The 247,066-nt window shown below is 38.9% G+C and overlaps 2 protein-coding genes and 2 pseudogenes across 4 annotated transcripts; 1 reads left to right on the top strand and 3 right to left on the bottom strand.

Moving 5' to 3' along the window:
• Positions 1-44,057: 44,057 nt before the first annotated feature.
• On the top strand, positions 44,058-55,581 carry HSPA13 (heat shock protein family A (Hsp70) member 13). The gene is made up of 5 exons (XM_002716764.6): positions 44,058-44,113; positions 45,344-45,684; positions 48,168-48,381; positions 50,053-50,220; positions 52,462-55,581. The coding sequence occupies exons 1-5, from the start codon at positions 44,089-44,091 to the stop codon at positions 53,127-53,129; spliced, it is 1,416 nt and encodes a 471-aa protein (XP_002716810.4). The 5' UTR covers positions 44,058-44,088; the 3' UTR covers positions 53,130-55,581.
• Positions 55,582-64,603: 9,022 nt separating this feature from the next.
• On the bottom strand, positions 64,604-170,190 carry LOC100346553 (ATP-binding cassette sub-family C member 1). 3 transcript variants are annotated; one of them, XM_002716653.6, is made up of 28 exons: positions 169,943-170,190; positions 164,703-164,764; positions 156,992-157,139; positions 156,160-156,302; positions 145,226-145,403; positions 126,708-126,962; positions 123,064-123,129; positions 120,450-120,587; positions 119,066-119,212; positions 115,368-115,452; positions 115,205-115,271; positions 114,098-114,224; positions 107,889-108,065; positions 104,424-104,591; positions 103,639-103,801; positions 97,177-97,252; positions 89,841-89,901; positions 89,071-89,290; positions 83,863-84,017; positions 81,649-81,804; positions 79,972-80,171; positions 79,175-79,301; positions 76,558-76,659; positions 73,837-73,980; positions 71,789-71,947; positions 68,554-68,720; positions 66,649-66,843; positions 64,604-66,221 (listed from the first exon to the last, which is right to left on the bottom strand). In XM_002716653.6, exons 1-28 carry the CDS (start codon positions 170,012-170,014, stop codon positions 66,083-66,085), a joined length of 3,897 nt encoding a protein of 1,298 aa, XP_002716699.4. In that variant the 5' UTR covers positions 170,015-170,190; the 3' UTR covers positions 64,604-66,082. The 3 variants fall into 3 exon arrangements, with proteins under 3 accessions (XP_002716699.4, XP_008265352.4, XP_069928022.2); XM_008267130.5 differs by lacking the exon at positions 164,703-164,764 and having other exon boundaries at positions 169,943-170,185; XM_070071921.2 differs by lacking the exons at positions 145,226-145,403; positions 156,160-156,302; positions 156,992-157,139; positions 164,703-164,764; positions 169,943-170,190 and adding an exon at positions 135,505-135,626.
• On the bottom strand, positions 132,990-134,214 carry LOC103350613 (disintegrin and metalloproteinase domain-containing protein 10 pseudogene; annotated as a pseudogene).
• LOC138843079 (disintegrin and metalloproteinase domain-containing protein 10 pseudogene) lies at positions 134,428-135,409 on the bottom strand (annotated as a pseudogene).
• Positions 170,191-247,066: the final 76,876 nt, after the last annotated feature.

The raw sequence follows: 247,066 nt of genomic DNA on the forward strand, positions 1-247,066 counted from the left end.
GGGCATTGTGACATTGAGCACATCTCTCCACTGGCTTTCCCATCTGCCTTTGAAGAATTACTGTAACTAGATCTTGTTAGCAATGGCAAATTTCAAAGCAGAAAAGAGAAAAAAAATAAAATGTCCTTAATAAATTCCATCTCACCAAGACTTATCATTTTAGGCAAAAGTTTTGCTATGTATGGAAGCTCAAAAAGGATTCCATGATGAGCTTTTTATTTATTTATTAAGTCAAAACTTAATTTTATTTTGAAAATCTAGTTAAAATATATTAGTATATGCCCATAGCATTTCTCACAAAGTTTTCAAGTCTTTAAGTCTTTCTCTCCTATTACTACAAGCACTCAGTTCAAAATGTTGTCACAGTCTCTGGATTTGAAGTCTAATTTCAGTTCTTTTTAAATAGATTTTATTTTTAAGCAGGTTTAGCTCCAGGAAAATTGGGAAGATACCATGCAGAGTTCTCCTCTAACCAATGCCCAATTTCTCCTATTTTTAAGATGGGATATTTGTTGCAAATAATGAGTCAACACATATACCTTTTTTAACTCAAGTATGTAACTTGCTCAGCTTTCCTTGGTTTTCGTTCAATATCCATGTCCTCTTCTAGGATCTCATCCAAGATGCCACATTACATTTAACTTTTATGTCTGTCTTGTTCAGCTCCTGTTGTCTCTAACAGTTCCTTGGGCTCCATTTTTACTTGATATCCTTGAAAGTTTAGAGAAGTTTTGGGCAGGTGATTTGTAGGATGGCCCTCTACTGAATGTCGTTGATGTTTCTCTCGTGTTTTAATTAGAGTTATTGGGTTTTGGAGAGAAGAATATCACAGAGATAAATTAGCATTTTCATCACAGCATATCAAAGCTAGGTCCTCTCAACACAATTTATGACTGTTGATGTTGACCTTGAGAACTCTGGTGAGTTATATTTCATTAGCCTTCTTCACTGTAAAGTTATAATTTGCCCTACTTTCCACACTGTAGTCTTTGGAAGGAAGTCACTGTGTGCAACCCACACCTGAGTGAGGATTTATGTACCCACACTTTGAGCGTGGAGTATATCTAAACACTATTTGGAATTTTCCTACATGTGAGATGTATCCCTTCCCTATAATTTATTTATTTATTTAGTAACTTATTTTATTGATATTATTATATTGGTATGTACTTTATACTTTGAGCTATTATTTAATAATACATATTTTCTGGGGCTGGTGCAACGGCTCAGTGGGTAAAAGCCCCAATCTGCAGTGCTAGCATCCTTTATGGCCACTGATTTCAGTCCCTTTTTCTCCACTTTCAATCCAGCTCCCTGCTAATGTGCATTGAAAAGCAGAGGGACCAGCGCTGCAGCACAGCGGTAAAGTCACCATCTGCAGTGCCGGCATCCCATATGGGCGCTGGTTCCTCTCCCGGCTGCTCCACTTCTGAGCCAGCTCTCTGCCATGGCCTGGGAAAGCAGTAGATGATGGCCTAAGACCCTGGGCCCCTGTACTCGCATGGGAGACTGGGAAGAATCTCCTGGCTCCTGGCTTCAAATTGGTGCAGCTCCAGCTGTTGAGGCCAATTGGGGAGTGAACCAGCAGATGGAAGACCTTTGTGTGTGTAACTCTGACTTTCAAATAAATAAATAAAATAAAGATTTTATTTATTTATTTGAGAGGTAGAGTTATAGACAGTGAGAGGAAGAGACAGAGAGAGGTCTTCTTTCACTTCTTTTCACTCCCCACATGGCCGCAACAGCCAGAGCTGCGCCGATCCGAAGCCAGGAGCCAGATGCTTCTTCCCGGTCTCCCATATAAGTGCAGGGGCCCACGCACTTCGGCCATCTTCCACTGCTTTCCCAGGCCACAGCAGAGAGCTAGATTGGAAGAGGAGCAGCTGGGACTAGAAGCGGCGCCCATATGGGATGCCGGCACAGCAGGCAGAGGATTAACCTACTGTGCCATGGCACCAGCCCCAGTAAATAAATCTTTTAAAGAAAGAAAGAAAAGAAAACAGAGTGAGATGGCCCAAGTGCTTGGGTCCCATGTAGGAGACCCACAAGAAGTTCCTGACTCCTAGCTTTGGCCTGACTCAGTCCTAGCTGTTGTAGTCATTTGGAGAGTGAAGATTCTCTCTCCTCCTCCTCCTCCTCCTCCTCCTCCTCCTCCTCTCTAAGTCTGCCTTCCACATAAATAAATAAATCTCTAAAAAATAAATTCACTTTCTTCTCTTGCTTGAATTATTCCAGCTTTGGTTATTGGGAGATTTGGGGTTGGCTCCCACATCCCTTTGACACATCCCCATATAGGTTTGGTGTCTTTGTGACATCCCTTTACTTTCTGACACCAAAAATGATCCAGGCTCATCTGGAATATTTTCTGCCTAGACTTCAGAATAAACCATTTCTCTAAAAAAGTTTTGGTTGTCATAAGTTTTTTTGTCTTTTGCTGTGACATCAGGAAAGTAATGCAATATATATTTATATCCCAACTATATAATTTAACCTATAATAAAACAAATTCATTGAGGTCATCATAATTTATAATCATTATGCAAAAGTATGAAATGATAGGTCTCTGAGAGTCGAGGCGTTGGAAACATGAAGATATCAATATTGTAATATGCAATTGTGACATTTGAAGACTTAACACCACTACTTATTGGAAAAAAAGTCATAAATTGCATCCTTTAATTCTTAAAAAATGGTTCTGATTGAAATATCTAATATACTGATAATGAATATGTATATATTTAAAGCCAAGTTAGAAAAAAATGTAATGCATATTACTATGGTATTGTATATTGTTTGCTGATAGAATTTCAACAATTTGGAGCAAAAGAAGCAGAGAAAGAAAGGCAAGCAAAACACAAAATGTTCTTTTATACCACCCAAGATTACTAGCATTATCTGTATGTATTTTGGGATATCAGAAAATAGAGAAGCCATCTTTTAAAAACAAAAGAATTTTTTAAGCCTGGACAGGACATTAGCAGTGATTCAGCGTGTGGTAATTTGCTAGGCGGCCATAACAAAATACCACATATTGAATAGCTTTAACAACATATACTTGTTTTCTCACAGCACTAAAGACTAGAGATGTCAGCAGGTTTGGTTTCCTTTATTCATTTATTTGAAAGGCAGAGTCACACACACATGAGAGAGAGAGAGAGATCTTTCATCTGGTGGTTATTGCCAAATGGTGCTAAGGATCAGGGTTGGGCCAGGCCAAAGCCAGGAGCCAAGAACACTACCTGTGATTACCACATGCGTAGCAATGGCTCATTGCTTGCTCATTGCCCACTGCTTTCCCAGGTGCATTAGCAGGGAGGTGGGGCAGAAGCAATAGCAGCTGGGGCTCGTACTGGCACTCCTAAGGGATATCAGTGACACAGGCAGTGACTTAACCTGCTGTACCAAGGTGCTGACCCAGGTTCGGTTTCCTTTGAGGACTCTCTCCTTGGTTCGAGATGGCCGCCTTCTCACTGTGTCCCCACATAGCCTTTGTGCAATGCGCATCTCTGATGTTTCTTTGTGTGTCCAAATTATCACTTATTATAAAGACACTAGTCAGATCGGGATAGTGCCCACCGCAACAGCCCCAATTAACGTAATCATCTCTTTAAAGGCCTTGTTCCAAACGTGACTAGTTGAAGTCTGAGGAACTGGAGCCTACAGATTCAACATATTAATCTGTGGGGGAATATAATTTAGCTATAATATAATCCAAACTCATTATTTTTCAGACACAAAAGCCAATTCATCTGGATTATAAAAATTTGGAATTTGAAGCCAATTTCTTCTCCATGGTAAGGTTTTACCATCACAGGATTGTCTCAACAAGAAACTAACATTAAAATACCAAGAAACAAGTAATAGCTTAAGACACAAAATTTCTTACAGTTCTAATGGCTCGTGTTTTATAAAACTGCTAGAGTATGTAATCAATCCAAAAGGTGTTAATTTATAGGAAATTCAAAGTATAGAATATAATAATTTTTTTCTAAAAAAAGGATTTTTTAAAATAAATGAGAGAGAGAGAAAGAGCACCCATCTGCTAGTTCACTTCCCAGATGGCTGCAATGGCCAGGGCTGAGCCAAGCTGATGCCAGGAGCCAGGAGCTTCATCCGGGTCTCCTAGCAGAGGCCTGGTAGCATCCAGGTAGCAGAGGCCCAAGTACCTGGGCCATTCTCTGGTGCTCTTCCCAGATCATTATCAGAAAGCTGGATCAGAAGTAGAACAGTTGGAACAGAAAACCAGCACCTGTATGAGATGCTGGCATCATAGGTGGTGGCTTTACCAACTATGTCACAATGCTGGCCCCATCATTTCTTTTTGACTAATTAAAATTTTTAATTATAAAGTAGCTAGAAAGTACAGAAACATTCAGAATATAACATCCTTCACACAAATGCAAGTTGGAATATACTGCATGTTCATTACAGATTTTTAAAAATAAAAATTAATGATAAAATCACAATCCTAACCCTTTCTATTCATCATCTACTATCCCAACTTTGCTGTGTATTATTCTCATGAATATTTTCCATAATTGTACTATATATGTGTAGGTACATTAACAATTTATACTTATTATTATTATATTATATATTATTATATTTTATATATTATATTATTATATGATATATTATTATTATTATAATTATTTGTGTGTTTTAAATTTTACATCATTGACATTACATATTAATTTTACTTAACATTGCTTTGTGAATATATGTGCATGTTGGTTGATACATTTGATAGAGAGATAGACTTCTGGTTAGGTAGACAGGAACCAGGGGACCCCTCCCTTGCCATCTGGAGATGTGTGTCTGCGAACCTGAGAAAAGTCAAACTGCCATCTGTGAAGAGCGTTGATGTGCTTGCCCTTACCATCAAGGTTTCTCTGTGCTGCTGGAACCAATCTAGGTAATGAGAATTTTGTGAGTCTTGGAGGAAAAGCTCATGTGTTTTCTGTTGTTTTATTGAGTCACTGGAACTTTCAGCCAGTTAAGCAATCAAGACTGTCCCTGCCTCAGACCAGTCATGAAAACTTCCCTTTTTATAACATATAAAACCTCCTACACAATCAGTCTCCTTCTCAGGGACCCCTCTTGGCATTCTCGGGAACTTTTTCTTTTATTTCTGCTTTAACGTCTCCACTTTCTTTCAATAAAACACCTCTGTTTTACAAACTCTTCCTTGTCCGTGCTCCTCATTCTTCATGGACGTGAGGCACACACCTGGGGGAGAGAATGACCTGTAATAACCACAGACTCCTGCAACATTTCTTAGGAGCTTATCCAGGATCATTGGAGAGGTGAGTGAAATGGGTCACTTTTGCCTTTTATTTTGGAGATCTTTGATCTCCACCATAGTCCTCCATCAATAAAAAAAACACCAGGACTCTGCCAGCCAGTTAAAAGTGATTAGCAGCACTGACAGTCTTAAAGACACAGAGGGTGGGCTTGGTGGATAGACCTGACTAATCCCCCTTCAACTTTTGGTGCTGGGAATGTTGGTCCTGATCTGTCCGTTTCCCTTCATGGAAATTTACCTGATGCACACAACAGGAGTAAGGTCCTGGAGTAATCGAAGGCTTCTGGCTGTGGTGGCACCCTGGTGTTAGCCGAAGGCTCCCTGGTCAGATCCAGACTCTGTCTGCCTGTTAAGGTATTGGACTAAAATCTGCACTTCTTTCTCTCTCTCCTCCCTGCCCGCCCCCCTTCATATCCCTCTTTACTCAGTCTCAAATGTCATGAAGGGAAAGGGCGGGGGATGTCTCAGGCTACTGCTGTGCAGATTCCACACTTCAGCAAGGAAGAGAGAAACTTTAATCCATTAACACCTTTCAACCTGATAGATTATTTTTCTCCATTCTCTGCAGTTTACATTTTATTGATGACTTCTTTTTTCAGCTCTTGACAACAGGATTATCTGATTATCTATTGCTTGGGATAACTGATTCTTAGAGGAGTAAGCATTATCTGCCTACCTTTAATTGTCTGAGTGATTACCATAACTCTGATTAGACCTGGCCAACACTTTTGGCTAAAATACTCAGGTTAAATGGATTATTATTACTTTTAATTTGACCAAAGATTTAAACCTCTAATCCTTTAGATTTAAAGCTCTAAACAGAGTATTTTGAACTTGAGGCTTCCAGCTGGATCCCTGGAATGCTCAAAAGATAATGCCCTCAGTGTTGCGAGGAAAGTTTATAGCAATAGGTGCCTACATCAAGAGATTGGAAAGGCACCAAATAAATGAGCTTTCAGTGCATCTCAAGGATCTAGAAAAACTACAACAAACCAGACCCAAATATAGTAGGAGAAGAGAAATAATTAAAATCAGAGAAGAAATCAACAGGATTGAATCAAAAAAAAATTACAAAAAATCAGCCAAGCGAAGAGCTGGTCTTTGAAAAAAATGAATAAAATTGACACACCATTGGCACAACTAACTAAAAAAAGAAAAGACCCAAATCAATAAAATCAGAGATGAAAGAGGAAATGTAACAACAGACACCACAGAAATAAAAAAGAATCATCAGAAATTACTACAAAGAGTTGTATGCCAGCAAACAGAGAAATCTATCAGAAATGGAGAGATTCCTGGACACATGCAATCTACCTAAATTGAACCAGGAAGACATAGAAAACCTAAATAGACCCATAACCGAGAAAGAAATTGAAACAGTAATAAAGGCCCTCCCAACAAAGAAAAGCCCAGGGCCAGATGGATGCACTGCTGAATTCTACCAGACATTAAAAGAAGAACTAACTCCAATTCTTCTCAAACTATTCAGAACAATTGAAAAAGATGGAATCCTCCCAAATTCTTTCTATGAAGCCAGCATCACCTTAATCCCTAAGCCAGAGAAAGATGCGACACTGAAAGAGAATTACAGACCAATATCCCTGATGAACATAGACGCAAAAATCCTCAATAAAATTCTCGCCAACTGAATACAACAACACATCAGAAAGATCACCCACCCAGACCAGGTAGGATTTATCCCTGGTATGCAGGGATGGTCCAGTGTTCACAAATCAATCAATGTGATAGACCACGTTAAAAGACTGCAAAAGAAAAACCATATGATTATCTCAATTGGTGCAGAGAAAACTTTTGATAAAATTCAACACCCTTGGCCGGCGCCACGGCTCACTAGGCTAATCCTCCGCCTTGAGGTGCCAGCACACCAGGTTCTAGTCCCGGTCAGGGCGCCGGATTCTGTCCCGGTTGCCCCTCTTCCAGGCCAGCTCTCTGCTGTGGCCAGGGAGTGCAGTGGAGGATGGCCAAAGTGCTTGGGCCCTGCACCCCATGGGAGACCAGGATAAGTGCCTGGCTCCTGCCATCGGATAGCGTGGCGCGCCAACCTTGGAGGCCATTGGAGGGTGAACCAACGGCAAAAGGAAGACGTTTCTCTCTCACTGTCCACTCTGCCTGTCAAAAAAAAAAATTCAACACCCTTTCATGATGAAAACTCTAAGCAAATTGGGTATAGAAGGAACATTCCTCAATATAATCAAAGCAATTTATGAAAAACCCACAGCCACCATCCTACTGAATGGGGAAAAGTTGGAAGCATTTCCACTGAGATCTGATACCAGACAGGGATGCCCACTCTCACCACTGCTATTCAACATAGTTCTGGAAGTTTTAGCCAAAGCCATCAGGCAAGAAAAAGAAATGAAAGGAATACAAATTGGGAAGGAAGAACTCAAATTATCCCTCTTTGCAGACGATATGATTCTTTATTTAGGGGATCCAAAGAACTCGACTAAGAGACTATTGGAACTCATAGAAGAGTTTGGCAAAGTAGCAGGATATAAAATCAATGCACAAAAATCAACAGCCTTTGTATACACAAGCAATGCCACGGCTGAGAAAGAACTGTTAAGAAAGAACTGCTAAGATCAATCCCATTCACAATAGCTACAAAAACAATCAAATACCTTGGAATAAACTTAACCAAGGATGTTAAAGATCTCTACGATGAGAATTACAAAACCTTAAAGAAAGAAATAGAAGAGGATACCAAAAAATGGAAAAATCTTCCATGCTCATGGATTGGAAGAATCAACATCATCAAAATGTCCATTCTCCCAAAAGCAATTCATACATTCATTGCAATACCAATCAAAATACCGAAGACCTTCTTCTCAGATCTGGAAAAAATGGTGCTGAAATTCATATGGAAACGCAGGAGACCTCCAATAGCTAAAGCAATCTTGTACAACAAAAACAAAGCCGGAGGCATCACAACACCAGATTTCAGGACATACTACAGGGCAGTTGTTATCAAAACAGCATGGTACTGGTACAGAAACAGATGGACAGACCAATGGAACAGAATTGAAACACCAGAAATCAACCCAAACATCTACAGCCAACTTATATTTGATCAAGGATCTAAAACCATTTCCTGGAGCAAGGACAGTCTATTCAATAAATGGTGCTGGAAAAGCTGAATTTCCACATGCAGAAGTATGAAGCAAGACCCCTACCTTACACCTTACACAAAAATCCACTCAACATGGATTAAAGACTAAATCTACGACCTGACACCATCAAATTATTAAAGAACATTGGAGAAACCCTGCAAGATATTGGGATCGGCAAAGACTTCCTGGGAAAGGCCCTGGAGGTGCAGGCAATCAAAGCCAAAATTAACTATTGGGATTGCATCAAATTGAGAAGTTTCTGTACTTCAAGAGAAATAGTCAGGAAAGTGAAGAGGCAACCGACAGAATGGGAAAAAATATTTGCAAACTATGTTACAGATAAAGGATTAATAACCAGAGTCTACAAAGATATTAAGAACCTCCACAACAACAAAACAAACAACCCACTTAAGAGATGGGCCAAGGGTCTCAACAGACATTTTTCAAAAGAGGAAATCCAAATGGCCAACAGGCACATGAAAAAATGTTCAAGATCACTAGCAATCAGGGAAATGCAAATCAAAACCACAATGAGGTTTCACTTCACCCCGGTGAGAATGGCTCACATTCAGAAATCTACCAACAACAGATACTGGAGAGGATGTAGGGGAAAAGGGACACTAACCCACTGTTGGTGGGAATGCAAACTGGTTAAGCCACTATGGAAGTCAGTCTGGAGATTCCTCAGAAACCTGAATATAACCATACCATTCAACCCAGCCATCCCACTCCTTGGAATTTACCCAAAGGAAATTAAATTGGCAAACAAACAAGCTGTCTGCACATTAATGTTTATTGCAGCTCAATTCACAATAGCTAAGACCTGGAATCAACCTAAATGCCCATCAATAGTAGACTGGATAAAGAAATTATGGGATATGTACTCTATAGAATACTATACAGCAGTCAAAAACAATGAAATCCAGTCAGTTGCAACAAAATGAAGGAACCTGGAAAACATTATGCTGAGTGAAATAAGCCAGTCCCAAAGGGACAAATATCATATGTTCTCCCTGTTTGGTGACAACTAACCGAGCACCAAAAAGGAAACTTATTGCAGTGAAATGGACACTATGTGAAATGGTGACTTGATCAGCCCTTGCCCTGTTGATGAACAACTTAATAAGTTATCCCTCTTAGTATTTGTTTTTGTCTGTTCTACTTAATACTATTGGTTGAATTCTGTAATTAATACACAGTTGTTCTTAAGTGTTGAAACTTAACTGTAAAGTGATCCCTGTTAAATATAAGAGTGGGTATAAGAGAGGAAAGGGATGTACAATTTGGGACATGCTCAAGCTGACTTGCCCCAAATGGTAGAGTTAGAAACATACCAGGGGATTCCAAATCAATCCCATCAAGATGACATGTACCAATGCCATCTCACTAGTCCCAGTGATCAATCTCAGTTCACAATTGATCATAATGATAGGACTAAGAACCAAAGGGATCACATAAACAAGAATAGTGTCTGAAAATACTAACCGATAGAACAAAAAATGGAGAGAATGATCCAAATGGGAAGTGGGATACACAGCAGACTCATAGAATGTCAGATGTCCTAAACAGCACTCTGGCCTGAGAATCAGCCCTTAGGGCATTCAGATCCGGCTGAAAAGCCCATGAGAGTATTTCAGGCATGGAGAGCCAAGGCACTCTGGCAAAAAAAAAAAAAAAACTAAATGAAAGATATCTTTGAGTGAGATCCCAGTGGAAAGAATAGGTCATCAAAGAAGGAGGTGGAGGGAACTTCCACTTTGACTATGACCTTGTCTAAATATGATCAGAGTTGGTGAACTCAAAAGGCTTCCATAGCCTTGGCAACTCATGACTGGAGCCTAGGGAGATTACTGATGCCATAAACAAGAGTGTCCAATTGTTAAGTCAACAACAGGAGTCACTGTGCACTTACTCCTCACCTAGGATCTCGGCTCTTAATGTGCTGTACATTGTGATTTAATGCTATAACTAGTACTCAAACAGTATTTTTCACTTTGTGTTTCTATGTGGGTGCAAACTGTTGAAATCTTTACTTAATATATACTAAACTGATCTTCTGTATATAAGAGAAATGAAAATGAATCTCGATGTGAATGGAAGGGGAGAGGGAGCAAGAAAGGGGAGGGTTGCGGGTGGGAGGGAAGTTATGGGGGTGGGGGGGAAGCCATTGTAATCCATAAGCTGTACTTTGGAAATTTATATTCATTAAATAAAAGTTAAAAAAAAGATAATGCCCTCATTGGGAGGAATAATTACCTAGTTACTTTAAAATACATTGTTGTGTTAAAAATAGTGCCACATTTATGTTTTGCATATTTAAATGTTTCATGTTTAATCAAAGCCTTCTTACCCCTGGAGTACAAATAAAAGAAAGCTATCCAGGGGAGGACTGGCAACTGCATTTTATGCACATGCCTAAAACAAGAAATATCCAGTACCTCTTGGTATGGGTTGATACCTTCACAAATTGGGCAGGAGGTCTTCCTATAGAACTGAGAAGGTTGCTGAAGCAGTAAAGGTGGTGATTTCTGAAATAGTCCCTTGGTTTAGACTTCCTGAGAGCCTACAAAGTTACAATGATCCCTCCTTCAAGAAAATCATTGCCCAGAGAGATTCTAAGACACTAGCTGTACAGTATCATCTCCATTGTGCCTGGAGGCCCCAGGTATTAGGGAAAGTAGAAAAAAGTAATGACATCCTCTAGAGGCACATCAAGAAGCTGTCCTAGGAGACTCACATTCCCTGGCTGTCTCTCCTGCCCATAGCCTTAATGCATATCATAAACACCCCTCTCAAAATTAGGCGTGAGCTGCAGTCATGATTTCCTAACTAATGATCTGCTAATGGACGGTGGGACTGCATCCACGATCAGATCCAGCACAGCACTTGCCAGATTCCAACAGGCCATTGAAGATGTCCCAGAGACATAATACAAGGGATGAGGAAGCCCTAAGTATACCCCAGAAGACTTTTAGTCAAGGCCCTTCCAACTCACTGTCCCTCTTTACCGTAGGGTTTGGAGGGACCATATACTGTAATTCTTTCTACTAACAGTGTAGTAAAAATGTCCAAATTGGTTCCCTGGAACCACCATTCCTGAGTGAAAGATTTGGTTTCCAAACCAAGTTCAGATAAGATCCAGAGGATGACTTTGCCACCTCCAAGGAAAGGAATACTCCTGCCAAGAAAATGAAAAACTCAAACTCCTTTTTTTTTTTAAAAAAAAAAAAAAAGGGTAAATAAATCTGTTATGCACATTCGCTCAATCCCAGCATCCCTCAACTCCATCATCAAGCTGCAGTTATTCTGGGAATAGCCTTGCTATTCAGGGTGCTGGTTCTTTTCATCTTCTTGTTCACCTGTTACCTCCATGAACAGTAGAGTACCATGGCTAGACTCTACTTGGCTTTAACACTGTTGACTGGATGCAACACAGTGAGGGCTTACCAACATCCCCTTTATTTCAGGGGACATTTTCATGGCAACGCCCACTTCCTTTCTTGTATAGCTTATCTCTCCTTGTCTAGAGGCTATGCAACTCCAGAAGGTCCTGCAAATGGAACCATCAATGCAGGCCTTCAACTAGGGGCCCTGGACAGACCCCTGGAGGAGGAACCCTGACTGCTATCTTCAAGGTTACCACTATCCTCTTCAAAGTAGCCAGAGAAGTCATTGGCCCTTCTCCCAAATGGCATAGGGCTACCTCTTCAGAGGAGGAATTGGTAGAGATAGACTCCTGGCTAGGTAGAAAGGAATCAAGGAGGCCCGTGCCCAGCATCTAGAGATGAGTCTCAAGAGTACCCAAGGAAAGTCAAGCAACCACATTCTGTGACGGATGTTGATGTCATGTGCTGGTCCAAGCAATCAAGGTTTTTCTGTACTGTGTAACTTATCTAGGTAATGAAAACTGTATAACTGAATGCATCTTGGAGGAAAGCCTCATGTGTTTTCTATTGTCTCTATCCACTCTCAGTGGGAACTTTCATCCAATTAACCAATAAAAACCCCTGCACCAGTTGTGAAAACCGCCCCCTTTTTTTACCACCTGTAAAAATTCCTAAGCAATCAGCCCTCAAGGGCTCACTCTTTCAGGGACCATCTCACTGTTGCAAGGAAATTTGTTCTCTCATCATGCTGAGTGAATTAAGCCAGTCCCAAAGGGACAACTATCATATGTTCTCCCTGATCTGCGACAACTAACTGAGCACCAAAGGGGAAACTTGTTGAAGTGAAATGGACACTATGAGAAACAGTGACTTGATCAGCTCTTGTCCTGACGGTTGATGTACAATATAATACTTTATCCATTTTAGTATTTTTTTTTGTTCTAGTACCATTGGTTGAACTCTGTAATTAACACACAATTATTCTTAGGTGTTTAAATTTTAACTGAAAAGTGATCCCTGTTAGGAATTTGGAAAACATTATGCTGAGTGAAATAAGCCAATCCCAAAGGGACAAATACCACTTGTTCTCCTTGATAGGTGACAACTAACTGAGCACCAAAAAGGAAACCTGTTAAAGTGAAATGAACACTATGAGAAACGGTGACTTGATCAGCCCTCACCCTGACTGTTGATGAGCAACTTGATATGTTATCCCTCTTAGTATTTTTTTTGTTTGTTCTACTTAATACTTTTGGTTGAATACTGTAATCAATACACAATTCTTCTTAAGTGCTGAAACTTAACTGAAAAGTGATCACTGTTAAATATGAGTGGGAATAAGAGAGGGAAGAGATGTGCAATTCAGACATGCTCAAGCTGACTTACCTCAAACGGTAGAGTTAGAAACATACCAGGGGATTCCAATTCAATCCCATCAAGGTGGCATGTACCAATGCCATCTCACTAGTCCCAGTGATCAATTTCAGTTCACAATTGATCATAATGATAGGACTAAGAACCAAAGGGATCACATAAACAAGACTAGTGTCTGCAAATACTAGCTGATAGAATCAAAAAGGGAGAGAATGATCCAACATGGGAAGTGAGATACACAGCAGACCCATAGAATGGCAGATGTCCTAAACAGCACTCTGGCCTCAGAATCAGCCCTTAAGGCATGCGGATCTGGCTGAAAAGCCCATGAGAGTATTTCAGGCATGGAAAGCCAAGACACTCTGTGGGGGGGGGGGGGGACCTAAATGAAAGATGTCTGTGAGTGAGATCCCAGTGGAAAGAACAGGTCATCAAAGAAGGAGGTACCTTTCTCTGAAGGGAGGAGAGAACTTCCACTTTGATCATGGCCTTGTCTAAATATGATCAGGTTCAGTGAACTCAGGGGGCTTCCATAGCCTTGGCAGCTCATGACAAGCGCCTAGGGTGATTACTGAGGCCATAAACAAGAGTGTCAATTTGTTAAGTCAACAACAGGAGTCACTGTGCACTTACTCCTCATGTAGGATCTTTGTCCTTAGTGTGCTGTACATTGAGATTTAATGCTATAACTAGTACTCAAACAGTATTTTTCACTTTGTGTTTCTATGTGGGTGCAAACTGTTGAAGTCTTTACTTAATGTATGCTAAACTGATCTTCTGTATATAAAGAGAATTGAAAATAAATCTTGATGTGAATGGAAGGGGAGAGGGAGTGGGAAAGGGGAGGGTTGCGGGTGGGAGGGACGTTATGGGGGGGGAAGCCATTGTAATCCATAAGCTGTACTTTGGAAATTTATATGCATTAAATAAAAGTTTAAAAAAAAGGTAAAAAAAAGGAAATTTGTTCTCTCATTCTTGTTTTAACTTCTCTGCTTCCTTTCCATAAACTACCTTTGCTTTACATAGACTTATTCTGCTCCTCATTCTTTGTGGAAATGAGACATAAGCCCAGTGGAGAAAAAGAGCTGTAATAACCACAGACTCTTATAACATGCTTATTTCCTTTAATTAAGGAATTATATTACACTTTATAAAAAGAATATATTTATTTCCCATTTGGGTAACAGTTTATTTCTGCATTTTATTCTATTGTGAACATTTTATACTTTGTCATGTTTTCTGGCAGAAATTTTGGAAAATATTTCCAGATTATGAACATAGAAATAAAAGTAATGACTGTAGACTATTTGCTTCTTCAGTTTTCCTAGAATCGCCAAATCACTCTCTGAAATATATCTGTACATGCACCTACCACCAATATTTCAGAGTTTCTAGACATTGATATCTTGCCAAGACTTGTATTACTTTACTACTTTTGCTCACCTAATGCATGTGAAATTACATCTCACTGATATCTCATTTTGGCTTAATTTTCACTTGGCTAAGTATTAGTAAGTCTGAATTGTTTTTTGTTTGTTGGTTCTTGAATTTTCATCTTTTAACAATTTCTTATTTGTGCATGATCTATTTTTTCCTGAATTGTTTGTGGTGAGATTTTTCTTTTTAATTTAATCTTTCATAGAGTTCAGATACATATTTTTGTTATTTATATGGGTTGCACATATTATCATTCCTTTTTACATTTGTCTTTTCATTTTAAGCTTTTTTTAAACTACATATATTTAAACTATATACATGATTTGTCTTTTTATAACTTTTCATTTATATAAAGGGAACACATTTCATGTATCTCATATATACGGTGTTAAGAGAACAATGAGATCACAAAATCCAGGGACTCCAAGATGGTGGATTAGGGAATGGCATCCTCTGCTAGGCTAGGGAGAGTTTAAAAAAACAATATAGTAAGTGCACTCCCAGGGGAGAATTGGAGGGAAAAGCACACTGGAAATCCTACAAGTGGGAGAACACTGTGGACCTGTGTGCAGGGTGCGGACGTGCAGCAAGAATACGAGCACAACACACGGCTGCATCAGCTGACAGCTGCAATGGGAGGCGGCTTGGTGGGGGCTTTGTGGTGGCTTGGAGATTGAAGTGAGACTGGACTTCAGTAAACCATGGTGATGTAGTTGGAGGGAGAGCATGCAACTTACTTCCTACTTTAATAGTATAAATATATTTTCTTCTGAAATGTTTAGATTTGCTTTTAGCATCTAATGTCTTACCTACTTGGAATGTATTTTTGTACACAGTGAAAGTGAAGTGTCTAGCTTTATTTCCAGAGGTAGAGCTACTTATCAGAACACCATTTATTGAACAGTCCTTTCTTGTTCCAATTTGGCAATGCATTCTTTATTTTAATTACAATAGCTTTTATAATAATGTCTTCTAATTAAAACAGCATGAGAGATAGGAAAGAACACAATTTCAGACATCAGAGCACAAAGAATCACCTCCCTATATTTGAGAACTTGGTAGATGAGTTTTGATGATCTTTGTTTTTCTATTTCATTTCATTAATTTTTTTTTTTTTTTTTTTTTTTTTTTTTTTTTTTTTTTTGGACAGGCAGAGTGGACGGTGAGAGAGAGAGAAAGGTCTTCCTTTGCCGTTGGTTCACCCTCCAATGGCCGCCACGGCTGGCGCGCTGCGGCCGGCACACCGCGCTGATCCGATGGCAGGAGCCAGGTGCTTCTCCTGGTCTCCCATGGGGTGCAGGGCCCAAGCACTTGGACCATCCTCCACTGCACTCCCGGGCCACAGCAGAGAGCTGGCCTGGAAGAGGGGCAACCGGGACAGAATCCGGCGCCCCGACCGGGACTAGAACCCGGTGTGCTGGCGCCGCAAGGCGGAGGATTAGCCTAGTGAGCCACAGGGCCGGCTTCATTTCATTAATTTTTAAACTTTATTATACCCTTCTCTCTGTCTTCTATTGCTATAACTTTCTCTAATTTCTTTAGTTGAACATTTCAATTATTATTTTTCATTTTGACTTTTTGACTTTGTTTTCAAATGCAGCTATGGCTATTAATTTCCTATTTCTATATTGTTAGTATATGGTAAGTGTTATTGTATAATATGCTCATTGTTATTGTATACTAAACATTTTCTAATTTATATTTTCATTTTAATTTGGTCAGTGATTTACTTAGAAATATATTTGTAACTTGCTAATGTATGAAGCATTTCATTATAGTAGTTTTGCATTATGGAGATATATTTTTAATCTATTGGGGGTCAGTAGTATCTGCATATTATTGATTCATTTGCAACTCTGAGTTTTTTTCAGCCTGAAAACATAATTTCAGTATATTATATGTATTCTTTAAAAGACCATGTCTTACATATTAGGTACAGGGTTCTGGCAAAGTCTACTAATTTAAGGAGATCAATGGAAATGATCAAACCTTCTACAATTTAATAATAGTTTATTGACTTAATCTGCTATTAACTAAGGAGGTTTAACATTCCTCATTGCATTTGAAAAAAATAAGGCCATAAATTCATGTATTTTGAAGCTATATTTTTAGTATATACATGGCCAAGATTATTTTGCCTTTGTGATGAATTTCTTTTACTGTGTTAGCCTTAGAAACAATTGGAACATCTTTTTTCCCATAAATTCTATTTGGTTCTCTTAAAAATATAATTTCCTTCTTATTGGCCCAATTTATTCTTAGATATCTTCAAAATAAATATTCTACAGCCCTTTTACATTTGTAAACCATACAAATTTCTGGGGGTTTTGTTTCTCATTTTTGTCTTTCTTTGTGTATTTTGCCATGGGGGCAAAATCCCATGTGACCTGGATTATGTAGTCTACTTCTTGGATGGTTTTGCAAAGACTGCTGCAAGACATTCAATACCCTCAACCTGGGTCAATGTCTATATTAATTCCTCAATTTGGAGTGTCCAGGTCAGCAATAAAGTTTAAATTTGGTTCCCTAACTTACAAGAAGTACAACTAGCATATTTTTTCTTAGAAAGATAATTATTGTGTTTCATTTTTATTTTTGCTCAGGTCCCAGGTAGAAAAGTTCAATATTTGCTCTGTTGTTGACCCTTATATTATTTCTCTCATTGACTTACTTATGCAAGGATGTTGGCTAATGCATTCATGTTGGCTTCCAAAGCCTGTCAGATCCAATGCTTCATATCCAGCACTTCAATGAGTCTTAAAATTCACTGACTTAGTTACCATGATGGAGACTCCCATAAAATATATGATGAACTTAGGCACTTAGCACTCTGGGAATCACTTGCCTCTTCATTTTGCACACCTTGGCATTTCTTGTTCCTCTTTTGAATTCATCTGCCCATTTAAAAATTATTGCAATTTTGTTTGCCCAAAAAAGATAGATTTGTTTGTTTTTTTTTTCTCTAGGCATCCTGATGGCAGCATCCTACTTAACTGAACCTATTGTAATATAAAATGTAAAAGAAGATCCATTGATTTCCTCTTTTCACATTAAAATGCAGAATACTACAACTTTGAGGTGGGAATCCATATAAAAGCAAAGAACAAGAACTTGCATAGAAATGTTCAAAATAGTTTTTGACCCAATTATTGCCTTCATACTCAAAATGGTGCAAACAATGGACTGTTTATTTTCATTAATTTACACATATATCAATTTAAGCAGCTGGGACACAAGGTTATAGCTACAGATGATCAGTTCAATGCCCAATCCTCTAATTGCTTTTAAGTATATAATGTGACATGTTCTGCAGCTTCCTAGAACATGTCTTACTTTTAACAAAATGAAAACATAACAGGAAATATGACAACCAAAAAAGAGTGGAAAGCAGTCTCATTAATTTTCATCATTTTAGATGCAATATTTCAAAACATTCACAAGATTTTATTCTCCTGCAATGTGTGATTAGGGAGGGTGTGAAGTGAGAATTATATAGAGGGAAAGAGCAACTTTTCTGGAGTGGTTGCTCTGGCTTTCTGTCTTATCCCCAGAAAGTCAAGGAATATAAAGCCCGAGTGATCTATGATCACTCCCAGATTTTTTTGATACTTAAATCTTTTCTAATATGCATTGTCTAAATTGTCATGTCTCTGATATCTGTTTCAAAGTTATTGAAGGGTATGTTTCACAAAAGGTTCTTTCACATGAGAAAGATGGCGTGAATCTTGATTTCCTTTTCTATCACAGGTACTAGATTTTACTGACCCAGCCCATGGGCAAATTTCATTCCAGTTCTGCTGCGGTATGTGTCTGACAAATGATTGAATGGAGTTAATTGTTTGGAGTTAGTATGGAGCTGTGAACCCAGCAAAGCTAACTGGCCTATAAAGCCCATCTCCCTGACCTTGTTAACATTGTACTCAACCTCAAAATATGCTCAGCTGTGACTTCTACACAATTTCAGGACACAAAGGGAAGTTTGTGTGAATTAGATCATTCTCAACAGACCAGGGAGATCAGGAATGCTCAAATTTACCTTACTCTAAACAAACATTTCTTTACACTCCTGAGACACCCAGACAACCACTAGTCACGTGTCAGCAGAGTGGGAGGTGACATTTAGAGGAGGAGGCCTTGTGACTGAGTAGTTCGATTGCCTGCAAAGAATCATCCCACCAGAATCAGCACGACCCGACATGGATTGTCAGACAAACTCTTTTCTGATATGTTTCCCCAACAACATGTTTTTAAAACGTTGACTGCAATTCAGTCCAGTTAAATTACAGAATCTTTAAAGGTAGCTATTTATCATTCTAGCTATACTTTTTACATTAAATTTGCCTGGGGCCAGCACTGTGGCACAATGGGTTAATGCCTTGGTCTGCAGCCCTAGCATCCCATAGGAATGCTGGTTCAAGTCCCAGCTGCTCCACTTCCAATCCAGTTCCCTGCTATGCTCCTGGGAAAGCAGAGGACGGCCCAAGTGCTTGGGCTCCTGCACCCATGTGGGAGACCCTGAGGAAGCTCCTGGCTCCTGGCTTCGGATCAGCTCAGCTCCGGCTGTTGCAGCTATTTTGGGAGTGAACCAGCAGCTGGAAGACCTCTCTCTTTCTCTCTCTCTGTCTTTCAAATAAATAAAATAAATCTCTTAAATAAATAAATAAATAAAATTTGCCTAAACCACCACATTTTACAGAGGTCATTATTTTCTTGGTGGTCTTGCAAGTCTAACAAGCAGCATAGTGGCTCATCCCTCTTAGATAAAGTGATTCAGATTCATGGGGTAAGTGAACAGACTTGAAGCACCCACATTTTCTAGTTGTTGTGAATCTAATAGTGAATTTTTTTTTTATTTTGAAAGGCAGACAGAGACAGAGCTTCATTTGCTTGTTCACTCCAAAAATCCCTGCCATAGCTGAGGCGAGGCCAGCATAATGCCAGTAGTTAGAAACTCAATCCAGAATTACACACTGGAATTGGGAGTGAAACCCTAACTTGAACCCAGGCATCCCAAGCAGTGTTTTGACTGCTATACCAAATGCCCACACTTAATGGTCACTTTTTGTTTATGTATGTGTGTATGTAAAAGGCAGAGTGACAGAGAATAAGGGAGAGAAAGAAAAAGAGAGAAATCTGCTGCATCAGCCTGGGCCCGTCTAAAGCCAGGATCTCCATTCAAGTCTCCCGCAGGGATGGCAGGAGCCCAAGTACATGGGCCATCATCTACTGACTTCTCAGACACATTAGCAGGAAGCTGAATGAGAAGCAGGGCAACCCAGGACTCAAACCAGTGCCCCAATATGGGATTCCTGTGTTCCAAGCAGAAGTTTATTGTGCTGTGCCACCGCTCCAACTCCTTATTATCTGATCATTCTTACTCAGTGGTTCTCAAAAGCTTCTCTTGCACAATGCACATGACCTAAATCAGGTGACAAAGGGAATGATAACCTTACATATCAAGACCATCTTTGAATGTCAAGAAGTAGTCTTCTATAATTTTACTTTTAGTTGTTCATTTATGTTGTATTACATTGATGTCACATGATTTAATGAATCCTCATTTGTTGGAGACTTCAGCTTTACAATGGCTTTGCATTACCCTCTACTTATTTGTGGGGGGGAGGAGGGCTGCCCAGTTTTATTCCTACTCTGCAGCAACACCTTTGTTTCCAACTACGGAAATAGGTCTTTCTAATTGTTTTAAGTATTAAGGGAGAAGAATTCTGGGTGATCATCTATTCTACTACAAAGCCCAAAGAAAGAAATTCTGTCTCCTTTTCCGGTACAGCCATGTGATTGTATGTAGACTAAATTTGGCCAGCTGGGAACTTGTCCCTGGACTTAGAACCAAGAGGAAACTGTTAGAGATTGGTTGTGCATCCCAACAAGAACAGCATCTGGCAGAGTGTTAAGAGTCCTGACCAGCTCTTTTAGCTATAAGACAGTAACTGTTTCTTGTTAACTTGATTCCCATCAAATCAACTTCCTGTTCTTCTGGACACGCTCAAGGAGCCTCAACAAATAAATTTTTGTGAAGGTAGTGTTCTTTGGTCCAATTTTTGTAACTTATCTCTCAGTCTTAGTTTATTCATTTTACTATGAAATTATTCAGAGGACCAACTTAACAGGAGCACTGATGGCAGGGAAGGGTGGAAGACATGAGACAATGTATACAATGAATAACATGGAACAAACCATGACTAAAAATTAGCTTTCATATTTGTAGAAACAATATATTACATTCCACAGCAATGCCTAAGTATACCTTCAAATTCTTGATTTGCTGTCTTTGGTTCTCCTTTCTCCTCCTTTATCCACTTACATATGTCTGCTCTGTAGTTTAAATTATTGGAGGCAGTAGGTATTTTTGCATATCTCTTGATTTACTTTTGGTTCTTTTAAATGGTGATAGATGATAGAAAAGATAGACCAAATTGGAAATCCCTCAATATAGGATTATTATTTGTTCAAGTTTCTAAGGAAAAAAAATGCATTTGACGTCCTCAGAAAACATTGTTGTAGCTGTTATTTTTAACTTTTAGTTAAATTAAAAAATAACTTGATCAAACTTCCTCCTCATTTTTTAGAGTTTAATATTGTTATAATTACATGTGAGGACATGTGACATCACAATATTTTCAGTTCTTAGAGCTTCTAAATAAATATCTTAATCCAGGTTCTTTCGAAATGGTGATGGAAAATAAACATACAGGAAAAGGGTAGAAGTCAGAGAGAGATAATTTTGGATACAGCATTTTAAGGGGGAAAAAAGCAGAACCATCAAAGATTTAAAAGGAGTAGGGATTTCTTCACAGCAGTGGAAGGAAGAAGAAAGAAAATTTACATATAACACACACAAATTTTAGTTGATGTAAAATAGGGTCTATTTTAAAGAAGCCTGTAGAATCTCATCTACATTGTGTAACAGAGACACCTGCTGGTCACTATATTTCACTGTTCAAATCCTCAAAACACACATGTTCCTTGACTCTTTAAATCTTATTCCTATAGTTAGTGTCTCTGATCTCTTGAAAATTCATGAACATGATGACAATGGAGTGCATTTTTCACTTGAATCTGGGGGAAAAACTGCCAATGAAACAAATTTGCTGATGCTTTTAAAATATACACTACATTAAATCTGCTTTGTACAAATAAGACACTAAGAGTTAATTCTGGATTATTAGCGTTGTGACCAGAAGTGTTTTGCATTTTGGATTTTTATTTTGATTTGGGGGTATTTTCTCATACATAATGATATTTGAGGGGATGAGACCCAAGTCTAAACACAAAGTTCTTTTGTGATTCTGTAACTTATATACATAGCCTGCAGGTAATTTTACACAATATTATTAGTATACCTGCATTTTGACTGCGACCCATAACAAGATGTCAAATGTGGAATTTTTCACTTGTGGCATCATGTCAGCACTCCAAAAGTTCCCAATTTTGTAGCATTTTGAATTTTTGAATTATAAATGCTCAGTTTGTATAATATGCTTCTAAAAATTAGTCTAAAGTGCACCCTACAAGTATCCTTAACTAGAATAAAAAATTCATTTTTTAAAGAAAATACACAATAATATGATGACTAATAAAAGAGATAACAAATTATAAAAAAAATCTAGGATATATTAGGATCCATGTCTTAGGAAAGGAATATAATGATTATCTAGAAAGTTATCCTACAATAAACTAGTAAAATAAACTGTTTTCTCTCACTGCTATAAAGTTCTCGAAGTTGATGGGATGTGTCAGTTTGTTTGTTTATTTTTTTATTTATTTGAGAGGTAGAGCTACAGAGAGGGAGAGACAGAAAGAAAGATCTTCCATCCTCTGGTTCATTTCCCAAATGACTGCAACAGCCGGAGCTGGGCTGATCCAGAACTAGGAGCCAGGAGCTTCCTCCAGGTCTCCAATGCACTTGGGCCATTTTCTACTGCCTTCCCAGGAGCATTAGCAGGGAGCTGGATTGGAAGTGGAGCAGCCAGGACATGAACCAGTGCCCATATGGGATGCCTACATCCTGGCTTAACCTACTATGCTACAGAACCGGCTCCTGGGTTGTGCCCATAGCAACCAGAGTGGTAATTTAAGGATTCAGACTTGAAGACTGACCAGATGATTATAGAAGATATGGTGAGACTTCTACCTCTAAGAGAAATTTGACTGAGAAAATGTATTTGTTTTCTCTATATAATTCAGGCTAATTATGGGATTATGAATAAATATACTTTTGGCAAACATAATAAAATTTTCATTTTTATCATCTTCAAGTTTTGTGTTTTGAATACAAAGATTTTTAAAAATCATTCAAAAATCAAGAATTACGACCAGGGGCTGGCACTGTGGCATAGTGGGCTAAGCCTCCACCTGCAATGCCAGCATCTCATATGGGTGCAGATTCAAGTTCTGGCTGCTCTCTTCTGATCCACCTCTCTGCTATTGTGCCTGAGAAAGCAGTAGAAGATGACCCAAGTGCTTAGGTTCCTGCACCCACATGGGAGACCCTGAGGAAGCTCCTGGCTCCTAGCTTCGGATCAGCCCAGCTCCGGCTGCTGTGGCCATTTGGAGAGTAAACCAGGAATGGAAGACCTTTCTCTCTATCTCTCCTTCTCTCTGTCTGTAACTCCAACATCTCAAATAAATAAATAAATAAAATCTTTAAAAAAAAATTAGAATCAGAATCTGCAATAGCACACAGATTTATTAAATCAACAGGTGATAATAGGGGAAGTGTAAAAAATGCTTTTTGTAATCAAATTGCTCATCAATTAACAAGCATATGTTAACAGATAACAGTTCAGGATTTGGAGTCAGAGCTGTGGCTTATCAGGTTAAGCCACTACCTGCGGTGGTGGTTTGAGTCCCCAGCTGCTCCACTTCTGATCCAGCTCCCTACTAATGCTCCTGGGAAAGCAGTTGAAGATGCTTGGGCCCCTGCACCCTCATGGGAGACCCAGAAGAAGCTCCTGGCTCCTGGCTTCAGATCGGCCCAGCTCTGGCTGTTGTGGCCATTTGGGGAGTGAACCAGCAGATGGAAAACCTGTCTCTCTGCTTCTGCGTCTCTGTAACTCTGCCTTTCAAATACATAAATAAATCTTAAAAAAAAAAAAAAGTTAACAGTTCAATCCTGTGCTTAGGCTTGTAAGAAATGCAGAATTACAAGACATATTCTATTTTCAAGGAACCCATATTGCAATTGGAATATTGCTTTATTTCACATACATGAGAGTGCACAATAAAAGTCAACATCTAATTATGAGCTGAGTAACTGATGATGACAAAAACTTAGGTATACAAAGTTCCAATTTGAGGGCCGGGGTATTTAGGGACTAGTTGGGGGAAATGCTCAAGGTGGCACTGAATGGGAGCACATATACTGTGCATAAGTTATCAGCTGTGAGTCTCAGTAAAGGTTATTCCAGGAAAAGGAAGAAGCAGGAATAATGGAAAAGGAGTAAAGTCTGCAGACAATGTGTCTGTGTGCTCACTAAAATGCAAGGTAAACTGAGGGTATAACACAAGATATTTGGCTTCAACAAGGGAGACCCATGTATGGAGATTCTTGAAAGCCTGGCAGCGAAGTTTAGATGTGATGCATTAGGGCATATGAAAGGTGGATTCTGATAGAGTCAAAGAGAATGACTTGATAAATTCACTATTTAGGGAAGATTAGCTTGGCAGCAACCTTCACCATAAGTGCTGTAATACAGTTTGGCTCCACTTGAGTTACTTTGCTAATAATATTTGTATTCAAACTTCAGCCTACAAGGAGAGTGGTCATATATAACTTCCTACAGTCTATATGATAGTTCAACTTTTTGCTTGATGTCTATGCCTATAATAAATGAGGAAGAAAGCTAAGCAATAAATTTGATTCCCATTGGTGAACAACCTAGTAAATAAGACCTCCAAACCCACCCCCTTCTACCTCTCTTGCGCTCTTCTCTGATAGAAGGAAAATTATTGCTTAAGAAAAAGGAATAATTATCATCTGGCCTTTACTGTGTAATCCTGTCTAGAAAAGATAAGTAATGTATCCTGGATTATACAAGACTCTAGTAAGTATATATTACTTCTACGAACAGGAAAGAATAATAATAATACATGCTACTATTAATGAGTATCTATTAATTGTCATACATGTATCATCTCACTTTATTCAGATCACACTTCTGCAAAGAAGGGATTATGATCCTCATTTTTGCAGCTGAGTTGTCTGAGGTTCACAGGGGCTAGAAAAAATTCCCTCAGAATGTATACCATCTGTCTCCAAAGCTTGGGCTCTCTGAAGTATCCCACCTGACCACTCTGCTGAGGACACTGCTTGAAACATGGAAATGATTCCTGTCCCTGCTCCATCCTCATAAAGCTAAATGTCAAAGTTAAAGGCCACTGCAAACGACATCCAAATTATACTATGCCAAAATGTTAGTGGACTACTGTGGCAGTGATCATGAAAGCATGAGTATTGATAGCAGAATCTGGCAAAGGACTCCAATGGCAGAGCTCCAATTCATAATTTCAAAATTCATTCCAAGTACCCTAGAGTCACAGTAAAACCTGGCATTGAATAATACATAATAATATAATAATCTGCTATGTTTTGGCAGGTTGTTTCAGTTACTTGCTAGTTTGGGGGATGTCATTTTGGCAATTCTACACTCTGGCCTGTTTTCTAAACTTCTTGATGGCAAATATTGACATTGACATTTTCCTAAGCTGCCTCACTTATGCATAGCTTTTCACTATTACTATTTAGTACACACCGATTTAGAGACCAAGATATCTCTGATTTTTAATTTTTAAATAAGATCAACAAAAAATGTCAAAGACAAGTTTCTATCCAAACATGTAGTTCACTCCATCTTCTTTAAGAATATACAATAAAGTCAAAGTGGGCCAGCACTGTGGCATAGTAGGTTAAGCCATCATCTTCAGCACCAGCATCCCATATGGGTGCCAGTTTGAGTCCTGGCTGCTCCACTTCTGATCCAGTTCGCTGCTAATGTGCCTGGGAAGGCAGCAGAAGATGCCTCAAGTGCTTTGACCCCTGCACCCATAGGGAGACCCAGAAGAGGCTCCTGGCTCATGGCTTTGGCCTGATCCCACCCTGGCCATTTTGGGCATTTGGGGAATGAACCAGTAGATGGAAGATTCACTTTCTCTCTCTCTCTCTCTCTCTCTCTCTCTCTCTCTCTCTTTCTCTCTCTGTAATTATTTCAAATAAATCTTTAAAAAAAAAAAAAAAAAGCCAGAAGAACTGGACCTGAATCAATTGACCTTAATGGCAGCAACTGCCATCTCAGTGTTTGGTCACTTTCACTGATCCTATCTCACGAGCAGAAACTTTCAAAGTTTCAGAGGTCAACAGGTAATTAAAAATATGACATTTTTTTGTGGGCTGGCACTGTGGCATAGCAGGTAAAGCCGTTCTGTGCCGGCATCTCATATGGGTGCCGGTTCCCAGCTCTCAGCTATGGCCTAGGAAAGCAGTGGAAAATGGCCCAAGTCCTTGGGTCTCTGCACCGCACCCACATGGGAGACCTGGAAGAAGCTCCTGGCTCCTGGCTTCGGATCAACTCAGCTCTGGCCGTTGCAGTCATTTGGGGATTGAACGAGCAGAATAGAAGACCTCTCTCTCTCTCTCTCTCTCCCTCTCCCTCTCCCTCTCTCTGGCTCTACCTCTCTCTGTAACTCTGTCTTTCAAATAAATAAAATCTTTAAAAAATGACATTTTTGGCTCAGAGTTTTAAGGTTGCAGCATAAGAAATCTGGAGATTAGATATATTAAGGAACCCTGTCACCTGGGGGAAAAAGAGAACTTGCATGAAGTTTATTATATGCTGAATGGGCACCTGAGGATTTGTGAAAAACCTCTGGGGACTAAAACATAAACTAAGTTTGCAAAAACTCAATGTAAACACCAAAAAGTGGTAAAAATGCCCCGAGGATAAAAGCCTCAAATCCTGGGCTGGCAGACAAGGAAGACAAATCTGAGATTCATAGATTCATTCAGAAGTTTTAGGACTAATGTGGTTCCATTTTACTCGACCTGATCAACTTGGGTCGTCCCATACAATTTCTCTAATATTTTCATAAAGAATAAAGGAAAGAAAAACAGCCACCACATTCCTGGATAAGAGGATTAGTATTTATCCTTATAATTAAAAGTATTATGAAGCTATAATAATTTTAGAAGGAATAGATCAATTGGCTGGTAAAACAAGATATGAAGCTTAGAAACAGACCTGTGTGTGCTGAAAATTGATATGTGATAAACATGGCCATGTAAAACACAATAGAAATTGGGAACTTCTTAATAAATAGTACTGGGCTAATAGTTTTACATACGCAAAAAAAGAAAAAAAAACACAATGGAATATGAGCAGGCAGTAGTTTAATCTGTTGTGCCATGACTCCCACCATCCATATTGGGGCACCAGTTCAAGTCCTGGTTGCTCCACTTCCAAACCAGTTCTCTTCTAATGTGCCTGGGAAGGTGTTGGATGATGGCCCAAGTACTTGGGCCCCTGCTACCCATGTGGCAGACCAGGATGGAATTCCCGATTCCAGATTTCAGCATGGCACAGCCTTTAGGACTATTTGTTGAGTGAACCAGAGGATGGAAGATCTCCTTTGCTTTCTCCGTCTCTCATTTTCTCTGCCTTTCAAATAAATCTTTATAACACTGGAATAAGCTCTTATCAGAATGCAGACATACAAATCAATTCCTAGCTCTTTAAAGACCCAATCTGAAAACTAATGAAAAATAATATGGTGAAATATATTAATGATCTTACAGTAGATTAAGGGCTTCTATATAAGATACAAAGAATATGAATCATAAAATTGACTTTATATAATTAAGAATTTTTGTCAGTAAAACTCATTATAAAGATATTCAAAAATAAGTCAGTGAGATACTGGCAACACATACAATCTGTAAAATATTAGTATTTAAAATATATAAAGACTTCCATAGGTTGGGAAGAAAAAGAAAACATACTAAAAAAATGGGCAGATTTATATGACTGGGCATTTAGTATTAAAAAAGGAGAGTACATGTTTGAAAAAATGTTCAATATCATTAACAATCACAAAAAAGCATCATATCACAAAAAGATATCATTCTAATTTCATCAAACTAAAAAACTTTTTTTTAATTTGACAGGCAGAGTTAGACAGTGAGAGAGAGAGACAGAGAGAAACATCTTCCTTCTGATGGTTCACCCTACAAATGGCCACAATGGCCGGCGGCCTGCACGCTGTGCCGATCCGAAGCCAGGAGCAGGTGCTTCTTCCTGGTCTCCCATGCGGGTGCAGGCGCCCAAGCACTTGGGCCATCCTCCACTGCCTTCCTGTGTCACAGCAGAGAGCTGGACTGGAATAGGAGCAACCGGGACTAGAACCCGGTGCCCAAATGGGATGCCGGTGCCGCAGATGGAGGATTAACCACGTGAGCCACAGCACCAGTCCCCAAACTAAAAAACTTTTGACCCAAGTACTTGAACCAACACCTGCTGCCTCCCAGAATGCACATCAGCAGGAAGCTAGATGGGAAGCAGAGTAGCCAGGACTGCAACCCCGGCACTCTGATATGGGATGCCAGTGTCCTTAACCACTGCACCTAACTACCGCTTCTTTCTGTATGAAATATAGTGAGTTTCTGCGGTTTGCAAAGTGAAATTTTCAACTCTCAGAATGTTGATATTTTTCACACGCAGTTGCAGCTCACGTACGTTACTGTTGATCTTGGCAGAAGACAGTAACGTGGCCTGAGTTCCCCAAATCAGCTTGAGATCTCCTCCATCAGCCTCTCTGATTCTGGCCAGGTGTAGTTCCACTCCTTGGTGGAGAGAATCATCTTATCCTTCAAGTTGCTGTATCATCAAGATTGGAGGCCGTGAGAGACAGACATGTCTCCAACTTGTCCCGGGTCTTCCAGCTACTTCGTGTTCAGCTTAATTCAAATGCAAAGCCATAGCTTTGAGCCAAAGGAGCCAAAAAAGAAGACCTACAAGACTGCCCAATTTGTTCCATTACAGTTTAAATTCTAATCCCTATTGTAAGTCTCTTACTGTACATCACAGGCAGCGGTTCTACTTCCCTGAGAAAATTGACACAAACAGTATGATAGTAGTGTGGGGCCCTTTACACACTTGTAATTCAAAACTAAACCAAAATGATACGTTCTTTGGTCTTTATGAACCATAAAACTTTTCTTTAAAAAAGCAAGGAAATAGTAAACAAAAAAATTTACCTCTTGGAGAGAAACAAGAACAAGAAAAGATGGGAAAGAAACACTTCGATAGATTCATGGTATTAGAAATGGTGTTGATAAAGTTTTTAGATGGGAAGGGGAATTCACTGGTGTTCATTTTATTACTTTGCTTCACAATTAAACATAAATGTTATACATAAAATATATTCTACATTATTTTATAAATACAAAATATTATATAATAATAACAGAGTACTGAGATAAGAAGGGGATAAAAACAAAATTGAATTCAGAAATCAGTCATTCAGCAGGGAACAAAAAGTAGAGACCAAAGTAGAAGATGCACCAATTATCTGAACCAGCCCCAGGGGGGAATAATCCTCAGAGACAGAAGAGGTGGAACATGAGCAATCCTAGAAGCAAGCATTGAGCAATAAGAATAATTTAGGAGTGGCGCATGTCCTTCCAGCAACCTGAGTTTATAGCAGAACAGCTTGGCTGTCCTATGTGCTTAGATTGCAACTAGGTTGGATGGCCTTTTGGAGAGAGTCGCAGCAGGTTCCACACAGTTTTCACAGCCTGGGAAGCAGCAGAGTCTCCCATTCCTTTGCCCCACTACAGTACGGATAAGAAGGAAAACGTTCCACACACTTACATTGCCTCTCTATTATTTTCTCACTTGGCGCAGAAATCAATTGTCATTACTTAGAGATGATAATTACTCAGAAAATCACAATCCAGTGAAAATCAATTAAACAGAGGAAATTGATCAAGAAAACATAGTTTCAGAGTTTTAAATTGACAATGTAATTTTGACAAAGACTCTTTCATAATATGAACAAATGCTACAGAATCCTTTGCGATAGGTTTTTTCTGGCACTAAATTTGACACAGATTAGTAAAACCGATTTGGGAAAAAAAACATAAAACTGTATAACAGGATGCAGTGACCCTCATTAGTTGGAAAAATACATCTTGTTCTTAGAAAACTTCAATATAATAAAAGACAGCATAAATAAAATTAAAACTGAGTCACATTCTGGGGAAATCACTGTAATATAGAACTGGATGTTTTTGTTTGTTTATTTTTTTGACAGGCAGTGTGGACAATGAGAGAGACAGAGAGAAAGGTCTTCCTTTTGCCATTGGTTCACCCTCCAATGGCCGCCGCGGCCGGCACGCTGTGGCTGGCGCACTGTGCTGATCCGATGGCAGGAGCCAGGTGCTTCTCCTGGTCTCCCATGTGGGTGCAGGGCCCAAGCACTTGGGCCATCCTCCACTGCACTCCCGGGCCACAGCAGAGAGCTGGCCTGGAAGAGGGGCAACCTGGACAGAATCCCGTGCCCCGACCGGGACTAGAACCCTGTGTGCCGGCGCCGCAAGGCGGAGGATTAGCCTAGTGAGCCACGGCGCCGGCCTAGAACTGGATGTTTTGATATGAATATTGATAATAAATGTCCCCCAAATAATCTTTAAGATGATCAAGTAATGGGTAAAAGATATGAACAAAGAATTCATTCAAAATAGTTATACGTTAACTGTAAGTAGAAACAAAGATTTTTAACTTTACTTACCAACGTGTAAGTGCAATAATCAGGCAACCATAACATAATCCAATAATCACACCCCATCGGATTGGTAAGTGTTGATATTGCACAGTCTGGCAAGAAGGCAAGGAGGGGCAGACATACATACATTTACACAGAGGAGTATGAAAAGTTGGAAAAGCATTTTGGAGTGAAAATTGGCCATTTCTGTAAAAATTGCCTTTGTCTTAATTTCAAATAAATAGTGCACATGAATAATTATAGAAAGAGAAAGATAGACATAGAATTATTTCATTGCATAAGTGTATGTAATAGCAAAAAAAAAAAACAGAAATAAATCAAATGTTGTGTAGTAGAATATTGTGTAGCTATTGGACTGAAATTACAAGGGGACTTCAAAAAGTTCATTAAGAAATGGATTGGCTGGCGCCGCGGCTGAATAGACTAATCCTCCACCTAGCGGTGCTAGCAACGGGGTTCTAGTCCCGGTCAGGAAGCCGGATTCTTTCCCGGTTGCCCCTCTTTCAGGCCAGCTCTCTGCTGTGGCCCGGGAAGGCAGTGGAGGATGGCCCAAGTGCTTGGGCCCTGCACCCACATGGGAGACCAGGAGAAGCACCTGGCTCCTGGCTTCAGATTGGTGCAGCACCGGCCGTGGCGGCCATTTTGGGGGTGAACCAACGGAAGAAAGACCTTTCTGTTTCTCTCTCTCTCACTGTCTACAACTCTACCTGTCAAATAAAAAAAAAAAAATGAAAAAAAAAATGCATGCTTATGTAGGGAAAAAAAAAACACAAGAAAACAGCATATAGGAAAGTCGGAGTGTTTGAAAGGAAAAGAGTTTTCTATATTTGTATACTATTTTGCATTTTGAAGTTTTATTTATTTATTTATTATTTGAAAGAGTTAGAGAGAAGGAAAGGCAGACACAGAGGCAGAGAGAGAGAGAGAGAGAGAGAATCTTCCACTCGCTGGTTCACTCTACAAATAACTCCAACAGCCATGGCTGGGCCAGGCCAAAACCAGGAGCCAGGAGCTTTACCCAGGACTTCCATGTGGGTTCAGGGGCCCATGGACTTGGGACATCTTCCACTGCTTTCTCACTTGCATTAGCAGGGAGTGGAATTTGAAGTGGGGCAGCTGGGACCCAAACCAGAGCCCAGTATGGGATGCCAGTGATGCAGGTGGGGGCTCTAACCAATATACCACAGCACCAGCAATTGTTTCAATGTTTTACAGTGAGTATCCAAAGAAAATGGTTTCAGTTGGCCTAAATTTTAGAAAAAAAATCACTTTGAAAAAGGGGAAATCTAAGGTCCTAGTATATTTTACATCGTCCTCAGAACTGATCATCTTCATGAATAAAACAACTTATTGCTAACATTTGAAATTCTTAAAGTAATTGGCACTGAAATAAGTTCAAACTTATCCCCTAGAATATTGCAAAAGAAAATTTTCAGGAAAAGAGATAACTTATTACACTAGGAATGTATTTAAAAGATTAATGTGAACTGTAGACTCCTTTGTAAGTATTATTCTCTTTACTGAAATTTTAGCCCCATTTCCAATTAAATCTATCTATCACTGCAGTAAAAACAAAGACAAAAAACTATTTCCCTTTAATACATGGAGGAAAATGTATATAAACTAAAATATGAAAAAATAACAAAATAGTCACCATCCACCAATGTAAATCTTCCTTTGAAGTAGTTATCATACTTAAAAAGGTATCACTATTTCAGCAACTAATTCTTAAATGTCTGGGATCATCCAACTAAGCTATAAGCTCACTGAGGTAAGGGATCTTTCCATTCTGGCACTCCCCGGCCATCCCTGTTAAAGAGATGTAATCAATGGTGTACACTCAATGATTATATGTAAGAGCCATACACCAATGTCACAGAGGTGGGAATTCCCCCTATTATACTTGGGAAACACTACTGTGTTTCAAGTTAGTGGATTTTGTCCAAATTTGGACCAAGGGTAGCTTGATGAACATAGTCAAAACCTTTCAATGCTTATTACTCAAATTTCAGATGGGTGGTTGCTAAAATATTTGAGTTAGAGCACTTGGGTAGCATCAATGCATTATGAACATGCTTACATCCCTTCGCTTATCTCCTTTATGGCCCCAGCCTACATACAATTGAAGTTACCACTGTTACTTGGTGCCCTTATTGAATTTCTCCTTTACATCAGTCAAATGTTTAAGACTATAACTTTCTATTACAAAACTGCCCACATAAATACTTCAGACATTTCACTTTTCTCAAAGCTTTCCTTGTTGAAAAGAGAAAACCTTCTGAAAACTGATACATGTTGCCATATTCTGCAATCCATATTAACTGCCAGGGACCCTGGTTTATCCATTGGAATTGTTTTATTGATTAATTCAGAAGCTATGTCTGAAATCTAATGATCTTGTTGTAGACAAATACTGTTTGATGAGTTCAGGAGCAATGGAGATTACATAGAGGATGAGACACATGAATCCCTATATTATGTAAGGCCTAGTTAAATCTGAGAAACCAAAACTGCGTTTAGGCTTATAACTGTTCTCTGAATTCTTGAGCTGCAAGAAAGAAAAATTAAAGTATGTCATTTGTATTTGAAGTAATGTATAATGTAATCATACTTTGAAGACAAAAAATTCAAAATCATATAAGAATAAAAGTCTATGTGGTCATGAACTTGCTCTCTGTACGGGATGGAATCCACTAATGAATTAAAAAATGTATTATGTGCCAAAGAAATATTCACACAGTTATTAATTGTAGGTCACAAAGTAAATCACAATGATAAGACAATGAAAAACCAAATGTATTGAATCACTTCATCTTTATCTAAAAATTGTAACAGAATAGATTATGAAAATAACATAGTGTTTATAGACTGAATTATGTCTCCCCCAAATTCATATGTTGAATCCCTAACTCGGATTCTTAAAAGGGTAAGGTTTCCTAAGGTCATAGAGTTAGGCTGTAATCCAGTAGGACTGTGTCCTTATAAAAGGAAGATTCTCTCTTTCTTTTTTTCTGTTCTCTCTCTCCTCCTTCCATTCCTCTTACGGCTCTAATTCTCTTCCTCTCCATATAAAATTAGGACATAGAGGGCAGCCATCTTCAAGCTAGGAAGAGAACTTCAAAAGAACCAAACTTGCTGGCATCTTGGTCTTCAGGTTTTCAGCCACCAAAATTCTAACAAAACATATTTCTGTTGCTTAAGCCATTAGTATATGGGATTTTGCTATGGGAGACCAAGATGGATCTAATTTTAAATTATGTAACACCTGGGGGCTGGTGCCATGGCTCACTTGGTTAATCCTCTGCCTGCTGCGCCGGCATCCCATATGGGCACCAGGTTCTAGTCCCAATTGCTCCTTTTCCAGTCCAGCTCTCTGCTGTGGCCTGGGAGGGAAGTGGAGGATAGCCCAAGTACTTGGGCCCTGCACCCACATGAGACACCAGGAGGAAGCACTTGGCTCCTGGCTTCAGATTGGTGCAGTGCCGGCCATAGTGGTCATTTGGGGGGTGAACCAACGGAAGGAAGACCTTTCTCTCTCTCTCTCTCACTGTCTAACTCTATCTGTCAAATAAATTAAAAAAAAATTATGTAACACCTAACTTTCTAAATCTCAGTTTCCTATTTATAAAACCTTACTAAATCACAACTAAAATCAGATTTTAAAAATAAAATTTATAATATATAAGTTATTAGAGAATTAAACAAATGGTAATTATGACTATTTTATGTTTATTAATCATTCAAATAAACTATTCAGAAAATTATACACCTCTATAATTTAAAAGGCACTTAAGTAATAGATATTTACATGCTAATTTATATCTATAACCAGCAATCCAGAAGGAAGTGGTTTGTCTCTTATGAGTCTAAGCATTTGTCTTGAAATTCAACATCAAAATAATGTGACCTTTGAATGTTTAGATGCACGGCAGAAGACACAAATGGCTAATAAACAAGATAAAAATTATAAACATCATTTTAGGTTGTGGAATACACTGTTTATGAAGCAATTGGTAAAAATCTTTAAAGCTTTGATTTTTTTTTTTAATTTTTTTTTTTGACAGGCAGAGTGAACAGTGATAGAGAGAGACAGAGAGAAAGGTCTTCCTTTGCTGTTGGTTCACCCTCCAATGGCCGCCACGGCCGGCGCACCGCGCTGATCCGATGGCAGGAGCCAGGTGCTTCTCCTGGTCTCCCATGGGGTGCAGGGCCCAAGTACTTGGGCCATCCTCCACTGCACTCCCTGGCCACAGCAGAGAGCTGGCCTGGAAGAGGGGCAACCAGGACAGAATCCGGCGCCCCGACCGGGACTAGAACCCAGTGTGCTGGCGCCGCTAGGCGGAGGATTAGCCTAGTGAGCCTCAGCGCCGGACTAAAGCTTTGATATTACATTTACATTTATGTAGTGTTCTTAGTTGAAGTAAAAACTGCCCTCAGTACAATATTTGACACAATGTTTAATCAGTAAAAGGTTAGAGAAAAATGGATTAAAAACAACTTTTTGAGCAACACTAGAAATATTTATGATGGTTTGCTCCAATACACATTCACTCATTCACTCATTCAAAGGCATATAATGTGTATGGCTGGTGTGCTGTAGAAATACAACACTGAGCTACAAAGGGTCTCAGTCTTTAAGCAGTTGGATCCTTCAGACTTAGTGAATGGACTTGCTTGGAAGCTTTCATATATATTCTGCATTTACTCTTTTTTATTTACTGGTTCAGTTAAAATATCAAAGCCTATTGTATTTAGCAATGTTCTAGTAAGTGAGTATACAATGGAGAACAAGACAACAAAACCCATGACACCCCATTCACAGTCTGTACTACACTTGTCTTTTTATTTCTTTATCTTTCCTATGTCTTGGGTATATAATCCCTACTAAAATTCTAGTACACAGTAATTACCCCAACTCAGGAGAGATACTTTCAAAGGTCCTCAGTGGATGAAACTGTGAATAGGATGAAGTTCTATTTATGCTGCATTTTCCTACACATACATACATGTTTATGATATAGTTTAATTCATAAATAAGGCACTATAATTCATAGATATGCTAGACACAGAGTGTGATGGATCAAGATTTCATCACACCACTCAGATGGCATGCAATTTAATATGTATGTGTTGTCTATTTCTGTAATTTTCCACTTAATATATTTGGACTTCAACTGGTCATGGGTAACTAAAACTGCATATAACTGAAACCCCAGAAAGCAAAATCATGGCCAAGAGTAAACTACTGGGGTACAACTAGACACAGGAATAACATGTGTGCCAAGCTCCCATGTTGAATCACAAAGCAGACATTGCTAATTCATTATGACTCTCATTCCTCTGAGTTTGAATGTGATCTTAAAATCCTGTTCACCACAGTATTCACATAGCCACGACCAGAGTTAACCAACAAGTTAAGACATCTGTCCATTTCAGTCTCTGAGTAGAATGCAGACTCTAGGGGACAAGTTATAACTCCTAGCCCAACAACACAGAAAAGATTGCATTTACCCAAAAGCACTTCAGGCATGGAAATCCAAGACACTGGCAAAATATTTCCTACATAAAAGACCCCTATGGGTGAGACCCTAATGGAAAGAAGGGGCCACCAAAGAAGGATGTACTTTCCTCTGAAGAGAGGAGAGAACTTCCACTTTGCTTATGGCCTTGTCGAGCTAGTGGACCCAAAAGGCTTCCATAACTGAGGTAGATCTGTCAAGAGCCTGGGATGATCACTGATGTCATACATAAGAGTGTTATATGTTGGGCCAGCGCTGTGGCTCACCTGGCTAATCCTCTGCCTGCGGCGCCGGCATCCCATATGGGCACCGGGTTCTAGTCCCGGTTGCTCCTCTTCCAGTCCAGCTTTCTGCTGTGGCCCAGGAGGGCAGTGGAGGATGGCCCAAGTGCTTGGGTGCCTGCACCCGCATGGGACACCAGGAGGAAGCATCTGGCTCCTGGCTTCGGATTGGCGCAGCACTGGCTGTAGCAGCCATTTTGGGGGTGAACCAACGGAAGGAAGATCTTTCTTTCTGTCTCTTCCTCTTAATGTCTGTAACTACCTGTCAAAATAAATAAATAAATAAATAAATCTTTTAAAAAACAAAGAGTGTCATATGTTAAATAAATAACAGCCATTGTGCACTAACTTCCCATGTAGAATCTCTGTCACCAACAAGTTGTATTATAACACTTAATAGTAAAACTTGTTCTCAAGAATGAATTCCTTTTAGTGTATTAAATGGAGGATATTATTATGGCTCATAAGTTACAGCTATGTCTGAGAGCTCACAAAAGATGTATCATCCTTGGGTTCTTCTTTAAAGACAATCAAGTCTGTAAAAAGGAGAAGGGGGGCAGGCGCCGCAGCTCACTAGGCTAATCCTCCGCCTGCGGGGCCAGCACCCCGGGTTCTAGTCCTGGTCGGGGCGCCGGTTTTGTCCCAGTTCCTCCTCTTCCAGTCCAGCTCTCTGCTGTGGCCCGGGAAGGCAGTGGAGGATGGCCAAGTGCTTGGGACCCTGCACCCGCATGGGAGACCATGAGGAAGCACCTGGACCCCTGGCTTCGAATCGGTGCACCGCGCCATCCATGGAGGCCATTTGGGGGGTTGAACAAAGGGAAGGAAGATCTTTCTCTCTGTCTCTCTCTCTCTCTCACTGTCTAACTCTGCCTGTCAAAGAAAAAGAAGAATTACTAGGTTTATCATGTATTTATGAGATACATACAAATTGAAAAAAAAAAACATTAGATTTATGGAAAAGCAAAGACCTCTGATAAACTGTTCATAGAGATGTAACATTTTCTTAGGAAGGATGGCATCAGCAATTTTCTTCATTGGAAGTATTTGCCAAATCTATGCACTTACTAAAGATTCAGCTTGACATGAAACAAAGAATTCTAAGAGAAAGAGAAACCAGTGGAGCTTTGTTGGAGGTCACTTGGGTTCCTGGCAATAAGGAAGCCCCTAGTACAAATCCCCAGCATTAAGGAAATCACTAGTGCACTAGTGATGGAAAAGGCCCTACAGTGGAAATCTGTCAGACACGTATCTCCCAGATTATAAACCACATTGCAGCAGTAGTCAGTTTCCAGCTGGCCTGTTCCTCGTCTGTCCCATTGCAGCTTATGGTAGCAGTTGTCATCCTCTACTCGACCTGTGTGCCCACTGCTTTCTTGCAGTGTGTTCAGTGAATCTTGCTCTGTTCAATCTCTCCCCCAGTGAGTTCTTAACCACCTATGATGCTGGTCTCAAACAGGCTTTTCCTGTGACACCTTGGATAGGTGCTGGCCATTAGCCTCTAAAAGAGCCCATGCATGAAGTGCTGGGGTGGGACAATGCAGAGAATGAAAGACAAGACAGAGAATTCAACAAACAATTATTAGAATCAACATAAAAATTTAACAGAAAATACTAGAAATGAAAAAATATATAAATTTAAAAACTCATGGAATATGTTTAATAGATTTGACTCAGTGAATAAATTATTAGTGAATGTAAAGACAGAAAAATATTCAAACAAAGAGAAACAAAGTGGAAAAAATAGAGTTGAAAATGAATGGCTACAGCGTAAAAAATAATAATGGGATGGGACTACTTTATGTATAATTGAAATCACAGAAACAAAAAAAGAAAATGGACAGGGTCAATATTTGAAGAGAAAGAAATAAGAATTTTCCCAAATATAATGAAGGCATTAATCAGAGATCCAAGAATGCCAGCTAATCCCAAGACAAACAAATACAACAACAACAAAAAAATAATTGTCCAAGTACTTGGGTTGCTGCCACCCACATGGAAGACGTGCATGGAATTACTGGCTCCTGGATTGAACCAGCCTAGCCCTGCCTGCTGTGAGCATTTGGCAAATGAACCAACGTTCTGCTTTTCAAATAAATAAGTATAAAAATAAATCTTTAAAAGAAAAAAATTCCAATATCTTCTATATTTTCAAAATAATTTTAGTCCTTACATTTAGGTCTGAGATTGATTTCTAGTTCATTTGGGGGTATAATGTTGGGGTCTGTGTAAGGTAAAGGTACACAAATATTCTGGAAATTTCTGGAGTTTTCCATAAAACTTTTCTTAATTCTCAGGACCCCTTTTCTGCAACTTCAGCCTCTGTAGAAGCTTTGAACACTGATGTTTGCCTCCTCAACTCAACAGAGCATTTACATTTCACTTGGGATTTCCTGCTACACACTGTGGCCTTGAATGTGTCTCTAAAGAGAAATCCAGGTGAACTAAACTTCACTTCAGTTCTTTTCCTTTTCTCAGGGACCGCAATCACTCGCCTATTCTCCAAGACCTAAAACTCTTGTTTTTTGTCTTGTTTTCCATCTATTTGTAGAGAAGGGGTAATTCCATTCATTGTAGTCATGGTTTTAAATGGAAGTTTATGTATTTTACATTTTTTTTTTTTGACAGGCAGAGTGGACAGTGAGAGAAAGAGAGAAAGGTCTTCCTTTTTGCCATTGGTTCACCCTCCAATGGCCGCCGCGGTCAGCGCGCTGTGGCCGGTGCACCGCGCTGATCCGATGGCAGGAGCCAGGTGCTTCTCCTGGTCTCCCATGGAGTGCAGGGCCCAAGCACTTGGGCCATCCTCCACTGCACTCCCAGGCCACAGCAGAGAGCTGGCCTGGAAGAGGGGCAACCGGGACAGAATCCGGCGCCCCGACTGGGACTAGAACCTGGTGTGCCGGTGCCACAGGCGGAGGATTAGCCTACTGAGCCGCGGTGCCGGCCTTGTGGCCTTGTATTTTACATTTTAATCACTACTTCCCTTTCAAAAGGTACCCAACACACAAGCCTATGGTGAGTAACTGCAGACACACTCACCAACAAAGGTTGTCATTAATATTTTCCAGCTGGACAGTATAAAGGTTGCTATAACAAAGTCCCAAAAAAACTGGAGGACTTAAAAAAGAGATACTCATTTTCTCACAACGGGGAAAACTAGAAGCCCCCACAACAAGGTGTTCCTTGGGCCATGTCCCCTCTGAAAGCTGTAGGAGGAGACTTTTTTGTCTCTTCCTAGCTTCTGCTTGCTTGTCGGAAATCTTTGGCCACACTTGTCTTACTTGCATAACTCCCATTTCTGCCTTCATCATCAGATGGCAACCTCATTATGTCTCTGTGCCTTTAAATGTCATTTTTTATCAAAACACCATTAATAATGAATTAAAAGATCATTCTTCCTGTGTGACCTCATATTGTCTAACTACATCTATAACAGAAAAGGTCACATTCTTAGGCACTGGGGGTTAAGACTTCACATATTTTATCTTTTACTCCATACTGCAAAAACACACAACAGGGGCTGACGCCTTGGCTCACTAAGCTAATCCTCCACCTACGGCGCTGGCACCCCAGGTTATAGTTCCAGCTGGGGCGCCGGATTCTGTCCTGGTTGCTCCTCTTCCAGTCCAGCTCTCTGCTGTGGCCCGGAAAGGCAGTGGAGGATGGCCAAGTGCTTGGGCACCTGTACCCACATGAGAGACCAGGAAGAAGTACCTGGCTCCTGGCTTCAGATCGGCGTAACTCTGGCCATGGTGGCCATTTGTGGGGTGATCCAATGGAAGGAAGAGCTTTCTCTCTGTCTCTCTCTCTCACTGTCTAACTCTGTCAAATTAAAACACACAAACACACACACACACACACACACAATAAAGGAAAAGTAGTCTTTCAAGGGAAAAAAAGACATAATTTCATAACATGAAACAAAAGAGACAAACATAGAAAACTATCACGGAGATAAGATCAACAAAATCCAGAATGGGAAATTTGGGAGACAGCAATTTATGTTCAAAAATCTGAAAATGTTGGATTTTATTTGCATTCTAACTCAAAAGAAAAAACTAAGAAACAATATTATAGTTATAAGACAATTAAAAATGTGAGCACTGACAATTTTTAAAAGCAGATAATCCTTTTTATAATATTTGTGTGTAGGGAGTGTTGAAAATTAGTCTTTCAGAGATAACCTTTTGAAGTATTTAGGGATAAGATGATATAACTCTTACTTGCTTCAAAGTAACATGAGGTGAGAAATAAGTAGAGACAGGTATAAAACAGAATTAGTTACTAGTTATTAATTATTAAATCTGCATGTGGTACATGGTAATTAATTCCACTTTTATATATGTTTAACATTTTCGGCAATAAATTTGTTGACTTTTCGTACATTTACATTTATATAAATGTTCTTTCCTAAGTCTTAAGAGCTTTTGAAAGCTTTCTTCTTTTATTCTTGAATTTACTGCCATGGATTTTATCTGCCTGTTTGTTACTATAAATGAGAGCAATCCTGATACATTTCTTTCTGATGGATTATCCTTTGCATATAGGAAATTCTTTGTGTACAATATTATTGAAGGAATGCTCACTAATTCTTACTGTTTCTCAAATATATTCCTAAGTTTTGATTTCCTATCCATATAATCATATGATTAGAAAATGATGATAAATGTGGTTCTTTATTCTTTTCCCAAAGTTATCTTTTATTTTATTCCTTGAACTGGCTGTTAATTCTAGAACACTGTATAATTGTTGTAGACGGACATTCTTACCTCATTTCCAATTTTGCTCGTAAAGATTCTGTTTGGTGCTGGTTTGTTGTTAGGAACATACATTTTTCTATCATGTAAGGAAATATCCATGTGGTCATATGCTTTTTTTTATGTTTCCCATTATTCAAAAATTAATTTTAAAATACAATCCAGTAATTTCTTATCTAAGCCTAAGTATATTATAGGTATCATAAAAATTGCTTTGAAATCTGTTATTATCATTTCTACTGCCTTTTTTTTTTTTTTTACTTATTTGACAGGTAGAGTTAGACAGTGAGAGAGAGCGAGACAGAGAGAAAGGTCTTCCTTCTGTTGGTTTACCCCCCAAATGGCTGCTACAGCTGGAGCACTGCGCCGATCCAAAGCCAGGAGCCAGGTGCTTCCTCCTGGTCTCCCATGCGGGTGCATTCACCTACATCCTTGCTCACCTTGCTCACCTCTTAACTCCTCAAAAGACTTCTCAGACATATCCTCTGTTACCAAACTTTCCCTTCAAGATAAAATTATGCAACCATTCTTCAAGTGGGTTTCTGTTCTTAGTCCCTACTTCAATATGAGATACACCATGTTAAATTATAATTGCGTGTTTATCTTCTGTCTCTTCTTTCTGGTTGCTACCACTGTGCTTAGCATGAAGTAAGCACTCCAAAAATATCACTACACCTGATATATTCATGAATTGAATGTGTAAGCAAGAGAGTAGGATTTAGGCAAAAAATGAAGGGGATACTGGAACATGGTCAGAAAATCCGAACTGTGTTATTCAGAGAGTATTGTGGGATGTCTTATCTCACAACACTGCACTCAGATGGGGGCCAGCGCACCAGGAAGAGGAAGCAGTTGACGCTGCAAGAAACCAGTTTGAGTCAGATCTTCATAACCTAAGTTGACCTTTCCTCATTAGAAAGCCAAATTCTCCACCCAGGGGAGGAGTTTGCTGGCACTTTCTGAACATACAATGAAGACGCATGCTACTTACAGGTATGAGCAGGAAGGGCCTCCCTCTTCCTCTTTTGCTACTGAAGTGACACCCATGACCACAGGGACTCCATTTTACAGACAGATGAGACTCCATCTTGAGAAAAGAAAAAGTACCCCCTACCACGAGCCGGTGGTCTAAAACTAAGACAGAAACAGTATACCACATTCTGCTTGGCAGAACCTAGAAATCCGCAGCTTGACTGCTCAAGTTTAAAACAGGCTGCACCTGCACTAATGTCAAGATTGTAATTTGTGTATGTTCTGCTTTCGGTCGGTACCTGGACTTACGTCAGAATTACAATTGGTGTAAGTCCCAAATATAATTCAGGTCAGCTTGACCCTAGCACCCAACTATTCCCCTCCCCCCTTTGTGGTTTTGGCCTTTAGAAACCTTGTTGCTTTGAACTGTGGGGTCCAGAGTTCTTTGGGGCATGAGCCTGCTCACCATGACTGGCAATAAGGGACTGTCAAATTTCTTCAACTTCATCTCATGTGGGTACAACACTACATCTGGAGAGAGGCGTGGTCTTTGGAGAGCTGTACATCTCCTTTACTTGTCACATGAGCAACTCTCCCTTATGGCTGTGTTAACAAATATTTCAACAACTATTTAACAAATGCAAAATTATGTACATTTTATAAAAATTTTAATGAATAATTCTCATTATTGGTAATTTGAATGTTATCTTTAAAACACACAAACATAAAATATTATAATGAAACATGATTAGCCACAACTCCATTTCAATCACACCATCAAGATTTCCATTAAAAAGTATTTCCAGAAAGGTTGGAGCATGGGTGGGAGGGATGGTAGTGGGGGGAAGTATCACTATGTTCCTAAATCTGTAGATATTAAATACATGAAACTTGTATACCTTAAATAAAATTAAAACAAGAGAAAAAAGGAATAAACAATAAAATAGAACAAAATAAAAAAGTACTTCCAAAAGTTCTTGGAATAAAAAAAAAATTGAAATTCATGCAGTTTTTTCATAAATACTTTCTATGAACTTTTTGATACTGCCCCTCATAGGCATGGATTTAAAAAAAATTTGCATAAAAGTAATTGTAATCTTTTTAAGTCCACTTTTCTGCAAACCTTCTGAAAATATCCTCATGTATTTTCAAATCAGCTAGAAAGCCAATAACAGTGTACTCCCATAGCAGGTTGATCTGTTGTCAACAGAAATTACTTCTGTCTAAAATGAATAACTAATTTCCGTCTCCAGGATCTCCGGGCTTAGGAACTTCGACAGCAGTAACAACAAAACCGTACCGAAAAGGAGTCATTGAGGATTACCAGTAACCAAGAAGTGAGAAACCGTGAGTCCACTGGAGATGGGCATCTCAAAAGCATCGCACAAGCGCCCGAAATGGCCGTTACATGTGGTAAGACCGGTCCACAAAGGCAATTCCAGACACTCTCTAGACAACCCCGTGTTTGTTGGGCCCCCTCCAGTGTGTGGAGAAACTGTGTCGCTGCTCTTTAGGATGACTGACTGAAGAGCACTTCCACTCATTTACGCCAAAACAAAAACATCAGTACTGAGCAGCTCACTGACGGTTTCAGGGTCACTCCCAAAGAGCTAGGGGCGGCAGGAGAGGTTAATGGGAACTCACCCTAGAAACCCGAACAAAGGAGCGAACCCTGAGCTTGCTTACCAAGGCGCCCAAAAAAACAACAACCCCTCCACCCACAGTCTGTTACTCCCTAGGGTGCATGGAGTAGGCCAGAACTACAATACCCAGAATGCAAAGCGGAGGGCGGGGGCGAAAGAGGGTGTGTTTTTACGTCAGGTTGGTTCGCGGGGGCTTCAGGTTTGATTATAAACGCCGGTTCTCCGTGGCTCTCCTTGACTTCAACCTGATTGGTTCGGTAGTTCCTGCGTAAGACGGCGGTTCAGTTGTCATTGGCAGCGGTTGAATGGAGGCTCTCTGCCCCGCGCCCTCATGGTAGATGAAGTTCTTCCTCTCGAGGGAGAAGTAGCTTCTCCAGCTGCGTCAGAACAGGAAGACTACATTTCCCAGAGGGCTGCGGGACAGCCGGGCGGCGAGGGGGCGGTGCCCTCCGTTTGGTACAGTCACCCCAAGCCTCTTCGGCGGGATTGTGATGGCCGGAGAGATGACGATTTTAGGTCAGTGTGTGGAAGTCCTTATAGTCGTTATGGCTATGGAGACCGTCTGGGGAGACGGGGTGGGTGGGAGTGGTTGTCTTACCGCCTGGAACCAGCTGGCGCGACGGGAGGGGAGTCCGAAAGGTGATTTAGAGGAGGGTTTTCTCGGTTTGGAGGGGACCGGGCCAGTGTAGGCCCCTGTAGGACCAGATGTGTGTATCGGCCTAGGGATCCATTCTTTCCCACAGATCCTCGGTCTCGAATGGCTGGTTGAACTCGGGCCCCTGGGAGGCTTCTCGATCGTTTTGTGGAGGAAGGGGGGAGGAGCAGCGGCAGGGGCCGGCGCTGGACACTCGGGGGATGCCGAGTTGGAGAGGTTCCGACCCCCTTGATGGATATACAGCCCGCTGCCCTTTGCACCGAGTCCTGTTGGGAATTACCTTCCCCTGACCGGAAAGTGATGAAGTGCCGCTAAATTGTGCCTGTTGTTGGAGGAAAGTGGGACTGGCGTTTGGAGTGACTGTTTTAGAGATAGGCGATGAGGATGAGCTAACAATCGGTGACACAGAGTCCTCCAAATTGACGTGTGGGTCATAGGAAGGTGTGTGGGCACAGGTGCCCAGCGCAACCTCCTGAACGCCATTCGGAGGTCTGAGAACAGAGTGGGTCCTTCTTCAGCCGCACCTGCGGTCTGCATGGCATTTGTTCTGTTAAGATGTGACAGTTAATACCGAAGCAGCTCTCTAAGCAATTTTATCCAATTTATTCACTTCCTCCTTTTGAAAGGGAAAAGAAGATAAATGGATAAACTTTTTAGTGTGGAATTTTAATGGGTGTGTTTCCAATAATGATAACTACAGCTGTTTCTAAAGAAGTGAAATCTAAATACCATTTCTTCAAGAAAATTGTATTATATCTATCTACCTTTTGCCCCAGAAGAATGCTATTTTCTATCCACATCAGCGCAATTTTTTTGTCAAAATATTTTTACATTTTGTTATTTGCCCATTAGTAGATATCTATGTAGTTACAGGAGTTGTTTGCTTTTCTTGTTGCTTTGTTTTTAATTATATAATAGCCAGTTAATACATACTTTGTCTGAGAGAAGTCTTATCAGTTCCATAAAAGAAAATATTTTGTGATTTTTTTCGGTCATATTTTAAAAAGTGGTATTAATGAAATGTTGCTATGATAATTGGGCATATTGTCCTAGTTGATGAGGTAGTGTCATTTAATTTGCCTGTGTTTCAGGATCAGCTGTTCTGACCCTCCTGTTGGCTGGCTATTTGGCACAACAGTATTTACCATTGCCTACTCCGAAAGTGATTGGCATTGACCTCGGCACCACTTACTGTTCTGTCGGAGTGTTTTTTCCTGGCACGGGAAAAGTAAAGGTGATTCCAGATGAGAATGGTCACATCAGCATACCCAGTATGGTGTCCTTTACAGAGGATGATGTGTATGTGGGGTATGAAAGCCTAGAGTTGGCAGATTCAAATCCCCAAAACACCATATATGATGCCAAAAGATTCATAGGCAAGATTTTTACCCCAGAGGAGCTGGAGGCTGAAATTGGCAGATACCCATTTAAGGTAAGTGATTAAATCTTAAGATCTATGTACCTTGTAGTTCAGTGTACTCTCTCCATACTTTGGCTTCATGTTGCAAAATGGTTTATTTCAACTAGCTTGATCTGTAAGGAAGTTGTATATCATCTCGCATAACAAGAAATTGTAGCTCTGGGGTGACTTAAGTCAAATTCAGTGACTCTGTACCAGTCAGCTTTTTATCAATGCAATGAAATGCCTAAGACAAGTTACATATGAGGGCCTCATTGTTTCTGTCTCCTGGTGAGGCCAGGGACTGGCAATGGCAGTGCCTGTGCTGAGGGACTGTCAGGTTGTACCCCAAGGAGCAGAGAGAATGGGCAGGCATAATTCAGGCTTTCCATCCAACCTCTAAAGGAGAACCACTGCCAAGAGCTTGCCTCCCGATGGGCCCACCTCCTCAACACTATAATTGGATTGAGTTCCTACTCTCTTAACACATTATTTTATGGCTTTGGGGTTTAAATGTCTTTATGCATGCAGGAGCACCAAATTCTGTTCAAACTTGAGCACTTTGTAGTGCTAGAAAGGACTTAGGGTTTTGCTGTAGTCTTGCTCTGCCATCCTGAGAATTTCTTCTTAACTTTGTCAAGGAGCTAGCAAGGTTGATGCAACCTCAGGTCCTATACATAGGTGTGGGTGTGGGTGTGGGTGTGGGTGTGGGTGTGCTAGGTATACTGTGCTCTGGCCTATTTCAAACTCAATAGTGTGGCATGGATGATTGTAGGGTCACACCACTTAGTGGTTAGTGGAATGACTATCCCAATATTTAATTGATCTGCTCTATGAATATACATTTTCTTTTTTACCTGGTTTTGTATTTATGTTGTAGTTTCAGTGAAAAATCCTCATATGCGAATCTTATACTTCTTGGAATATTTCCTAATTTGAATTCTAGAAATAGACTTCATAGGTCAATTGTCTACATGTTTTCTAGGGCTTTTGATTTATATTACCAAATTGCATATCAGAAAGGTTGTGTGCTCTTACCCATTATTTCTTTTAGAGTACTTGCATCTGTACTTTTTTTTATTTTTAAAGATTTATTTATTTATTTAAAAGGCAAGAGTTACAGAGCAAGAGGGAGAGATAAGAGAGAAAGAGATCTTCATCTGCTGGTTTCTTCCAGCCAGGGCTGTGCTAACCGGAAATCAGAAGTCTAGAATTTTATCTGGGTCTCCCATGTGGGTTGGTAGGAGCCGAAGCACTTGGGCCATCTTCTGCTGCTTTGCAGGGAGCTGGATCAGAAGTGGACTAGCTGGGGTCAGACTGGCTTGAACTGGCACCCATATGGGATGCCAGCATTGTAGACACTTCTAAATTACAACTTTGGGTACATAAAGTTCTCAAGTTTCCAAGTGATCTGACTTTAAATTGTTGCTGTTATGTGTGGACCCTGGTAGTATTGGTGTTTTTGTACCTTAAGAGTGCCTTTATTTTTAACGATTGGTTTATTTATTTGAAAGGCAGAGTGACAGGGAAAGAGAATGATTTCCCATTTGCGGGTTAAATCATAAGTGGATGCAGCAGCCAGAGCTGAGTCAGCCTGAAGCCAAGAGCCAGAAACTCTAGCTAGGGGTTCCTTGTGAGTGTCAGGAACTCATCCCTTGCTTCCCATTCACATTAGCAAGGAGCTAGATCGGAAGCAGAGTAGCCAGGCCTAGACTAGACAGACACTCCAATATGGGATGCTGTTGTCTCAAGTGTTGGTTTATCCTGCTGTGCTACAATGCCTACCCCTTGTTTTTGTTTTCCCCAGAGAGTGGTGAAATATTGTTGAAAGGTCAGATTTTCTCGATTAAAACCTTATAATGAAGTCTAGAGTGACTGGGGAAAAGTTCGTGTGATTTCTTAGAACAGATAATTCTTTTTACCATCAGTTTTTTTTTTAAATCTGTTATATATAGGGTGGTATGTTTTAGGATCGATTTAGTTTTTTAAATGTACTCTCATATAAGCAGGGATAATGAGTTAAGAATACATAGCATGATACTTGATTCTTAGATAAGAACATGAGGAAGTATTAAAATTATGCTTGTTAATTTGTACTAGAAAATCCTTTGAGGTATCTATTACTTTTGGATCAAGGCATTTATAAAAAGAGATCTTGAGGTATTAAGTGGCTGTTATAATATTTCATAATTCATCCTTTCATTAAATATATATTGATAATCTGTGTTCTAGTTATTTTCTTGATACTGAATTTTATTCTGTTATTGAAAAATGTATGAATTCATTTTATGGCTTGAAAGTATTATATTTAATAAATAATAGTCTTGGTAAATGTACTAGTAAATTATGAATGAACTTTATATGATTTTAGAAAGGTAACGGTAAGCTTTAATTGAATTAATCCAGCATGTATGTATGGTAATAAGTATATGAGTGTGTGTGTGTGTGTGTGTGTGTGTGTGTATATATATATATACTTTTTCTCCCTTTTCTGATTTTACAAATCCTATTTGCAGGTTTTAAACAAAAATGGGATGGTTGAGTTTTCTGTGACAAGTAATGAGACCATCACCGTTTCCCCAGAGTATGTTGGCTCTCGACTGTTGTTGAAATTAAAGGAAATGGCGGAGGAGTATCTCGGCATGCCAGTTGCCAATGCTGTCATCTCTGTGCCAGCAGAATTTGATCTAAAGCAGAGAAATTCAACTGTTGAAGCTGCTAACCTTGCAGGTAACCATATGCTTGCCGGTGCTGCATTTTTCTCAACGTTTTCTTAGATAAGAGTTATTTCTTTATTTTCATCTCCTTAAAAGGCAGAGAGAGCGCTTCCATCCACTGGTTCACTCTCAAAATGCCTGCAATAACCAGGCTGGGCCAGGTGTTATTATTCCATCAGGGTCTCCCACCTGGGTGGCAGGGGTCTGCTTCAGTCATCAATGGCTACCTCTCAGGCATATTAGGGTCCCCAACATGGGAAGTGGGGGTCCCAAGTGACAACTTAACCCACTGTGTCACAATGCCTGCCCTGGTTTATCTCTTTTTAACTCACAAATTATAGGCACATAAGCAAGCCATATAGTAGGTAAATTAGATTTCTTATAGGTTTATATATGAGAATTATGAACAGCAGTCAGGCACATGACAAAGGCTGACAACATAGATACATCTTAATAGTGAAGAATTCTTTTTTTTTTAAACTTTCTTTAGTGTTACAGTAAAACTAAATTTTTTAGAAAAAATCTGTGGCAAAAAAGAATTCATTTCACACTATTCAACAAAACTGATTAATCTATTCTCATGGAGTTTATATTCCATTAGAACAAAACATGGATTAAGCTTAAAAGTTAAATTTAAAATGAGGTTTCTTACCTACAGTGTTACATTTTGGGCTGGATGATTCTGGGGTGTGAAAGACTGTCCTGTGTAGTACAGAATATTTAGCATCATTTCTAGCCTCTACTTACTGTGTAAGAGCTGCATCCTCCCTCACCAAGCGGAGACAATAAAAAAAAGTCTCCATTCATTGCCCAATGTCTCCTGGAGCCAAAATTGTCCCTGGTAGAGAACCAGTGGTACAGAGAATTTCAGAAAGTAGCAAGAAAAAGGTGAACAGAATAAGGGGATGGGTTGCTGGTGGTCAGGGGAGAGGGGCACTTGTAGGTTTGCAAAGGCTGGGGAGGAGAGCTTCACTGGCAAAGTGACATTTACTCGGATTGAAGGCAGTGACGTAGTTAGCCATGCAGACGTATGGAGGAGTGTTACTGCAGGAAGAAGAAACGGTGAGTGTAGCAACCATAAAATAGGAATTTGCTCGTGGATGACAGGATGCGTGGTTGGCCGTATGGCTGCAGCAAATGGAGTGATAGAGAGTTTCAGGGAAGGGTATTGTGATCTTTGGATGAATTCATGTTGGCAGGACCCCTGAGACATAACTCCAGATTATTTCCCAGACCACTCCGTAAGTGTGGTTCAGTTTAAAGTGACACTTTGTGCAAGGAAATCAGATCTCGGACCAGATACGCTTGATTTCATATCTACAACAACTAGTTATAGTTTATAATGATTGGAATCTTGCTGCTCCTGTACTCCCAAGTAGCAGCTCAATATTAGAAAAGCTGTATTTTTTTAAAAAGTAAGTATGAATCAAGAATGAAATGACTTATTCTGTTGAACTTGGGCTTTTCTTTCTTATGTTGTAATTGTTTAGAATAAGTTTAGTGGCACCATTTAGAAGAGCCTATCTTATCATTCCCATTAGACGATTTTCTTGAGTGTGTGACTGCTGTCATTATTATGTAGTAAAGTTCATGTCACAGAAGACTCAAATATGCTATAAGATTGAATAGGAAGAAATCCCTTAGTTGTCATCTCGTGGGTTGTTCTTGCTTCCAACTCTTACAGGACTGAAGATCTTGAGGGTCATAAATGAGCCCACAGCGGCAGCCATGGCCTACGGTCTCCACAAGGCTGATGTCTTCCACGTCTTGGTGATAGACTTGGGTGGAGGAACGCTCGATGTGTCATTACTGAATAAACAAGGAGGAATGTTTCTAACGCGAGCGATGTCCGGTAAGAATACCACAGAGCGGGTTAAAGAGCTTCAGGCGACAGTGCTTTCCTTAACATACCTAATCTGTAACGTGTTCTTTTTTAGTTTTTTCAGAATTCTTTGAATTCATGTTGGTAATTTTCTGTTTCTGTAATTGTATCCCATTGTTTCTATATATTTACTGTAAACAGTGAAGTCTCAAAAAATTACCTCTGTTATCCTCTAAGTCAATATGTATACTGCCTATTTTAGCTCACTGAGCTAGTAGGATTTTTGTTTTTAAGTTCATTTGTTTGTATATTATTTGAAAGACAGAGTGACAGAAAGACAGAGAGAATTAGAGAGAGATCTATCCACTGGTTCACTCCTAAAATACCTGCAACAGCCAGAGCTAACCTGGGCCATAGCCAGGAACCAGGAGCACCATTTAGGTCTGCCATGTAGGGGATAGGAACTTGCCAGGTACCTGAGCCACTCCTGCTCCCTCCCAGGCGCATCAACAGGAAGCTGGATCAGAAGTGGAGGAGCCAGGACTCGTACTGACACTTACAGGGAATGAGAGCCTCCCAAGTAGCAGCTTAACCCTCTTGAGTCACAATGCCCACCCCACCATAGGACTTCTCATGCTGATGGTGCGAGGAACAGAGAAGAAAATATTCTGTTAAGATGAAAGATGATCAGTTTATTTCACTTAAGAATATGCTTTATAAAATAGATAGCTTTAGAAAATCTGATTTTGCTGGTCGCCAAAAAATGACAGAATTGTGTATTCTCAATTTTTAAATGTATTTATTGATTTAAGAAGCCAAGATGTAGAAAGAGATCCCCCATTTGCTGGTTCACTCCCCTGATGCCAGCAACATCTAAGGCTTGACCTGGATCTCAGAGTCAAGAGTCAGGACCTCAATCCTGGTCTCACGTGGGTAAAACGGACCCAACTACTTGAGCCGTCACCGCCACCTGTCAGGGTCTGCATCAGCAGGAAACTGGAGTCAGCAGCTGGCCCCAGGCACAGTGGTTAAGATGTTACCTAGAATACCCACATCCCATATTAGAATGCCTGGGATTGAATCCCAACTCCACTTCCAATTCAACTTCCTGCTGATGTACACCTTGGGATGCAGCTCAAATACTTGGGTCTCTGCCACCCATAGGGGAGGCTTGGATTGAGTTCTCAGCTCCTGGCGTCAGCCTCCCAGCCCTAGCTGTTGCAGGCATTTGAGAAATGAACTAGGGGATGGAAGATCTATCTGTCTCAGTCTTTCGAATGAAAATAAACAAGAAAAGGTGTCTTTCCCACAAAGTTACACACCTGCCCTCTACATCATTTTTTTGAGGTGTTATATGTAATTTGGGTTAAGGAACTAAGGCTCATTGAAGAGTTAAGCTGTAAGTTATATGTGTAAATTACAAGTTTTAACTTCTGCATGTTTCTTTCTCTCTCTCTCTCTTTTTTTTTTAAAGATTCATTTATTTATTTGAAAGGCAGAGTTACAGAGAAGCAGAGGCAGAGAGAGAGAGAGATCGATCTTCCATCCGCTGGTTCATGCCCCACATGGCCTCAATGGCTGGAGCTGGGCTGATCTAAAGCCAAGAGCCTGGAGCTTCTTCCAGGTCTCTTCTTTTTCAGGACTTGGGCCATCCTTTCCCAGGCCTTACCATTGAGATGGATCAGAAGTAGAGCAGCATGGAACTTAAATTGAGGCCCATATGGGATGCCGGACAGCAGGTTTTACCCGCTACGCCACGGCACCGGCCCCTGTTTCTTTCTCTTTACTGGGCTTTTGTGCACCAAGTCAAATGCTGGAAGATTATATTACATTACTCTACTTTGAAATCATTTTCTCTACTTTTCTTATTAATCATGCACATAAAAGAATTTAAAAAAAATAGCAACTGATACTTTTGAATGTAAGTATTTATAAACAAGCACTCTCTTCTGTTGAGAATAATGACTTTTAGTGTTTTAAATAACTTTAAAAGTTAATCTGTGTTCTCAATCTATTTTCTGAAAAATTATTTAATTAAGAAATACTTGTACATTCTTTAAAAATTTTCTGACCTTGATGTTTTTACGTAGTACATATTGGAGTTGAAATTATTTTAACTCAGTTATTTTTTAATTAGTCTTCCTATGAATAAAATATTACTGATACTTTAAAAAGGAAAATTTATTTCCAGAATATAATTTTATAGATATACAGACACATACACATCAATGTGCATAAGAATAACATGAACTCTTTTATTTTTTCATTTAGGAAACAATAAACTTGGAGGCCAGGACTTCAATCAGAGATTGCTTCAGTATTTGTACACACAGATCTATCAAAAGTACGGCTTCTACCCCTCTAGGAAGGAGGAAATACACAGATTAAGACAAGCTGTGGAAATGGTCAAGTTAAATCTGACGCTTCATCAGTCTGCTCAGATGTCAGTATTACTAACAGTGGAGGAAAAGGACGGGCAGGATCCCCAGCGTGCCGAGTCTGAAGGGCCACAGGACACACTTTCCCCAGCAGATGGACGCCAGGTGAACAGTGTGTTCGGACCTGGCCTTTCTGAAAAGAACAGTGGGAAAAGGCAGGTTTTATTTGAAACTGAAGTATCGCGGAAGCTCTTTGATACCCTTAATGAAGATCTCTTCCAGAAAATACTCGTCCCCATTCGGCAAGTATTAAAAGAAGGCCACCTGGAGAAGACTGAGATTGATGAGGTGGTCCTCGTTGGGGGCTCCACGCGTATTCCCCGCATCCGCCAGGTCATTCAGGAGTTCTTTGGGAAGGATCCCAACACGTCCGTGGACCCTGACCTGGCAGTGGTGACAGGAGTGGCTATCCAAGCAGGGATTGATGGAGGTTCTTGGCCTTTGCAAGTCAGTGCTTTAGAAATTCCCAATAAGCATTTACAAAAAACCAATTTCAACTGAATTATGGAAGACAGTGATTGTTATCTGATGGTCTTTTCCCCTTTATCAGGCCACCTCTTCCAGAAAACAAAGTCTATCTGTATTCTCTCACAGATTTACCTAGAAAGCTGCATTTCAATAGAGGAAAACTTTACATAGCATTGTGTTGTAGGAGTAGATGTGACCAGATTGATTTTGGAGAGAACCCATTATAATGGAATTCTAAAATGAGAAGTGAGGGAAACTCTCTTACAATAGGAGCATGGAAGGCTGTATTTTTCTGGGTTCTTGAAGTAGACAACCATATGCACTTAACATTATATTCTGTAAATGTTAAAGAGTGCCATTATGATTCCCAGCTCTTACTAAATTATATTAGTAGGAACTGGTAATTTCCTTACTTGGTTATTACATCTATATTAATTTGAACTATACTTGAAGGACAGTGTTGATGTCAGGTATTTATATTGGCTGGGAAATAGCAGTATTCAGGTGGGCTGCAAATATAATATTCAGTAACTGCCATGTTATATAACAAAGTGACTTTCACAAATACAGTATCCCATTATGTGTCATATTTTCATAATCTGCACTCTCCAGGTTTTTAAAATATATTTAATAGATTGGTTATTGGTTTATCTTCTTCCTAAGATAGCTGCAAGTTTATTCAGGTGTTTGTTTCAATACCAGATAGAAATTTATTTTCTGCTAACTTCATCAACTGTATGTCATTCTCTGCTTGGATTTTTGTGATTCTGTCTGATGTTAGAAAACAATAGGAAATGATTAATTGCATTTTAAAAATGTGTTAATGTCACAATAAAATCATCAGTTCTGTCTCACTTTTGTGACCCAACACCTTTGCAGACATTGGTAAATTATCACTCACTCACTGTATTTGTCTTAAGTTTTGTTTATATTTTTAGTAAGCCCTGAGGAATATAGCATTCATTTGAGCTATCAAATGAAATTTCATTCAATTTCATTTTTCCCCATATTTATTTTTAAATGAGGAAAATGTACCCAACTGTAAAAGTTGATTATTATTTCTTATTGTTATTTTTTTTAATGGGCTACTTTAAGCCAAAAGATGGTTGTGTAAGAAGAGAAAAAATTTGTGAATACTGGGAGTAATTTAGAAATCTGACTTGGAAAGGAATGTGGAAAGATTTCTACAAATCAGCATTTGTCGCAGTTAGATGCTTTGCTTTTTTTTCCTTCAAGAAAAACCACAGGGACCAAGAAGGAAAATATAGCAGTTTGATTTTTGGGGGATGTCTATATTATTTGAAGACAGACACGCTTTTCTTTTCCTTTACAGAGGCATGCTTCATGTTAACCTTCACAAAAGTATGCCCTGGTCAACACTGTTGTTAAAGTTTGTCTGCTGTATCCATTGCTGAATTGGAAAGGATGTCAAATTTTCCAAACACTATAAAACACAACAAAACATTTTAGCTTCTCATGGGAAAGAGCTGACTGTTAAAAATTTTTTTGAAAATCTAAACAACATGACTTTTTTAAGCAATCAAATTGCAGTTAAAACATTTCAAACAAAAACTTTTGTGTACAGACAATGTCGTGGGTGGACAGAAAGATATAAAATGTTGATGTTTTGTTGTGGACTAATAGAGAAATGCCAAAGATGAATCCTTCACTGCAATATGAGACTATGTAAGTGTTCTCTTGGACTTTATGTACATCTTTAATAGATTTTAGACTTGAAAAAATTCTTTTTGTGAAGGTCTTAAGAGAGAAAAGTGTTCAATTTATCTCAAAATCTTTACCGGTATCAGCTTTAACCTAAAGCATTTTAAAACTTAAAAATAAAATCTTGAATTTCTCAATATTTGGTATGGTTCAAGACAGCCTGTTGATGTGTTAGTGCTTTCTAAGGAAAACAATTTGCAAAGCAGGGCAGCTAATCTCATGACTAAAATTGGAAGTTAAATATTTGAAAAATAGAATGGCAGCGCTGGAATTTGGGGGCAATCGTTTAGCATATTCCCTCGTGTAGTTACAGCTTTTTTAAAAATGAAGGAATGTGTAATCAATCATATTTGAGGGGGCTATATGTAAATAGTCTTGACAGTAATGTAGTTTATTTATTTAAAAGATAAGAAGAATGCATCCTGCAAGGGATCATTTATGTATAACAATCTGAAGTCATCAAATGGACTTACTAGACTTTAGCTGTATGTCTAGCTTTTTTTTTTTTTTTTGAAGTACATAACTTTTAAAGTATTAAGTGTCTTGTATGATTAGGCTGTGTGAGTTGAGTAATTTATTTTGTATCAGGAGTGTTTTGGTACTGTGTTTCACTCAGACCACTGACTTACCAACGGATACTACTGTGTGTAATGTACTGAAAACTACAGTTATCGTGCATAACAGATTGTGCCTCAAATATGTGCGTATGCAGCTAATTCACATTTGACTGTAAATAAATACCATTTTGCAGTTTGTTTTTTAAGCAGTGTACTTTATTCATTCAAGAACATTTCTGAGGTATATAAATGCAAAGGGGCTACAGTGTAGCAGATGCCCCTGCCATGTGACTTCAGTAGCTGTAGACTCCAAAGGTGTACATTCCCTGTGTCCTGACTGTCTTCTGGAATTACTGATACACTTTCTAGTCATTCCCCTAATTTAGAAGAGGCTCTTCCTTTATTGTATGAATTCTGAATACCACCGCATGGTTTCTAACAATAATGAAGCCAAGAGCTGAACTCATCTATACATAGGTAGTAAATAATGCTATGGAACACTACTGTAATCCTTTGGTTGGTAGTTAGTGTTTATGGTTTTCTAATAAAGGTTATATTATTTTAGATGAGTTTTTGTTTAACAAATTAATCTGATGCATTTTTTGTTACTTTTAATGAGTCCTTGAGAATGCTAGACTACCTTCAGTACTCACTGCTGTGATTCTTCAGTGACTTTAACTATCTTGCTGACCGACGGAGCTATATGAGGAAATACAATGAGGTGTGCATATTTTATTTAATAAGTATATGGTGTCTCATTAATGTAGGCAGCCTTTAACATAGCTCCTAATGATGCCCATCTCCTACCATGCCTCTGTTTGTATAATCCTTTTCCCTTGAATTTGGGCAAAATTTAATGACATTGCTAATGAACAGAAGCAGAAGTGCTTGAGTGAAAGTTTGAGAACTTGACTGTAACCTACTGAAATCTTATGCCAGAATATCCATCAGCTAAGTGACTCCCATTTTCCTGACCCATGAGCAGTGTGAGATTATTCATTTTAATTAAATTACATTCTGAACCAAATTGTTACAAAGCAATAGATAATAGGGCTTACTGTGTTCTATGTACTGCTCTAAATGTCTTACTAATATTAACCAATTTAGTTGAGGTCTCCTGGCAAATATATGAGTAGTTACTCTTATCTTCACTTTCAGAAAGGGAAATTAAGGCATCAGTGTATTAGGGAAAGGCAATCTTCCCAGAGACAAGTCCATGCTCTTAACTCTAATTCTGTGCTGTGTTGTTCATCATACAGTACAATCCCTTAGGGCCATTACCAAATTTCTGGATGGTATTCATGCAAGACCTCAGATAATGTCAAAATTAAAAACCTGGTGCTATTAATGCTTTCTATTTTTTTTTTTTTTTTAAAGATTTATTTGAAAGAGTTCTAGAGAGCAGGCGAAGCAGAGAGTGACTTTTCTGTGACTTTTGGAATTCACCCTCGCATAAACACATACATGGCATTTCTCTTGTTAAGGATTCATCCCTTCACCTTAAATTACCTAACATGGCCTATTGGAAACTGGAAATTGGGTCTCAATCAAAAGTTGTAATCACTATTCTTCTCCCAAGTTGCTAAACGTAAGATAATTTTGACATGGTTGAAAAATGCGTTGAGTGGTTACAGCAGACCCTGCTAAATGCTGTCATAATACTTCCAGAACCCAGTTTTATTTGAAGCAACTTCAAAAACTGCTTTTCCTAGCTTCACTGGAAATTAGGGGTGACGGAGTGGCATTTTAATTCTGACCAATGAGATAAAAGCATAAATCACTAGGTGGAAACTAGGCTTTTTTTTTTTCATCTAATATTTATATATAGGTTATAAAATATCTTTTTCCTTACCATTCATTTCTCCTTCTTGGAATGCACACGTGATGGTGGGAGCAACTAAAAAGCAACAGACACATTGTAGACAGTGAGACAGGGATAAGAGCAGCCCCAGTGCGTGATGGAGCCACCCTAAGCTACTGTGTTCTTTCCATTTGGGACTCATTTCTACCCAAGCGCAGCGAGCCCTTTGGTTGTTTCTGCCTCTTCGTTTTTCTTTTCTTCGTGCTTTTCAACTATGGCTGTCGTTACATGGTTAAACATTTGGTCAGATTGCCCTTTGTTGTCTTTCTCCTCGCCAGTGTGGAACAGGAAGGAAGTGCTGGGACAGGCATTGTGGCACAGCAAGTGAAGCTGCTTGACACCCAACTGTCATAGTGGAGTGCCGGTTGGCGAGCCAGTGGTAGTCCTGGCTGCTCTGCAATTCTGATCCAGCTACCTGCTAATGCTTCTGGGAAGAAAAAGCTGATGGCCCAAGTATTTGGGTTTCTGTCACCCACGTGGGAGACGCAGATGGATTTCCTGGCTCCTGGCTTCATTCTGCATCAGCCCCTAGTGCTGTATTTGGGCAGTGAATGAGCAAATGGAAGATCCTCCCTCATTCTCACTCACTCTCACTTTCACTTGCTCTCTCTCTTAGTCTCTGCCTTTCAAATAAATTTGTTTTTAAAAAGAAGGAATTTATTTTCTCTCTTGTCTGTTTCAACCAAAGAATTGGACAAAATGTGTAAAACGACAGTTGTCAAGACCTTATGCCTAGGGGCCAACAATAAACCCTGCCTTAATCTTATAAACCCATAGACAGATATGCCAATACAAGTCAGACTATAGGATGTTCGGTAATAGCTAGAAATGATGGCACACATGCACAGGAAATAAAGCCGGGAGCAGATTTTCCCAGGGAATTGGTGGCAGTCATATGGAAATATATGCCTAATTCCTACTGCACTCCACTGCCTTGCAGCCCAAATCATTAATCTCAGGGCCTCTCCTCTGATCACCACATCGCATTTTCTACTTTAAAATTCAGAGCTGAAAGCTGTTATTAAACCAATAGTCACAAGTATAGTAATGATGATCTAGGTTTTATAAACATGAGTTCAAAAAACCTGTAATACTTTCCTTGGCCCACAAAAGAATGCATGAGTGTCATTTTCCTTCTAAATGTTTTGCAGCAAATTTATCAAAATATTGTTCAGCAGGGTCTATTTTACATTTTCCTCGTATGCCCATGCATTTTTATTTTGCTGTTTATGCTACATCCCTGAAGTAGAAGAAAGATTATTATCTTTGGGCACTGATGAAAACTAAGCTCAAACTGGTCATTATGTAAATAACAAGTGAGCAAGTCTGGTTACCTAGTTAGTAATCATCAACAAAAGGAGCCAGTCAGCCTTTATACAGTGCATACTCATTACCTTGGCCTCAGAAACACTGCAGTCATATGAGCCACTGAATAATCTTTTTCACAGCCAGACTTACAGAGGGTAGCTCACAACGCAGTCTACAGGCCTGACAACTCGGATCCTGCAAATGTCCACTCACCTGCAGGATGACATCTAGAATACCGAGACTAGAAGGAGAGCTACCCAGCTGCTGCCTCCCAACTATTGTTTGGTCTCACTAAGGTCACACTCTGCATCACTGGTGACACCTTATTTGTTTCTTTGTATCTCAGTCATCTCAGCGCTGCCATGCGTATACTTGGCTTTCTTAAGTATTGGCTTATTTTTGCCCTTTGAATTTACTTAATAATGATCCTATGATGTGATTTTGTAAATATGGGACTAGAAGTCTAACGAGCTATGACTGTTGGTGTTTAACTAATAACTAATTCGCTTTTGAATGTCGTCTTATGCCAGACACTGATAAATTATTATATGCATATTATGATTTAATTTTCAAGAGAACCTTAGGATGCAAATAGAATTCTTATTCCCAAAAAAACACAGAGAAGTAACAATCTGTCCCAGTTTGGATAACGATTAAGGGTTGATTTGGGATTTAACATAGGCGACTTGTTTCAAGATTCTGAACTGCTTTAACTACTATGATATTTTCTTCTAATTCCCTTGATTGGTTTTTCAAAAAGAAAACCACTTTGGCTCAGCACTTTTTAATATTAATGCAATATTAAAATGCATTAAACTTTAACATTAAGTTTGACATCAAAGCTGTGTTGATAAGTATGTGACAGTACCATTATTCTACTATTTTCTTTCAAAAATGATTATTAAAACTTCACCGAAAAATAGAATATAAAGGTAAACTCATTTTTTAAAAGATTTATTTATTTGTTTTGAAAGGAAGAGTTACACAGAGGCAAAGAGAGAGAGAAAGACAGAGATAGAGACAGATACAGAGACAGAGAGATCTTTTATCCACTGGTTCACTCCCCAAATGGCTGCAATAGCCAGAGCTGGGCAGATCCGAAGCCAGGAGCCAGGAGCTTCTTCTCAGTATCCCACACAGGTGCAGGGGCCCAAGGACTTGGGTCACCTTCTACTGCTTTTCCCAGGCCACAGCAGAGAGCTGGATCAGAAATGGAGCAGCCAAGACTCACTGGTGCCCATATGGGATGCTGGCACTGCAGGTGGCAGCTTTACCAGATAAGCCACAGCACTGACCTGGTAAACCCATATTGACCCAAGAATCTTTGAAATGCATGCATAGTTTTTTTTCCCCATAGAAGAATTTTCCATGAACTTTTTGAAAACCCCACACATGCATGCATTTCAAAAGACTTTGAACCAAAACAAATTTATCTTTCATTCTATTTTTCATCAAGTTTTTGAAGTTTCCTTATATTTTTTATGGTTCAAACTATACTGCATTGAAACACAGGCATGACACCCTTAAAATCTTTCTCCATCATTCTTGAATCAAAGCCTTTTTTTTTTTTTTTTTTTTTTTTTTTTACAGGCAGAGTGGACAGTGAGAGAGAGAGACAGAGAGAAGGTCTTCCTTTGCCGCTGGTTCACCCTCCAATGGCCGCACCGCACTGATCCAATGGCAGGAGCCAGGTACTTCTCCTGGTCTCCCATGGGGTGCAGGGCCCAAGCACTTGGGCCATCCTCCACTGCACTCCCTGGCCACAGCAGAGAACTGGCCTGGAAGAGGAGCAACTGGGACAGAATCCGGCGCCCCGACCGGGACTAGAACCCGGTGTGCTGGCGCCGCTAGGCGGAGGATTAGCCTAGTGAGCCACGGCGCCGGCGAATCAAAGCCTTTTTAAAAGAGGCTCTTCTGCTGGCGCCGTGGCTCACTAGGCTAATCCTCCACCTAGCGGCGCCGGCACACGGGGTTCTAGTCCCGGTCGGGGTGCCGGATTCTGTCCCGGTTGCTCCTCTTCCAGGCCAGCTCTCTGCTGTGGCCAGGGAGTGCAGTGGAAGATGGCCCAAGTGCTTGGGCCCTGCACCCCACGGGAGACCAGGAGAAGCACCTGGCTCCTGCCTTTGGATCAGCGCCGTGCGCCAGCTGCAGTGCACCAGCCATGGCGGCCATTGGAGGGTGAACCAACGGCAAAAGGAAGACCTTTCTCTCTGTCTCTCTCTCTCACTATCCACTCTTTCAAAAAAAAAAAAAAAAAAAAAAAGAGGCTCTTCTAGGAATGATAGGAATGAGACATGTTGGTTGAGAGCATTGTTAATTTTGTAGTCATGTGGACCTGGATTCTACATGTTACTGACCAAAATCCTCTTGGAATCTTAGTATCATTCTTCAGTGAGGATTTCAAGTGACAAGTGTTTCAAACATCTTGCACATTACCTGGCATATGGTGTACTTTTATTAATAAATATTCTCATTATCCTTAAAGAAGACAATTTAAGGCTTTTTGGGATTCTCCTTCTATCAGCTAATGTATTTTGCATATTGAATTTACAATCAGTATGTTTTTAGTCAATTTTGAAGTTACAGTCTGTGAATATATCAGACAATCACAGAATAAATCATGAAGCAAGACCCCTACCTTACACCTTAAACAAAAATCCACTCAACATGGATTAAAGACCTAAATCTACGACCTGACACCATCAAGTTATCAGAGAACATTGGAGAAACCCTTCAAGATATTGGCACAGGCAAAGAATTTCTGGAAAAGACCCGGGAGGCACAGGCAGTCAAAGCCAAAATGAACTATTGGGATTGCATCAAATTGAGAAGTTTCTGTACTGCAAAAGAAACAGTCAGGAGAGTGAAGAGACAACCGACAGAATGGGAAAAAATATTTGCAAAGTATGCAACAGATAAAGGGTTAATAACCAGAATCTACAAAGAGATCAAGAAACTCCACAACATCAAAACAAACAACCCACTTAAGAGATGGGCCAAGGACCTCAATAGACATTTTTCAAAAGAGGAAATCCAAATGGCCAACAGGCAAATGAAAAAATGTTCAAGGTCACTAGCAATCAGGGAAATGCAAATCAAAACCACAATGAGGTTTCACCTCACCCCAGTTAGAATGGCTCACATACAGAAATCTACCAACAACAGATGCTGGCGAGGATGTGGGGAAAAAGGGACACTAACCCACTGTTGGTGGGAATGCAAACTGGTCAAGCCACTATGTAAGTCAGCCTGGAGATTCCTCAGAAACCTGAAGATAACCCTACCATTCAACCCAGCCATCCCACTCCTTGGAATTTACCCAAAGGAAATGAAATTGGCAAACAAAAAAGCAGTCTGCACCCTAATGTTTATTGCAGCACAATTCACAATAGCCAAGACCTGGAACCAACCTAAATGCCCATCAACGGTAGACTGGATAAAGAAATTATGGGACATGTACTCTTTAGAATACTATACCGCAGTAAGAAACAACGAAATCCAGTCATTTGCAACAAAATGGAGGAATCTGGAACACATCATGCTGAGTGAAATAAGCCAGTCCCAAAGGGACAAATACCATATGTTCTCTCTGATCGGTGACAACTGACTGAACACCAGAAAGGAAACCTCCTGAAGTGAAATGGACACTATGAGAAATGGTGACTTGATCAGCATAGCCCTGACTGTTAATGAACAAATGAATACATTATCCCTCTTAGTAGTTTTTTTGTCTGTTCTACTTAATATGACTGGTTTAATTCTGTAATTAATACACAGTTATTCTTAAGTGTTGAAATTTAACTGAAATGTGATCCCTGTTAAACATAAGAGTGGGAATAAGAGAGGGAAGAGATGTACAATTTGGGACATGCTCAAGCTGACTTGCCCCAAATGGTAGAGTTAGAAACATACCAGGGGACTCCAATTTAATCCCATCAAGGTGGCATGTACCAATGCCATCTCACTATTCCAAGTGATCAATTTCAGTTCGCAATTGATCATAATGAAAGGACTAAGAGTCAAAGGGAGCACATAAACAAGTCTAGTGCCTGCTAATACTAATCGATAGAATAAATAAAGGGGAGAGTGATCCAACATGGGAAGCAAGATACTCAGCAGACTCATAGAATGGCTGATGTCCTAAACAGCACTCTGGCCTCAGAATCAGCCCTAAAGGCATTCTGATCTGGCTGAAAAGCCCATGAGAATATTTCAGGCATGGAAAGCCAAGACACTCTGGCAAAAAAAAAAAAAAAAAAAAAAAAAAAAAAAAAAAAAACAAACAAACCTAAATGAAAGATCTCTGTGAGTGAGATCCCAGTGGAACGAACAGGTCTTCAAAGAAGGAGGTACCTTTCTCTGAAGGGAGGAGAGAACCTCCACTTTGACTATGACCTTGTCTAAACAAGATAAGAGTCGGAGAACTCAAGGGGCTTCCATAGCCTTGGAAACTCATGACTAGTGCATAGGGAGATTACTGATGCCATAAACAGGAGTGTCAATTGGTAAAGTCAACAACAGGAGTCACTGTGCACTTATTCCTCATGTAGGATCTCTGTCCTTAATGTGCTGTACATTGAGGCTTAATACTATAATGAGTACTCAAACAGTATATTTCACTTTGTGTTTCTATGGGGGTGCAAACTGTTGAAATCTTTACTTAATGTATACTAAACTGATCTTCTGTTAAAAAAAAAAGAAGAAATTATCAATTCCCAACTTGACTCTCACTGGGATTAAACATGACAGTAGGTCTGATCTGATTTCATCATCATTTAAAAAATCATCTATTATTTTTCACTTTATGTTTCTGTGTGGGAGCAAACTGTTGAAATCTTTACTTAATGTATGCTAAACTGATCTTCTGTATATAAAGAGAATTGAAAATGAATCCTCATGTGAATGGAAGGGGAGAGGGAATGGGAATGGGGAGGGTTGCAGGTGGGAGGGACGTTATGGGGGGGAAGCCATTGTAATCCATAAATCGTACTTTGGAAATTTATATTCATTAAATAAAAGTTATAAAAGTTAAAAAAGGGGTATGAATAACTAAGGCCATAATAAACATTAAAAAAATTAAAAAATAAAAATTTGCTACCTCTCTGTGTAATATACTCAATTTGATTTCCTTGCAATTTATGTCTATTGTAGTTCAATGATTGAACAAGCTTAATGTACATAATTGAAATGAGAATAAACTACTAGTTTAAGACACAATAAAATTATTTTTGAGCACTTGTGACTGTTAATTCTTTCCTTAAGTTTTTATTTTATTTTTTTTTAATTTGAGAGTCAGAGACAGAGAGACAGAGCTAACATTTGTTGGCTCACTCCCTAATGACCACATTGGCCAAGAAAACCAATGCTATGAGCCAGGAACTCAATCTAGTTCTCCTAGTAGGGTGAATAGGGATCCAAGTTATTACTTGAACTGTGCTCCATATTTGCAGGAAGCTGGATTTGGGAGCCAGAGTGGGAAGTTAAACCCAAATTCAAAATGGAAGCAGGCATCCTTACCAATAGGCCAAATGCCTGTCCCTTGCTGTTAGTCATTTTTTCCTTTTTAAAAAACTTTTACTTTCTTTCCCTACATATGTTGTATATGATAAGAAGTAATTATAAAGCTAATATATATGTTTATGGTGCATGCACAGGAAACTATACCGATTCTAAATGCAAAGCTGTATGATTTTTCAGATTCTACTGATGCTTACACTCAGGAAAAGAAACAAAACACCCATTACGCCAGAAGCCCACCCTGTGCTTGTCATCACCCCTACCCACCAAGGATAACTGGTATCCCTACTCCTGCTAATTTAGATAAGCATTTCCTTTTTATTTTAACTTTTATGTAAATGGAAACATGGAACCAGTTAACAATATTCCTTTGTGGGTAGCTCCTGTCAATATTGTATGCGTCATCATGTTTGCAGCTTTTATACATTTATATTCATAGTAGTATCAAGTTCCACTGTGTGGGAAAAAGTACTTTTTTTCCAGGCTATTGCTGATTTCCCATTAGATTTTAAATTTACAAAGAGTCTCTAATTTACTAAAACTGTAGATATAGAGAAAACACCTTTTAATTCATATCAATTAAATATCTCTATACCCCCCTTATAATGCAATTTCACAGATATTTATTTAGTGATAGGGTTTACAAAAACAGGACAACACTTCAAGTTATCTTACATTCTAACAGGAAAAGACTTTAGATAATAGCCTTTGGTATCTGCAGGTTCTATATCTTTGGATTCAACCAAACACAGATGGAGAATATTCTAAAAAAACAAACAAACAAACAAAAAACTATGTACTGAACATGTACACACTCATCTTTTCTCATCAGTATTCCCTAAATAACAGTGTACAACAACTGTTATATAACATTTAATCAAGAGATGATTTAAAGCATACAGGAAGATGTGCATATGTGATATATATACTTACTACAACATTTATATAAGGGACTTGAACAACCATAAATGTGGGTATTCACAGAGTTCTTGGAACCAATCCCCTGTGGATACTAATTTTCGAAAAACACTTTTAGGTAATATAGTAAGATTGCACACAAAGGAGAAAAGGAGAATGAAAGAAATGGTTGATGAGCCTTCAAGAACATGTTAAAATCCTTTATGAAAATCCTTTTGAAAGGAAAATATCTGAAATTTGAGCACTTTAAATTTGAAGGGCTATTCAGACATGTGTTGCTTTTATTACATAAAACTGCGAGATGAAAAAGCCCTTTAAGATCAGAGAGTACTACCAATCAACAATGTTCTCATGAATATATTACCTATAACACACAGCTCACTGAGGTCCATCCAGCCAAACGACATTCTATAGAAAATATTTGTGTTTTCTTACTCAAACAGTAAAAATATTATAAAACATTCTAAAATAAAATAGATCTTAATATAGAGATTCCTTTTTGAAAAAGCAGCTGAATAACTTATTCTTTCTCGTTTTCCTGCATCAATTCATAAACTGCACAGTAACTCAACACATACCATGTATGAATATTGGTGTTTACATCATATTACTCTAAAATGCCTAGTCATTATTTTGTAAACATGAGTTCGGTATCCACAGTATGAGGGGTGCTGTGCTAGGAGCCTCATATACAAAGACAATTAAAAGTGGACACTAGCCTTCAAGGGGATGGGAGTGGGGAGGAAATAGACTCAAAGTATTAAAACATGGTCCTGCCATGATAAATATAAGTGTATGGGGTTAGGAAGCTCACAGGAGATGAGGGTGGAGTGAGGTGGGTAGGAGTCTGGGGACATTTGATTGAAGAGGTGACTTGTGAATGATATTATGGATTTAAAGGTTAAGTTGGGCCATGTGCAGAAGGCAGGCATGAATGGACGAGAGAAATCTGGGTACAACCCAGGAAGGTTAGAAACCAGAGGGGTCATTGTTATGTGGGCCAACCAGTAGCCAGGGGTCTGCTTTCATGAATTTCTCTGCTATCATTATTTTTTAAATGTTAATGTACTTAGGTATTTTTTGAGTGTATAATCAACATAAAGTTAAAGAAATTTATTTTTTGTCTCTGAGTCCTGTGTTAGTCCAGCTTTTGTTGTCATTGCAAAGAAAAGTCCTTTCTGACGTATCAAATTCTGTGGTGTTTCAAATTCTATAATCCTTCCAGAATCAAGAACAAGGACCCTGCAATGTGAAAAGAATCCAGTTAGGTAACATACAATGATTTTTGGTAAGTACATAAGGTAAATAAATTATTAGGTGAGTTATTTCAGCACAAATAGAGATTAAATCAGTGAACAAATCAAGTTTTCTAATTGTTTTTTAGCGAGACATTATGGGGGGGAAGCCATTGTAATCCATAAGCTGTACTTTGGAAATTTATATTCATTAAATAAAAGTTAAAAAAAAATCAAGGATGATCTAGAAATGACACCTCAAAAAAAATTTCCTCTAATTGTTTTGGAAAATATCTTCTCTATAATTAGGGAACATTGTGTATCTCTCAGCACAGATGAAATTCCTTCTAAGTGGCAAATCCTTAGCACACCTCCTACGTTCAATATCCATCTCTGCGGAAACCGGGTCGTTTCTGAAAACCAAGCGAGCCTACCTGTCGCAACCAATGATGGAGCGGAGTCTGTGAGCGATGGTCAGGACGGTGCAGTCGGAAAACTCCTTCCTGAGCGTGGTCTGCACCACGTGATCAGTCTCCAAGTCCACGGAGGCTGTTGCTTCATCCAAGACGAGAATTTTTGTTTTACGAAGCAAAGCACGGGCCAGACAGACGAGCTGCCGTTGCCCAACGCTGAAAACAAGCAACATACTACTACATTAACTCCAACAATGAACATTATGGGAGCCTACTTCCTCTTCTAAAATGCTGATTATATTGTTATCCAGTTGTTTTCTTGCTCAATCATTCATTTACTTTATTTAAGAAATATTCATTGAGGAATTACTATGTGTCGGATCCTTACATGTCCAGGTTCTGAGAATACAGCAATGAAAAAAATGAAATAAAATTGGACAAAAATCTTTGTGTAAAGTTTCTCAAGAGGAAGACAGCAATAAATGAACAAGCTAACTGAGCAAAATGCATAGTAATAAGAGGAAGACTGTATATAGTATTTTCATACATTATTTTATAGGTAGATAGATGATAGATATTAGAAAATAGATGATAGCAGGTAGATAGTTGATTGATTGGTGTATGGATGGATGGATGGATGGATGATAGGTAAGTAAAAATCAGTTTTAAGAATTCACTTATAGGGGCCAGCGCTGTGACGTAGCAGGTAAAGCCACTGGCCTGCAGTGCCGGCATCCCATATGGGCGCTGGTTCAAGACCCAGCTGCTCCACTTCCAATCCAGCTCTCTGCTATGACCTGGGGAAGCAGCAGAAGATGGCCCAAGTCCTTGGCTCTTGGCTTCGGATTAGCGCAGCTCTGGCCATTGTGGCAAATTGGGGAGTGAACCATCAGATGGAAGACCTCTCTCTCTCTGCCTCTCTTCTCTCTGTGTAACTCTGACTTTCGAATAAATAAATCAATCTTAAAAAAAAAAAAAAGGAATTCACTTATGCAGAAGGGGTTGTCGTATAAAGTGTAGATGTGAGGTGGGCATTGCAGGGAAGCTGGCCAAAAGACCTTTCTGGGAGAAAGTGACTGTTAGCTCAAGACCTGAGACCTGAAGCAAGTGGAGAGTGAGCCAAGCAGATTTTCAGAAGAAACTTGTTTGAGGCAAAGGGAACAGGAGATACAAATTCCCTGATGTGGGCAGGAGCAGACATGGCAAACCATGAAACAGCTCCGAGGCCAGTGTGGCAGGTGGGGAAGGACGTGATGAAAGAAGAGGCGGGAGTCGGTTCGAATCCCGGGAATGGTTAACAGGCTGGCAGCTCACTTTGCTGGTGTCTCGGATCATATGAAGGGGGCTGCCTTCCGATAGCAAACAGTGTTGAACAGAAAGAGAAGGTATCCATTCCCTTAGATCATTTTTTTGGAAGAAGTCTTTTAGTGTATTAATCTTCACTACACAAGATTCAGTTCAGCAGTGGTTTTTCAAACTGCACTGGTCTTGCTTGTTCTTCCAGTCCCTTCACCAGCAGGTTTCCGGGCTTGGCTATACCGTGTTATTCCTTGTCTTGCTCTTGTAGCACGACTCAGAAATGATGTGCTTTAAATGCACCAAACAAGCTCAGGGGGGCTCAGAAGTTAATTTCCTCCTAGGCCAATTCTAGTTTCCTTTTCAACACTTGTTTTAAGACTTAACAGTGTGCAACATTTTGCCATATTCACTTCATTTATAGATATTAAATACATACACATATATACTATTTTTTTCCTTGAAAACAGGCATACTAATATCACATGATGTGGGACCCATGACGATGATCATAAAAGCGTGGGAAGAAGGGGGTACTCTTAAGCCGGTGGCATAATTCATTGAAGACAATTCAAGTTTCTAAAGAGCATGGGATGGATCACCTGGGCAAACCCTGTGCGTGCTGCCCACCTGAGGTTTTCACCGCCCTCGGAAATCTCATGAAGCAGCCTCCCAGGAAGGGACTGCACAAACTCCTTTAAGTGGCACAGTTCCAGCACTTCCCACAGCTCACTATCCGAATACTTGTCGAGGGGATCCAGGTTCATCTGCAGGGTTCCAGAAAACAAAATAGGATCCTAGAGAATAAAATAGTCACCTGTCATCTTACTATCATATGAGACATAATTATATGTATTTAAAAATCAGACTCAGAAAGTACATGAGGAAAAAGCAAAATGATCGGATGTAATATGGTTATCAAATTCATTTTGTATTTGTTAAAAATGAGCCAGAACACATTGTATGGGAGTCTTCCTGATCTGTGGTTTCACTTTCTGGGGTTTCAGTCAACCACGGTACTAAAATATTAAATAGAAAATTTCAGAAAGAAACTATGCATAAGTGTTCCATTGTGCAACGTTCTGAGTAGCGCGATGAAAATGCATGTGAGGGGCTGGTGCTGTGGTGTAGCGGGTAAAACCGCCACCTGTAGTGCCAGCATCCAATATGGACGCCGGTTTGAGTCCCAGCTGCTCCACTTCTAATCCAGCTCTCTGCTGTGGCCTGGAAAAGCAGTAGAAGAAGGCCCAAGTCCTTGGGCCCCTGCACCCACATGGGAGACTTGGAAGAACTCCTAGCTCCTGGCTTTGGGTTGGCACAGCTCCAGCCATTGCAGCCAGTTGTGGAGTGAACCAGCGGATGAAAGACCTCTCTCTTTCTCTCTGCCTCTCCTCTCTCTGCATAACTCTGACTTTCAAATAAATAAATAAATCTTAAAAAAAAAAAAAGAAAATGCATGCGATGCCCTCTGTCCCACACAGGACACGAATCATGGCTTTGCACAGCATATCCACGGGGTATGTGCTACCCACCCATTAGGCACTCAGGGGCCAACTCTGCGATCAGACCTGCTGTTGTGGCAGCACAATGTGTACAAGTAAACCATATTTTACTTAAAAACTGCACAGGACTTGCAACCCTGGCAATTCAGATATGCCAAAGTGAAGCTATACACTGCTTCCTTTAAGTGAAAAAGTAAATTTTCAACTTGGTAAGGAAATGAAAAAAAATCCCACATGATGGTTACTATGGTAAGAATAAATATTCTACCCATGAAATTATGAAGAAGGCAAAAGAATCTGTGCTGGTTTTGCTGCTATATTTCAAACTGCATTAAAAAAATAACCTATGACTCATAAAGGAAAACTGATCAATATTTTGGAAGAAATTCCATATATATAAATTGTATTGGAGTATATAGCTATAATTATATCTTACTATCAGTTCTTGTTTAATCTCCTACAGCATCTAATTTGTAAATTACAATTATCAAAGGAGCATACATACAGATAAAAATACAGTACAAATTTTCTGTAGCAAGTGTGGTTTCAGGGCCGGTGCTGCGGCTCACTAGGCTAATCCGCCACCTGCGGCGCTGGCACACCAGGGTTCTAGTCCTGGTTGCGGCGCCGGATTCTGTCCTGGTTGCCCCTCTTCCAGTCCAGCCCTCTGCTGTGGCCAGGGAGTGCAGTGGAGGATGGCCCAAGTGCTTGGGCCCTGCACCCCATGGGAGACCAGGAGAAACACCTGGCTCCTGCCTTCGGATCAGCGCGGTGCGCCGGCCGCAGCACGCTGGCCACAGCGGCCATTGGGGGGTGAACCAACGGCAAAAGGAAGACCTTTCTCTCTGTCTCTCTCTCTCACTGTCCACTCTGCCTGTAAAAAAATAAAAAAACAAAAACAAAAACAAGTGTGGTTTCAGCCTTTCAATGGAGGTCTAGGAATTAAATCATTATGATCTTTCTGATTCTCCTTTTAAATTGCTTATTTTTAATGTATCAGTGACAATCAATAGTATGATGATGAGAGCTGCCAGTTAGCCAGGTGTATAATGTAATAAAATGTACTATGTATATACCATTGTCATCGTACCAAGTCAGGAATACAGAATGTAATATCCCTACTTTTTAGTGGACCCAAGGATACAAAGAGCTCTTGGTCAGTGCCACCCAGAAGGTAAGTGGTTGAGTTTCATTTACAGCAGACTAAAAGTATCTACTTTTACCACATCACAATGCCTAGTGGAACCAAATTTTAATATATCTGTGTTTATTTATAAGATAAGGATGACTGCTGTCTCGTGTCTCTGCTGACTTTTTCCCTTTCCAGAATTTTTGATGATATTAAAATTTATTTTGAAGTAAATAATATATATGTATGTCTAAATAAAAACACAAATTTATGTCTAAACAATATGACAAAGATTTAGCATTTTAAACATGATTAGAGATAATACAAAGATGTTTCATAAATATCCAGAAAATAGCTTAAGTCTCTCAAACTCAACTAAATTAATTGTCTTGGACTTTAGAAGGATATTCTTGAGTCAATTTGCATACTTGTTAATGATCATGTATCTTTGATTCCACACATGGAAAAATCAAAAGACTTTAGGAAAGAGATTTAACTAAATTACTGTTTTTTTAAAAATATTTCTAAACTTCAAATCAAAAGAATCAAAATCTTACATTGAACCTACCACCTAATCAAAGATCTCAATAATTTTTTTAGTCTAAAATGTACCAATGTGTTTCAGTTTGGTCTATTTTCTAGAATCTAATTTACATTTACTATTATGAAGAAAACTTGAAAAGCAATGTACTGGTGTTTCTGGTAGATAAATGCTCTTCTGCAGAATGCTGTAGGGTAAGAGATGTTAATAGGATTCAAACAGATTTAAAATGACCTCCTTCCAAAAAAGAATTGATATACTTGGAAGGAATAATTTTTTTTAAGATTGACTGATTTATTTGAAAGTCAGAATTACAGAGAGAGAGAAACACACACACACACACACACAGATCTTCCATCAGCTGGTTCACTCCCTAGATGGACCACAATGGCCAAGGGTGGACCAGACCAAAGCCAGGATCCCGGACCTTCATCTGGGTCTCCCACTGAGGTGCAGGGACCCAGCCATTTGTGCAATCTTCCAGTGTTTTCCCCAGGCCATTAGTGGGGAGCTGGACTGGAAGAGAAGCAGTTAGGACTTGAACTGGTGCTCATTTGGGACGCTGGCATCATAGGTGGTGACTTTACCTGCTATGACACAACATCAGCCCTATTATTTTTTAAAGAAAAGAAAAAAAAAAAAGAAAAACACTTGGAAAGTGTTCAGAAAGCCTACTGGGAAAACAAGTTTTACCTGTGGGATGATGTTAAGTTTGCCACGAAGATCATGGAGTCCAATAGTGGATATGTCAATACCATCAATAATAATTTTGCCTCCTGACCCCTCCACAATTCTAAATAAGCAGTTCGACAGTGTTGACTTGCCTGCTCCAGTCCTTCCCACAATTCCAATCTAAAAGGAAATGATCAAAACCAGCTCACGATGAACTTTTCAGAAGAGAACAGAGCCTCTTCTCTGTAACAAATACATCTGATGTCAGGTTAGTTGGATGTAATTTTGCCAACCAGAATATCCTTGAGTGGTATGGAAAATGCCATGTGACTTCTAAGGACTCAATCTCTCTACCAAGACACTCACATTCACTGGGAACACTTTAGCTAATATGCTTTTCCTCTAGTTTGGGGTAATTACCATTTTTCTTGATTTGGATCCAGTTTGAGTGTATCCATAGAGGTTCAAGTGTTGAAAGTTAATCCATTGTGAGGTGGTAAGAGGGTTGGAACTTAATCTGACCCTCAAGGGGTGGGATCTCTGGAAAGTGGCTAGGATTAGAGAAACCCATCAGGACACAGCCCTCATGACTGAGTCCTGCTGGCTTTATAAGAGGGAGAGAGACCAGGCGACAGACTTGGCACACACCCTGTCTCTTGCCATGGGACAACCTGCACTGTCTCAGGACTCTGCCAGCAAAAGGACTGCCACCAGATATGGGTCCTTGAACCTCTACAACTGTGAGTCAAAGGAACCATTTTTTCACTTCAAATTTACCTGGCCTCAGGTTTTTGGGATAGTAACAAAAATAGACAAATAAATCACTTAACTACAGAATGCCAGTAGCCCCAGGAGGAGCAGAACAGCCCTGATCGACCCTTGAATATTAAAAGTGAGGGAAATGGATGCACTGATAATGGGGTACTTTAACTAGAACTTCCAGATTGGATCTCTACTCTCCTTCCCCTTCCTGAAACACACAGGGTACTGGAACCTTTTTCCAGATAGGCTAGAAAATCCAATGGCATGCATGCAAATTTCTCTGATGTATCAAAACAACTCTGTCTTAGAGCAATTGAGGGGAGCCACAGATAGTGTTTAAGGATCCTGGGCTCATGGCCAAAACAATTAGCTTGTCTTAAACATCCTAGTGATTGAATATGTTCCTTTGGCCGTGAGAATTACAGCAATCTTTTTTGGCTACTGATTCATGACTTGGCATTAATAGGAACATTAGGAAGAAAGAATAGTGATGTGGATGGTTTGCCCTAGTAAAAAGAACCTTGAATCTTAAATTGACCCAAAAAAAAATCAGAAAAAAAAAAAAACCAGAAACTTGTTGAATTAGTAGGTATAATCAAAATTCCAGAATAATTTTATTTATTATCAAGATATTTCTGTTTGAGACATCATTGCAGTAGACCTGTTTAGAGGGTTAGAAAAACGCCTCTCAGAGGTTATAAAAGACAAACCTCCGAGAGAGGAAAAGTGAGGCACTGCTGTTTTTTTGTTTCTGGTTTTTAACTTACAGTTATTTGTAATATACCTTTCCAATTAGGAAATAATGTTTTTATAAAAGATTTTGAAAAAATGTGGAGAAAATATAGAAGAAAGCAAAAAGTTCATTTGAAATTCATCACTGAGATGCAACCACTATTTCTGTTTTATTACTATTCTAGTATTTTTGTTAATATGGTCACCTGTTTGGTTATTTAAAATACGAATATCATATTATCAACAGTTTTATATGTAGTATTTATTAACTAATTTCATCTCAAGCATCTTTTCCTTTGGCTAACTTTCTGGGAAAACATATCATTGACTTTACAAATATTCTGTCATACAATTTTAGTATATTTTAAGTAACTATTTACTATTGCAATACCCTTTATAGAGGAAGTAAAAGTAAGTGCACTAAAGTACTTTTGCATTTTTCTTTATACAGGGAAAACTTTTTCTATACAGACCATTTTAACAAAAGACCACCTTGTAGTGAATGTCATATTACCCATAACAATGGATGTGTTCACTTAAAACATAAAATGAAACACGTGAGGTATATGCGGTACCTTCTCTTCCCCATGAGTCTGGAAAGTGATATCTTGTAATACTAAGCCAAGATCGTCTCGATACCGGGCCTGATAATTCACAAATTCCACTATTCCTTTACTGGGCCATTGTGATGGAGGCCTTCTAGGCATTATCCATGGTGCCTTAAAACGAAGAAATGCTCTTTAAACTAAAATTATGGTTAAAAAAAGAAAAAGAAAAAACAAAACCACACTCTCTCCCACACGTCAAAAATATATTTCTCAATCCTATAAACAAAAGCAAGGATAAATGACAGACGACATTTGTAGATACTGGTTAGCTGAAATAGTTTAAACATCACCAATAGAAAACTTCTCATCTCGTTATAACAAATTCTTAGAGGGACTGGTGTTGTGGCTTAACAGGTTAAGTTACCACCACTGATGCCTGAATCCCATACATGAGCATTGGTTCAAGTCCCAGCTGCTCCACTTCCATTCCAGCTTCCTGCTAATGCACCTGGGAAAGCCAACAGAAGAGTGATTGGGCTGCTGTACTCATGTGAGAGACATAGATGGGATTCTCCTGACTTTTGCCTAGCCCAGCTCTGTCCACTGTGGCCATTTTGGAAGTGAAGCAGTGGATGGAAGATCTCTTTCTCTCTCTATCTCTCTCTATCTCTCCTTTTTCTTTCTCTCTCTTTGTCACTTTGCCATTCAAATACATGAATCTTTTTAAAAAGAAATTCTTAGAAATCAGCTTGTAGAGACAACAAGTCTTCCCATTTCCTGTCAAATTATTCAGAAAATCTTTCTAAAATCCCATAAATAGGAGAGGTAACCTGAAATATTTGCTGAAATGAGAACAGTCTGCCATTCATTCATTAAATACTGAGTGTTTATAATGTCAGTCACTGCTTTAATTGCTGGAGATTTAGCAATAAGGAAGTCAGATAAAAACACTCCTCTTAACAGAGAGTGCATGCAGTGGGAAGAGTCAGAAAGAACCAGTAACATATGGTTACCAGGAAATGAGGAGGGGTGCTGGGAGGTGGGGTGTCACTTTAAGTAGAGTAGTTAGGAAAAGCATGATTGGACATGGTGAGGGAACAAGCCATGTGGATATCAAAAGAGCCTTTCAGGAAAAGCAACTGACTACTTGGAACTAACTACCTGTGTTGAAGACCAAAGATAGGGGTTGCAGAACTATTGGAAGGACAGCAGGAGGCAGAACACACAGAGGAGCCTGGTGCCTGCACAGTGAGGTGCAATCTTTTACAGGCAAGGGAGTGAACTCCAATGTCTGATACATTAAATAAAGCAAGGACGAAGCTCTTGTGAGATACAAGCTGGTGTATTTATATACCAGTATTTCATTATTCACAATTGGAAGGGAATAAACATGCAAAGAGACATACAACTTAGAAATAATACATATTAGTATGTATTATTTATTATTATGTATATATACATAATAATAATACATATTAGTCATCAGATGGCTAATTAGATTGAGCATCTTCAATTGAATTCTGGTGTCCAGATGTTGTGAAGGCAGACTAATGTTTCATGATTCGTGTTAGAAGGAAAGGCAAGGCCTAGGGAAGAATCCAGACGGAGAATCAATGTCCAAGTTGGTGTTGGAGGATGAACACACTCAGAAGCATTGAGGAGCAAGAAGATGGTGCTACTAAGAGGTAGGAATTTGAAAAGATGGTTAATGGATCAAGGTTGGAGAAAAGGCAGGAAGAGAGACTACTGAGAGGACAACAGGAAATGTTAGGACTTTTAAAGATTATTTATAGATATTATTAGAGAGAGAGAGAGAAGAGAGAGAGAATCGTCCCAATTGCTGGCTCACTTTTCAAATGCCTGTAACAGCTGGGGGACTGCAGCTTGGGTGTCAGGGACCCAAGCACTTGAGCTATCACCTGCCACTTCCCAGGGCGCACATTAGCAGGAAGTTGGAATAGGGAGTGAAGCCGGGACTTTGATTTCAGTATAGACTGCAGGTGTCTCAAGAACATCTTCAAAACTACGCCAAATTCTGGCACCTAGATTTTTATGCGGAAGAGGCACATGGCTTCCTCAGACATATGAGCAAAAGAGGAAAGACACCTTCTTAGAGGACTGAAGATCCAGAAGTTCAAGTCACCTCTACCATCTGTCCTATTCATTAATAGATTTTGGAGGCAGAGGTAATCCAGATGAGCTAAATATACACATAATTAGGTATTATAAACTCGGCCAGTAGTGTGATTCTTTGTTCTCCCAAATTATAATTAAAGGGAACAAAACAGATGGATTTATTCTCTTTTCCTCCTCATTAATGGAAATGTTAATTAATTTAAAAAGTGTGTAGAATATAAGTAATTTTGAGATGACTGTATTATGACACTTTTCTCAGTGACCACTAACTATGGCCTTAAGTTGTATATTTTATCCTATACCAGTAGAAGACAAATCATTATGTCTTTCTATAAAGGCGTATTTCAATTTTATCACTCATTGAAATAGATTTATATATTACAATTTATGGAATGCCCTAATTTAATTTAGCAGTGTTTTTGTTTCCATTAAAATGATACATAAAGTACTAGTGCATTTTATCGTCATTTTGGTTATAGCTCCCTTAAAATGCTATTACAGCGTGATTTTGGAAATGGAGGATTTATTCAAAGTTTATTTTTATAAATGTCAGTTTAAGGTACAAAACATTTTAATCCTTCATCCATTTGTTTGTTATTTGGCAGTTCTTACCTCTTTCTCTATATTTTCATATTCACAAATTCTTTCAATGGAGACAGCATTGGTCTCAATTTCACATGCCTTCCTTACCCAAAAGTTCAGAGAGTGAGTAATCTGGAGAAGATGGGGATGGGGGAAAGCAGGAATTGAATCATGCTCATTAGTCTTTTACATAATAAAATTATACTTTATTTTTTATAAAATCTCATATTTTCAATTTTCATATACTTTATCTCTTGATTATTTAGCTAACATAGAAGTAAGTATGTTTACACATGTACATACCTGAATCTCTTAAATTACATTAAACTCATTAATATCATAAATCATGGAATTCTGTGGCATAAGACTGGATGAATGTAGTTCAAAAAAATTGAGATCTATGCATACAGGGACTATGCAAAGAATGCATGAACTAAAAAGTGCATGGATTAAAAAAAATTTTTTTACCAAAAGAAATTTCTTTTTGCTCTATTTTCCCACAAACTTTTATATACTTGGTGTACAGATGTCTAAGATGGATGGGGTGTACATTAAGAAATGTACAACCTTGGCCGGCGCCGCGGCTCACTAGGCTAATCCTCCGCCTAGCGGCGCCGGCACACTGGGTTCTAGTCCCGGTAGGGGCTCCGGATTCTGTCCCGGTTGCCCCTCTTCCAGGCCAGCCCTCTGCTGTGGCCAGGGAGTGCAGTGGAGGATGGCCCAGGTGCTTGGGCCCTGCACCCCATGGGAGACCAGGAAAAGCACCTGGCTCCTGGCTCCTGCCATCGGATCAGCGCGGTGCGCCGGCCGCAGCGCGCCAACCGCGGCGGCCATTGGAGGGTGAACCAACGGCAAAGGAAGACCTTTCTCTCTGTCTCTCTCACTGTCCACTCTGCCTGTCAAAAAAAAAAAAAAAAAAAAAAAAAGAAATGTACAACCTTATGGGAGAGGGAGCGGGAGATGGGATGGTTGCGGGTGGGAGGGAAGTTATGGGGTGAAAAAGCCACTGTAATCCAAAAGCTGTACTTTGGAAATTTATATTTATTAAATAAAAGCTAAAAAAATAGAAATGTACAACCTTAGTAAGAAACAAAAATAATGCACAAAATACTTCAGGCTTCTTCATTCCTTTCCATCATAAGGAAGATTCCCATAGCACTCTGACCATTTACAGTCCTCACTTGTTTTTTTTTTTTTAACTCCACTTTCTTCTCACCTTCCCGACAAATGTAGGATCTCCAAGGTTGCAACTTCAAACCTAATTCTGATAGTCATTGAAGTTTGCAGTGTTTAGGAGGTGGGTTTGATTTGGATTTCCCAGGTGGCTGCTGACAGTGAGTATTTTTTCATAAATATGTGGTCTATTTGCATTTCTTCTTCTGAAAGCTGTCTAGCCAGATAATTTATCTATTTCTTAACTGGATTATTTGGGGGTGTTTTTCAAATGTTTCATGTTTTGTCTCAAATGTGGAAGCCAAAAAAAAAAAAATTGATCTGAATGTAGTATGTTGATTACAAGAGGTTGGGAAAGGGGTGGTGATAGGAATGGGTAAAGAGAAATTGCATAATGGGCATTCAAAACACAGAAGGCTAAAAGAGTTAAGTCCTAGTGTGTCACAACTCAGAGGCACGATTATAGTTCACAATAACCTATTATATATATGAAGAAGTCGGAGAGAAGCACTTGAAGGCTCCAAACAAAAAAAAAATGATAAGGTAATAAAAATGCTCATTGCTCTGACCTGATCAGTTCATGCTGTATATGTGTGTGAGCATTTCACACTGTTCTTAAATATGTACATGTACAGCCATCCCGTGTTCACCAAAGTAAAATTCAAAAAACGCTGAACCCTGTTTCTTCTTGACTGCCAATCCATTTAGTGGCCCCAGCTGACTTTGACAGATATGGGGCCCTTGAAGGTGTTTATTTTACCCACCTACTTCACAATAGAAATAATAACTTGTGGTTATGGGGTTCTCTGCTCCAGACCTAGGTACTTGTAGCATTTTCCGCTTCCAGAAGCCTAAGTTCTGAATCTGAAATGCGAGTGGCCTCGAGCATCTTAGATACAAGACTGAGGTTATACACTCAAATCATCTAGGCTTAAATAATGCGTAATTTTATACTGCAGTTTAAATAGCATTTGCCATTTGGCAAAGGGCTCATGAACACATGCATACCAGTAGTGCTTTACAGTGTAATATAAAATAGAGCTTCTTAGGGAAAAATTGATATTCAGAAGAGAAGCAGCACATACATTTTCCCCAGAGCTTGCATTATCTCTGTTAGGCAGAGCAAATTGGACTCACAGCCCTAGGGGAGAGGGCCTTACCTCTTTAACTCTCTATAAATCTATAAGGATAGGGGAGCAGAGAACTGCTGCATCCGTGTGTTAACAGCAGGCGGTTCCTGGCCCTGTCTGTGCCCAGCACTGGGTAGCAGACTCTTCCCTGTGCGCTAACTCCAAAACCGCTGAGCCAGTTTCCTGCTGCCACCAAAAGAGAGGAAGAAATGAGCCTCCAGGGTAATCCAAATCTGTCTCCCATTACTTAGTTAATAGAATCTATAACTCAGACAGGCAACAGAGAGGAGTTTAATTAATTGGATTCTAAACATACCATATACCAGCAAATCATTATTACTTACATTTAGGGCATAGGATATAGACAAACCAACTATTGCTGAATCTATGGAATTGCCAGCCAGCATAGCAAGCAATGCAGCAAAGAACACCATCAGGTTGCCAAGAAATTCAAGCCTAACAGACAGCCACCTGTAATATATGGAACAGATTCTGAGGAACCAAGATAAAAAAGTTTTAATGCAACTAGTACTAACTTGCCTCTGGGAAATCAAAAAGCATACATCAACTGCTGTGTTCTAACCCCTCCCCTTACTAGTAATTCATTCAAACAGGATGTTGTCACAATGAGAGCTCAAAGAATTCTTCTGCCCCCAAATGCACCTTACTTGTGCAGATCTTTGCTTTAAAAGTTAATCAGAATGACAAAGCAGAAGAAAAGAATGCTAGCCAAAATGTCGACTGTATTTTTAAAAATTCTGCTGGAAAATGAATTACTTTTTCTATTACATATACTTTTTATATGATAAAGTCTCTAAAAATTAAAATGTGCTCAACTACTATTTACTATTTCATTTTTCTTCATGTGAAATTATAAATTCAAATTTTAAAGTGGCATAAAATAATACATATAGATGATGTCTAAACATATAAATAAAACATAGCATGCATTATATCTCAGTAGTTCTAATAGCACCCTGCATGTTCTTCAAAAAACTTTGACTTCTGTTTTCATACTTTCATATAAAGTAGAGTATGCCTTTTATGTGACTATGAATACATATATAATTCAACTTAAATGTATATTATGTACTAGAAAATACTTAAGGCTTTCATGTATAGGTGTGTTGATATGACTCACCTGTTTGCAATTACGTTATTGTAGAAACAGACCAAGTTCTCATTCACCACCTCTTTGTTTTGCTGGATGAACCTCTGTTCGTGTCCAAATGCTCTGATAGTAGACACCCCTGACAAGGTCTCTCCAAAGTGGGAAATAATAGGAGAGCGAGACGCTCCTGCCAATCGTCGAATCTGTCGTGAGCTTGCCACATAGTATCTCTGCTCAGAAGACACAAAGAGGCAGTTGGGGAGGTGCAATGAGAAAGGTTCCCCGGTTTAGAGACTGCAAGACTTCTTGGGTTGTGAGTCAAAGATTGACCTGCTACAAATATGTCCAAGTCTCAGCCTCCAGGATCTGTGAGCACCACCACAGTGGAAACAGGATTTTTGCAAACATAAACGAAGGATCTCTCGATGAGATCGCAGTGGAGTGTGGGCGGAGCCTAAATCCCACGCTGAATGTCCTTATAGGAGACAGAAGAAAAGTCACAAATGCAGGGAGAAGGCCATGTGAAGACAGTGGCAGAGTTAGAGACCTGACACCAAGTCCAGGAAAACACCAGAGATTGTGGGCAGCCACAAGAAGCTAGAAGGAAGCAAAAGCCAGATCCTCCCTCAGTGCCTCTAGAAAGAAAATCAGTCCTCCCAGCACATTGATCTTGGACTTCTGGCTGCCACAACTGAAACAGAGAATAAATTCCTGTTGTTGAAACCACCTAGCACACTGTTACCGGGACCTTAGGAAATGAACAAGTGCTTGGCAATAGTGAAATGTTCCAATTCTGAAGAGCACATGTGGAACATAATGAGGCAAAACTTCACTTGGATAACTCTCTCAAATGACCATGGGGAGTGAACCAGCGGATGGAAAACCTCTCTCTCTCTGCCTCTCCTTCTCTCTCTCTGTAACTCTTTCAAATAAATAAATAAATCTTTAAAAAAAAGATGCCCACTGGGACGCCTGTATACCATTACCGTGCCTGGGTTGGAGTCCCCGCTCTGCTTCTGACTCCAGCCTCCTGAAGGTACACCCTGAAAGACAGCAGGGGCCCTGCTACTCACGTGGGAGACGTGCACTGGTTTCTTGGCTCATGACTTTGACCTGACCCAGTCCTGGATGTTGTGGAAATTTGGGGAGTGAACCAGGGAATGGAAGATCTATCTATATGTCTCTTTCTCTACCTCTCTGTCTCTCTCTCTCTCTGTGTCATTCTGCTTTTAAATAAATACATATTTTTAGAAAGATCAATAGTTTCTCAACTATGAGATCATCACATAAAATTTCACTTACAACTTTTGTTTATAATCAGATATAATTGGTCTCTGTCCCCAGTTTCATTGAGGAGACAGTTTGTGAACTCCTAAAATAGCTTCCTACTATTTCCTATCCTAGCAATATAATAAATCCAAAGTACATGGGTGAATCCGGTCTCTGCACTATGTTGGTAGAGAATGTTTCACACAGAAAATGAAGTAAGACCTAGGCCATGAAGGAAAAATAAGATCTAGACATAAATGACAAAGAAAACATATGAAGTAGAAGAAATAATGACAACATAGATAAATCAATGAGAAAGGAATTAACACAGTGGCATGAGTAGATTTCACATCAATATGAGTTAAAAAATGGGGTCTAAAACTGTATTTGACCATGGACACATAAGTTATTAATAGAAATAAACATCCAGGGACTTACTTGAATGGTGAAATAGAAGATAATTAAGGGAATAACAGCCAGTATGAAGAGTGGTAAAGCTCCCACAATGACCAAAACTGTTCCAATAACATCCAGTGTACAGTTCAACCAGGTCCGTAAGTAGTAATGGAAACGCATATCAACTACAAACATATCCTGGAAAAATTGATATCAAGTCACTTTCTTTTTAACTTTTCATGCTTTAGGATCAAGGGAAGAAGAAATATACCATTCAATAGAAAAGCTTATTCATGTGTGACAATTTGATTGGTAGTAAGTCTAACTGCATGGCTTTTGCCCACTCCTATATATTTTTCTCCTATAGTCAACTGTAACAAATAAAAGCCTCTTCTAATAAAAAGGTGAGTGACTGTGAGCAAGTAATCTAGATTTTCCATTGATGATAACAATCATACAACCAAAGTCAGACCCTAATGAAAGAACAGAGTCCATAACTAGGATTCCAGTAGCTGGGTTTTCCAAATCCAGTATTTGGGGCATTGGGCTACTCCTACTTACTACTCAAAAATTTATAAAACTCTCCAGGACACTATTATGTCCTAAAAACATGTACAGTACCTTTTTGATTTGCTACATCACATCCAAGGCAAAAGACATAGAAAAGCAATATAATCTTCCTTTACACAATTAGAAACTGAAAGGTGGAAGTGGATTATAGGAGTGAGAGAAGGTCAATGGGAAGGCCATGTCATTCACACTTTGTTTCATGTGACAATCAAGCCTATGGTTATGCTACAAGGTATGACCTAAGGAATTCTGAGGAATAGGAAGATACCAAACTGATAGGAAAAGTAGAGATGGTATTTTATTAATTCTGTCTTGCTTTTCCTTGGGGATCTCATATACCAAATAATGTAACAGTCCCATATTCTCACGTATCTTCTTGTCTGTCATTAGAATTTGTTTTCCAATACTCCCATCTGCCCAAGACTCAGTTATCTGGAACTTTATTATTTAAAGATATCATTGTCTATTAGGGTGACAGTAGGAAATGGTTGCTGGGGAAGACAGATGCTGGTGATCAAGCTTTTCTATGAGTTTCAGAACTGTGTGCATTTGGTGTGAATAAGAAAAGTTTAATATTCCAGCAAAAATGTTTTATGACAGATATATTCATACCGTATCTTCACTCTCCCTAACATATCTTAATGTTGTAGACCTGCAGTAACACAGAAGCCACTAGCAATATATGGCTATTGAAAACGCACAATGTTGCTACTGCAAATTAAGACACTCTATCAGTATATTAGATATCTTCCAAAAATTCATGGAAATGTGTATTATGAAAAATAAAGCATGAATTTTAAAATTTTTTCACCAAAATAGGTTTGTCTTTTAAATTCATTTTTTTTCACTAACTTTTTGAAGTACTTCTGTATAACACTAACCAAATTCTAACGATTTTGTATACAAATGAATGTAAGCATATAACCAACAATTTTATATTGATTACAGTTTAGAGTCATGTTTTGGTTACATTGTATTACATAAAATGGGATAATTATTTTTTACTTTACTGTGACTACTGGAGAATTTAAAACTACATTTGTAGTTTGAATTTTATCCCTATTTAACACCACAAATATATATTTTTAATAGTAAACACAATGGGGCAACAGGGACACACTGGAAATCCCCACCTCTCCCTACTCACGCTAAGTGATTTCTTAAGCTTTCTTAACTGCAGAATGTTTTCAAAGCTTCTACGTCCATGTGGACTTCTATTTTCTTTTCCTTTTTAGCCTAAATCAGTGATTTTTAAATGTATGAAGCTGTAGACACCAAATCTGTGTACTTCCTGTGTTCTCTGAGAAATTTTCAAGGGTTCTTTCAGTTATACATGTAAGATGTTGTTACAAATGCAATTGTAAATGTTCCAAGAGTTAGCAATAAATTTGAAAATGAAACCTATGCTAAACAAAAACTTAACTTTGTAGGACAACATGTTTTTACAAATGGGGTTATAAAGAATTAAACACAGGTCACCATATTTAGATATCATTTTTTAAAAAATTATTAATATAAAGAGAACAGATTTCATGTATTTCAGGGCCATAGTTCAAAGTAGATAATAATTCTTCTTTCCCTCCCTCTCTCCCTCAATCTCCTTCCCTCTTTCCTTTTATTTTCTTAATTTTTGCAGAAACATAATTTCAGTCCACTCTATAATCACACGCTTAATGCACTACTTACCTTGGTGAATCGACTGATGATCTGGCCTATGGGGTTGGTTTCAAAAAACTGGAGGGGGAGATGTAGTACATCATTCAACAGCTGAGTGTACACTGTTCGTGAGGCAGCCAGGGATCCTCTGCTGAGAACATAGGCTCCAGAGCAGACGAAGAGACCTGAACATAAGTTGTTATCAGGATCATAGTAGCATCTTAAGTAAATGTTGTGCTTTAACCCTTAAAACTTACAATAGGATTTTAAGATTGAAAACTCAAACATTGTACTTAAAAATGTGAACCTGCGGACCAGTGTCTAAAATGGTACATATAAAATTATTTCTGCTGGTTTACCATGTTACAAGCATACAGCTGTTTCTGTTCACAGTTACAGGCTTTAGAGAAATGCACAGAAACTAAGAGATCAATCTGACAGTAATTTTAGAACGATTAACCTCATGATGTCTTGTGGGACAGTGGGTAGCCAGTGGTGGTGCTATTAGTCAAACAGGTAAGTTCTCTCAGCTTCCGGGTTCATGGTGCAGCTGTCCCCTTGGGTTCAATGGGATAGCTCTGAACAACAAATTAAAATAAGACACACGACACTTCCAGACCAGAGCCGGTATCAGACCTGCTCTGGCTTCTGTTCCCTTTGTGCATTGCCTGCCAAATGGTACATGGATTTCTCCTTCAACTTGAGTTCTTAGGCTTAGCAGTGTTCCTTTCATGACCAATAGTGGACATGTGATATGAATGCATAGCAAAAATGTTTTGGTGTGGTATGCTATTGAGACTTGCCTGGTGGAAGGGACTGAAAAGGCAGACACTATATATATATATATATATATATATATATATATTTCAAATATATATAAAATGGCGACCCAAATTGTGTTCTTTATAATCTTATTTGTAAAAAAAAAATCAGCCTAGAAAGTTGAGGCTCTGTTTCATACAGATTTCATTCTCAAATTTATTTCTAAATCTTGGGACATTTATAATTGACATAATTATAATTTATAATGTCATATCATACATCTAACAAAAGAACCCTTGAAACTGCTACAATATAGCCACAATATAAAATGCTACAATATATGTAATATATGTATAATATATATATTTATATGCTCTATGGGTAATTTTAGTGGAAGTAGTTGGGGGGTTGGCGCTGTAGAGTGGCAGGTTAAGCCACTGCCTGCAGTGCGTGCATCCCATATGGGCACTGATTCAAGTCCCTGCTGCTCCACTTCTGATCCAGCTCCCTGCTGATGTACCTAGGAAAGCAGCAGAAGATGGCCCAGCTCCTCGGGCCCCTGCACCCATGCAGAAGACCCAGAAGAAGCTCCTGGCTCCTGGCTTCGGAATGGCCCAGTTCCAGCCATCGCAGCCATTTGGGGAGAGATTTCTCTCTCTCTCTCTCTCTCTCTCTCTCTGCCTTTCCCTCTCTCTAACTCCACCTTTCAAGTAAAATAAATACATTTTTAAAAAGAAAAAAAGAAAGAAGCTGGAAACAGAACTTCACTTACAAAAACATTACTAGAGTCAAGCTCAAAAAGGAGCTAGCCAAGGTGTAATAAGAAAAGAGAGGAAAAAGCGTCCCAGTGGCTAGTTCAAGGATGGGTCTGTGACCCAGGTTGTTTCAAAGGAGCAATTTCGTGGATAGATGGAAGTGGAGGGTGGGGTGTGTGGGAATTTTTGGTTGGAGACATTGCCATCATCATGTGAAACTGGAGAATTAAACCAATGAGAAAAACACGTAGAGGTGACAAACAGAGCTGTGGATCTTTTACTTGAGCCTTTGGGTGGAGCATGTTTCAAGATCTATGCCTGGGCTCTTCAGGTTTGAGAGCCAATGAATCTCCCTGTTACTTAAGTCAGTTTGCTTTTGAGCCTCATTGGACACACATTTGCTCCATTGCACTCTAACGCACAAAAATTGCTTATAAAAATATTTTGTCCATATGATCCTTGTCACCTTGTAGTACCATGTCTAAAACAAAACAAAATGAAAACAGTGACTCTTCACTACCTTAGATTAGCTATTTTTGGATCTTTAAACAGTATCAAATATCGCCCGCCATTTACTGATTTCTCAGTGTTAAATATTTTCTATTATTTTCCTCCCCCCTTCATCCTTACTTCTCTTTCCCTCTCTCAAAATAAATCAGGTTCTCACCTTTTTTCCTCCGATAAATATTCAGTGTTTACACTATTATAAAACACATATGAGAGGTATTCAAAAAGCTCCTGGAATAGGCACATTATAAAAACTAGTATGTTGGGATTCCAACTTTCTTTGCACCAAAACAAACTGATTTTTAAATTCTGTTTTCTCTCAAAAATTTTTTATATTCCCTCATAATATTCATGAAGTTTAGTAATTTTTGGTGCATGTACTACTAGTTTTCCACATGATTAGCTTGCTATGCAATGAGCCCTTATTCCCAATCATTTCAATAGCTAGCCAATCTCTTTTGCCTATACTCAGTCATCACATATTCTATTGTTTCCTTCACCCGTTTTAGCCTTGTCCCCTCTGCAACACAAACTATTTCTTTGAAATCCTCTATCTACCTGTTCCAAATTAGAGGGTTTGCTGGAACAGGCATTTGTATTCTTCCGTTTCAGGTAATATTTTAGCATAGTATGTACATAATAATTTTCTTCTCCACTTATTGAAACTCATTTTACATGAGAGTTGAACTTTCTGAACTCTTACGTTAATTTTTTTCTTATCATTCATTTTCCATCCCTGTTTTGATGCACCTTTGGGATAATTCATTCTAATATATCTTCTTACACTAGCACTATCCTTTTAAATCCTTTACATTGTCTTGTTCTCCAGCTAATTTATGGATGTAATATATTGAATCTCTGGAGATATTAATCCAACCGTGTCAAGTTTCTCTTCTATTTCATATATGATTTCTTTACTTCTGGGCTCAGTTGATTCTATTTACACTGTTAGTTTGATTAAAGTGCATCCATCATTATCAGTTTATACATCAGAGGCAGGATAACTTAATTAATTAATACACCTGATGTGGATTTCTTCAGCCAAAGGGTACATTAATTACCCCCAACATATCTGTCTCTTTAAATGGAAGGGTTTGTTGCAGACTCAGCTTCAGTGAGAGGGTTCAACATTGGATGTCCACATACTGAGTTCCAGATGTGCAGGCTGAGGCTTTTCCAAGCTCACAATCAGGTGGCTTTCTTCTATGCATGTCACTCAGGCTAGAAGCTCTCATTCCTTCTTTAACCACCGGATTCCTGGTTCTCATCATACTGCTACCACACCAGTGGCAGTAGGCACTGATGGCAGTAGGGGTGTCATAGGAGAGATTAACAGGCTAGCAGAACAATGCACTAGCAAATTACTTGGATGAATTGATTGCAACTGAATTCTACTCTCTCCACCTGTGACCTTGAGTTTAGAATTTTCTCATGGCTTTACTGCCCATGTCTCTTTTCTGTTGCACCTTGTCCAATGTTTGTTTCTGGCCACAGGTTCTTCTGCCCTTGATTATCTGCCTATTGCTTATGTAGAAATTTATCATGCTGTAATCCCTTGAAGTTCACTGGCATTTCATTGAAATTTTGTGAAGTAAGTAAAGTAAATGACCCACTCAGTCATTTTTAACTGGAAGCAGTAGTATAGCTTTTATACATTCTGCTTGGAAAATAAGGTGCCTATATTTTAAATAATTTGCTTGAGAGAGGGAGGGGAAGGGGGAAGGGAAGGGGAGGGAGAGGGAGAGGGGGAAAGAGAGGAGGAGGAGGAGGAGGAGGAGGAGGAGGAGGAGGAAAAAGAGAAGGAGAAGATGAGGAAGATGAAGACAACAGATACATTCCCTAAATACATGCAATGCCAAGGTTGGATGGGCTGAAGCTGGGAATTAGAAATGCAATCCAAATCTCCCATTTAGATACCAGGAATACAATTCCTTGAACCATCACTGCTGCTCCCCAGGGTCTGCATTAGCAGGAAGCTGAAATCAAGACACAGAGCTAGGAATTGAACCCCAGCACTCCAAAGTAGGAAATGTATATCTTAACTGCTGGGCTAAATACCTATTTCCAAAGAGCTTATATTTTAAAAACTGAGTTGGAATAAAGAAAGCCCTAATAGCAAGATATAAAACATAATAGGTTAGAGGGGTGTAGAGTGTCTTAGAAATGTGAGAGCAAATAGCTGAGATCTGATATGTCAAGTATCCTTCAGAAATCATATTTTAATATTTCAACCAAATATAACCTGTGCCTACCCTGAATCATTACATTTGTTTAAAATTATTAATAATCTGAGAGAGAGCAAGTGAGCATAAGAAAGAGAAAGGACTCCCATCTGTTGGTTCATTTCCCAAATGGCTACAATGGCTGAAGCTGAGCTGGACTAAAGCCAGGAGTCAGGAACTCATTCCAGTTCTCCCATATAGGTGCAGGGATATAACTACATAAGCCATCACCTGGTTGTGCTCATACTGTGCATTCCCAGGAAGCTGGAGTCGGGAGCCAGAGCCAGGACTTGAATCCAGGCAAACTTACATGGGATATGAGAATCTTAACATCCAGCCTAAATTCCCATCCTTCAGCATTAGAATTTAAGCTCCTTAACAGTCTCACCTCTTGGTATTCACATTGCTTACGACTCTCACGTACATAGATAGTGGCTATGTAGTGAAGAATGTTGAATCCTGCATGTCTTAACATACATGCCTCAGTTTCCTTCACTACACAATGGGGATAATGTCTTTCTAAATAATTATCATCAAGATTAAATGAGAACAACATGTAAATTATTTAATGTTGGCTATGTTGCTGATACCTACAAGTGTTGGGTTACTCTCTAAAATGTGGTAAATGGAAAACATACATATTTGAATTATCCTCCAATATTAAGAAAATATGGCATATAACACATCTACATCCCATAGGCACCTGGAGGGATGGACAACACCTGTGCCTCCCTTTCTTTTCTGTTATCTGAGGAATCTGAACAAAGCCTTGGGTTTGAGCCAGTCGTCAATTCCCCTGACCCAATACTAAGGATGCCTTTTACTCGTGTCTTTCAGTTTGAATAAGACTCGCACATATAAATGAAATGTTTCTGTTTGTATCTGTAAAAAAAATGGCATAGATTTTATTTGAAATAAGATGATGCTAAATGCTTATGTCTGAATCAATGACATCAGCAAAAGAAATGAGAAAGCAGACGGATATTTTTTACCTTGTATTAGTCCCAATAATCCATAGATACTAAGTTTATTGCTTCTGATCTGCTTCCATTCTGTAAACTCAGTCATGTGTTTTGCTTCCTTTGTCCAGGCACTAAGCCACAGATTTTGACAAATGCTCATCAAATTCTGCCCTAAGTAAGTGGCCACAATCAGCCCCACCCAAAGCCAGCCAAAGGCCTGGAGGTACTTCACAATGATTGAAAACTTCACCTAAAGACAAAATTGATGCAAGAATTAGAAATAGCAAGAAATGTCAGAATGTGACATGACATTTCTGAATAAAGTGTCGTTCCTGATAGTTTCTGATTAGTACCCATTAAACAAATATTACAATGCAGGATTTTAAAGCTGTACTTTAAAATCAAACATGACAGCTTTATATGCTATTCTGATATTTTCTAAATTTTGTCTTCTTGGTCATGTTAATAACTCCTCTAACCCTCAGTTTACTAATCCATAAACTGAATCATGACAGCAACCTCTTTATAAGTACATGTAAAGTATCAAGCACAGTCCTAAGCACTTGAAAGCAGTCAATTCATTTTAATAACTATCAGCAGTAAAATATATTTCTGTATGTAACTGAATAACATGCACTGCTAACTAAACACCACTACCATACCCAACAATTTAATTTATTTAAACTATTTTGTAGTAACCCTCCTCAAATAATAAATGTATATGACAAATTAATAATGCAATGTACTATTTTACATTTCAGTTATTAATAATAAATAACATTAATTCTTCTGGTGCTTACCCCACCAACAGGAATCTTTTCCTTTTTCATTGAAAACTGTTTTCTGTGATCCAATGATGGCCTGATAAAGCAAGATAATATTCGCCTTTTAGATTTTAGATGATCCAAACTTTTTAAAAAAAAGTTATATATTAACCATTTTACTGTGTATTCCTCTACATATTTACCTTAACAAAAACCTGGCTTGCCTAGACTATAATATAGTTCCTTGAATCTTATCAAAGGGAGACTGCTTTATCCTTTCATACATCAAACAGTTTAAGACCAGGACATATTTGTCTGATTTTTCAGTTTCTTCTAAATAATTACCCTTCAGATTCAAGCCAAGTTGGGAGATCATTTAAGCTAATGCCATCAAGTTGTATTATACTCTATCTATTCCTTTCCTGACATATGAACAAATTAGCCTCTAAGTCGTTTTGCCTCCTTGGTTCTGCCATGATCCTGGGTGATGTCACATCTTACAAGGCAAGTGTCTTAAACTCAACCTTTTCCCAAGTTCACGACCTCCACATGCCCAGGGTCATTCATCTGCGTTCTGCTTTGGCCAACCATTCTCATGACCTTAAACCATGTGTCTTATTACCTGGAACTATCCTACCTCAATTTCTCAATATTTGACCATGACCACTTTTATTTCTCAGTTGTAAATCCAGTAACTCCCACTTAATGTGGTTTTATTCCATTTAGAGTCCCAGTTCCCAAAACCAACTTTGTGCTCTTAGATAATCAATGGGACTGGTTTACCATGGAGTTTTCTTCTTTTAGCATTGACTATCCCACATTTTAGGAAATACTTTACTTCCTAGAAATCCTATACCCTCTCTCTAATTCCCTTACTACTGACTCCTTCCCACCAGCCTACAGGGAAAAACACATTCTTCTCGCTTTAAAATCAATACCATCACAACCAATGCAATCACACTGTCAACTGTGACACCCTCCCACTGCCTGCTGGTTACTATTCTACTTCTTGCTTTCCTTTCGTAGTAAGCCATTTTTCCTCCAAACCACCTATTCCTTCCCGAATTTTCTGGAATCTGATAAAACTTCTTTCAGCAAGGACATCAATAAACTCTTGTTGATATATCCATTGGATTTTTTGAACATTCTTTCACTTAAATTCTCCATGGCATTTAACATTCTTGATCCCACTCTTGTTCGAAAGCCCCTTCCGTTTAGTTTTTAATTTACCACCACACCTTCATATTTTCCTCCCTTCTGTCTGGTCCTCCATTAGTTTTGTTAATTTCCTTTCTCTGCCTTCTTAACTTTGTGCTTCCTGGAGGTTCAGTCCAACCATTATTTCTTTTGTATCTTTTGCATACTCCTGAGCAATGCCCTCCATGCTCACTGGTTCACTGACATCCTTCTCTGTGCATCTCTCAAATTGATGTGTCTACTCTGTATCTTTTCCCTGAGTTTCAGTTCCATATGCCAGATTTCTACTTTCATCTAACTTTTCTCTTTGCTTATTTGTCTCACGTACATTCAAAACCAAACTTGTTGTTATTTTTCTTCTTTCTGTAAACCTTTTTCTGGCTTCCCAAAGCACCACAACATTTCCTCCATCCCAAACCTGGCAGCTTTGTAACAAAGCACCAAATAGTTGTCAATTTTATCTTCTAAATATCTCTGTAATTTCATTATCAAGGAAACATTTAGAAAATATCAATCAGCATGAAGAAGAGTAAGAAGAAAGGAAGAAAGGGGGCAGAGAAGAACGAAAGATAGAAGAGAGAGAGAGGAAAGAAAACCAATTCATAACTCTCCAATTCAAAGATAATCTGTGCTAACATATTGCATGTTGTTATAGTCTTTTATTTGTATGCATTGAGAGTGATAATATAAATGTTGACCTCTGGTCATTTTTTAAAAAAATTATATGCAGTCTTTTAACTCAATAAACATGAGGAGACATCAAAAAGTTCATGGAAAATTAATTAAAGGGTAAGTTTATTGTGGTGCAGAAAAATTTAAAAACGTATGCCAACTTTTTCCTATAATAGGCACTTTCCATGAACTTTTTTTTTCTTTGACAGGTAGAGTTATAGACAGTGTGAGAGAGAGAGACAGAGAGAAAGGTCTTCCTTCCGTTGGTTCAACCCCCAAATGGCCGCTACGGCTGGCGCTGCGCCGATCCGAAGCCAGGAGCCATTTGCTTCTTCCTGGTCTCTCATGGGGTGCAGGGCCCAAGCACTTGGGCCATCCTCCACTGCCTTCCCGGGCCACAGAAGGGAGCTGGACTGGAAGAGGAGCAGCCGGGACTAGAACCTGGCATCCATATGGGATGCTGGTGCCGCAGGCAGAGGATTAGCCAAGTGAGCAACTGGCGCCAGCCCCATGAACTTTTTAAAGTCTCCTCATAAAATTAGATATTCTTCTGTAACACCATTATATAATGTAACAGCATTATAATTTATAGTACTTTATCTTGTGTATAAGTTAGTGAACATCAATACTTATATTAGATGCAATTTTCTTCCACCTTAAATATTTCCATACCAATCACTCTTTTTATGGATTGTCCCTTGTAATAAATTCCTGCACACAGAAGCATGGAGTATGTCAAATTCTATGTTGTTTGATATAGCTACTCTCAACATGACCCCTAGAAATTCTGAACTAGTGTGTACTCTTCTCAGAAGATCTTGAGAACTTACTTCCCTGTGTTTTCCATGTTATCTATCAGAGTAAGAAATACCTTGTATGATCAGCCTGGCCATTACTTCCCTTCTTGGCACTGGCACTAATGTTAAGAAAGATTCCATGGGAGGTTTCAGGACCCACCCTTGGTAGAATGGTAAGCCTCAGCATCAGCAAAAGATACACTGTTTAACAGACACTTTCATTGGAATAGTTCCTGGTATCTGATTTGGGTTAATTACTGTCATCATCCTTCAAGCCCTTGGCATGGTTTCTATTTGGATAAGCAAATTTAGTATTGGTGTCAAGCCAAAAAATTAATCCTTAATGTAGCTGGACATAAAATGCTATGAAATCCAACAGTTAAAAGGGAATTAAAACTTCCTAATTAGATGTGACTAACAAAGAGCAATAATTTATTAGATACAATCCAGGAAGGTATTGCTTTTCCAAACAGAAATGCTATTTATTCCTTTTCCACAAAAGCAGTGCGTTTCGTTCTGGATGCTTTGCTGTTAATAACAGATTTTATCTGAGTCCCTTGCATGAGTAGAACATGTTAGGCTGGTAGAGAAGCTTTAAAAATTAGGCTTGTTCTACTCCTCAGGTATTCTCAAGAAAAACTGTCACAATGCCTATTTACATATTTTTGTGTAAAATATATAAAATTAACTTTTTGAAACCATAATCCCTGAATTGAGCACTCAGTTGCAAAGTGTAGGGTCTGTATGGAAGGATTAAAGTGATAATATTTGCCATGAAAGTCAGAAAGGGGTGGTCTAGATACTAAGAATAACAGGCCTAGTATATTTCATTCAGAGCACATAGTAAGAGACCTAAGGAAATAATTAATATGCATGATATAAATTCAGATAAAAATTATGGAATCAGTTCAAAATATCTTGATCTTATTAGAAAACTCAACCAGTGTCATTATTATAACTCCAGTTGTTAAATTGAGATATTAAGGGTTTTCAGGGATTATTCAGACAACCCTGGCTCTGCTCCTAATTCCTGATGGAAAGTTAGTCAGTTTCCTTTCAAATTTTTGCATGAGGGAAACTCATGGCATTTCACCTCAGCACATCCTCCCATTGTGGAGAGGTTTCAACTATTGAAATATCCCTGCCCATGTGTAACTTCCAAATCCTAGTCCATCTTAGATCTGAACTAATCAGAAATAAAAATGGCAAGAGAAAATAGCATAGACACTAACAAACTAAGGGCTGGCACCATGGTGTAGCAGGTAAAGCCACCGCCTGCAGTTCCAGCATCTCCTATAGACACCGGTTCGAGTCCCAGCTGTTTCACTTCCTATTCAGCTCCCTGCTATGGCCTGAGAAAGCAGTGGAAGATGGTCCAAGTACTTGGGCCCCTGCATCTGCATAGGAGACCAGGAGGAAGCTCCTGGCTCTTGGCTTCAGATTGGTCCAGCTCTGGCCATTTGCAGCCATTTGGGGAGTGAACCAGTGGATGGAAGAATTCTCTCTATCTCTGCCTCTCTTGTAACTCTCTGCCTTTCAAATAAATAAATAAATAAATAATTCTTTTTTTTTAAACAAAGTAACAAACTATGATAACCAAATGATTGGAAAAACTGAAATAGATTTTTAAAGCATGAGATAAAAATGATTTCATTGCTTTTTCACAAGCAAGATGTGCAAAGAAGATTAACGGATCTAAAATAAGCTGGAGCTGATGGATTTTCCCCATACACCTCAAAGAGAAAGCTTGACTCTGGGTTGTGTTGATAACAGCATGGCATTGGAAGAGAGGTGATCTTCCTAAGGTATTCATTGAAGAAGGTAGTTTTAGAATGCAGAATTCAGTTTGAGTCTCAGCAAATTAGAAATGTTTAGAAAACACTTCTGTAAACAAATCTTTACAAGGATTGGATTTGTTTCCTCCAGACGGAAGAAGGGGAATGATTTCCCAAGAGTGGTTCTGAGAAACTTCAAGTGGTGCAATTTAGACAGCATGATTATGAATCTGGAACACTGATTTATTATATAGTGTATCATTATGTTTATTGCAATACTTACTTATTTTTAATTTTAAAGCTTTTTTATCAAGCTACTCACTGAGTGCAAGGTGAGACCGTAGACAGGTGAAATTGTACTTAGGATTTAGAGATGTGTACACCCCCAGCACATGACTTTCAAAGTCTGTTTCAATGTTTCTATTTTCAGCTTTCCTTGGAGGTTCTTAACAAATGATACTCATTCAAGTCAAAGATATTAAGTTATGATGGCCAAAATATAAATAAAATAAATGATGGATTAGAAGTCTTTTGAGAGTACTTTCAGTCTTTAGTTATTTATTCCTCCATTTCACAAATAGTTATTGAGCTTTGGTCTATATGTCATTCAGAGTTCTAGTTGAACACATGGGAAAAAAATCCCTGCCCTTATAACATTTCTAACCCAGAGGCTACGATCAACACCACTCAGATTTCTTATTCCCAAAGGAAGCAGTAGGACTTAAATGTTTCTGAGATCTCTTCTATTAATTCTATGTTTTCTTATTTCTGGAAATACCACCTAGCCCTTAATGTGAGAACAACAAAATAAAAGTAATCAAGTCAGTTTTCCCGGGTCCTATAGGACTTCACATACCATTCCAAGGACTTGAGATTTACTCTGATGTGTGAATCCTTTGGAAGTTTGGAGCGTAAGAACCACATAGTCTCATTCACAGTGGTAAAAAAGAAACACCCTGGCCGGCACCGCGGCTCACTAGGCTAATCCTCTACCTGCGGTGCCGGCACCCCGGGTTCTAGTCCTGGTCGAGGCGCCAGATTCTGTCCTGGTTGCTCCTCTTTCAGTCCAGCTCTCTGCTGTGGCCCAGGAAGGCAGTGGAGGATGGCCCAAGTCCTTGGGCCCTGCACCCGCATGACAGACCAGGAGAAGCACCTGGCTCCTGGCTTCGGATCTGCGCAGTGCGTCGGCAGTAGCGGCCATTTAGGGGGTGAACCAACGGAAGGAAGACCTTTCTCTCTGTCTCTCTCTCTCTCTCTCACTGTCTAACTCTGGCTGTCAAAAAAAAAAAAAAAAAAAAGAAAGAAAGAAAGAAAGAAAGAAAGAAAGAAAGAAAGAAAGAAAGAAAGAAAGAAAGAAAGAAACATCCTGGTTCTGTGTTATAAACAGCCTGTTTGGGGGCAAGAATAGAAGAAGCACTGTAAAAAGGAAATTACAAAAATATAGGTGAGAAATGATATTGATTTGGGCAAAAGTGGTTGCTATGACAGTGATGAATAGCACTTGACTTGCATTTTACTGGATATACATTTTGAAGATAGGCCTACTGGGATCTGATGATGGACTAGATGTCAGAGAAGTCAAGGACAATGGTAAGGTATGGTTACCTGGGCAACTGGAACACAGGTGCTGCCACAGCTGACGTACAGAATAGTGTATGTAGAACAGGTTTGTATTTGGTTCAGGAAAATCAAGAGTTCTATTTTGGACAGGCACATTGGAAGTGTTATTTAAACATAAAAGGGGAGATGCTAACGAGGAGAGCTGGCTTTCCTTTCCAACCCTGGAACTCAGAGGAAAGTGACAGAGCATACATAAAATGTTGGAGGCATGAGTATATGGAAGGTATCTGAAGTCATGAGACTGGATGACCATAGACAACACTAAGGCAGTAGATAAAGAGAAAGATACAAATGTCATTATGATCAACATAATTTAATTGAGCAACTGAGTCATCTAAATCTGTCAGACTACAAAAATCTCCATCATGCCACAGCCACATCCAGGTCTCCCATTAGGTACATCCAATCCTTTAAAATGAATAAATTCAAGGTTCATTCTTTTCACCAAAGTCAAATCTACAAAATTCTGAGCTATTGTATCCTGCAGCATTTGCAGCCCTTTAATCAATTTTAACTTCCTAGTTTAGCAGGTTTGTTCAGTGGCTGCTCCCTGTTACTTGGCCACTCCCTGTTACTTGGCCACTCATTTTTAAATCCCTTTATTCCTATTGTTTCAGCTTCCTATTTTGTTAACTGCTGGGGGACATGTTGGGAGAAAGAACTTATTAGGCTTATTTGCCTCAGTCACTGATCATTTTAGTCACCTACAAAAAGCAAAAATGAAGCCTAATGCAACACAATCCAATCAGGGCCAAAAGTTTTACTGTTTTTCTTTCTCCCTCCTTTCCTCTTTTCCTCCTTCCTCATCTCCTTCCACTTTCTCCCCCCCACCTCCCAACCCATTCCTCTTGCTTTCCTAAGCAGACTGCACAGATGCACAGAGCCTATGCCAAGCCCATATTTTCAGGTCACATACCTGGCCCGAGAGTCATTCCAGTCCATTGTATATTTTTTATGTCTAAAGGCTATTTGCACAATCACATCTGTAGAGTATATCAACACTATGGGGTCAGGATGTGTTTGGTACCAAAAAAAAAAAAAAAAAAAAAAGACTAGATTCCCACTGCCAGAATTTGGCTAGATATAGATGAGTATCTAATGAGCATATGTTTCCAAAACTAAATCACATCCATCTCACTTAAAAATTTAGACACATCTATCTAATTGGTAGTTTAGAATTGGAAATCACCAAATACATTTTAAAAGATCGTAGCATATGAATGCTTTTTACAGAGTGAGTTTTAAATGCTAAAAAAAATGCAATTAATTAGTCCACAATCCCAGGGAGCCTGGTATTATCCAGATACTTACCTATCTTTTTGCTCCAGAATTTGATCTTCCAGTATAGTTTTGGAGTCGATTACATTGATTCGCTTTGATGCATGTGCTGGAGAGGAAGACAGTGCTTTTACATCCATACAAACAAATGATCCACAAAACAGAGACATACAGTGAAGGGTGACTCCCAATGGAGAGATTTTGAGTCCTAGATCCTGGGAATCCTTTCATTTTTTCCCACTATTTCTGCTTCATCTAAAATATCTTGGTAAAATTAAGATTCTTTACAATGAAACATCCCACAAAAAAAATCCCTTTTTGGATTTTAGAGAGGGCTGCTAATCTATTTTGATATTTCATAGGAGAGCTAAATTTTTGGCTACATGGCTCTAAGCTTTAAAAGAACAATGGAATTTCAACAAATCTTATACATGATTTTTATGAAGATTGATTAGAACCCCACCATGGTAAATTTCCTAGATCTGTCAGTTTCTCACAAAGTCAGTAACAGCAACATTGTTCTAATGCATATTGATTAACTCTTAGCTCCAAACTTGCCCTGTGCGGGACCTATTATAGCAATCCTTCTACTGTAGAAATAAAGAAACTGAGGTATTAAGAGTTTAAGTAGGTCAAACAAATGTAGGTCACACTGCTGAAACTACCAGAGACTAAGGTTCAAGCTATGTTAGTGATTTTGTTAGTAAACATATCAGTTAGGCAGATTTTGCATGTGTGTGTGTGTGTGTGTGTGTGTGTTTTCCAAATAGGATATTTAATTCCTTGAATTTCAGATTCCTTATTTCCAAAAGGAAGAAACCCAACTCTGATGTTTCTATGGTCTGTCACATGAATTCTTTACTTCTTTATTTCTAGAAGTAACCACTTAGCCCCTAATGAGAGAATCTAATCTAATTTACTTCAACCACTGGCACAAAGGGATTCCAGGCTCAGAGACTGAAGAGTTCAGTTTGGAGAAGTCTCAGCCTCTGATCCCAAAGTATACTTCATATTTACAGTCTCTATCAATAAAATTTAAATGTACACACAATTTATAGAGCACTTTCACAGACGCTATATAAGTTAAGTACCAAAATGGGCCCATGAGGCAAAGGAATAGGAAAACTTGGTTGAACTTTGCAGGAGAAAAATAAAAAGTGGATAAATGATTTGCCTGAAACCCAGAGTTTGAAAGAGAAACTGAGGCAGAGGAGCGGGAAGTAAGCCAAGCAAGAAGGAGCTGGGTCTACCGTTGGCTTTTCATGCTAAGTCAATGCACTTGTCCCTCCATGTCTGGTACAATACTTCAGAGCTTAACTGATTTCTGGCATGAAAGAGAAGGAGCATTAGATTCTAATTTTGCCACTTACAATTTGTCTTAATTTGTGCAAGATACCTAATCGTTTTGTCAAAACCAGGACCATGAAACCTCGGGAGATTTTAGGGACAATTAAGTAAATGTTAAACCTGAATATGGAGGCATAGTTAATACATATAACAAGGTAGCTACCATGAATATTATTAGCATCTATGAAAATTTGCCAAGGGAATACTTACTCAATTTCATAGAATGAAATGTTGCTCAAATCTAAAATAAAAATTAAAGCCAAGCAGGATCTTTCCATAAACAAAACAGGAATTAGGCAAAACTAAACCTACAAGTGTATACATTTCATCTTTATTTCTTTTGTATCTTTCTTCATAAACCCATTTCTTATTGCTTATTATCTTATAAAACATCCCCTTAGAGTGAGACACAGATTTTTCAGACCTGCGTGGAATATAAACCCAAATTACAATGCAAATAAATAGTAGCTTTGAGTCTTTACTTGCTAAGTTATCTGTCAACAATGTCATCAGTGAGACCTAGAATGATCTGGAAACAAGAAAGAGTGGCTGAGGAATGAGCTATCTGGGTGTAGGGGAAGGATTACAATGTGCAGTGTTCAGTTCCACGTGAGACACGAGGAGAAACAGAGCTGGCTCAAGGCCTGTATTTCTTAAAGGGAAGAACCACAGAATCCAGTCATGTCTATGTGAGGACCGGATCCCAGGCTCCTGACAATTGGCCCACTGTTTTTTCTACAATGCTGTGCTGACTTATACTTCCATTGCAGCGCTACATAGGTTTACTAGAATTTTCTTGCCTTTTTAACAAAGATTTATTTATTTTAGAGAAGAGAAAGACACACACACACACACTAAGAAGAGAGAGAGACAGAGAAGGGAAGAAAGAGAGAGAGAGAGAGATCTTCCTTTTGCTGGTTCTTCACTCCTCAAATGGTCACAACGTGTGTGTGTGTGTGTGTGTGTGTGTGTTTTCCAAATAGGATATTTAATTCCTTGAATTTCAGATTCCTTATTTCCAAAAGTTAGAAACCCAACTCTGATGTTTGGCTGGGGCTGTGCCAAACCATAGCCAGGAGTCTGGAATTCCATCCAGGTCTCCCATGTGTATACAGGAGCCCAAATACTGGGACCATCTTCAGTTACTTTCCAAAGCACATTAGGAGGGAACTGGATAGGGAGCTAAGCAGCCAGGACTTGAATCTCCGCTTACATTATAGGCAGCGGCTTAATCCCCTGCGCCACGATGCTGGCCCCCAACACGAATTTCTAAATGGAAAGATTGTGTACCTCGAAAGGATTTTTTGAGCAGACTTAATGTAAAAAAAGGATGAATTACAACAAAGAATAGGGGTATTTTAGGTTGATTTTAGAAGTGGGACCACACCTCTGATACTGCCCTTCCTATCAGCTAATCTCTTTCCCCTAAATCCTAGCAAAACTGCTTTCAGATTATGATGTTTGCTATGCAAAAAAGAGAAATGAAGTTCCTTACCAGGACAACCCTGCATTTAACATCCGTGGGATCCAGGGCAAAAGTAGAGATGGCGGCCTGCGAGCTTTCTAATTACTGAAATTATAGGCGGAGTTAACAGACCCTGCAATAAGCACTGTTACTGACCCTGACAAAAGCTCCCCAACCCCTGCATGGTCCAGGTGAGATTTCCTCTGGGGAGCAGTGAAGGTCTTTTCTCCCCTCCGCTCCCACCCTGGCTTCATCCAACAGAACCTCCCTATACATCTGTGGACACACGTCCAGGGCCTGTGCACCTCTACCCTCAAGAAAAAAAAAATCCTTGGTCCAGAGCTGTGCACGGCAGCAGAGCAATCTGCCTGTAGAGGGGTAGACCCGAGGCACAACAGCGCAGTTTCAGGAGCAAATCCCTGTCATTTAGACACAGAGCACCAGGACCTGAGTATTGGATGTCGTCAAGAATTAGTGGATTGAGAGGACTCTCTTGGGGGACACAATCCCCTGGTCTCTTGGACAGGGTGTTAGGCAGAGAAGGTCAGACCGGAGACTCTCTGATGGAGCACTAAGACTGGGTCAGGTGGACACAGGTCTAAGGGGGTTAATGCAGGTGCATTAAACTGAATGCAACTGGCCTGCAGTTGTTCCTTAATAAGGTTTTTTATGTAATCCAAATCCACTTTTGCCCTGCTCTCTATGGTGGCTAGAGAAACCATGCTACAAAATGCTATCTATCTATCCATCCATCTATCTATTTTATCTATCTATCTATCTATCTATCTATCTATCTATCTATCTATCTATCTATCATCTATCTATCTATCTATCATCTATCTATTTAGTGATTAAAGTATTTTTGTGGCTTTTAAAAGCCTTTATTTTTTTAACCCAGCATTTGAAAAATCAAAATCCCAGAAAAACTGATCTTCAAAAACACATTCTATGGGGCTGGCATTGTAGCATAGCAGATTAAACTGCCAACTGTGATGCCAGCATCCCATATGAGCACTGGTTCTTGTCCTGGCTGCTCCATTTCTGATCCAGCTCCCTGCTAATGTGCCTGAGAAATCAGCTGAGGATGGCTCAAGTGATTGGGCCTTGCACCCATGTGGGAGACCTGGAAGAAGCTCCTGGCTCCTGGCTCCGGCTTGCGCCTGCCCCGGGATCTGCTATGCGGAAAACAGACATGTCTTCTCTATCATTGCTGCCATTTGGGGACTGAACCAATAGATGGTAGATCTTTCTCTTTCTCTTTCTGTCTCTATACTCTCCTGTTTGTAATTCTGCTTTTCAAATAAATAAATAAATAAATCTTTAAAAGAAAACAACATTCTATTTCTAGTACAGAAATTATCTCTACTTTCCATTTTCCTGAATTTTGACAGAAAAGACAGAAGTATTAAGAGAATTAGAGAAAAAGCTCAAATTACATTTTTCTGATTGGCATATTTCTGATGGGGAGGTGATAACTAGCATCTGTGAGTCAAACCAAATTCAAGAAAAATCTTGTTTTTAATCTGTTTTCTATATAGCAAATCCCACAACTTTGAAATTACACACTTCTTATTTTGTGGTAAATACTGAGCTTAAAATTCACACATTGCCTGACTTTAGAGCTATATTTTCCAAAGTAATGCGATTTATTCAAACATACATCAAGGGGTTTGTACACAATGATTGAACTTAATAAATAAAATTATTTTTATAGAAAAAAATGAAATTTATACATAGAAGGCATCTCTAAAACAAACATGAAAAATATGTATTATGAAAACAACTATGCATGGATTTTAAAAAAATTTTGCACCAAAACAAGCTTATCTTTTAATTCCAGTTTACATGAGCTTTTTGTAGTGCCCTCATATATCATGTTGCCTTCAAAATAAATGGTATCAAGAAAAACGAGAAAGAGAGATACTGGCTCATAGCATTCCAAATCATCCTATTAACTGCCAATGAAATTCACTTCTAGATTCAACTGCTAGCAAATATCTGCTGTACACCTGTTATTTGTCTACCACGAGGCTACCTAAGTTCTGGAAATTGAGAAAATAATATACTACTACCTCAGTGTAGTCCTATAAGGCACTAATAGCCATATCTATCCTATACATAAAACATAAATTAACAGCCTGACTGAGTAGGCAAGGAATCATTTACACTAGCCATTAAGAAAATGGGAGGTGTTTCTTTCACTAAGAATGACTACAGTCATATGATGACACATCAAATATTTTTAATGTACCTACAAATAGAATATTTGCAATGTGAAAATGAAGTAAAGACAAGGAGTAAGAAAACATAGCAGTACACAACTAGTGTGTGTTAGCTTAGGTTTAAGAGAAACATATCAGCAGAATAAATTTGGATTTGGATTTTGTGACATTAAAATAATGAATTGCACTGGTCTTATTATAAACTGCTTTCATAGTTTCATTGCCCTCATATCTAGGTAAAAGGTAAAGAGAGTTGATAGATGCCAATTCATGCAGAAAATAATGAGACATAGCTCTATATTCCTTCTTAACGGTGAAATTTCAAAATAGTTAGCTAGTTTTACAGTTTGCAGCGGCATTCTGGTATAGGAAAAGGATCATGATGTGAAAGTCTTCATGAGAAATCTCCATACCTATAAATAAAGGGCAATGGCATATCCAACTTACAGAGTGGCAAGGGTGGATCTCTGAGGAATCTTACAATAACACTGGATTGCAAACATCACTGCATCCTAAACATTATGTAAGGATCAAACCATTTCAAGTGTTTTAAAGCATCCGTAGATATGAAATTTGAAGTCTAGGATTATGGTGACAAGAATTAGTAAATAAAAATAACTGTCAGTGTTTAAAAGTGGAACAAATAAGGCCAGCATTGTGGCACGGTGGGTTAAGCCACCGCTAATGACACTGGCATCCCACAGCCGGTCTAGTCCCAGCTACTCCGGTTGTGATCCAGCTTCCTGCTAATGTGCCAGAGAAGGCAACAGAAATTGGCTCAAGTACTTGGAACCCTGCCAACTTGTGAGAGACTAGGATGGAGTCCTGGCCCCTGGCTTTGGCCTGGTTCATACCTGGCTGTTATAGCCATTTAGGGAGTGAACCAGTCCATCAAGAACCCTTTCTCTCTCTCTCTCTCTCTCTCTCTCTCTCTCTCGTCTCACTCTCTGCTTCCCCTCTCCATCTGTCATTCTTTCAAATAAATAAATCTTAAAAAAAAAAACAACTTGGAGCAAATATCTTTCTCTTTGCCTTTCCTTGGATCATTTTTCTTCTGTTTCTCCTTCTCAGTGTGTTATATTACAACTCAGGTGTTTAAATATTTACTGTTTATTTCACATGAACTCTTCTCAATGTTATGAATTTTAAAGGAGAGAGAATATTTAGAACCATTATCCTCTGGACCTGAAATAGAGTTTATAGATCGCCTAATCAATCAGTTCATAGGTGAAGGAAGAGACTCTGGGACATTTAAAATTTGTCTTGAAATTATTAAATGAACTTGCATGTTAACTGACATGTCCCACTGTGTTTGTCTCTTTTATATGGAAAGAAGGTGCCCTTCATCGAAATTACATAGGGTGGATGAAGAAAAACACATAGCAGAAATCAGTAAATTAATGAACATTTACAATGAGTAGACACACAGCATCCTAGGCTTAGTTTTCATTGTGTCCTTACCATCCTCTTTGTCACTGAAGACCTGAAGGAAATTAGTGAGGTTTTTGCTTTTAGACACCAGCTCTTGGTGTGTCCCCATATGGGCAACTCGGCCATTTTCCATGACAACAATAAGATCCACGTGTGGCAAAAGTGTGAGGTTGTGTGTCACTAAAATACGAGTCTGAAAGACAAAAATGTTTTATTCCATAGTTACAAAAAATTTTGGCACAAAGGATCTATTTCAAAGAAAGCAGCAGTCCATTTTTCTGTCTTCATTATTTCAATGGGTAATTTTTAATAGTGTCAGTTTAAGACAACATCTATATATTTCACAATGAATGATGGTGTGCTGCAAGACAAGGAAATAGTTCGCAAATGTGACTTTAACTCTTTGGTTCAGGTAATTTTCATTCATTATAAATGAATCAATTTCATAGAAAATTCAAAGTAATTCCATAACTGTCATCCTTGCTTATTTTTGTAATATATGGTTCAATTACAAAGAGTATTTGACCCAAATCAAAATTCAGGTTCTTTATTTTTAAATCTTTCATATTACTTTTCATATATATATATATATAAATACAAGTGAATGAGAAACTTTTATCTTGGGTTCAACTGAGTAAGACAGTCGCACATCATTATTTAGTTAGCGACATATAAAGTTCCTTTATATTTAAAATAGGAATAGTGATATATCCTATATTAGACATTTGTTATAACTATAGGAATTGATTTAATTTGCCAAACATGGCATATACTTGGTAAATATAAATTCCTGTTTTCTATGACACTATGGCTACCTTGTTTTTCAAAAGACCTGAGGATCCTATCACGTTTTCAAAAAGCTGCTTTCCAACATGGACATCAACAGCAGACAAGGGATCGTCCAAGAGGTAGATGTCGGCCCCGCTGTAGACAGCTCTGGCCAGACTGACTCGGTGCTTCTGGCCACCACTTATGTTCACTCCCTGAGAAGAGAGCAGGAGAGAAACAAGACCAGAGAAGAGCATGTGGATCTCAGAGCACGTGCAGTTGCATTCAATCTTATTTTGCAGCATAGATAGACAACCAACCATCATGAAGCTCGAATATTTACTTACCCATGGATTCCCAGGTCTACCCCAGCCTATTTCCAAGTATCCCTCATTTGTGCAAATTAACAGATGAGTCTATTTTTTCTTGACTGCTTATTCTCAAAAGGAGATGCTAACAAGCAAGGAGAAAAGAGTTTCCAAATCCCTCACTCTGAAAAGCCGTGTCTGTGGAATATTAAACAAGTCTTTTGGCTGCCAACCGTATACTGACACCAGTGATCATTTTTAAATTGACACGTAGGAAATTGAGAATAATAGCTGAATTACCAAAACAGTAATCAACATGTCCTATTTTCTCCTGGAGAAAGATTAGTACAAGTCTTGTTGGCAAAAGTACAACTCTCAGAAGCAAAAATAGGGAATATATATCACCTCGTGTGAGAATTAAATTTGACATGTACAGCCATGTATGGAGAATTATGAGGCCAGGCCTAATTTACTTGATTTATTTTATAGTTAGTATTTACATATTTAGTGTTAAGTTTTCAGTACAGCACAGAATTTAACCAGTGACTTATAATTATAAAATATCACACCTTCTTCACATTTCTCATCTTCTCCAAGTATGTTTATATTCAGAGTGCTGGGCTAGCACTTGGGATTTAAAGATAAATGAAGCAGAACTTCTGTCATGAGTAACTCATAGTCTGACAAGAGAGATAGGCAAGAAAAATAACAAATATACACACACACATGTATAAAGTAATGTGATGTGTGTGTGATTGTTAGTCTACAATTCATGGTTTTGCTATGAGCATTCAATGAATGTAAAAATATTTAGAACAAATATAGTACTAAGTAAAATCAATATCAGCTATTATCCAATCACTTCCTTCTCCAATCCTTTCTCTGCTTTGTCCTCACTTATATTTTTGCATATAAACTTTGGATTCCCACATCTCCCCACTCCCATGATTCCTGAGCAGTAACAAATTCCTGACTATAGATCTCAGATGCTCATATTCTGGTATTAACTCATCTCCATAACCACTCTGACAATACTGTCCTCAAGTGGCTGATTTGCCAATCAGGCTAATATGTCATTTTATACTGGGCAGAAGATAGTCCTTCTGCTGGGGAGCCCACACCCTCCTTGTCCAACTTAAAGCCTACTTATGCTACAGATTCCACTGGAGAGTCATCCTCAGGGCACCAGCGCTGTGGCGCTGTGGCGCAGGTTAAAGCTCCTCTGCAGCGTCGGCATCCCACATGGGCACCGGTTCGAGTCCCGGCTGCTCCACTTTCAATCCAGCTCTCAGCTGTGGCCTGAGAAAGCAGTAGTGATCCAAGTTCTTGGGCCTCTGCACCCATGTGGGAGACCCAGAAGAAGCTCCTAGCTCTTGGCAGATTGGCGCAGCTCCAGCCATTGCGGCCATCTGGGGACTGAACCAGAGGATGGAAGACCTTTCTATTTCTATCTCTGCCTCTCCGTAATTCTGGCTTCCAAATAAATAAATAAATCATAAAAAAAGAAAGTCATCTTCCAACCAGTGTGCCAAGGGAAGGGGTTCATTCTTGCCTTGCTGTTTGTCTTGTTGGTAAAACTGGCAATAGCCAAGTCAATCTCTCTCGCCATCCTATTAGTTCCTATCTGAGTCATCCTTGTATTCCCAATACTGAGTATTCGACAACTGGTGATCAGTTAATATTGGTAAAGATAGCTGGTGGATATCACTGACAGAGATCCACTGGACTGTAAATCCCTGGAAGGCAGAGTGACAGCTCACTTGCTTACCATTGTGTACCCCATAGCAGAACAAGGGCATATAATAAAGTGTGTGTGGCATATAATAAACTGTGTGTGAACAATTAAAGATTGCCAAAAAAGAAAAGATAAATAAAAGTGAGGGAAATGTCTCATTGTCTGGGTTGTTTCACAAAAAAAGCTGTAAACAGATTTCATTTTGAGATACTCAATTACATGTTGCATTAATGTGCATCAGCACATGAGGAGAAATTTCATTATAAAAAGAAAAAACTATAAATAGCAATAGCAATTGATGCCTATATTAAATCTATGTTTCCTAATTTCAAACTTTCTTTTTAAGTTCTTGGTAGTTATACGCTGTGAGACATAATATGCTTTGTAGATGGGTTTACTAGCATATTGTTCAATGTATTATTAAAAGGCCTGAAGAAGTCATATTTCTGCCTGATCTTAGCTACCACAACTTTGCTGAGGGATACGTAAAAGCCAGAAAATATTCAGGAAGTGGAAGAATATACTTACGTAATACAAGTGAGAAAGTACATTTGCAAAATAGCAGGTTATGAATGAAGCAAGCCTAGATAAAAGGTAAGTTCTCTATATTTTCTATACTCTTTTTTTTATCATTTTATTAATTAATTAATTTATTTAATTTTATCAAGTTATATAATGGCTTATGCTCACTCTCTTTTGAGAATTAAAATCACTCTGGAAGAATTATTTATCCATCTTTACAGCACACATGAATTGTAGACTGAAGATTATTTTGTATTCACGTTTAATTTTAATGAGGATTTCTATCAGGGGCTGGGGATAATCTCTCTGGGTTCACACTCTGGGTCATGATCTCATCTCTCTCTTATTTTTTTTTTTTTCACTGCAAAACATGTAACAGAGTAATGGCACAGTATTATCACAATGAAGATAAACCAGGACCCAGGAGTGACTGGTAAACAAGGCCCTCTTCAGCAGGAAGGTGGCAAGGTGAAGTAGGCATATTCCTAACAGTGCTGTCTCAGGGCCTCCACAGAACCCAGACCTGATGCCACCACTGGAAAAAGATTCGTTCTCATCGTAGCCTGGACTTTGTGCACAAGAGATGCAGGAAAAAAAAAAAAAAACAAAAAAACAAAAAGACAAAACAGAATCATTATTCACTCATTAGAAAGTGGACAGCATTGTGCCAGCAAATGAAATGGAAGTGTTGCTGATCTAATTAGGAAGATTTTATTCCCCTATGTGGCTACAAACAACAGAATTTCCTACTGGTTTTGAACCTACTTTCCAGTCAATTTTAAATAATTAGCTGTTGTTAATGCTGCCATCTTGTCCACAGGAGTACTATAATGATTTCTTAAATTTATACTTGCACAGCTCTTCAAGTCCTCAGTAAAAAGGGTATCTTTTATTAGCACAGCTGAGTGGCATTCATTTCTGCGTATGATAAAATATATTTTACTAACTCTTTCTCCAATCTCAGTTTGATCTCCATTTGGTAACTGCTCCAAATCAGGAACGAGAGCACAGGCTTCCAAAATTTGCTCATAAAACTGCTTCTGCATGGTGGAGCCAAAGAGAATGTTTTCTTGCAAAGTGCAATTCTGAATCCAGGCCTGCTGGGAAACATAAGCCACAGAGCCCTAAAGAAAGAGAGAAAGAAAGAAAGGAATATTCTTCACACGGGAAAACGAGAAGTCTCCTGCACCAATTTAAGGGAATAAACACAGTCCATGGTTTTTGCCTTCTTGTTTCAAAATGTCATTTAAAAAATAGCGCAGTTTATTTCTTCAATGTAAATATATAGATCATAATGTCCTAATGGCACATATGTTCATGACAGTTCCCTCCCAAAGATTACTTTGTGGTTCTTTCTTTTCACTGTAGGTTCTATCAAAGTTGTCTGCCTGGTAGGTTTTTCTGGAAGCAGAAACTAAGTGTGTTAGTTTGTTGGGGCTGCAGTAACTCGGTACCAAGACTGGTTTGCTTAAATAATAGAATGTGTTTTCTCAGGGTTCTAGAGGCGAGGCCTCTGGGATGGAGGTGTCAACAGGGCTGGTTTCTTGGGCGGCCTCTCTGGTGTGTAAATGACTGCTTTCCTGCTGTGCATCTTATGGCATCCTCCCTCTGTGTGTGTTTCTGTGCCCTGACAGCTTCCTCCCACAGCGACAAAGGTCCTACTGGGTCAGCTGAGCTTAACTTAACTAACTCTTTAAATAAATATACTATCTCAAAAACGCAGCTCCAGTCTGAAGTACTGGGAGTGAGGACTTCAATACACGAATTTAGGGAGAGCACAGTTCGTTCCTATCACTGAGACAGACTTGGGAGTGCATATTTCATCTTCGGGATTGACCACTGCTAAAGGACAAAAGGAAGGGAAATTGGGTAAAGAGAGAAGTCACACTCCAATGGAGACCTGACCATGCTTTGGCCAACCCTCCAGAGAGCTTCCAGTGAGGATCACCCCTAGGCTGGGGACAGGGGGACTTTTCTTCAGTCAAGACCAATACAGAAGGAAATGATATGCTACAAGAACTCCGTTGGCTGGAAGGCAAGTTTCTCTCCAAAGGGGAATCTGGGCAGTGCATACCCATGTCTTGTTATTGACATTGATCCCTTTTCCTAAATTCATTTTTGGCAACCTTCTGAGTGGAGATGATAAGGATGTGACAACTGCTACATAAAGCAGTCTCATAATTAACCCTACCATTCTTGAAAAGAACTTAAAATATTTGAACTGGAGGCCTACCTTTCAGTCTGCCCCATGGACTCTAGTTGAACATGATTTTGGAGTGTTTTGACTACGGCCCACTCCCTAACAATACCAGTCATTTAAAGTACTTTCTGAAGTAGACGTGTTTGTAACTATTAGCCTTTTGATTTCCTCCAGCTACATTAAAGATCAAAGGCTAACATTTAATTCTTCTTTGCTGAGCATGTAAGACACTGAATGGCTTTTGATAAAAGACAATATACTTTTAATCTGACCTGATCCTGCACACAAGCGTAATTGCTCTTGAATCGCAATGTGGAGTGAATAATGCAGCCTTTGAATAGAACAGCATATTAATTCAGCCCACAGGTGAAAGTCATTTTGAATACCTGCTACATATTAAGCAAGTTAAGTAAAAGAGAGTAAAAGAATACAAGAAAAAAGATGGAAGAATATGAAAAATGGCATATAACATACAATAGAAACTAAATACTATATTGAGATGTATAGCCTTATATTGATATTATTACAAGAGTCGAAAAACAGGTGATTATTATCAAGGAGATGTAGATTTTTTCCTTTATTATTAACTATTATTTGCCTTTCACAAAGAAAATGTATTTGATTTCATACTTAATAGTGTAACTACAAAGGAAAGGAGCAAGAGAATATCATTATGTTCTTAGTATTGTATCTACAAATCATGTTGAATCTGTTAAAACTAATTAAAAATTAAAATTTAAAAATTTTTAAAAAGAAAAAAGCTACAGGAAAAGTAAGGCTTGCATATTAAAAGTCAATGGAACTGAGTATGATTTAGCAAACTCAGGCAAGTATGCACTTCTTCAAGGAGACATCTTTTTCAACTCTGTTATTAAAGGCAGATACCAATATAAATTCATTGAGAAACAAATCATGGACTTGCTATTTTATGAATCATTAAGAATCATGACATATACTCAGTCATTGCCCTCATTAAAATTAATCATTGTTGTTCATAAGCACTTTGTCTTATTAATAAACTTTTATTATTTTTGAAAAAGTAAAGTGGAATACACGTCTATCAAAATATGACTGACAGAGCTTAAAATAAAACATTACAGAAAAAGAATGACAATTTTCAACAGTAGGAAATGTGTGCAAATTAAATCCCCAGACCGTTGAACTTGATTACCATATAGTTCTCTTTCAGTATGTTTGGAAGGGGAAAATTCATTAATGGAATGGAGAATACAAAAGGAAATATATAAGAATCACAGGGTTTTCATAATTAATTTAGATTTTCAAATATTAGCTCATTAAAATTATAGTATCTAAGTTCAATTCATTTAAAAAAGGTGTGAGAGCTCTCCCTAAACAAAATATAATATTATTTTGGGGCTGGCGCCGCGGCTCACTAGGCTAATCCTCCGCCTTGCGGCGCCGGCACACCGGGTTCTAGTCCCGGTTGGGGCGCCGATTCTGTCCCGGTTGCCCCTCTTCCAGGCCAGCTCTCTGCTGTGGCCAGGGAGTGCAGTGGAGGATGGCCCAAGTGCTTGGGCCCTGCACCCCATGGGAGACCAGAAGTACCTGGCTCCTGCCATCGGATCAGCGCGGTGTGCTGGCCGCAGCGGCCATTGGAAGGTGAACCAACGGCAAAAGGAAGACCTTTTTCTCTGTCTCTCTCTCTCACTGTCCACTCTGCCTGTCCAAAAAAAAAATATTATTTTGAATGTTTCATTACAACACATAAACACAGTAGGTGTTCCTATAATTGTTGATTAAACTTTGAGTGTCCATTTGTGTGTTTGTATAAACATATATTATTTGTGCACATAGACATCCAAAATTATTGTAATCAGTAAGCTGAGCTCATTTACTATTATTGGTATGATCAAAGTATTGGACCACTTGAGTTCAATTCAATATTGACTTTTTTTTACTTTATGTACTTGTTTGTCATTTACTTTATATAACATATATATGCATATATAGAGTCCTATTTATTCTTTACAGTATGTGTTTTTTATTTTTATGTTTATGTGGCACATAAACAGTTATCCATATTTTAGGACAAAATGTGATGAATAATGTATGAGAATGATGATTGCCTCATTTTGAAAAATGATTATTTCTAAAGTTAAATGAAAATGAGGGAGTCAGGGAGAAATAAATTTCTTTCTTAATATTTTAAATAAAAAATGTGCTAATTGAAAAATAGTCTCCCAATTGCTGGTATTCCATCAAAGAACATTTAATATCGAACATTCTGCATGAATGGTATCTGGTGGGAAATTCTGATAGTAAAGAAAAGTAGGAGGTCTTAGAGAGAAAGTTTGGAGGCAAAGGGCAATCTTAGAATTTAAAAATTGTGGTTAAGTCAACAACAGGAGTCACTGTGCACTCACTCCTCATGTAGGATCTTTGTCCTTAGTGTGCTGTACATTGAGATCTAATGCTACAACTAGTACTCAAACAGTATTTTTCACTTTATGTTTCTGTGTGGGCGCAAACTGTTGAAATCTTTACTTAATGTATGCTAAACTGATCTTCTGTATATTAAGATAATCGAAAATGAATCTTGATGTGAATGGAAGGGGAGAGGGAGTGGGAAAGGGGAGAGTTGCGGGTGGGAGGGACGTTATGGGGGGGAAGCCATTGTAATCCATAAGTCGTACTTTGGAAATTTATATTCATTAAATAAAAGTTAAAAAAAAATTGTGGTTAAATTGTCTCCAAAAAGTGATCAGGTAAATACTGAAAAAGCAAAAAGATGTACACAAAAACATTTTTAAGCTCTAAACATTAAGTTGGTCAAACTATTATAATGATCATATCACTTAATTAGATATAATCAAGATAATAAGGATTTTACTTATAAAATCAGCATAGAAATGTCTGGGGTAATAATTCAGAGTGCAATACTTCCAATCCTGCTATGGACCCAAATCAAAGTCTTCCTGAAAGCCAAAGTGACCAGTTCTAGGGACAGATATTATCTTCCGACATGGACACCTGTAATTTAAGATAAACAGAGTTCTCTGCTTTACCATTACCAATGGCATTGTGCTGGTTTCTTTTGCCACCATCAGCACTTTCTTAATTATAGACACTCGAAGATACAAGAAATAATCTTTAAGTCTTACCATGAGAGCTTCAATCATCACAAAGATGATAATGATAACCATGAATATTCATAGGGAGCTACAGGTCTCTGCCAGGAACTAGGCTAAGTTTTGACACACAATCTCATTCAGTCTTCACCCCAGACTTTGCAACTCACTGCCATTATCACTGTAGTAGGTGAAACCTAGAATTTACATGATTTTTATCAATTTCTAATCATGTTCAAGATTCAAAAAGACTAGTGCATCTCTGATTACTTTTTTAATTCTTTTTTTTTTTTTTTTTTTTTTTTTTGACAGGCAGAGTGGACAGTGAGAGAGAGAGAGACAGAGAGAAAGGTCTTCCTTTTGCCGTTGGTTCACCCTCCAATGGCCGCCGCTGCAGCCGGCGCACCGCGCTGATCCGATGGCAGGAGCCAGGAGCCAGGTGCTTTTCCTGGTCTCCCATGGGGTGCAGGGCCCAAGCACCTGGGCCATCCTCCACTGCACTCCCTGGCCACAGCAGAGAGCTGGCCTGGAAGAGGGGCAGCCGGGACAGAATCCGGCGCCCCAACCGGGACTAGAACCCGGTGTGCCGGCGCCGCAAGGTGGAGGATTAGCCTATTGAGCCACGGCGCCGGCCTACTTTTTTAATTCTTGAAAGCAAAATTGCTTTTTAATGTTTTGTTTCCTTTTTATTTATCAATTTAAACATTTATCCTAAGTGCCTTTGATATTTCCCTTGCTAGACTATGAACTCTGAAAGAAGAGGGGCATTATCTTATACATATTTGTTTGCTTGGTGCTAAGTACTAGGTGAATAGTATATGTTCGGTAATTACATGGTAAAAGTAGTTTAAAAACTAAAAGAAAGTAACATTTTATAATATTTTGTGAAGGATACTCACTAGACTAGGAAAATTGATGATTGTGTTGGCCTACAGAAAAATGGTGGCTTGCAATCATCATAAAGAACATAGGGCCACAAGACAGCACATGTGATGTTAAAAAACAAGTGTAAGATTATCAGAAAAAGTCTATATTAGAGAAGAGTAATCAGAGAGAAAAGTAATAATAAAAATTAATCATGACATTTCTGGAATCATAAAAGATATAAGGATAGGAGGAAATATATACTGTGAAGAAGTATAAAAGAAGGTTTAAAATTAATTTTTTCCAAAAAATTTAAAAAGGAGAGTGTGAATAAAACTGTTCTCAGATATAAAAAGTTTTCCCATCTTGTGAGAAGTGAGTAGGAAGGACTGGGTTTCTATTTTATTAAGTTAGTTAGGTTTCAGCAAAAACGGACTGGATAGACTACTGTTTCAAAGGAGAAAGAACTGCTCAAGAACTTATTCAACTCTTCTTATTAATGACCTTTACTAATAGCACAAATGGCTGAGAGTGGGTGTCCCCATAGACTAATGCCTGAATTTTAGATGTACTTTATTAATATTATTATTTTTGGAGGTTTTTTTATGGCAAATATTCTACCCATGAGCAGCTAGGAGACACAATAGCAATGAAATGGCCATAATTACTTAGGAAATCTTGCAGTGAATTATAACTGAAAACCTAACCAAACAGTAACATACATCACAAACATTTATTTCCAATTATTTGCAACTCAGTGAAGATGGTCAAACAATTACTATAAGCATTCATAAATGATCTGCTGAAGTATGTGGAGGACAGAATTGATACTGATCCATGCATAGCTATTAAATTGCTATGGAAATGGAGATGTTTGTTATAAACTAGAAGTGCCCATTAAATATTTGCATCAACTCAATTTGATAGATGGTTGTTGACGCCCACAAGCTGGCTATCGCCTCTTAGATTAGGAGAAGATGAAAGAGAGAATCACCAGCATTACCTTTTTTTGGACTACTCCTGTGAGCTTCTCCATTTCCCCTAGAATGGCAGACAGCACAGATGACTTTCCAGAGCCAACTTGCCCAACCACAGCCACTAAAGCTCCCTCTGGAATCTTTACGTTCAAGCTGAAAGACAAGAAAAAGAGAAAGATGACTTTCTGCTATGCTTTAAATAATTTTTATTTCTGAAAGAGAGAGAGAGAGAGAGAGAGAGAGAGAGAGAGAGAGAGAGAGAAAGAGAAATAGCTCCCAGCCACTGGTTCACTCCCTCAAGTGCCAACATTGACTAGGACTTAAATTAGGAGCTGGAAAACAATCCAGGTCTCCCACGTGGTAGAAACCCAACTAACTGAACTCTCACTGCTGCCTTCCAGGGCATGTTAGCAGGAAGCTGGGCAGGAGCTGGAGCCTGGAATTCAATCCAAGGTACTCCAATGTGGAACATGAATATTTGAACTACTGAGCTAAATGTTCACTCCATTGAGAGACAGAAAGAGAGCAAAATCTCCCATCTACTGGTTCACTCCCTAAATTTACACCCTAGTTGCGGCTAGGAGCCAGGTGGAAGCCAGGAGCCAGGAACTCATTTCAGGTATCCCATATGGGTAGCAAGGACCCAACTACTGGAACTATCAACGTGCTGCCTCCCAGGGTGCACATTAGTAGGAAGCTGGAATAAGGAGCTGAGCCAGGACTCATACCCAGGCACTCTAATATGAGATGCAGGAGCCCCCAAAGATATCTTAACAGTTAGGACAAATGCCTGCCCTGGTTATATTTGCTAATGCTGTCCGTTCTTATATAAGACATTGTATATAGCACTGAGCATCATCCCAGAAATTGTCATGTTTTACCTTCTTCTATAAAAATCTAGCTTTTTAAAATGCAAATCAGACATGAGCAATCAAATGTTGCAGGTGGAGAAACAAATAGAAAAATGGATGGTAACATTCCCATGAAAATGAAAGGCACAATGAGAGATTTTAAAAAAAGTCATATTAATTTCTGTAAACTCATCTTCTTATACTCTAAGAAACAAAATCCGTGAATATCATGGAACACAATATTAAATATTTTACACATAGTTTCTGCAAAACATCACTTACTCTTTTAGTACTGGAATCCCTGCTTTCTCCCAGGAAAAAGAAGCATTTGTGAATCCAACGGCATAATCTATGAAGAAAAAAAAGGACAATGATGCATTTTTAGGACCAATTTTCTTCAACCCAGGAGTCAAATAAATATTGACTGTGAAGAGAAAATGCTGACCTCCTGCATAGTTTGTTTCGATATTCTGAGGAAGAATCTCCTCAGAGTTGAGAAAGTCTTCCAAACGGCCCAGTGATATCCTTGTCTATCAAAACAAGCATATGGAATTTATTTGAGGTTCAAATTGAGCTTTAACCACAAAGATTTTCCTGTGATTTGCAGTCTGATTACAATATTCGATGCAAACTGAAGATGTCCATGTCAGTGTTACAAGCATGGCTTGGATTGTTTTAATGCTGTAGACGCCTTCTTCCTTAAAATGAAAAAGGGTTTCATGGTTCAAGTATCAAAATAGATATCACCTATTTAAAAAGGCACGAGGGGGCCAGCGCTATGGCATAATGGGTAAAAGCCACTGTCTGCAGGGCCGGCATCCCAAATGGGCACTGGTTCTAGTCCCGGCTGCTCCTCCTCCAATCCAGCTCTCTGCTATGGCCTGGGAAAGCAGTAGAAGATGACCCTAGAGCTTGAGCCCTGCACACATTTGGGAGACTTGGAAGAAGCTCCTGGCTCCTGGCTTTGGATCAGTCCAGCTCCAGCCATTGTAGCCATTTGGGGAGAAAACCAGTGGATAGAAGACCTGTTTCTCTCTCGCTCTGCCTCTGCCTCTCTGTAACTCTTTCAAGTAAAATAAATAAATCTTTAAAGAAAAAAAAGGCATGAGAAGAAATAGAATTTCCTTATTATTGTAGAAAATCCATAATACTGATTAACAAGTAGAGATTAACTTTCCCCCAGCTTCTCTGAGTGTAATTGATAAGTAAATAAAAATTGTATGTAAGGTATACAGTGTGATGTTTTGATACACATTCACGTTTTTAATGACATAGAAATCAGGCTAATTAAACATGCATCACCTCACATGCTTATCTTTATTTCTTTTCTATGTGTGGTAAGAATATTTAACATGTATTCTCTTAGCAAATGTAAAGTAGAGAATATCTTATTATTAAGCAGTGTCACCATGTTGGATATTCGGTTTCCAGAACTTATTCATTTTATAACTGAAAAATTTATGACCTTCCACAAATATCTCCATTTTTTCCATCCCTAACAACCACTGCTACTCACTGCTTCTTTGAATTCAAACTTTTCCAATTCTATATGTGAGATCACGCACTAGCTGTCTTTTGCTGTCTGGTTTATTTCACTGAGCAAAAGGTAGTATCATGTATTCACAAATGGTAGGATATACTTTATTTTGTTTTAAAGATTTATTTTATTTATATGAAAGACAGAGTTACAGAGAGAGGTAGAGACAGAGAGAGAGGTCTTCCATCCGCTGGTTCACTCCTCAGGTGGCCACAATGGCCAGAGCTGTGCCGATCCGAAGCCAAGAGCCAGGAGCCAGGAGCTTCTTCCGGGTCTCCCACGTGGGTGCAGGGGCCCAAGGACTTGGGCCATCTTCTACTGCTATCCCAGGCCATAGCAGAGAGCTGGATCAGAAGAGGAGCAGCCGGGACTAGAACCGGTGTCCATATGGGATGCAGGTGCTTCAGGCCATGACGTTAACCCACTGCACCACAGTGCCTGCCCCGGATATCCTTTAAGACTGGAAAATATTCCTCTGTGTGTGTGTATCTACACACACAATAGCTATGAGATAGATACACAGGTATACATACATACATATACATATATATAGGTATTAGACATTTCATTTTTACACATATACTTATACACAATACACATTTTCTGTACCTATCCATTTGTCATTGGTCACTTAGGTTATATTTATATCTTTGCAACCATGAATAAAGCTATAAAGAACATGGCAGAGATATCTTTTCAAGATACTGATTTTGTTTCCTTTATATATATACCCAGATGTGGAATTGTTGGGTCATATGTTAGTTCTATTTTTGATCTCTTGAGGGAACTACATATTGTTTTCCATAATGGTGTACCAGTTAACCTTCCCAACAATAGCAAACAAAACCTCCATTTTCTTCACCACTTTTCCAACACTTGTATCTTCTGATGTGCTTGATAATAGACATACTAATTAATAGATACAAAGTGGTATTTCATTGGGCTTAATAAGATAAAGTTTTAAGGACAACTTCAAGACTGTTGAATGAAGTCTGTTTCTAATAATAAAACAAACTGCACTTTAGTTTTAATGATAATAAATATTGTTACAATAAAAAATATATAGAATATTTAGCTACTGTTAGCATAAATAAAATAGCATTTTCTCCCCTGGAAGTGACTTCAATGAAGTCTCAAGTATAATTTATTTACATTCTGCTAGGAGACTTGTGTGTTAACAGGTAAATGTATTAGGGCTGTAGTTATGTTCACTAAGTGTCTGTCATATTAAGACACATGGTTTTTTTTCTCTTTTCTATTTTTTCTATCTTTTCTATTTATTTTTTATTTTATTGCCCTTCAAACAATTGATCTCCTTATTTGTCAAGTGAAGGTGGCAGACTATTACTAGGAATTAAAGAATACTTTAGAATACCAGACCTGTAGCTGGATTCTAATTTTGAAAGCAAAACAAAACTATTACTCAACAACTGACATTTTCTTCAAGGAAACTGCTGTGAAAACAGATGCCAAAAGTATCACATTGATAGTACGTCGATGCCCTCTGTTGGTTGTTACATGTAACATGATATGGAAAAGCTAGGGTGTTACAAAAATGCCTTACTTGGTATTTCCCATTCAATCGTTATGTCTTATTCAAATAACAACAAAATAATTTAAAGGCAAAATTCTTAGATTAAAGGGTTGGCACCAATAAGCATAGAGTCACTTGTTTATGAACACAGACCTGCAGAAAGGGATTCAAATGGAAGATATTCCGACAAGGCTCACCTGGCATTCAAAATTTTAATTAAGTCTCAGAGTACAACAGACAAGGAACACACTTTTGTGGATTCCCTGTGTTTTTAGCAGTCTTCTACTCATTGTAATATCTAAACAGACTCAGGGATTGGAGACGATAACTAAAGGCAGGCTGAACCAGGCATCCCAGGGGTGGTGTGTTGGCAGACTGGTACTATCAGCACTCTTTCCCCCCTGCTCGTTCATTGAGTACAGATGGAATGCTCTGAACGCTGGGAAAAACTCAGATCCAGTTCCCCACAAAGCACCTAGTTAGAACTTTTCAGCTGACAATAGAAAATGAACCTTTGGGTGGCAGAGTGGCTAACACCAGCTTTTTTGTTTGTTTTATGGTGCACAAAGTGATAGTTTATTTTTTAAATGGTGAGAAACACACACACACACACACACACATGTGAGCATAGTTCAAGAACACAGTGGCCAGGAAGGGAGAAGGATGGGGGAGGGAAGTAGAGAAACAGGGCCTCAGTGGCCTGGGGGGTGGGGAGCCTCTCCTGGGAGAAAAGCATAAAGAAGGAAGACATGATTCTTTCCATTGCATAATGTTCCCGGTGACTCATTAATTCAGGGAGACTAATTTTGAATGTGGCATTTAAATAACTGCAAAAGTGAAATAAGGTAAAGAGAAAAGACACAATTACGTTATGTTAACCAAAATTTAAAAAAATACTTAAGGATATGGATATGGCAACACTGCTTTGATCACCAGACTTTGTGACATTATATATGTGTATTAAAATATACTAAACCCCACAAAAAGCATAATAAACATTTAAAGAAAATATCTTAGAAGTATAGATTTCAGTAGAGGAATCATTCTTAGTTTAATGGCACTCTGAATTTACCTGGACCACAGCTGAGATTATTACTGGTAAATCAAACAGAGGAATCCTCAAAATATTAAACAACGATATAGATGTGAACACTTTAGTGGCTGTTAAAATATTTTCTTCATCCAGTAAGAAATAGATGCCAAAAGTAGCCAGAGACACCTAAAAAAATACAGATTTTTTCCATATGTTTGTTACTAATAACATTGAGTTACAGTCACAAAAATTAGAAAAAAAATTCTGTTTATTGAAGTTTAATACTACTGCTGAGGAAAATGAAATATAGGTTTAGTACAGATTATAAATTCATGAATCTTAGACAATTATACCCTTGAGACCACATGACCTAGCTCTATAAGACATGTCCTTCTTTTACTAGAATTTTTGCTACCATTTAAAATATATACCATGGGTGGGCATTTGATGCAGTGGTTAAGTGCTGTTTTTGGTGCCTATAACCCTTATCGGAGCACCTGGTTGGAGGCTTGGATACACCTGTTGACATCCAGCTTCCTGGTAATGCAGACCATGTCTCAAGTAGTCGGATCCCTGCTGCCCACATGGAAGACCAAGACTGAGTTCCAGGCTCCTGGTTTTGGGCATTTAGGGAGCGGACCAGGAGGATAGATGATCTCTGTTTCTCTCTGTCTCTCTCTCTCTTCCATTCAAATAAAATGGAAAAAAAAAAAAAAAAAAACACCTAAAACTGTTAAATATATATACCATTTTATATTTTCTCTAAAATGGAGAGTTTTATGTAAACACATTTTCAATTGTTTGTGCATATATTCTAACAAAATTATCATGCTTTTCTTAACATGTGAATAAATCATGGCTTACAAGATTTCTATTTGCTCTTACAGGTTTCATGTGGAAAAAGGGTGTTTCCAACTGCTGTGAAATGACATTTCTCTTTTGTAATGAGGAAATGGATGCCTTATTATTGTGTTAATGAACTACAGTAATGTATATAACTTGTCTGGTACACAGTGAAAACACTCAATAGATGTTACTTCTCTTCCCAGCTCTGTACAATGTGTCTTTGTGTTCGTCTTAAAAGGGATTAGCCTTACAAATCAAACTTTAGAGCTAGAATGAAGCTCTGAAATACAGGTAATATTTTTAAGAGTTAGGAAGGCATATGCTCAATTTGTGAGAAATTTTTCAATACATAAAATTCCACTAATGAACACTACACACCAGTGAGAGCACTCATGATATTTTCCCATGGTCTAAAACTTTGGTTCTCTAATCTACATAAATTAATGACTGCATTTCTTGAAAATTTTATTTTAGGTATAGAAGGTTTTTAGCATATTCAAATTAATTCTAGGTAATTTTGAAATCAATCTGCACATTAAAATTTAAAATGAAAATAGAAAGTTTTATATAGACTCACCAAGAATGGAACACAAGTTAATGTCAGCATAGAAAATACAGCAAGATACCTAGTTGATTTTTGAAACTCCAATTCCTGATCTCTAATTTTGATAATCTTATCTTTATAGGCAGGTTCCCACGCATAAAGTTTCAGAATCTGTAAAGGAGTTAGGCAATGACTGACAACATCACAGAAGAAAAAAAATGTATCCATACAAGATATGCCAGACACACACACACACAATTATGAAGATAACAAACAGCATACTCATACAGAAAAGTAAGTTGCTCCTACTTCTGGATGAATCAAAATGTTTCCTTAAATTATGGATTTTTTTTTTAGGTGGGGAAACACTATCCCCCAGCCTCATGTCTCTCTTACTCATCAACAAACTATTTCTGAGGCACACTTTGGCAACATCCCAGCTCTAGGCAGGTGCTCCATGGCAGCCTGTGTCTGGCTAATCCTGTCACTCTTTGGCCTGCCCAACTCTCACCTCTATCCACTCCCCATTTCTTCATAGCTAAGCTCTTCTCCCTGGCTCTGCAATTTCTCTAAGACTGATTAAAATTCTCAAGCCATGCTCTGCAAGATGACTGGGGTTGTGAGATTGTAAACTATTTTCAGACACAGAAAGTATGGGGAAGCAGGATCACACGCTGGCACACTGTGTAGACTAAGAGTGAGACAGACCTGTGTTCGCACTGCACTCTTTGCTTAATCTCATGTGTCTACTTGATTGAGCCATGGTGCCCAGCTGTTTGATCGAACACCAGTGTAGATTTGTCCCTCCGTTGTTTCCCAGAGGTGATTAGCATTTGATGTGCTAGACTGAGTAAAGCAGATCACCCTCATAAGAGTGGAGTCCATGCTATAGGTAGGTCAGAGGCTTTGTGAGAAGATGAAGAGCTTCTCCTATTAGAAAGAAATCTTGCCTCCAGACAGCATTCAGACTCAATACTGCAGCACCAGCTGCTGCCAGAATGCTCTATGGGTATCAGATTTACCAGTCTCCTCAATCATCTGTGGCTCCCCCCCTTTTTTTTTAAACATAAATCACCCTTCCTCTCTGGCTGTCACTGACTCCGTAAATGTAGACATGTCACTTATATGCTCCAAGTCTTTGCCTCCTGATTTGTAAAGTGAGCATGAGAAATCTTTTTTCTTGTGTTTATTTATTTCAGCAAACAGATAGAAAGTGATAAGCATAATGTTTGCCATATAGAAAATGTTCCATAAATGGCAGCTATTACAGTATTTTCAGAGAGAGGCTTTATGGCACCTGTTATCAGATCCCAGGAATTTCTGACTGCTTCTACTTTTAAACTATAATAATTGATTGCCATTTGGACAGATTTCCTAACCTAGTTTGGGTGGGGCTCCTACATGAAGTCTTGGACTATGCTCAGTTCTTGAGGAAATATTCTTCCATTACCTAGAGTGTACTAGTCTTATTAACAAAATACAAAATTTCTTTTTGTGAATATCAATATTTAAAACCCATATACACATATTATGACACTAACCTATATACAGATATTGTGATACTTATTTTTTTGGATGTAAGGGCTATTAGTTAACCTGCTAAGAGCTGCATTTAGATCCTATCACTTTGGAATATGCGACTATACTAAATAATTGAGCAAAATTTCAGAGCTACTTGAGCCTACCTAATTTCTGAAAGATAAGTGGCTACCAGTCCTTTTTCTAGGTATCTTTACTCTAAAAATTTATTCCACTTTAGTAATTTAGATTTTTATGAAATTTCTATGCAGCACATTACATAGAGGATTTGCTAATTCTAACACGAATCAAAGTGTGTATGTATGTATGCATGCATGAATGTGTGTGTGTGTGTGTGTGTGTAATGGGGATATCTTGTGTATATAATAATAGAAGCATCATATACAGGGAATTTCCTATATAAATGTCAATGCTAATTTTGCTTCATGGAAAAATCTGATTATGCATAATCTAGGTGCAACAGAATTTTAAATGATACATATAATTATATAGAAAAAATTCATGCTGTTTCACTCATTTTAGTACAGAGAAATGAATGGGGAGACTCTCCTGGGCAAAAATAATTTGCAAGGTAGCTTTTGTAGAATCTCATTTATATGTTTATTTCTGTCTGACATAAATAATCCCAATAACATCTCATCACTTCCCATGTACAACTCTGGTTTTATATTGATGACAATGTCATTGCCACTCTTGCCTGCATCGTCTTCTCTTTTTCACATACTTTCTTAAAGTGAGCAACATTTTTTGTCTTTTAGGATATTTGTGTTGGGTTGCTGAGTAAGAAACGAAAAGAAAATGCCTGCGTTTTATTTGACTTTGCATTTAAATGATATTTTAGTAATAAAAATCCCCTTAGATTTGAAATCTAAAATCCATTCTCAACACTTACATGTATATAAGGAGACTTCAAAAAATTCATGGAAAATGACATTTTGTTGGAAAAAAATTGAAATCTATACATTTATTTCATAACATGTATTTGCCATGAACGTTTTGAAAATCTCTTGGCTGTTATTTTGAGATATTAAGACCAGTGTGAGCCTCATTGGTTACTTATTGTTATACTCTGAATACTAAAATCAAAAGCATATCCCTCTTTCATTACCTTAATTCCATGTAAGATTTCTTTGAGTAGTTTTATTTGTTTATCTTTGTTCTTCGTTTGGCTTTTCTATTGATGGAAAGAAAACAAAACCATATTTTATGAAGCTGGTACCATTTTCACTTAATGTACAGATGTTTTTAAATAGTTTATTTTCTCTATATAAGATTTAGCTCAGAAAAGCATAGTATAAAGTGGAGCCCCAGTGGCACAATCGGTAGCACACGGTACTTATACAGAAAAGCATATAATATTTAGACAACACTATTCTTTGGACATGTTAGAAAAAATAAACAGGCAACTTAAAAGTAGGCAGCACGGGGCCAGCCTGGTGGCATAGTGGGCTAAGCCTCTGCCCGCAGTGCCAGCATCCCATATGGACGCTGGTTCTAGCCCCGGCTGCTCCTCTTCCAATCTAGTTCTCTAAGGCCTGGGAATGCAGTAGAAGATGGCCCAAGTACGTGGGCCCCTGCACCCATGTGGGAGACCCTGAAGAAACTCCTGGCTCTCAGCTTTGTATTAGCCCATCTCTGGCCATTGTGGCCATTTGTGGAGTGAACCAGTGGGTGGAAGACCTTTCTCTTTGTCTTTTCCTCTCTGTCTGTAACTCTACTTCTCAAATAAATAAATCTTCAAAAAAATAGTAGGCAGCAAAATGAAAGCAATAAAAACAGTAGAAAATATATTTATTTAGATATGAGTTGTTTAAAAATGTATAGTAAAAATAATATCCATATTCTACTAAAATGAGATAAATTTCCCAAAACTCCCTAAGTATAATCTAAAGATATACATACACATTTCTGTTACAGAAATGTAGTAAGATAAAAATGAAGATCTCTAAAAATTTCTCTTGTTCTTTGGAAATTCAGTAGTTAAAACGCGTGTTTTCATTTATTATTTATCTGCCTGGGAGAGAGAGCAAGAGTGAGAGCAAGAGTGGGAGAGCATTCTTCTGCTCACTGGTTCACCACCCACTGCAAGGGCAACAGCCAGGGCTCAGACGGGCTGAATTCAGGTACCCAAAACTCAGTCTGCTCTCCCCGGTGCATGGCAGGGACCGGGCTGCCTCCCAGGGGGTGCAGCAGTGTGAAGTTGGAATCAGAAGTAGAGCCAGGACATGAATTCGGTCCTCCACAGTAGGATGTGGGTGTCCTAAGCAGCACCTCAGCTGCTGTGCCCACTGCCCCCTTCAAAATATACATTTTCAAATTCCATACCTTTTTATACATTTTATTTTATTATTGTATACTTATTCAATTGTTTAACAATTATCATAGGATTTTATTTCTGTCACTGCTTCTGCATTCCTTATTAAAGATCCCCTCCCCTAACATTGCCACTGTTTGTTACATATATAATAATAAGCATGTGTGTATCTTAATGATCACATTTACAAGTTAACACCCATATCATTGTTTTTGCCATTTAAAGGCATATATTCTGATTAATGTCTATGCATATAATATTGAAGTCCCCTTGAAGATTCTAAGACTACAGAATAACATCCCAATAATGTATTTCCATTACTAATAAATTGGTTTAAATGACACCATTTAAAATGAAGGATACATTTTTAAAAACCAACAAAGATAGGCCGACATCACGGCTCACTTGGCTAATCCTCTGCCTGCAGCGCTGGCACACCGGGTTCTAGTCCCAGTTGGGGCACCGGATTCTGTCCCGGTTGCCCCTCTTCCAGGCCAGCTCTCTGCTGTGGCCTGGGAGGGCAGTGGAAGATGGCCCAAGTGCTTGGGGCCCTGCACCCACATGGGAGACCAGGAGGAAGCACCTGGCTCCTGGCTTCGGATTGGCACAGTGCTCCAGCCATAGCGGCCATTTGGGGGGTAAACCAATGGAAGGAAGACCTTTCTCTCTGTCTCTCTCTCTCTCACTGTCTAACTCTGCCTGTCAAAAAAAAAAAAAAAAGAGATATTCATTGTAATTACAAACAAACCAGCTATTTTAACCACTAGTGTTTAATACTTCTTGTTCATATTTATAATGCTATCTTCTAGTTCTCCTCTTTAAAGATGTCACAAGTTTTTGAAAATTTCATAAAACTATAAAGTACAGATTTTCAGCATGTAAACAAATTAAAGTAATAAACTTTCCTCCCCTCCATCTAATGCCATGATTGCTGCGTTATCTCTGGATTACTTCTATGCTTATAAAAACAGTTTCCTAGATGTACATCTTCATGTATTATTCATTGTACACATGTGCATGGATAATGTATTGATGGATTGTGTAGTAATTGATGTACTAATGGATTGATGATCTATGTATTCCTATTCATGACACACAAGTGGATGTATGAACGATATATGGAGCCAACCTTCCTGATCTGATCCTAGGGTTTCCCTTTCTGTGTTGTCAGGTACCCATGGTCAAACACGGTCTAAAAATGTGAAATTAAAATTCCATCACTAAACAATTCATAAAGTTTCCATTGTGTGCTTTTCTAGGTAGTGTTATGAAGCCTCCTGCTGATCCACTTCATTCTGCCTGGATGTGAATCATCCTTTTGTCCAGAAACTCCCTAGTGAGTAAGGAGGTCCTGCTGCATACACACATGTACATTTCTTTAATCTGCTTCAGCACAGAGAACCTTGATGTTTCCCTTGTGCTGCATCCTGGTGCCCTGTGTCTACCACACAGTAGGACATCACAAGGTTTACTGACAGTAAGTTGAATGAGTGACTGAACGTGAAGAAAGAATAGTAAGCTAATTCTGTGACACGTTAGCTGTGCACTGGCTGTATGCGACAGTCCTGGCTCCTTTCAGCCCAGGAGCCCTCGCCATCAGACAGTCTAGCACGCTCTGACCCCAGGCTGTGCACGTTCGGTTCCCTCTCTTGATGCATCCTTGATTCAGACATTCACTTAGATTATTCCTTTACCCCACTGATAGGTCATTTTCCTTCTGAGAACTTTCCTACTGCTCTAGGTAAAACGACAAACTTGGTTCTCTGTCACCTCATCCTACTACTTTTCTTCATGTACAAATTACCACAAGGCACCATGCTATAAAGTGTCCTTCAAAAAGTATATGGAAAACAGAATTAAAAGACAAACTTTGTTTTGGTGAAAAATAGTTTTAGAATTTATCCACAGTTGTTCATAATATGCATTTTCCATATATTTTGGAAGAGCACTTGAGTATATCTCTTTTCTTAAAGACATATTTATTTATTTAGAAGGCAGAGTGACAAAGATAAAGGAAGAGACAGAGTAAAAGAGAGATTTCAGTCTGCTAATTCATTCCTCAAATGCCCACAATGGCCAGGGGTAGGTAGGCCAGGCCAAATCCAGGAACCAGGAATTCCATCTGTACTTGGGCTGTAATCCAGCACCTCCCAGGTGTGTTAGCAGGAAGCTGAGTTGTAAGCACCCAGTAGCCAGGACTGGAACCACACACTCTGATATAGGCTGCAGATGTCCCAAGCTGAAACTTAATCCATTGTGTCAAATTGTCTACCTCTGTATGTGCCTGTTTATTTCTTTGCTTGATGCTTGTCTGTCCCACCAACCCTATAGGAACTGGAAATTGTCAGTTATGTAGGCACAGGATGGATGTCCATTTGATATTGATTGAGCAAATAATTTTGGATTATATACATATAATGGAGTAGTCAATTTCTTACCTTCAGCTTTTTCACTCTAATTGCCACTAAAGCATTTATTGGTATGACAAGCACCAGGACTGCCATGCCTGCTAATACTGCAGGACCCAGCTCCTGCCAGAGGAGTGATATGGCCATCAGGATTTGAAATGGAGCTGACCAAAGGAGATTGAGGTTTGCTGTCAAATCCATGAGCTGCTGGGCATCTGCTGACATTAAGTTAATAATTTCCCCAGTAGAATTTTGTTTTCTAGAAACATTTGATAACAGGAGAGCCTGTAAAAAAAGAAGCAAAATATTTTAGCATTCCAAAGATTATGGATCTGATAATTGTTAAAATAAATATTTATATATTTAGGAAAATATATGAGGTTATTTATGTACTGGAGTCATTTATATATATGTATATGTGTGTGTGTGTGTGTGTATATATATATATAGAGAGAGAGAGAGAGAGACATGAGGAGGTGAGGACATAAAATTATTGGCCGAAGTTCATAGCTTTAGAATTCATGAAGTATTGTCAAAGAGTAACATTTGTTTCCCAAGCAAACAAGTGCCTTTCATAGCTTGTTAAATATAAAATTGCAAGCAAATCTGATGCATTATACATTGAACTCTCTCCATTGATGGCACCTCTATAATGCTGAACCATCTGAATGCTATCAATACCAAAGCACATCAACACATCAATGAATACTGATGAATAGGATTCTTCCAAAAATGTGGAAAGATAAAAAAATTTTAAAAATCTCAGTTCTCAACGTAATTACTATCTAGTTGTGCACACACAAATACAGGTGGATTTTAAGTGTAAAAATAGCTAAGAAGGGCCATGGGAATTTAGAGAAATAAGAATATTGGAAAGGCCTCATGAAGCTAATGTTTCCCTTTATGCATGCAAAAAGTATTTATTATTTGTATTTTGAAACCAACATCCTCATGAATAATTACTGATAACTTCTTACTAAGAATTCTGATAGAAATCCATTGATTTTATTCCCTATCCATTTAAAATTCCCAGTGAATACATTAATAACTGAAAAAGAACTGAGATTTATATCTATACTGGAAAAGAAGTAAAGGGTTGTTTAATAGATCAAAAACATAGGGAGTTTCCACCACATTGATTGAAAGAAAGATAATTTGTGGCTGGGGATAGAGGCTCTCAAAATCAATTTACTGAATGAATGAATAATACAGAGGAAAAGTCCATCTGGGAAATAAGTAATCAGGAAGGCACGCCTTCTCTAACATTGCGTACTTCAAGCAAAAGGGCTTAATTCAAGGTCTGGGTGGAACAGAGTGCCCACAAGAGGGCAGCCTTGGAAGTTCACTGGATGCCAGAATCCGTACAAATACGGGGTTCTATGGCTACGGTGGTATTTAATACTCATTTTTGTTTTTTGCACAGTACATCAGAGACATTTCTGTCACTAACTAGTGGAGGGGAAGTTGTGCTGATGACAAAACAGAATGGTGCTGCCACAAAAGAGCAAAGAAGAAACAATACTCGTCAACTGTAGCAGTTAAGGGTCCAGCAAAATCTCTTGCAAATACAGCTCTGTAACTTTCCCTAATAAGTTACTGAGCAACCAATGTCAACAAATAAAACAATGGAAATCCAAATGCTGTACCTCTAATTTTAACATCTATAACGTTTTTAACAGTAGTCCATTTCTCTCACCTTTCTGTAAGTATTTATGAAAATGTTCAAAGATTAAGTAAACTTAATTATCAAGAAATTAAACAATAGCTCATTAGAAAGAGATATTACATGCAGCAAAAGAAAATATTTTAATACATCCTTGAAATCTTTACAAGAAAATAATGATCTACACTAAAAATGAAAGAATGGAAATATTGTTTCCATCAAGTCAATTTATTAATGTATTTTAAGCTTCAAAAATTCACATCTTTGCAACATACTTTGTTTCGCAATTTCTAGTAATAATGTCCAAAAAGAACAAAAGAGATACTGTGTAAAACAGAGTGGACATGAAACTGACAGTAGTATTAGATCTCATGTGTCTTGATCCATTTGTTTTAGCACATCTTGATTTGCAGTGCAAAGTGCACAGTGCACATATCTCTTTTCAGAAGACATTTAACTTAAACTCAAAATAAAATAGGTCAGTGTCTACCTGCCAAAACCCTATCACAGGACAACATTACAAGTAAAAAATGTACATGTTCCAAAATCCACCACACTCAGGAAGTTACTAAGAGCAGAATGCAAGTCACCATTTAGAAATGCAAACCCACTTCCAACGTTTGCACAGTCTAAAAACAAAGGCACATAAATGATTTAATATGTTTACTATACATCTACTTGCTTGTTTGCTTAGATTTATAGTCTAAGGTTTCATGTATAAAATTTGCCTCTAATGCATGCAAAAAAAAAGCTGTATTTTGAAAAACAGTTACCATACATTGTACAAGTTTACAAGAAAGAGATCCCATTATTTCATCTACCATTTTTGTCCTTCTTAGTTTGTGTCACATTATAAAAATGATTGTCTAAACCTCATACTAATAAGAAAAAAGGGCAGGAACAAAACACAGGAATCTTTTTACCCTTCCCTAAATTTTCCCTCCTATGTGAAGGCAGTAAAATCATAGATGTTTATTTCTAATTTGTCATGTTGTTAGAAAACAGAAGCAATAAATATGTCCCAAAATTAAAATTTTTCCATCATGCCCCTTCCATTTTCTACATAGCAATAAGCCTATTAATATGTTAAATATTTTTGTTTTCTCTTTCTTAAAATGTCAATTGTTTACATCTACTTAAAAAATAAAATTTGAATGGGATATCGTGCTGTTTCAACTTCATTACTGTTAAAGTATTATAGGGAAAAATCAGAAGACCTATCTGTAATTATAACTACTCATCTATACTGGTTGCCAATTATCAGTGATGATATGCTGAAAAAATCTTCAAATATTTTGATGAAGATACAACTTTCCTTTTCTTTTTCATATAAAACCACAATTAGCATATTTTAGATATACAGAAAACACAAATAAGTAGACTACAAATGTAAGGAATGATTTCATTGACATAATTTCTACCAAGGCAAGAATAAAATTCCACCAATCAATTAAAAATGCAATTGAGTTAGAAACTATCTAATACATAAGCAGAATCAAACATTCACATAAGGAACTAAGTGGTATGCTGCTTGTGTCCAATTAATACAGCACTCAACTCTCATCTTTAGCATTGCCACTCATGCTCACAGCAGCCATTTGATAAAGGGAAAATGAGTAACTGAACCAACTCCATCATAAGGAAAAGGTAAATTCATTCTCATTTCAAAACTGCCTGTATGGGCCAGTGCCAGCATCCCTAATGGGCAGTGGTTCGAGTCCTGGCTGCTCCACTTCTAATCCGGCTTTCTGCTTTGGTCTGGGAAAGCAGTGGAAGATGGCCCAAGTGCTTGGGCCCCTGCACCTGCTTGGGAGAACTGGAAGAAGCTCCTGGTTCTTGGCTTTGGATCAGCCCAGTTCCAGTTGTTGTGGTCATTTGGGGAGTGAACCAGTGGATGGAAGAGTTTCTCTCTCTCTCTCTCTCTCTCTCTCTCTCTGTGTGTGTGTGTCTGTCTGTCTCTCTATAACTCCTCCTTTCAAATAAATAAATAAATCTTTAAAAAATGAAAATATAATATTTACCAAAAAAACTGCCTATGTAAAGCATTACAGAATCCTCGACCATTGAACACCACCATTTTCTGTTATCCTGCATATATCAACTAACCAGTAACTTTTAATTAAGAGTAGAAAATTTTTATAATCTGAAAAAATACCCATATTGCAATTTCTGCTTACAGTTGCACAAAGAAGTATAGTGTACATGGGAAATACATGTCTGCATGTATTTCATGTATGTTCATTGCCAAGTCATGTGTCCAATGTTGAGGTGATCAAGCCTCCTAGATTCGGGATAAAAGTTCATTGTGAGCCAAGTTTGACTGCAATTGAAGAAAATGCAGCAATAAAGAACAGTGAACAGGGGGACACATAATAATATTTAAAGACTTTGTGCTATTAAGTTAAACATATCTGTCCATAAGAAAATTGGGTTCCTTTCCTACTGCACCCCATATTCACAGATTGGAATTTTCAGGCTTTTAAATATAAGTAATTCCACCTGGTCTGAGGATTTGCTCTCTTGCCATTTTCTCTTCAACTGTTATTTGTGAGGGTTTAGTTTGGAGATGATGACTTAATAGGTTTCTCTTTTGTAAGGAGCAGCAAATTAAACCATTTCACCATAATATTTACAAAAATAAGCAAGAGCCAAGCTGACTGCAGGAAATCTGCATGAACTTGATAAGAATTACCCATGGCCTGCACACATCCTCCTCGGGACCTTATCACCCCTACACTGATGGGCCAGAAATATAAAAAACACAGACTGAGGAGAACAAGGGGGGACTCTCTGAACAGATTCTTAGTGCAGCTAAGCAAAAGCTCTGGGTTAACCCACCGCATTCAGATCTTTCTGCACAAGGGTTCTCCCAGCCAGCCCTGCACTCACTGGGTGCTGAGGCTCTGCTCTCCCCAAGCCGAGACTCCGCCCCTTTGAAGCTGAAACACCAGACGAACTCTGGGACTCTGATCACCCTTGAACACCTGTGCTTTCTGGCTACAGGCACCACCCCTGTGGATGCTGTGCAACTCCGCCCTCTGGGGTTAAGACACTAGAGCACCTACCTTAAAGTCAACATGTAGAAATGAAATTGATGCTTTGGGAAGCACTGACTTTGAACATCCCTTCTCTTGATCCTTGAGGAACAATCTTTTATTTTATATTTTTGTTTTTCTTTTCTTTTCCTTTATAATATTTTCCTTATCTTTTTCTTTCATATGAATCGTTGGGTTCTTTACTTAACATACAGTTAACCATATATGTATAAAGTTAATATGTATAAAGTTAATCTTAGTAGTGAGAATCTTAGTAGAGTGAGAATAAGAAAGGGAAGAGGAAGGTGGGTAGGAGGGTGGGCACAGTGGGAAGAATCACCAAGATCCTAAAGCTGTAATTGTGAAATGTATGAAGTTTGTAACTGCAAAGCACTATAGTCCTGCATACATTCCTAGGGACTTGCTTCTAAAAGTACAGCTTAACAACTTGCCAGGGGACCCCAAATTCCTTAAGCTGGTTGGTAAAAATAGCAGTTTAAGTGTATTAGAGATCAAATGGATAGGATTAAATGGTAAAGTGATCATATGGATGGGATCAAGTGTTCAAGTGGTTATATAAATAGAACTGGAAATAATAATAGATAAAATTAAAAAGGAGTGAGGGCTCCAATATGGGAAAGCAGTCCATATAGCAGACTCACAGAATGACAATAGCATTAAGTAGCACTCTAATCTCAGAACCAGCCATCAAGGCATTCTAGTCTGGCTGAAAAGCCCAGAGGGAGCATTTCAGGCATGGAAAACCAAGATACTCTGGCAAAAAATGTTCCACATAAAGGACCTCTGTGGGTGAGATCCCAGTGGAAAGAAGTGACCAACAAAGAAGGATGTACTTTTCTATGAAGGGAGGAGAAAACTTTCACATTGTTTATGGTGCTGTGGAGCTAGTGGACCCGAAAGGATTCCATAGCTGAGGGAGCTCATGTCAAGAGCCTTGGGTAATCACTGATGTTATACATAAGAGTGTTATTTGTTAAATAAACAACAAGAGTAACTGTGCACTAACTTCTCATGCAGGACCTCTGTCCTCAAAGAGTTGTATCATGAGACTTAATAGTAAAACTTATTCTCAAGAATATTTGCTTTTAGTATATTAAATTGAGCATAGTATTATGTCTCATAAGTTTTAGTTATGTTTAAGAGCTTGCAAAAATGTATCATTCTTGGGTTCTTCTTTAAAGATAATTAAGTTTCTAAAAGAAAAGCAGGGGGGGAAGGAAGGGAAAAGAGGAAGGGGGAAAAAAAGCAAAGTCACTTTCCAGAAGCAGTAACAATGAACAGCCCTTCTCTATACGGCTGAGGGACAGTTTTCTTAGTTTTTTATTTTATTTTTTCTTCTTTTTTCTTTCTTTCTTTTTATCTTTTTCTTTCTTGGACTAAACAGGAGAGGGAGGAAGAGGGGTGGGAGAGTGTGTGGGAGGGCAGGTGTGGTGGGAAGAATTACTAAGTTCCTAATGTTGTATTTATGAACTATATACAAAGTTAGGAAAAAAAGACATATCATGAGGAGCACTGCAGGTATCTTGGGAATCCTGGGTGGTTGGTTTATCCAGTGAGTTGTGTTATACAAATTAAAATGTATAATTTCCCTACTGCATAATAAAAAGCCTTACTGGGACCAACACTGCCTCTGTGCCATTACTATGCTCACATCTTTGGAGGAAAGTTTTCCATTGTAGTCACTAGGGAGAACTAAGGCAAAAGCTTCAGTTAATGGCTTGTGTGTCTCATTTGGTAACTCTCCTGGGCTTCTGATCCTGGGGCTGCTTGATGCGTTTTGGAGGTCTCCTCATTAAGGTGTCTGGAAGTGGTTCAGAAAGAGGCAACTTTGGATTATTACTTGGAGTATAAACACTGCACATCTTAATAAATCCAGGAATTAACATGATGAGGGCAATTCCCATAAGTAATAATGCCCACCAAAGAGCCACAATCCATTCAGTAATATTTTCATAGAGCTCTACACTAAAATTTGCTTTTTTAAACATAGCTATAGGGCCAGCAATATCTACTAATCTGTATAGCATGAAAACATTACAATAGCCTCTCAAATCATTGCGAGGGGATCCAGGTTGCAAGGCAATGGTCTGACCACTGAACTGCTTGCTGCACTGCACAGACCCTGTGCTGGTACCAGGTGATGGCTCCATTTCCTTCATACAGAAGTCATGGCATGATTCCTTATCAGCTTTGCTATCAGAACTGGTACAGGTACATTATTTCTCTCAGAAAGAACCTACACATTGACCATAAGTGCACACTTGTGTGTGCCTGTTATAGTCTGGAGAGTTTGCTTTTGGGTCAGATTCTGGGCAGAGCCGTGAAGCATAACATATTTCTTCTGCCCAATCTGAATCATTCTGACCCCTCAGAGATTTTGACTTGAATGCTACTGTGCTGTACAACAGGCCCTTGACTTGGAAGACACTGTTTTCCAGCCTCCAGTTTGCATCCTCCCCCCAACCCCCGGACGATTTGCATCAAAGCAACACTCATTTTTACAGTGGTCATTATAGCTGTGGTCACATTCTCACCTTGTTCTACCAGTCTGTTTCCACATAAGTTAGCCGGATTCAACAAAAACTGTTGTTTCTCCTTTTCTCAAGAATTTGGCTTATATTTTGAATACTACAGAGCGAGAATTGATTGTTGTTAAGTTTACCCCCAGGTGTTGCTCTTGAATATATCATGGAATTGCCATTTTCTTGTTGTTCTGAATTCGGAGCTACAAAGTTATGTCACACTTCATGAGCAAAGGCGAAGACTTTGGGTGGTACATGAGACCATGGTTCTGAAAAGCACTAAGTCTAGTGTTCAAGGACTTTTTTTTTTTTTTTCTTTTGACAGGCAGAGTGGACAGTGAGAGAGAGAGAGAGAGAGAGAGAAAGGTCTTCCTTTTGCCGTTGGTTCACCCTCCAATGGCCGCTGCGGCCAGCGCGCTGCAGCCAGTGCACTACGCTGATCCAAAGCCAGGAGCCAGGTGCTTCTCCTGGTCTCCCATGGGGTACAGAGCCCATGCACTTGGGCCATCCTCCACTGCACTCCCTGGCCACAGCAGAGAGCTTGCCTGGAAGGGGGGCAACGGGGACAGAATCCGGCGCCGCTAGGTGGAGGATTAGCCTAGTGAGCCGCGGCGCCGGCCAAGGACTTCTTACTATCTATTGAATAGAGCCTACTTTTTTCACATATTTCTGCAGAGCTTCCTGAAGGTCTTCCAACCCAAGCCAGATCAAGCATGCCATCATTAAAATCTTGGTTCTGAAGATACAGGCCAAACAGTATCTGCTCAGAATTCAATTCCAAAAAGTTCTCCATGCAAATATTTGGAAAACAGAAAGGATTTGTAGGGTCCTTCTCATCAGCAGTTGCGTGAATTCTTATGTGTTTCACAATGAACCTGACATTCTGACTTCCAGAAGAGTGTGTGGTCTGGTAAATTGTGTCAATCATTTTTATGTGGCTGGATATCTGGGAAATTGCAATGTTCTATTCCACAGTATTTTTTTAAAGATGATCAGTCTGAATATAAAGTTGACAAGTTTTTTTTTTTTTTTCATACTGAAGTCGTACATTTTTTCCTCAAGAGTTCTGGACCATTAGCAGCAGGTTCTTGAAATGTTTGTGTTCCTTCCTCTACACAAGTCATCCAATACTGCTTCATTCCATCAAATAGTGAGCGATCTGCACAGCCCACTTGTGGAACATATTTATATGAATAGTTTGTATCCTCTTCATGTTAAGTGGTGGAGTTTGGTCTTTAATATACCTCTCTGCTGGGTCAACATAAAATGTGCCACCATGAATCTGGATGTATCCTTCAAATCTTCCATTAATAACAGACCCATGGCTAAAACTTCCTTCTTCACCATAATAAATATTCCTAGTATAATTATGAGAAGAATGGGAAATAATTTCAAATGGAAAATGCATTGCCAATCTTTTTTGCTTGCTTAAAAGCCAGACAGTAGGGTACAGGTAGAGGGAGAGAGAGATCGTCCATCTGCTGATTGACTCCTCACATGCCCACAAAGGCTGTGGCTGGGTCAGACTGAAGCCAGGGAACAGAATTCAATCTAGATCACTCATGTGAGTAGCAGGGACTAACTACCTGAGTCACCACGGCTGCTTCCCAGAGTGTGCATTAGCAGAAAGCTGGAATTGGCAGTGGAGCTGGGACTTGAATTCTGGCACTCCAGTATGAGTCATGAGCATCTTAAAGGCTACACCAACTGCCCATCCCTCACTGTGAAATTTAAAAAAAAAAAAAAACACAAAGTAAGCATCAAAATTTCAAATGGATGCTATAAGAAAGTGGAACTTGAAGACTGGTAGATGAGTTAAAAACTTTCCCCAGATATTAGAGAAAACAAAATTCAGAAAGTGAAATTTTGAAAAAAAAAAAAACATTTAAGGAACAAAGATGAGATTCAGGAATAAATGTACACACACAAAGACATAAAGGCACTTATATTTATTCATATTTATATTAATTATATTTCTTTAATATTTAGAATAATAAAGACACAGTCTCTAGAGTAGATTTCTAAACCCAACTCCTCCATTTTAATGACTTTTTGACTATGAGTAAATCGTTCAATTGCCCTGAGTTTAAGTTACATTTTTTATATAAGTGACCATTATATCTAAATCTATGTTTATGAACTTAATAGTGCCTATAATAGTACACAAGATACCTAGATATATGTTTATATATTTAATATATGGCTATAGATAATGATAATGTAATGTATATATTTATATATATTTAATTAGAAGAAATTATTCTGAAAGTTTTCACTATAAGGAAATGAAAAATATTTGAGGTGGCCGGTGCCGTGGCTCACTAGGCTAATCCTCTGCCTGTGGTGCCGGCACCCCCGGGGTTCTAGTCCCGGTTGGGGTGCCGGTTCTATCCCGGCTGCTCCTCTTCCAGTCCAGCTCTCTGCTGTGGCCAGGGAGTGCAGTGGAGGATGGCCCAAGTGCTTGGGCCCTGCACCCCATGGGAGACCAGGAGGAAGCACCTGGCTCCTGGCTTTGGATCAGTGCAGCATGCCGGCTGTAGCAGCCATTTGGGGGGTGAACCAATGGAAGGAAGACCTTTCTCTCTGTCTCTCTTTCTCTCACTGTCTAACTTTTCAAAACATCCATGATATGCAATAAACACATACATTTTTAGTGTATCAGGTAAAAATAAATAAATCCAAAAAGATACATATACATGTATATGTATATATGAGTATATATATATATATATATTTTGGCAGGGATTGGCAGCAGCTCTTTCTGTCACACCTCCTTATCAGTAGACAGGGTCACAGTGGGTACCAAGGATATGTGGAGAAGGTACTTTAGCATCTGTCCATTGAAAATAAACATTGTTCCTGACCTTTGAAAAATACTTGGAATTCTCATTAAAATTAAAATTACATCCATTTCTGTTTGAATCCACTACTAGGAACAAAGCACAGATGTCCTTTCCTGTCAAAAATATTTTGCATAGCATTGTTTATGGTGGTTTAATAAATATGATTTGAGATACAATATAGATTATTTGTAGCCACTAAAATGTATGATTAGAGTTATATATGTGACATGTCCAATTTTTGAACACGAAAGACAAAATGAAATTTTTAAGAAAAGGTGTTTACAAAGGCATCTAAATTTTAGGGAAAAATAAACATCGCACCCACAGAAAGAAAACAATGAAACCATACATAACGAATGAAGATGGTAAATAAGAGGAAAAGGAGTAAGCAAAAGTGGGGGGGGGGGAATCACAATTAAAGAAAGAATATAGATATGTCAAATAGTTTTGTCCATGCATTTCTTTAAGCATATGTTTGTATATAAAATAAATAAAAAAGAAATGACACTCAAAATATTTTCTAAATATTTGTGCTCTTGAAATATCACTAAGTAATAGACAAACAGCAACAAAACATTGTATTAAAAACGTAGATATGTATGGAAACAAAAATATTGGGAGAAAATATGTTAATGTTTATCTTTATAATCTATAACAATGGATGGCTATTTTCTCTTTTACATTTCATACATTGTAAATGTTCTCTTCAATGAACAAGAGAAAATAATTTTCCATACAAACAAATGGAAAAATCTTCCATGCTCATGGATTGGAAGAATCAATATCATCAAAATGTCCATTCTCCCAAAAGCAATTCATACATTCATTGCAATACCAATCAAAATACCGAAGACCTTCTTCTCAGATCTGGAAAAAATGGTGCTGAAATTCATATGGAGGCACAGGAGACCTCGAATAGCTAAAGCAATCTTGTACAACAAAAACAAAGCCAGAGGCATCACAATACCAGATTTCAGGACATACTACAGGGCAGTTGTTATCAAAACAGCATGGTACTGGTACAGAAACAGATGGATAGACCAATGGAACAGAATAGAAACACCAGAAATCAGTCCAAACATCTACAGCCAACTTATATTTGATCAAGGACCCGAAACCAATTCCTGGAGTAAGGACAGTCTATTCAATAAATGGTGCTGGAAAAACTGAATTTCCACATGCAGAATCATGAATCAAGACCCCTACCTTTCACCTTACACAAAAATTCACTCAACATGGATTAAAGACTTAAATCTACGACCTGACACCATCAAATTATTAGAGAGCATTGGAGAAACCCTGCAAGATATAGGTACCGGCAGACTTCTTGGAAAAGACCCCAGAAGCACATGCAGTCAAAGCTAAAATTAACATTTGGGATTGCATCAAATTGAGAAGTTTCTGTACTTCAAAAGAAACAGTCAGGAAAGTGAAGAGGCAACCGACAGAATGGGAAAAAATATTTGCAAACTATGCAACAGATAAAGGGTTGATAACCAGAATCTACAAAGAAATCAAGAAACTCCACAACATCAAAACAAACAACCCACTTAAGAGATGGGCCAAGGACCTCAATAGACATTTTTCAAAAGAGGAAATCCAAATGGCCAACAGGCACATGAAAAAATGTTCAAGATCACTAGCAATCAGGGAAACACAAATCAAAACCACAATGAGGTTTCACCTCACCCTGGTTAGAATGGCTCACATTCAGAAATCTACCAACAATAGATGCTGGAGAGGATGTGGGAAAAAAGGGACACTAACCCACTGTTGGTGGGAATGCAAACTGGTCAACCCACTATGTAAGTCAGCCTGGAGATTCCTCAGAAACCTGAAGATAACCCTACCATACAACCCAGCCATCCCACTCCTTGGAATTTACCCAAAGGAAATGAAATTGGCAAACAAACAAGCTGTCTGCACATTAATGTTTATTGCAGCTCAATTCACAATAGCTAAGACCTGGAACCAACCCAAATGCCCATCAACAGTAGACTGGATAAAGAAATTATGGGACATATACTCTATAGAATACTATACAGCAGTCAAAAACAATGAAATCTGGTCATTTGTAACAAGATGGAGGAATCTGGAAAACGCTATGCTGAGTGAATTAAGCCAGTCCCAAAGGGAAAAATATCATATGTTCTCCCTGATCAGTGACAACTAACCAAGCACAAAAAAGGAAACCTGTTGAAGTGAAAGGGACACTATGAGAAACAGTGACTTGATTAGCCCTTGTCCTGACTGTTGATGTACAATGTAATACTTTATCCCTTTTAGTATTTTTTTTTTGTTCTAGTACTATTGGTTGAACTTTGTAATTAACACACAATTATTCTTAGGTGTTTAAATTTTAACGGAAAAGTGATCCCTATTAAATATAAGAGTGGGAATAAGAGAGGGAGGAGATGTACAATTTGGGACATGCTCAATCAGACTTGCCCCAAATGGTGGAGTTAGAAAAGTGACAGGGGATTCCAATTCAATCCCATCAAGGTGGCATGTACCAATGCCATCTCACTAGTCCAAGTGATCAATTTCATTTCACAATTGATCACACTGATAGGTCTAAGAGTCAAAGGGATCACACAAACAAGACTAGTGTCTGCTAATACTAACTGATAGAATAAAAAAGGGAGAGAACAATCTAACATGGGAAGCGGGATACACAGCAGACTCATAGAATGGCAGATGTCCTAAATAGCACTCTGGCCTCAGAATCAGCCCTTAAGTCATTCAGATATGGTTGAAGAGCCCATGAGAGGATGGCACGGAAAGCCAAGACACTCTGGCAAAAAAAAAAAAAAAAAGACCTAAATGAAAGATCTCTGTGAGTGAGATCCCAGTAGAAAGAACAAGCCATCAAAGAAGGAGGTACCTTTCTCTGAAGGGAGGAGAGAACTTCCACTTTGACTATGACCCTGTCGGAATAAGATCGAAGTTGGCGAAGTCAAAAGGCTTCCATAGCCTTGACAACTCATGACTAGAGCCCAGGGAGATTACTGACACCATAAACAAGAGTGTCAAATTGTTAAGTCAACAACAGGAGTCACCGTGTACTTACTTCTCATGTGGGATCTGTCCTTAATGTGTTGTCCAATGTGAAGTAATGCTATAACTAGTACTGAAACAGTATTTTACACTTTGTGTTTCTGTGTGGGTGCAAACTGATGAAATCTTTACTTAATATATACTAAATTGATCTTCTGTGTATAAAGATAATTGAAAATGCATCTTGATGTGAATGGAATGGGAGAGGGAGCGGGAGATGGGAGGGGTGTGAGTGGGAGGGAAAGTATTGGGGGGGAGCCATTGTAATCCATAAACTATACTTTGGAAATTTCTATTTACTAAATAAAAAAATTAATTTCCAAATGATAGTCCCTTGCATACATATATACATTCTCTTTTTACATTAATGTGTTTATTGACATTTTTAATTTTTTCCATATCTTAGCTACTGTGACTAATGGTGGAATAATTATGGGAGCACAGATATCTCTTCAAGATCTTGCTTTCAAGAAGTGGATCATATGATAGTTCTGTTTTTAAGCTCAAGTTATTTTTTTGAGGAATCTTTATATTCTTTTTTTGTAATGCTTGTGCCAATTGACATTGCCACCAACAGTGTTCAAGAGTTCTGGTTTTTCTACCATTATGCCCACATTTGTCTTTGTTTTTATAACAATAACCATCCTGACAGTTATGGGGTGATATTACATCATGGTTTTGGTTAGTATTTTCCTGATGATTACTGATTATGAGAATTTTTTCATGTACACATTGACTATTTGTATATCTTCTGGAAGGAATAAATAAATCTTAAAAAGGGAGGGAATTCTGTTGAACAATATAACAGAGATAGAACTTGAAAACATTAAGCCAAGTAAAATGAACCAGCTGCAGAAAGACAAATCCTGTATTATTCCACTTATCTGAATATCTAAAATAGTCAAATCCATAGTCAATAACTGTAATACTAGTTCCCAGATCAGGGAGGATTATTTACCAACAGGTGCAAAATTTTGGTTAAGTAACATGATGAGGTTCTGGAGATCTACTCTGCAATACTGTATCTAAAGTCAACAATAATGCATTTTACTTGTGAAATGTGTTAAGATAATAGATGTCATATTAGGTGTTGTTATAAAGCAAAAGAAAATTGTTTTCAGAATATTAAGGAAAAGACTAAAGACCATCACATAATTGAATGTTGTGTGCATGACATTTATATTACAGGTATACAAATTGGGAAGGAAGAAATCAAACTATCCCTCTTTGCAGATAACATGATTCTTTATTTAGGGGATCCAAAAACTCTACTATTGACTAATGAAATTCACAGAAGAGTTTGGCAAAGTAGTAGGATATAAAATCAATGCACAAAAATCAACAGCCTTTATATACACAGAAAATGCCATGGCTGAGAAAGTCTGCTAAGATCAATCCCATTCACAATAGCTACAAAAACAATCAAATACCTTGGAATAAACTTAACCAAGGATGTCAAAGATCTCTACGATGAGAATTACAAAACCTTTTTTTTCCAAAAAAATTTAAAAATCTTCCATGCTCATGGATTGGAAGAATCAATATCATCAAAATGTCCATTCTCCCAAAAGCAATTTATAGATTCAATGTGATATCAATCAAAATACCAAAGACATTCTTCTCAGATCCGGAAAAAAATGATGCTGAAATTCATATGGAGGCACAGGAGAACTCGAATAGCTAAAGCAATCTTGTACAACAAAAACAAAGCTGGAGGCATCACAATACCAGATTTCAGGACATACTACAGGGCAGTTGTTATCAAAACAGCATGGCACTGGTACAGAAACAGATGGATAGACCAATGGAACAGAATAGAAACACCAGAAATCAGTCCAAACATCTACAGCCAACTTATATTTGATCAAGGATCCAAAACCAATTCCTGGAGTAAGGACAATCTGTTCAACAAATGGTGCTGGGAAAACTGAATTTTCACATGCAGAAGCATGAAGCAAGAACCCTACCTTACACCTTACACAAAAGTCCTCTCAACATGGATTAAAGATCTAAACCTACAACCCGGCACCATCAAATTATTAGAGAACATCAAAGAAACCCTGCAAGATATAAGCACAGGCAAAGACCTCTATAATCCAAAAGTGGAATTTTGGAAATTTATATTTATTAAATAAAAGTTGAAAAAAAAGAAAAAAAAAGAACAGATTTTTTTTTTTTCTGCCAATTAGATCTTAAATTTCTGTAAGTAACAAAATTCCCGAGCCATGAAGGGCATCTTAGTTACCATTTATTTTTAAATGATACCAATCTAAACTACTTTTTTGTTATATGATACAATTTGAGAGAACACACAATATGCACCACTATTAGTGTGCCTGGGTGCAACATTTCTAGCATTGTCCAGCCAAAAGTATTTTATCTCATAAAACAGAGAAAGTACAAACAAGGTAAAAGGAAAGGACCGCATCTACAAGATCAACAATGTCATTCTTTTAATCAAAAGAATACAAAGTCAGCTGGATGGATACAGAATGAGCAATTCCTACCACCTCCACTGCTCTCCGAGAAAAGGGGCTAACACCAGATTTACCTGACCCTTGTAATGAGTATTTGATGCCATGGGCCTGTTTCAGGTAAAGACTGATCATCTGGGGCCCACTATGCAGTCCACCAAGGATCCTGAAGGTATGTGTGTGTGTGTGTGTGTGTGTATATATATATATGATTACTCTCAAGAAGAAGGAAAATTTAACAACCCCCGTTAACCTCATGGAGAAAGACTTGTATCTGGAATTAAATTGTAATCCTTACTGCAGGGCTTGCTGAGTAGGATTAATGGAGTTTTCCTTGTATTCTTCAGTGCTCTTGGCTCTTAAAGAATTTCTGTTCTAAAGAACCATAAAATCTTTCCTCCATAGTCAGTGTTCCCACTTCCATTATCTCCAGGAGCTCTTTTCAAGAACTTACCTGGGACGCTGTATTAACCTTTAAATTTCTCACAGCTTTCTTTGATTTCTACTGCAGTTTTCCTTTTTTTTTTTTTTTTTTAAATTTAAAGACTTCTTTAGAGTAGTTTTAGTTTCGTAGCAAAACTGGGAGGAAGGTACAAAGTTCCATACATTTGCTGTCACCGCACATGCACAGCCACCACATTATTAATATCCTCCCCAGGGCAGAATATTTGCTACAACTGATGAATCTGCTTTGACATATCATTATCACCCAAGGGCCAGAGTTCACACCAGGAGCCTGGGTAAACGCATAATGGTATTTAAACTAACTGCTAGATCCCCTCATATCTTTCCTCTGTATAAGATTACTCAGCACATGCTGCTTCTAGAATTAGCACTGGGACAGCTTCTCTGCTTATGGATTGGGTTATGCTACACAACTAGAGTCTGCTGAAAGTGCAGTCACAACTTGGTGGCTCAACTGGTCCAGGATCATCCAGGGATCCCTAAAACCACTGCATGTCTCCATGTTGGCACAACAGGGTTCTATGGCCTATACTGACTCATGCCATGTTTAGCCCAAATTATAATACATCCTTCCGTGTATACAAATTCTACAGCTCTCTCAAAGACTTCAAGACTGATTTCAAGACTTCATGGCTATATAAAAACTTTCTTAACTACACGCAGTTTCTTCAAAAATTCAGAGAAAGGGTATATTATGAAAATACACAGATATAAAAATTTCTTGCATCAAAATAAGTATCTTCTAATTCCTTTTTGTACCAACTTTTAAAGTATCCTTATATAACCCTTGTAGATTTCCTGCTCATCTGATCCCTCAAAATCTGCAATAAATGCTACACAGGTATTATGCATTCAAACATTCCCTCTTGATTTCTTAAAGGCAGAGAGAGATTCACTCATTCATTTATTCATTCTTTTAGTCAGTTATCCAATGTTTATAAAAATTATATAAAAGTCACTGTCACAGATGACAAAGACAACAGGTAAATTTCTATTCCAAATAAGAACAATATATATCTATTTTTGAGTAACTTGTTGGTAACTAGGGAATAAGGAAGCCTTTTAATTTTTTATAATTATGATACAAATAAAAGGCTATGTATAGTAAATAGGTCATATTTAAAGTTGTGTTTTTCAGGCTACCTTATATTGGCCCAGCAGCTTAAGCCACTGGCTGGGATGCCTGCATCTCATATTGGAAAGCCTGTGTTACAGTACCAGGTTCACTCACAAGTTCAGCTTCTTGATAATGCACACCTGGGAGAGGTAGCAAATGCTGGCTCAAGTACTTGGTCTGCCACTCAAATGGGAAACCTGGATTGAATTCCCATTTTTCTTTTCTTTTCTTTTTTTTTTTTTTTAGAGTTGCAGACAGTGAGAGGGAGAGAGAGAGAGACAGAAAGGTCTTCCTTCCCTTGGTTCACTCCCCAAATGGCCACATCGGCTGGAGCTATGCCAATCCAAAGCCAGGTGCTTCCTCCTAGTCTCCCATGTGGGTGTAGGGGCCCAAGCACCTGGGCCATCCTCCACTGCCTTCCTGGGCCACAGCAGAGAGCTGGACTGGAAGAGGAGCAGCCGGGACTAGAAACAGCGCCCATGTGGGATGCTGGCGCCGCAGGTGAAGGATTAACCTACTGTACCATTGCGCCGGCCTCTGGATTGAATTCCTGGCTCCCAACATCAGCCTGGCTCAACCCCAGACATTATGCATATTTGGGGAGTGAACCAGAGTCTCTGTCCCAGTATCTAAACTAAAAAATAAAATAAAATTAAATTAAAAAATTGTATTTTCAAAAAGAGACAAAGTAAACTTTAGACTTATACCAGAATAAGGTTCAGCCATATTTGAGAGACAGGACATAGAAGGAAAAAGAAAAATAAAAGAGGAAAACAATAAATGTATGAGGAGACTTCATAAAGAGTTTGAGGAGAATGAAATTAAAAGACGAATTTATTTTGGTACAGAAAGTTTGAAATCCATGCCTAGGTTTCCCATAACATACATTTTTCCATGAGTATTTTGAAGACCCCTTGTATGGCTTTGTTGCATGAAAAAGTAAAGTGTGCAGAGAAGGCAGAAAACTGTAGTCCATAGGCTGACAATGATGTAGAAAAGAAATTTTATTGATGCATAAATATAAACAACCATGAAAACATTCAGTTCTCTCCACACTCCGAGGAGTCATTAAGTTATATAACAGCAGACAAAGATCATCATTTAATTTCATGGATCAGGTTTGAATGGAAGGAATAGTGACAATAGAGACAATAGCAAGAAGCCCCACGTAGAAATTCACCCAACAGATATTGATGAGTCAAAGCTCTTTTAAAGAAAAACAGATGCATATGCAAAAAATAGCCTAAGAACTGTAAAATCCACTCTCCTAATTTTTGTTTCTAGTCAATTTATTTTAAAGCATTTAAGAGAGCAGTCCATTTAGAAATTGGGAATTCCTTGGGTTCTTTACCTTTTTGTAGATCAATCCAATTACAGCTGTTTTGATTTTGGCAGAGGTGAGCATGTTGAAACGCTGATATTGCTGAAGAACCAGGGTTTGCAAAAAGACGACAGCAAAAAGTGCCACCGCATAGCCATAGCCACTCCAGCCAAAATCTGAAGTGTGTTCACAGAAAATGATCATTTGCCTGAATGTCAGAAAAATTGAGACAAGGGAAGAAATGTTAAACATCTGAAAGAGGTTACACGTTAATGGGAGGTAACTATTGTCAAAATGTTAGGCAAACGCACGCGCGCTCACACACACACACACACACACACACACAAATCCCTATGTGTGTTTTTTTTTCTACTTGTTCAATTTGGATCTTTTTCCATTTTATTTTTAATTCAAGCATTAGACAATCAAGTAAATGAAATTAACTATTATTTTCACAGGTGTAGGTGAGGATTATTTCTTTTTTTTAACTTTTATTTAATGAATATAAATTTCCAAAGTACAGCTTATGGATTACAATGGCTTGCCCCCCATAACGTCCCTCCCACCCGCAACCTTGGTTTTCATACGATTATCTCATTAAATAGCTAACTCTTTTGATTTAATGTATAACTTAAGACAGAAATATTTAAAGCTTCTTGTTTTTCATAATCATTCATTTTGTTAAATATAGGGAAACACGACAATCAGAACTTAAAGAGGTGACCTCTAATGAGAGTGGAAAAATTTAATTTTTTTGAAAATTTATGTTTTACCTTTTGAGATTTCTTTTTTTATTTGGGAAGCAGGGAAAGAGTAAGAGGAGAAACAGAGCAAGAGAGAGAGTGAAAGAGCAAGAGAGAAAGAAGGGAGAGAGGAGAGATACAGAGAGAGAAAGGGCTAGGGCTGGGCTAGTACAAAACAGGAACCAGGAACTCCAGTCAGGAATTCAATCTAGGTCTCCCAGGTGGGTGGCAGGAACACAATTACATGAGTCATCATCCCTGGTTCCCACGGTTGGCATTAGCAGGAAGCTGGAGTCAGGAGCAGGAGCTGGAGCTGGAGCCAGGAATCAACTCTAGTTTTACACCAATGTGGGATGCAAGCATCTTGGCTTAACCTTCATCTTAACGGCAATACTAAATAAAAGCCCACCCCTACCTTTCACTTTTTATCATTATTTTAACCATATCCAACTTCTCTCTACTTTCCTAATTTCCTTGTAGGTTTGCAGATCACATGGTCACAACAATTAGGATCCATAGTGGATACACAAATGAGGATGTTTCTAATCAGAATTTCCTTGGTTTCTTATTGACTCTCAGTTATAAATATTGATTAAAATACAGAACTCCTGATATGCATTGTTAACTAAATTTTACATGTGCTCTCTTAAAACTGCATCTAAATGATTGAAAATAATTATAATTCTAAAACTGCACATCTCTGGCTTTATACTCTACATTTATATACCATAAATTAATGTCATTTATTTTGTAGACTTATAGCTCTTATTTATAGTTTATTTAACTATAGTTTATTTAGCCGCCTGCAGTGCCAGCATCCCATATGGGTGCCAGTTCAAGTCCCAACTGCTCTACTTCCGATCCAGCTCTCTGCTATGGCCTGGGAAGGCAATAGAGGATGGCTCAAGTCCTTGGGCCCCTGCACCTGCGTGAGAGACCCAGAAGAAGCTCCTGGCTCCTGGCTTTGGATTAGTGCAACTCCAGCTATCGCAATCAATGAGGAGTCAAACAGTGGATGGAAGACCTCTCTCTCTCTCTCTCTCTGTCTCTCCTTCTCTCTATGTGTAACTCTGACTTTCAAATTAAATGTATATATATATATATTTCAAATTAAATATATATATTTCAAATTATATATATATATATATATATATATATATATATATATATATAAAATGCTCCACTTCTGATCCAGCTCTCTGCTATGGCCTGGGCAAGCAGTGGAAGATGGCCCATGTCCTTGGGCCCCTGCACCCATGTGGGAGACCTGGAAGAAGCTCCTTGCTCCTGGCTTCGGATCAGTTCAGCTCTGGCAGTTGCGGCCATTTGGGGCATGAACCATCGGATGGAAGATTCTCTCTCTCTCTCTCTCTCTCTTTCTCTCTCTCTGCCTCTGCCTCTCTGAAATTCCGCCTTTCAAATAAAGAAATAAATTTTTAAAAAGACTATATATACTGTAAATTTTTTCTTGATGAATACTGAATTACATAGCTCATTCTTATAAAAATATATATTTTTAAAGTTGCAATTAAAATAAATTTCTATGCTTTGATATGTTTTATCGGCAGTTTGAACACACAGATAATGTGTAAACAATCAAAAGCAATTTTGGCTGCCAAAATGCCTTGTCAACTAAGTATTTAAAAATCTTTAAAACATCTTCCAAAAAGTATTTTATTAAAATCAGATTTTAGAATCCACTATACACCAGTGTTGCTTAACCTAATATTAAAACCTCTAGAAATTATTTGGAGCACTGTATATCCTTAGTGACACCATTAATTTATGCCACAGACATATTAAGAACAGGAGGTTCTGTATTTCTTAAAAGATTTATTTATTTTATTTGAAAGACAGAGTGACAGAGGATAAGAGACACAAAGAAACCTTCCATCCATTGGTTCATGCCTCAAAAGACCACAACAGCCTGCAATGTACCAGACCCGAGGCAGGAGCCAAAAACTCCTGAGTCTCCCATGTAGGTGGCAGGGTCCCAAGCACTTTGGAAGCATTTGCAGGGGTTGAGGATGTGGGGGAACCTAGGGTGGGGATGGATTGGACTCCAAGTATAGCAGCCCTGTCTTGAACTGGCGCTTCTATAGGCCAGCAGTAGCAAGCATTGGCTTAACCTGCTGCACACAACTCCAGCCCTGGTTCTGCATTTCTTAATTGATTTCTAGGAAATGCCATACATTGGGACATGGCATCATTTTTACAAAAGTAACTTACTAAATGAACTTCAGAGTCTTGGAGTTTAATTTTCTGAAAGCAGAGTGCTATTGTCACCACTGAGGATGTATCTATCAGTAGCCTTTTGATTTGCTCATACACACAACCAACCAACTGCTTATCAGCAGGTACCAGGTGATTCTACACATACTAATCAGGAAATACTAAAAATAGCCTTTTTCCAGGTATAGGAAAGACCATCAAACTATGCTGATGCATCAGACACAGATTCTATTTTGTTTGATTGATACTAGAATAAAATCCAAAAGGGAGGAAAAGAGCAAACACAGTAATCAAACAAATATCTCTTCTGCTAATAAATTAATGAAAGTAATATTTTATAATAATTTCCTTTTATCTTTGGTTTCACTTTTTGAAGTTTCGGGTATGCATAGTCAACCATAGTCTGAAAGCAGTAAATAAAAAATTTTATAAATACTTCATAAGGTTAAAATAAGTTCTGTTAGCTCATTGTTATAATTGTCCTCTTTTTAAATAAGTTGTGCTTATTAATCTCTGTGTTTAGTTTATAAATTCAGATTTTTTATAGGTATGTATGTATGTATGTACAGAAAAAAAGTGAATATATAAAAGATTTGGTACTACCTGTGATTTTAGGCATCCACTAAGGGTATTGAAATGTATCCCTTGCAGATAAGGGGAACTATTGCATATGTTTGATTACACATGAGCCATAAGAATGTGATGATGTCCTCTCAATCTTGAATATATTCCTCTAACAACTTTTCCTTTTCCAACTGAAAAAAAGCTTATGTCTCAAAACCATCTTATAAAGTAAACTGCTACATGCTGAAATTATGGGCCTGCAAACTCATAAAATGCCTTCAGATTGCCCAATTGTTCCTTAATATGGAAATTCTAAGGCTATTCAGCTACTCTATAGGGTCTCTTGGAAAAGCATAACTTTGGATGAGTACATTTATTCAATATTCTACTGAGGAAATATGTTCATGTTCTATGAATATGTGGTAGGCTTTGTGCTGGGAGCTAAGGACACTAACACCGAACCACATGAGGACTTTACTTGCAAGAACTCCTCATCAGCTAGTCGTCTAGGCAAGGAGAAAGACATGTCAACTGACTCAGCATGGAAATCACTGTTTTGCAAGTCTGACCAAACAAGTGTGTTGCAAAAATGTGTTGCAAACTTAGAGAAACCATTCTCCAACCCACATATAATCCGTGATACTAGATACTACAAATTTGGGCAGAACATTGAGACACTGAATCGTTAGGACATACTGCTATTTTAAGAACAACAGTGGCAACAGTGGAATTTTCTGATGAGTTTCTGGAGCATTAGTGTTGGTCAATGTAAATCAGAATGTCTAAAAATGGTTGAGCATGTTTTGCTACTACTCCCCTTGAGAAACTGAATTTCATGCCTTTAATTTGAATGCAGACTGACCTAGGGATTTGGTTGAGTAAAACAATGTAGTAGAAGTAGCATTCTTGGATTTAAAGTCTACACATAAAAAGATTTGTCTGAGCATCCTGGAATATTCACTCTAAGGAAATTTGATTACCATGTAAGAAGTCCAACTACCTGGAGACTTCTATGCTTAATGTAACCATTCAGAGAGATTTGGGGAAGAACAAAGAGGGAGTAGTATCAGACCATTTTCACCAGTGTTAACAGAGGCAAAGGCATGTAAGCTAGGAAGCGACCTTGGACATTCCAGCATGGAAACATGTGAAGAACCACAGTGATCCAGCCAACTGGCAGAGCCACGCAACAAAACTTATGGCTCCATTTGAGATGCTACAGCTGTCTCCAGCTGTTCAAGATAATTCACAATCATTGTGAAGCAGAGAAAAAGCAATCCCTGTCTGACTCCCCAAATCAAGCTTGTGGTTTGATTCCGCCGAGTTTTGACATGGTTCATTTTGCAGCATTAGAAACCTCAATAGAGCAGGAAGGGAAGGTGCTGGTCAATGCTTCTAACACACAGAATTCTGATAACACATAAGATAACCCTATGGTGGTGATCTGAAATGAGGGCAGAAGCAAGAGGAAATAGAGATCTATTATCTTGTCTGGGGGTGGGGAGGTTAATCTGAGAGTTGGTATAGGAAAGGAAGCCTAATTGGAATTGGGGTGAAAATGACCACACAGTTTTCTAACAATGCATATCTTGTCTTGTTTTAAATGCCATTGTTCCCTTGGAGAGAGTCTTTCTGCATAATCCAGTCCTCCTTAATATCCTTCGACAGCTTTCCCCATCTTCAGCAGGTATTCCCATTGGAATAGCTGATAGCTTTGTCTATGGCTATCTTTACTTCTCTTCACTAAGGCTAAGCTGATCTCTCTCTCTCTCTTTTTTTTTTTTTTTTTTGACAGGCAGAGTGGACAGTGAGAGAGAGAGACAGAGAGAAAGGTCTTCCTTTGCTGTTGGTTCACCCTCTAATGGCCGCCACGGCCAGCGTGCTGTGGCCGTGCACCACGCTGATCTGATGGCAGGAGCCAGGTACTTCTCCTGGTCTCCCATAGGGTGCAGGGCCCTAGCACTTGGGCCATCCTCCACTGCACTCCCGGGCCACAGCAGAGAGCTGGCCTGGAAGAGGGGCAACCAGGACAGAATCTGGCGCCCCGACCGGGACTAGAACCCGGAGTGCCGATGCTGCAGGTGGAGAATTAGCCTATTGAGCCATGGCGCCGGCCAACTAAGCTGATCTCATCCGGAACAACGGCTTTGACATATCCCATCCAATTTAGGGCAATTCCAATTTATCAATCCAGCTTCTATTTTTCTTAACTTCAGACTGAAATAGACAATGGCTTATTCCACCTTTTTAATCCATATGACTATGTCAGGGATCCTTGGGGTCACTCACTGGTTCATTAGAAGAAACTATGACACTTGGCATATGATCATATCCACGGCTACGACTTCTTATGGTGAAGGATACATAGGAAAATCAGCAAAGAGAAAAGAGGCATTAGTGAAGTCTGAGGAAAAACAAGTCAAGGCTTCCAGAAAGTTCTATCCTCTCTCCTTAGAGTCACACGGAACATGCTTAACTCTCTCAGCAACAACTGGCACCATGTGTAAAGTGTTGCCTCACTGGCAAGCTCATTAGAAACTCCAGGGTTTTGTTGGAGTCTGTCCAAGTAGGCAACTTTTTCTTAACACACACCAAAATCCACCCTTGCAGAAGGAAAGCAGGTGTTCAGCACAAGCCATGCTGCTGTCTGAACAGTTTGGACATACTGAATCCATTTATCAGTTAGAACACTGGGGATTGCCTTAAAATTGAAGCTCTAGACACCAGGCAAACACCATCCTGGGAGTGAGTAAGCCTTCTAAAATCCACAGTCGGGTCTGCAATGATAATTATTTCTTGCATAATAATATATATGGGAGTCCTCAAAAAGTTCATAGAAAATGCTTATTATTTTTTAATTCTATTGTTTCACAAACTTTTTGAAGGGCCCTCATAGATATTTCTAATTTAGCAAGCAAATTCCTTTACCTGTTCTAGTCTTTCCTAAGTTGTAATGTCTCAATATATAGCAACTCATTTACTTCGTGACCTAAGCAAGAAAACTCTGAAAGCATTCCTTGACTCATATCCTCCTCTCGGACTCCCTCAATCCATCAGTGTGCACTGCTTTTCCTTTTCTCAATTTTTTTAATTTTAATTTAAAAGTCAGAGCTAATTCATTCCCCAAATGCCCACACAACAGCCATAGCTGTGCCGTGGCAAAGCCAGGAGCTCAAGACTCAATCTGGGTCTCCCACGTGGGTAGCAGTTACCCAAGTACTTGAACCATCACCCTCTGCCTGCCACAGTGTGCATTATTAGGGAGCTAGATCAGAAGTGAGGTAGCCAGGACTTGAATCAGGCACTTTGAAATGGGAACTGGACATCACTAGTGGCAGCTTAACCTGCTGCATCACCAGGCCTTGCTCCTGTTGTCTCTCTTTTCAACCAGAGCCAGAATGTGAACGCTTCCTGTCCCCCTCATCACAACAACTTCGATTAGGGGCCCTTGGTCTTTTGGCTGGATCATCTCAACAGACTTCTAAGTGGTGTTCCTCCTTCTGCTCTTTTTCTTCTTTATTCTGCACAGAGTGGTACCTGTGAAGCTCCAGTCTAATTATATCACCGCTCAGAATCTTCCAAAGGCTTCCTTCATCGTTCAGAACAAAAGGTAAGATCCCCATCAGGTTCCATAAAGTCATTCAAGATCTTGGCCACCTTCTGACCTTTCAGAACTCAGTCTTCTCACTGTTCACCTCTGTCACTGTGCGTTCATGTGACCTGACTCCTTGCAGCAGGCCCTCAGAGATGCCTGGCACACTGCTGGCCAGCAACGGTTGCCCTACCTGTTCCCTCACACTGAAACAGGTATCACCTCGGCTTTCTCCGGAACTTTCTTAGAACTTTGCTCCTACGTCACTCATGTCTTATCACCAATATTTCCCCTAATCACTTGTCATGATAGAGCAACTTACTTTACCTTGCTGTACTTCACTCCTAAGCACTGAATACCTTTTAACTGGGCTTGTGTTTATCTGTTTATTATTTTTTTCTTTAAACGTATATAATTATTATTTATTGATGAAAATAAAATTATCAGTTTATCTCCTTGACAGATGATGTGACAGATACAAATGAAGGCACTAATAATATCTATGGGCAAGAATTTCATAGCTTCAGTTCCATCTTCTCGGTTACCTATCATCTACTAAGGCAGCTTGAATTAAAGATTTTAACTCTGACTTGGCTTTGACATAAACATGAGGATTTTAGTCAAATGTAACTCAGCCTCATTTACTCCTTGTAAAACTCCATGGTTTCCTGTATTTCCTTTTTTTTAACTTTTATTTAATAAATATAAATTTCCAAAGTACAGCTTATGGATTACAATGGTTCCCCCCCTCCACATAACTTCCCTCCAACCCACAACCCTCCCATCTCCCATTCTCTCTCCCATCCCATTCATATCAAGATTCATTTTCAATTATCTTTATATACAGAAGATCAACTTAGTATTTTTTTATTTTTTATTTATTTATTTTTTTGACAGGCAGACTGGACAGTGAGAGAGAGAGAGAGACAGAGAGAAAGGTCTTCCTTTGCTGTTGGCTCACCTTCCAATGGCCACCACAGCTGGCGCACCGCGGCCGGTGCATCGCGCTGATCCGATAGCAGGAGCCAGGTACTTATCCTGGTCTCCCATGGGGTGCAGGGCCCAAGCACTTGGGCCATCCTCCACTGCCTTCCCAGGCCACAGCAGAGAGCTGGACTGGAAGAGGGGCAACCCGGACAGAATCTGGCGCCCTGATCGGGACTAGAACCCGGTGTGCCGGCGCCGCAGGCAGAGGATTAGCCTAGTGAGCCACAGCGCTGGCCTCAACTTAGTATATATTAAGTGAGGATTTCAACAGTTTGCACCCACACAGAAACACAAAGTGTAAAGTACTGTTTGAGTACTAGCTATACCGTTAATTCACATTGAAGAACACATTAAGGACAGAGATCCTACATGAGGAGTAAGTGCACAGTGACTCCTGTTGTTGACTTAACAATTTGACACTCTTGTTTATGGCATCAGTAATCTCCCTAGGCTCTTGTCATGAGTTGCCAAGGCTATGGAATCCTTTTGAGTTCACCAACTTCGATCTTATTTAGACAAGGTCATAGTCAAAGTGGAAGTTCTCTCCTCCCTTCAGAGAAAGGTACCTCCTTCCTTGATGGCCTGTTTTTTCCACTGGGATCTCACTCGCAGAGATCTTTCATTTAGGTTGTTTCTTTTTTTTTTTCTGTTTTTTTCTTACTAGAGTGTCTTGGCTTTGCATTCCTATAATACTATCATGGGCTCTTCAACCATATCTGAATGCCTTAAGGGCTGATTCTGAGGTCAGAATGGTGTTTAGGACATCTGCCATTCTATGAGTCTGCTGTGTATTCTGCTTCCCATGTTGGATCGTTCTCTCCCTTTTTTATTCTATCAGTTAGTATTAGCAGACACTAGTCTTGTTTGTGTGATCCCTTTGACTCTTAGACCTATCATTATGATCAACTGTGAACTGAAATTGATCACTTTGACTAGTGAGATGGCATTGGTACATGCCACCTTGATGGGATTGTATTGGAATCCCCTGGCACGTTTATAACTCTACCGTTTGGGGCAAGTCAGCTTGAGCATGTCCCAAATTGTACATCTCCTCCCTCTCTTATTGCCACTCTTATATTTAACAGAGATCACTAAATTATCTGTTTATTATTTTTACCCTGTTAGTGTCATCAGAGCAGAGACTTTGTTTTGACTTTTGCTCTATCTGCTACAGTCCTCCTACAACTATTTGGCATATAGTAGGTGTTCAGTAAAATTCAGATGAAATGTGTTCAGATAATTCAGGATTAATTACATAGTAATGAATTAAATAGTTCTTAAAAATTCTAAAAAGTTTTTTTGACAGGCAGAGTGGACAGTGAGAGAGAGAGACAGAGAGAAAGGTCTTCCTTTGCTGTTGGTTCACCCTCCAATGGCCGCTGCGGCCGGTGCATTGCTCTGATCCGAAGCCAGGAGCCAGGTGCTTCTCCTGGTCTTCCATGCGGGTGCAGGGCCCAAGGACTTGGGCCATCCTCCTCTGCCCTCCTGGGCTACAGCAGAGGGCTGGCCTGGAAGAGGAGCAACAGAGACAGAATCTGGCGCTCTGACCAGGACTAGAACCCGGTGTGTTGGAGCCACAGGCGGAGGATTAGCCAAGTGAGCCGGGGTGCCAGCCTAAAAACTTTAAAGTATTTTTAATACAAAATGTATCATCACAACATGATTAAAAATCTGTTTCCTTTGTATGACAACTAGAGGTAAAACAATGTTTCTTTTAAGAAGGTGGCACAGTGTATTTCATCATCAGCCTGTAAAACCTTGCATACAGATATTATAAAAATGCTTCCTTTTTACATAAACATTGCAAACATATATATTTATATGTCTCATATATAGTGCTATTATGTTATATATAAATATAGTGAGTTTATATGTGTGTGTGTGTGTGTGTGCACATGCACAGGCATATAATTTTGTTAACTTGGCTGATAAAGTTCAATTCTCTAACAGTCATAGCTAAGAAACATAATGAAAGACTATCCGTTTATTTTCTAAACATACATTTAGGCAAAACTTACTGGATTTCAGTCATGACTGGTATTTTCCAGCTGTGTGGACTGGTACAAATTACTTAAAACCTTTTTTTTTCTGCATTGTGGTAATGAATAAAACACCCAGGCTTCTTATGTTATAGAATTTTTCAAATGTTAAGTAAAATAAATAATGTGAATTTGATGTGTCCACTTGACTGGGTGAAGGGATATCCAGGTCGGTGGTGACACATTATTGCTAGCTGTGTGTGTGTGAGGGTGGTTCCAGAAGAGAATAGCATTTTAACCAGCAGACCAAGTAAAGAAAATCTAAGGGTATAGGGCATCATCTAAATCCACTGAGGGCCTGCATAGAACACACAGGTGGAGGCGGGTGAATTCACTCTCCTGGCTGCAGCTGAGATACCCAGCTTCTCCTGCCCTTGGATTTCAGAGCTCCAGGTTCTTGGGTTTTTAGATGTGGATGGAATTATATGACTGGCTTTCCTGGGTCTCCAGCTACAGCTGACAGCAGACCCTGGACTTCTTGGCCTCCATACATACATGAGCCAATTCCCAGAATAAGTTCCCTCTTTATCTATCTATCTAGCCTATTATTCGGTTTCTCTGGAGAACCCTGACTTAATACAATTAATCTGATGTTAGGACACTGCTTAATACACAGTTGGCATCTGTAAATGTATGTATTATTAAATTTACATTTGTACCACAGACAACCCAAACCAAGTGTTCATATAGCAAATAAAATTTTCAACAAGAAACTTCCCTATACTTGTGTAGCAGAACTTGTGTAGTGAACAGATGCTTTCATTTACCTGTGAGGAAGAAAGAAAAAACCCACAAAATCCAACTTACTTCATTATGAGTGGGCTGATGAAGGCCAAAATATCAGCAAACACTTTGAATAAAGCAACTTGAATCAAGACAGACTTAAATGTGTTCCACAGTGCATAAAGTAGAGACGGTTTCCCGGCATGCGACTCTTTATGAATAGACACCTATACAATTAAAGAAAATGCAAACAGTAAGAATCTGAGCAGAATTATCATGATTAAAAATGAAATACATGCAAACTAACCATAGAACTAGCAGTTTCTTTGCATTTCAAAAGGTAATACATAACAAAAACAGAATATATGCAGTTAACTTTGAAAATATAGCCATACAGTTTTATACCCAGACTGGTTGGCATTATTTATATTACATGTCATAAATGGGCGGGAGCTTAACATACAATATTGTATTTTATCACTTTGGTGAGTTTCAAAACTATTTAATTGATACTGATACAGTTTTTTAAATAACCAAATAATACTTTCTCTTTGGAAGTCTAGGAGACATAAATATATTTGCATACATGATGCCAGATGAGGACTTGCTTCCCTAAATTTTGGGGAATGATTTACTTTGATAAGGACACAATACTCTAAGATGCAGAAGTTGTCTTTATCACGATGAGCAAGACCCCCAAAGATATGTACAAGTGCAAAAATCAACACATGTGCTCCTAAATAATTTGAAGACAGAAACATGCTGCAACAACAATGAACTGTGCTAATGGAAATGACTTACCATGTCACAGATTTTAGAGATTTTCTATATTAATAACAATCATGGCTCATATTTGGAAAAAGCTTTATCTAACTTTAGGTAGTAATTAAGTACTTTAGTATTTAACATTATTTACCTGTGCTTTTTGTCTTTCTTGATGCCTTAAAACTTCCTTCCTCCATTGTTTTTCAAAGATGGGACACACAATATAAGAGGAATCACTTTCGTTTAGTTCAAAAAGATCTTCTCTTTCCAAAGGTTTTTTATAGCCTAAGATAATTATTCTGAAACAGTAAGTTAAACAATTCATCCAAACTTAAAAATCAAGTTAAGAATAATTGTATGTGTTTATTTCATTCCTTGATTTATGTATTATTTTATCAAACAATACAAGGACTAGATTGTGTGCTTAAAAATATCATGTGATTTTATTCCAGAGTTACATAATGTGCAATAATCCTTGCAGTTTTTAGAAGGTCTGTTAACATAGCCAATTATTCAGTGATACACTAACTCCACTTACTCATCTCCTATTTGGGAAATGTACCACTCCCCTACTCCACCTCTCCTCCCCTACTGAAGTTTAAACAGCAAACTCTTATAGAAGTTATTCATTCAACCACCCAAGAACCTGTATTTGTTTTTAGGCTTCTATCAGAGGAAAAATGAATCTAAGCTCTACATTTGCATCATCCCTCTGTTTCCCTGTGACTTTCTATACCCTTTGCCACTTGACATTATGGATCAACCAACTAAGGGTAGGGTATCTATCCATCCCATAAACTCTGAGATGAGCTATATGACTTACTCTACCAAACAGAATGTGAAAGTACCATTTTTGAGTTGATGCTTTAAGAAACACGGCAAATTTCTGCCACATTCTGGGTATCTGCACTCCTTTCTATTCGAAGAACTTGTCCCTGGGGTCACTGTGAATAATTTTGTGAGAACCATGGGTCTAAAATGGGAGAGAAACTAAGGTGCATGATTTTGTCATAGTGCAAAAGGTATTGTAGGGGACAAGGATCATGTCTGTCCAGTCATCCCTCTGTGCCACCATCTTGCTACTCACAGGAAGCTGACATTTACTCCGTTGAAAATCTCTTGAACTCAGGGTAAACTTATCCAACCACAGAGCCATGAATTATGATTGGGCTATACCAATTGTGGCAACTTCATTCCCCCTTGCTTGGAATTAATAATATACTGATACCTAAAAAGAAATCTGCTGGGGAGAACTTTGTTTTCCACTAGACATTAAGGGGAGAAATGTTTTGCTTCACTTCCCCTTCTTGTTCCTCCTCCTACATGCAAGAAGATATGATTCTCGGAGATACAGAAACCATGTGCCGATTTCAACGACTCTTCCCAAGCTAATGTAATTTGATTGTCATTGTTAACAGCATTAAGAAATAGGGCCTCTAGGAGGTGAGGAGGACATGAGTGCTCTGTTATCAATGAATGAACTGATTCTGTTATACTGGGATGTCAGTTAACAAGGAGTGGGTGCTTGATGAAAAGGATGCATTTGACGGCATTTCTTTTTTCTTTCTTTCTTTTCTTTTTTTTTTTTTTTTTTTTGACTGGTATCGTGACACAGCAGTTAATTACCTGCAAAAGCCTGCATCCTGTGCTAGCTCTGATCCAACTTCCAACTATCATGCCTCGTAAAGCAGTGGATGATGGCCTAAGTGTTTAGGCCCCGGCCACCCGCAAGGAACGCCTGGATTGAGTTTCAGGCTTTTGGCTTCAGTTTGGCAGCCTGGGCCATTGAGGCCATTTTGGGAAATGAATCAGTTGATGCAAGATATCTCTCTCTCTCTCTGCCTTTAAAGTAAATAAATAAATAAATCTTTAAAAATCTTTAAATAAATAATGAGCCCAGAATTGTGGTACAAAATTGCTTTAAATTTCATAACAAAAAAAAAAAAAGAAATCTTCCAAACCCCTGCTAAATGCTGTGTTTGTTTATGCCATTCCTCGACTGCACATTGCTTTCTGCAATACATATGATCACATATTGCTCTCTATAACCAAGGTGTGTCTTCATGCAGTGGGTGACCAAGCTCACGGCGATGGTACATGCAGCAGATGAAACCGCTTGCAACACCACCATCCCATATCAGAGTACTGATTTAAGTCACAGCTGCTCCGCTTCTGACCCAGATCCCTGTTAATGTGTCTGTGCAGGCAGCAGCTGATGGTCCAAGTGCTTGAGCCTCTGCCACCCATGTGGGAGACCTGGATGGAGTTCCTGGCACCTGACTTCTGCCTGATACAGCCAGGCTGTTGTGGCCATTTGGGTAGTGAATCAGTGGATAGAAGATTCTCTCTCTCTCTCTCTCTCTCTCTCCTGCCCATCCCTCTCTCTCTCTCTTCCTCTCTCCCCTCCCTGTCTCTGTCCTAGTGCCTTTCACAACATAAATAAATTAATCTTCAAAAGGACAAATGAAAAGACCTCTGACTTTGTAGACTGAGTTCTTTCCAGGATAGAGCATTGGCTACGGAGACCATAATCAAGCATTACTCCACTCCAAACTGGGATTCCTTTCATTGTCATTGTTTTTGAATACTCTCAATTGATGAACCCTCGGATCAATTTAAACCCTAGGGTAACAAGAGTCTGGGTTCTACTTTATTTTCATTATAATAAATAGTATCATGCCATCATTCATATGTAACAAAAAGGCTTAATGTAAGCAGAAAGGACCTTCTGTGAGCAAATTTCGGTTGGCTCTAGTACGTTGGATACTTTCCTGCAACATACTTTTAAAAACATATTAAGTAATAAACTCCTTTCATGTCATATTAAGTCATTCTACTCCATTCTATAAAATAAATATTCATTTTTGAAATAAGATTGCATTGATTTTCACAAAAGCATTTTTTAATAACACTTACTGCCTCAGCATCTTGTGTTAGAACTGTGCAAAACTCAGCAGTTTTGGTTCAGGGATAAGTGACCCCAGCTTTCATGCTGAGTCTCCCAAGAATGCAGCATGTAGAAGTGACACCTAAGCACCCTCTCATGGCTCGGTGGTGGACCTGCCTTGATTTCTCTTTGTGCAGGTGTGAGCCCTCCCTCCCCATCTTTTGCTCTCTTGTGATAGAATTAAATACTCTGATCATATGAGTTAGTGTTCTCTTCCCAAATGAGAGGTTGGGAAAAGACAAAGCAAAGAAGCAGCATTTTTTTTTTTTAATCTTACAAGAAGACTGTTTTTTTTTTTGAAACAACTAAGACCAAAAACAGACCCTGCCAATGAGTGACATGCAGCATACACCAGTCTTATAAACTTCGATGCTCTATTCCTGAAGTAATCATACTCTCTTCTCATACTCTCTACTGCAGGCAGAGCTGTACGAATTTCTCATTTTTACAGGCAGTTGAACATCAAAAGCCCCAGAGACTGGTCACAAAAAGCAATGCCAGCTTGAATGGCAGACAGTGCCTTGGAAAGTAATACTTCCATTCTGTTTCTAATTGTGCTACCCTAGAAACAATTTTGTATATATTTATCATTGGCAAGTATGCATAAATATATCATTCAGTTGCTATGAAGACAAAAACAGTAACACTCAGCTTGGATGAAGAGGTAAAATATAACTTTTGTAGATGAACAATATTTGAACAAATGAAAAGGATCACTTTTATTAATATTAGTGAACTCTAAAAATATTTCTTGAAATGTATGATTATATTGTGGCAAAGGAATGGAGTTGGCTGATCCAAAAGTCATACAATGGGACAAGTTAACGTATGTATTTTATTAATGTATGACTAAAGGTAGAGCATATTGAATAGTATATACCTGGTTAAAAGAATGACCCAGTTGTGACTGATTAAAGTTTTAATTAGATTTTTTTCCAAGTATATCAAGGGGATTATTCTATGACCAGGATCATTTTACCCTGATGACAGATTCTATTTGCTAATAAGGGCTTGGTAATTATTCAATCATCAAAATGATCTAGACAGCTACTGCCTTAGGAATTAAGACTCATAAGAATATAATTTCTTAATTATTGTATCATTTGAGCATATTTTAATGGAATTATTCACTTAATTATAAGAGCTTGAATTTGGTCTAGGATATAATTTCTGACTTTGTCTATAACTCCAAAAACAGATTCTGAAATACAAAGAACCATTGTCTTCAAGGGAACATTCTCTTAAACAACAGTTATGTTTTAACTGCAACTGTTCAATCAACAGATAAGAAATCAAATTAGGTTCATGGCAATGTCAGTTCCAGATAACAACATGCTATGAAAATATTTCTTATCTAGTTTTGAGATGCTACATTTAAATGGAAAGAAAATTTGATATTCAACAATTATAGCTTGTTGGTTTACTTGATTGAATTAAGATATGGATTTTTAAGGTAAGATATTGCCATATTTTAAAATTTCCTATGTCCTATTTTAAAACTCAACCTTACTTGTTGAATTTACATTCAGTTCCTTAATTTAGCATTTCTGAAAAGAGTTTTTTTAATATCTAAACTACATGTACACAGTTTATATAATGTGATGAAGTTTTAAAGTTATACTTTTGTGTATATTTTGTTTGCATTATTTAAACTCTGTTACCTAACATTTTATAATGACCACTGAATATTTTTATAGAGAGGATAGATATCATTATTTGTTAATTCATGGATAAAGCAGAACACAGGATTGGAAAAATATGTATATATAATCAAAATCATTCATTGTAAATAGTTTACATTTATTTAATTTCAATCTATTGTCCCTTTCTCCTAGTGTACAGCCTAATGGTACATATTGGTGTAAAATTTTGCCACTTTCTTTAAGTGATTCTTAGATTTGTATAATATGGGATTCTTCAAATTTGACCTCATCTGCCCATGTATGTATGCATGTGTATAGATGTATATATATATATATATATAAAATTTACATATATAAGTATATATATTATATATCATAATTTAAATATATATAATTTAAGGTGTTTTTCTAATAATCACCAATTATCTTACATTGCCAAATTTAATGGAGCATATTCAATTCTTACTTAATTTACTCTTTTTCAATATTTGCCATATTGACCAGTTTATTTTTCTCTTTTATTGAAAGTTTCTTTTTTCTAAGCTGTCAGTCACTGTTTTCCGTATATTTCTCTTACATTCTGAATACCTTACTTAACTTTCTTTGTAGATTTCCCCTCCTCTTACCATTTAAATACTGAGATTTCTAACGTTATATTTTCTAATCTTATTCAATTGGACCATCTCATTCTTTCTCATGACTCCAACTATTGACATACATAGTCAATGGCTCTCCAGCTACATTTATAGATCAAAGTTTTATCCTCAGTCTGATCACTAAATGTCCAAATTCTTGCTCCTATGATACCTCATAGGCAACTCAAATCGAAGCTTTTCCAAATGGAACCAACAATTTTTTTTTACCATATCTCAACCTTATAACTATGTGAACTAGAAAGTTATATTTGTCCTTTTGTTTCCTAGTTCCTCAATGTCTTGAACCAATCAACTCTTTTCTATATAGTACCTTCTCTTTCATCATTCTCCATCATTATCATAGATCAGATTGTGACCTAGAGTCTCCTAGGACACCCAAAGGCTCTTTTCCTGATTCTTCCTATCCCCGTTTCCATCTTAAAAATTTTATTTGTACCAGATTGCAAAGGTGAGCTTCTGAAACCACTATGATGACCTCACTGCTCTATTTACATTTCTTCAGCAATAGAAGCATGTTCTAGAGACTCCTCATGATCTCTCCCTCCATCTCAATCTCCTGCCATCCAGCCCTTTGGTGTATGACAGGTCAGAGCTGTAATACCTTTCAGCTTACCACATGGCATTTTCTGGATGAGGAATGCCACTTGACACACTCCCACACATCTTTAAATATCGGGTTAAAGCATTGGTACTTGTGAAATTTTCCCTAATTTTGTCAACCTGGTTAAATGACACTCCTAAAAATATGTGTTTCTCAATCATGCTTATGTTATTCTTATGGTCTTTGGTAATTGATATTTTACTTTTTGATCTTTTTAATTCTACCATGAATTTCTACAAAATGTAAATTAAATTGCTTATTTCTGTGTTTTTAAAGATTTGTCAGGTTCAGGGTATTTAGTACCCATTTTTTAAGGGTTCATATACTCTTGAAAATATCTACAGGTCAGTTTTGGTAATTGTTTCTACTGAACATAGAATAAGGGGCATAAATCTAAGAAGACAAATTTAATTTTTTATTTTAAGAGCTTTCTGTCACAATGGAAAAATAAATACATTTCTGAAGTAACAACATAAGAAGAAATAGTCAAGTCTTCTAATCTCATTTTTAGAAATTATTTATTTTACTTATTTGAAATTCAGAGAAGACAGAGTGCACTTTCATCCACTGGTTCACTCCCCACATACCCACAAGAACTGGTGCTGGGTCAGGCTGGAGTCAGAAGCCAGAAACTCAATCCAAGACTCACAAGTAGGTGGCAGGGACCCAAGTCTTATTTGTGATATTGTCTTCTGCCCCCAAGGATACACATTGGCATGAAGCTGGAATTGAGAATAGAGCCAGGACTTGAATCTATCAGTTGGGCTCGAGCCAGACCGAAACCATAAGCCAAGAACTCTATCAGAGTTTCTCATGTGAGTGGCAAGGTCCCAAGTAACTGAGCCATAGTCTTCTGCCTCCCAAGGTGTGCATTAGCAGGAGGCTGGATCAGAAGTGGGGCTGGGACTCAAATCCAGACAATCTGGTATGAGAAGCAAGCATTCCATATGGCATCCTAATTGCTGTGCCAAAACTCACCACCTAATAGGATTTAACTCCTGTGCTGAAGTCCAAGGTTACAATGCAATCATCTAAAGAATTTATGAGCCCTTTCTGTACATTATGAATGATTATAATTTGAGATAATCCAGAATATATGTCTAATAAAATGATTAATTATGGATATGTGTGTATGTGTTCTCATGGCAACATATACATACACACACACACACACACACATATATATATATAAGCATTTCTAGTAATCAGTAACATGACACAGCCAAAAAAAAGGAAGAAGAAAAGAGACCATAAAATGTGGACTCAAAAGAAACTACTTATAATACAGACTTGTTCCCACCTGAGTATCCATGGACAAATTCTATCTCTTGAGGTGGATCTTTGGCATAGCCATTGAGACATGGCTTGGTATGCTTGCATCCTATAATGGAGTGCTTGTGTTTGAATCCTGGCCCCCTTCTTGATTTCAGCTGGCTGTTAATGCACACCATACAACATAGCAGATGTTGGCGCAAGTACTTGGGACCCTGCCACACACATATGAAACTTAGATTGAGTTCTGTACTCCTGGCTTCAGTCTGGCCCAGCTCCTCCTGTTGCAGGCATTAGAGAAGTAAACCAACAGATGGGAGATATCTCTCTCTCTCTCTCTCTCTCTCTAAACAAAAAAAATCTTTCTCTGTTTGAGTCTTAATTTTCTAATCTGCAAATACAAATCTCAGAGATCTTTGGGGAGACATCAATGAAATAATATACCCAAAATGGGTAGCACATGATGCTAAAATGGAAGTTCACTTTTCTGTCCCTTCCTAGTGCCAATAGGATACAAATCCTATAAAAGAACACCCACATTGGAGGAACCTTAGTATTCTTATCTGTGAAGTTAGACTGTTATTACCTATGATTTATGCGTAATAAGTCATCAGAGAAAAATATGTACAAGGTCATATTGTAATAATATAAATACTTATATTAAAGGGATTACATTCAGGTGTCATTTCATTTGACATCTTCCTCAGCGTGCTATACTTCAAGTAAACTCATAAAGATCCTACCTGCTGAACCAGGAATATGTCACCTTACTGAAGAGTGAAGCACTTTTCTCTGGACTGCATTTCTACAACGAAAAATATGTCAAGTAGTACATGAAGTAAATGCCTTTCATTTATACTTGAAATATCTTTGTCAGTAGATGAAAAGAATACAAGAAATAATTTATTTGATTAAATGTTACAAATATGTTGGTATTATAATGCTTAAGGAATACAATAAGTGAAGATATTCTTAGATGGTGGATGCCCTAGAGGAATTTTTTTCTCATAACATTATGACTGAATACATAGCAATAATCATGTTGGAGGAGAAAATCATTTCTAAAGTGCCTTCTGCTCCCTCTTTCTCGCGCCAGATTCTTGAACTTATTAACACACGCCAAGCATTCACAATTAATACAATTATATGACAGTCCATCACATAATGGAATTAAATGATAATGCTTATACAAAAAGTTAATAGAAATAGAATTAAAAGACAAGTTTATTTTGATGCAAAAAATTGGAAATCCTTGCATAGTTGTCTCACAATACGCATTTTCCAAGAACTTTTGGAAGATTTCTCATATATATGTGATCTCAAAATTTTTGTACAAAAGTAATCTTATTTTGAAGTACTATTCTCCTTGAAATTTTTGAAACATCCTCTCTAAACATATATTTGCATACATATATAAATATGTAATTTGGCCTATATGTATATAATTTACATCTGAAACACCTTAATTGATAAATTAAAGATAGTTTTTTATTTTTCTAAAAAATAGAAACAAAAGAGACTATAATAGATATCTGGTGTACTTCTATGTAAGTATTCACATATTTTTGTAATTATGAACACAATTCTGTATTTATCACAATTACATATTGTTCAGGAGGGGGGATGTAACATTTCCATAAGATTCTTGCAGGCTTAGTTAGTACAGACAAGCAACAAAAGAGTTTAAACAGGGAAGGCCTCCAAATAAATCATTTTGCTTTTTAGAGTCAGCATCAATATGTTTTATTTTCAAATGCAGAACTGACCACTAAGTTAAACTTGATTGTTAGTAATTGCCCCACATTTAGCAATTTTTGATTTGATTCTCTCCAACCCAAGTCAAAATCCACACTCAAAGTTCAAAGTGCTTACCACTTTTTAAAAGCTCTGAACCTAGAGGAAATGAATACACAAAATTGCATCCTACACACCAAAATGTCGTGAGTACGTAAGAGACACCATGATATTCTACTCCAAATCTGTTCTTTTTTTGATGCCAAATGATAGACATCATGTGAAATACATTTATTTTGCCAAAATGGAATCAATCTGTTACTATAGGATTTCTGCAAAAATTAATACAATGACAAATATAAAACATTTATCAATCATCAGAATAACACTACCACTCTAATACATAAACTAAGATATTGTCATCACTAAGACTATCAAATATATTCTTGGGAAAATAAGTACACACCTTATTGGGCATGATGTTCTAAAAATTCACTAATAGCCTAGAAGACATATTTTATGACATGTCACATTTGATAATTTGCCACCAATGAAAGGATCTTATTGTGTGTGTGTGTGTGTGTGTGTGTGTGTTGTGGGGGGACAAACTGCAAATCACTGCAAACTCATTGAAGCTTTCCGCATCAAGCAGTAGAATGCAGAGGCAGCCATGTGGCCTAGCCGTTAAGATGCTGGCTGGGACATCACAACCCATATTGGATGCCTGGGTTTGAGTCTCTGAACTCAGCTTTCAATTCCAGCTTCCTGTTAATGCATGCCCTGGGAGGAAGCAAGTGATGGCTCAAGTGACTGGATCCCACAGGGAAGACTTGCATTGTGTTCAGGCTCCTGGCCTGGCCCAACCTCAACTGTTGAATGCAATTGAGCAGTCAATCAGCATATGAGAGCATTCATATTCCTCCCCCCTACATCCACCCCAAGAGTAGAATAAACTTTAATCTTTCTTTTTAAAGAAAAGAAGTAGACTCTGTTTCCTGTTTCTTGGATGGGGGCAGGCAGCATGCCTTATTTTGATCATGAACATGCAACACGAAGGACATCAAAAGGAGGACATCGAAAGGGGTCCAATTCCACTCGGAATGCTGAGAGCAGAGAGCACCATGTGACTGAGCTCAAACTAGCCTATTAAAGGCTGATAGATCATTCAGGGAGAACCCAGGGTTTCGTTTCGTTTTCTTTCTTTCTTTCTTTCTTTCTTTCTTTCTTTCTTTCTTTCTTTCTTTCTTTCTTTCTTTCTTTCTTTCTTTCTTTCTTTCTTTCTTTCTCTTTCTCTCTCTCTCTCTCTCTCTCTCTCTCTCTCTCTCTCTTTCTTTCTTTCTTTTTGACAGGCAGAGTGGGCAGTGAGAGAGAGACAGAGAGAAAGGTCTTCCTTTTGCCATTGGTTCACCCTCTAGAAATAAAATTAAAAGACAAGTTTATTTTGATGGCTGCCGTGGCTGGTGCACTGTGCTGATCCGAAGGCAGGAGCCAGGTGCTTCTCCTGGTCTCCCATGCGGGTACAGGGCCCAAGCACTTGGGCCATCCTCCACTGTACTCCCTGGCCACAGCAGAGAGCTGGCCTGGAAGAGGGGCAACTGGGACAGAATCCAGCGCCCCAACCAGGACTAGAACCCGCTGTGCCAGCGCCGCAGGCGGAGGATTAGTCTATTGAGCCGCGGCGCCGGCCTGAACCCAGGTTTTCATTGCAGTCTGTCACCCTGCCCAACAACTTGAACATGGTTAGACATACAAGATGATTTTAGGTTATCCATCCACCCGCCAGCTGATTGTAGAGGCAAGAGAAAGCTCAGAAGGTATCGGCCAGGCTGATCCAAACCAAGACATAATCCAACAGATAGGAGAATCATGAGCTGAAGAAAGTTATGGGAAGTGGAAATACAGGCCCAAGGGGAAGGAAAACCACCTAGCAATCACAAAGAACTTCACATTTGTTAGTCACAATGTGCCAGATTCTATACAGTAAATATATCTCACTACATATAACATACCTCTATAGCTTGTCATCCTCATTTTATAGGTAAGGAAAGTAAGGTCCAGAGTTTCAGACACTTGCCTAAAATCTTCCAAGCAGTGTAAAACATGCCAGTGCTGTGGCACTGCAGGTGAGGCCATCGTCTGTGACGCTGGCATCCCATATGGGTGCCAGTTCATGTTCCAGTTGCTCTGCTTTTCATCCTGCTCCCCGCTAATGCACCTGGGAAAGCAGTGAAGGACGACCCAAGTGGCTGGGCCCCCTGCACCCACATGGGAGACTCATTGGAAGCTTCCGGCTCATGGTTTCATCCTGGCTTGGCCTTGGCAGCCATTTGAGGAGTGAAAGAGCATATGGAAGATCTCTCTCTCTCTCCTCCCTCTCCCTCTCCCTGTAACTTTACCCTTCAAACAAATAAATACGTCTTTAGAAACAAAAAAAGAAGAAATGTAAAAGACTGGATCTAATTCAGTCAGTTCATTGTATCTTCTATTCAGAATTCCATACTCTCAACTCTGTACATATTTCACACTGTTTTCCACTACTGAGAACATTTCCTCTTACCTACTTGCTTCAACTTCACTTTTTCAAGCTCTTGGGCTTCAATCCTAAATAGGATCTTCGGCTTGCTCTCTCACTCTTGCCTCCAAGACCCAGATACTAGTTCTGTGTTGCCATAGCAATTTCAATTTCTATTTCAAGGACTCCTTGAGATCTTCACACAGTGAATTTGCCTTCAACTATCTCATTTCGGAGCAGGTGCTTCTCTTCCATGTGAGTTATTGTGACTTGAGGACACAAACTCTGATTCATTTCTCTAGCTTCAATTTTATCCCAAGTTTATCTCATAATAAGGATGTCTTGGATGAATGAATGAATGAATGAATGAACTTATGGATGCTAATCACTAGCAACAAAAAGTATTTAGAAGCATTCTATTCACAGGTCACCATGCTATCTATGGAAACATAATCCGAAAGATACGTCCTTAGGGTATAGGTTACATAGGGTTCTTTTTAAACCTAAGATTATTAAATCAAAACTATAATTTCAGCTACAAAATGTAACCATACAAGTTTTTCAATAAACTTTGAATCCATCAAGATTTTTAAAAATTTTTCTTCAAACAAGAAAAAAAAGAATCCAATTAACATAAATATTTTCAATCCTGTCTCAGTAGATTCCTCACCTATGAAGTCTATTAAAGTTGAATAATAATCAAGGAAATAAACCTTACTCAAACCCTGAAGAAAGAACTGAGTGGAATTTTGAGGGAGGAGATTGTTGGAGTTTTACAATTTCCTAACCTACAGGTTGTAATATCCTGCCTTTAGTTACCTTTACCATTATACCAGTTTACCTGACTTGCCCAGCCATCTCTACTGTATGTATATAAGGAAGATCATCTTGATGGGGATTTTTCACATTTTCAAGGGACTTAGCCCCAGTATTTTATAGATTTTTTAGGAGGACTTTGGACATAATTTACTTTTAATGAAGCTTACAGTTTTGCTTTGGATGTGATCAGAAAAACAGCTATCATGTGTATTTGACACTTGGAGTCACTACCAAAAGTCAGGATTAGAGCCATATCCTCTGAATCGGACATGTTTTTATTTTTATTTGCCAGGACTACAGAACTGTGTGTGTTAAGCCATGTCTTGGATGGAAATTACAAGTGAAACAAATGGAACTTTTGTTAGGAAAATTGCTACTAACACACAACTGAAGGGTTGATTTCATGTGCTACTTTAGCACATGACTCCTATTGTGGAAGAAGCAGAAGTCATCACCCGGCAGAGCAAAGCAATCGTCTACAGTTCTTAGATTGCCCCAGACCTCACTGTCCCATGAAACGTGTTAGTTAACACCCCGTTTTTGATCCGAGTAGCTCATGAAGTGATAACAGGATCTCACACAGGTTGTAGAATTCCACTCCACCCTCTACCCCTTCAGGGATGACAGATGCATTCGTTCTCTCAAACGCTTGTTTCTAGCTACCTGGGAATGAGTTATGTCTTCAAAGATGCCTCCTTCTCAGCTCCAACCAGCACCAAGAACTAAGATCCCACAGCTCAGGTTTCACACCATCCTGGAGACTCTGCGTGGTGTGTGTGTGAGTGTGTGTGTGTGTGTGATTTCTACTAAAACTAAGTCATCAGGATATGCCCACGTTCCTGGCTTACACTGCCCCACGCAGAGTGGCTGGAGACTTGCCCTGCCTCTCCCCCAGCAGGAATAGTGAAGGAGTTTTACCTGCGCATCCAGTCCCCCGGCCACCTGGTGGTAGGAGCTCTGGGAGCCCCACCTCAGCGGGTTGGAAAACATGGTCCGCGAGGCGCCCTGAAACCGGCGACCGATGGAGAGAGCTGTTGCTGCGAGGGTCACTTCGCCAAGCCGGGAACCATCAGCCCTGAGCCCGGCAGGTGGGAGGAGGCGCAAGGCGAGTCAGCTGTCACCCTGTCTGCTATCAGCCCTGTCAGCTGGCGCGCCAGGGGCGGGGTGTGGGCGGAAAGGGGTGTGGCCGGGAGGAGGGAGGACCCCTCCCTAGCGACGGGAAGTTTGCACTTGGCGTAGTAGTTCTTACCTTTTACATTTCCTGGGCTGTTCTGTTAGAAAAAATCCCTGGCCCTCTTATGACTGAGGCGCAAAACCCATTCCTCCCTGGGATGCCATTTCTCTGACTGCAAACAGAATGCCACAGCTGTATCCTACAGAAAATTGTAAAGTACAAGAAGTGTCAGTAGAATTTGGGGAAACAAATTTCTTACAACACCCTTCACATTAAAAACAAATGAAATACCTTAAAATTATAAAACTATTTTTTCTTCATTTGGGAAAAATATTTGTCAAGTCGAAAAGATAAGCATTTAATATCTTAGCGAAATACAATTCATCCTATACACAGTAAACCTACTGTTAAAAGAACCGCAAATACTTCTCAGGTTCTTGGAATCTGGAAACAGCATTATTGAAAGTAACTACTCCATGAAAACACTCTTACCTAAAGACCTAGTGGCCACAATTGAGACAGATTTGTCTGGAAGACAAAACAGTGACTCAGAATTAGTAGAGTATTGCGTGTTAATTGCAATGTTAATTGCTTGGTGCTTCCCGGATGCTCCTACAGCTCATTTCAATATCTCTGAGCCACTCTCTGCCTCACCATCCTACTGTCTAACCATCAACACACTGGTATGACTTGCTGCCTCACAAACGCAGTGTTTTATCCCAAATACTGCCATTTTTGAATTTTACCTGCCTTATAGGATGGCAACTAATGGCTTACAATGAAACCACCATGATTTTTAAAGTTTAAAAACAAATTTTCCATGTGGTAAAATGTCTAATTAGTATCATTGCACATTCCCTGGTTCATCTAAAAGTTTGCTTTAAAAATACATTAAATTAAATTCAACTTAATATTCAAGAAAAGAAAGGGCACTTGATGTTGCAATTTCCATAATACCACAGTCTACTGCATATTATTTTAAAATTACATATAAAACAAGATAGTAAATAGAAAACTTCATAGTAACTAGGATTAGCAAAGAACTAAAGGTGACACATGAAGAAAGGGGACCATGAAAATAAATAGATGACATTTTAAATTTTAATATTGCAAATATTGAGATGTCTTAAGCCTTGTATAAAGAAGTACTGGTGTTGGGCCGGCACCGTGGTTCACTTGGCTAATCCTCCGCCTGCAGCGCCGGCACCCCTGGTTCTAGTCCCAGTTGGGGCGCCAAGTACTAGTTCCGGTTGCTCCTCTTCCAGTCCCGCTCTCTGCTGTGGCCCGGGAGGGCAGCGGAGGATGGCCCAAGTGCTTGGGTCCCTGCACCTGCATGGGAGACCGGAAGGAAGCACCTGGCTCCTGGCTTCAGATCAGCGCAGTGCTGGCCATAGTGGCCATTAGGGGAATGAACCAACGGAAGGAAGACCTTTCTCTCTGCCTCTCTCTCACTGTCTATAACTCTACCTGTCAAATAAAAAAAAAAAAAGTACTGGTGTCAGTCACTCTCAAGCAGATACATGATATGTGACAGGTGTTGCCACTTTGATGGAGTGTTTGTTTCCTTTAGAATCCAAAGCAACTGAAGTGGGAGAAATCTTAAGACTTCCAAATACAAAATGGAAATAAAGATAAGGCAATAAGAGTATTGGGTTTCAGGACAAAGTAGCATTCTGCCTGTTTCTTGGACTTGACACAATAGGTAGATGGAGAGAGTTGAGGATTTTGGATGAAAGAAATACACCTGAGTTAGAGGCCCAGAGATGATGCCTGGGCGCTTTTGGACTTGACTGTAGATTGGGTCAAACTGTAAAGAATCAGCCTTCTTACATAAAAATTAGACCACACCATACCTCATGGAATTAAAACCCAGAAGAATGCTTAGAACACCAATTTTCTTCTATTTTTAGACAATAGTTGTCTGAGTCCATGCAAAGGTAAGGTTGTAAATTTACCTTTAAAATAAATGTGTCTGTGTGAGAAATTGAGGGTACAGTGTAGGATTTAGAAGAATTGTTTCACCTCCTTCCACACCCTCCTTTGGGGGCATCTCGTAACTTCTAAGCAGCCTCAGCCTGGGGGCCTTACTGCCTTCCTGTACTTTCAACATACCCATCCTCTGGATTCCGTGGGCAAATGACAAGGTCTTCTCTTAGGGCTTTGCCCTTGCTTTGTCAAGCATAGTTACAAGGAAAACAGAAACTTTGAACCTGTGCCATGGAAGAGGAAACCAGGAATAACAGGAAGTCTAAAAATATCTCAGTCTCTGAAGGCTACATTTGTCTCCCTCCTCTGGGAGTCAACCCTTTTAGGAAAGCCTGGTTCTAGCCACTGGAAGCAGAAGGCTTTCTAGTTATCCAGTGCTATAGCTGTATGTATATATATATATATATATATATATATATATATATCGTTGATTGGTGTGGAGAGGGAGGGATGTGTAGAAGTTGAGGATGATGATGGGTTTTCCAGGAGAGCCCACCCAAAGGAATTGGAAGAAAAATCTCTGGGAACCCCACAAAATAAAATGAAAGTTACCTTGTAAAGCCAAGTTTCTCTATTTTGAAAGAGGTGCAAGATAAGGATGTACAATTGGGAGGGAAGGCATGAAGCTTTGTCAGAAAAAACAGTTTTCTATGATTAGTTAAGTAAAACTGGTGAAATATTTGGATTAGCTTAAGGAACAGACAATACATAATGAAAGGATCTGGCGGGAGTGAAACCTTATCACAAGTTAGCACTGTCTCTCACTGATATTTTCATGCTAGCTAGATTGTGAAACACTTGCTTTCAGTTTCCAGCACAAGGAAAATCACGTGTAGGTGGAGTACAATTGCATAAGGGTTTAGGAATGGGTGGGGCGTATCTTATGCCACAGTGCTCAGTTTTTCATTTAGAACAATCTATTATGTCCTTGTGGGGTTTCTGCTGTGCCTTAAGAGTAAAGTAAGAACCCCAGGCTACCCTTTCCATGTGAAGAGAGTCTCATGGAATGAGTCTGAATCTCTGAAGTTGTCTACCGTAAAGCTGAAAGAAAAAAGCTGACTTCCATAGTTAGCTGGGCAGATGGTCGTCACCATGGCAGAGAGAAGTCCTTTAATGATGATTATAGGTTATGTTTTCATGGGGGTTGGAAGATTGAGTAGATGTTATTTTCACTGTTGTTGTTAACTTTGATATACAAATTTGAGCTAACAGTGCTATTCAGATCATGGCATGAAATGATTCTAAACACTGATGCTTTGCTACTGAATAATACATACTTTACTGTGATAGCACTTGGAATATATTCCTTGCTCCCCTCAAGAAGGTAATGTCTTAACACGGCCGGTGCCGCGGCTCACTAGGCTAATCCTCAGCCTTGCGGTGCTGGCACACCGGGTTCTAGTCCCCGTCAGGGCGCCAGATTCTGTCCCGGTTGCTCCTCTTCCAGGCCAGCTCTCTGCTGTGGCCAGGGAGTGCAGTGGAGGATGGCCCAAGTGCTTGGGCCCTGCACCCCATGGGAGACCAGGAGAAGCACCTGGCTCCTGCCATTGGATCAACACGGTGCATGGGCCACAGCGGCCATTGGAGGGTGAACCAACGGCAAAGGAAGACCTTTCTCTCTGTCTCTCTCTCTCACTGTCCACTCTGCCTGTCAAAAAAAAAAAAAAAAAAAAAAAAAGAATGTAATGTCTTAAAACACTCCACATATGAGACACTGACCTCAGTTACTGCACATCAAAATATATGTAAACTCTAGAGTATGATAAGCTGAGTTTTTAGATTCTGGATCTCTTCACGTTTTTTTTAAATATTGAAGACCCAAATAACTTTTGTTCATATGGACTATCTCTGATGATATTAAAACATTCAAAATTAAAATTAAAGAGTTAAATATTTATTTTGTAATTGTTAAAGATATAGATATAGATTATGTTTTACAGGTGATCAATTATTGATGAAAAACAACTCCATTTTTGTGGAGAAATTAGGCACAGGAGGCAATTCAAAGATGGTGGCTGAAGGGAAATTAGGCACACGTGGCAATTCAAAGATGGCGTCCAAAGGAAGTAAGGTGGGCAGTGTCCAAAGTCGTTTACCACCAAAGCTGATTGGCCACACAGCATCAGGGGAGGTGACAACTGATGATGAGTGTACAGACATATGGCTGGTCCTGTAAAAAGTCACCCCGTAAAATGACCTTTTAAGTAATTGGTTGGTCCTTAAGCCCTGCCCAGTAATCACGTGGTCTTGTGCTTTAAAAGGCTTTGCCATGTGCCAATAAATGGAGTTCTTGCTTGCTTGTCTTGACTTGACTCCCAGCTGCGTCTGACTGTCTCCAGGATCGGGAGGCTGGGGAACGGGCGAGTGGCGCACTTGCCTTTCTTCGGACCCAGTCCATCCTCGTTCAGGTGGACTAAGACCCAGCACATTTTCCTTAAGGAATAATTTTAAAGGAAGATTGGTATTGTTTTATATTTTAATTGCCTGATTTGTAGAAGAGATCAGGATTCCCATAACTACTACTGTGTTCAGATTTTCACAGTATTTTATTTCCACTGAAGTCGATAAAGAAACTGCTTTTGTATACATGTGTAGTTAGAAGAGGTGGGTGAGTTTGTTTAATATCGAGGAAATTCTGGATATTTTTCTTCGGGATAACATCCAAACTCTGGTAGTTTCTTAACCACTAAGCTAAATGCTCACTCCCTCTGAAATTTTCTTAAATTTAATTGCAATATGGAATTTATATCAATAAATCTTTTGTGCTGTATAGCATTAAAATTCATTGGTCTCTCTTGCATTTTGAATGAATCTCTTTTCTTTGCCTATTTGTATAGTAGCATGTATTTGTTATTGGGCAAATATTAGCTCTTTGAGATCCAAATGTTGCTATGTGTCATAATATAATATCAAAGTGATGTTTATTAATGTCACCCACAATCTCATCAGAAAAATCTTTTGGTGTGGAGACACTTTCAAGCTTATCCTGGTAGATACCACTATTCAAAATACATTTTTCTCTAAAAGCTTAAAATTTTATTGGCAGCAAATACTGCCCACTGTAGTCCTGAAAGTGACAAAGTCACTTCATTTGCTTTTGAGTTGATGTCTTCAGTTATCTAAATGTAAACAATTATGGTTTATATTTATTGTTTCGTGTAAAAGAGAATACATGCAATAGTTAATTCAGTGTGCAATGCAACAGTAGAAGTGGTTTTCCCAAAGACAAGGGATACACTTCATAAAGTAGAATTAGTGCTTTGTGTGTACTTCCCATCCCATTGCACATGTCCACTCCACCTGTTCTGCCACACGGTCTCCCAGCAGGAGGCCTGCAGGTGTGTGTTGTCTGGGGTTGAGAATTCTGTGCAGCAGCTTAATATTTCTGTATTCCTGTGTTTACGGGATTTTTGTGTGTTCAGCGTGATTCCCTGAATTAAAAACAGTGGTGAGAACCAGAAAAAAAAAAAGCCATTCTTAGGGCCTAAGCTTGGACAGAGTTTGCACACACGTGCATGTGCATACACTCACACGTATTTTAATTTATGGTGCATGCACTGTGGTGATGCATGCAACTACTAGTACTTGATCTTGTCGCACTGATTTGTTCTAAATAGTAATTTTAAGTGCATTGCTTCTGTAACGTTGGTTCAAATATCAACACAGCAAGAAAGTCAAAAAGACTGGGTTTTACATATGCCATTGAAACATTTTCTATCCTAGGTAAATACACAGAAATGAAGTCGGATTTTTATAATAGTGAGCATAAATAAAAGATAAAGGCCAGTGCCACGGCTCAATAGGCTAATCCTCCGCCTGCAGCACCGGCACCCCGGGTTCTAGTCCCAGTCAGGGCGCAGGATTCTGTCCCAGTTGCCCCTCTTCCAGGCCAGCTCTCTGCTGTGGCCCGGGAGTGCAGTGGAGGATGGCCCACGTGCTTGGGCCCTGCACCAGCATGGGAGACCAGGAGAAGCACCTGTCTCCTGGCTTCGGATCATCACGGTGTGCTGGCCACAGGGCGCCGGCCGCAGTGGCCATTGGGGGGTGAACCAACGGACAAGGAAGACCTTTCTCTCTCTCTCTCTCTCTCTCTCAATGTCTAACTCTGCCTGTCAAAAAAAAAAAAAAAAAAGATAAAGTACATTATTACAGGAAAACCTTTGAAACATTTATATATATATATATATATATATCCACAGGATGGAATATTATATTACTATATAAAAATTAGATTGAGGGTAAATTTTAACATCTGAAAATGCTAACAGGTATATAACATAATATTTAAAAGGGATACAGCCTTTCTCTTACATGGTGTATCAACTACATAATATATATGCAATTAGCTTGGCTTAAAAATGTTAAATTATTTAACATTGCAAATAAGGAGATTTTAACTGTCATTTTCTTTGGGTAGAGATTATGACTGATTTTTATTTTCTTCTTTTTATTTATGTATTTTCTACAGAAAACATACATTCATTTCAAAAAGTACATAAACATAGACATTAGGTGAGTTCTCTATGTTCAGTTGATTTGTTTTTAAGTGAATACATGTTTCCTCAAGGCATGCTTTGGAAATCCTTTGCTGGTGTGGCACCCCACACATCTTGCCAGTGTTATCATCACAGAGCGGGAGGGGTTGCATCTAAAGCAAAGCCTTGCATGCCAAAGAGACAAGAGGTTGACTCTCAGAGGCCTTTGCTAACAGTGTGAAAGCAGGCAGAGTACTTGCCTTCTTGTTTCTTAGGCTGAGTTTCCTCAGTCTTCTTTTAACTTTTATTTAATAAATATAAATTTCCAAAGTACAACTTTTGGATTACAGTGGCTTTTTCCCCCCATAACTTCCCTCCCACTTGCAACCATCCCATCTCCCACGCCCTCTCCCATCCCATTCACATCAAGATTCATTTTTAATTATCTTTATATACAGAAGATCTACTTAGTATATACTAAGTAAAGATTTCAACAGTTTGCACCCACACAGAAACACAAAGTGTAAAATACTGTTTGAGTACTAGTTATACCGTTAATTCACATTGAACAACACATTAAGGACAGAGATCCTACATGGGGAGTAAGTGCACAGTGACTCCTGTTGTTGACAGTCTTCTTTTTACACCACAGAACATTAGAATATTGATACTGAGGTAAATGCTGGCATAAAACCAGGCCTGTTTGGGGCACTTAGTAAATACTCCGATCATTATTACATTCAAAACCATATCTTTAAAGTCTAAAGGTTAAGGAAGGCTCAACTGAAACTGGACTGCAAATATGAAGCAAGCCAGGGAGCACACCGATGAGGCTGAATTCATAGGTCTGCTTAGATACGGGGGCCAGGAGCAGCAAAAGGAGGGATTGGACTGACTCAACATGGAGGATCTGGAAACTCAAAAAGACGCATGAACCAGCAGTGGTCTCAGGCTGTCACTGAGAACCATTGGTCTGGGTAGAAGAAGGAAGAGGTGAAGCTGAGACAGTTATTAGGAACTGGAGACAGGAGGTCAAAGTACTGAGTGTCTCAAGGAGGAGAAAACTTTCTCGGTTATATTTAGACAATCAGTCACCAGATTGTGATTCTAAGTATGTCCTTGGTGTGACAGGCCCAGCACTATTCTGCTGTCTGTGCCAACAGAGTGTGGCCGGTTAAAGGTGAACTTGGCTTTCTTTTACTGGGTGTAACGAGAGTCCGATGTGAAATCCACATGCAGGTCTATCGTTGAGATCAACAGCTTTATATTCTACTGAACATGGCTACCAATTTTTTTTCTCCCAATTGTGAACATAACTGAATGTCTTCAGAATTTCCAAACCAATCAGAATAGCAGTATTTAGCAGCAACAGACAGATGTTGATTTCTACAGAGACAATCAAATATTTTTATGTGAGAAATTCTTGGCTTATGCCTATCAGTATGCACAGGCTTCTCTGAATTTCAGACCTAAAGATCTTGCAGCGCTGGCAAAATCATCTGCCCTTTCCCCCTCCATCCTCCTGAGATGAGGGCTGGTCGTCAAATTAAGGTAGAAGACACATGGCTATAGCCAAGTTGCTTGCTAGCTTTGGTTATTAAAAGCAAATGTAAGCTGCACTGTTGTTGACTGTTTTACCAAAATTAAAAGCACTGTCAGAATTTACAACTCAGCAATACTAGAGAAGATGGCAAGGTTCTCAGGATTTTTTCCAAATCCACCATGTCACAGAGGGGAAGATGAGGCCAAGAGAGTTCAGCAATATTTCCGACATTACACTGAGAAGGGAAGCCAGGGCAAAACATCAGAGACCCTTGAGTCTAGGATTCTATGATTTCCCCTTTCCTGATCCAAAACCTTTTCCTTATGCTTCAGATAACTACTGACTTTCATGTGAGCGAGACAATACAAAATCAGCTCATTTTCACAACAGTGGGTATCAATTCATTTATAATTACTTTTGTTGTGACCTCAAAATTACATATACATCATTTAGCAACAAAATTTCCAAATATTTGCCAAAGAATTTCTTCAAAATTCCACAATATATTGCTGAATGCTGTTCTTTAATTAAAGTAATTTATGAGTATTAGTAGACTGTGGGGAGCAATCTGGACTAGACTGAGTTACTGGAATTAAGACTTATTCTATGCATCTGCTCTCCCACAATATGGCGCTGGGAGAGAAGTAAACAGCTTCCGCACAGCTGCCTCCAGTTCAACTAATAAACTGTAGGACTTGCTATTGATTGGAGGAGAGCAGCGTACTCGGCGTGTGGGCAGCCGAGTTAGGATTGGCGGAGGAGGACTATAAAGGAGGAGAGAGACGGCATGCACCAGGAACATCTATGGGGAACATCTAAGGGAACCCGTGCAGCCCCCGAGAAAGCCGGCCGGCGGTGTGCCGCTCCCCTGCGGAAGTGGGGAATGCGGCCAGGGGGAACCGCCCTTCCACGGAGGTGGAAGGGATAGTAGCCAACCCGGGAAGAACCAGCAGCAAACCCGGGGAGGGCCGAGCAGACGAAAGAACAGCGCAGGGTCCTGTGTCGTTCCTCCACGAAGAGGGGGAGCGACAGTAGACTACCTTCTTATTTTTTTTAAAGATTTATGTATTTATCTGAAAGTCAGAACTACAGAGAGAGGGAGAGACACAGAAACAGGCAGAGAGACCTTCCAGCAGGCTACGTTCTGTATGCCTTGCCTTTGAGAAGTGCTGGAAATGTAGTAACTCACTGCTCGCCCTACTGGATGATACACTGGTCAGATCTGCAAAACGCATGGTGTTATCAAGAAAGTAAATAGTATGCAATACTAGACAGCAACCTCTGGAGAAAGACACCATCTTCTTGACTAGTAAGGAAGCTTCATTGAGCAGGGAAGAACATGATAAATAGACTATAGCCAGCCACTTGAATAGTTGGAGGCAAACCATTTCAGCTACAGGAAAAATGTTGGGAGAAGCCTGAACACTTCATTTCATGTTTATTTTTCATTTTGTTTTTTAATGATGCAAGATTCAGTCTTGCTGAACTTGCAGCAGAAATGTGCTCTTTAATTCTCCATGTATCTTTCACCACCACCTCCGGAATTGTTATTTGGTTTGTAAGGAGACATATGGATAAAGTCTACATTTATTCTATTTAAATGATTATCTGTTGAGGCCGGCGCTGTGGCTCACTAGGCTAATCCTCCACCTGCGGCGCCGGCACTCCAGGTTCTAGTCCCGGTTGGGGCGCCGGATTCTGTCCTGGTTGCTCCTGTTCCAGTCCAGCTCTGTGCTATGGCATGGGAGTGCAATGGAGGATGGCCCAAGTGCTTGGGCCCTGCACCCCCTGGGAGACTAGGAGGAAGCACCTGGCTCCTGGCTTTGGATCCGCGCAGCGCGCCGGCCACTGTAGTGGCCATTTGTGGGGTGAACCAACGGAAGGAAGACCTTCCTCTCTTTCTCTCTCTCTCTCTCTCCCTGTCTAACTCTGTCTGCCTGTAAAAAAAAAATGATTACCTGTTGAGCTGTATCCCATGAATCTGTGTTTGCCTCTTTGTACATCAGGCACTTCAAATGGATGAAAGTATTTTTGGTCAAATTAAAGTAGGAACCTAGAACAGAGCTCAGACAACTTACGATAAAAACTCAATAATAGCTAATGTTTATAGTACATTTATTATTTGTCAGATGGTGTACTAACCTATTTACATTTATTGAATTGAGTTCATACAACAGAATCTATTAATTTTTGAGATTAAATAAACTGAAAAGAATCTTATGGCTAATAATCTAATAACTGACCAGAAGCAGTTTTACCATTAAGCCATTCAGAATGGGAGGAGATGGTGCACCCCTACCTGAAGAGCCATTGTGTGTGTGTATGTGTGAGAGAGAGTGCAATACACATGCACACACACACACACACAGAAAGAGAGAGAGAGAGAGAGAGAGAGAGATTCTATATACTGGCTTACTCCCCAAACATTCACCATAGTCAGGGTTGGACTAGATAACACCTGGAACTAGGAACTTAATGCAGATCTTCCATGCTGGTGGCAGGGACCCAAGATTAGCCTAGTGAGCCGCGGCGCCGGCCCACTTTGATTGTTTTTCAAGTACTTTCAGCTCAAACTAATCGATGTACCAAAGCAGCATATTTTGGGGTGGCAGGTTCTGAATTTCTTTAAGATCTTTACTATGCAAACCATGATAAAGAAAAGGAACAAGAAGCGTGTGGTTATCTGATAATCAAGGAAACTCTAGCACCAAAACTTGTAGAACAGATGAGAATAATTTGGAACAAACCCAGCAAAACAATGGGAGGAGCACTTCTATTCTGCCCCACTGAGGTTCTTCACAGCACAGAAGATGACTTGCATGAATGAAATGGACTTCAACCACTCTGATTCAGAAAGGGACCCCTAAGGTTATGTATCAGAGGAAAGAAGTTTTATAAACATCTAGACTAATTGATTGATTTTGTTTATATTTGTCTTTTTATGTAAGCACAATCGTGATACAATAAAATTTCTGCCTAGAATGTAAACAAGTGATCTAAGTATAAAATAATGTATCTCCTAAACTAAAACATACTTTGACAGTTTAATTTGTAGTAATTTTTTCCCTTGGTGGCAAGAAATGGTGTAGGTTATAATCATTGATACCAGGGATCCAGTGAATTACAATATTAAGAAACAACAGAGACTGGAATTCAAAGGGAAAGATGTGCCAAGGAATCTTCTTATTTAAATAAAGCAACTAGAAGTAGACATAATATGTGTATTCTGAAGCTTTAAATAAAAGTCACAATTAGTTGGTGCACAATTTCTACTTTCTTCCCTCCCCCTACCTGTTCAAAAATAAAAGGGATCTTCAAAACTTCCATAGAAAACATATATCATGAAAAAAACTGTATGATTCTACAATATTTTTGTACCAAATTGAAGTACCTTTCTACTCATAATCACCATCAATCTTTGTCTATTAATGAAAAGGTGGTAGTTATGACACAAGAATGTAGTCATTATCTTTCCATTAGCATTAACTAAGATGGATTGACAGGAAAAGGATGAGCTAAAGAAGGAAGAGTGTTACTAATCTGGTTTATAAAATGGCAGATTAATGAACACAGAGGTTGGAAAGTCTTTAGATCTTCATAGACTATCAACATGGTTATCTAGCATTAATTGCAGTAGACTTCCATTAAAATATAGGCTTTTTCTCCTGCTAATGATTATTAATTAGAAACTAATTTAGAGATTTAAAACAAAAAAGTCTTCAAACTCTGACAAAAAGGAAGAAAAATGTAAAAGCATATTAATATGTTACATTTCCCGTTGTAATAGCTGAAACAATGTAATTAATACATTATTTTGAATTTGATCAAATATATATTGAATATATTTTAATATGTTAAAATGTGTGCTAGTCTAGTCTTCTCTAAATGAATGATTTATCACACATTACTTATATTATAATTCTTTAAAGATTAATTTTATTTATTTGAAAGTCAGTGTGACAGAGAGAGAGGGAGAAACAGAGAAAAACAGCAAGAAAGAGAGAGAGAGAGAGAGAGAGAGAGGAAGGCTTGCACCTACTGGTTTACTTCTTAAATGGCCTCAATAGTCACTGCTGGACCAAGACAAATCCAGGAACCTGGAACTCTATTCAGGTATCTCACACGGATGCAGGGGCCCAAGCATCTTGGTCATTTTCAACTGTATTTCCAGGCACAGTAGCAGGGAGCTACATTGAAGCAGAGTGGCCAGGATTTCCTGCATTCTGCTCCAACATTGCGTGCTAAAAATCCCATGCACCAGTGCTATATGTATGTGAACTTCCTGATGTTTTAAATAATCATTAACAATTTCATTCCATTCTTTTTTGACCGAGTTGTATTCATGACATTACAATAAATAATTGTTTCATAATTATTGCATCAAAATTGTCTCACTCTTTGAAAGGTGATACTTTCCTTACTAATGTCATGGGTTCTATGTTTGTTTCACAATATTTTTTTCAGTCTTGCAAATTTACTTTTACCAGAAAATTTTAAAATTATTTTGTTCAGTGTGAGATTATGTTAAATGCAAATATTAATTTCAGAAATTTTGAGTTTTTTAAAAAAACATAATCACAATTAGATGGTTAACGTGTTCTTAATGTAGCACAGGTGCAGCAATGAGACTACTGGAAAGACAGGGTTGCTTTTTTAGTCACCCCATTAAAGTTGGCTCAAATAAACATTCATAACTAGACCTACACTTGAAATTGTAGCAATAGAACCAACTGAACTTTGTTATGCTTGATACCTCATTTTGAATACAAGAATACTGCACAGAGTTCATGAAATAGAATTAAAATATAAATTTATTTTGCTGACAAAAAATTTGAAATTTTTGTGTAGGCTTTCCATGAACTTTTATAAGATTCTTCATATCTAGAAGGTTCTAAAATAGTTATCACATTTAAATATAAAATTTTCAACTATATTTTAATTATCTAGAGTATAAATATTGATTTGTTAAACCAGTGTGTGTCATTCACAGAAAAGAATGAATAATGAAGTCTGACTAATGAATTAAATCTTTAATTAATTGCATTCCATTTAAATCCAATTAAAAATATCCTGGGTATTATGCTATTTAAGTGGAATTTAAGCACTATTATATTCTATTTAAATCCTATATTGTATTTCAATTATATAAATCTATTTATATAAATATTTAAATTAGAAAAAAGAACAAATGTAACTTAAATGAATGGCCATACAGTGAACTTGTAATATTTTGCATATGAGCTCACAAAGTTTTAAATGTATTAAACAATACTGTAATTAATACTAATAGCACTGATTTACTACTTCTCTCATGCTAGACATGTCTTAAGTACTTTCTTTGGACTCATGTTATCTAACAGGAAGCCTATAGGGAAGAAATTATTATTATCCCCATTTTACATTAGAGAAAACAGAGGCTCTATAACTTTCTTCCAAGTCATACAGTGTAAGTGATTGAATCTGAATTGTCTGTCTCTGGAGCCTTTTTCTCAACCATTTTGCCAAAACCAATTAAATCCTTTTATCTTATAACCTTTCATCAACTTTGCTGAATAAGTGCTTTTGATTATCTATAGCTTTGTAAATTTAGATCAAAACTCCTTGTAGCATATTGATTATCTCAGCTGAAGGGGGATGCCCTAAACAAATTAAATGAGTCTTAACAACGTTCTTGTTTAGGAATGAACGTTAGCTCTAGAACCAAATAGTGTGCACAGACAGTATAGATTAGAAACAGAGCATGAGCCGGCGCCGTGGCTCAATAGGCTAATCCTCCACCTTGCGGCGCCGGCACACCGGGTTCTAGTCCCGGTTGGGGCGCCGGATTCTGTCCCGGTTGCCCCTCTTCCAGGCCAGCTCTCTGCTATGGCCAGGGAGTGCAGTGGAGGATGGCCCAGGTGCTTGGGCCCTGCACCCCATGGGAGACCAGGAAAAGCACCTGGCTCCTGGCTCCTGCCAGGATCAGCGCGGTGCGCCGGCTGCAGCGGCGGCCATTGGAGGGTGAACCAGCGGCAAAGGAAGACCTTTCTCTCTCTGTCTCTCTCTCACTGTCCACTCTGCCTGTCAAAAAAAAAAAAAAAAAAAAAAAAAAAAAAAAAAAAAAGAAACAGAGCAGATTTCAAATACGACTTCACAAGTCAAAGCATAATGTGTTATTTTAAGTTACTAGCCTCATGTTCATGATACTTTCTGATTTAATTTTTAAAATATAGGCTTTTATGATTCCATAAATTATTTTCAGCAAAGGATTATGATGAAATCTTTTAAGATAATGATCTGAACTTAATTATTATTTCTATACACAAACTAAAACAAATGATAACATTCAATTTCAACATATAGGCTGGTCACTGTCCAATTACCATTAACCATTGGAAATGCAGACTTACTTTGGCTGTTAGTGGGAACAAATCTTTTTCTTGAACCAGCCAGCAAAAGCCCACGGTTAACTAGGGATGTTACTTGGGCACCATCTACTGGACACTTTAAATAATAGGCAATTCACTGTGCACTTAGGAATACTTAGGTTCTCTGGGAACTCTTGCCTTCTAGACCTACTTGTTTGTACCTGAGCCCCTGGTATAGACATAACCCACTTTCTCTAGAATCGGGGTGGGGGACAACCAGCCTTCAGGCTTGTATAAGGCCTACGAAACCATTTCAACTACACTGCCAAGGCAACTGCAGGTGAGACCTGAAATTCACTAAATCTAGAGCCAGCTAATTCTTAAGTTGAAAATTTTGTATCAGTTATGAACAATGTTAGAGATGTGATATAAGTATCTAAAGGCCTTAGGCAGAAAAAAATTTCTTCACCCTTGCTAGTTAGAATTAACTGCTCAACCAGGGCACACTTTCCCTCTTCTTTGCCTGTTCCGTTACTGGCATTGGGAACTCCAAGTGGCCAGATGTGGGAACTTACTTCCAGTTTAATGGAATCACTTTACTGAGTTCCAGAAGGAAGCATTCATCTCCTGGAAGCCCAGAGCATTGCAATAGCAAAACATCAAATTCTCAGGGCTATGAGGTCCCTGGCACAACAACTCCACTCTGGTATTACAGTGTGAAAGCAGCCAGACACAATAATAACAACTACAACAGAAAAAGAGTATGACTCTGGTATTACTATAGAAGTTTATTTACAAAACATGCTGGAGGTGGCCTGTGGTTAGCGCTCTACTAATCTGTGATATCTGTATATGTATCATTTGTGATTTGCATATCTGCTTGTTCTTTTTGTTGTGTGTAAAAGTGCATAAAATCTCTTGCTATAATCGTGGACTTTTGTATTTCTTCTTGCAACATTGGTGGGTTTTTGCCTTATGTATTTAAGGATATAATATTAGGTGCATAAACATTAAATTGATAAAAACTAGCTAATTATTATTTTTCAAGTGTCCCTTTATCACCTGAAACAAAGTTTGCTTTTAAGTCTCTATTTTCCTATGTTTATAAAATATTTTTGTTGTTATTTGGTTGGTTTATGTTTTCATGGGATATAATTTTTTCATCCTATTAATGTCAAAGTTTCAATATTTTCCATTAGTTGAAATTGCATAAATAACATATAGCTGGATTTTGAAAATACTCATTGTGAAAATTTAATCTAAATATTCAATATTCAAATTTCATGTTATTACTGATATTTTATATTTAAATTCCATTTTATTTTGTGCTTTTCTTCTGTCAGTTCTTTTTACTACTGAACTCCTCCAAAATTCAAAAGGTGCTTACCTGAGTACTTTTGTTTTTACTGCAATATGATCATTACTTTATTTCTTTTTAAAAGATTTATATATTTATTTGATAGTTAAGAGTTACAGAAAGTGAGAGAGAGAGAAAGAGAGATCTTCCATGCCCTGGCTTACATACCACATGGCCACCACAGCCAGAGCTGGGTCAGGCTGAATCCAGGGGTCAGGAGCTTCTTCTGGGTCTCCTTTTAGGTCCAAGTTGATTTTGGCAACATGATCAAATAGAACCTATCTACAGTGTTTCTTATTTGCAGTGTTTTTGAAAAAAAAAAAAAGAGGGAGGATTCCAAGGGGGAAATATGAAAATTAAGGTGGAGTCATGGTTTCAGCCCTAAACCAATACAGAAGGCTGAGAGGTTATGAGGAAAGGGTTCTTATGCATGATTACCCAGCAATAACTATCACAAGTCTCCATAGACTCCGTCAGAGCTACGTTTATAGAGGGTCACCATCTTAAAGACAGATGTTAGCTAGATATGCTGTTGACATTGCCATAACTTCAGCTAGAATCTATATACGGTACCCATACTGGGGTTCTCAGACCTGAGAAAGCCCTTTGACTTTTTGTAAACTACAGACAAGTCTTAGGACTCAGAGTACTGACACACATCTGGAAGAATGAAATGTCCAGTGCTGTACTTCTCAAAGGATCGGGACACTGTCAGCCCAGGATGACTGAATTGTGTGAGAATAGTAGCAGCCACCTGTGGTAGACTCTGGGACAGCCCACCTCACTGCAGGCTGCAACTTCTGGAATGACAGGGAGCTGGCCAGCTCATTCATGGCTGGTCAGGAAATACTAAGCCATTTTACTTGATAGCTTAAATGTTACTCTAAATCTATTTGACTTAATTCAGCCACCTTGCTTCCAGACTTTTCTGGGGATCCTATGCATGGATACTTTCTGACTGATATGTCCCTTAGAAACTCTAGACCTGGAATTTTTGTGGAAGGAAACACTATCATGGATTAGGGAAATCATAAATGAAATATACACTAATAACCTTCCGGGAAACTGAAAGCAAAAGCGTTGACACCAGGTACCTCAGCCCAAAAGGCAAAACTCGTAGCCCTCATCCATACCTTGTACCATGGACTATGAAATAGTATCACTATTTATACTGACTCTAAGTATCTACCATGCCAATGGGTTTATTTAGAAGGAAAAATATTGAACATGTTAGTTTTTCTTCTGAAAAACGTCATCCCATGGTGTTTTATTCCAATAAAGGGTCCAGTCTTGAGAGCTGTGTCTGTCAGCTTATTTCTTTCCTACACCTCTTTTCAGTTTTTCTTCTTTGTTCTCTCCCACACCATGTTAATTTCTGCGCACTTCTGATACATTTTAATTTTCCTAGTTTCTTACTAACTATTGCCCTCTAGTGGCTTCTCAGGGTTTTTCATAGACTAACAAAAACTTGGATACTCCTTTTAAAATTAGTTCTTCAATATTTAAGGAAAAAAATTAATTAGTAATAGAGTTCAATAGCTTTCAATGCAATTTTAAGACAAATTCATTTTTAAATTTATGTAACTTCTTTGGCGATTAGGAAGATATTAAGTATTTTCCACCCATTTTATAAAATTTGACTTTCTGAATGAGGAATTTTCTGTCAATGAACAATAGAAAACGAAAAAGCATTCCAACAGATTAATAACCTTGACCAGATTTCATAGTTGTTCATTCTGTTTTGCTTGACAGAATAAATAGTTAAAATTAGAAATTTTAAAGGAATCATATTGAGGTTTCTGTTTTGATTTGTTTTACTTAATGGTACTGGCAACAGAGTTGTAGCATGCTTGCAAAATTCTGAGGACCAAAATAATTTATTTTATTCTCAATGATCAGGTTTCAGCCAAATACGTACACACATATAAGTGGCTGATTAAAAATCTCTTTGGAAAAAGCTGTCCATTGTCAACCTTGTGGTGCATCTCAGGAAGGGTTTTCTGCCTGAAGGGGAGTCTGGGGATCTGTCTTATTTTTTTGAAACAGAGCTACAACCTTGGATTCTTTCCCTTTGTTCTCAACAGTGTCAATATGTGCAGTTAAGGCACCTTATAGGCATTTGCGAATTGGGGACTGATACACAGAGCAAGCTCAGGGATGGAATGTCTGATTCACAGAATCAGGGATGAGATATTTTTGAGAGAAGGGCAAAGAGTAAAGGGGAGCTATTGATCCGACCTCACAAAGCTGAATGTCCTTGACTCTGGACATTTAAATAGAAGTTTGATGTCTCGAGCTCCTTAAGATTTTCAGAGAAAAGTTTGATTTTGTTCAATATGTGGTTAGCTGATTGTTACTGTCTACTTGGTTTCAAAATGCATACAAAAGCCTGATTATAAAGTTACAGACAAAATCCCAAAGGGAGCACTTACGGTTGGTAGTCAAGAGGAGGAGTCTTATTTTCTGGAAGTATTTTTGACTTTGCCCTTAGATTTCTTGGGATTAGAATGATTTCCTTAGCCTTCCCATTTATTACTGCCATTTGTCTTCTCAGAAAGCTGCAAGATTATAATATTACTATGCTCAGATACATGTAAAATATATTCTTCTCTTCTCTATTTTTCATTGGAAAAATCAATCTTGTAAGGTACAAACATACCATGTTATGTCCATGACAGTAAAGGGTATGACGGGTCAAAATATTAAAACATAGCAGTTGGAATTGCTGCTCAATTCTGTTCTCGCTAAGCGGACATCAGGCAGTCCCACTGCTATCAGAGGCCACAAGAGCCATAAACAAGGAAATTTATATGGTAGAGAGCATACCCCTTGAACTCTGTGATTGTGAGAGCTCTAGACATAAACCCTGGATCGAAGAAAATTGTAGTTGCAGCTGGGTTCCAGTGCACCCACTCAGTCTGAATGTAGAGACTCAGAGCCCCTGGCACACAGGATACAGATCCCACATTGAGGTCAAGGGACATTCTATGGAGTGAGTCCCTGCTCTGGACAGTGCATACTCCTTGGAGGGCAAAGTTCACTGGCATTGTGAGCTTCCTCTAATCTGTGAATCAGCTAGTTTAACCTGGTACAAAGGAAAACAGGGATATTCAACATACCAGTTGGCTCCAACATCCCCTCGCCCAATGACTAGTCAGAGGTGATCCACTATGTCCATGGTGGGTGTCACTCTGCACACTTACCCCACCCATGAAGAGTGGTTAAGCTCTTTGGCCCCATCCAGCACACAACCCTTGAGCTCATCTGTAAGCCTTAGGTGCTCTGCCAATCCCCAACGGCATATTTCAAGGAATAAAGCCTTAAACAACAATAAAAAATACATCCAGAAGAGATAGAAACAAGAGATCCTTCACATGCTCAAAAAATCAATGTAGAAGCAAAAGAAACATGAAAAAGGAAGGCAATAAGACCAGCCCAAAGGAACAACACATTATATTACACTGTGAAGAATGAGAGATTAAAAAAAAATGCCTGAAAAAGAATTCAAAAGATTGTAAGCTTAGTAAAAAATATGGAAAAACAGTTAAGTGAAATTAGGAAATCAGTACCTGACATGGACATGAAATTCAGCAAAGAGAGAGAGATATTATAAAAAGGTCAGGCAGAAATATTAGAAATGAAATATTCAAGAAGTAAAATAAAAATACAATGGAAAGCCTTAATAACAAACTTGGTGAGGTGTAAGAAAACGTATATATGATCTAGCAGACAGGCCCTTTGAAATATCTCAGTTAGACAAAGATGAAGGAGGAAGAGGGGGAAGTTGGAAAGGAGGAGATTTGAAAGACCACAGTGTTCAGGATTTATGAGATACCATCAAATGATCAAATATATGAGTCTTAGGAGTTATTAAAGGAATGGAAAAATGAATGGCTTAGGAAAATTATTTCATGAAATAATATTAGAACATGCCCCCAGTTTGAAGAAAGATATGGACATCTGAATACAGGAAGTACACAGAACCCAAATCAAACATGCTCAAAAAAATCCTCACTGTGATATATTATAGTCAAACTTTCAAAAGTAAATGATAAGATAATACCCTAAAATTTGCACGATAGAAATACCAAATCACTTTTAAAGGAACTCCCATCAGACTGACAGCATATTTCTCAACAGGAAGTCACAGGTCAGGAAGAATGGAGAGATATAGTACAAACCTTAAAGGGGAAAAAAAAATGCCAACCCAGAATACTTACCCAGTGAGGCTCTTATTCATAAATTAAGGTGAAATAAATATCCTCCAATACAAGTAAAAATTGAAAGAAATAGCACCACCCAGGTCACATTACAAATTATACTTAAGGATGCACTATACACACAAACAGAAAAATATAATCAGCATCAAGAAGGGTGTGAAGTCATAGAACCTCCTAGTAAAAGAACAACAGAGAGTCAAAACAAATAGGAATATTTATGGAAAATGGCAAGATGAAGCCATTAGTTGTCAATAATAACATTGTAAATGGACTCAATTCTCAAATTAAAGGATGAAGAATGGGAGCTGGAGCTGTGGCAGAGCAGGTGAAACTGTTGCTTGCAGTGCCTGCATCCCATATTGGTGCCAGTTGGAGTCAGGCTGCTCCACTTCTAACCGAGCTCCCTGCTATTGCACCTGGGAAGCAGCAGAAGATGGTCCAAGTGCTTGGACCCTGCACCCTGTGGGAGACCCAGATAAAGCTCCTGGCTTCAGCCTGGCCCAGCCTTGGCCATTGTGCCACTTGGGGAGTAAACCAGTGGATGCAAGAGCCATCTCTCTCTCTCATTCTCTCTCTCTACCTCTCCCCCTGTGTAACTCTGCATTTCAAATAAACAAATAAATCTAAAAAAAAATCAGACTGGCTGAATGGATTTTTTAAACTTTCCATAAGAAATATACTTTACCGCCGGCGCCGCGGCTCACTAGGCTAATCCTCCGCCTTGCGGCGCCGGCACACCGGGTTCTAGTCCCGGTCGGGGCGCCGGATTCTGTCCCGGTTGCCCCTCTTCCAGGCCAGCTCTCTGCTGTGGCCAGGGAGTGCAGTGGAGGATGGCCCAGGTGCTTGGGCCCTGCACCCCATGGGAGACCAGGAAAAGCACCTGGCTCCTGGCTCCTGCCATCGGACCGGTGCGGTGCGCCGGTCGCAGTGCGCCGGCCGCGGCGGCCATTGGAGGGTGAACCAACGGCAAAGGAAGACCTTTCTCTCTGTCTCTCTCTCTCACTGTCCACTCTGCCTGTCAAAAAAAAAAAAAAAAAGAAATATACTTTACCAGGAAAGACACACTGGCAGAAAGTGAAAGGATAATAAATGTACAAGACTAGTGTCTGCAAATAAATAGCTGATAGAATCAAAAAGAGAGAGAATGATCCAACATGGGAAGCGAGATACACAGCAGACCCATAGAATGGCAGATGTCCTAAACAGCACTCTGGCCTCAGAATCAGCCCTTAAGGCATGTGGATCTGGCTGAAAAGCCCATGAGAGTATTACAGGCATGGAAAGCCAAGACACTCTGGCAAAAAAACCAAAAACCAAAAAACAAAACCTAAATGAAAAATCTCCGCGAGTGAGATCCCAGTGAAAAGAACAGGTCATCAAGGAAGGAGGTACCTTTCTCTGAAGGGAGGAGAGAACTTCCACTTTGACCATGGCCTTGTCTAAATATGATCAGAGTTGGTGAACTCAAAAGGCTTCCATAGCCTTGGAAACTCATGACAAGAGCCTAGGGTGATTACTGATGCCATAAACAAGAGTGTCAATTTGTTAAGTCAACAACAGGAGTCACTGTGCACTTGCTCCTCATGTAGGATCTTTGTCCTTAATGTGCTGTACATTGTGATCTGATGCTATAACTAGTACTAAAACAGTATTTTTCACTTTGTGTTTCTATGTGGGTGCAAACTGTTGAAATCTTTACTTAATATATGCTAAACTGATCTTCTGTATATAAAGAGAATTGAAAATGAATCTTGATGTGAATGGAAGGGGGGAGGGAGAGGGAAAGGGGAGGGTTGCGGGTGGGAGGGACGGAATGGGGGGGAAGCCATTGTAATCCATATTCTGTACTTTGGAAATTTATATTCATTAAATAAAAGTTAAAAAAAATAAAAAAAGAAAGGATAATAAATGGAAATGGAAGTAAAAACTGAACAGGTGTAGCTGTCCTCATGTGAGCCAAAATAGACTTATGACAACAACTGCTAAAAGAGACAAAGAAGGTCATTATGCAATGATTGAAGGATCAATTCCACAGGAAGATGTGATGATAGTAAATGTGTATTTACCCAAGGCCAGGGCATCAAGTTTCACAAAACAAACATTAATGAATTTAAAGAGAGACATAAACTCCAACGCAATAATAATGGGGGACTCCAGTACACCACTTTCATATTTGGGCAGATAAAGCAGACCAAAAGGCAAATAAGCAAACAAAAAAAAGGAAATAATAGAACTAATTGGTTAATCTACACTATGGGCAAAATGGACCTAACATATTTCTATAGAACATTCCATCTGCAGACTCAGGAAATATTGTTTTCATCAGAATAAAAACATGGAAGCATGAAACATTCTCTTGGATAAACCACATACTGCACCATAAAACAAGTCTAGACAAATTTTAAAAATTAAAATCATGTATCTTTGCTGACCATAAGGAATGAAGTTGGGAATTAACAATAAAAGAAACTCTAAACAATATACAAATACATGGAGACTGAACAATGTGCTCCTGAATAAACAATGGATCATACAAGAAATAAAAAGGGCAATAAAAAATTCCTTAAAATGAATGAAGTTGAAACATAACATATCAAAACTTATGGAGTACAGCAAAAGCAGTGTAAGAGGAAAGTTTATAGCAATAAGTATCTACATTAAAAATTGTGATGATGTCAACTAACAATGCATCAGAAAAACAGGAACAAATGAAGCACAAATTTAGTAAAAGGAAATAAATAATAAAAATTAGAGAATAAAATAGAATTCATTAAAACTGCACAAAATATCAGTGAAATGAAGGTGCTTTCAAAAAATAAACAAAATTGGTAAAACATTGACCCAACTAACTAAAAAAATGGAGACTATTCAGATTAATAAAATCAGAAATGAAAAATGGTATGTTACCAATGATTCCACAGAAATAATAATAATTTATAATTATATCATTAATCATATAATTATATCATATAATGTTGGCTATATGCCAACAAATTGGAAGATCTGGAAGAAATGGTAGATTTATGGACACATGTGATTTACCAAATTTGGGGCACAACAACATAGAAGACCCAGATAGATCAACAAGTAAGGCTGGTATTGAATCAGTAATGAGTAGCCTCCCAACAAAAAAAGCCCAGGACTCGATGACTTTACTGCTTAATTCTACCAAACTTTAAGGCAGAACCAGTAACAATTCTTCTTAAACTATTCCAAACTAACTCAATGAAGCCAGCAATACATTAATTCCAAAACCAGACAATGCTAAAACAACAACAACAACAAAAACAATGGACAAATATTTCTGATAAACATAGATTCAAAAATCCCCAATAAAATACCAGCAAATCACATCAGGAAAACCCATACAAAAGATCCTGCTTCCTGGCCACATGGGATTTATCTCAGGGATGCAGATTGGTTCAACATACACAAATCAAAAATGTGATGTAGCACATCAAAAAAGCAGAAGATTAAAATCATACTATTATCTCAAAATATGTGGAGAAAGTATTTGATAAAGCACAACATCCTTTCCTGATTAAAACCTTAAACAACTGGATATAGAAGGAACAATCTTCCTCACAATAAAGGCAATAAATCACAAAATCACAGCCAGCATCATATTGAATGGGAGAAAGCAGGAAACATTAACAGTGAGATCTGGAACTAGATAAGGAAGCCCACTTATTACATATCATTACTCAATATAATTATGGAAGTTTTAGCAAGAACCATGAAAAAGAAAAAAAAATCGAAAGGATACAAATTGGAAAGGAGGAAGTCAAATTATCCTTGTTTGCAGATGACATATTCCTTTATATATGGGAAAGAAAAGACTCCACTTAGAGAGTATTAGAATTCATAAGAGAATTTAGCAAAGTTGAAGCATATGAAATCAACACATAAAAATCCATAGCCTTCTTATATACACACTATGTTCTTGCTAAGAAAGAGCTTATATCAGTGCCATTTGCAGTAGCTACAAAAATTTTAAATGCCTTGAGACAAATTTAACCAAGCAGTTGAAAGATCTGTACAATGAAAATGATGACATTAATGAAAGAAATTAATGAAAGAAAATAGAAGATGCAAAAAATGGAAAACATCTTCAATGTTCATGGATTGGAAGATTTAACATAATCAAATTTTCCATTCTACCCAAAGCTATCTACAGATTAAGTGTGATCTCAAGCAAAATACCAAGGACATTTTTCACAGAATTAGAAAAAAGAATAGTAAAATTCACATGTAAACACAAAAGACCACCAAATAGCCAAAGAAATCTTAAGCTATAAAAAAGCTGGAGGCATCACAATACCAGGTTTCAAGATATACTACAGGGCTGTTTCAATCAAAGATGCTTGGTACTAGCATAAAAATGTAAACTCATGAATAGAATAGAAATAGAAATAGAATAGAATAGAATAGAAATCTCAGATATTATCCATGTATCTATAACAGACTATTGTTTGATGAATCAGCAAAAATCATTCCCTAGAGACAGGACAGTCTTTTCAACAAATGATTTTGTGATAATAAATTCGAAACAAGATCCCTACTTTATACCTTATACAAAAATCAACTCATGATGGATGAAGTATTTAAACTTAACGTTTTAAAACATCAGATTTCCAGAGAAAAGCATGAGAAAATTCTGCAAGGCATTGTCCTATGCAAGCCTTCTTGGATAAGATACTAGAAGCACAGGCAATAAAAGTAAAAATAGAAACTTGGTATTATATCAAACAAATAAGCTTCTGCACAACAAAGAAAACAATCAACAAAGTGAAGAAGCAGTCAGCAGAATGGGAAAAAATATTGGCAAAATACACATCTGGTAAAGATTAACATCCATAGTATATAAAAAGCTCTGAAAATCCAGTTAAGAAATGAGCTAAGGATATGAACAGTCATTTTTCAAAGGAAATGCAAATGGTCAACAGACACATGAGAACATGCTCAGGATCATTAGTCATAAGTGAGAAGCAAAAAAAAAAAAAAAAAAAAAAAAAGGAAAAAAAAACCAAACCATGATGAGGAAGCACTTCACTACAATTAGAATGGCCATTATCCAAAAATCAAAAAATAACAAACATTGATGAGGTTGTGGTGAAAAAGGTACCTAATACACTGTTGGTGAGAATGTAAATTGATATGATCATTATCAAAAACATTATGGAGACTCCTCATAAAACTAAAAATAGATCTATCATATGACTCAGCTACCCTACTACCGGGACTATATCGAAAGGAAATGAAATCAGCATATGAAAGATATCTGCACTCCTATGTTTATAGCAGCTCAATTCACAATAGCAAAGACATGGAGTCAACCTGGATGTCCACCAACAGATGATTAGATAAAGAAGATATATATGTATATATGATGGCATATTATCCAGTCATAAAATAAGAATGGAATACTTACATTTGCAACAAAATCAATGCAACTGGAGATTATTGTGCTAAGTGAAATAAGCCAGACCCAGAAAGAGAAATATCATATTTTCTCTTATTTGTGGAAGTTAATAGAGTATAAATGGTTCAGAAGTCATATAATTTGGTATTTAGTTATAAATATTGTTTCAGCGTATCATAGCATATGAATGATGATATACTTTTCTTTCTCCACATTATGATCATTGTTATGAATCCCTTTCTTTGTGATATTGTATCTCTGAATTCAATAAAAATAGTATATTTGTGTATATTTTTAATGTCTACCTTTATAGTAAATGTAGCAAAATATTTGAAAAATTATTAAATCCTAATAAAAATAAATAAATAAAGATTGAAATGTATTAAACCTTATTGCTAAATTGGTTGTCTTCCCAGTCTTGAGGAATGACGTTTTCCTTTTAAAGTTTATATTGAGAGAATGTAGGTACATTTCCTTGTACTCTCTAATGATTATAAATAAAACTTTTGAAATAAACGTAGCATATTGGAAATTTTTTTTGTGTCCCAGAAAGAAAATAATATTTATCCATCAATTATAAGTTGTTTAGGACAATCTTAATTACTTTATCCTTAATATATAAAATATATCACTTTTTTAAATTTTGTGCACAAAATGGTAGAAGCTTCATTGGTCCATGACTCTGTAATTAATATGGATTGGACGTCAGACATTCAATTTTTCTTTTGTAAGGAATTTAGGATAACTCATTTACAATAATTTCTGAAAATGTCCTAAGAACAATACTAGTCAATTTCAATGCATGTGTTCTTACAATCAAATTATCTGGCATTACACACTAACTTGAATAATCAATATTAATAAGCAATGATAGGTTCAAGTGAATGGTAAAGAAGAATCAACACCAAATCTAATTGATTCAAAGGACTATGTCTTCCCCAAAAATAGCGGTTACAGAACTGATGGGCTTAATTTTAGGATATAATGTTGTCATTAAAAGAATTCATCAGCACTAATGTGATCTTTTTGTAAGATGCTTACTCTTTCTGTTCAATTTAAGTGTGCCCTTGCACCTGTTTAATGGTTTTCTCTAGTAAAAGATAATCGAAATGACAGAAAATATCAATAGTTAACATTCTCCCCAATGATAATTTGAACACAAAAATCAATGCTTTGTATGGTATTTTCTCCACACCTGCTTGATTTGGTTTTCTTTTTATACCTCATGAATAAATAATTCTTTAGTTACTGACATTTTGTATTGTAAGAAAATGTTTTATTCAGCTTCTAACATAACCAATGGTGGAAGCAGAAGTAAGTGAAACAAGAGCCATTATAGTCAACTTGTCTGAATCTGGGAAAATTTCTACAAATTGCCACACTGATGGGAGTGAGAAGCTCACCAGTTTAGCTGTGGCAATCAGCAAGCCATCCTCTCTCCATGCTCTACTATTTCCTTTCTATTTCAGAATTTGCAGATTTTTCTCAAATGGAAATCTTGACAACTGTTCCTCTACTTACCAGATATTATTTTGTCATGTCAGCATCTACATCCCAAGACAACTTTGCTGCATTAAATTAGTAATCAAAATACCCATCACATAAGTGGGAGAGAATATGGGGCTACTTTAAAAATAACTGGTATTGGTAGGTGATTATTTTCTGCAAAATGTACTGCCTACAAGTAAAGTATTATGAACAGAAATGGGACAAGGAAGACCTTCTATCATGGTACACATGGAGAATTTTAGAGATCCACGTATATTAATTGTTATGAATGCTAAAAACATGGTTGGTGAATGGAGAAATAACTCATTTCACATATGCAGAGCCCAGAAGGTCAAAGGCTTCTAAGAGTATATGTACTCAACACATGCTCCTGACAGCATTCTGATGCAAGAAGCGATGAGGTCTTGGCAGACGATGGACATAAACTCATTCTTTGTTGTGTGTACTTTGATGTGCACTGTCTGGGGCAAGTTCTCCTCATGGAGGAATGAGTACCCTTCTAAAAGAGGAAATATTAAAATGTATGATAAAGCAACAGAAAACTAATCATCCCAAGATTTCAGAGAAGGGCCAAAAATCATTCACTCTAAGAAATGGAACAATGACTATGTTTATTAATTCTCTTCAAGATATAAGATGCTTCAACATTAGTTAAAAATAGTCAAAAGACCACAAAGAAAGGGCAAGATGGGATGAAATTAAATGAGGTTTGATAAAAAGGGAGATGGATAAGGAAAAGAGTGATGTTTATGGATCCCATAAGTGAAAAAAAAAAAAAACAAATTGGAAGAAGGGAGCATATTTTGAGTAAAATCATGAAAATAAAGTTGTTTCTTAAATACTCTGCAAATGATGAGAAATGAACACCTTTAATTTACTATCAGATTTTAAAAATCAGAAAGGTCAAGAGAGAAATTCTAAGAATATCAAGGTCAGAGAACAAAAAACAAATACTGGTTCCATCTTTGGTACTTTTCTTTCCACATGTTCCTTGGCACTTTGTTTTCTTTTGTGAATTACCAGTTAGTTTTATATGTCATTTTTTTTGACAGGCAGAGAGGACAGTGAGAGAGAGAGACAGAGAGAAAGGTCTTCCTTTGCCGTTGGTTCACCCTCCAATGGCCACTGTGGCCTGCGCACCGCGCTGATCCGAAGCCAGGAGCCTGGTGCTTCTCCTGGTCTCCCATGAGGGTGCAGGGCCCAAGCACTTGGGCCATGCTCCACTGCACTCCTGGGCCACAGCAGAGAGCTAGCCTGGAAGAGGAGCAACTGGGACAGAATCCGGCATCCCGACAGGGACTAGAACCCTGGGGTGCCGGCGCCGCAGGCAGAGGATTAGCCTATTGAGCTGTGGCGCCGGCCCTTTTTATGTCATTTTAAGATTGTTTTCATGTACATAATTGACTCACCCACATTTAATTCTAAAGTATAGGGGAAAAAATGAACCTTTATATTCTCCAGTCATCATTATAACTCATTTGAACAAAATAAACCACTTTCAAACAATATACAAGGATTATTAAGAGTCCATCTTTCTGAATATCTTAACTCTTGGAAATAAATACTTTTATATAATTTACTAACAACCAACAATTTTCACAAAGATACATATCTAATATTATCTACCAAAGTGAAATACAGTTCACATCCCTAACAATAAGGAAATTATATTAGGAAATGTGTGTTATTAATTTTTTATTTGTAAAAGGAGAACAAATTTCATATATGTCATATATAAAGTTTTAAGAGCATTATGATACTCTTCATCTGTGTTAGCTTACCTTAAAATAAAATAATATCAACTCTAATAGTCTCTATCTTGCTCTTACTCACACCTGTGACTTGAAACACAGGAGTTGGTGGTGGAGAGTGGAATTGTTGAAACTGAAATACGGAGAGTTGCAGTTGGTCATGGGATGAGGTCTGAGGTATGAACATACCTCATGGAAATGAGTGTATGAGGTAGGGTAAGAGTGGAGTTCCTGAGAAAACAAGAGTTGAGGAAGGGTGGTTAGACTCATAGATATTGGAACCACAGAGACTTTTGTCAGGAACAATGTTGCAGAGACTCACGGTAAGCTAGGAGTTCCATTGGACAAGGGAGAGCACCGTGGACAATGCAATGAGGAGGCACAGCCAAGTGATAGACTCAAATGGCATGAAGAAGGGGTTGGACTGCAAAAGGCAATGCTGAGCCAAATGGCGGCTACACCTCTTCCAGACTGAATGGCATGAGTTGGGTTCAAGAGAAAAGTATCCCCATTTTGAGGACTACAAGAGAACCGGTGTTCTCAGGAGAGAGTCTAGTTTCAGTTAAAATAAGGGAGTTAAAGAACAAGTAAGAATAGAAGGGATTTTGTTGTTGAACAACCATGAGTTCTGGAAATATAGATGACAGGCGCAGTCAGAAGTTGCAAAAGGATGAGACGTGAATTGGAGTAGGGATAATCTCATAATTTATGGTGCCAGTAGTCTGGTAGGTGAAGGAGAATCTGAAGTGATTTTAAGTAGTGATTGAATTAAATAAAGATACAACATAATAGGATTGATCCTAATGATCTCAAGGAAAATAGAGACAGAGAAGCTTTGAGTACACGGGTAGGAGGTGGGAGAGAGAGGGGTGAGTTTTTCACCAGGATACAGAGATAGGGAGCCCTTCCTTACTCCTACTGAAAGGAATGTTTTGTCCCTAACAAGTTGTCTATTTGGATGGAAACTAACATATTATCTGATTATCTGCATGATTTAGAGTTCGAATTTAACTACAGAAGAGTTAACAGATCCCAAAGTGTCAGGAAATACCAAAGAGTCTATTACAATTTAGATATTTGGAGTTAGGAAGTCTGAGAAAACCAGGCTGGGTATGTGTGACAGTCAGAATTATCAGAGGGATTTAGAAGGAAGATGCAAATACACTTTTTCGTTTTCCTCGGGGAAATGGAAAGAAAAGGAAGATGCTTAGTACTGTTGTAATCTTACTTGACCTGAGAAAATAGAACTAGGTTAAGCTTTCTAGGTTTTTGTGGTACCTGGAATAAAGGTATGAGAAAAGAGTCTGAGAGAAGTCCAAAGGATAGCTACTCAGGTGGCCAACTCAGAGACAAAACCAAAAGCCAACAACAAGTAGAATATGCAAATCCTTGTACCAGTTTTAATACAAATTATTTCCTATGAATTTTCCAGTCCAGGTTCTAAATGTATCCATTTATGGATATGGCATATGCCTAAATGGAATTCTGTTATGTTATAATTAAATGAGAGGTTAAAAAATTCACCATTTAAGAACTTACATTCTGTAATTTTACATATCCTCTAACCATAAGGAGAGACAAGTGCTCATGTTGATCTAAACCTCCAGACTAACAGCTATGTTTTAAAGATGTTAAAGGTAGGTCACTTTTCAGAAATGCATTTAAATTGGTTAGGGAGCATATGAAAAGTTGAGTTGGTTAATAGAACATGAAAAATAGATCCATTTTTTTTCCTGTACATCACACAGTTATTTAAAAGCAAATAAAACCAACTGATTGCATGGAAGTTAGGCTTGGCAGAATACAACACCTTGATGAGGCTTAAAGGTGGATGAAAACCACTCTCCTATTCCCGCTCTCCACCTGAGTTCTGAAGACAAGCGACATAAGACAATAGAGTGACAGATGGAAGCCAAAACAGAACAATCATTAAAGCTTGGGAAGAAAGCTGTGGGAGAAGATGTAGTTGAGCATGAGTTCCAAATGGCTTTCAATTACTGCACTTTAAAATTATAAAATATATAATTATAAATATGTTATAAATTAAAGTAATATATAAATTATAAATAAATTAAATATATAAATCATAAATATAAAATTAAAATTTATATTTATAAAATAAAATATGTAATTGAAATATATAATATTTTAATAAATAATAATAATATTTGTTAGTTATCTATTACAATGTAGTGCATTATCTCCAAACCATTACATCTCATGATTCTGCTCCCTCTGGTGGTGATGGGATCAGTTGGTGACGCTTAGTTGATAGGCTGACTCAGAGGCTCCAGCTGGTTTTACTCCCATGTTTGTTTGGCTTTAGAAGGAACTGTTAGAGTGGTTGGGTATGGCTGAGCCTTTCTCCCTCTCCATGCTCAGCCTCAGGACCCCTCTACATAGTTATCCCAGCAAGGTAATTGGATTCCTTAAATGGACACTCAATGTTCCAAAATACAAAAAAGGCAAACTCTAGTCTTTTATAGCTGGGATCCAGAGACCTATACAGTATCACATTGATGTAATCTGTTTGCCAAAGCAGCAAAGAGCCCATTCATATAGAAGACTCATACTCCAAAACTCCATGAAAGCACTGTCAAAGAACTTAGGGTCATCTTTATCCTGTCATAGTCCTTTGGCCACCCACACTACATATTCACTCCTCTCCCAGGCCCCCCACAATTCTCACTACCTTACTGCAGCGCATGCAGGCTGGCTCCAGGAGATCACCATCGAAATCAGGTTCAGGCACAGGTGAGGCACTTTGACTTCTTGGCCAAGGTTCCTCTCTATCTGATGAGCTAATGTACTAATCAGATAAGTGTTTCTACAGGTACACATTGCTGAGACAGAGATGGGTGCCATAGGAGCTTCATTTCAAAAGGGTAAGAACCAGAGGCACGGCAGTTATTGGTCATTACTAATTCTGAAATCCAGGAACAAAAGCTAAATCTGCTTTTTTTTTTTTTTTTTTTGAAATGATTCCTCTGGTCTCTTGTTGCCACCTTCTGTGCTCTAAGTCCTGATCCATGCAGAATGGCAAAGTTTCCCCTCACACATATTTCACTTAGCATAATGTCTTCCAGGTTCATTCATGTTATTTCGAAATGACATTGTTTTCTCTCTCTTTTTTTAAGGTAAAAATAATATCCCATTGGATATATATACCACAGGGTCTTTATCCATTCATATACTGATGTATAGTTGGGTTTATTCTGTATTTTGGCTACAATGTATTAACAGTTCAGAGTTTATATGGTGTTCATGAATATTAAATCAGCAACCCAATGCTCAGAAAATTCAGTAAAAAAAATTTCCTTGCCACAATCTATTTCAAGAGATTTAGTTGTAGGTGAATGAAGTGTAGATTAAAAAAATCATGCTTTTGCTCTGACAGAAAGCTAGTGTTATACATTTAATGCCAGATTATCAATGTACATTGTGTAGATTCATAAATTTTAAATTTAAACCCACTCAGGGGTGTTTCCTAAATTATTTTGTTGCATGCAAGTACCAATTTCTGGAAAAAATCTATAAAAGCATGCTCTCTCCCTTTTTCTGAAAATAGAAATTGAAACTGATAATGTCTTATGAAGTGTGGACATTTTCAGATTTGGACATCTTTCTTTGCAATCTGGAAAATCCTCTTAATTTTTATATTCTGGAACTACATTTCTACACTAAAGGGGGCTATGTTGAGTGATATGGGAAGGACTTCTTAGTGCTGCTAATTCTTCTGTTGTAGAATTGCTGAGACTGAGTTGCCAAGGCTATGGAAGCCTTTTGTGTTTGCCGACTTCGATCTTATTTAGACAAGGACATAGTCAAAGTGGAAGTTCTCTCCTCCCTTCAGAGAAAGTACCTCCTTCCTTGATGGCCCGTTCTTTCTGCTGGGATCTCACTCGCAGAGATCTTTCATTTAGGTCATTTTTTTTTTTCTTACTAGAGTGTCTTGGCTTTCCATGCCTAAAATACTCTCATGGGCTCTTCAGCCAGACCGGAATGCCTTAAGGGCTGATTCTGAGGCCAGAGTGCTGTTTAGGACATCTGCCATTCTATGAGTCTGCTATGTATCCCGCTTCCCATGTTGGATCGTTCTCTCCCTTTTTTATTCTATCAGCTAGTATTTGCAGACACTATTCTTGTTTATGTGATCCTTTTGACTCTTAGACCTATCAGTGTGATCAATTGTGAACTGAAATTGATCACTTGGACTAGTGAGATGGCATTGGTAACTGCCACCTTGATGGGATTGAATTGGAATCCCCTGGCACGTTTCTAACTCTACATTTGGGGCAAGTCAGCTTGAGTATGTCCCAAATTGTATATCTCCTCCCTCTCTTATTCCCACTCTTATATTTAACAGGGATCACTTTTCAGTTAAATTTAAACACCTAAGAATAATTGTGTGTTAATTACAGAGTTCAACCAGTAGTATTAACTAGGACAAAAAAATACTAAAAGGGATAAAGTATTATGTTGTACATCAACAGTCAGGACAACTCATGACAAGAGCCTAGGGAGACTACTGATGCCATAAACAAGAGTGTCAATTTGTTAAGTCAATAAAAGGAATCACTGTGCGCTTACTCCTCATATAAGATCTCTGTCCTTAATGTGTAGTTCAACATGAATTAATGCTATAACTAGTACTCAAAGAGTATTTTACACTTTATGCTTCTGTGTGGGTGCAAACTGTTGAAATCTTTACTTAATATATACTAAATTGATCTCCTGTATATAAAGGTAATTGAAAATGAATCTTGATGCGAATGGAATGGAAGAGGGATTGGGAGGGAGTAATGGGGGGGAAAGCCATTGTAATCCACAAGCTGTACTTTGGAAATTTATATTTATTAAATAAAAGTAAAAAAAAAAGAATTGCTGAGACTGGGGCTTGCACTGTGGCATAATGTGTTAAAGCCACCGCCTGCAATGCTGGCATCCCATATGGGTGCTGGTTCATGTCCTAGCTGCTCCACTTCCAATGCAGCTCCCTGACAATTTGTCTGGGAAATCAGCAAAAGATGGCCCAGGTCCTTAGGCTCCTGTTCCTGGCTTCGGCCTGACCCTGCCCCAGTTGTTGTGACCATTTTGAGAGTGACCCAGCAGATGTAAGATTTCTCTCTCTCTCTCTCCCTCTTTCTGTGTAACTCTGTCTTTCAAATAAATGAAACATTTTTTTTTTAAACGAAGAATTGCTTAGGCTACTCTAACAAAAATATTATAGTCTGGGTGACTTAAACAATAAACACTGCTCAGCGTTCTATAGGCTGGGGAGTCTAAGATCCATGTGCTACTCTAGCAGATGTGGTATCTGGTGAGGCCCTTCCTGGTCTGTGGAGGGCCGATGTTTAGTACCTTCACCTGGCAGAGGCAGAGAAACAGCAAACAAGCCCCCCTGTGTCTCCTGAATGAACAGCAAAGCCACTCTACAGGGCACCACCCCTGTGATCTGCCTCCCAAAAAGCCCGTCTCCAAATACCATCATACTGGGTATCAGACACTGATCTATGAATATTGGAGCAGACAGGGGGGAGCTCACACATTCAGTCTATTGCCCACCTACAAAACCTCCCTGTTTCCACATTAGTTTCAGTTAGAAAAATCTTTCTCAGCAGGTTTCTCTGTTGAAGCTTCTGTTGATATGGTTGGTGAGAATAGACAACTCTGACATAGGCTCTCCATGCAGTCCCTCCTCCACTTTCTTGCACCTGTTAACTTGACAGATGCTCTGTGAACACCCACCTGTAATAACTACCTCCTTGATTCTTCCATAATACCTAATATTTCTGTGCTTGAGTCAGAGACCCTGTTACATGAGATCCAGAGTAGGCTTTTCTGGTGTCTGAGTGCCATAGGGTCACACTAATGAGCTTTCTCCATGGCAAAACATTTCTCAAACATGCAAATGGATATTCAAGAGTTAGAGGATTTTCAGTTCTTTTCTAAGTGTGATGATTCAATTCTGCTGGAAATAGGGTGGACACATTTTTAAAAATGATAAAGAATTCACATAAAAAACAAATTGCATGTCACAACAGCTATCACTTGAAAAAAGATCAGACAGAAGAAAAACAGAAAAAAAAACAGATCGTTCACCTTTCCTTATTACTTATTTCTAATGACATTTTCACATATATTTTCAAAAATATTGATTCTATTTTATCCTCTTCAGCTTGAGTAAGGTTGGCTTAAAGCTAGTATTATTGTGAGAAGTGTAAATTAGGTTGTCACAAGAGGGCAGCCTTTTCATATAGTAAAAAGAATTTTGAGTAATACTTCAAACAACTTGGTAGAAATTTTAACTTATATTAGGAAAGAGGGAAAAGGAAAGCAATGAAAAACTGACCCTTCACACTGATTGCGTTTCTAGGTGCTTTTTAAGAAAAATATTTATTTATTTATATATTTAAAAGGCCAAGTTATACACACAGAGAAGGAGAGACAGAGAGCTTCGGTCCGCTGGTTCACTCCCCAAATGGCTGCACACGCCAGGGTTGGGCCAGGCCCAAGTTAGGAGCCAGAAGCTTCTTCTGGGTCTCCCACAAGGGGGCAGGGTCCATCTTCCACTGCTTTCCGAAACACTGTGCAGAAAGTGGATCGAAAGCGGAGCCACAAGGACTTGAGCCAGCACGCACATGAGATGCCAGCACTACAGGCCACAGCGCAGGCCCCCAGATGCTTTTTTTTTTTTTTTTTTGACAGGCAGAGTGGACAGTGAGAGAGAGAGAGACAGAGAGAAAGGTCTTCCTTTACCGTTGGTTCACCCCATAATGGCCGCTGTGGCTGGTGTGCTGCGGCTGGCGCACCACGCTGATCCGAAGCCAGGAGCCAGGTGCTTCCTCCTGGTCTCCCATGGGGTGCAGGGCCCAAGCACTTGGGCCATCCTCCACTGCACTCCCTGGCCACAGCAGAGAGCTGGCCTGAAAGAGGAGCAACCGGGACAGAATCCGGCGCCCCAACCGGGACTAGAACCTGATGTGCCAGCGCCACAGGTGGAGGATTAGCCTATTGAGCTGTGGCGCCGGCCCCCAGATGCTTTTTTTTTTAATTAAAGCTATTTTATATCAATAAAATAAAATAATCAGAAAATTCTTAATTGCTATTAAATTTGTTTAAATGGTTTATTGAGAGTCAAGAACCTGTGGAAATAGTACATTTTATCATGAAGTCAGAGTAACCAAAACTATACAATTTTGTTTTAAATCTAGATAAATCAATGGAACAGCCTGAAAAGTATAGATAATGAGCAAGTAAGCATTTATTATATGATGGAGTCATTTTCACATTTTCAATCATTTGGAGAAAAATAGGATGGGTCTTTAATTGATATCACACAATAACATTTATTTTAGGTAGATTTAACATTAAATGTTTAATGTTAAATAAAATGCCAGAGGAAAGGCTGGAAATAATCAACTAATTTAATAATTGCAAAGCTTCCTGAGAATGTGTCACAAGACAGAAACAAAAATGGAGGAAATAGATTTGAGTAGAAACTCTAAATTCTGTAATTCAAAGATATCTAAATGAAATTGAAAGCAAATAACAAAAAGGGAAACTATGTTTGCAACAACTATAAATGCCAATGATTGAAGGTCTTGCATAAAGATCTCTTAAAATAATTCAGAGGCTTGTGTTGTAGCACAGTAGGTTAAGCCACTGCTTGTGACACTGGCATCCGATATGAGCACCAACTGGATTCCCAGCTGCTCTGTTTCCAATATAACTTCATGCTTATATATCCGGAAAGCAGTAAAAGATGGTCCAAATACTTGGGTCCCTACCCCCAGTATGGGAGACCCAGATGGAGTTCCTGGCTCCCGCTTCAGCCTGGCTCAGCCCCAGCCATTGCAGCCATTTGCAAAGTGAACCAGCAGATGGAAGATCTCTTAATTCACATGGAGCAGGAAATGACCAATAAAAAACACTCAGTTTTCTTTTTCTCCTAAGTTTCATTTATAATAAAATGGATAGAAACGTAAACATCAGCAAAATAACATACTTACTTGGCTGACAGGGTTGTTGATCAACAAATGCGAGAGATGTTGAATATCTGGTAAGGCCATGGGCAAGTGTTGGAAAGTGAACTGCTTTATAGACAGTAGGTAGAATTGTGAAGTACTGGGCTGGGCATTGTGGCAAAGTAGGTTAAGCCAATGACTGGGACACTTTGCATCCCATATCAGAGTGCCAGCTTGAGTCTGGGCTACTCAGCTTCCCATCCTGCCTCTGCTTATTCACCTGGGAAACAGCAGATGACAACTGAGGCACCTGAGTGCCTGCCACCCATGTGGGAGACCTGGATGGAGTTCTTGGTTTTTGCCTTAGGTCTGGCCCAGCCCTGCCTTATCAAACAGTTGGGAAGTGAACGAGCAGATGGATGTTCTCTCCCTCTCTCTTTCTCTCTGTCTCTCTCAATCTCTCTCTGTGTCACTCTGCCTTTCAAGTAAATAGATTTCTTTAAAAAGGAAAATTTCTTTAAAAAGGAAAAAAAGAAAAGAAATGTATGTTTCATAAACTCTGTTTTCTCAGTTTTTAAGAAGATTTATCTGAGTCACAGAGAGACAGATAGAGACAGATACAGAGACACAGACAGAAATAGACAGGCAAACAGAGCTCCCATCTGCTGGTTCACTCCCCAAAGCTTGCAATGGTTGGGCTGGAACTGGTTAAAGCCAGGCGTTCAGAACTCAAACCAGGGCTCCCAGGTGGGTGACAGCAATATAAGTACTTGAGCCATCACATGCTACTCCAAGAGTACACATTGGCAAGAAGCTGGAATTGGAAAGCAGAGCTGGGATTTGAAACTAGGTACTCCGATATGAGATATGGGTGTTCCAAGTGGTATCTTAACGGCTATGCCAAAGGCTGACTCCAAGTACTATAATTTTTCTTTTTTTTTTTTTTTTTTTTTTTTTTTAATTTTTTATTTATTTTTTATTTTTTTTTTAACTTTTATATAATGAATATAAATTTCCAAAGTACGATTTATGGATTACAATGGCTTCCCCCCCATACCGTCCCTCCCACCCACAACCCTCCCCTTTCCCACTCCCTCTCCCCTTCCATTCACATCAAGATTCATTTTCGATTATCTTAATATACAGAAGATCAGCTTAGTATACATTAAGTAAGGCTTTCAACAGTTTGCTCCCACACAGAAACATAAAGTGAAAAATAATAGATGATTTTTTTTAATGATGATGAAATCAGATCAGACCTATTGTCATGTTTAATCCCAGTGAGAGTCAAGTTGGGAGTTGATAGTTTCTTTTCTTTTCTTTTCTTTTCTTTTTTTTTTTTTTTTTTTTTTTTTTTTTTTTTTTTTTAACAGAGGATCAGTTTAGTATGCATTAAGTAAAGATTTCAACAGTTTGCACCCCCATAGAAACACAAAGTGAAATATATTATTTGAGTACTCATTATAGCATTAAATCTCAATGCACAGCACATTAAGGACAGAGATCCTACATGAGGAGTAAGTGCACAGTGACTCCTGTTGTTGACTTTACCAATTGACACTCCTGTCTATGGCATCAGTAATCTCCCTATGCTCCAGTCATGATGTAATCTTTCTAAAGAGAAAAGCAAATGTACCTTAAGTAGCAGACTGGCCATGACAGAATTCAGAGATCAATACCAGCTAGACTTACAATCTTTGCTTTACAAATAAAAGTGTTGATTTGATAAGTGTGTTATTTAGAATCTAAATCAAAAACTTAAGAAAAAAAGGGGAAATTTATAGAAAAACTACCAGGTTTTAGGGAAATTCTTGAACCAAAGTCTTAAATGCCTTCATTGCTTTCTTTTGTTCCTGTTTCTCTGTGCATGTCTGCATTAATCCACTTTGCAAAGAATTTCGCCTATTTCACTTAGATGGAAAACTTGGCCACAGGCAACACCTGAATTAATGCTTTCTGAATACGGCCACTCATTCTGTTCATTTTCTTTCCCTGTTGTGGATACCACTAGAAATACTCTTGGATTGGGTGCCAATCATGACCAGATTGGGTGCCAATCATGACCAATCAATTGGGGCCAGAAATGTGAGATGCCAAGAAAGACTGGCTCAGCTTGTGCCATGTATATTTAGCAACATCAAACATTGGTGACTTCAAGAAGCGGTAAGTATACCATGGATCATGGTGTGAGGGGGATTGGTTTTTAAATGAAGGCTTTGATGAGAGGCAATCCACAGTAGGTGTGCAAATATCATTAAGTGATTGAGCTTCAGAACTGAGATCTAGATGCTGAACATGCTCAACCCACCAATTCCACCTTATAATGCCCCTAGTCAGGCAGCTCTGTGGGCAATGACTTTGCCTTATATTATAAATATAGTCTAACTTGCAGTTTAGTTTATGCCCCAAGTTCAAGCTTCTTTAGGCAAGTGACATAAAAACTTGGCCAAGCAAAAACAAAAGGTAAAGTTTTAAAAATTTGACATTTCATTGGGAATCATCCTTGTAGGAAGCAGTTTCTTGGATTTATAAATTCGCTTAAATTCCAACCCTCTTTGTTCTACTGGTACCCCTATTTCTTTCTTTTTTATTTAAGAGTTAGAGGTGGCAGGTAGGATGGGGAGAGAAACTCCCATCACTGGTCACTTTGGCTGGGGCAGAGCCAGGCTGAAGCCAGGAGTCAGAACTCAGTCCAGGTTTTCCACATTGGTGGCAGGGATCCAATTACTTGACCTGACTCTCAGGTCAGTTTATATCAGCAAAAAGCTGGAATGGAAATCAGAGCCAGAACTCGAAGCCAGACTCTCTGATATGGGATGTGGGCATTTTTTTGACAGATAGAATTAGATAATGAAAGAGAGAAACAGAGAAAGGTCTTCCTTCCATCGGTTCACTCCCCAAATGGCCGCAGCTACGCCGATCCGGAGCCAGGAGCCAGGTGCTTCTTCCTGGTCTCCCATGGGGTGCAGGGCCCAAGCACTTGGGCCATCCTCCACTGCACTCCCAGGCCACAGCAGAGAGCTGGACTGGAAGAGGAGCAACTGTGACTAGAACCCAGCGCCCATATGGGATGCCAGCGCCACAGGCGGAGGATTAACCTAGTGAGACACGGCGCCAGCCCCAAGGGATGTGGGCATCTTAACCATTATCTGAACAGCTAGGTCAAATGCCTACCTCATGGTGCCTCTCTTCTAAAACACACACATACACCCCACAGACAGTTGTATTTATTTAAACATTTCCTGTGGGCACCTGAATCAGGGTGCAGCAGGTTAGGCTGTTGCTTGCCATGCTAGTATCCCATCTCAGAGCTCCAGTTCAAGTTCTGGATGCCTCACCTCCTGCCTTGCTCCCTGCTAATGCACTTGGAAGGCAGCCGAAGATGGCTCAAATACTTGGGCCCCTGCTATTCATGAGGGAGATCCAGATTGAGTTTCTGGCTCCTGGCTTTTGTCTGGATGGAAGATTTCTCTCTCTCTCTCTCTCATTCTGCCTTTCACATAGATAACTAATTTCTTAAAAAAATATTGTGACTTACCTCAAACGGTAGAGTTAGAAACATACCAGGGGATTCCAATTCAATCCCATCAAGGTGGCATGTACCAATGCCATCTCACTAGTCCCAGTGATCAATTTCTGTTCACAATTGATCAGAATGATAGGACTAAGAAACAAAGGGATCACATAAACAAGAATAGTGTCTGCAAATACTACCAGATAGAATAAAAAAGGGAGAGAACGATCCAACATGGGAAGTGAGATACACAGCAGACCCATAGAATGGCAGATGTCCTAAACAGCACTCTGGCCTCAGAATCAGCCCTAAAGGCACTCGGATCTGGCTGAAAAGCCCATGAGAGTATTTTAGGCATGGAAAGCCAAGACACTCTGGGGGAAAAAAAAAAAAAAACTAAATGAAAGATCTCCACGAGTGAGATCCCAGTGGAAAGAACAGGTCATCAAAGAAGGAGGTACCTTTCTCTGAAGGGAGCAGAGAACTTCCACTTTGACCTTGGCCTTGTCTAAATATGATCAGAGTCGGTGAACTCAGGGGGCTTCCATAGCCTTGGCAACTCATGACAAGAGCCTGGGTGATTACTGACGCCATAAACAAGAGTGTCAATTTGTTAAGTCAACAACAGGAGTCACTGTGCACTCACTCCTCATGTAGGATCTCTGTCCTTAGTGTGCTATACATTGAGATTTAATGCTATAATGAGTACTCAAACAGTATTTTTTTTCACTTTATGTTTCTGTGTGGGAGAAAACTGTTGAAATCTTTACTTAATGTATGCTAAACAGATCTTCTGTATATAAAGAGAATCGAAAATGAATCATGATGTGAATGGAAGGGGAGAGGGAGTGGGAAAGGGGAGGGTCGCGGGTGGGAGGGATGTTATGGGGGGGAAGCCATTGTAATCCATAAGCCGTACTTTGGAAATTTATATTCATTAAATAAAAGTTAAAAAAAATACTGTGCATATTGCATGGAGAAGATACAATTGAAAGTTGGGGGAAATGGGACTGAAATACTATGATTAGATGATGAAAGGTTAAAAAGCAGTTTTATCAGAAACTAGCTCCCTTGCACAGAACAATGCAAGAAAACTTTCAGTTCATTTGCTCAAAGTATGTTTGAATGGATTAGAAATGTTTACTAACCTGGAATCTTAACTTGGTAATGGATCTCAGGCACACTGACTGTTGGGCAAAGGCTTCTATCTGGAAGTGACAATGAAATCAGTTCTAGTAAGAAGTAATCATGGTATCCGTTAAGCAAATTTCCGTTCAAATTACCATCTAATTATTATAGATCTTGAAAGGAAATATTCAGCATCAATAGTGTAACGATATATTAGAGACACTGAAAAAAAATCCACAAGACTCACTTTTTTTTTTTTTTTTTTTGACAGGCAGAGTGGACAGTGAGAGAGAGAGACAGAGAGAAAGGTCTTCCTTTTGCCGTTGGTTCACTCTCCAATGGCCGCTGCGGCTGGCACGCTGCGGCTGGTGCACCGCGCTGATCCGATAGCAGGAGCCAGGTGCTTCTCCTGGTCTCCCATGGGGTGCAGGGCCCAAGCACTTGGGCCATCCTCCACTGCACTCCCGGGAAGAGAGCTGGCCTGGAAGAGGGGCAACCGGGACAGAATCTGGCGCCCCGACCGGGACTAGAACCCGGTGTGCCAGCGCCGCAGGTGGAGGATTAGCCTATTGAGCCGTGGTGCCAGCCTAAGACTCATATTCTTAACACCTGAACCGCAGCTTCCTCGTCTGTGTGGTGCTATTCCCACTATGAACGCCTGGCGAGTAGCAGCCTAAAGAGATCATTTTTGTGATGATTAACTTCTTACAGCTTTAACCCCTTCTTGATGCATTCACTCATCCATTCATTTATTCCTGTTTCCAAAAATCAAAGAAATGAAAATTCTTAGAAGTAAAGACAGAAAGGTTGGTTAATGTCCTTTGGCCTACTATTACCTGCAAATTTACTTCTTTGAAACAGTTCAGGGAATTTATTTCCAGTGTCCTTAAGAAAAGTACATTGTGATATCTTTTATACAAGTTATTCCTTAGAGTTCCTAATTACTTCTAGGGTACAGCAAATCAGAACGGTAATCTAAATTCTACTTCTGTGGAGGATGGGGGAAGCTGGTGTCCAAGCAGCTGGGAAGCCTGTGTGGGGAATGTGAAGTTGGGGTTCGTTCATCAGGAAGATACACTTGGTATTTTCATCAAAGGAGAAGCCTGAAACTGCCTCTCCACCATTGTCATGTGCAACCCACAGAATAATCTTTGGGAGCTTCTTCTGTCATGTTATGAATATGATATTTATTTAATCAAATTTTACTTTCATTTTGAGGGTGGACGTGGGGGCAACTTGTTGGTTTGACGACATCCAAAATTTTGTGACACTGACCCTGAACTTTACCATGATCTATGTGGATTTTTAAGCTGAAGAGAATTGAACTGAGGTTCAAAGCAGTCAAATTACTAATTTAAGAATCCCTGGTTAGGCCGGCGTCGTGGCTCACTAGGCTAATCCTCCGCCTTGCGGCGCTGGCACACCAGGTTGTAGTCCCGGTCGGGGTGCCGGATTCTGTCTCGGTTGCCCCTCTTCCAGGCCAGCTCTCTGCTGTGGCCTGGGAGTGCAGTGGAGGATGGCCCAAGTCCTTGGGCCCTGCACCCGCATGGGAGACCAGGAGGAAGCACCTGGCTCCTGCCATCAGATCAGCGCGGTGCGCCGGCCACAGTGCGCCGGCCGTGGCAGCCATTGGAGGGTGAACCAACGGCAAAGGAAGACCTTTCTCTCTGTCTCTCTCTCTCACTGTCCACTCTGCCTGTAAAAAAAAAAAAGAATCCCTGGTTAAAGGGTCAAGCCAGTTTTTCTGGACAAAGTGTTATATAGGTACTGGAACCATTTTTTAAAAGATTTATTTATTTATTTGAAAGAACTAGAGACAGAGCAAGAGAGAGGGTGAGATAGAGACAGAGACAGAGAGAGAGATCTTTCATCCACTGGTTCACTCCCTGAATGACCACAATGGCCAGGGCTGAACTAGGCTGAAGCCAGGAGCTTCATCCAGGTCTGCATTGTGGGTGGCAGGGGCCCAAACACTTGGGCCATCTCCAGCTGCTTTTCACAGGTGCTTTAGCAGGGAGCTGGATCAGAAGTGGAGCAGTCAGGACATGAACTGACATCACAGTCAGTGTCTTTACCTGCTATACCACAGCACTGGCCTCTAGAACCATTTTTTAAAAGTATGATATAGGGGCTGGCGCCATGCTCACTTGGTTAATCCTTCGCCTGCGGCGCCAGCATCCCATATGGGCGCTGGGTTCTAGTCCCTATTGCTCCTCTTCCAGTCCAGCTCTCTGCTGTGGCCTGGGAGTGCAGTGGAAGATGGCCCAAGTGCTTGGGCCCTGCACCCACATGGGAGACCAGGAGGAAGCACCTGATTCCTGGCTTTGGATAGGCACAGCACCAGCCGTAGCGGCCATTTGGGGAGTGAACCAATGGAAGGAAGACCTTTATCTTTGTCTCTCTCTCTCTCTCTCTCTCACTGTCTATAACTCTACCTGTAAAATAAAAAAAATATGATATATATCTGGGCATGCACACACAGTAGTTGTTAGTTGAATCAAAATATCTTAGCTCATTAGTAAATGCAGTTAAAGGCTTAATGCATTTTAACAAATTAAGAAAAAACCTTTTTTATTAAAAATGTAGAACTAGATTCTTTATATAAACAGACAAGTATATTTGTTTGTATATTCTGCCCTTAATGTACCAGAATAAGATGAAGATTACTTTTCTTTGAATTTATCTTTATTTATTTGAAAGGCAGATAGATATACAAAGAGAGATGGAGAGAGAGAGAAAGAGAGAGGCAGAGTTTCCCTCTACTGGTTCACTCTCCAAGCACCCACAACAGCTGGGGCTGGACCAGGCCAAATCTAGGAGCCACAGACAGCCTGGGTTTCTCATGTGGGTGGCAGGGACTCAGGTTCTTGGGTAATCACCTGCTGCCTCTCAGGGTCTGTATTAACAAAGAAGCTAGAATTGGAAGCAGAGCTAGGACTTGAACCCAGGCACCTCTACAGGGGATGTGGGCATCCCAGATGACATAAAATCAAGACACCGACTTACTGCCTCTGGTAAAGAATACTTTAAATGGATTAGATTGGAACAAATAACAGTTATAGAAAGATGCCTTATCTCATTCTAGTCCTGGTCAGGGCGCCGGATTCTGTCCCGGTTGCTCCTCTTCCTGTCCAGCTCTCTGCTGTGGCCTGCAAAGGCAGTGGAGGATGGCCCAAGTGCTTGGGCCCTGCACCCGCATGGGAGACCAGGAGAGGCACCTGGCTCCTGGCTTCAGATCAGCGCGGTGCGCCGGCCATAGCGGCCATTCTGGGGTGAACCAACAGAAAAGGAAGACCTTTCTCTCTGTCTTTCTCTCTCACTGTCCACTCTGCCTGTAAAAAAAAAAAAAAACATAAAAAATGAAAGATGCCTTATCTCAACTTCCCTTTACTGACTTAAGCAGAGTGTCCCCAACATTACAGCTGCTATAAGTCAACCTCTCTGGGGGACTTTCTTGCTTGTGACATGATAGTTCAGTGGCTATGAGTCGTCAGTCTTTTGAGGAGCTCCTGGCCAAGAATAAGACTGCCAATCAGTACTGAGATGAAAACTGTGTAAATGAGCCCAAGAGAAACTCCCATACTTTCCTACTAAAGCTTGACATGCCCTTCATTTTGTTAAGCTGATATATAAAGCTTTTTTCATGGCTACTTCCCATGGCACTGTCTTCCCTGTGCAAGGGACTAACCCTGTGTGTCAACTTCCCCTGGACCACAGAGAGCCCAGCTACTTAGTCAAACATCATTATTTAAGTTTTTCTCAGGGTATTCTGGGTTGCATTTCATAGTTAAATTAACTGGGTAAGGGAGTTTGCCCTCCCTAATGTGAGTGGCCCTCATCCAATAGTCGAAGGTGTGAATAGAATAAGGGCTGACTTTCCTCAAATAAGAGGGGATGCTTCCAGTCTGGATGATTGAAGCTGGGACATCAGTTTTGTCCAGGCTTTACATGGAAACTGCTCTATCATGTCTCCTGGGTTCCCAGCTTACTTATGGCAGATGCTGGGACTTGTCATTCTTCCTAACTGTATGTCCCAGTTCCTTATTTCACTCTCTTCGTCTTCCTCTCCTTTCCTCTCTGCCTTTCCCTACACACACACACACACACACACACCCCCACACCCTATTGATTGCGTTTTTTTGAGAACTCTAACTCATAGAGTTAATTAATCTGTTGTCAAGTGATTTTCAGCTCTCTGGCTAGTTAAAAAGAATTCGATAGAGGAAAAGTGTTCCTTCCAAACATTTTGAGAACAGGGATGTAGGGATGGGTGTGTGTGTGTGTGTGTGTCAGGATTCCTGCTTATTCTGAAAACTATAGCTGAGATCTTGATACCTCTGACCAAACAGCATAGAGAAGCTTTCTACTAAGTCAGGATCTCTGCTTAGAGTCTGCTCCCATGAGTGAGCCCAGAATAGGGCTTTCTAAAATTTTTATTTATAGAGGAAAACTTCTGGGTCAGAACTAACTCTCTGAATGTTATTAGCCTGGATTGGATTAGTCCCTCCCAGGATAGCTGAATTGTGTCCATTTGTCACTTTCTTTTGTGCAATTGCATTGTATTGTGCTAAGTGCTGTTTGTTATAAAAATGAGAACCACAGCATAGAATATAGACCAAGGTCCTATAAAGTTATTTGAACTTATTACAGACACATTACTTGAAAAGCCAACCCAGATACTTCTCATTTAAAGTTTAAAAATCCTTCCCTCAAGATGGAGAAAGAGGAATTAAACCATCAATAAACTCTTTTTTTCATAGCAGGGTGTCCTTATTGTCCACCTCTTGCCAGCCAAGAAAGAAGGGACATTTGACTCAAGAGGAAACAAAATTCCTCTCTTTGTGCTGGAAGTCAGAACCATAATCTCCTCCATTACCCCTTAGCACACCATGGCTCTTATCCCAGCCACCATCCTTGCCTCAACCCTTGCTGATACATGCTGTTTTACAGCAGTCGTTCCTGGTCAGATTTCTTCTGCATAGCATTGCACCCTGACTCATAGTTCTCTTTGCACTTACACTTAAAGGGAAAAAATTAATATGGATTTACATAATTTATTACCAGCCCTGTCTTAATTTCTCCAGGACTTCAAAGCCGATTTGGACACTAAGACCTTTATTCAGGGCTCTACTCCTGCCAGCTGTACGCATGCCCTCCTACTTTCCCAATCACACTAGACAGGGTGCTCATGAAGACGCCCTCGCTTTCCTTCAGGCACTGTGATGACCAAGGTGATAAATGTTTCAGATTTAAACTTCAGTGGGTGCAAAGAACTATTGCCTCCTTAGGCAATGAAATGTCTCACCCCATCCTTCCAATGACAAGGAACAAGTCTGTAAATTTACAGGGATTGCTGGCTCTTGCCATCAATGAATTCCCAATTTCACTGCCCTTGCCAAACATTTTCAGGCTTTTTTTGTAAGATACAAACATAGAACCTCTGCCTGGCTCTCTGAGGCACTGATCTTCTTAGAAGCATTAAAGTTAGCATTACCCACAATCTCAGCCCTTGGAATACACAAATTTCAGAAAAGTAAGAGAATTACTGCGGGCAAACTTTCTCATCACAGATATATCCCATAGCATATGTCTCATGTCAGTTGGACCCGGGGCATTAAGTATGCCCTTGTCTGTGTGTTATGGCCTCAGTTGTCTCCAAAATTGATAGGGCAGCACCCTCATTTACCTCCTTCACCTAACCTGGCAGCTCTCTTAAAAGACCTGTTATTAACCAATTCCTGAGTATAACACTCACTGTAAAATCTAAATACCTACCAACCCCCCCCCCACCACTCCCAGGAGGAAGGAATGGTCTACTTTATTCTACATGATTGCCTTACAACAACAGAAATGCTATCCGAACTGGAAAAGATTCTTTTAGACACCTCTTAAAAATGAATTAATCCTATGTTATGATAGCCCATGTAAATAAATTTCTCCAGGAAGCATAAGGGGATGGTCAATTTTATCATTGGCTGGACTGTGCTAACAGATGCCCAGAGAGCTAATGAAACATACATTCTTGCTATGTCCCTGTGGGATAAGCATTTGATTCAGTAGACAGAAAAGAAAATGGCCTCACTGATGCAGGTGATCATCATTCATCCTGTTGGGGGACGAACAGAATAAAATGTGGAGGATGAATGTGTTTGCTCCCTTTTTGAGCTGGGACGTTCATCTCCTCCAGGCTCCATTAGCAACCCATCTGGTTTGGGGGCCTTTGGACTCAATTTAGAATTTATATCATTGCCTCCACCACCATCAACACCACTAAAGACACCCACACACCCACACACATGCACATACTCCACTCTTGGGCCTTTGCTCTGGGGCTGGCTGGAGCTTACACCATCATCTCCCTCGTTTCTCAGACCTTCAGACACAGACTTTTTCACACCACTGGTTTTGCTGGTTCTTTAGAAGGCAGATGGCAGATCACATGATTTCTTGGCCTCCATAACTACATGAGCCACTTACTATAAAAAAAAGTCCTCATTTATGTTTACAGTCACTTGTTGCATAATGTTTTGGTCAGTGATAAACCACATGTAAGATGGTGGTTCCACCCTATCACCTGGTGCATAGCAGCCATCGAAACATTTTAGAGCAATGCATAATTCCTGTGTTTGTGGCGTGCTGGTGAAAGCAAACTTTCTGGGTGACAGTTATATAAAAGTATACCACAGGGGCCTGGCATCGTGCCGAAGTGGGAAAGCCACCACTTATGACACTAGTATCCCATATGGGCTGGTTCGAATCCTGGCTGCTCCACTTCCAATCCAACTCCTTGCTGCTAATGGCCTGGGAAGAGCAGTAGAAGATGACCCAAATGCTTATGCCCCTGCTACCCCATCAGATATCTAGGGGAAGCGCCTGGCTCCTGGCTTCAGCCTGGCCAAACCCTAGCGATTTTAGCCATCTAGGGAGTGAGCCAGTGGATGGAAGACCTCTCTCTCTCTGTATCTTCCTCTCTGTCTGTGACTGTAATTTTGAATAAATAAACCTAAAAATAATATAAATAAGATAAAGATGGCACATAGGTGATATACATGTGATATGTGATAGTAACAGATGTCTATGTGACTGATCTTTGTATTTACTATATAATAATTTTATTATTTTAAAGTGCACTGCTTCTACTTTCGTACATATATTATATATTCACACGTAGATATACATATACATATAAATACATATACATATATAATATACATATACACACATATATGCAGTTAACTGTAGACCAGCTTCAGGCAGATCCTTCAGGAAGTATTCTGAAGAAGGCATTGCTATCAGAGGTGATGACAGCTCTATTATGCATGTTCTTTTTCCTGAAGGTCAAGTAGGACAAGATGTATGTGGAGGAGGAAGACTAATATTGATGCCCATGACTCCATGTCAACTTAGGCTAATATACGTACTTTAAATTTTGTTTTAAAGTTTAAAATAAAAAAGTAAAAAATGCTTATGAAACAAGGATATCTAGAAAGAACTATTTTAGAAAGCTGTGTAATGTGTTTGTGTTTTGAACTATATGTTATCACAAACATCCCTAAAAGTTTTAGAAAATGAAGATGTCCAGAGAGTGCAAAACTTAAACATAAGGTTGAAATTAGTGAATTTTAAGAATAAATTTAATTTAGCCTAAATGTACGATGTTTATAAAGTCTATAGTAGTGTACAGTGATGCCCTAGACATTTCTATTCACTAACCACTCATTCAATTCACCCGGAGAAACACTCAGTCCCACAAGCTCCATTCATGGTAAATGCCTTATACAGGTACACACTTTTAATATTTTATGCTGTACTTTGACTATACCTTCTAGGTTTGGCAACACAAATACCACGGTATTACAATCACCTACTGTATTTTGTATGGTAACCGGATTTACAACTTTTATAGCCTAGGGCAGCAGAGCTTAGGTGTATAAAATAGACTATTCTTTCTAGGTCTATATAAGTTCATTTTATGATGCTTACACAATTACCAAAATGCCTAGCTGTGCGTTTCTGAAAACATAGTCCCATTGTTATATGATGACTATTATATAACACACGCATATATCATCTAAATATACAGAAACACGCATATATTTACACACACACATATATATATAGCCTATTCGGTTTCTCTGGAGAACCATGATTAATACACATAATAACAGGTTATGCTATAGCTGTCCCACATGAAACACTTACTGTATACTCCTTGCCCACTATAAAGTTGGCTCCAGTTGCCAACCTCTGCCTTTACGAGAGCTTGTGCTTACTCTGCATATTTTTACACGTCAGGTATGCTTTGAATTCTGCCACAGCATTTACACAATTTGGAAGTCTCACAGATTCTAGAGCCTGCCAGTATTTCTATTGCCACTGAGCATATATTTGCTAACCTAGAACAGGTGAATTTTCCTATTGGAAGTGCTTTTGATCTCTGTCTGGCACACACCAAGACAACTGATAGAATATCTCAGGAAAATGATAGAGTTGACTAAGGTGCTAACTGTGTAGCTGAAAATATCCCTGCCTTTATCTCTGATAGTATGAACTACCAGACAAATACCATGTCCTAAAAGGGCAAATGGCCGTAAAATGCACCAATTTTCAGATGCATCAGACATTGGACATAATGTACATACTGTAGATGCCTATCCCTTGACCTTTTGGCTTGCATTTTCCCTCCATCAAATGGAATATATGTGCAAATGGGGGGTACTTAAGAAATGGAAAGACAATTGGTTCTGCTCTCAAATCCACAACATTTATGATACAATTATTTCCAGGTACATTGTAAATCCCATCATATTTATGTGGGTAACCAGACTCACCCTGCTCTATGCAGTGAATTATATGTTGGAGAAGACTGGGATGCTCATTGACATTTCATCCATTCCACCAATCTCTGTTCTTAAGAACAATGAAGTATAAAATTCCAGACTTAAAAAGAATTCTATAAAACAGATCTGTCAAGAAAATGGATACTAGGCTAGAACCATTACCACTAAACTTATAAAATCCAGACTATCCAAAATAGGAGATGTGAATTGATCACTTTTCTGTTTTGGACTTCAAATGTCATACTTCCTTTCTTTTTTATTTATTTATTTATTTATTTATTTATTTATTTATTTTAACTTTTATTTAATGAATATAAATTTCCAAAGTACGGCTTATGGATTACAATGGCTTCCCCCCCATATCATCTCTCCCACCCGCATCCCTCCCCTTTCCCACTCCCTCTCCCCTTCCATTCACATGAGGATTCATTTTCCATTCTCTTTATATACAGAAGATCAGTTTAGCATACATTAAGTAAAGATTTCAACAGTTTGCTCCCACACAAACATAAAGTGAAAAATAAGAGATGATTTTTTAACTGATGATGAAATCAGATCAGACCTATTGTCATGTTTAATCCCAGTGAGAGTCAAGTTGGGAATTGATAATTTCTTCTTTTTTTTTACAGAAGATCACTTTAGTATACATTAAGTAAAGATTTCAACAGTTTGCACCCCCATAGAAACACAAAGCGGAATATACTGTTTGAGTACTCATTATAGCATTAAGTCTCAATGTACAGCACATTAAGGACAGAGATCCTACATGAGGAGTAAGTGCACAGTGACTCCTGTTGTTGACTTTACAAATTGACACTTCTGTTTATGGCATCAGTAATCTCCCTATGCACCAGTCATGAGTTTCCAAGGCTATGGAAGCCTTTTGAGTTCACCGACTCTTATCTTGTTTAGACAAGGTCATAGTCAAAGTGGAGGTTCTCTCCTCCCTTCAGAGAAAGGTACCTCCTTCTTTGATGGCCTGTTCTTTCCACTGGGATCTCACTCACAGAGATCTTTCATTTAGGGTTTTTTTTTTTTTTTTTTCCAGAGTGTCTTGGCTTTCCATGCCTGAAATACTCTCATGGGCTTTTCAGCCTGATCGGAATGCCTTTAGGGCTGATTCTGAGGCCAGAGTGCTGTTTAGGACATCCACCATTCTATGAGTCTGCTGAGTATCTCGCTTCCCATGTTGGATCACTCTCCCCTTTATTTATTCTATCGGTTAGTATTAGCAGGTACTAGACTTGTTTATGTGCTTCCTTTGACTCTTAGTCCTTTCATTATGATCAATTTCAGTTCTTTTTTATTTTTTAAAAAGTTTTATTTTATTTATTTGAAAGGCACAGTCACAGGAACCCGGAATGCAATCCAGCAGTCCAGATATCCCACATAAAAGGCAGGGATCCAAACACTTGAACTATCACTTGCTGCTTCCTATGGTACGCATTAGCAGGAAGCTGGAATCAGGAATTAGAATCAGTGTCAGGACTCAAATCTAAGCATTCCAATATGGGATATGGGTGTTCCCATCAGTAGTTTAACTGCTAGGCCCAAAGCCAATCTTCATTGCTGTAGCCTGACTGGGTGCATGCTCCTTTAGCCATTACAAGCAGGAATTCAAGGAGGATATGTAGATAATGGTCAGCCAAGAAGTGAAACTTATTTACATGCAAAGCAGGTACACATAGAGATGAATGAGGGCAATTTCAGGAGAGAGCTGCACTCAACAAGGTTTGGGGCTGTCCCTTTATATGATGTGGGGGCATTGGGGTTGGTGTCTGGGGTGGAGCTTAATTGAATATTCAAAGAGGTAGGGTTTGGAGTAGGGATGTTGTCCCAACCATTGCTTATACTTTTGTGAAAATCTTGGAAGTGTCATGGCATCAGGTGCATGATGGGAGTGTAATTTTATTACAATGACATCATAATGAACTAAATTTCATTGTGAGGCAGTAGTCTGTGACCATATTGAATATTTTTAGCTGTCACCAGTTTCTGAGTGGCAAAACCACAGAAGCTGCAGTTTTCTATGACATGGAAGGGGTAGAGATTGGTGGTGCACTGATTTGGAGTTTGGACATTGCATGGATGGAAAGTTTGTGCAGTGCACGTGCCAGCAAAATGGTGCTGGTAAACCTCACCTCCTCCTTGAAGTGCTGCTTTCTTGCCTACTTCAATATCTGATACTTGGAATACTCTAACCTACATCCATTTCTCCATTTTCTCTCCCTACATTGACAACTAATAGTCACTGTTTTCGTTTCTTTGCATTTTCCTGATGATTAATTATGTTGAGGAGCTTTTTAACTACTTGTTGGCTACTTTTGTGCCTTCTCTGGGGAAAGGTATATTTAGATCATTTGTCCATAGCTGTATAAAATCTTTACAAATTTTGCATATTAACTGCTTACAAGATATGAGGTTTGCAAATTTGTAGGTTGCCATTTCATTGCATTGATTGTTTCCTTTGTTGTGAAGAAATGTTATAATGTATGTGGTCCTACTTATTTCCTTTCCCTTTTGTAGCTGGGTTGTTGTCATATCCAAATCATTGCCAAGGCCCATGTCAGGGAACTTATCCCCTATGTTCACTTTACAGAATTTATGGTACCATATCTTATGTCTAGGCATTTTCCAGTTTGAGTTGCTTTTTGTGTATGGTGGAAATGTTCATTTATTCTTTTCTAGCACTGCATTTTTAAAGATTTACTTATTTATTTAAAAGGCAGAGCATAAGAGAAAGAGGAAGAGACCCAGATAGAAAGATCTTCCATTTACTACTTCACTCTCCTAAAGGCCACAGCAGATAGGGCTGGGCGGCTGATGCCAGGAGCCAGGAACTCCATCTGGGTCTCACACATGGGTAGTAGGGGCCCACGCATGTGGGCCATCATCCACTATCCATTGCCTTCCAATGTGCATGAATCAGATGCAGAGCCGCTGGTACTTGAACCAGGACTCAGATGTGAGATTCTGACATCACAAACAGCAGCTTATCCTTTGCCATAACACTGGTCCTCAAGCACTATTTTTTTTTTTTTTGGAGAGTGAGATTATTCTTTTTCTCTCTTTTTTTTTAAAGACTGATTTATTTATTTGAAAATCAGAGTTACACAGAGAGAGGGGGAAAGGCAGAGAGAGAGAGTGGTCTCCCATCCACTGGTTCACTCCCCAAATGGCTGCAATGGTAAGAGCTGAGCCGATCCAAAGCCAGAAGACAGGAGCTTCTGCCCAGTATCCCACGTGGGTGCAGTGGCCCAAGGACTTGGACCATCTTCTGCTGCTTTCTCAGGCCATAGCAGAGAGCTGGTTCAGAAGTGGAGTGGCCAGGACTTGAACCCGCACCCATGTGGGATGCTGGCACTGCAGGCAGCGGCTTTTTATTCTCTACACCACAGCGCCGGCCCCTAGGGATTATCCTTTCCCTATTGTAACCTCTTGTTATCCTTGTCAACTGCAAATAGCAATGATTTAAATTATCTACTTGGTAGTGGGAGGAAGGAGAAAAAAAGAATGAAAACTAATTAATAAAACCCACAGGACCTTGGAAAAACCATTAAGTAAAAAAAAAGTTTGCATTATGAGAGTTTCAGAAGGAGATGAGACAGAGAAAAGTACTGAAAGGTTGCAGAAAACTTCCCACATCTTGGGGAAAATATGGATATCATCATGCTTGAAACTCAAAGTATCCTAAACAGAGTCATCCAAAAGAGGTCCTCCTTAAGGTACATTATAATGAAACTGTCAGAATTCAAAATGAAAAAGAATTTTGAAAGCAGCAAGGGAAAAACAATACCCCACATACAAGGGAACATCTATTCATTATCAGCAAATTTCTCTCCAAAAACTTTGTTGGTCAGGGGAGAATGGGACAGGATATTAAAGTGCTGAAAGAAAAAAAAACCCTGCTGCAAGGAGACTATACTCTGAAAAATTGTCCTTCTGAAATGAAAGAAAAATAAAACATTTTCTAGACAAGCAAAAGTTGAAGCAATTCATCATCACTAGACATGACTTACAAGAAAGGATGAACGAAGTTCTTCCAGCAGAAACAAAAGAATAGTTCCTTTCATGAAAGTTTAAAACTCTCAGGTAGAAGCAAATATGTTATCAAATTTAGACCACTACAATATTATAATAGTGATATATGCAAACCACTCATATCATTAGTATGAACGTTAAAATCAAAATAGTAACTGTAGATACAATAAGATCAAGGAATGTGCAACAAAAATATTTAAATTATATCAGAAATATAAAATGTAGGGGAAATATACAAGTCTAGAGTGTTTCTCTGCAATTAAAGTTATCAGCTTAAAATAGACATTTATAACTATAAGATGTTTCATATGTATATGAAAGATTTTAGAGGAAAACACACACTGTAACCTCATTGGAAAGGACCTTACCAAGTGCCTTACCATTTACACCACCATCCAAATTAGAAAACCACCCCCCCAACCCACCCCCCTGCCGCCAGATTCATACAAGCCATACCAAGGTAGACCCAGGTCATCATTCCCAAAACAGCTGAAGGCCATAGCCGAGAGACTTCAAATTGAGGATTCCCAGAGCTAACTCAACTCACAGGCTCCAGAGGCAGATGAAACCATGAACTATGTAGTTTCCCAAGATCCCAGATCAAGAACAATGTAGCCAGCTCCCTTTCCTTGAAATCTCACTTCTTCTTTGTCTAGAAAGATTCTTTTTTTTTTTTAAAGGGAAGATTCTATAACTTAGAAATTTTATGTAACTTTCTCCCCTTATGCATTTATATTACAGTGACTGGAGATTGTTTAATATATTTTCCATCTGTTTCTCCATTCGAACTGTCTTGCTTCTACAAACCTTTCCTGCTTGTTTCTACAATTCTAGCATAATCTCAGTACTCACTATGTGCATATTCCAGCGCTTGGTCATCTTAACTAATCAACCTGATTGTTATTTATGCCAATATACAGATGTTGCAAGAGAAACTGAACACATTTTTGTCCCCAATGATGCAAGTACCTGCTGGACCAGATCTGGTCATGTGTTGCTCCCCGACTCGCGGAGGAATGACACCGGACCGGACGCTGTCTCTGTCTCTTTGTCTCTCTAGTTTCCCTCCAGTATTTTCCCAGCTTTCCTCCTCCCGTCGGAATCCGAGTCATGGAACCACTTGTCGCTCCCCCACTTGCGGAGGAGCCGCACCAGACGCTGTTTTCTTTCCCCGGTCCTTCCTGGATTTGCTGCCGCTCCCCCGCCTCCACGGAGGAGCGGCACCAACGAGCTCTCCGACCAACTCTCTCAGGGGGGCCCCCGCATGTTGTCTCTCTCCCCCTTTTATAGTCCTCTCCCACCAATCCGTGCTCTGCTGCCCACGTGCTGAGCACGCGGCTTTCTTCCAAACAGGGGTTGGGTCAGGAATCCGCTAATTAACGAAGCAGCTGTGTAAGATTTGTTTACTCCCTCTCAGCGCCATATGGTAGGAGATCAGACGCATAGAGTTACTTTCAGTCCACAGTCTCAGTACTTATTTGTCTCCCGGGCACCCTGCCATGTTGCGGGAGACGGACCCTGCACCCCACAGTCATGAACAGATAAACACTTATGGTGTCCAAAAGCAGGAGAATTAAACCACTCTTTCTCTATGATAAGTTGAATAGGCACTAGAAAACCTGAATGGAAGCTCAAGGCATTTCCTTTACTCAGGTAAAATTACTGGGATGAAATTTCTCCCTGTACACTGAAATGGACTCTTCCTAGGTACCATGTCAAAGCAACTCTGTAATCAACTCTGTGGTTTAACTCCACACTAGGTACATTTGAGCTTTCTAATGACATTCTATGGTACAGTTTAGGTAAATATTTACCTTATCATAAATATTGCCAAGGGAATATAGAATAGGGTTTACCTATGCTTACCTCTCTGGTGATCAGAAATATAGATGAGTGGACTTAAGATTTGGAGAATACTGGCCAGGTAATGATATATGGGATAATAGATAGATAAGTTCATGAGCTGGAAGCCACACTTCCACTCTGTGTAATCATATCCACCCACCTGTCAATCAGATGACCCCTCCCCCAGGAAGTACTTCCCCTTACCTAGGACCTGAGGGGAGTACCATGTAAACACTTAGGTTTTCTAATCTCATAAAAAGCCAGGTAAAGCAGAAGCTCGCTCTCTCTCGCTCTCTCTTCTCTCTCTTTGTGGACCCAAAGCAAAGCAAGCAGGGTATGAAAGTCCTTCTTTGGCTTTCCTGGCCCACTCTCCCTAAATAAAGCCCACATGTGCATGTATATTTTCCTCACCTTGTAAATAAACATTGTTGTGTTGCACATAGTGTTTGTGCTCATACTTAGAATTCTTCTCTAAGTAAAAAGCAAGAGTTTGGAAAATAAATTTAGGCCCAACCTTGCCCACAACAGTATCAGACCTGAGTGGCAGCCTCCTCTATGCTCATATAGTCTGACAGAGGCACATGGAAAATGGAAATATCTGGATGCCAATAGAACTGATGCCAAAGATTATGAAAGTCACTGCACCCTATCCTAGTAGGTCACAGTTTTGACTTTGACATTGTCTGTGGACAGCGTTGGTTTCTTTCTTTTAAGTGACAACAAAATAGATAAATGATCAGGGCAATGTGGACTCAGACACCAGACACACATTTCCCTCATCAGATTTCCCACATTAAGTGTTGAACAATTTATAAACCTGAACTCCTTTGTATATAAGGTAACACAACATGGATCTGATAGATGAGATATCATGGGAAAGCCTTTGTGTATAGCATCTGGTTTCATTTAGTAATGTGAATTATTTTTCTGAGTTTTGGAACTTATGGTTTAGAAATAACAGTTTTAAGCATTTACAAAGTAAGGATTCAGTGCCTTCCTATAGTCTTGGAATGCACTCCAATCACAAGTGCACCATTTAGCATCCATTGTGCTCCAAAATCATCACATCCAGGATACCTAAACACCCAAGAGAGGATCTCACGTAGTCATTGGTGAACCATGGTGCTGCTTCGTTAATCAGACAGGACAACTAATGTCCAATCAACTCCATTTAAATGAAGTTAACCTTCAACATCAGATAATTGCGGCACAGCCATTTCATTGGACTGATCTGTTCCAGGATTAGGAGACCCATTCCATAGAATGCGGGACAATGTGTTTAGATTAGATTGATTCTTTCTTGTTTTTATCTATGTTCTTTTTCCTTATTCACTTCTCAAACAACATAAATTCTCACCTGAATTTTCTTTGCATAGCAATTAACCCAACTGCTCCTTGTTTGAGGTTTCGCATGGGGGGAATGAATGGAGCAGAAACTCGGTAGAATTGTATAAACATGACTGAAACCTTGGAAATAAACAGTAAACCACAGAAAGACACCTTATTTTAATTTCTCTTTCTTGACTTAAGCAGAGCTTCCTGATAATACAGCTGCTGTGTGCACCTCCACCCCTTCCACTCCAAGGGTTTCCTGTTTGGCAGAAGACTGACCTCTAGCAACGAGTGAGAATTAAGTTGTCATAAATCCTTTTCAGGTGAGCTCCAGGCCAGGAAGGGACATCCAGTCAACAACTGGATGGGAAACCGTAGGCACTCCCAATAGAAACTTCCATAATAGATACAGTAGATTTAAACGACACTATAGCCCAAATGGATCTAACAGATATATACAGAACTTTCAATCCTACAGCTAAAGATTTTATATTCTTCTCAGCAGTACATGGAACCTTCTCTAGGATTGACCACATACTAGGCCATAAAGCAAGTCTCAGCAAATTCAAAAGAATTAGAACCATACCATGCAGCTTCTCAGACCATAAAGGAATGAAGTTGGAAATTAGCAACTCAGGAATCCCTAGAGCATACGCAAACACATGGAGATTGAACAACATGCTCCTGAATGAACAATGGGTCATAGAAGAAATTAAACGAGAAATCAAAAATTTTCTGGAAGTAAATGAGGATAACAGCACAACATACCAAAACTTATGGGACACAGCAAAAGCAGTGTTAAGAGGAAAGTTTATATCAATGGGTGCCTACATCAAGAAATTGGAAAGGCACCAAATAGATGAGCTTTCAACGCATCTCAAGGATCTAGAAAAACTGCAGCAAACCAGACCCAAATCTAGTAGGAGAAGAGAAATAATTAAAATCAGAGAAGAAATCAACAGGATTGAATCCAAAAAAACATTACAAAAAATCAGCCGAACGAGGAGCTGTTTTTTTGAAAAAATAAACAAAATTGACACCCCATTGGCCCAACTAACTAAAAAAAGAAGAGAAAAGACCCAAATCAATAAAATCAGAGATGAAAAAGGAAATGTAACAACAGACACCACAGAAATAAAAAGAATCATCAGAAATTACTACAAGGACTTGTATGCCAGCAAACAGGGAAACCTATCAGAAATGGATAGATTCCTGGACACGTGCAACCTACTTAAATTGAACCAGGAAGACATAGAAAACCTAAACAGACCCATAACTGAGACAGAAATTGAAACAGTAATAAAGGCTCTCCCAACAAAGAAAACCCAGGACCAGATGGATTCACTGCTGAATTCTACCAGACATTTAAAGAAGAACTAACTCCAATTCTTCTCAAACTATTCAGAACAATCGAAGAAGAGGGAATCCTCCCAAATTCTTTCTATGAAGCCAGCATCACCTTAATTCCTAAGCCGGAAAAAGATGCAGCATTGAAAGAGAATTACAGACCAATATCCCTGATGAACATAGATGCAAAAATCCTCAATAAAATTCTCGCCAATAGAATGCAACAACACATCAGAACGATCATCCACCCAGACCAAGTGGGATTTATCCCTGGTATGCAGGGATGGTTTAATGTGTGCAAGACAATCAATGTGATACACCACATTAACAGACTGCAGAAGAAAAACCATATGATTATCTCAATAGATGCCGAGAAAGCATTTGATAAAATACAACACCCGTTCATGATGAAAACTCTAAGCAAACTGGGTTTGGAAGGAACATTCCTCATTACAATCAAAGCAACCTATGAAAAACCCACAGCCAACATCCTATTGAATGGGGAAAAGTTGGAAGCATTTCCACTGAGATCTGGTACCAGACAGGGATGTCCACTCTCACCACTGCTATTCAATATAGTTCTGGAGGTTCTAGCCAGAGCTATTAGGCAAGAAAAAGAAATTAAAGGGATACAAATTGGGAAGGAAGAACTCAAACTATCCCTCTTTGCAGATGATATGATTATTTAGGGGACCCAAAGAACTCTACTAAGAGACTTTTGGAACTCATAGAAGATTTGGCAAAGTAGCAGGGTATAAAATCAATGCACAAAAATCAACAGCCTTTGTATACACAGACAATGCCATGGCGGAGGAAGAACTGCTAAGATCAATCCCATTCACAATAGCTACAAAAGCAATCAAATACCTTGGAATAAACTTAACCAAGGACGTTAAAGATCTCTATGATAAAAATTACAAAACCTTAAAGAAAGAAATAGAAGAGGATACCAAAAAATGGAAAAATCTTCCATGCTCATGGATTGGAAGAATCAATATCATCAAAATGTCCATTCTCCGAAAAGCAATTTATAGATTCAATGCAATCCCAATCAAGATACAGAAGACCTTCTTCTCAGATCTAGAAAAAATGATGCTGAAATTTATATGGAGACACAGGAGACCTCGAATAGCTAAAGCAATCTTGTACAACAAAAACGAAGCTGGAGGCATCACAATACCAGATTTCAGGACATACTACAGGGCAGTTGTAATTAAAACAGCATGGTACTGGTACAGAAACAGATGGATAGACCAATGGAACAGAATAGAAACACCAGAAATCAATCCAAACATCTACAGCCAACTCATATTTGATCAAGGATCCAAAACCAATCCCTGGAGTAAGGACAGTCTATTCAATAAATGGTGCTGGGAAAATTGGATTTCCACGTGCAGAATCATGAAGCAAGACCCCTACCTTTCACCTTACACAAAAATTCACTCAACATGGATTAAAGACTTAAATCTACGACCTGACACCATCAAATTATTAGAGAGCATTGGAAAAACCCTGCAAGATATAGGTACCGGCAATGACTTCTTGGAAAACACCCCAGAAGCACAGGCAGTCAAAGCCAAAATTAACATTTGGGATTGCATCAAATTGAGAAGTTTCTGTACTGCAAAAGAAACAGTCAGGAAAGTGAAGAGACAACCAACAGAATGGGAAAATATATTTGCAAACTATGCAACTGATAAAGAGTTGATAACCAGAATCTACAAAGAAATCAAGAAACTCCACAACAACAAAACAAACAACCCACTTAAGAGATGGGCCAAGGACTTCAATAGACATTTTTCAAAAGAGGAAATACAAATGGCCAACAGACACATGAAAAAATGTTCAAGATCACTAGCAATCAGGGAAATGCAAATCAAAACCACAATGAGGTTCCACCTCACCCCAGTTAGAATGGCTCACATTCAGAAATCCACCAACAATAGATGCTGGAGAGGATGTGGGGAAAAAGGAACACTAACCCACTGTTGGTGGGAATGCAAACTGGTTAAGCCACTATGAAAGTCAGTCTGGAGATTCCTCAGAAACCTGAATATAACCCTACCATTCAACCCAGCCATCCCACTCCTTGGAATTTACTCAAAGGAAATGAAATTGGCAAACAAACAAGCGGTCTGCACATCAATGTTTATTGCAGCTCAATTCACAATAGCTAAGACCTGGAACCAACCCAAATGCCCATCAACAGTAGACTGGATAAAGAAATTATGGGATATGTACTCTATAGAATACTATACAGCAGTCAAAAACAATGAAACCCAGTCTTTTGCAACAAGATGGAGGAATTTGGAAAACATCATGCTGAGTGAATTAAGCCAGTCCCAAAGGGACAAATATCATATGTTCTCCCTGATTGGCGACAACTAACTGAGCGCCAAAGAGGAAACTTGTGAAATGAAATGGACACTATGAGAAACAGTGACTTGATCAGCTCTTGTCCTGACGGTTGATGTACAATGTAATACTTTATCCATTTTAGTATTTTTTTTTGTTCTAGTACCATTGGTTGAACTCTGTAATTAACACACAATTATTCTTAGGTGTTTAAATTTTAACTGAAACGTGATCCCTGTTAGGAATTTGGAAAACATTATGTTGAGTGAAATAAGCCAATCCCAAAGGGACAAATACCACATGTTCTCCTTGATAGGTGACAACTAACTGAGCACCAAAAAGGAAACCTGTTAAAGTGAAATGAACACTAGGAGAAACGGTGACTTGATCAGCCCTCACCCTGACTGTTGATGAGCAGCTTAATATGTTATCCCTCTTAGTATTTTTTTTCGTTTATTCTACTTAATACTTTTGGTTGAATACTGTAATCAATACACAATTCTTCTTAAGTGCTGAAACTTAACTGAAAAGTGATCACTGTTAAATATAAGAGTGTGAATAAGAGACAGAAGAGATGTGCAATTCGGGACATGCTCAAGCTGACTTACCTCAAATGGTAGAGTTAGAAACATACCAGGGGATTCCAATTCAATCCCATCAAGGTGGCATGTACCAATGCCATCTCACTAGTCCCAGTGATCAATTTCTGTTCACAATTGATCATAATGATAGGACTAAGAACCAAAGGGATCACATAAACAAGAATAGTGTCTGCAAATACTAGCTGATAGAATCAAAAAGGGAGAGAATGATCCAACATGGGAAGTGAGATACACAGCAGACCCATAGAATGGCAAATGTCCTAAACAGCACTCTGGCCTCAGAATCAGCCCTTAAGGCATGCGGATTGGGCTGAAAAGCCCATGAGAGTATTTCAGGCATGGAAAGCCAAGACACTCTGGGGGAAAAAAAAAAACCTAATTGAAAGATCTCTGTGAGTGAGATCCCAGTGGAAAGAATGGGTCATCAAGGAAGGAGGTACCTTTCTCTGAAGGGAGGTGAGAACTTCCACTTTGACCATGGCCTTGTCTAAATATGATCAGAGTCGGTGAACTCAGGGGGCTTCCATAGCCTTGGCAGCTCATGACAAGAGCCTAGGGTGATTACTGATGCCATAAGCAAGAGTGTCAATTTGTTAAGTCAACAACAGGAGTCACTGTGCACTTACTCCTCATGTAGGATCTTTGTCCTTAGTGTGCTGTACATTGAGATTTAATGCTATAACTAGTACTCAAACAAAAGTATTTCTCACTTTATATTTCTGTGTGGGAGCAAACTGTTGAAATCTTTACTTAATGTATGCTAAACTGATCTTCTGTATATAAAGAGAATCGAAAATGAATCTTGATGCGAATGGAAGGGGAGAGGGAATGGATAAGGGGAGGGTTGCGGGTTGGAGGGACGTTATGGGTGGGGGAAGCCTTTGTAATCCATAAGCTGTACTTTGGAAATTTATATTCATTAAATAAAAGTTAAAAAAAAATAAACCATCACAACCACCAAAAAAAAAAAAAGAAACTTCCATAATTTCCCACTCATGTTCTAAACTCCCCCCTCCCTATGTTTAATCAGGTGTATAAACCCTTATCCCCACTGTCCATGATGTAGAGTGCTCCCACATGTGCAAACATTAAACTTTTCCTCCCATCAATCTATTGACAATTAATTCACAGATCCCCCACCACTGAGATCCAAGTGTATAGGGTAAATATTTTCCTCCCAATACTATCCAGCTGAGTAATAGCAGCAATCTTGAATATATACCACATTTCCCTATGGTATTATACTCAAATATCTTTTAAAAAAAACCTTAACTTCGTGTGTGTTCATAGCTTCAAAAAGTAGCTTTTTATAGGTTCATGTCTTGTAAGATTGGTCCATTTGAAATCATTTTCTATGTTATCAGAGGGATTTAATCCAGGAATGGGTAAATGATAAATTCGTGTTGGTGATGTGTACAGCAAGACAGGAGGGTGTATGTTTTACTGTACTCCCATTGTTCTCAGAGAGAAGCTTGCTGAAATCATGTGTCATTTCAAGGGTCACTGCTCCTATTTTTTCTGCAGTTTCTGCAAAGCTCTGAGGAAGTTGGTCCTTTTCTTCCACTATACAGATGTTGTGATGTTAACCTGTGACTCTCTTGCAGTCTGGCTGTGTAAAGTCATGTGGATGAGTGGGGTTCCAAGGTGACAGAATAGCAACAAGATGATCTGAATCATGTAGGGCAAAATTAATATTTAAAAAGAGGAGAAATACATACCTGATATAAAGCTGTGGGAAATTCACAGCCAGGAACCCAGTGAGAGCAGCAGAGATGGTCCAGATATGCACCAAAAGAGCAAATAAGAAAAAAAAAAAAAAAAACAGTGGAGGCTTGGACCCAGGGAGGTGAGTGCCTGCCCTTGGGGACCAGGTGACAGGGGAATCCCTGGTTCCACAGAGCTGTGGATAGCAGAGGCAAACTGCTTTTGAAGTTCCACATGGAGGGGGAAAAAATAAAGGAACAAATAAGGAGGCAGGCACCTCTCCCTTCCTCCTTCCCCTACCGTGCAGGGACTTGCAGGTTGCTGGGAGAAACCATTTTGTTCCTTTGTTTGTTTTTAATTTTTGGATGCAGCAGGTGGCTGCTGCCCTTGCCTCTCATGTGTGTGCCCAGTAATAATGGGGGTCACCTCACCTCACCCCAACCCCAAAATGAAGGCAACAGCAATTCAGAAGAATTTCTTTCACCACCACACAAGCTGTATGGCACGGGGAAGCCCTGCTTATTGGAAGCTCATACCTACCACCACCACCATTGAGAAGTGAGCTGGGCTCCAGTAGGTGGGGCTCCGTGCACCCGCTTGTGACGCATAGACCTATAGCAGCTCATAACAGAGGGAACCTTACTCATAGGAAAGTCTCCATAGATCAAAGGTGCAGTTCATTTTTTTTTTTTTTTGACAGGCAGAGTTAGACAGTGAGAGAGAGAGAGAGAGAGACAGACAGACAGACAGAAAGGTCTTCCTTTTCTGTTGGTTCACCCCCAAATGGCCGCTAAGGCTGGCGCGCTGTGGCTGGTGCGCTGCGCCAATCCGAAGCCAGGAGCCAGGTGCTTCCTCCTGGTCTTCCATGCGGGTGCAGGGCCCAAGCACTTGGGCCATCCTCTACAAAGGTGCAGTTCATTAAGCAGTGAGAACTAGTGCTGAACGCATCAGGGACTAACAATAGGGCATCCTGCAGTTGTGAGAAGGGCAGGTCACACCAACAGAAGTGAACGCCCTCCTCCATCCAGATAACCAGAGGAGAGCTAGAAAGCTCCACGGGAGCCTTACCTTAGGTACTTGCTTCACCCTGGAATATCAAACAGAGTACCCAGCCACATCCAGCACAAACCTTTCAATATTCACTGAATGTACAGATGTCCCAATAAAACACAAAGTGACAAATCAAAGAGAAAACACACAAAAAATTACAAATGCCAAAAAACAGAGGAAGAAACTTAAATAAGAATAAGGAAACACTATGAGCCTTCCAAAGGAACACTAGAACACATCAATAGTAGAATGTGAACATGAAGAGATTGAGGATATACCAGAAATGGAACTCAGAAAATTAATCATCGGATTACTTAGAAGCAATCATGATCAGAAGCAAAATCATGAACTAAATGAAAAATTTTCACCATGAAATTGAGATATTAAAGAGAAATCAGAATTAAATACTAGAAATCAAGATTTCAATACATCAAATAAAAAATGCAGTGGAAAGTCTTAACAACAGAGTAAGTGAGACAGAAGAAAGAATATCAGAACTAGAAGACAAATTCCTGGAAATTTTATAGTCAGACCAAAAAAAAGAATAAATTGGAAAACTAAAAAAACACTGCTGGAGATCTAAAGGATACTACCAAATGACCCAAAATACAGGTCGTAGGAATTCTTGAAGGCTTGCAAAGAGAGAAAGGATTAGAAGGCCTTTTTAATGAAATAATAACAGAAAAATTCCTCAGTTTGGAGAAAGAAAGTGATATCTATGTACAGGAAGTACACAGAACACACAATAGACACAACCAGAGAGATCTTCACCATGATACATTGTAGTAAAACTCTTCACAGTAAAACATAAAGAAAATATTCTAAGATGTGCACAAGAGAAATGCCAGATCAAATTCAGAGGAACCCTAACTAACAGCAGACTTCTCATCAGAAATCCTACAAGCAAGGAGAAAATGCAGAGATATATTCCAAATCTTAAAGGGAAAAAATGTCAACCCAGAAACTGTACCCTGCAAAGCTCTCATTTATGATTGAAACTGAAATAAAGATCTTCCATAACAAGCAGAAATTGAAATAATTTGTAATTACCCATCCAGCCCTACAAAAGCTGCTCAAGGATGTGCTACACAGAGAAATAGGAACAGAAGAAGGTGAAGGCAGAAAATCTCCCAGTAAAAGTACAAAGGAAACTCAAAGTAAAAAAAAAAAAAGACTATTAATGGAAATATGGCGAGGCCAAGCCATACTTATCAATGATCACCTTGAAAAGTGATCCCTGTTAGGATGGCGAGGCCAAGCCATTACTTATCAATGATCACCTTGAAAAATAATCCCTGTTAGGAATTTGGAAAACATTATGCTGAGTGAAATAAGCCAATCCCAAAGGGACAAATACCACATGTTCTTCCTGATAGGTGACAACTAACTGAGCACCAAAAAGAAAACCTGTTAAAGTGAATGAACACTAGGAGAAACGGTGACTTGATCAGCGCTCGCCCTGACTGTTGATGAACAACTTAATATGTTATCCCTCTTAGTATTTTTTTTTGTTTGTTCTACTTAATACTTTTGGTTGAATACTGTAATCAATACACAATTCTTCTTAAGTGCTGAAACTTAACTGAAAAGTGATCACTGTTAAATATAAGAGTGTGAATAAGAGACAGAAGAGATGTGCAATTCGGGACATGCTCAAGCTGACTTACCTCAAACGGTAGAGTTAGAAACATACCAGGGGATTCCAATTCAATCCCATCAAGGTGGCATGTACCAATGCCATCTCACTAGTCCCAGTGATCAATTTCTGTTCACAATTGATCATAATGATAGGACTAAGAACCAAAGGGATCACATAAACAAGAATAGTGTCTGCAAATACTAGCTGATAGAATCAAAAAGGGAGAGAATGATCCAACATGGGAAGTGAGATACACAGCAGACCCATAGAATGGCAAATGTCCTAACAGCACTCTGGCCTCAGAATCAGCCCTTAAGGCATGCGGATTGGGCTGAAAAGCCCATGATATTTCAGGCATGGAAAGCCAAGACACTCTGGGGGAAAAAAAAAAAACTAAATGAAAGATCTCTGTGAGTGAGATCCCAGTGGAAAGAATGGGTCATCAAAGAAGGAAGTACCTTTCTCTGAAGGGAGGAGAGAACTTCCACTTTGACCATGGCCTTGTCTAAATATGATCAGAGTCGATGAACTCAGGGGGCTTCCATAGCCTTGGCAGCTCATGACAAGAGCCTAGGGTGATTACTGATGCCATAAGCAAGAGTGTCAATTTGTTAAGTCAACAACAGGAGTCACTGTGCACTTACTCCTCATGTAGGATCTCTGTCCTTAGTGTGCAGTACATTGAGATTTAATGCTATAACTAGTACTCAAACAAAAGTATTTCTCACTTTATGTTTCTGTGTGGGAGCAAACTGTTGAAATCTTTACTTAATGTATGCTAAACTGATCTTCTGTATATAAAGAGAATTGAAAATGAATCTTGATGCTAATGGAAGTGGAGAGGGAGTGGGAAAGGGGAGGGTTGCGGGTGGGAGGGAAGTTATGGTGGGGAAGCCTTTGTAATCCATAAGCTGTACTTTGGAAATGTATATTCATTAAATAAAAGTTAAAAAAAAAGAAAAAAAAAAGAAAGTAATTTGGCAAAAAAAAAAAAAAAGAATGTAAATGGCTTCAACCTTCCAATTAAAAAATACAAACCATCTGAATGGATTAAAAATCAAAGCCTTCTATTTGCTGTTTACAAGAAACGTATCTCACCAACAAAGTTGCACTCAGACTGAAAGTGACGGGAAGGAAAAAGATAATCCATGCTAACAGAAACCAAAAACAGCCATTGTAGCCATCCTAATATCAGAAAAAAATAGACTTTCACACAAAAACTATTAAAAGAGACAAAGAAGGGCACTATATAATGATTGAGGGATCAATTAAACTGGAAGATATGACTATTATATATGTACATGCACCTAATTACAGGGCATCTGGCTATATAAAAGAAATGTTAACGGATTTAAAGGGACACATAGACTCAAATACAATAGTAATGGGGGGCCTCAATACCCACTTTCAGCAATGGACAGATCAACCAGACAGAAAATCAGCAAGGAAACAACTGAGTTAATTGACACTATAGAGCAAATGCACCTAACAGATATCTACAGAGCTTTCCACCCTACAGCCACAGGATACACATTCTTCTCACCAATGCATGGAATTTGCTCTAGGGTTGACTACATGCTGGGCCATAAAGCAAGACTCAGCAAATTAAAAAAATTGAAATTATACCATGCATATTTTCTGACCACAATGGAATGAAGACACAGAAAACATAAACAGACCAACAAACAAGACAGAACTCGAATCAGTAATAAAGGCCCTCCTAACAAAGAAAAACCCAGGACCAGTTGGCTTCACTGCTGAATTCTACCAAACATTTAAAGAACTAACCCCAATTCTTCTCAAGCTATTCAAAACAATCGAAATGGAGGGAATCCTCCCAAATTCTTTCTCTGAAGCCAGCATCACCTTAATTCTTAAACCTGAAAAAGATACAATAGAGAAAGCAAGCTACAGACCAATCTCTCTGATGAACATAGACACAAAAAATTCTTAACAAAATACTAGCCAAATGAATCTAACAGCACATCAGAAAGATCATCTACCTGGACCAAGTGAAACTTCTTCCTGGCATGCAGGGATGGTTCAACATTCACAAATCAATCAATGTAATACATCACATTAAAAAACTGAAGAATAAAAACTATGATTATCTCAATAGATGCAGAGAAAGCATTTGACAAAATACAACACCATTTCATGATGAAATCTTTAAGCAAATTGGGAATAGAAGGAACATTTCTCAACACAATCAAGGCAATTTATGACAAACCCACGACCAGCGTCCTATTGAATGGGGAAAAGTTCGAAGCAATCCCAGTGAGATCTGGAACCAGACAAGGGTGCCCACTCTCACCACTGCTTTTCAATATAGTACTTGAACATTTATTCAGACGTTAGAAAAGAAAAAGAAATCAAAGGGATACAAAGTGGCAAGGAGAAAGTCAAACTATTCTTATTTGCAGATAACATGATTTATACATAAGGGATCCACGACTCAACTAAGAGACTATTGGAACTCCTAGAAGAGTCTGGAAATATCTAAAGCCTTTATATATGCAGACAATGCCACAGCTGAATAAAGAGCTTCTAAGATCAATCCCTTTCACAATAGCTACCAAAAAATAAAATACCTTGGAATAAATTTAACCAAGGATGTCAAAGAACTCTACGATGAGAATTACAAAACATTAAAGAAAGAAATAGAAGGAGATATAAAAAAATTGAAAAATCTTCACATTCATGATTGGAAGAATCAGTATCATCAAAATATCCATACTACCAAAAGTAATTTACAAACTCAATGTGATACCAATGAAAATACATTCTTCTCAGATATAGAAAAAATGATGTTGAAATTCATATGGAAACACAGAAGACCCCAAATAGTTAAAGAAAACTTATAAAACAAAAACAAAGCTGAAGGCATCACAATACCAGATTTCAAGACATAGTACAGGACAATGATAATCAAAATAGCTGTTACTGTTACAAAAAAGATAGATAGACCAATAGAACAGAATAGATATACCTGAAATCCATCCAAGCATCTACAAATAACTTGTCTTTGACAAAGGAGCTAAAATAAATCCCTAGAGTAAGGACAATTTCTTCAACAAATGGTGCTGGGAAAACTGGATTGTCACATGCAGAAACAGGGAGCAAGACTTTTACCAGACACCTTTTACCAAAATCCACTAAAAATGGACTAAAGACCCAAATCTACGACCCAACACCATCAAATTATTAGAGAACATTTGGGAAACCCTACAAGACATTGACGTAGACAAAGTGTTCTTGGAAAAGACCCCAGAAGCACAGGCAATCAAAGCCAAAATTAACAAATGGGATTGTATCAAATTAGGAGCTTCTGCACTGCAAAAGAAACATTCAGCAAAGTGAAGAGATAACTGACAGAATGAGAGAATATATTTGCAAACTATATAACTGATAAAAGATTAATAATCAAAATATATAAAGAGATCAAAAATTCAACCGCAACAAAACAAACAACCCAATTAAGAAATGGGCAAAGGACTTAATCAGGTGCTTTTCAAAAAGGAAATCCAAATGTCCAACAGACACATGAAAAAATGCTTATGATCACTAGCCATCAGAGAAATGCAGATGCCAACCACAATAAGGTTTCACCCCACCCCCGTTAGAATGGATCTCATGCGGAAATCAAAAAACAATAAATGCTGGCAAGGATGTGGGGTAAAATGTACCCTAATCCACTGTTGGTTGGAATGTAAACTGTTAAAGCCTCCCTAGAAGACAGTATGGAAGTACCTCAGAGGTCTGAACATAGACTTTCCATATGACCCAGCCATCCCACTCCTGGGAATCTTCCCAAGAGAAATGAAATAAGCACTTGAAAGATCTGTGTGTACTTCTATGTTTATTGCAACTCATTTCACAATAGCAAAGATACGGTATCTACCCAAATGCCCATCAACTGAAGACTGGATAAAGAAATTAATGGGATATGTACACCATTGAATATATGCAGCAGTCAAAAAAAAAAAAAAGAGGAAGTCTGGTCATTTGCAACAAGATGAATGAAACTGGAAAACAGCATACTTAGTTTAATAAGCCAATCTCAAAGGGACAAATTCTGTAGTTCTTCCTGACCTGTGATAACTAATAGAGCACCTAAAAGGCAACATATAGAAATGAAATTGACACTTTGAGAAGCAAGGGCATTGAACAGCCCTTCTCTTGACTGTTGAGGAACAGCTTTTATTCTATATTTTCTGTTTATCTTCTCCTTTATAATATTTCCTTATCTTTTTCTCTTTCATATGAAAGAGAGGAGGAAGAGGGGAGAGAATGAGTGGGAGGGTGGTTAGGGTGGGAAGAATTACTGTGTTCCTGCTGTTGTATTTATGAGATACACACAAATAAAAAAAGCTTACAAAATTGTACATATGAAATATACAAAATTTGTTCTTTAAATAAATAAAAAGGTAGCATTGATCTTAATTATATATCTCATTTAACCCAATATATTAAAATATTATATTTCAATATGTACTTGTTATTAAGTATATGTAATTATAAGTAATACAGAATATAAAATAGAATAATATAATTGCTGTAATTATTAGTCATTATAATCAGCTATTTATCTTCTTTTTGTACTAAGATTTCAAAATTCCACTATTTTGATATATCTCAATCCAGATTAGCTGGATTCAAATTCAAATGTGGCTAATGGTGCATGTTTTAGATAATGTAGTTCTAGATTATGTGAGATGTTCCTATTCTGCTTCCACTTGATTAAAGCAGCAAATCTATTTTAACAACCAAACTAAGGGTTTTTGTATCTCTAGATTTCATGTGAAGAAAATATATTTATGAAACAACTATTATTTTGCCTCTTATCTAAAAAATGGAAGGGACTAGTTAAATAAACTAAGAGATGGTGGCTTTACCCACTATGCCTTGGTGCCAGCCCCTGATATAATCTTATTTGTCAATTTTTACTTTTATTTCCTGAATGATTTAGATCTTATTTAAAATTAAATTTTTCACAGTCTTAAAAAAAATAAATCATATGGCTGAGCAGTCAATGTAGGGATCAGGACTCCGTCAGATTCTTGGAACTATTGGGTCATTTGAGACAAAGGTCATTCCCAAGGCAGTTATAAAAAAAATTCAGGCCTTCCCCACCTCAATGATCATAAAGAAGTTACAGGAGTTGTAAGATTGTTGGGATATTGGAGAATGATTATGCTGTGTTAAGCACAAATTCTGAGTCCCTTGCAATATTTGATTTAAAAAGGGGCCGGCGCCGCGGCTCACTAGGCTAATCCTCCGCCTAGCAGCGCCGGCACACCGGGTTCTAGTCCCAGTCGGAGCGCCGGATTCTGTCCCGGTTGCCCCTCTTCCAGGCCAGCCCTCTGCTGTGGCCAGGGAGTGCAGTGGAGGATGGCCCAGGTGCTTGGGCCCTGCACCCCATGGGAGACCAGGAGAAGCACCTGGCTCCTGCCATTGGATCAACACGGTGCATGGGCCACAGCGGCCATTGGAGGGTGAACCAACGGCAAAGGAAGACCTTTCTCTCTGTCTCTCTCTCTCACTGTCCACTCTGCCTGTCAAAAAAAAAAAAAAAAAAAAAAAAAAAAAAAAAAAAAGAAAAAATATTTGATTTAAAAAGATGACATCAGGTGGACATGGAGTGAACAAGAGCAAGTGGCCTCCCCAGCTGCTACGAGATGTACAGATCACCCAGGCTCTCAATGTGTTTGCTTCACGCTGCCCGTGGAAGCTTGGTGTACTTGTCATTGCAGAAGGGTTTGGTTGGGGCCTTTGGCCACATACAGAAGGCAGAGAGAGACCATTGGGTTTTGGTCCCAACTGTGGCAAGGAGCTGACCAGGAGATTCTAGATGCCTGTGGAAACTATACAGTCTATTTGAAGGATCAGCCCTATTGAGCACCAGCAGCCACCTGGTGATGCAGGTGTTATAAGGGAGTGTTATAAGGGAGTGAGTGCTCCTTGAAAGATGGCAAGTAGACCTAATAAGACTTTTATCCTAATCTGATGGGCACAAATATGTCATTACCTGTGTAGACACTGCTATGGGACTGTGTTTTGCCATTATTGCTAAGCAGCCCTATCAGCAAGCCTTGGAAAGATTATGTGTCATGAACAGAAGACCACAGGCTATTGAGAGTGACTGTGGCACCCACTTTACTGGCTTAGGAGTGCAAAGCTGGTCTAAACATCTTGGCGTTGACTGGAAATTACATGTACTGTATCCAAGGAGACAGAATGACTGAAAATGATAAGGGCCTATTAAACCAAGTCCTCAGGAAGCCAAAGCAGGTTCCCTGGTGAGATAGACCAAGAGAAGGTAGACTGTAACAGTTATTAAATGACCTGCTTCTGGATGGAAAACTAACCCCCATGGAATCTTTGCTACATTATCAGCAGCACTGATACAACTGCAGGTGCAGTTGGAAGACAAAATGGCATCATTACCTACTCCCACGGCCTTCACCCAAGGGAGTATCCCACCTGGCAGTATCCATGGAAAATGTGAAAAGCCAGCAAGGCCTGCTTTGCTTTGCTAACACTGTGGGGGGCAGGAATAAAACATGACCTGGAGGTGACACCATACATAATGACCACGTGGCCCCCTGTGGTCAAGATACATGACCCACACAAGAAAGGAATCACTACCTTACTCAAGGCCATGTTTGTCTCAGCTTTATGGCCAATGCTAATGGTTCCAGTATCTTTACTTGTAGAAGAGGACCTGGTAAAAGTTATGCCCCACCAAGTCTGGTATAAGAGGCCAGGACAAGCCCTTTTGCCAATGTTATCTCAAGAGAAATCCCTTGCCTTTTTCCTACCTGGTGGTCAAGATTAACATTGTTGGTACCACTTCTTTTTTGCCCTTAGTTTGGTGGCTGTGAACACCCTGATGGATGGGGCACATACCTTTACAATCAGCTTGTTGGATGTGTACCGAGTTACCTATCAGCTCCGCAACTGGGCTACCTTGGAAAGTGACCACAGCCACCAATGACAACTGGGCTTGGGTGGAAAGGTGAAATTCTTCTAAGCCATTATGAAACAACACCTGGAACCATGTGAAGACCCTTCTCTGGAAGCATTATAAAAAACCCAGTCATGGTTGGGGGTATTCTGTGGGGGATTGCCTGGGTTGGCTTTCTGCAGATGGTGGACAGCCTTGTTCATTATATATGGTATTGCATGATGATTCATAGTTTGTTGATGTAGCTTATATTTTTGTTGTAGAATTGGAATGCAATGTTCCACACTCTTCACAAACTCCTTGTACAGGGATTCTAGAAGATTTCTAACAGATTGTGAGGTCAGGAACTTGAAGGAATGGAGTGTTGGGAAAATAAAGTGGCTCAGCCTCCCTTTCCCTCAACTGATAGGATTCTGCAAGTCAGTAAGCTCAGTAACTAGTGAGCCCAGTAACTGATAACAATTTTGCTATGTAACTGTTTGGCTTCCTGCCACTAGTGTCTATAAGCCTTTGTAAGATGCTGGGAGTATGGCTGAGCATAGATCTTCAGAGGCATGGACCCTCTGTGTGCTGCTATCCCACTGTTGCAAGTATACACAGGCATGTAGCTGCAGTCTTTTGCACAGCTGCTCTTTGGTCTGTCCAAATCCTAATCTGATATTGGAGCTGAGCTCTTGTCGTACAGAGACACAGAAAGATCTTCCATCTGCTGGTACACTCTCCAAATGGCCACAAAAGCCCGAATTGGTCCAGGCCCAAGCCAGGAGCCTAGAACTCCATGTGAGTCTTCCATGTGGGTGGCAGGTTCCCACGCACTTTGGCCATTAGCAGGGTGCTAGATCAGAAGCAGTACATCCAGAACTTGAACTGGCACTCTGATGTATGATGCTGGCATTGCAAGTGATGGCAAATTGTGACACACTTCTGGCTCTCTTAAATCCCCTTTCCTACTGCCCATCTATTGTCAGTAAATCACAGATCTTTCAATGTTTGTTTAGCCTCACCACCAAAATCAGTGGTTAGAATGCCACTTGCTCATTGTGGATCGGTTTCCCTAATGAACATTGCAATGAAGAGATAAAGAGAATCTGAACAAGGTTACATGAAGGGGTAGTAATAGCTCCTAGAGTTCTGGTTGCTAACTGTGGAGTCTGCAATGTTTCCATTATTATTAAACGTGGAGGTTAGGAGAAAAATCAATGACACCATCAGCCTGGAGTAGATGGTTGCAGTAAGGGTATTTTCCTGCCTGGGATATTACCATTTCTCTCACACAGAAATAGATGCAAAATCATTAATAGGACTCAAGTAGTTAGCTGTGTTGGATTGATCAACATTATTCATTTAAAGAATGCTTTGAGGTATTAAGCTTCTCAAGTAAAGTGACATTAATTGAGCCAATTATTTTAGATCCAGATTCCTTGCGGTAGATTCCAATCTACTCCATGGAGCTCAATCCTTCCCAGGGTTTATAACACAGAGAGTATATTAGTTTGTGTCCTTACACACTGGTTATGCTAATTACAATGCAGAAGGTATCTGTGTTCTCTAATCCTTATACAACCTCTTGATGGTACAAGCAGCTCATGTAAGCTCAAAAGGATAGATTACAAGGAGCCAGATAGTAGACCATTTGTCCTTCTTTGGTATGGCAGTTTTTCTAGCAGACAATGTAATTTTTGCAAGTTGGTTATGATTGGGAATAAAGACGCTTAGCCTTCAGTTAGGACATCATGGTGATCTTGTAGACTCATTCTGAAAGGGCAGAATAAGACTCATCATCTACCTCAGCAAATTTCAGGCCAAACTGGAGAGGTTGTACCCATTGCACTTCTCTGCGTTTGAGGTATGGAAGAAAACATTATACTTGGCTTAGAACACATTCTTTGAGCTTCCTGCAGTAAAATATTAATTTCTCAGAAATGTGTATGTTATTGCTCATTGTCACCAAAGTCAAACTCAAGATCCTCATGGACTTTTATTAATAAACAGCAAATGAATGACAGACTTATTTCTTATGTAATTTATATAGGTAGGAGAAAGCAAGCTAAGTCAGGTTTGACTTGGACAGACAGCTAAGGACAGGGGACGCATAGAGAGGAGGGTGGCCTCTGCCTCTGGTTATTAACAATACGAGGGCCTGAAGAAGTACAGAGAATATGCCTTCCACAAAGGGTGTACTCTCAAGACACATTCTTGGCAAAAATCCAGAAAGATTATAAATGCAAGCCTGTGGTCATAAGCTGGCATGCCCAAGGCATAAACAGTAAGTTAAGAAGGGACTCGTTAAAGCATAGTTAACACATCTAGAGACTGAGACTGACCAAATCAGAGGAATGGGGGATAAGAAGGCAGGACAGTTGGATTGAAAAACAAAATATGAATCCTAGGTAACTATTGACAAAGGGCCCCGTGCAAATTTTTCAGAAGGTATGAAACCCCTTGATCATGTCCTTTCAATGGCTTTTTTTATTTTTTTTTTTTTTTGCTGAGAAAAGCCCCTCTTGGCTGCTTTCCCAGGAGTTTCCAGTCTCTTTCATGTCAAAAGCCTTGCTTCACTCTTCACTATGTCCATGATCTTCATTCTTCTTCTGCATGAAACAACGAACCCAAGTGGCTATGAGCATTGGCTTACACCTGCTTCATAACCAGCTTTCTTGGGCTGGATAGGAATACAGCTAGAATGTGACCATTGCACAGGACCTGAACATCGCTTAAAGATTTCTTGCAGGTGCTGTGAATAATGATCACATACAAGGAGCTGATAGTTTTCTTCCAGAGTTCCCTCCTAGGGATAGGGATGACGGAGAACCGAAGAGTCAAACCATTAATGCAGGTACAGCCACTTGACCACTTCTTTCCTGAGCCATAGTTATCTTCAAGGGGCATACATCCAGCCTTTAAACTTATAAAGGGTGACAGAACTAAGTAACTGGTGTCACTTCTATGTTTTCATTCTGTTCATATTGCCAACACATGAGCCTATTTTCATTTCTTTAAGTGTCTGACATCAAAAATGATCCAATTTGATTGAAGCAAGTAAGTGGGATATGAATTCTCTGTAAGCCACTGAGGTAAGGTCATTATTGCTCAATAACAGAACATTGGGGGCCGGCTCCACTCCTGATCCAGCTCCCTGAGAGTGGGCTGTGAAAAGCAGCGAAGGATGGCTTGAATGTTTAGGTGCCTGCTACCCACATGGAGATCCCTTAATAAGTAGCTACTGGCTTCAGCCTGGCTCAGCCCTGGCTGTTAAGGCCATCTGGGGAGTGAACTAGCAGATGGAAGATCTCTCTCTCTCTCTCTCTCTGAAACTCTTTCAAAATAAATAAATCACACACACACTCCAAGAGACAAATAGAACATTGCCCAAAACTGGACACAAAGGACATATTTCAGGAGAAAAATTAAGGTAAAATGGAGTGAATCTGCAGTGGTAATGAGATGCCCAAGTAGGCAGTAGAGAAAAATATCTGGGGATATATTTTGGAAGCATTAGCAAGAGAGAAAACTCACTTTCCAATCCCCTATCAGTTTATTAGTATTTAACCATAAATGGAAGATGCTGATATGTTACTATACATGGTTTTTGTTCCTATACAGTAATAAAAATGTTATAATTCTTGATTCTTCCTTTCATTAAACTCTAAGCAGGTAATCCAAAATAATTCTACCAGAATTTTAATATTCATGTTACAATAGTTAGTGCCTGTCCTATAACTAAATTTAGTTGAGGGCTGGCGCCGCAGCTCACTAGGCTAATCCTCTGCCTGCAGCACTGGCACACCAGGTTCTAGTCCCGGTAGGGTGCCGTTTCTGTCCTGGTTGCTCCTCTTCCAGTCCAGCTCTCTGCTGTGGCCCAGGGGAGGGGGGGTCAGTGGAGGATGGCCCAGGTCCTTGGGCCCTGCACCCACATGGGAGACCAGG

Source organism: Oryctolagus cuniculus, chromosome 4 (assembly GCF_051225735.1).
Source record: "Oryctolagus cuniculus isolate XC-2025 breed Fujian yellow rabbit chromosome 4, ASM5122573v1, whole genome shotgun sequence".
Lineage (NCBI taxonomy): Eukaryota > Metazoa > Chordata > Mammalia > Lagomorpha > Leporidae > Oryctolagus > Oryctolagus cuniculus.

Coding starts and splice junctions, on each gene's coding strand:
- HSPA13 (XM_002716764.6), top strand. CDS start 44,089: ATGGCCGGAGAGATGACGATTTTAG. Junction 45,685..48,167: donor TTGGCAGATACCCATTTAAG/GTAAGTGATTAA, acceptor TCCTATTTGCAG/GTTTTAAACAAAAATGGGAT. Junction 50,221..52,461: donor TCTAACGCGAGCGATGTCCG/GTAAGAATACCA, acceptor TTTTTCATTTAG/GAAACAATAAACTTGGAGGC.
- LOC100346553 (XM_002716653.6), bottom strand. CDS start 170,014: ATGTTTTCCAACCCGCTGAGGTGGGGCTCCCAGAGCTCCTACCACCAG. Junction 119,213..120,449: donor TAACTTGTGTTCCATTCTTG/GTGAGTCTATAT, acceptor GTATTTTTTTAG/GTGTCTCTGGCTACTTTTGG. Junction 104,592..107,888: donor AAACTGAGATTGGAGAAAGA/GTTAGTAAAATA, acceptor CTCTCTTCTCAG/GGAGTGAACATAAGTGGTGG.